Genomic DNA, 285497 nt, shown 5'->3' on the forward strand with positions numbered 1-285497 from the left:
TTTTTAGGCTCGGGTTTCTTTGGTTCAATCTTCTTAGGTGGCATGTTTTCAATGGATTCACAGGTGAGCTGGTACTTGCAGAGAACTGAGAGTCTGAACAGAGAGGAAAGTATTCCCAAACACAAAGGGAACCACCTCTTCCAAAGTTTTTATATGTGCTTTGTCTAGTGAGCTGGATACCAACCTGAAACAACACACTATAAAAGGAAGAAATCTAAAATAGAATTTCCAAGCAAGTGATGTCAACATTAAGTATTGTTCTCAGCTGCTGTCATCTAGCCGACGTAGGTATTTGCTGTCATTAGTGAGGGTCCAGTTGCATTAGCTCGCAAAATGTTCTAACTCTCTGATAGACAAAGGGATTAGTATAATAGCCAGAGATCAGCCCATGAGGGAGTAACAAAAATAACTTGACCATAAAATACCAAAAGTATATGTATCCCTGCTCTTTGGGACAATCCCTTATTTAAAAACACTGGGGCTGCTAAACCTTGAATAGGTATTCTTTTTTTTTTATATTGTGTTTTTTTCCAACATCTGGAGTTTCAGGACATAGTATATTCAAATATGTATATGTATATATATATATATATATATATATATATATATATGACAAATATATATTTTTGTTTTTCATAATAATAAGATAAGGGGTATTTTGTTTTGAGGGAAATACTTTATGGTATGATTTTATTATTTTTTTAAATGTATTGTCTTTTAAGCCTCTTTTTTCATAGGTTTGGATTATAAAAGTGCTCAGTGTTATGTTTCAGATAGAAGCCAAAGTCTCTTTCCTTGTGTAAATGATAACTTGCAGTCACCAGGTAGCTTGTAGTGTCTGACAATAGGTTTAAAAAAAAACAAAAAAAAAACTGATAAGCTTTTAAAAATCTAAAGAAACTTTTATTTAATATATTTTAATTACTGAGAGGTCAACCGGTGGAGCCCATAGATATTTACTACATATCAGGTGCCAGTGTAAGACAATATACGGTGTCATCTTCCGCAGGTGTTCAATTTGAAGGCTGTCCTGTAAAAATTACCCCACAGGCCATTTGTGCAATTAACAAATTGCAATTGATAGTAAAGTAGTGTGAGACAGCAGCAGTTATTTCAGTAGATTCCCCAAAAGGACACACTGTTTCTTGGCCTTTACCTGACATTGCACTCTGGTGGCTTTAATTATGTTGAGAGCAAACTGCATCATGTCCACAATGGGAAGAGTTTTTGATTTTGAAGTATGCACATTTTGAAATATGCAAAAATATCAGCACAAAATTACATAAAGAGGCTGTCACATGCCAAACTATGAATAACCACAACATTTGTTTTTGTTTTGAGGAAATTTGTTTCACACAAAAAGTTCAAGCTGGCATTTTATCACTTCTGATCACTTTGCCTCTCTTTGATACTATTTGACTGAATGTTTCAGCCCAAATTACGTACAATCTGATGTCCTTGCTATATATCCTGGTAAGGCTGATTAGTGAGTCCATGTCTCACTCAGTCCTGGTATACTACTTGATGTCGTTCGTGTAGAGGTGGTGACAAAATTGCCAAAATTGCTCCACTTCAAAACTGGCAGCCACTCTTTGTGACAATCCAGTGTTGGGGTTCAGGTCGACGCAGAACAGTAGCGGAAGCAAGACCTTCTTCTTGTCAGATGCTGCACTTGATGGTGATTTGAGCATCTGGCTTGGAATCGGGCTCAAGTGTTGTCTTCTACTGTCCTAGTGAATTCCTGAAGGCTCTCAGTGTCTTGTTGATGTTGAAAAGTTTCTACCATTACAGTATCCATGTGTGTGGCATTGAGTCATAGGCTTTCTTGATCTGAATGTCTGATCTCACAGTCTTGAGTGACAGTTCTGTTGATTAGTAACTGATATTTATCTCATCTGGTGTTGCACCTCATTCCCCTCAGGGTGGGCCCCGCATTGAGCTATGTGCCTACTCATCTTATGCACTATGATGCCTGAGCTTCCATTTTGTACAGAGGCGAGTTATTGGCCTTTACTTAGATGAAATCACCCCCTTCTGGGGATCTCGCATAATCAGGATTGACCGAAATTGAGTCTATATAAACCTGTACATGTGGCACATGTAACTGTCAGCATCACATGTGCTTCAAATGTGACAATTTAAGGTGTTGCCACACAAAAATAGATCCTTACAGGATTTAAGTGAAAGAAATTCCATTATGTGTCTTGTTTAGAAATGCATAATGTGTCACTTGGCTTCCTGTAGATGACTTCTCTGTAATTCCATTCAGTTAATAATAAATTAGCCAACAAAATGTTAATTTCATTTATGGAAGAGCGCGCATATAGGATGTGCAGTTCTGTGACACCATTTTAATCAGAGCAACTTTAATTTTATGCATGCCTCACAGTTTTTAAACTCTGTGTAAAAAAGCTAAAGCCTTTCATGCAATAATCACATTTACCCTTCTCTGTCTTCCTGCCAGTCCCGCTTGATCCGTCAATCTAGAGCCTCAAGTCCTTGGACAGAGTCGTTTAAGTGTGCATGTATGTGTGTGGGAATGTGTGTCAGTGTAGCTGTCCTTAGCCTAAGATCATTATCTGCTTTTTCTTTGCTTTTGAGGTCACATGGCTAGTAAAAGTGACAGCTAATTTGTAGTCTTTTGGTGTGTACGTGCATGCTGGCATGAGCACATTAATGCCTGACAGAAACAAAGAGCAAGACATGCAAGGGAGGCCAAGTGGAAAACCTGAAGCTCCCTATATAATGTCAGCTACTTTGTTGGTTTTCATTTTTGGAGAAAAAGTATGTGTGGCTCAACATTTTACATCACTGCTCTTCAATTGAATGACAAACTTAATGGTAATTTTGACAAAACTAAAAGGTTCAAATTAATCAATATTTATCAATCATACCTGCTGTCACGATATCCCCTTGTGCAAAGAGTGATGATTAACAGAATACAATTGATAATAGAAAACAAACCATTGCGAAGTTAATTTTGTATAGAAGAAGAGGCTTTGTCAAGTTGTCACTTGGATGTATGTGGTCCTGGTTGAATGGGCCATAGACGAACACACTTGACATCCGTCTTATTTCCATCAAACCTTTTTCAAATGAGGCTTCAATCAGTACACGGTCAGCCCAGTCAATTGTTGCTTTCACCATCAGTAGTTGGAACAAGTGGCAATTTCTCTGGTCGCTGTGATCTATAAAAAGCTGTCAGTTATCTGTACATTTTTAACAGAGCTGTCTTCTCTCAGACCTTCAAAAAGACATGCACTCCAGGTCTGTCACACTACAAATGACGTACTATTCATGATTAATTATGATATTTGTTTTCATTTGACTCACATTTTTACCCTCAGTTACATGGTAAAAGCAACAATATGATACCAGTCATGACTACAGAAGATAACAAATATTGCTCTCTACTCATATTTTTTGAGGATGAAAATGAAGAAGAGTTTCAATCCAGAGGTACCTATATAGTATTCTTTCAATTCACATTGAGGACATAGGCTGATAAGAATGTCTTGGGTTTATAAAACAATTGAGCAGAAAGCAGACATTGATCAGAAGCCTGTGTGACACTGTAATCATCTGCTTAGGGATATGACTAATACCAGGATATGAGTCACATGGATTATATAAATGTGCACTTTGGCATATTCAAAGCTAGTCAATATCAAGTGCAGTCTTGAATTAGTCACAGAATATTGGTAATCTAAAACTTTGGTAGGCTATCTGACTTGTTGGCATTGCATTTATGGCTGTGATGGCTGTGCGTAAATGCACTGAAAAATATAGGTGGTAAAAATTGTCCCTTATGCAACGCCAATGTAATTACATTATACATATTGTTACGTGCTTGTGATTAAAAATAGGAATTGATACTGTAACACCCATCTCATTGTCTTTTGTGAGGTACAAGACAATCTTAAGGGGTCACCTGGGAAGGTTAAAAAAGCTGGCCTGTGTATTTAATCTGTCCCTCTTCTATCTGCTAGGCATCCATATGTGTGTTTGCACTCATATCACATATCATTTTGCTGCTTATTGCTGTTTTATCCATGATTTGGTTTTGATAAATGCCCCTTTTCCTTCCTCTATTGCATGGTCTCCCTGCTTGTCAATGCCTTTGAGTCAGTTTGTGACAAAACACGGAACAACCGAACAACTGAAAGACTTTACACAACTTATTAAGTAATAAAGTTTAAATCTCATAAACACAAATAAAGAAAAAACAAGTCAATATAACCGATGTCAGTGGGATGCCTCATCTCACCTCAACAGCCTTCTCCCACAAAGAGAAAATCAAATATACCCACCAAATCCCAACTAAAAGCCGGCTATCTCTGTCTGACGCAAGCAAATTACTTTTTGCATCCAGCTGAGTAAGTGTGTGTTTGCATGCTTATGTATTGCTGAGTGTTTGTTTGTCTAAGTACAACCAGAAGAAGAGAGGTTGGTCGAAGACAGCAAGCCCTTAATCCCTGAGATAACACCAGGGATGAGGGCAGCCAGACCACTGGTCTGGTCTGAGCTAATAAAAGAGAGTGATAGAGACAGCAGCTACATTCTTCCTATGGTCCTGGCAGGGTGTGACTCCCACTTTAAAGACCTGTGTTTAGTTAACTGGCTAAAATGGGAAGCAGCATTAAGTCCTTTTCTCCGTCTGAAGTGTCAGTTACACACACATATGTGCAACAAATCCAGATCATTTTATCTGTCACAGGAGGGGGCCAGCTGCTTTCATCATTCAAATCTTGGTAAAAAAAAAAAATTGCTTTAATCAATTTGATTAAAAGAATTGTAGCAGGTAATACGACTTTGTGCTGACAGTGAAGTATTTAATGACTAAAGATAAGTGCCTTATACAAAGCAATACCCAAAGAGCACTTGTTTGAATTAGCAAATCTAAAATAGGAATTCATTTATATTCTATGTGGCCCTATGGAATGCAGTGAGCAGCAACAGAAAACTTTTCATATGAGTCCAGTTAAATAACAGTGTATTATAAAAATGGAATGACTATTGGAGGAACCAGCTTGCAGACATCTGCGTAAACAATTTAATTAAGACCATGTTTGATAAATTATAGCTGGTGAAGGCACTGCCTGCTCTAATACTTCAGTTCCGTAATTACGCCAGACATCCATGTGTTCATTCTCTTTGCCCCCCCCCCCCAATTCACAATGATAGAATTTGAAAAACTACAAAAGGGAGAGTGCATTTCACACTCTACTGAAGCAAAGCAAGCAATTTGAAATTAATCAAAACACAATAAGTTTACAAAATGATAAAGAGGTGCTATGTATGAAATGAGGGGAGTTGATTTGTGATACAAAGCTCTTTTTTCCCACAACACTTTGAATAGCACCAGTCAAAACTTGCATTCCGAACATATATGTTGTCGGCAAGAATTCTTGAATATCTGTTATTTAAGAAGAAAAAAAAGACATGAATATGGACTCAAATGATAACAGTCACAAAATTGAAGTTACCTTGTTGATGTGGTGAAAAGTACAAATACTCTTTGCTCACATGAATAACAGGGCATACACAACATCTATGTGAAAAAGTCCTCAAGGGAGCAGGATATCATCTTTGATTCAGACAGTTATAAATAGAAGCGACCTTTGTTATTTAAAAACAAGTATAAAAAAAAAAGGTGCACATGAGTTAGGCCAAGCACTGAATGTCAGCACTCATAATAACAATAGCAATGATTTAACCAAGTCAACATGGAATCGGAGACAGACACATTTCATGCAAGGGGTCGGTTATTTTACGAGTCAGACAGTCAGTGTATCTTGAGTCCTTTGAAAGGCCAATCAGCAACAATAACAGAGTGAAAAATCAAGCAGAATCGGATTTAGGGAAGTTACCTTTATACAACTCGAAAATGCTGACCTTCTTTCCATGTAGCGAAAGCAAATAAAACGTAATGACATTAAATGGTTACAAAGTGATGAAAACAATTTGGAAAACTTCTGCTGATTTCATGTTCATAACAGTTTTTCTTCGAGGTTTGCTTCAAATAATAGTTGTGGGAATCACAGCGTGAATCCCACAATGAGCTATACGCCTCCTTCTCACAAGCTCAGCTAGGAATTCTGTTTGGGAGATTAGGGAAGAGTCCAAGTTATTCATATACCCCCCCTACCCATCTCCTATTCTCCACAAAGTACTTGGCTTGGAAGCACAATCCACTCCTGTTCAGCTGGACTGGTCTATTTCTGATGTGCCTCTCATGCCATGTTTAGAGCGTGTCTCTGAATGGCTTGTACCTGTTTATCCCAGCAGCACACAGGCTTATGAGATGTTTGCCTCAGAGCTTACCAGGTGCTTTTTTCAGCTGGAATGTCTGTATGTTTAATTCAGGCCTTTAATCCTGACAAAAGTGGACCAAGCATGCTTTCAGATTGGTTCCGCCATCTATCAGAGCAATTTTCCCTTTTTTTGTGCAGCTCATCTCTCTCTTTTTGTGTTCCTCCCTCCGTCTTCATAAAGAAATATTTCCTGACAAGTTGGTCCGATGAACAAGAATGTATTTAATGTACAAAGCAGTCTTGCAAAGAAGGATAATACATAGAACATTTAGCACTCTTCATTGTACAAATAGCAAGAACAAGTAGCTGACAAAAAGAAAAAAAAGAAAAAAAAAATAATAGGCACCTGCCATGGCCATACAGACTTGGTTTGACAGCTGGTCAAACTTTGACTTGATGTTATCAAAATGCCATGTCTACTGCAGAATCAAGAGAACCAGAGGCAGCTATTTGGTGCTTTTAGCAAAGCCCTAGATCTTTTAGTGTTCATCATACCTGGCCATTTTTTTTTTATCAAAATGCATAAATGCCATCTTGTGATGTTGTTGCTCACCTTCACCTCTGAAAAGTTACCAAAGATCAGCTTTTATCGCAGATCTGTATCACTCAGGCATCCAAACAAATGTTTTCTTACAGTGGGACCACTGAACTTTATTCAAAGTCATTCAAAATTCAGTAAATTAAAATAAACAAAAAAAAAAAAAGGAACATGCTATCACCTTTATTTTGTATTTTACTATAGACTTGTGCTTCTACATAATCACACAGAGGGGTAATGAATACATAGAGGCATATCGAAAGCATCAGAATGTCTCCAAAAAGCCAAATGACATCGCATGTACAGCCTTGCCCATTATAATGATAATTTTAAAGTGTTGACATTGCTTCCAGCCACGGATTTGAAATGCAATTTGAGACCAATTTTCAAAGAGTGATTTTTCCCTCCCACTGAAGCCCCTCTGTAGGACAAAAATAATACTAATCATGTGTGCCATTAAAAAAGCAAACTAAAAACAAACAAACCAAAAAAAGTGAATGAGTCACTAATCCTCTAAGTATTTTTATTTTCTCTCTTTTATCTAAAATGTCAATGGAAAATGCCAGTGTCCCTTTTTTCTGGTTTTATGTGAGATAATTACAAAAATTCAGTGAAGGACTTTTAATCTTAATTTATTTCTATTTCTTAGGAGGAAAACAAGCACTGAGAATAAATCGCTTTGGCTTTTTAGTGGTTGCTATGGACGATAATGACAATATAGTTATTATCTAAATACATAATTCATTGTAATAGTAATAGGTTGGCACTAGACCTGATACTCATTTACTTATTCAACGCCTTGAGAGCTAAACCCTGTCTCTCCACTGACCCTGCACCCTTGTGTGTCAATTATATCTGAATTTGTTTAGCCCTTATTTCACACCCTACTTGTGCTTCAGCTGTCTTACGACCACTGAGCGAGGTAAATCAGTGGAGAGATGACTTTCTGACCTTTCTCAGTAGCATGTCAAAAGTTTGACATATTTGTTGTGACAGATGTTTGCTTTATCCATCTGTATTTTCTCTAAAAGCTTCGCTTGCTGCTGGCTAACAAACTGTATTTTTTTTAGAAATCTGTGCATCAGATGAAGTACTTGACAGATGCACACAGATGTGTTACTTGTCTTTAACGTCATTAAAGCCAACAACTTACTTTTGGAGGGATTGTGTGTATGTGTACGGGAAGCTTGTTATTTTACCAGGAGCAAGTAAATATAGGAACTCTGTGGTTAAGTCTGCATACGTTTATTTCAGGACAACAACATGGAAATGTGAAAATGAAGGGGACAAAGAGAAAAAAATTATTGGATTTTAATAGTATTCAGGATAACACGGATTGAATAATGCTATCTGTAATGGTTGACCAGGGGCTTGATAAAAGCACCTCCACACCATTAACCACCTAAGTTTGAGGTGGGGATGCATTTTGGCCATTTTGCTAATAAGGGGAATGGAATTGACCCTCGTTCCCTCCTAAAATGACGTTTTTTTTGTAAAGAAGGAAAAGCAAAATTAACAATTCAGTTGCAAGAAATTAGAGTCTTTGGTCATTTCAGGTGAACTTTAGTTCAGTCAAAAAAAAACGACGATTGGATTGTGGAAAAGGATAGACTAAATAAATATGACACGCTAACTTTGTCTTAACACATGTTCATCGCCTCTGACATTCAAAATTAAAGGCTATTCTCTGAAATAAAAAAATAACAAAAGCCATTAGAAATGAGATTTCTCAAACTACCGCATCTACATGATGAAACAAGGGCAGTTGCTGAGCAACAGAAGCAGCTGTACAGGTTGGTCTTTGAAAAATGTGGAGCTTCATCCAACAAGGTCAGTGTCTCTTTTCAGCTGCAAATGTGACCACAGTGCAGAATGGAGGATATTCACATGTTCATAATGGAAGGAATATTTGCCGGATTGTGGCTAACTCTACTTAGATATATAATGAGGTAGTTGTTTTCTGTGAAATTATACAGCTTTGTAGACAAAATGTATGTTATCAGGGTCAAGGCACAAACTCAGAAGTGTACAAACACAGTGGATATCAGATATAAACCTAAAGACATTCATTTTCTGCTGCTTTAAACACTATTCACAAACCTTTGTTTAAATTACTCACAGATCAGTGTGAACAAAGGGAAAGCGTATTGTACGGCTGGGCGGTATGGCCTAAAATGTATACCCCGGTAAAATTTGAGCCACTGACGGTATAGGGTATATATCGCGGTATGGTACTTTTGTATATAAATTACAACAGAACAGTTTCTCAGTGGTTACCATAGCACCAAATAAACACTTTCAATCAGGATGTTTGCAGCAATATTAAATTAAATGTATTGTGCGAAACAGAAAACACAGGAAATATAAAAAATATATACGTTATATTTATATTTAAAAAATAAGAAAAGGTACATTTCCTCGAATAAACTCTGTGAGAGAAAAGCCGCTGCCTCTTGGATAACGTAACTTTCATAGGCGCCTTCCACTTATTCAACATGCTCAAATATGCGTCATGTTTCAGACACCCCATTTGTGCATGTTAAACTGCTTGTTAATACGATAAGTGTTTTATTACTTTGCATGTCTTCCAAAAGAGAAAATAATCAGGATTTTGAGGATGTTACCGTTACACACCAGCTGAGACGCAGGGTAGCAAAACATTATGGGCGTGAAAACGAAACTTAGAAAATCGGCTCGGCGCATGCGCAAAACCACAAAGTAGCAAATCTCGACAAGTAGGAGAAGTCGACAGAACACCGGCTTTGACTCGTTTCATATTCCGGAGCATTGTTAGCCCGCAGGTGGTAAAACAAATTACTCCTGTTACATTGTCTTGCGATTACTGTCACCCGGCATATCCAAGCGGATGTTCAAAACTTTGCATTACTGCCATCTACAGGACTCAAGAGCTATTGCGGTATAAGGTATGGCAAAAAAATCTCTACCGTTGGTGAAAAATACCACATAAGGTATGATACCGTGCATACCGCCCACCCCTAGCGTATCGTAAATTTATTTTATTCATACAACACATTAGAACAACACAAGTTGGCCCCGAAGGGATTTCTGTTCAACTTCACAACCACCTCACCACTAACAGCTTGTATGAGAAGTTCCTGTCTGGTTTCCGCTCTGGCCACAGTATGGAAACCGCTCTGGTCAGGGTTACCAATGACCTGCTACTGACCGCTGACGCTGGCTCTCCATCACGTCTCATCCTTCTTGACCTCACCGCAGCTTTCGACACCATCGACCACCACATCCTTCTACACCGCCTCCACTCCTCCATCGGACTTTCTGACACTACCCTGGCTTGGTTCACATCATATCTCACAGTCAGAACAGAATATGTATCCCTGGGGGGTGCAAAATCACACAGTTTCCACTCCCTATCCACAGTTTCCACCTGCCTGGAGGAGATAATGGCTTGGATGATGGCAAACTTCCTGCAACTAAACAGCTCAAAAACAGAAGCCATTCTTGTTGGCACTCCGCACCAGATCCGGTCATCCACTATCACCAGCATCACCTTCTCCGGCCACGACATCCACCTTTCACCCTCAGTCACTAATCTCGGTGTTAGGATGGACCCTCACCTGACCTTTGAGGCTCACATCAAACAATTCTGCAAAACCTCCTTCTTCCACCTCAGAAACATTGCCAAACTCCGCCCCATACTCACTCTCCCTGATTCCGAAAAACTTGTCCACGCCTTTGTCTTCTCCAGGCTGGACTACTGCAACGCACTCCTCATCAGCAGTATATTCAGAACTGTGCTGCCAGGATCCTGATGGGGGTGCGGAAGTACCGCCACATCAAACCCATCCTCAAATCCCTCCATTGGCTTCCTGTCCAGTACAGGATCAAATTCAAGATTTCCCTTCTGTCCCACCAGTGCCTCCATGAAACAGCCCCCCCCTACATCAAAGAACTCATCGCCCCCCATTCCTCCTCACGTCATCTCCGCTCTGGACAGGCCAATCTCCTCCAGCTCCAGAGGACAAGGCTCAGGACTATGGGTGACCGGGCTATTCTAATCTATTCTAAACACTGCTCGATTTTTTTCTAACCTGAGGGTTAAAAAAATCTTATTCCAGCATGTAATTGGAAAAAAAAGGTTAGAAACCATCCAAAAAACATCCAAAACAAATGTGTATGGCTGGAATTATGAATGTGACATTTAGGGTTTCTTAAAAAAAAAAAAAAAGTGGCAACTGGAAAGTGGTTACTTGACCTTAGTCACAGACTCTCCATTGTTAAAATGTCAACAAGTAAGAGATGGCATATCAGGGCAGCACTCATGTAACTGCAGCTGAGACCCATGCCTGACTGAAGTTGTGTGCAGTGGCTGGTTCTACTGATTCTGATAGTGTTAACATTAGCTCCCAGCAGAGGCCATCATTCAGAGAGCTGAATCTGTATCCCCCGTGTACATGTTAAATTGTTAAATGTGGAGAACAGGAAAATGGGCTGTTCTGTGTCGATGTGGCTTACTCTGATTGGGACTCAGCATTCAAAATGGCATGTGCCCAACACAGCTGTGTTTACAAGCTAGGTTTCTTTCTTCCTATAAAGCTAATATTAAAATGTATGGCATGGATTTGAGCTCCATTCATCATCTCACTTTCAAGTCTTAAAACCAGTTGGAATCTTAAGTAGATTGCTGTACAAAAGCCTGAACATTAACTGGCAGTCACTGCTTGTATTAGTTTCCACAGGCTTAAGGAGCTAGCTGCCAAATAATACACTGTATTCACAGTATTGGGATTGACAATAGGTAAAGTGTTTATCAAACCAAATTTTGTTAGTAACTAAAAGGTTGCATTTCTTTCTTGCCGATAATATAAATTTGAAACAGTTTTCAGTTTTCATATACACTTCATCTTGCAAAACTTTAACAGCATCAAAGACAATAGCAGGAACTAATCAGTTCCCATGCCCTTTACCAAGAGGTAGATGGTCATTATAAATGTCAAAAAGACAAAATACTTCAATTATCTAAGGCTTAAACGAACTGCCTTATCTGTGCCAACGAATTGCAGTGTCTTTTGTGGAATGGTGCATCAGCTTTAGATAGGAGGATAATCTGCCAGTGTCACATCAGGCCAAATTATTACTAATTAATGTGTCTGCATTTGCGATTGTCCATGCTTACTTTGCACTGCCTAGCCATTGGACGTATCTACCCTTATCCTTCCTCTGAGGTTTTGTTAAAGTTGGCGAAGTATTACACACTACATTCCGTTGTCAGGATAAAGACGTCAAATGGTCAAGATAATGTTCTGTGTGCTTTCAAATAACTTGCTTTGTCCTGGACAAAGCCTGTGCAGCATGGTAACTTCAGATAATTATTTAAATCTGCAACCAAATAAGTCATTTTGGCAAGATGTGTTCAATATGTGCACAGTAACATTGAAATGAATTATGAGCTTGATCTTCCAAGTAATCTCACCAGGTAAGGCTGCATTTTAAAGGTGAAGATATATTTCACTTTCTTTCAATGTGTTATGTAGCTTTATGTTCATTGTCAAACAGTCTGCAGAGTTAAGCAGCCCAACTTTAGTGTTGTCTCTCTTTTAAAGAGTAAGGCTGAAAAAAAATTATGCTTCGTGAAACTTTTAAATAGTGCCATCACACTTTTTTCAGGCAGGGTTGCTTTGACTCCATTAATTACAATTCTCTCATCGGTGTCTGCAGCAAATGTAGCAGATCACAGATGATCCATCAAAACGGATTTCGGGGGTCTACCAAAACAGGTTTGCAATAATGAAAGTATTTTATTTAAACATGTGTCTGAAGTTTTTAAACTCCTGTCTCTTTACATGCACCTTCCCTATTAAACAGGTTTAACCATGAACTTCTTTAGCACAATATGGGCTTTTAAAAAATGGAGTGAAAAAAACACAATACATCCGTTTATTTTTCATACCTGCTTAATCGGTGGGGGCCTGGAGCCACTGGGTGAGCGGCCTCTTACCCAGTGGCTGCCGGGATAAAGGTATGTAGTCAATCCAATGGCCAACATGGAAACAAATGAGACAAAAAAACATGCAAGCTCACAGTTACTCTGATGGTCAATTTAGAATCACCAATTAACCACATATGCATATTTTTGGACTGAGAGGGAGCCGGAGTACCAATGCATGCATGGGGAGAACATATATACACCCCAAAGAAAGGCCTAAGGCAAGATTCGAACCAGGCAACACTGCTAAACACCAGACCAGAGTGCAAAAAAACCTAAAAATAATAATAATCATAATATGAATAAGCCAAAAGCTAGTTTCCTCAAAGTAGGTGGAATTAGGTCATCACCATAGAAGATGGTTATTGCTGTGTGAAAACACTGTCGCAGTTATGAGGACAGAAATATGTCTTGTATGTCAGTTTCTGAGCATTTCTAGAGTGCAGCCAACCAACAACACTTTGCCTGAATGCCTGCCGGGTAAAGAATGTGAAGACAGGAGCTCTGGAGATGCATTGCTAATATTACTCTCGTGTTACACCTTCAGTCTAGATATGGTATCAGAAAGTAAGAAAATATTTGCACAATAAAAAGCCAGTTTGAAAAATTCAATCTAAAGGTGAGAAATTCTGTTTGTCAACATAGTCAGGCTTTAACTATAAGATAGAAAAAGAAAAAAAACCTCACATTTTTCTCCTTTTGCAACTTTGTGCCATTGCTCAGGTTTTTCGTTTGGTGATCACAACAGTGTTTATGAAATATTTTGGCGAATTTACCAATATGGGGAGTATAACACGTGTTGCATCAAAAAAGCACATCCATGGCTTATATATAATTCACGACGAAGCATCTTTCTTTTTCCATGAACGAGCGAAATAGAAACATTTGCTTATCTGTTGATTAGAGTACATTTTCTGTTTTGCAGATCATAAACACTAATGGGGCGCCCTCTAGTACATTTTAGTATCATTCTGCTAGACATAAAAACAATGCACGAAGGAGCAAAACTGGAAGCTTCACTTTTTTCTGGCCATTCGATCTACTTTATTAATCCTCAGGACATAAAATGGCAAATGTGTGTCTAATTGCTTCTGGCTAGCCATTTAAAATGTTCTCATACTTCAAGGACAAAAACACTTGTAATTATCCTGAATCAGCATCGTATCAGCAAAACGGATTTAGTTGTGAGAGCACATAAAACTCTGATAAAGTGTGAAGACAAAACAAAACAAATCATTTCAATAATTGAGCTTCCTGCTGACGGGCATTTTGTTTTTTGGCAGGTGCTCCTACTAAATCAATCGTTTAAAGTGTGATATTTTTATTAAACTAAATGGTATGCATGATTAACAGCTGGGGCCACTGCATCAAAACGTGATGGTTGCACCGATACAGACAGAGATGATGGTGAGAAATACAGAGGCGTGTTGGGATATTACACCTCTCTGAGGCAGCATACCTGGGTATTTACCAATATCTGCTGAGGGTGTGTAGTGATTATACAGTAAGGCCTTTATCACCATTTTCACCTTGTGAGTGGACATAATATATGCCTTTTTACATATCTTAAAACAGATACGCCTAATCAGCAGGTCAGTGGGGTATGGTTTGGTACAGATTGAAGCAATCACCATTGATGATGTGTCAAAAACCGGCAAAAATTGAATAAATAAATTATTATAACCTTTCAACAAAGTTATACTTTCATAGTAATCTAATTTTGCGTGATGTCAAACACAAGAGGCATCTGATTTTATTGTAAATTAAAGAAAATTCAATAATGCAGTCCATCATGAGGAACACGCCAAATAGTTTTAAGTCATTTAGCATTCCTATAAATAAGAGGGCAGAGACTTGACCCTCATGAGTCAATATTGTCGATAAGACTGCAGTAATCCTCAGACGACATTTTGATTACAGAAATTGGACGACAAAATCTGCACACAGTAAAAAACATTCAGCTGTAACATTAGACATCTACAGCTGGATGACACAAATATGACTTTCTGCAGCAAGGTGTTTTGTTTGGGATGTAGAACTCAACACGATTCATGTTCAAAGGAGAGATGTTATACTATGAAATAAGCTCATCTGCTTTGTGAAACACAGACTAGGGAATAGTTGGCTAAAAAAGCATGAACCAGTGTACATGAAAAAAACTTAGCAAAGACTGCCAATTAGCAGACAGAAGAGAGCATTACTGTAGTATATACTGAGTTAAAAAGTTCCACAAATTCTGTGTCACAGTGACATAAGCACTGAAAAATGACTGCCTTATTTACTATTGTTGATCAATAAATTCACTGGTCTGGTCATTACTTTGAAGATGCAATTGCTCCTCTATTCCCTTCTGTGCTTGTGTCACGGTCTGGTTGTGACCAACGGAAAGCCAAGTTTTGTCTGAGACAGCCCAAAATTGTGCAGTGCATACCGAGCATTACAGGAGGTTTGAGACAGAGAAGATCTACTTTTTAAAAAAGTTTAGCTTCTTAGAAAGGTCTGACAGCACAAGGGACCTGCCCATTTGGCTTTGTGTACACAATGTACTACACTGAAGTATACAACAGTGAGTATATATGTGGATAGAGGAATACTGAATGTTTATTCCTGTCAGAAGTATTAAAAAGCTTGTCAACGCATGACTATTTTGAGGAGGATGCCAGGTAAAACACACACACAAAAAAAAAACAATCCAGAGATTGCTATGATCAGCCCAGAGGATAAAATAACTGTAGTGTTTTTCATTCCAAGTGCCAGGTAGTTGATTACTACCACAAACAGCACAAGCAGCCCAAGCAGTTATCATGAATTCTAGCTGCTCACTAACAGTCCATATGACTTTAGCTGCCACTCACGGTTCAACATGAAGGGCAGAACTAAATATGTTTACTGTCACTAAAGTGGGGTACTATCAAGTCTGAGCCTAACTGACCAGATTCATAGACTGAATTATAACTAATAAATGTACAATGTCAGGATTACATACTGAAGGGAAGGTATTTATTTTATTTTATTTTCAAAAAGCAACACCCATGGCCCAGACAACTTATAATATCATGTATTGTTATCAGTCATCCATTATTGAGACGGCTAATGTCTCTTCTAATATCTAGTCCAGCTCTTCAAGTTACAGCTGTGAATGGCACTCTCCTTTAGGTTGAAAATTGCCCATTTACCCAAATGATGTCTGCTGACTTCCATTTTAGAGGTTAAGCATTCCATCTCGATCAAATAATTCCTAATTTGCTTCTCTTCGCAGTGTCAGTTCAAAGTATGGGGTAACAATACCAAAAGATGATTTCTGGTTAGATATGTAAGGTCAACAGCACTGCTGTGTAGGCAAGATGAAGGCAACTGGAAAGATATATATATTTTTTTGGGGCTTTTTATGCCTTTATTATAGGACAGTGAAGAGAGACAGGAAGCAAGGGGCAGAGAGAGGGAAATAACATACAGCAAAGGGCCATCCGATGCGGGATTCGAACCGGGGCCAGCTGCACGAGGACTATAGCCTCTGTACATGGAGCGTCTGCTGTACCCACTACGCCACAGACCGCCCCATGGAAAGATATTTTACTTCCAACCTGGAAGGCTTGCTAACTACAAACTGGATGGTGAGGAGTTCTAAGTATTTAACCTCTTTGCAGGTCCATTAGCACCTTGACAGTCATTCGATACATGTGTGAATATATCGGGACTGCATTGTAAGCGGCTGATGAGTGACGTGGTTTACCACTGCCTGTGTTTAGTATTTAGTAATGGCCAATTCTGAGAAACAACTGCATAATTTGAAAATAATTATTATAGCTTTAGCTGTTTTTGTTATGGCTTTAGCTTATAATAATGGCTAAAGCAATAATATAAGCTAAGTGATTTTGCAGACTTATTTACCAAAATGGCTCATATTGTGTGGTTGTGTTTCATGGGTACAAATGGATATCTTCCATCAATCTTTTAGTTGTCTTTGTTTAACCTGAGTACTGATAAGCCCCACTTTAGAGCTGAAGAAAGAAGAAATTCTGACATAAAACTCACACAAATTGTTGCTGCAGTGGGCCAAAAATGGATGTCGCTATTATAAAAGCTTTTTGATGCTAATATAAATTGAATATGTATATTACTTCACAACTAGGGGCTTTAATATTTCATGTATATTTGTGTGTACGTCCTGCCCTGTTTTCGATGTCTTCCTTTCATTTTCTCTCGCTGCTTCACTTGAGACAACAAGCAGACATCACGATTCCCTCTTGAGTTTCCTCTCCTCCACATATAAAGCCCCAAACGCACAAGTTAAAAGTTGAAATTCTTCTCTTTTAGCCTCTGAGACATGTTTTTTTGTGCTTCGTATTGTACTTGATGAGGCTTGTTTGACTGTGTTGTCTGGCTGAAAGAAAACATTTTGTGGTAGAGCTTTGGCTGCGTCCTTTGGGAGTGTCAGATTACTAACAGTAATGATTACGTGTGACAGGAAAGCGAACAAGAAAGTATAAAATGTGCTCAATGTTGGTCAAATGCTGAATGGGAGGAAGCACATCAATTAATAATTCTTCACAACAAAAAAACTGTTTGATATGTAAAAGTTTGCCTCCAAAGGAGAGATGCTCCAGTCTTTGGCAAGGTCTGGAATTTACACCCTCTGTGGGAAAAATGCAGTTTACTCAACATGGGATGCGGACACTCTGCAGGACTGTGAGCCACAGCTCACACGAGCCACGAGCCTACTTTATACTCTCTGGGGAATGCACCATCTCCAATGAAAACAGTCTATAAAACTAGGTGTTTAGCTGCTTGGGCACTGAAATCAGCTCTGGTAATTTTAAGATTCTGCTGTGGACTCCCACAGAAAGAGTTTGTGCTATTAACCCGATATTACTATTCGGTACACCTTGCTGCTGAAAAACCCACATTTTTATGGATACATAATGTCACACATACCCAGCACTCCTTGATTGGTGATTATAGGCTTTGTGGCCCGCACAAAGTTGTGAAATACCCGCACTACTCATTGATGTTACCAGATTTGAGAGCAATTTGGAATATCAACATATAAGCAACAAAAGCCAAGCACCTAAAGTAAAAATGTGAGTAATATGCTTGGACAAATGACTTGCCACAATAACTGTGACAACAGCCTTTAATATCAAGTTCCTATTATTTAAAAATTTGGTGCAGAAACACATTTGCCACTCACATTCACAACAAGAAGTCTGTCATGGTGCAAACAATGCCAGCATTTGCATCTATGTTAAAACCGTCATAGCACCTGATAGGGTATATAGTACAACACATCAACTACCCTGTTTAAGTTAATAAAGAGCACCACGTCAAAAAGAAGATTAGCCTACACGGTGCATATGCACCTGATCCTACCTGAGTTTGTCCAGGGAATATATAAAGTCTGTGCAATTTAATGATTTGTTGACTTTAAGAGGATATGGATCCTGTATTAGAGCTGTAATGTAGCCAAGGTTTTTTTTGTTCCTTCCTTTCAGAAGTATTTTCCCTCACATTTGTACAGATCACTGTAAGTGACTGGGACTCACAGGTGAAGTGAAAGTCACAGATAGAGGTGAGCCAACCTTGATTGTATCTCCCAAAGGCAGTTGGTACTGCTGACCAGCTCTGTGGATGGCTCTAATGCGGGTCTCCATGTTGAAGAGGCTTGACTGCATTGTCTCCCAAGCACAAAGACAAGTTTTCCACTTACATTAAAGATACTTAAAAGTATGAGAGTGCCCTAAGGCAGTTAGTCACACACTTTAGCTTTATATAGAGTCGAAAACTTTAAATGTCATATCTAAGGTACGCCAACTCGAGCTGTTTTTGACAACCAGCAACAGCTTTGGCTCTGCCACATGAAATAAGTCCTTTACTTGTCATACCAAGGCCTTTATGTTGAAACAGAAGATTGGTGAATTGATAATTATTGTCCATAATGTTGTTTAGGGTTAGAGTTAGGGCTCACTGTGGCAAAATAACATTGAGAGTTGTTAAAATTGCAGAAGAGAGGAAAATGGCAAGTGGAGGAGATATAATCAATGTAGCAAGGAGATGCACGAGAGAACTATAAATGTCGTCAGACATGGACTTGCATCTTTGAAGTCACAGAAAAAGGGTTTAAAAAGTTCTGCTGTGTTGTCTATGTAATGGAGCATGACTGTCAAGAAGAAACAAGTGCTCCCAGTGTTGCGCTTTGGCACATTTATGTGTAACATGTTGCTCCTGCAGCTGCGCAAGTCATCCGTATTCACCATCCATCTGCTGCTTTCAGAGAGCTTGCATTCATACTGTGAAGTAGTCATTGTTTTATCGCAGTTGTATTTGACAAAAACACAACAATTACAGGAAATAATCTCAAGAAAAAAGAGTGAAAAAAGGCACACAACTCATGTTGCAACTACTGGCTTCACATAATTGTGGGTTGATTTGCTCCATGGGGGTAAGCTCTTAATTTTGAGGCAAGAGAACAGATTCTTGGCAAGACTTTCTGCCTCTGATGTTCGCACTGATTTGTTGAAGCGGGTTCTAAGTACTTAGATATAATAATGCTTCTGCATTTATCACATAGTGAACCTGAGCAAAAGAAGAAGCTGGAAACTGCACTGAATGCAGTTACTATTTGAATAATTAATTTCACCTTTTTTAATGTGTATAATGTGATTTATATGATGATTTATTGTTAATTCAAGAATTCATGAAGTCTTAAAGAGACAATACTACTCATCATTCAAAAAGTAAAAATGAGCATCTAATGTGAAATAGAGAATTATGGTTATACTCCTCATAATCAATGGAAAAAAATGATACGTATATATCAGACTGGCAAAACTCAAGACATGTCAGTACGTGACATGAGTTTATGAATATTTAAACTAACATGGGTTAGTGAACGATGGTCCCTGCATGCTTATCTCATCGGAATGGCAAGCAGGGCGCTGATAGGATCACAATATTCATCCCAGTTAAACTTATATTTGCAAGGGTGTTTTTCTTTCTTATTTAATTATCCTGTTACATACTACTTTTTTGATTTTGTGTCAGGTTTCTAACTTTGATGCATGCTTGTGAGGTGGAGAGCTGGCCTGGGTCGCTTCTTCCAGTTAATTTTGGGAACGTGCAAAAAGGTCCAGCATTCAGGATTGCGGAGACGTCTTTATGATTTGTGATGCAGACAGAAGCTGGTACACTGGCCTCTTCATCAATTGAAAGGTCTTGCATCTGTGGCATGATGAGTTCCCATTCCTGGCAGCAGTAGCTCTCCACCTCCGTTGGCATTACTGGGCGCTTCGAACAAGTGCACCACCTTTTGTCGGTCACCCTGTCTCTCACAGCTGCAGCTGTGGCTCCAACTTCAGCTGGGACCACTTCTCTGTCCCTCCTCTCTCTCTCTGCCCGTTCTAACTCCATCTGGGGAAGTTCGGCATCTGTATATTCTGGTTCATAAAGATATCCCTTTAGCTCTGTGGTAAAAGGGATGTCTTCATCATCGGTGTCGTAGTCAGACATGATTACGTTAACTTTCCGAGCAGTAAACACCGAGAAACAGGGGGGTAGGAAAATGTTCATAAATAATATTACTAGTATGGGATGTCGTACAGCTTCATGTCAAAAGAGGCGAACTATCCCTTTAACGAAACTAACACATTGCTTTATTTTATTTTACTTATGAATAATGTAATAGTCATGGTTGTTTTTACCTGTTCTTTTGTTTAGCCTCCTCAACAAAGAAAGTCCCAAGTTACTGAGTATGTACGGTTTCTATGCCACATAATATGTGGAGTCTGTGGAGTAACAACTAGTCCATACTATTTAAATCACTCTTTTCCAGAGGCACAAATATTGCATATGCTCACCTTTACCACACAGTATAGCTGATATGTAAGCGTTATTTTTACGTAGTATATGTATTTATATATATAAATCACTGCTGTTTTTAAGTGATTCTCCCTTAAGTGGCAAATGCGGTTCCTCCACTCAAGAAATCTACTTCTCTTTCAGCAGCCATTATCTTTTCTAGTCAGCCTATTCACAGGTGAAAATAAAGGAAGTTTTCAGCTCGTCACTCATGCTCCACAATCAAGACACCTGTTGCCACTTACCCGATCACCCTCAGCAGTATTAAAACGTGTACTTTTTTTTCAATGTCCAGTCAATACCGTTTGCTTCCTGTTCCTGCTAGTCCATGTCTTTTTTTCTTTCACTTGGGGATTTTTTTTTTTGCAACCTTTTGTTTTAGAAAACACTAAAGTAGCCCCTGCTACATCTCTATTATGTGTTACTCATAGCTTTTGTTTATACTGCAACACGGTGCAAATTCTCTCCAGCCCCATTACTCGTGCATACAAGGTGTCAGAAATAGGAGAAAAAAATGGAAGCCATCTGCATTTTGCTAAGTGACATTAGTTTGCATGTGAGTATATTTACTGATGTAGATTTGAGACACACTCTCACTGCCAAATCTTCTTGGGGTCAGATTGCAGATTACGTCACGTAATTGTAAATTGGAAAATGTAAAAACATCCTTTAAGAATGAGTGTTCATTGGACCATGTATGGCTGCAATTTCACACACTGCCATTTAAATGAACAAATGTAGAAACATGAAATGTTAAAAATGTTGGCTGATCATCCAAAATGTACAAAAGTGATAAACAGAATCCATGTGGTACCGATTCAAGGAGCTTGATTAAAATGGTAAATCCAGAAAGTTGATAAAAACCCCCTTTGACTTTCTGCAACAATTAGCCAGATGAGTTGAGAAGTTGTAAGCCAACACACTTGAAGTGTTGTAATCATAAACACTTGATCCCTTGAAATATTGCAAAAAAATAAAATAAATGTTTTGACATACTCCTGCATGAGCTTTAACCATTGCCCCAACCCTGACTTTGGTCAGTCTTTAATCAGAAGCTTTTGATTAGTGGCGCTTATCAGATGTAGTGACAGCCCAGAAGACTAAAGATTTTTTTCCCCTCAATGTCAAACTCAGAGGCATCTCGGGGAGATTGCAAACTCAGCCATATGACCTTGAACTCTATGTGGTGGTTAGTTCATACATCTTGAACTGTATTATGTATGCTTCCCTTTTTCTAGTGAATCCTTGTGACTTATGGGCCCGGTTGACTTAATACAGAAACAGGGTCAACATGCCTGTTGCAATGCCTTGTCACAATCAACCAAAATGGGACAGGGTCACAGTCTTTTGAGTAGCACATTAGCAGGGAAATGGTAACAGATCTGATACTCTGTGCACAAGTGGTACAGAAGGCTACTGAGTTGCAGGTTACCTGCATTCTGCTGATCGATTCTCAGAGTCCAATCCAAAATTGTACAAATACACTAGAATAGATTTTAAGCATAAAAAAAAAAAACATGTAACATTTATGAATGGCATCAGTGAAATACAGGTCATTAGACCACCTGTGGAAAAAAAGACTAATTAAAACAAAAGCATTCCATCACATGGGCAACATGGGCAACCATCTGGCATTGTTTTAGATTAAATGGCATCCTTACTATCAATTTTCTCCTGGATCTACTCTTAGCCCGTCCTGGATAACCAAGATTGGCAATTTATATCTGATGGCGAGCCTACATTACCTTCAGAGGAAGCTAATTTCTGTTGCTTGAATTTGTGATCCCATTCTTATGTTCAATAACCAGAGCTCATGACCATAGATGAAGGTTGGAATGTAAGTCCAACGTCAGACCTTCTGACTCAGCTCTCTCTTTACCACAACAGACCTGTAAAATATCTGCATCACTGCAAACGTTCCACCTGTCCAATCCACCTGTCAGTCTCCTGCTCATTTAACCCCCTCATGTGAACAAGACCCAGAGGCTCGGGACTCATTCCCAGCCTGGAGTGAGCAATACACCCTTTTCCAGCTAACGACCACATCCCCAGACTTGCAGGTGCTAATTGTCACTCCGGCTGCTACACAATTGGCTGCACACTGCCTCAGTGCCTGCTGTCTCTGCTTGATGAATCATCTGCAAAATGCAAAGATGCAATCCTAAGCCAAATGTGAAAACCTTTAGGCCCTTGGCTGCACCTTGAAATTCGGTCAATGGAAGTCAAGTTGACGGTTTCTGTGACAAAGTTGATAATGTGAACCAAGCTCTCACTCCAGTTGTACATGGACCAAATGGCCCGTAACCGGAGGGCCGATGCACCACACTCCCGGAGCAGCTCCTAAAGGACACAACAAGGGACACAATTGTAAGCCTTCTCCAAGTCCACAAAACTCACTGGTTGGGCAAACTCCCAACCTCCTGCACCCTTCAATATCCTTGAAAGAGTAAAGAGCAAGTCCATTGTTCCACAACCAGGATGAAAATGAGGTAGAGAGAGGTAGAGGTAGATAGCATTTTTCATGGGAAAAAAAGGCATGTTAAAAGTTTGCAAAACCCAAAAGGAGGCACATAGTGACAAAAAAGCAAAACATAGACTTGAGCTTGCAGTTAAAACACTACAGGGCCTTATTAGTAAAGTGGAGGCAAGTGAGTGAGGTGTAACGGCAGGTCAGGTGAATCGACAGACACGAAAGGCATGCTAGGGGGGATAGTAAAATTTCTTACTGACAGGAAAGATAGAAAAAAGAGCAAAAGTTAAAAAAATAAACCTAACAACCAAACACTATGAAAGCTGTCTGTTAGTCAATTAACAATGACCAGGTTGGTTTATCTGGATTGTAGTCTTTATTTATAGTTTGCTTTACTTTTTTGTTCAAGTGTGTCAGTAGAAAACTTTTCAAATCAATAAACCCTGTCCTAGCAAGCAAAATCCTTCCTTCCTTTTTTCACCCCATTCTCTCTGACCTGATTACATTCCCAAATTGAGAATATCGAGTTTTAGCCCTGGGCTCTTGACACTTCGCTCACATGAACTATGACAACATGTCAATGCTATAGTTAATTAATTTTCACACACTGTTTGAAGGAGCATTATTTATGTCACGATTGTTAAACTTACAGACTCATTCTGGTTTCCAAGAGGTATTTTCATTGTCACAACATATCAATATTCTATGCTCCAGAAAAAAAAAGTAGAACATGAGTTTGTATAGATGACTTGTTTGAATTCTGTAATTCCAGATGGATTTTAAAATATTTATTTATCAATTGCGATGTGAGAAACGATCAAACATTAATTTTCAACAAAGTAATTAGCAGTCTTCACCTCCATCTTTGGGAGTGCATATAGTTGTGGCCATCATTTGTTAAACTGCCCTGTCATTTGTAAATCTGTTGTCAAGATGTTGACAGCGAGTGCCTCAAGGTAAAGCCTGCCATTCAGCTCACGTACCTGTTCCACTTGCAGCTTCTGATTCTCTGCAGGGAGACAGTAATACTGAAATGCTTTGTGTTGATGTGTGCACAAGGATGGACAGATTTAACTGGAGTAGCTTAGCTACTGTGCTGCTCAGGGACATCATTGTGAATAGATATATAACCTATGAAAATGTCCAAGCGTGACCTTAGTTACCAGGCAACCAGAACTGCTTTCTCTGTTCCTTTCAGTCTTGGACAGAGATGGCATTTTCAGTGCGCCCACATCCATCTTTTTAATCTGGTCTCCTATAATTTCCAGAATTGCAAAGTTGTTTTTAGAGACAAAAATATGGTAACATGAAAAATGAGGCAACAGATTGGCACTCAATTATGGTAAGTGAAAGTTTTGTGGTTTGAGTGGATTGTGTAAATTTAATATTCAGCTCCTTGCAAGCAGGACAATGTCTGTGTTGATTTCTGGGAAAACACAATACATTTAAGTTTTAGAAAAATGCCATTGTTCTATTCTAATACACTGGATGCCAATTTGATTACCAACAACAAAAAAGAAAAAAAAAAAAGGTAGTAAATACACCATAAAAACCTACAGCCTATATATTGCACTGAATTGTAGAACCAGCTGTGTCGGCAGTGTGGGGAAAGTTGGAGGCTTTTCTTTGACCTTAATATTAAGCAGAAGATAGATCCAAATAGATAAACATGTGTTTCTCAATTGAGAGTTGATTTTGATAAATGTCCAACAGAAAAATGCAGTAGATTAATCTGAAATGTAAATTTTTTTTGCCTTTGCATTTTTCTTTTCACTTGTCCGAAAAAAAAGAAAGAAAAAGTTTAAGCGATTCAGAAGCTCACCTTAAGGTCATCAAGGAATGGAGCAAGCTCTGTAATAGTTTGAAACATGGGCAGATTTGTGTTCAGTTGTGTACTGAGGTTGTCAGACTGTGTATGTATCAGGGAGACTGATAACATTGTACAGAAAACTATTTCTGCAACTTATTGCTGTTTAAAGGTGGTTCTACAAGCTGATGAATCACGGAATATACTTAGTATTTCTCACACTTCCCCAGCATTTTGGCTTTTTTTTTTAACAACAATGCGCTGTTCAATCAAGGGGTTGTATTAATCTTGTTTTGAGACCTCAAAACAAGATTAATACAACCCCTTGATTTTTTTCTCTAATGTTCTTATACATAGAACTATAAATTTAAAGAGGGTACTAAAAAAATAAAAATAAAAAATTGGTCATGACTGACCTTGAGAAGAATAAAATAATGTTATCTGCCCTTGGCATTATATGTGGATTGCTGTGTCTCCAAACTTGCCCTAAAAGAAGAATATTAGATTTCCCTCAAGAGAAGCTGCCATGGACTCTCTTCTATAACCAAACTGTCATTACATCACAGTGAGACTACTGCTTTTAAAGATGAGAGAAGTCTGTTATGGAAGGCAGGCTGACCTCAGAGCCTCACTCCGGGAATCACTAGACCCTGAAAAAAAGCAAGCCACAATGTACTTAAAACTCACACAAACTGTCCATCACACGCTGCAGTCTAAAATGAGTTTGTTTGTGCCTAGTTTGATATATATCTCCTTTTAGGATAACATGGTTTGCCAAAAAAAAAGAAAAAATTACATTCCATTCAAAACAATGAATGATTAATTCCAACAATTCATTTTCATACTCTCTCTCAGTGTCCACTGGCAAAACTGTAATTTGCAATGTCTTCAATATCTTTTTATGTTCCGTGCATGTCTCCGTTTGGACCTGTGCTATTTGATGTTCTGTCAGTCAGAGCTTCCATACCGTCACACGGCTATGTTTTGTTCCCTCCACCCATTCTGGACGATGACGCTGGTTGGGCCACTCCAAAGTCCTGAAATATTAATGTGCTTTGCTGTTATCCATTTATTGAACACTTTGACTGGATGTTTAAAAGTGCATTGCAGGTAATTGCCCAATGTTCTCTTCTAGAAATTTAATTCAAGAAAAAAAAAGAAGACATTGTTTTCCCTTATTTCTCATGATGTCTGTAGTTAGACCAGTTTGTCATTAATGCATCATTTGTAATGATGATATATTATAACAAACCTATATTGAATATTGATTAACGTAACGTAGCTATATACTGTACATATGTATTCAATTTATTCGTTGAACTCCGTTAGTAACCTTCCCATGAAGACAAAAATATTCGACTGGACCCTCGGACTTGTTCACATATACACCAAACTGACACTGTGGTAGCCTGTACATCACAGACACAGAACCATATTACATGGGATGGCAAGTACACATCCTTATGTGAAAGCAAATTCCACAGTATCAACAGAAAACCTAAGCTCTTCTATTCAAAGTTCTGTGACTCGTGTTTTGACAGCTAGGGTGGGTCTGCAAGACTGGCTAAAACTGATGCAACTGGGAGGTAAGCATAAAAGATAAAACTGCACAACATCAGCCCATCAAATTAGTTGATTTGAAAGAAAGCAAAATAATACACAGAGCTGGTGAAATCCATAATCCTACCAAGGTAGTAATCCCAACCTCTTTGTTCTGTTTTATGTGAGCTTGAAGCCAAAATATACACATTAAAATACTGTTAATACAAGTAAGCACTCCTGGACTTATGCACACTGCGCAATACCACTTTGATTTGTTAATGTGAACAGTCAAAAACTTCTATGTGCTGACAGACTAATTTCAATGTTTACAAACCACAAAAAGGGTTAACAGTGTATTAGTATTGGCATAAAATCCACATTAGCACTGAATTACACCAACGTTTCCATTCTTGGTTGCACACATCGCTGTACACATGAAACGCAGCTGTGTTTCATGCATAACTTCCTCTAAAATATACACTGGATGCATTACTGTAACTGTTACCTGGTTTATCAACTTCTGTCAAATAGTCTTGTTTTTGCTGAGGAAGAAAAATAAAAAAAATTCTTCTTTGTGAAAGGAAAAGAGATAATTATGTCCCAAAATTTCTTACATAAGAAACATTCTCAGCCATCATCGATCATTTTTCATACAATTTCACTAACTAGAGAGCAGCCTTCCTTTTTTTCTTTCCATTTTTGAATGACCAACATTGATGCATTGATTGATGCATTAGGCTAAAATGCATTAGTGCTGACAGTTTTGCGTTGCCATGCAACTGTCTTTTCTGTCCTTAAATCCTGATGTATTTTAACGCCAGACTGTAGTTTCATTTACAGAAGAAAAAGTCTTAATTTACAGCAGAAAGTCAAAATGTAAAGTAATCCAAGTCTTCCCCTACCAATGTTCCTTGAGTTTTTGATGATGTTTGATGCTGCCTCAGACTGTTTAACCATACTTGCTGAGCCTGCACACAGAGCTCAAGTTGTCCCTTTAATTCTAATATGTTCATTTTTTTTGTGCGGAAGATTTAATTCTATGTGACAAGAAATCTGATTAGGCAGATGTCTTGATGGATTAGAAATGGCTGTCTTACAGACATATTCAGTGAAGCAAGCAAAATGTGGAGAACAATGAAGGAATGATTTCAAATCAGCATTACCTTGCTTAAAAGAAACTTGCACATTTAGGTCAGCTCAGTTAATGTGGGTTAAGGTTTTTATGTAGCTTTCTTTTTGTTAAAAGAAAGCCTACTTTTAACAAAAAAAAAAAGACTAAACAAAAGTAACAATAGCCTAAAAACCACAAAAAGAAAAAGGCAGTAAAGGAACTGTCCTACATTGGAGCTAGTCTCCTTATTGACAGTCTTGTTGTTTGAGCTGCTTCACTACCTTCCCCATCTGCCTCTTAAGGATTATCCTCAAATAGATGAACTATTTTTTTTCAAAGTCCCCTTCCTATTTCCACTTCAGGATTCATCCTGTCGTGTCACGCCTCTTTACTGACGTGACAACACTGCAACCTTTTTTGTCATGTGTAAATTTGATTCCATTCAACAACACCGATTGCATTGCGCCCCTTAGCCTATTTTATTCAATACAATTTAACAACCTTGTAATTTACTGTAGAAAAGAAAGGTAACTGCTTATAAAGACAGAATATATAGAGAAGATATTTATATCAAATTACAGTAAGAAGAGGGGACGGTAAAGAAATCAAAGGTCCAGTCCACTCCCACTGAAACAAGATCTGTGCAGAGGTACAACACATTGCATCTCATCCTTCAATACAGTACAAAACATATACAAGGGCAGGAGCCTATCCTAGCTGTCATTGGGCGAGAGGCAGGGCACACCCTGGGCAGGTCACCAGTTCATCACAGAGCATGATTAGAATAGATGGACCATGTATGAACAAACCCTATTATTCATAAAAGGTTACCTTTAAACTATGGATGCCTTGACTCAATTATGTCTATATGTATGTATTTCTCAGTTTAATACAGAATTTAATTCTTTAGGGGAAATAAAAGAAAAAAGAAAGATTTTTCAAGAGATATCCAAAAGCATAACGTCTTATACGACTCAGCAAATTGATCAGGGAAAACTTGTTTTCATCGAGGGACAGTTTCATTGGGCGTTTTATTTTCATGGGATTCTGTTCTGGGTGGCGGAGTAGAGTGTGTTTTTGTTCGTGATAACTAAGAGACTCGAAACCGCTTAAAAAAAAGCTTAAAGCTTAAAAAAAAGACAATTTTCAAGACACACCGAGAAGAGGGGAAGGAACACATGAAATAGACAATTATTATGATACTATCAAACCTAATCATTTCATGATATATAGACAAAAAATAATTTAATTGATATTTTAGATTGATTTGCTTATTTTAAAAAAATCTAACTTAAACCCAAAGTCAAAAAGCTAAAAGGAAAATGACGCTGGAAAATGGATCAAAGAGATGGCAAAATAGAGACAAAATGTAATGTTGGTTGCTAGATAACAGCCAAAGGAAATAAATAGAGAGACTGTATATGAGCAGCTTCAGAACATGCTCCGAAGTCCAAAGATCATGCAGCCAGAGTGAGAATGAAAAAGTTCAGTGATGTGGAACTCCACAATGTATGAAAACAGAAGCAAGAGGATTATGCGACTGCCATGGAGAAAAACCCACAGAGTGAGGTTTCACAAAAGCAACACTGTGCTCGACTAAAAATGCGAGGCCATTCTATTTTTTTTTAATTTGGACAAGAAGTCAGACATTGGACTGGCTCAGAGAATTTAGTCAAATTTCAAAATAAGATACTATTTGCAGACTCTCAAGTGCATGTCACACCTTTTTTTTTCTTGGAATAAGAATAAGAGTTTCTTTTTATTTTGGTGTAATTAAATATGTGCATCTAGGTTAGAGGCTTGATGATATGTATGTCTTTTCAATGGCAAGTTTATTTTCAAAATGCTGTCATATGGCTCTCTCAACAAGAACAAAGGTATATGCCATTACTGTTGATGTAAATTGTTTTATCAATTGTATTATCGCCGCAGTATGTTGAGTCTTAAATATCACTTCCTACCAAAAAAACATGGCTGATGCAGAGATCACCACTCCCTCTCGCCAAAGGCAGACCACTCTGAGTAGTTTGCAATGAAGATGCACGTAACAACATATTCTTTTAGGAAAGATTTCTAGTAATGGGATTAATTGCGATTGAATGATTTAATCACTTGATATCCGTAATATCTCACATAATGCAACTATGCCTTATGCTTCATGAGGGCCAGGCAACTAATTACTTTGCTGAGTTGCTACTTAATAAACTCTAGAACCTCTAATGAACTCTGGTGCTTTTTCTTTTTTATTACACGTGTCTTCTAATACTAATGTTATGTCAAATTTAGCTGGACTTTTCATTGTGCTTTTATAATGGACACATGTTGGGAGGCGATTGAAACAACTCATTCCAGTATAATCCGCTAAAGGATAGATTTGGATGTGAAGTAGTCATTAAGGGATCGGTTACTTGAATAGTTCTAAGTTTACTCACTATTTTAATGTTAAATTCATATGCCATTTGCTTTAATTCTATCTTCAGAAGATTTTATTTTAGGTTAATTGTGTATGTGCACTGTTTAATAAAATTGCACATTTGGAGCTTTCAACCACAGATGTTATAGCTTAACTTTAATACCTAATGAGGCAGTTTAGTGAGATAAACAAAACAAATTACCTCTATAGTCCTCCTCGGGTAACATGTAACCCCACCACCAACAACAGCATGTTTAGGGTTGCGAGTGTGCAAATCTTTGACAGCAGAGAGGTGTGAGGCCCCTTGGCCCCAGAAGCAGCAAGCTGTTCAACTGCTTAGCAGGATGTTTTAAAAGGACTGACAATGCATGCAAATCATCTTGAGTGTCCGGGATGTTAATGCGCCTGAATCACCAGAGAGCAGAGTTGATTTCTGCCAAGCTGAACTTTAACCAGTGCTATACCTGTAATCACACGGTTTATTCCCAACTGTCTCAATGAAGGGGAATTAAATGCCTTGTGGGGCTTCAGCAGTTAGATTGAATGTTTGTGTTGTTACCACTGAACACACACTGTCAATCATGACAGCTTGCCCAAGGTGGAAGGGCAGATTAGAAGACGGTTTCCAGGTTTAAATCAGCTTCCTGTCGGAAACCAGGCATCTGTGAATTCGTCGAGGGATTTTATTACTGTGTTTCTTAAGCCGTTTATTTAAAGGTGTCTTATGCCTTGATTAGCAAACTTCCAGAAAGAGGGCAGCTTTAATTATAAGCACTATATGACTTTACTAAAAATATCAAAAATATTTCCATTTCCATTATACATGCCATAACTTCCTCTGTCATAGAGGCACACTGAAATTAAGAACCGGTCACAGTGTAAGTTTCTTTCAACAATCCAACTGTCAAAACAGTCTGTAAGAATTTTTTTACTCTTGGCCTGCTCTATCGAGCTCTAGGCAGTGGGTACGTGAAGTTTTTGTTTGATACATGAGCAGTGTGCATTATTTGTGACCACCTTATTCCACAATCACTCAGCAAGGTGGGGATGCACAGGCGGGCTGTTTTAATGATTGCATCCTCAATCCAGGTCAGAAGCCTGGCATTTTATATCAGCAATTCTGCCGTTCAAAGAACATCTGAGATACTCATCTCTGCTCCTGTTGTAATACATTGTCTGTATTTTAAGGCACAAAATGCAAGGTTTGTTGGATCTCCATAGAAAATATCCTCTTTTTTTTCTTTTTTTTTTTATTCTTTTGAAAGGAAAACATTAATGGTCTTTTCATGGCCCTACATTATGCAAGGTCTGGTTGTTACTTGGTAAGTAAAAGTGATACAGTCCAGAGTTGCTGCAAGTCAAGCTCAATTCTAAAGTGTATGTCAATCAGCTGCACCAAGATTCATCTCTCATGCCGTTTTTAACCCTCTGAATATCTCTTTATATAGGTCTGGCAGTTTTGCTGCCTGCTCAGTTTTTTTTTTTTCTTTTTTTGTCCATAATTGCCTCCTGTCAAAATGTCTGATAGAGCTGATTGCAGGAAATAGGACAGGACATATGTGCCCCTCATTAACCCATCAATTCAGGCGGCAGATGTGGCAGAGTGAAAGACAGGGTTTCATCGACAGATATTAGCTCTGTAGCTCATGCCTGTCTTTTGTACGGTCAGTGATTATATTCTATTTCCTATTTATTTTATCTTATTTACTTTATCAGGGTTACATCCACTTGCGGAAGAACAAATATTACATGTATAATGAACAAGAATTCATACAATAAAGTATGAATCGCAGTGATACGCCATTGGCGGAAAACGTTCCCAAAACCCTTAACTTAACCCATGATAGCTGAATGCCTAACACTAAACATTACCCCAAATCTAACCATAGTGTGATTCCAACCATGGTTACATGTGTATATATATATACACACACATTTTATATAAACACGTCATATACTGCGATGTAGGCTATAAATAATGCACAATGGGCAGGCTGTGATAGATGCCATGCTATAGTATGGTAATATGGCAGTGGAACAGGAAGTGGGGGATGTAGCAATCCAGTCCGGCAGGATTAAGTAGTGAAACCAGCAGACATGTAGGCAGCATAAATGATCAGAAGAATGAAACTGGGAGCGTTAGCTTGTTAGATTATTAAGGCTGTCTTCCTGACTTGTTTGAATGTGAGTTGTGATTGCAAGAGTCAGCTAGTACTTATCACCTAATGGTGTGCATGACTTCCCTGTGCTGCCTGAACCCACAATTTCGGTCAGACACGTCAGTGGGTATATGGAAGCATTTCTTGCACCAAACGACATGCAATTATGCCTCAGGCTTTGTGTGTACTTGCACAATATTATACCCCCACAATTAACATTATCGGTACCGTATTAAGCTTTGAGAAGTAACCCTGCATCACCGTTCCAAAAAATGTTTTCACACCTGTAAGGAAGTGAACCATGGTTGGTTTTAATTTGGCCGTAAAAAAACACCTCTCTGTCAAACCAAATTTCTGGAAAGACATTTTTGATTTCACAGCTGTAATTTGTTTCCACTTCTGTTACTACAAAAGAAGAGGGAAAAAACATGTCTACACAGTAACCTTTACCAAAAAACAAAAAAATACTCTTGTTTAGAAATGTAAAACACAACCAGAAAAATAAGTTTTAGTTGTTAGTGACAGCTAACTGCACACAAGATACAAGAAGTAATTCTTGCCTTATAATTGACTGTCCAGAGGCATTTGTGTAAAAGCCATTGATAAATAGTGCAAATGCACGGCACCGACAATGATCTCATCATAGTTGTCTTCCACTCTATGTGTAGGCAAAGCTTCTCAACACCACAACGTCATGATTAATGTTGTTCCCACTGGTTATAAAATCAAGTCGTGCCAAAAACGGAGATGTTGGCTGTTGATTCTGTGTTGGATTATATCGCAGTGCAGTCTGTAGCACATTCTGACGCTTCAGTCAACTGCATAAATGTGTACAAACATTTAAAAAGTGCTATTAATAAAGTTAGCACTGGCAATGTCTTGTTGGCGTCTCGCGTTTTCGATGTCAACAAAGGAAAATTCAGCACATATTCCCGTGCCAGGCCAAGCAGTGATGGCGTACAGTCTAACGATGAAAGTCAAAAACCCCCGGTTCTCCAGTTCATACATAAATGATACAGTCAGTCAGGGAAAATCTTCTCCTTGGAAGGTGTTTTCCAAAAAGTAAATTGGTTTTAGTGCCCAAAGCTACATATGAACATTGGGCACAAACACGTTAAAAAAAATCCTCATTTATTAATTTATTTTTTATAAAAGGGGACAGACATCTTTTGAGCAAACACTACACAACCTAAAGTACAATGCACACTACCTTCTTCACTATCGGATCCAAGTCACTACCAGGTGGTGATCAATTGACAGCTCAGCCCCTCTTTACACCCAGGACATAACACCTCCAATCTAATGAGACAGCTACAAAGTCAGTCATTGATCTTTGGCCCAAAGTGGCTGGCTTCTGCCAAATGAGCCCATTTGAGAGTTAGGCAGAGTGGCGATGCTGATTTTGTGTTTATGCAGATTAGTGGCACAGTGTGATCTTCAGTGCAAATTCTGGCATGACATTTTGCCTGCATTTCTGCCTTCTCAGACCACCTCTAATCACAGGCACAAAGAACAGTTTGTGTGACAGCAGTATAAGGCAGAATAAACAGCTCTGTCAGCCTCACATGGCAGCCACATCTTAATCCTGCTTTTTGTTCTCTAAATTTGAGTCATCTTGTGTTTGGATTACAGTAACTCCCTGAGCTCATGGCCCTAGAGTACAAACAGAACAATGCCACCTGATTAGAGTGAGACCCATTTTGCAGACTCATTTCAAACATTCTAATGTATCCTGTTTCACACTAGATGATTAACAAAGTGATGATGTATTGTAAATTGTGATTATGTGTATATTTATATCTATATCTATATAGATCGATGTAGATACACATAGATACATATAGCCTACATGTAAACATTTATATATCTGGTTATACATTCTCCGCTCATCACCCAAACACACATTAACAGAAGTTAAGAACACAATGACACAACAGAGGGAGACAAACACTCCTCCACAGTCTTGTTAGATTTGAGTCCAAAACTTTGTTACTAAATAAGTCAGACGTCATGGGTCCATTGGCTCAAAAACAAAGAAACACGAAACCAAAGCCCCTAAGATGCACAAGCCTGCTCCCATCATTCACCTAAAAAAGACACCCTGCTTATGAACAAAACAAGAGACTATATATAATACAAATGGTACAAGGTTGAAGGTCCATATTCAGGAGGTATGCAAGTAGAGGTTGTTGCAAAACGTTCTTTTAGATTTTGCCAGTTTTTTGCTCTACAAGACAGGAGACATGGAAAACAGCAAATGTATCAAAGCACGTTTTGATGTTGTACATCAAAAGTAAAGTAATGTGACTTCACTACTAAAGTCTAACTAGTTGTGCATATACCCCTGCACTAATTTCGATTTCAAACATATAGCACACACAGACACACACAATCTGGTACATATTATACATTATATACATATTCGTACTTATATCTGCGCAGGTTGTTATTGTTTATTTTGCTATGTGAGGCTCGAGTTAGACAGCTCTGGAATTAATAGGTTAACATCGCTAAATTGAGATACAGACAAGGGCCAAGAATGGATAACGTGTTAAAGTAGAGAATCAATATGCTACAGTATTGCATTTCACAAATCCCTTATCGCCTCTCCTGAGCAGATGGCTTGTAAAAAAAAAAAAAAGAAAAAAAGAAAAAAAAAACATGCCAACCAGTAATCATATGTGCAATAAATGGTGCTGGTTATGTTCCTGTGGAGAGACTACAGATGGCGTGGTGATAGTTTTGCCTCAAAGTGCATGTGCTCAGTTTTAGACACACCCATCATAGTACCTCATAGGGGACTTTTAGATTAAACCGTGTCACTCTTCATCCAAAGACCAGGAAATCAGACTGAATATGACTTTCATGGGCATCACATTCTATTGATCTCTGAGAAAACAGATACTAATCAGCATGGAGAGTTATTTATGTTTATTTGATTCATTATTTATTTCTACAGTATTTTCTAAAGGGTCAAATAAAATTCAATGAAACATACTTTAAACAACAACAAAAAACAATAAACTTGATAAACCGTCACGATCTCCAGCTACACTGTGATTCACCCATACATTTGCTTACTTAACACTTGAAGTATTCTGAGCTGCAGGAGGGCCACATGCTGTGGAAACACTGTTTCCAGTGTTTTCTTTCAGCAGAAAACAACACATTTGCCCGAGGACAAAATATCCACTTAAAAATCAGTTTGCAATGGTCTTTTAGAACACATCCTCTTGTGTAATTCGGACTGATCTGTGAGGTCAGATATAAGTGGGAGAAAGAGAGAGGCAGTGATGCATTGTCTAAAAACCTATTTAATAAATTGAGACCTTTACCAGTAAGGATTTTGTTTCTTTTAGCATAAGTTTATTGTCTCTGAAAAGATTCCACTGATTTCAGAGCAATTTTCCATACATGTTTCCATTAATCAACATAAAGTTCATTGAGTTTGGGCACTTGAAAGTGACCACTTGGCTAAGTAAAACATTAATTTAGCTTTTAGATATTATATCAGTGTGCAGTACATTTACACTGAAATTAAATGGGGCATATCATTAGTTTTGTTAAAGCTCTGAAGTTGTTTTTACATTAGTTGATTAGCTTTCATTCATGCTTCACAATCACTGTCTGATTCCTCAGCTGATTGGCTACCAGATATTATTTCTGTTTCTGTAAAAAGTCCATATCATCTCCAAACCTGATGCAATCGGGACAAAACTGTTTGACATTGCAGCTTGCTGCACCCTCCATTACTAGACCCTTATACATTGCACCATATTCTTATACTCGTCTGCATCTTTTCACAATTTCTCTATGCTGCTGTATGTGTGTGAATGCACCAACTTGCCAGCTGCCTTTTATGGACAAAGGTCATGATAGCAAGGTTAACAAAAGGGCATACAGTACTGCTGCCTGTAACTCAATAGCCTGTCGTATCATCACCATCTGGTACTTGTTGCTATGATATTGGAATAAATGCACTGCCCTCCCTCAAATTTGCAGCAGTGTTACTAAGAAAACCTCGATCCTTGCTTTTTCAACATGTTCCATTTTTTATTTTTTTTTTATTCTTGTTTTTTTGGTGCTTTTTTTCAATTTCACACATGGTAACTTTCTGCATGTGATTTGTCAAACGACTTATATTTTGATAATAATAATAATAACAATGATAATGACCTTTACTTATATTTTCAGGCTTAAATAAAAAATGATTATAGTTACTTATGAACAATTAACTATTTCTAAATGTTTTAGTTGCTGATATATGATTGTTGTGCTTTGACAGATTAAATTGTGTTGATAATTATGTGACATAGAATAATTAGCGTGGCAAACTGTGGCCTCATATCCATTACCATTTTGCATTTGGATAAAAAAAAAAAAAAAGCAGAAGTATTGAGTTGTAGGGTTACTAATGTTTTGGAAGTGCCTAAACACCAATTTAAAGGTGTTGTAATGTGTAAAGTGCAACAATAATTGTCACATGACCTGTACGTGGATTGAAGAGAAAATGACTGAATAAGCTCAGGCAAACATGAGGTACAGAGATGGAAGGTAGAAAAGAATGACTGAATCGCTGCAAACATGCTGTTTTTCACGTTTGGTCATTAAAATAATTTAGAAGAATTTACATTTAAGTATCTACAATTACATTTTCAACTCTGATACACTCTTGGAACTGACAGTAGCTGAAATTGATATTTTTCAGTTCTACTATTTTATCACAAAGGACAAAGAACATTATTTATCCAGAGGGGCTAAAAAAAAATTGGATTTGTGGTCTTAGCTAAGACTATCAACAGTAAGTAGGCAATACTTCCAAACACTGTTTGCATGCAATCAAAAAACATTAAGTCTCCATGCCAAGAATTTATTTTTGTCTCTCCAAATACTTACATATCAAAAAATAAAAGCAAAAAAAAAAGGCATTTCTCAATATCTACTGTGTGCACTAAGGATACATGTAGTGGTTAACCAAACAAGAAAAGAGAAATTAAACACTATTCCGTTCCCTGTGTTTTCTTACCATTTAAATGTATATATTGCAAGTAGATTCCACCTATTGTTCAGAGTAATGCCCTTTCACAGAACAACAGGAAGTCTTACCACTTTTGTATTTTATCTCTCCTCTTCCTCATTCATCCCGGGGAAAAAAAAAGAAAGAAATCTGTTTTACCACCCCCATCGGGTTGCAGCCTTTTAGCAGGAGCTGCTTTCTCTGGATGCACAACAACTCCAAAAGATGTTTTTATTTGAACAGAGGGCTAAAACAGAGTGTAAAAGACGTGCTTACAAATGTACCCATTTAGTGCGGACAGGAGTTCCCAGGTGTTCACACACCGATGTCATGGGAGAGCTACTGTGATGTGACTCACCAAGGTCACACAAGAGTCGTGACAGTCATGTGGACTTGAGCATGGATCAGTGTGAAACTACAAAGGAATGTCAGGGTGGCATTACAATTGGCTGATAAGAGCTGCTGTAGGGCTTCTGTTCATAAATGGTTGCTCATGTTTGACATATGCTGTCTTTTTTATTCCTCTTTCAAACCATCTATCTCATATCCACCTATCCTTTGTCTCCGATCTTTTTCCGGGCAGTTTCCCAATGCTGTGAGCTGTACATGAGTACCAGGACACCGGGGTCATTAATAAGAATGGTTTCTCAAAGTTACTCTTGAAACCTTTAACATTCAGCAGTAAAATGGCTCCAGAATACAACTTTGGTTTCAGCAAAGCGTTTAATTGGTTTGACTTTCTTTATAGCAATATCTCTTCTCAACTGCCTCAGGAGCATCTGAGAGTAAACATCTCATATCTACCGTTGGCTTAGCCTCTTAATTGTGAGAAAGAAAGAAAAGAAAGACATGGATTAATAATGCATAGGTTATGCTTGAGATATTGAAACAAAGTAGTTTGTGTTTTCTTTGAAATTTTGCAGCTTTTATTTTAGGTACAGTTTTTATATATAGTTTTTCTTCTGTTCAGTATTGTATTTACTGAAAACCTCTTATACCTCATGATTAAGTTACATGATTAAAACTACCCACTAAGAGGGAGCATGCTAACTACATCCATGTGTGGGTGTGAATATATACAAGGGAACTGCATATGAAAAGAATGAACTTATCAGCCATGTAGACATGAGTAGAATTGGGTAACTTTGTCAGTTTAATCAACTCATGCTCACATGGTCTGAAATACTGCATCAAAACTTAAGTGCCTTCAAGCAAAAAAAAAAAAGCCAAAGCAACTAACATTAGACAACTGACTAATTTATAATCAAATGGATTCAAATGACTCTGATGGAATGATGGAAGTGCAAGCAGACTCCACTATTGTAATACAAATGCTAATCTCAATTAGTATCTAGTGTGGATCAGGTTACATCTACCAAATGAAGCAGTTCAAAAGACTGTTTGATTAAAGGAAAATTCTGCAGGAATAAAACAGGGGCCAATATATTGTATATTGACTCACATTTTCCATGATGTCACAGTCACAAGTTGCTGCACTTCAGAATTGTCCACTGCAGAGGATCCATTATAGGTTCAGTATTTTCTATGTGATATTGACCAGCTGTCGAATTTAATCACAGCTCTGAAGCAAAGAATTCCAATACATATTTTCACAGTATGATCCATACCTGCCAGACCAAACAGAATCACTCAGCCTCTAGCAGACTGACTTGCTTAGTTGGACCATTTTTAAATCTTTTTACTTTGCATGATTTCCACATCAGCTATATCTGTTTTTTATAAGGTCAAGCCTGAAAGGGTGGCTAAGCTTAAGAGCTGCAATGTCTCTTCAATAGGATCCTGCAATGTCTCCAAACAGTTATAGTTGTGAAAAAAATATTTTGGTTTTAAGGTTTTGTTTCTTAGAACATTAAAAGGCATCTCGTCCTGACCAGGACTTAAAATGATGTAAATGCAACCTCAGACAAACACCAACACATGGCAATGCCAAACTTTGTCATTACTCATTTAACAAAATTAGCCAGAACGCTTATGCAGTGTGTATAGACAATAAGTCCATCCTTACTGTTTCCATGAAAATTAAGAAAGAAAGTGGCAAGAAGGTGCTGCTAATCAGTTGCAGTGTATGAACTAATTATCAGCACATGAAGACCTCTATAAGAAGTTTTGGCAATTTGGTTGCCTGAAGCTTTCAGGTATGTGTTGACACAATGGCAATGAGAAGAGACGGATTTGTTGCAACACATCACAACAAAAAAAGGTATAAGGCCATTTCCAAACAATTTGGCATCCATCTTTCTTCAGTGAAAAGATCAATCAGAGGTAGAAAACAATTGCAACAGTTGCCAATTTTTTCAAGAGTGAATGTCTCAGCAATTTGACCCCAAGTGTACACTGTGCAGTGATTGGAAAATGTGCAAAAAAAAAACAAAGACCTACATCTTGGACTCTACAGGGCTCAGTTAGCATATTAAAAGTTAATGTAGTCTGCCACGCACTCAGTCATCATCTGGTTTTGTTTTCCAGCCACAGGACCTGGGCACCTTGCAGTAATTGAGTTGATCATGGACTCGTCTACATCCCAGATATTCTAGAGTTGAATCTGTGGCCTTTCTTTCTAGCAGCTTAATGTTTGGCCAAATCTGGGCCATGCATAGAGGTAATGACTGAAATCATATCAGCTAATATACAACAGAATGGCTGAAAAAGAAATGAATCAAGATCCTGTCAAAGTGCAGACCTCAACAAGATTGAATGACTGTGGTGGAACCTTAAGAGAACTATGAAATGTATTTATATTCACTGATAACCTCATATAGAAAACAATCACATCAGGTTATTGCTTCTTAAGATGGTTCTAATAGCTATTAAATCATGGGGTATACTTAGTTTTTGACAAATCGATTCTGTAGTTTGACTCAATTCCTCTTAAATTAGAAAAATAACATGGTGTAATATGTCATGTAATGCTGTTCTTCTGATGTTGAGACCTGGTAAGATCTCATTTTATTATGATTTTTTCAAAACTGTAAGTTAAAATAGCTTCTGTTCATGCAAATGGTCTTTGTTCTCAGTTTCTTCTTTCCATCTCTTCTCTCTCTCACTTTCTTTCCTTATTTGTTTTACATCGATAAGATAACATCTTTTAAGAATCCTTTTCTTGCACTACATGTTAAGTTTTCTAAACCCGCTCCAGCTCTGAGAAACTGTCAACTGGTGTTTCTTCAAACCAGCTATTTTTATCAAGAATAATGATAGAATAAAGAACAACTTTAGTGCCATCTGTGCTCATTCACTTCAGTTTTTCACGGTGAATAAAGTCTCTTGAGTGCACAAATTATAGTTGCAAGACAGAACACATCTATGAAAAATGTATGACAAATATACGAGACCACAGCCAGGTTAAGAAAAAAATCTGTATTTTTATTTATGTGATGTGTGCAACTATGTAATTTAATGTGTGATATGGGGAGGTAATGTGATTCCAGATTAAATGATTTACATAAGAAATAAAAAAGGGGTTATATTATGTGCCATATGGTTATACTGAACTTGGAGAGGCCAAGTTAGGCAAATTATTGTTCATGAGGGAAGATGTCTTCTGGGAATAAGCTGTTCTTAAGTCTGAATGTAATGCAACCTGGCTGGAGGGCACCAGATGAAAGAGGTTATGGCCCAAATGTGATGGGTCTAAAATGATATTTTCTGCCTTTTTTCTCATACTAGAGAAAAACACAAGTACTGAGAAATGTAGTAATCCTATCAGAGGTCGAGATTGTCAAGCTTCTTACATCGGTTTGGTAGCTTCACCAAACCAGACAGTAGAAATGCACACAGCGGAAATAATGATGTGGAATCTTTCAGGGTGTGTAGGTTCTGTGAGACGATAGTGCCCAGGTGGTCACAATGGTGTCTATGATGGTAAGAGGAAAGGAATGGTGTGTTCCTCCCGGAGTCAACAATAAATCAATAATTTAAAGTGTGTTCAGCTCCTAGTTGTTTTGATAGCATCAGACAATGCAGACTCCTTACCATCTGTGTTGTCACCTACACAATTTTGCCTTTTTTCAGATGTAAAATATCTAATACTAATTTTTTTTCTTCCATCCACAGTAAAAGTCAGAGGCTTAGTTATAAATTCGAGAGAAACATTTTTCATTTGTTTTTTGTTTTTTTTGTCTCCACTGCCGTCTCTTTGCCTTCTGTTGTGTTGGTCAGACGGAGAGGAGAGACAGCGAAATGAACACAACTGAGACCAAAACGTGGATGAGGACATTCAGCATTGCATAGACTTCACCAATGCTTTTGGCGAAGGCACTGTGCAACAAATGTCTGCAGCTAATAATGTCAAGGAAAACCCTGGAGAAGAACAGTTTGACCAGCACCATCATTAAAATATCTAATGTAGTGATACATAAGATTCTTATGAAGACAACACATGCCACCAAAATTACATAATATTGACCCATACTTAGTCATTTCTATCAATGTATAAGTCTTTAAATTTTTATTATGTTTAAATTTTAAATTAAACATTTGTATTCAATTTTAAATTTCTATTATGTTGAAAGTGATTAGGCTACTCAATGAGCAATGAAGACAGCATGTTCAATGCCATCAGATCAATGAAATGGCATCTCTGAAAGGGGCTTTTAGGAGTTTCAAAGAGGGAAGTGAAAAGGAGTAATCATTTGTGTAGATAGTGAAGAGTTTCAGGGAAAGCAAACATCTGCAGGGAGTTCCATGTGCTAATTGAGCATGGTGCTGGGTGTAATTTCCTCACCTCCACTGGTTATCGCCTGTCAGGAAATTGGTATTTTACAGATCGATGTAGATCGGGACAGAGAGAAGAGTTAATTTTGACAGAAAGAGATCTGGGATTATGATGTTGAAAACCAAACTCAAGTCCAGGAACAGCTTCCTTGCTTATATAATCAATTGAGGTGTTGCTGTATGTAATCATGCAATTACATCATCTATTGGCCTGTCTACTTGGTACCACAAGCAGTCCAGCAAAATTAAAGTGATGTCCTCAAATGGACCAACACCATTCTGTCAAATGAACCCATGGCAACATATAACAAAGTAACCAGTTTTGATATATTTTGGTGAAGCACATTTTTCAGTGACCGTACTGTCACTTAGTGAAAAAGAACTGCGGATTCAAATCAGCATGTAAAGTGAGAATTAAGTAAGTTAGGCAATTAAAAAAATTCTAAATTCTTATTTTTCTTGACCATTCTTCATCCCTCTCTATGTTGGCTCTTTATCACCCACTTTACCCAGTGCCACATTGTTTTTATGACTCATCTTGTATCATTTTGGCTGCATGCTAATGCTATGCTAATTTTGTTTTTTCTTCTCTCCTTGTCTTCTCACAGGTAACTTCCTGCAGAAGGGTCCTCAATTATGAGAATTAATTCTGCTCTACCATGTGTTTGTCCTTGGTTATCATTATAACTATGATCATTTCCGTTTTTATGCTGTGTCGCAAAATTACAGTGAGCTGGATTGAGCTAAAGATATCACACTTAGCTAAACAAATGGAAGGTGCATATGCTAGCTTCTAAATCTTGCAAATCTGGCCACATGGTGGTGCTGTACTGTCACAGGGGTCTGTATCGGTATTAACAAGAATTGTAAGAGAAATACAGAGTTTAAATCTCTTTGTGTCACGTTTCTCACTTGTCAATTGTCAAATACACACTACCAGATTTGCTTAAATGGAAGAGTATGTTTTGTCACATGACAAAACTGGAAAATGTGTATGGTTGCTGGACAAAAAGGTACGCTAGATTTCAGCATTACTACGACTGCAAGCCAAACTAGTGTCAATCTCTGATTGGCTGACCCTGAGCCCCCGACCATCAGCTCGTACCCCAATACCACCATTCCCACTCTCCGGCTCTGCCTCAATCTCTAAAGCTGCAACTATGAGTTTTGCCACATTTTGCTCAAGAAGTTCTGCCACAGATTCATCACACTGTGACGTGAGAGAGGAGATGCATCCACTTGCATTAGTAGATGAATCAGATTTTTATATATATAGGCTATATAAACACACGCAAGTGAAAATGTAGTCATACAAGTTCAGTTCAATATTGTAAAAGTTCTCATATTGTATTCTCGAAGATCATTTAGAAACATATTTACCTTAAAGGGATAGTTCGACTCTTTTGACATGAAGCTGTGTGACATCTCATACTAGCAATATCGTTTATGAACATTGACTTACCCCCTACTGCGTACTGTGAGCCGAGTTCCGGCCTCGTTTTGGCGTTGACAAAAGTAGTCCGGCTAGTTGGTTGGTGTTTAAAAAATAAAGCGTTTTGCTTCTCAAAACAACATGCGTTCAAAAGAGTAATACTTTTGCATCACAAAATCCTTCTCCAGGAAAAAGTCAGACCTCACAATCGCTTGGCGCTATTTTCTCTCCCTTCGTATCACTGCGTGCTGTGTAGACCGAAGTGCAGACCGAGCAGTCCCCTGCTTCCGAGCTGTAAACACCGTAACAGGTGCGGCTGTCGGCAGGAGGCAGCACTGCTTTTGCTTTATCTGGGCCAGGATAGCTTGGTACAATGAATTCAGTATTATACCAGGGAACATCAGTGTGTGAACTGGATCTCAAAAGAAAGTGGGTCATGCGACAAGACAACATTCCTAAACAGACAAGTTGTTCCACCGAATATTTGTGAAGGAAGAATGAATGTTTTGAATTGTCGAATAAAAGTTCTGACCTAAATCAGATATAAATGTTGTGGAAGGACCTGAAGCCTGTTGTTCATGTGAGGAATTTTACCAACAACCCAGTGTTAAACCCATTCTGTAGAGAGCAGGGCCAATATCACTCCATGAGGATAGAATCAGTGAAGGACTGATCAGGAATTACTACAAAAACAAAAAAACACAAGACACTAAAAACATAGCTTGATAATTTGTCGCTAACAGATATATAATTCTGGGTCATTAATTTAATGAATAAATTATTGACAAATTTACTTTTTCCTTTGCTTTTTACCTATGAACCTATGAGGTTAAAGGTTATATTCGTGAACAAAATAATACAATTCCAAAAGTGTGCACCTCACATTTTTCAGAGCTTTCATACATGGGTTAGGGTTAGATTATATTGGTTAGATTGAAATGTCTCTAAAAGGAGACATTTCAATCTGATGATATTAAACCTTATGAATGAATGAATAAAATGCATAAACCTATTCAATTTTCTATCTTTGTGTTTACACAGTGTTTTAGTCATGACGCTACCCAGAGTTCTCATGAATTTGGCCCTGTGTTTACAGTTTGATGAGCCAGATGTTGCATTAATTCACCCATTGCGGCTTGGGGATCATGTAAACTCTCAAGCTGCAGGGTTAGAAAAATCCCTGTTTGTTTTTTACAAGGAGTAGTAGTTTCTGAGGGAGCTGAGAGTTCCTTGATGAATATTCTGCAGTAAATTCTTAACAGCACTGTTGTTTGAGCTTAACCAGCTGGGCAGCCCTCGTGGCTCTCCGGTGCTTGTGCTTGTAGATTAGCATGAATATTTTAACAACGAACTGATTACCTATGCTATTTTGACTGTTATCAAGTTGTTACCCTCTTCTGAAATCATATAAAAACGTATAACCTCGGCACTCTCATATTATAAGCCTGGAATTTGTAGCATTAGTTTTTATTCCTTTAGGGCTTTTCTGTGATTCTCTTAGCTTAGTCAGATGTTGAAACTTCTAATGATTTCCGCAGTGCTGCTGTTTGTTTCAATACTATAGATATATCAGTTATTGTTGAAGCTTATACAGAATTAGTCAGACGGCACTTACCAAAATGCTTCTTGGAGAACCCAAATGGAGAGCACTATCCTTTGGGGCAGAATTTTTTTTCTGACCAAAAAGGTGTGCAAAACTTAGTTAGTGTGATGTCAAACAGATTTGTGGAAGATGCACACTAAACAACTCCAAAAAACATCTGTGTACGTTACTAAAAGTGCAGTCAGAACATTTGTGTGTCATAAATAATCAAAATATCACATGGCACACCGATAGGAACGATAATCATATTTAATCTTGAATCAAAATTTACTGTGTATAAAAACAACAGATTGTGCCTTGAAGTGCAGAAAAGCACATATAAAAAATTAATTGTCTCTCATCACCTGTAAAGTGTCAGCACTTGTTATGTGGTCTTGTATAAAAACAGATGGAAACACTGAATTAGGATTTTATCGTAAGTAATTGCATTATGTCCAGTGTACCAGATTTAAACTGTGACTCCAACTTGATTTCTAATGCAAACAGATTTCAGTTAGAGACTTTTAGTATTTACATTATTCAGCACTAGTATTAGTAGCTGTTCATGTTTGCTTACTAAGTTGCATTTAGTTAAAGAAAATGCCCAGGATGAAAAAATGAAACGTTTAATAAAATATAAACGATTAGGTAAAAGTGCAAATGAAGACTATGACTAAGATTACTGGAGTTCCGATCCTGCCGGTCCCAAGCCTGGATAAATGGTGAGGGTTGCGTCAGGAAGCGCATAAACATTTGTCAAATCAACAATGCGAGATCAACTCGCTGTGGCGACTCCTGATAAAGGGAGAGCCCAAAAGAAGCAGAAGAAGACTGGAGTCCCGATCCAAATTTTCAATTAATTTCTCTGCACAGACAGACACACAAACACCCACGGAAAAATGATGTGTCACACACACACACACATTTCAATTTAATTTGTAAAACCTTCATTTTCTGAGTGCAGAAGTTAACTTCAAAATGTTTCACAGATTATTTATTGAACTGTAAATGTAACAGTTTTCTTCAGATTAAATAGGAATCCCCAGCTTGTATAAGTCTATACAGGACTTTACCCATAAAACAGTGAACAGGTAAGTCTAAAACAAATCTGGAGTTTCATTTCGCAGGTCAGTATGATGTGAGCTGGATCATTTTCCCAGCAGGTAGGTGCAGAAGGTCAGTAAAAAAGTAGGATTAGCCGCTGCGGTAAGCAGAACCCTTGTGATGCTTCCACTGGTGAAGAAGAACTCTTAAGTTATGTTTAAAAAAAAAAAAAAAAAAAAAAAAAAAAAAACTAAACATGAAAGATTTTTTCTTTTTTGAAATGAAGATCACATGATCTTAAGTCAGGTCATGTAAAATCCTAAATGAATGTGACAGTTTGAGTTCACTCCAAACAATTCCACACTATCTAAGCCTTTAGCATGATTTATCACTCTCAAACCTTCTGAACAATTCAATGTAAGCCAAAATGATGAAAATATTGATCAACATTAGAAAAAAAAATGTATTTGATGATGATGGACCATCCATTTGTTTGTCCTTTTATTCTTCTGACCCTACAATCTCCTTTAAAACCCTTAGAATCACCTTTTACCTATAGTAATATAATATTTGGCCCCTACTTTTAGAGGCATTCAGATTTTTGTCCCAACCATGAAGGAAAAACAATTATGCAAACATACACCCCATTCTTAACATATTTCTTTTTTTAATTTGGGTAAGAGGCAAGTGGAGACAAAGAAAGCATAAACAAAATTGGGAAGCCATACCCTGAATGAAAAAGACGATCTAAATGATTGAACTGAAGTGACATTTCAATATAAAATTGAGTAATGTGATCCCTTGGGAAATCATTAACTCCTGCACCATTCACAAGCTCCCCAGGGAGGATAAGATGACCCCTACAAGATGATAACACGGTCGAACATTAACCAGTCAGCAGCCTGTAATGTGTTGCCTTAAATCATGATAATTTAATCAAGATGACCCAAGGCCTTGGACATGGATAGTTATCTCTTGAAGGGACGAAAATATGTCCCTGTCATAGCGTTGCCCTGTCTACTTCAAGTTTCACTCCCACTGTAATTAGTCCTAAAAACTCATCTATATGCCTCAAAATTTTATCTTTCAAATATTTTTCCAGGGGAAACCTTCATGGCCTTAAAATGGCTTGGGTATAATTCTACACCTTTTCTCACATTCAGGGAATGGTTTTCTATGAATATGCTACTGTAGCCCTGCCCATGTATCCACCTGCCAGTTGATGACAGCTCTTAGTCTCTGTATTACAGCTAGCATAATGTAACAGAGGTAATTTAGAATATTTGAACCAGAGAGTGATTCTCAATAAGAGGAAGCAAAATTATGGGAGTGGATTCGCACATGATGGCTTTCTCTTGTTTTGTTGATTTCTCAAATCTTCTTGGTAGAACATACAAACCTGTCTGGCCTTGCCTTTCTCAGACTGCAGAGAGGAATCTGCTTCTTTGATTGCTGGTTTTGCTCATGACATGTCTCACAACACACACCTAAAAAATATAGGTATACATTTTGAACATGTTAGAAAGCTAAGAACTTTTGGAGGAGGATTTTCAGGATTATTTAAGTGTACAATTCAGAAAGTTAGTTTTAAGATCAATATTGGAACACTTTTATTGTTTGGTGCAGAACAAACACATACAATGTTTCTTTTCTTTGACTTTATTACACAACTGTAACACCGCTGACAGCAGGATCACACATTCAGAGTGGTTCTGTGTACAATTTATACATGTAAAACAGCAGTGGCACTGCATGTATTATGAAAATTCCTCGAGTGGTAATTATAATTCACCTCGGCAAGCTAAATCTTTCCACGCAAAAAACAAGTAATGTGCTGCATTTGTTTTGAGATTAATTTAGACATGTTTATCTAAATATAAGGGAGACTGGTAATAGGTTTTATATTATCTGTGGATGTTATCCATAATGCATATGTTGACATAGTCATTTGAGAACCATACACAGACATATTATTTTTGGAAAGTGAGTTTATTAAGAGAATGTATTCTCAAACCTTGAACGTTTGTTTGGTCTGCAAGAGGCACAAATGTTGGGTGACTTTGAAGCTCCTTCCACTGGCCGTACCAGCCTAATTGTGCTAATTAACTGCCAAGCCAGTTGCTGAGTGGGTTACCGGGTTACATAAAAGTTACAAAGTTGATTGAATATAGTCACCTTGACATTTTTCACCTTTCGGCCTATGTTACCAGCACTGAACTGCCTGTCCTGTTGTTGCCTTTAGCAAGAATATAACCTGCTTCTCAGCTGTGTTAATTGAGTCCTTTTACTGCATTTTAACATACAGTAAAAAGTCATGGCTTAGTTATTATGCATTTATGATCTAAAAAAAACAAAAAGAAACTTACTGTGGAAATGTATGTCGAGGGAATTTGATAAAGTGACAGTGGAGAAAATTGTTACTGATTACGGATTCCTGCATTGAGAGATATGATTTATTCTCTTGCATATCTCTCTGTGAAGCACTTTTATATGTTGAGGTGCCTCTAACCACTGGAGATTATTACTTCTAAGAGTAATGCCTTAGGTTGCACCACTTTTTCATCTTTTTCGAGAGGGCCAGATGTGGCCATTGAAGTTTCTTTGATGTGCTCTTCTCAGGGTGCAAGAAGGTGAAATTCAAGGTCACACAAAGGAATTGGTGATTAGAATTCCAGCTGGTAAGACAGGAGCTCTTTAAAGCTGAAGCTTTTGATACAATATACCACCAATTCATTGATCTGTTGTATTGCCTTGGCGTAATTAAAATGTAATTCTCTTTTTTGAAACTGAATCCCATGGCTACCATTTATTTTCAATTGCGGTCGTCTGGGATGCTCAGAATGATGGACTATTTTAACCAGAGGAACTGCCTAACATGCACATGTTCACTTAACTAATCAAAATAGACCTGTCACTCTCATTGTCATTTAGCTTTCTGATAACACAAGAGGCAATTCTATAAATAACATGGGAAAAATACACTAAATTCTTCTGATAAAGCTTTCAGTCTTTGCTTTCCTCACACTGCTGGCATCAAAGAAACAAATCTTATCGTGTCACACACTCACTGTCATTATTCATTCACATAACTGACAGCATGCCATTTCATTTCCATAACAATGGGAAGGGCTCTATGCAGTGACTACTTCATAGTGTCACAAATCTCTACCAAGATAATATGCGTCATTATTTGGTGCTTATTGACTTGCACCTATAGAGCAAATGTATGACACATAACTAAATAGTATACCATAGCTTAAAAAAAAAGTATTTAATTCATCATTTTTTTGATTGTTCAAACCACAGTTCACACTCCACAGTGAATGTTCTCGTTTAAAATGTTCACATTGCCCAGCTTGAGTTTTAATACTTTATGTCCCTATCTGTAAAGGAGACTCAGTCATAAAGTCATGAAAGAAATACTGTATGACTCTATTACAGCACTGCTAGACGAGGCTGTGTGGAAGACTGTCATTTTTCAGAATGAACCTCTGTGAAATTCAGAAGTGCGGTTTTACTGGTTGCGCTACATTTTTTCAGCATCAATTTTCATACAGCAGTCATACTATATAAACACAAAAAAAAGACCCCCTTTTCAGGCTGCCGCTGTTCTTCTTTGGTAATTCAAACAGACCAAATAACAGTGACTTAGTATGATCATCCTTTAACAAGCCATTATGTGCATCATTCTTGACCTGCAACTTGATATGTCCCATCACAAGACACCGAGACCCCTCACTGTCCCTGATATGCAGTCACACCAACTATGATTACCTGTATGTATATATGAGTGAAAAAAAAAAGTATTATAAGTGGTCTACACTTTTTTAAACCACTTATAATACTTTTTTTTTTTTACAACCCCACAATTATGTTAAAAGTCATAATTTTGTTAACTGATCATTTAATGAGCACACTAGCTACTTCTTGATAATGTGCAGGTTAAAAAACACTGCTTGTTTTCAAATTAAAATTACAACAAAAAAAGACTAATATTTTTTTAGTTCAAAATACAATCTTTCAACCAACCACATCGCATTAATAGACACCTTTCATCCTTTACAACTGGACTGTCCTGTATGTTTTTGGTAGGTTGGCTTGGACACTAAAGGCCGGCGCACACCTTTACGATTCGTGTACGATTTTGTCGGCCCGATGACTTCGCATGGGAATCGTAAAGGTGTGCAGTAGCAGCCGACAGACGATTTTGTCGTTTGTCATTTCATCGGATCAAATCAAACATGTTTGATATTTCCGTACGGATTTTCCTTGTGCTCAATACAATCGTATGTGTGTGCGGTCTCTGTTCCGATGTCATCGCGCAGGATTATTTAAACAGCCAATGGGAATAGCGCACTTAGTCACGTTGGACGACTACGACACAAACATGGCTGTCTCCAGTTTGAAAGTCACGTGATTTGTGGCTTCCTATTTCGGTTATGTGATAACATTCGGTCAAAAAACTCGTAGGTTCGCAAGTGTGTGCGGTGGACGTGTTATGTCGATCACCCGACAAACGATGCAACGATGACATTGTAAAGGTGTGCGCCGGCCTTTAGGAAAGCAGCATGTAAAATCCTTTCAGACGTGAGGGTATCGTTCTTCAGTGACACAAATGTAAAAATTTCTAACTAAGTTAGAAGATAATCTGGTTGCCTCGCATAAACTGCTGTAAACATGCAATTGTGTTCAGTGGAGATCAAATATGGAGCCGGCATAACAATGAAATATTATACAGAATAATATGATAATTACAGTAAGATTTTTCTACATCTCCTTTTTTCTCTCAATTAATTGCAGCTCGCTCATTAGAGAGTAATTGGATATTTTCTGCCTTTTGCATTACTCTTACACAATTTATAAGAAGTTTTATCATACTTGCATACACAAATAACCCGATGATTGCAGCTGACTGTCCGTATGTTATCCTCTTCAGCCCTCAGCTTATGCATGTCTGTCTGTCAGAACTTTTGTCTCTCCGTCTGGTGCCTTTTGTCTGTCTGCCTCGGCCCTCCTATCTATAGAAAACAGTCTGTCAGCTGGTCAGTGCCTTAATGGCAGGCCCTGTCACATCAGACCTGATTTTTAGTTATTAGGTCCCTCTTCATCTGTCAACTGCGTGTTGTCATTAGAAACTGCCTTCTGGGAATCTTGGCCATTTTTCTTGACCTATCTTTGAGGAGCTCACACAGTTGAACCTCACAATAATGCAAAGAATGATGAACAAAATAAATACAGTGTTGCTACTTCTCTGGAAACCCTCTTTGGCTAATGGAAGAACTGGATAGTCTTTTTTTTTTATGTATATAATTCTTCATTTGAGTTATCTGACAGTTTCAGGTGCAGACCTGTGTTTCTCACCAGATACGTAATAACTTGGCTGGACATTTGAGTTGCTTATCAGGGTTTCTTTCATTATGAATTCAAATGTACATATGTCAGCTGAGTAAAGTGAGTTGTGGGTATAACGCTTAACCGGATCCTTTATTGGTTGACCTTATTTTGCATTTGATCTTCATTTTAAACTCAACCAAATCTGTAAAATTTTGTCTCTTTATCTTGGGCTGTTGAGTTGCTGTTGTTATGTTAACAGCAGACAGACGGGCATATTAACACCTGCCAAAGTCCTCAAGACCACCTCTGTGCCACTGCCAGATTCGACAGTGTCACCAGGTGCATTTTAGCCACAATGATAGACAAACACATACAGACTCAAAAACTGAAAACAATACTGCCTTGCTATCACAGCTGGTAATGTAAATTGAATCTGATCACAGCAATAATGCAGAGAACAGATGATGCGATTCATACAGTATGCGTAATCCACAACAACCCACATGTATAAAAGAATCCCTTTCAAATGATTAACTCTTTTTATAGAGACATGAAATCAGCAGGTACCCTCCATCTGGATTTTCCACTTTCAATGGCACACAATACATATGCCACTTGCACTGTGTCACGGTAATGGAATTTTACACAACCATGGCCAGGTTTTTGTAAAAATGATCCAACAAATGTCTGTGTTCACTTAAACATCACACTGATTGGTTCAGATCTGTTATTCCACGGAGAGTCCCCTGCAACTCAATTCAGAGGAATATGGAATGTGCTCTGGACACTCTGGAAAGTACGCAAAGTATATTTTTTTACCAGATTGAAAAAAAAATTACAGTTACAACAGTTTAAATTCTATCGCAGTGTTACAGAACCAACCTCCCTGGAGAGACTAACATTCTTTCAAATTTGTAACATTACATTAGATTGGTGAGGTGCGTTAAATGCGCCTCGGTCTTTGACAGACAGACAAAATTGTCTCATGAAGACAGGCATTTTAAACAAATTAGACAATTACCTGTTGGTTGTGATCAACAACACAATGAAAGACAACTGACAAATTATTTGCTCAAAAGTTTAACGAAAACAATGTATATATTGAAGTGAATAGGAATCACTTAGTCAACCTGCAAATACCTGGGGGTGGTACTGGATAATAAACTGGAGTGGTCTGCCAACATAGAAGCAGTGCACAGGAGGGGCCAGAGCCGTCTCTTCTTCCTGAGACGGCTCAGGTCCTTTAATGTCTACAGTGATATGATGTGCATGTTGAGAGGTGAGAGGCTAATCTCACTGCGCTGCAGGACTGAGAGGTTCAGGAGGTCCTTTGTCCCCACAGCCATAAGGCTTTTTAACAGTGACTGCTGACCTGATAATTTTCTCAAATGTATTTATTTATTTATTCATTTATAATTATTATTATTGTTGTTATTGTTCTAATATACAATCGTTGTAAATATATAATAAATTTGAGCTACTTGACTAATTATGAATTTCCCCCACTAGGGGATGAATTTAGTATTTTTCTATTCTATTCTCTTTGACTTACTTATTTGTTTTGCCATGGGATTTGCTCGGCAAAATGTCTTGATACCAGTGTTGTTCTTATATATGTATTCTTATACTGTATATGTATATTATGTCCTTCTCTATAAAACTTAATTGAATAGATTTTTATGAAATTCGAATGCATCAACTTCACAATATATAACAATACATATGGTTACAATACATTTCAAATGATAATTGTAAAATATAAATTTTTTCCCAGTACTTTTTGTCACTTTCTCAGTCTGTCCTGTAAGCACTCCCCTTCACTATTTTCACTTCCTCCTATTTCACCTTGCGTATGGATTGTGTTTTTGAATTATACAATGATGTTGTAGTTGATTTACGAGTATGAATTAAGCTATAAACCATGCACTTGGCAGTGAATAGACCCGCTAAATCATCAGAAGAAATGCTAACTGTTCTGTACTCTGTTGCAGTGACTTTAAGACCTTAATTTCATGAATGCAGTTGCTTGCCCCTCATCAATATCACATAGCCCAAGATATGATAAGCTATGTCAAATCATAATTTGAAAGGTTCTGCAATACTCATTAAGGCCTGAGAGGAAAATTGTGTTTGTCTGTGTGAGAGGAAATAACCTAAGCTCTACAGTAAATTTGCTGTAATAGTTCAATGGAACACATATGTCAAGAGTGCATTTCTTGTATGGAGTAAAAGAGATGGATGTGATATTGTACGAATGAAATTAGCACCCCACTGACCTTGATCATGCTGTGCAGTGGTTGTTTCTGCCCCTGTACACGCAGTCAATACCAGAACCGTTGCTATGGTGAAAAAATATGCTGAACTATAATTATGTTGGATGAAAAGGTTTGTAATTATCCAACTATTTTTTCATGGTACTTTGTAAGTCTGAACAGTTAAAGTAAATAAAAATGATTTTATCCTATAATGTCAAATTAAATTTTGTAATGATAGACTTAAAATGTAAATATTCTTAATTTATACACCAAATAGTCAATACACAATGCACCAAATGCATTTATCTTTTCTGTAAATGAACTGATAGTAAAAAACATTAAACAACGACTCCAGCCTTGAACACAACCGCAGCAACTGCAGATTAAACCACAGTGCTTCTGGGAAAAAATTGGTGGCAAATTAAAATCACTAATTCAGACGCTACATAAGAACATTATCTCTGCATTCTCAGATTTCCTTAGCATCTGTAGAGATTTTAGGGATATCATGCTGATGCACTGATGAGAACTAAAACGGCTCCAAAAATGGTTATTTCTCTTGAAGGAATTATTAATTGGTCAGGAGTTACACATTACACACATATTACCTTTCCTGGTAAAACTATTTGGCTTCCATTAGCAATGTTCAATAATTCGGTTAATTTCAGAGGTAACTAATTAGATTGAAGGATTACTTCACATTAAAAGGTAAAGTAGTTAGTTTAATATTTTACTTACTCAGAGTAATTCCTTAGAGTTAGAGTGCGTTGCCAAATATGAACGTCTCTTTGAAGTTCCTTGTGCTAATTTGGGATAATGTCAGTAAAAAGTTAATTGATTTTTTTTATTGCATAAACTATTTTATGAGGTGCAGTATTATGAGACATTCTGCCAGCTAATAACAGGAATTAGGAGGCAATGTTCTATTTGCAATATTTAATTAACTGCCATGTTTAAAAAAAAGAAAAAAAAAAAACATTAAGCATATGGGGCTCAATGCATATAGCCTAACAAGCTGTTTGGGTTTTATTGATGATACCACAGAAAGATAGTTACTCTGTAATGGTTATTGCTAATATATACACTGAATAACCAGCAAAATGCTCATTAATTTACTACACAATGACAGTTTCAGCCAAGGTAAAAGCTAGCTGGTGATTTAGCATCATCAGAACTGTGGAGCTGGGTTTAGACTGCAGGTGCCTCTTCACATTTGAAGTTGAGTTTTTTGCTGCTGACAGACTCTGCCTATGACCCAGGTGTGATGTGCTTTTTACAAAGATGTTGCTCTGAAAACTTTCACAATGCAAACTCCATCCTCTCGTCTTAGCTGGGGGCGCTGCACATGCGCAGTTAAGGCTCCCTGCCGAAAAGAAGAAGAACTTTCTTTCTTTCTGTTTGACATAGTAACTGTAGTGTCCGAGTACTCTCAAGCGACACCTTTTTCATGAATATGAGGATGGCATGTTTTAGTTTCTTGACATGTTTGAATGTTTCTATGTTGAAACAAACCATAGTTAGAATGCCACTGTGAACAAGTTACAACAGGCTTAGGAAACAAATCTATAAGGGTAACGAATTTATCCACTCCCTCAAATATCCATTTATCTGTCTCAGATGGAGTAAACAACAGAACTGTACCCCTCCTGAGCACTGCTCTGTGGTTGCAGCTAACAGTGGGGCAAACTATTATGTCCCTGCATGTTCCCTATCACAGGCCAAGTGACGGCACCCAACAGTTTTCCTTGCCATTGGTTTAGTCCCATAAAGCAGCAGTAAAGCAGCTGGTGTTCATCTCTACCCTTTGTATGTGACTCATAACACACCAAACCACATAAAAAGCAGGATAGATAGTAAAGGTGTAGCTTTTTTATGTTGTAAAACCTTTGTTTGATTTAGGCACAAAAACAATTTAGAGAATGATTGAGAGTGGGATCACAGAGAATACCTTTATCCCCATTCACAATTGGAAAGCAGATGAGATAAAAAAAAAAAGGGTCATAGTTAAAAGAAGCATTGACTTTCAGTTTGAAATAGTGGTCTGACAGTGGCATTGCTAAAGGAATAAACTGTTTTTGAGATAAGGGCAGGCTACTGTTAATATATTTCAGACGCTACCTGAATGTACACGACCATGGACACCAACTGTGCAACTGTTTTTGAAGGACCACCCAACATTTCTCTCCTCAACATTCATAATAAAAGTTATTGACAGAATTGTCTGAGCATGTAATTTTACTTACTACATATTTTGGCTGTGAGGATACAAGGATATAGGCAACCTGCTTAAAAACTAGTCTCTAACATAAACGCATACAATTTCGAATAAGCAATCGGGTTAAACATCTGGTTCTGATATCCTGCTGCGGCAGGAGAGGAGATAAGGCACTGCACAGTTGAGACATGTAGTGAGCATTATGCTTAGCAGGCACTGTCAGTGGCAAGGAAATCAAATTAGACGGCTGCAGACTCTTGTGTCTAACCTGTTGTGTTGGCAACAAGTAAAAGAAAACAACAGAGTAGATAACGGTCTGCAACAGTTCAGTTTCTTGGCGCTACACTGCATATATCGTGCCTTGTTTATCAGATTTTTTAGTCATATATGTGCACACACGCATACTCATTGCAACCCTGAAACCCCCCAATATTAGCAGCATTAGTAGTAAGTCTTGTGAAAAAAAAATCTTTGGCAGTCTTCATCTAGTGGAAAACCCCTTCAGAGGTAAGTGTCTTGCTTGGCATTTGAATGTGCGTATTTTTCCAAGTGCTAGGAGAATTTACTTTGAGGGAACAAATTCCAATTCACGAAGAACCCAAGGACAGGAGCAAATATAAAGGCAATAAAAGATATCCAGGAGATATGGCCTATCTGCAGTCATCACACTGCAAAGCATGCATCGTGCTTTTGTCCTTGAGACATTTTCTTCTCTCCACTCTCACTCTAATACTTACCCTATCATATGAAAAATGTGATTAAACTGTTGTGCAGTAGGAAAGCTACACAGATTTTCCCAGAGCTATTATTTTTTAAGCTGTAGCTGTCTTGCTGCCTACACATGGATAAAGGTTCTTCTACTTTATCATTTTAATCCTTGTTTTCACCACACTTTCAAAAAACTATTGGAGAAACCTTTAGCCACCATTCAAACTGCTCATGTTTTAAACACTTCATAATAAACTCGAATGTAATTGTAACCGATTGTAAATTCAGAAGGAAATTTCCATCCATCCCTTTTCTATACCCACTTAATCCAACTCAGGGTTGGAGAGGGGCTGGAGCCTATCCCAACTGTCATTGGGCGAGAGGCGGGGTACACCCTGGACAGGTCGCCAGTCCATCACAGGGTTAAACAGAGAGCAGCCCCCAGGAGGAAAACTTGAATATGTGAAATTAATTAATTAACACTTTTTACAAAAAGAGTGTAGCCCCTTTTGACGAGCTTGTCAAACAGAAACAAATAGACATTTGTTGCCTGACCATGTAGAGCATAAAAACACATAACACATAAAAAGAACAATAAAATACAAATTTTGTCAGGTAATTACGAATGTCCTTTGAGCACCTACAGAGATATATCCTGTCTTGATTTATCTCGAAAATGGGCTACAAAGATTTCAAGTCATTGGCCCTCATTTATCAAGCCGTCGTAGAAAGCATCGTTGATATGAGCGGAGAACTCGTCGTACGCAGAGGCTCAAGTGAGATTTACAGAACATGCGTACCACACCAATCCCATCGTAAGACCGAGCGGCTGTTGATAAATCCGGCGGCCGAAATCCATCGTAATTATCCTAATCACGCCTTCTACAAAAGGGGGTTGAGAGGCCGCACCTCTAGAATTTGCGACATGGATAGACGAAAGGCGGCAAAGAAACGCTGTCAACGCTGTTGACAGCTGGGACGGCTGTCAACAGCGTTGGCGATGTAAATCGCAGACCGGACGAGTTATGTATTTTCCCCTACTGTGATGGTCAATAAAATGTGATAAACTCCAGATTAAATGAAATCTAAAATTGAACGATGTTTTACTTTTTCTCCAATAAGATCAGGAAGAAGTGGTCCGATGTGAAATTGGCCACAAAAAAGGTCGCAGCTCTCCGACGCAGCATGTCACAAACGGGGGGGGGGGGATCTCTGGGTGCGGGGTCCTCTGGATGTACATCTGGAAATGGCACTCTTTTTTTGGGCAATGTATGGATATTGCATACCTTTTCGGGCGTATATAGAAGGGTTCCCCCCGCAGCCGAGAGACAGATCTGCCCTTTAGGTGCCCTAACCTCTCCACAGTGCGCAGTGTTAAAGCGCCTCTCCTGTTCGGTGTGAGGGTGCGCGGTTGAATAATGAGCCATCACTCTTCCAATTACGGAGTTGTACTTGTTTAATTTATTTAATTTGCGTTTATGTTTATATTTATGTTGAAGTCAAATAAAACATGGGCCTTCTTTGAAGTGATAAATCTGTAATTTTAACCAAGGGATTTGTTGCGACTCATGAGGCACGCACTAGTGACGCTGCTGTTTATGTATGCTATTGCAGTCACCGCAAGTCAAAATGGAAAAGTGCGTACACACCCTCAGACCTGTCGTGGCGATTTCATCTTTCCTGCGCTCACGATGGATTTGATAAATGCCAACCTTTGCGCAGAAAAGAACGTACACACGACCTACGCACGTTTTTCGTCTTACGCAAGTTTGATAAATGAGGGCCATTGTCTTGGGAAATAACAGGAAAATGTCTGCGTGCTAGTCACTTTGTGAACACCCACACTTTTCTGACCCCCACACACACACACTTACACTTGCCAATGTTAAAAAAAGAAAAGAAAAGGAGAGTAAAAAAAAAAAAGAAAAAAAACGCACTTTCCACTTTTTGAACCATATGTGTGAAAAGCAAACAAGATGTTTTGGCAGATTTCTTTAACGCGAGTCCACATAGAGTGGACATTATTGGGCCGATACTGGCAATGACTCAGCCACTTCACCAGAGAGAAGAGCAGAAGGAATCATGGGATGGAAGGACGTAGTGAGATTGACAGAGAGAATGGTAAATGTAGTGGGTGGAGGAGAAAATAACAGGAAACAGCAAGAAAGGAAGGAATGTGCGAGACGGAAATTAAGGTGGCGGATGGACAAAATTTGAGCCAGAAAGGCAACTGAGGTAAGTAAAAATAAAACGCTGAAGATAACTAGTATGATGTTGCTGTTGTTGTTTGTGATCAATGGTTATTATTGTTTTTTGTTCTTCCATGCTTGTGTGCAAAGTATGACAATCTAGTGTAGTGTTGGGTTTGGGGATCTTTGGGGAGTGCTTCTGCTGGATGAATGTGGAAAATAAAGCTTCAGTCTGGTCTTACTTTTGCTTTTCTTCTTTAGAAGTTTAATGCACTTCTACAGGAAGTGTTTATGTTTCAAGATTTGAAAAGCAACCTAAGCAAAGTGTTCATTCCCAACCACTTAGGGGAAATTGAGAAAATTGGGTGTCATCTTAGGTAACGATACAAAGTGGATTATTGTGCCCTGCACCCGAGGAGAAAATCCTATTTAAACCACTATCTGTTTATGGAATGCAGTGGCTGAGGTATTAGGGAGAGTCACTGTCATCAAAGTCAAATCTGGTAAGGTCAGTTTAAGAAGTGAATGATTAAATAGCAAATTGCAGCACTAGAAAGGTAATCACTAAAATCAATTGATAGTAAAAGATCATTTATGTACTCGAGATAAAAGTTAATTAACTAGTTCATCAACTATACACTTGTGTTTATTTTGCTCTGTTTTTAAGCCATCCTGTTTTCCTTTTTGTTTGTCTGATTACAAGGTTTAACATCTCCACCACCCCCAAAGCCTCTAAACACAGGACCTGGTGATGCACCTATTAATATTAACAACACTTTCATTTTGTGAACTAGGTTCATAAAAATGTCTGGCAGGCCAGTGTGCTTCTCTTGGCACAGGCTCATAACCATCATGGCCTCTGGATACAAATGCACCATCAAATCTATGGTCTGGAAATTATTTGCATTTCATGAGAGGAGAGAAACATTGGAGAACATTGATGAAGAATTGCTGTAGCACAACAGATCTGAACATGTGAGGAGACATCATGGTCAACCGAAGTGGCTTATACAGCTGACACAAGCAAGAATGGACACATGCAAGATAAAGGTATAAATGTTGAAGATTGTTTTTTAAATCAACAAGCAACATCTGAGGTCAAATGTAATTTCCCATTGTTGGCTAAATATTTATCATCTCACAATGTGAGAGTGGCAGCTTTAATGGCACATTGAAAGGAAAACACACCAGCAAGACAGTCTTTCACAAACAAATATGTGCTAAAGTTGTACATCAAAGTAAAGAACAAAGTTATACAATAAACTATCAATGTTGTATTGAAAGTAAAATGACTTGTGATTCCTCTGGTCGAATAGATTAGTGCAGCTAATTATAAATATTTGACAAAGTGTTGTCAGACATTCTGTATATAAAACAAGCAGCAGGATGTCCTGACTACCAGGAACAAAAATTGTTGCCATATCACTATCTTTCCCAATTGTTTGGGAGGCAATAAGTATATTGTAAATATTATTAAAAAAAAAAAAAGTTTTTATTTTAAAGATATCACGTTTCCTCTACAGTGTACATTAGAATTGTATACATGTGAAACTAAACCACGATGACAACCAAACTCAATGAAAATATATATTTTAACATAAGAACTGGCGGTCAATCTCATACTGAAGCCATGCATTGGTTTGCCAAGTGTCCTGAGGCTCAGTGCCATAGGCAGAGGATGCCATGACCACTGGCTTATTGTCAAACACTTTCAGTCCAGTTGGGTATGGTTTGCCCCTTACATACTGGCGAACAGGGCAGCGACCAGTGAATGGAATTATTTGCTCATCAATGGACAACTCCCCTGTAACAGTTCCAGTGTTGGATTAAGAGGCCTTCAGCCTCTGAAGATACCAGCATTCCTGTGGGGATGTATCTGGATAAAAACCAGATCTTAAATTCTACACAAAGGAGAGAGAGACGGAAAACCGCCTAATTTATAACGACCTTCGGCCCTTTGAAAGCTTTTGGGAGTGGAATTAGCAACAGACACTTGCCATAAAGCTCAAATTAACAAAGAACCCTTCTTTTGGAGAAGTGGGAGACTTACCTATCTTATCTGGACCAATAAATCGAAGTTGACACTCTACCCCCATTTCCCCAGATAAGGGGACCAGATGGCTAAATAAGACTTTACCAAGACTCACTTTTAGCCAAATCTTAAAACTGTATTAAATGTGTTTGCTAACTTTGTACAAGTTCTTTCAGGTTCCCAGCAAAGTCACATGATGCATATAGAGACAATTTGTACGTTTCTGGCTTAAATATTGACGGAGAACTGATCTTGTTGGAAAATGACCAACCCGCCTATGGAACCACATTGCCCCCTAGTGGTCTGTAGTGTTGAATAGTTGAACACACGGACTCAGTAAACTGGACAAGATATATGCAACAATACAACTTTTAACGATGTCCCTTCGGTATCTATTTGTTATTGTTTGGTATCTCCATTGTTAACACAGAAAATTAACATTGTGTGGTTCGCTATTCATATGTCACGACTTTACAGATATTCATCTGAATTTTGAGACTCATAATCGTCTGTATCATGTTGTGTTATTTGATGTTTTTATATCACAAGTCTATGTTATATCTTTAATCTGCATATCTTAACAAGTTGTGGTGTTTTCAGAATCATCGAGACAAATGTTCTATGAGACGGAATTAATGGAGAAATAAGAGTTTCTTTGTTATATTTAGGAAGTCTCTTTAACGCTATGACGCTGAACAGACCACCTCACACAGACACCCAGGCAGATGTCACCACAGTTCAGGCATATCATTGGCTGAAAGTGTAGTGTAAGCCTACGTCATGCCCCGCCTCCGCGAGTCAAACCACGGACCCCGCAAACCCAAAATCAGAGATTGAGAAAAATGAGATTTGGAAAGATTTGAGATTTGGAAGAGATGAGAGGAGAAGAGAAGAGACTTTAAAGAGTGCACGAGAGTTTTGGGAGTTTTCCAGAGTCTCAGGAGAGAGCGGAAAGACAATACAATGATGCGGAGAGTATGAGCGGTGCAGAAGACGACAGGAGGGAGGAAGAAGATGGCAAGGACCCAAAGAAAGACGAGAAAGAAAGACCCGAACAAAGATAGAAACAGAATGAAGTAGTCTAAAGATACACACTTTCTGTGTTTTGTTCGTCATCCAGGTCCTTTTTACGTCGCACGTTCTAAACCTCCGCTGTTGCACGCCATCATCAGTTTTTCCTACCAAGAAAGCCAACTCCAAGCAACCTCTGTTAACCTTCTGTGAACGTAAGTTCACTTCATCAGAGAAATCAGCAACCGACCAACTCTGACACTCGGACGAGTTTAATCATCCTGCACAGTGAAGTCCTCGACACCAGCGTTCCTGTTTCCCGGTGAAGAGAAGCGACCGTCCAGGCAACTGAAAAGTCCGCTGAAGTCATCCATAACCAAGGAAGGCCCCTGAGAGCAGAACCCAGAGAAAACCCACTCGGACCCCTCGTGGCCACCACCTGCCGTGTTCCGAGCTGACTAAACAGAACTTCAGTAAAGTAAGGCCGACCCGTTTTTCACCTTAAAGTGGGTTAGATGGATGTTCTGAGACTTTCACTATTAGAATGATAAATAAATCCAAGATGTCAGTCTTTAGCTTCAAATAGTAAGCCAACCTAAACTATTTGAAGAAATCCAGTATCCCTCCATTCCCATATTTTTTATTTTCCATTCGTTAAGTGTCATATATAATCACCCATATTCAATGCATCTCCTGTTTGTTTAAGGTTCATGTCTTTGGTCATATCATTTTAATAAATAGTTCATATATCTATATATATATATATGTTATGATCACAGATTGTGTCGTATGTTTTCTTTACGCAATGTTTGTCCAACCAAACGAGGACTCGCGAAGGTAGCGAGAAATGAGACTGATTATTAATTGAAACATTAATTTAACATACCAGGATCGTAAGATTTTGTGTTTTTCCTTCATTCGAAAGTGGTGCCCTACATTCGAGGTTTAAGGTTTATTGAGACTGTGAGAACGTCTGATAAATCCTTATATTTGATACATATATAAATGCCAAATATCGCTACACCCCTCTTCTTGGCAGGCTTAGACATCCTTGCCTCACTTTGTCTGGGAGAGGCCTGACTTTCCACAGGAAATCTTTGCTTTTACCCTCATCGGACACATCAAGGTCATTGACAATCTTAAAGGAATGTCTTAGTTTGTAGAACTGATTTATGGTCATTTATTATGCCACTATTTGAACTCTGTTATGTGAGGCCCAATACATCTGAATGTTTGGATAACTTAGGCTAAACTTTCTTGACCTTCCTCATCAGACAACTCAATATCTGAGTTTACTGAAACAACCTGAAGTAAATTTATTTCTGCCAGTGAATCCCCTCCATCTTAGTTGAAAAAATACAGAACAAAATGGATAAAATAACAATAAAATGTCCACTCCAGAGGACATTTTTAGTAAAGTTTTTCAAGAAAATATTGTTAAATTATTTTAGAAAATGACTTAACGTCTTCTAAAGAGATTCATGTATAATTAAACAACAACACTTTGATACATAAATAGCTTAATGACAATTAATTTGAACTTACTTGTTGTCTTTCCATAAAATGTCCTTGGGGTGATGTCCACCATTTTCTTTGAAGATAAAGAGGTTCCCAAAGGCCCACCGCTACTTATTTGGTATCAAAATAAAATCATGAATGTCCTCTTTAGAGTACAAAAGGAGTTACTTTGGTAGTGTGCAGGGGGTGAGATATAGTCAAGTTTATAAATGTCCTCTACAGACGACAAATTTGAACTACAGTTTGTCAGGATATATATTAATGTAGGGACAATGTTTCTGCCCCTTCTCCTTGCACAAGTATGTCTCACCAAATTAAATAAACCTTAACAACAGGCACATTAGCGCTTTTAGGAGACAATAAGTGATTCTATTTTCATCAGATATTATTATATAGCCAGTATTTACAGAGAGAACAGATTTTCACACCAATGTTAAGATTGTCGGTTGGACATGCCCATGTCATTATCATGTCTGGCTCATCATTCTTGCCAACACAAATGGGAAATTGCACTAATTAGAGTTGAGGCATGTTAATGTCATAGTGCTTTAGTCTTTTATTTGCAGATATGTAACGCAATAAAAGCACAGTTACCACAAAGTTAAGCCTGAGTCTTTCACTTTCTCTCAATTTCAAGTATAGTGTAATTGGATGCAATGAGTATAGACCTTCTGAATTATTCAAAATGCATTGATGACTTAAGGGTTGAAATGAAAGCTTAAGAAGACTTCAATCACAGCTCTTAATGGTATATAATTAAATGATATAAGCTCAGATAAATTAAGAAACAAGCATCTCCTTGTGGGTGGTAATCCCCTCAGATCATCTACCAGAGACCTGGGAGCTTGAGGGGTCTATGTAGACTGCTCTTCTATGGATATCTGGAGATCTGATGTTGCTACTGGTATATGTTTGAGCCACTCTCTCAGTTTGAGATTCTTGACCATGAGTGCTCCAATTACAATTGGCAACACTGTTGCCTTCACTTCCCAAATCTTCTCAACTTCCTCTTTCTGCGCTTGGCATTTTTGAGCTTCTTGTTTTCCTTCTTTATTTTGTTGTTACTTGGGATTGCTACATCGGTCACTTCTGCCTTCTTCTGTAGTTTGTCAACCACCACAATGTTCGGTTGGTAACCCATCACCAGTTTATCAGCCTGGATGTGGAAGTCCAAACAGCTGTTCGCTATGTTGTTCTCCACCACCCTCAGGGATATCTCCCACTTTGCCTTGGGGACTTTCAATCCATACTCAGTAGAGATGATCCTTTATTCCAGACACTTGGTTATTGTGCTTCATGTATGCAATATCTGCTTGCATCTTACACCATTTTAGTATGTACTGAACTGTCTCCGAGACATGTTTGCATAACCTGCTTCTCGGATCCAGTCTGGTGTAGTATACCCTGGCCTCTATGTCACGTGTGCTCAGGGTCTGTTCTTGTACTTTCCATGAGTCGTGCCTTCATGCTGTCTTTCAGACAAGCCTTTTCTAGCCACTGATAGGACTTTTCAATATCAGCCAATTCTTCAATCTGTTAGTTGCACATGCTGCGCAGGAACTTGTACTTTGTGCATTGGGAGGAGTTTTCTTGTCTTTACATCAGTGGCTTCTACCCCCTCCTTTGGCCTGGTTATTATAGCAGCAGGGTATATGATAACTGGCAGGGCATATGGGCAGCAAGTGCTGCTCTTCATGTCTCCACCTTCAGTCTATGTATCTAGCTGATGTATCAATAGAGATGGTGACTTTTATTCACAATACTGAAAAGGCTTCTATATTTTTGTACATTGGATCGTAAGATCTGCCTCTTAAGGATAGAAGAGTACAAATCGTGGAAGGATATAAGGGTTAGGTTTAAAGATAATATTTCAGTGCCCTTCTATGGGATTCAATATAATTGAATATATTAATATTGTTGTGTGTAGAAGACCACAGAGGTAGATAAATCACAGTAAGTACCAAACATTTTGTTTGAGACCAAGACTTCATCTTCTTGTATTTGTTCCATGTCCACTTTTAAATTCCACATTTTCCATAAATAGACAAATTGGTCTATACATGAAAACAGGATAGATATAATCGGAAACAGTATGCATGTCGAGCTATAAATAGAGCTAACAATATACTGGCACATAATCAGACAGAAATGCATAAATTTTGCTCTGAAAGAGTATGAAGCACTGGCTCCTGAATCAATCTCATCGAGAGAGAGTACTTGCTTTAGTGTTGCTCTAGTGTGCCAGCATTAGGAAAAGTGTTTCCCTTTAGCCTTCTCCCAAACCAATCTACTACACATCCTTCCAAATCCTTGAGCTATGACAATGAACTGGATTCACAGGGGTTTTATAATGAAAGGTCACAATATTCTCAGACCCGGCAAGAGGCAAGGCTCAGTTGTGTCAAATTATGTTGTGGCCTGTGGCGGGCCAAACAAAATTACATGGAAGATTGGACTCAGCTGAAGCTTTGGCTGTTGGGGGGGGACTTATGCTTTAAAATCAAGATGAATGTAGGCAAAGTGTAGAGTGTATTCAGGAAAAGAGAGGAAACCTTACATGAAATACATCTCTGAACAACACTGGCACACGATCGTTCTAAAATGAGGTCAGCAGCAACTTTTTTGTATGTAAATACAAAGTGCTGAATGGGATATTACTAAATCTTATCAGTTGTCATTGTCAAAGAACTATCATTGCAGAAAACACATTTAAATAATTCAAGAGAACCAAGGCTAAGCAGCTATCTCGAGAAGAAAAAAGAAAATAGTCTATGAAGTAGTGTGGGGGATATCTGCAGTCAGTTGTATTAACATCCTGTGGAAGGTCCATACAGATTCGCAAGACTGATGTCTGATGTCAGAGTAAAAGATATCATCCTCAAAAGCTCACCTTCAAAGGGTGAACCTTACATGTAATTGCCTATCCTCGTCAGAGTAGTACTGACAAAGACCATTTGCAAGGTTACTTTATCTGGTTTTGGATCAGTCAGAGATCATAGAAACCTATTTTACTGTTTCTCTGAATTTTAATTAAACAAGGTTAAATTAAATGTAACCTTTGACAGACTCATCTAAACTGAATTATACTTTTCGTAGAGGCTCAGCAAATGTTGTTGGAGGTTGGTTTTCTTGTATGAATAAGAAAATCTCCTCTCATAGGCAGTACTGTGCAACCCTGTATATTGGAGAAAGGGAAATTTGATTACATGTGATTATGTATGAACAAAAATCAACAACTAAACCTGGACAAGTGAAGATTTTTTTAAAGATTAGCCAGTTACCAGGCAACCTTAGCTTTCTTTAAAATCTGTAATATGAAAAAATATATATAGTACTGTAGCCTACTGTTATTGCTTGACACTATTTAAAGAAGACATTATCCTTTTTTTTTACAAGTTAACATAATTTTGCCAGTTCTTAAATAAATGTATGTGACATGCTACGGTCAAAATACCTCAGAGAGACAGTCAATTTGCTCATTTTGCAGCTCTGGCTTTACACTTCTTTTTCTTGCAGCCACTTTCAAGGGGTGTGGGGTGGGATGGAAAGGGTGAGTCACTAAACTCCAATCCACCCCTCTTTTCCACAGGGAATGCGTTATTTGAGACTGGTCATGACCAATCATGCAAACGTATTTTAGACACAAATCACTATCGATAACCCTTGAAGCAAGTTATAGTGTTAAAAGGAGCATTAAAAGTCCAACCTGAGAACTCACACTAGCACACACTAGACTTTTGACAAGACACTTCCTAGGTACAGCAAAAGGCAGGATGACCTCAAGGTGTAAGGGGGGGTCATAGTTAGAGATAAAGACCGGGGGGCTGTTTATGGTTAGGTAAAAATACAGGGCAGGGTGTCATTCCTTTACAGCATATGGTGTGAAATGTCATGCAAACTAAGAAAATATGTATGGTATTAGCATTCAACATGACTTGACATTTTAGAATTATACAATTTTATTAGACCAGGTTGAAGTACCAGATTATCTATCGACACCAACCTTGCCATGCGATTGAGAGTGGTCAAATCCAAGGGACTACAATTCTCACGTCAAGAAAAAGAGCAACTTTGTCATCCAGCTTGAATTGATATACTTGCCTTCTCTATTTTCATACTGACATCCCAGAAAAGCAGTCTCTATCCTTTCTTGTCAGGTGGCTTTGATTAACAGTGTTGTCTCAAATATATATAATAATTATAGTTGTCTCAAATATACAAAAATGTTTATTTATTCATGTTTGTATCTTAGCTTATAAAGAAACTTAGATCGTCAGATTGTGTAACACTGAGAATTTCTTACTAGGCTTTGTAAACCGGCCTCTACTTGAGGTGTCAAACGATGGATATCTTATTTGGTACAGGCAGGAATCTTTCCCTTTTCTTTCATCTGTTTGACATCTCCCTAAGGAAAGTACTACCTACTGTGTCCGTGACTTTTTGTTATGACAAACAGCTCCTACCTCTCAGAGGCTGAGTTATGTGATTAGCAGTTTCTCTGTGAAAAGAATTTAATATGCTTCAAATTTAAACTACTTTAGGATGAACACTAAAAAAAAAAACACGAAAAAGTGGGCCAACCCACAGTATAACCACAGTTGTTTATTGATCTATTTGGTCAATGATATGCCCTCTGTATACAGCAACAAAATCAGTGTAGGCTTTCACAAGCTCAATGGTTTGTAGAGCTGTTGGACCTGGCATTTGTTGACACAATATTTATCTAATTGATTTAATATGAAATAAATAGGATGTGCAGGCAGTATGTCTGCATAACGACAAATTTCATTTACAAGCTCCAGAGAAATAGGCCATGTAGTGTGAAATGGAGTGCACATAATCTTTATCCAGAGTGCTTAGAGTGAAGATCCATTTATTCCAGTCTGTTGTATCACACAGAATCAGATCTTCTCATTAACTTTTCAACATTATGAGAAAAATGTATGTTAAAAGTTTTTTTTTTATTAAAAACGATATTCATTTTAGAACATGGGCCCACTTTCAAGCGGAACAGAGATTTTCTGTTCAATCTTAATCTAAATCGATTAATAAAATCTCAGCAATCACTTTACCTGTATTTTAACCGCAATTCAAGTGTTTGACTTTCCATATTTCCCCACTGATAGCCATGCAAGATGCAGATTACTGCTGACATGATATGTGTGGCATTGTTCTTTTTTAATTAGGACGCTAATGTTTATAAGCCCCAAACAGTAACTCCAAAAAAATAGTGTATTCATGTCCAGTTAATCAAAATCCTGTTGGCAGATAATGGCTGCTAGGGGCTCCAGCAGGTTTGCAAAAAATGAATTAGCAAAGCAATGAATTTCTACTCCAAAATGCTTACAATGCTCAAGGGTTAGAAAAGAAAAAAAAGGGACGGAGCACAACTTTGAGTTTGCGGCTGATTGGTTTAAAAAGTTAAAAGGTCATCTTTTGAAGAAATGGAAAATGTAAAGTCTATATTTTCCATACATCAGACAAAAGAAATAGATATCCAGCTACCATGAGTACATGAGTTTGATTTTGTTTTTCTCTCAACACGGGATAGCTACAAATCTTTAGTTCTGGATGTTTGAATTCAAGTTTTTGAAAGCTTTAGTTTTAAATCAGAGTTTGCCAAGATGCAGAAGTATCCACTGGGAAAGGTAGTTCAAACTAAAGGGGAGGTACTGTGAAAACCACAGACAGATAAGATCGAAGAACGGAAAGTCACAAAGAACTGAACCGATTGGAAAAAAGCTTGATGGCTTAATGGTTGCAATATGCGAATAATCGATGACAAGGTTGATGACGCAGGTAGTGAGGAGCAGGTCATCAGCTGGATGTGGAGTACAAGTAATGCTTAAAGGCTAAAATACACGGGAGAAGCAGCGTTAAAAGGGATCTAAGTACTTTATTCAGTTGCTTTGTAATATGCCACTTCTAATTGTCATGAGCAAATTTGTGCCTGAGCTCTGCATTTGAAAAAAAAAAAAAAAAAAAAGTTTTCAACTCATTTCATTCATTTTTTTGTTAAATTAGTGAAACACGGTCTTTTGTTATTTTACAAATAATATTTCCTTTTTTTAAATTTTATTTAACAGGTCAACATCAAAAGTTAACAATTTAAGCAGCTGGTTGCACTGTTAGTGGATCACCAATGTCAAAGGACATTGTCATCCAGTGCCGACTGAGATATTAAGGTTCAGAACAAAGTGGCAGAAACACTACCTTCCATTATGGGATATCAGTGTAGATAAAAATCTGGGATATTACATTCTTTCCAGACAATATTTTCCTGTTCCAGTAAAATTGCCCATTCATGTGAATGGGCATGGCCACTTTAACACACCATGCACAATTAAGCTTGGTCTTCTTCTTTATTAAGACATTTATTCACAGTATATCTGTAAACATTGTTTTAATTGGGTAAAGTTAGTGTGAACATTTGTGAACACATTTATCAGAAAAATATTGTATGGCTCTGTTTAGCTGTCAAATTACAAAATTACTCTTGGGTTCTGTCTTTTTCCAAAAACAGGGAGAGAGAAGACAGTAAGCATGTCCAGAAAGTGAAGGGGTCAGGTAAAATAACAGTAATAAAAATTTGGAACCTCTCAGTGCTGTTTACACCATTTGCCTTTTATCTTCCTGTTTCTATAACAAGACTGTATGGGATATTTGGAGAGTCTCTGACTGGGCTGTGCTAGAGATCAAATGAGTTTTGGACTCAGATCTATGCTTGCTCCACGCTGCCTTCCGGACAAACAAATGGAACCATAGTCCAAGCAAAGCCTAATGCACCACAGAGAGGACATTAGAAACACATATCCTGTTTTATTAATGTGGTCAATACAGTCCATTAGGCCATAGATTTAAAAGCCACAGAGCTCTTCCACGTCCATTAATATTTTCCTTTGACCCATGGAAATGTTTTTTTTTTTTTCTTTTGACATAGACCAAACTAACTTTATATATCTGCCATGTATCATCACTATGTTGACTGTCTCTGAACTTTGTGTAGCATTTGTAGGTACTACATCATGGTTTTGAGAGCTGAGCATGAGTATGGTGACATGAACATGAGTGTCTTAGATAACTGGGTAGTTTCTGATCGGGTGCATTACTCTTAAGCTGAGTTTGAAGGCTATTTTGTTTTGTCAAATTCCTCAATAAACAAAACCTGTCTGTGTAATCTTTTTACTTTACTTCTTTCATTTTATTCAAATACATTATGTGTACCTGGAGAGAAGCTGTTTTCTTGACGAAAATCAACGCACCAGTAATCAGTGACCTCAGTGCCATTATGCCATTGCAGTATTCATTACTCAAAGTGATAACACACGATAAGATCAGTGCCGTGACCCTTTTTTCTGGTGAAGCTCAGTCCGAGAAAGCAAAAGGATCAAAAGATCCCTTCACATGCGAGATCACAGCAGCCAAGAAAAACTGAGGTATACACTACAAGATCAGGGGGTTTTAACTGTTTAACAAAAACTAACTTTCTCAGTCAATCCAATATTGAACTTCAGACCTCAATGTTTAACAAAGGAATTGTACAATTCTACAAAGAACATACCAAGTTTGAATAATACATTTGGTCTTTTTCGAAGCAATCAAGTGGCCACTGTAACTATTGTTCTGCCATATCTTCCATCTATGTTGTCAGTTTATCACATTTTACAAGGGTCCAGTACTTGATTAAATTTAAGTGGGGTGAGCAAGAGGAACCAGTTTTTTATTCTGCCAGGCAGTGGAAGTAAGCTACATGGATGGATGTGACGGATTATTGTATTGCGTAACAGTCTGCAGACTTAAACTACTTCTTGGAGAACGAATCCGTTAGAACCTACTAGTAGGTTGATCTAGGATGTTTATTTGAAACAAGTACGACTATTATAGTAATTTGTAAATTATGTAACTGTATATCCTATTAAAGTATTAAAGGTTTCTGATAAAACACATTCATCAATGGGATTAATATTGTAAATTATTTTACTTTCCTAAAGATTGTCTTCTGAAGATAGAGCAGTGAAAATTTATGTGAATTTATACAAATAAAATTAGTTGCTTTAAGAGCTATCACTTGTTAAACGAAAAAATAAGTACCACATCGCAAAAATGGTATCACAAGTAGTTCTATTTCTGTCAAAATGATACATAATACATTAGCTAAAGGTAAAGCTACACCGCCTACATCTTTGATCTGTTTTCTTTGAAAACAGTAGTTCTGTTAGGATTACTGACAAAGCAACGTGTATTTCCTGGCACCATTAGAGCATTATGTGCCTCGGCACTGTACAGCTACAGTAGGCTGTCAAATTATTTTCTTACGTATTCCCATGAATACCTTATGTCAGATCCCCCTATGACAATAATGGCTCTATAAAAGCTTTGCAGAGGTGTATTCCCTTTGCTGTCTGACAAAGTTGAGCAGCAATGGTCGCAACCAACCTTTTTCTCTTCATTTTTCCCCTCTCACAAGAGTGCTATTTCAGGTGTGTGGCTATAGAGTCTATCATGATTCACAGAGACATTATGCCGCACAAAACGATTTAGGGGTGCAGTGTCATGCCCTCATTCCCAGGATCTGTAGTGAGCATTTGATCCTCTTTTCTACTCTTTTGAATTGTATCCTGATTCTCGGCCAAGGGGGGGGAAGCAGATAGCACAAAGAGATAAACTTCAAAAACCTTTTATTCACCGCCATGTTAGAATCAGAAAACCAATTCAGTTCTATCATACAGCTTTTTCAGGAATGCAAGGCTGAAATGACGGGCTTTAATTTGAATATATGCTGCAATTTTATTCTTTTTCTAAAATTGTCCTCTAAATGATACGTTTAATTTAATGCAATTAAGGTAAGGAGTTCATAAATGACAAACTGATGAATAAATATGACCTATTATATATTATATGGCATACAAAATTTGAATATAATATCTTAGTTTAAACAAGTGACATGCAGTGATTAGACATAGCTTCATGACTACCGGAAAGTGCATTGAAAAACAGTAATCATCTCATTACAATGGAACCTTGCAATGGGTGAGATATAATAGGCACAATTGAAGATTATCTCCTTGAAGTTGATGCAATGGAAGCAGAAAAATATATAAATAAATAAATAGAATACATTTTTTTTTAAATGAGCAAGCATAAAGATTTAAGCAACTTTCACAAAAGACATATTGTGATAGTTAGATGGTTGGGACAGTATTGCCACAACAGCAGCATTTAGGGGACGTTCTTGATGCGCTATCATTGGGACCTACCTAAAGTACCCTTCGGAAGCAAAACTGGTGAATTCACAACAGAGTCATGGCGGCCGAGGCTTATTGATGCATATGGGGAGTGAAGGCTTTGCCATGTTGTCCAGTGCAATAGAAAAGCTTTGATTGCTAAAATTACTAAAAAAGTTAATGCTGGTTCCTTTAGAAAGATGATACAATGCTCAGTGCTTCACAGTTTCTTGCTTATGGGATTACGTTGATGGATTAGGGAGCCCATGATGGCCGTTGTTGCCAAAAGCGCCAACAAAAAAACATGAGCATTAGAATTGATACATGGAGACATAGAAGAAGGTGGTCTGGTCTGAGGAAGATCATTCTATTTCACACCCTGTGGTCTGTGTGCATTGCTTAAATGTGATAGATACACAATCAGGATGCACGAAGGAATAAAGACAAGTTGGCCTTGTTCTGTTGAAAAATCTTGGGTTCTGCATTTATGTGGATGTTATTTTAACAAGTTCCACCTAACATTGTTTCTAACAAAGTACACCCCTTCATGAAATGGTATTTCCTGATGGGAGTGACCTCTTTCAGTGGGGTAATATACCCTTCAATGGTTTGAGGAACACAAACTTGAGATGTTGATTTGGACTTCAAATTCAACCGATCTCAATCCAAATGAGCATCTGTTGGATATTCTCGACAAACAAATGTGATTCCTGGAGGCGCCATCTCGTAACTTACAGGACTTAAAGGATCTTCTATTAATGGCCTAGTGCCAGATACCACAGGATGCCTTCAGCATTATATTAGAGAGCAAGTCCCAATGGGTCAGGGCTGTTTTGTTGGAAAAAAGGAGGAGACCTACCCAATATTAGGAGGATGGTCATGATGTTGTGGCTGATCAATGCATTCTGGAGAAAGAGGAAACAGTTAAAGACTGCAATGATTCTACTGGGTTATGATGCATTTCTCATCCCTTCCTCTGCACATATTCTGAGATGGGTTAGGCTTGACCCTTCACAGTTTCCCACAAGGTTAGCATGCCCTCCCCACCATGTTCATCCAGAGGCCCCATACATCAGCACTGACACTGGAAAATTAATGTCACTGAGATCCATGGCTCAGCGATGCCACTGATGGCATCTTATTCGGTGGTCAGACACACAGAGATCAGTTCATCCATGGCAAAGCACTATGTGTAAATGTTAATATCGAATGAAAGAAAATAGTCTTTTATCATAAATACTGAAGGCTGATAATAGATTCTCCCTCAAGATGCTTTGACATTTGATAGGATAATTTTCCACAGTGTTTAAAAAAATATCACGTTTCTAACATCACGATAAAAGCTCTTGAATCTTCACAGCACAAACTATGTTTGTCAAAAAGTAAAAAATAGTCATGATATCTTAGGGTCTTCTATAATCCAATATTCTAAGGAAGGATGAATGATTTTTGAATAACTGAACTAATAAGATGGGCAATTCTCAGAGCCCCAAATAGATCAGTTTAAGAGACAAACAAAGGGGCAGCAAAAGAGAAGAGCATAACAAGTGAGAGAAAGAGACAGTGGGAACAACAAAAAACAAACTCTGGAGGACATTAGTTGTGCCAGCAATAGCATATCAGCAAAAAGTAGCTCTTGTGAAGAGGCCTGAACTACACTCCGAGTGCATTATAGATTGTCATCCAACAGACTTTGGGTATAACACCTATGACGGCCCCAGTTATTCTGATGCTATTCTAAGAACAGACTGTCCATAGGTGGATCTAAGTGGGTGGCTCTTTTTTCCAGAGCACCCAGGCCCAGTGCATCTGGGCTATAAAAGGCCAAGGCCCCTGCCATGCATTCTTTTGGTTGATCTTATTTGGTTATAATATAACCAACATTTTTATACAATAAATTATATTGGCTGCCTTTGCGTATCCTTTCCCACTTTTTGTCACGGCCCACTAAGCTGGGTCGTGACACAGCATCGCTGAACGGATGATTCGGGGACACCACTTCCGGAACCAACTAAGTTTTACCCATGAGGCAGGTTTGAAACCTAGTCATAAAAGTAGAATTGGACTCTGCCTCCCAAACCATACTGAGAGCTATGATACTATTAAGCATTAAGCCTTGTAATGATTAGTAACTCATAACAGGAGTCCTTACTATTACCTATCACCTATCCTAGATAACAAATTTAAACAGGGTTGAAAGATTTGAGGTTGCCTTATGTTGCCTGAAATAAACTCTCCCATAATAAACTATGAAAAATATACAATTTATACATACTTTTTTTCTATCATAGGTTTAAGATATCCTCAAAGGTCCGTTGCTAGCAAGTAGAATGAGATACTAATGACTAAACCCAAACCTTTGAAAGTACATGTATGCTGATCATCAATCACTGAGTCATCACATAGACAGACAATATGGGCTACAAGAGAAGAGGATGAAGGATGCAGAGGGAGAGGGAGAGAGACAGAGTAGGCACCATTCCAGCCTGCAGTAACCTTGATGACACCCTTCATTACTATGTGCAGGCGGACATCCTGACAGGGGCATGCGGCACCAGATGGAGGGGAGGGACACAGCACCATTCCCACCCTCTGCTCGTCCTTTCGAGATTGGCATCTAGAAGGAAGCTCAGAAGGAAAGTAAAGGAAGGGATAGAAGTTGTGTTGGGGCACAGCTTGACTGACGCTGCACTGGCTCAGCTCTGCAAGGCTGCCCTCGTCCTTGTGCTTCCACAGCAGGCGGACTACACTTTGGCCTGACCTTGCCATATCAAAACCTTATCCTACTACTCTGCATGAGGTAGGAGGACCCTCACTCCAACCCCTGTATAGTTTCTGAACATCCCCTACAGACACAACACTAGTGTACTTCATTACCAATTTTCGATACTCCAGTGGGGTAAAACTAAAACTAAAAAGTCATTCATTCAGATAATAATTTGCAATATTCTTACCAAATTCAGACCAGAATTTTAAATGAATGATAAAGCTGAAGTTTCCTTAGGGTGTCTTTAAAAGTGTAAACATAAGATACAGGACATTAGATGTTTTTAATACATGCTGTTTGAACCTTATTGTTTAGTTAGAATTCTGTGATAATACCAAGATAGCCGTCCAACAGTCCCAGTGTGGTTGGAAATACCGTCATTGTGGACTGATCAAAGGCAGCATTGCCAGCAAGTCCCCTTTAAGGACATTGGCAGTTAGCACAGAGCCGCCAAGCCTCTTTGTCTTTCTGGCAGCCGTTTGATGAGAGCCCCCAGGGTGATTCACTCTTACTTACAGACATGCACAAGGTTGTTAAGAATTGGATCAAAACAGATTGAGAGGAGGCTGAATGCACAGAGGAAGTGTAAAGCAAAGGATTAAGGTTGGACATAGATGGAGAGGATAGTTATACAGTGTAAAATATTAATATATATATATATGCACAAAAAAAATAGTATTAGCAAGGAAGATGTTGACCTCCAGATGTGTGATGAAACAAGTTTTTATTGTTGACGGTAAAAAAAAACCCAAAGAGGTCACTATACTTGGTGACCTTTTTTGGTAACATAGATTATGCAATTAACTCCTCACTTTGAACAATGAATCTGTCATGCTCATCTTTGCTCGGCTAAAAGTATGATATAAATGTTGATGAATCCCTGCCCTACTTTTACTCAGTCGTGACAGCTTTGCATGAACTTCAGTCTCCATTGCTGCCTGAGTTGGGTGTATCCCCTAGGTTTGGTGTCATATCTCTTAAAAGGAGATCTGTGTAAATAAAAATGTTGGAGGAAAGTAGGTGGGGTTGGTTTGAGAATCTGTTTGTGGTGAAGTGATTTTGACAATTTTCTCAATGTCCATAATTTAAATCATGATAGTCTGCCGTGAGATAGCGATTACTGATTAAAGTGCATATGTAAGGCTGTTAAAAAATTAGAAACATATTAATCAGCAAGTCACACAAATAAATTAATAACACAAGGAGACGCTCCTTGATAGGTTTTCATTGGCAATTAAAACCAAACCATCTTTTTGTGCATTTCTGTAAGGTTCACATTTTTTTATTTCTTTAATTTTATTAATTTATTTTTGTGTTCAGTTTTCAGTCCATCTCATCCATACCCTTTACTTAAAACTAGCCAAAGCACACAGCGTTGTTTTTAAAACATTACACATCATTGTATTTCTCCTAAAATTTTATGTGTTATAAAAAGTTTGAGTTATCAGAGGACACAAAGTTTAAAGTTTATTTTCCAGTCCTCTCCTGTATGGATTTCCAAGCTCCATTAATGGATTTTTTTGGGGCCACAATTGAACAGAAGGTCATCAATATTCGTTGAAACACACGCACTACATTCAGCTTATAGATTTTTATGAATAACATGCCAGGAAAAAAAAAAGTATCGATAGGTGCCTACAGGGATTTATTAGATCTGCTCAAAGTCTTCATGAAGTAAACATGCAGAGCAAATACGAGACAGATGAGGCTTAAAAGCTCCACAGCTGCAAAACTGGATGTTGGCAATTTATAAAAGACAAGAAGAAAATGCTATTGCCCCCACCCCACAATTTACATTTTCTAAAGTATAGCTAGAGATTTGTTTAATTTATGTTGTAGCCTTTAAAACCCCAGTTAAAATGTTTAATGTAGAGAATAGAATAGAAAACAAAAGAGCCTTTGAAACATAAAACAAAACAGGGAACTGAGGCAAGAATAAGATCCTGTCAGTGGTCAGCCCCTATAATAGGTGACTTGTGGTTGAGTCCAACCATTAGACCAAAGTTTTACTTTTTTTTTTTTACCTGTCTATAATTAGACTTCCTTTGCTCTACTATTGTTCTGTTTGTGATGCATGAAAAGTAATGTGGTTCTACTTAATTAGGGGTTAGGAATTAAAAGCACTTGATTACGGTTAGCTAATGAAAGCACTGGGTTAGGAGGAAGGATTAACAGTATGAGGTTAAGGAAAAGGATTTAAAGTACCTGGTTAAAGTTAGGGAAACGTGCTTAGGGATTAAGCTAGAGAAAACACAGATTATCTCTGTTGCCTTGTGACGGTAAGTTTCTAGCTTTGGAAACCTTCCTCCTTCTAAAATGACACAAGGGGTACACTCTACTTTGAAAACTGATACAACATTCTTTTGACCAGGCCTCAGTATGTGACACCTATTCTAATACTGCATGGTTTATTGGCTTAATAGGCCAATGCACTCACAGTACCACCAACAGCTCTCCACTTTTGGGGCATAGTACTGACATGACACATGGGTAGCCTCTGCATTAACAACCAACACAGTAGACTCTTGACCGACCATCAGTGTGTGACACCTATTTTAATGTTTTGTGGTTTATCTGCCCGATTGTCTTGTGCACTCGTAGTGCTTCAATGGCTGGTCCACTCTCGGAAGATAGTGAAGGAATGTAAAACACTAAGCAGAATCCTGAACCTGGGGGATATGAAAACAATATAAGGTATTGAAGCTGTCTGGCAGCTGAGTTTTAGACAAACTGTAAATGGATAACTGAGTCTTGGCTTTGACAGAAATAAAGAGAGTTACCGTAGTCCAAGCATGATGACACTAAAGCATGAATTAGCATTTCTAATGATTGGATATATATAAAAGAGGGTGCATTTGCTCTGGTTCTCGTGTGAGTACAGCTGTATGTATAACTAACATACCATGTTTATTAAGTTTAAAATTGGCAGTCAAAAATGTCACTTCAGTGCTTACCATACAATTTTGAATTTTAGACTAATAAGCCAAGAGCTAACAGTGTTGACAGAATCTGAGTCACTAAGAAAAATAAACCAGTCTGCTTTTATTCTAATTCACCTGAAGAAAAAAAAATTGCATTACTAATATGAATAACACATTACACATCACATCACATCAACACAAAAGCATTGATTAATAACACTGGGGAGGGAAATGTTTGCTTTTGTTCGAACCTTGCAACATTGTTGCAATTACTATGCTTTTCACAAACTTCTACTCGTCTTTATGGTCTCCATCTCTATGCTCCAACTACTGCCAGTACAGGCTAGCACTTCTTCTTCTGTTGGCTTCAGGGCAGACTGTACATTACAATGACTCAAGTCCCAGTGGTATTACAGTAAAATTCATTCCATGCTGAAAGAGTCTCAGTTGTATATGTCAGAGTATAGTTAGTGCCATAAGCAAATATCTAATCAGAGATTGTTCTTTTTTTCTTCAATTCTGTTGATAACTGTTGTAGATTTGTTTTATTGTTTGTATTAAGTATTATCTTTATACAGCAGCAAACAAGTACTTGCTATGTGAAGTATTGGTGTTCTTGCCAGATTGTACAGCCTCTCTGTATTCCTGCCTCATAATTCATACTGATAATCTCTTTGTTTTGGGCAGGAGAGCCGTCTGTGCATATTTGGCTATGGAAAACTCTTCTGGAATGAGCAAACTTTGAGACCCCCCCTCCACTGACTTACACCATTTCTTCAGTTTAAAAAACTCCAAAAAGGGCAAGGATTCAGTTTGAATTAAGGTAGTTCAGTTTTTTAATGTGATGTAAGAATGTATGACCTATTTGTTGGGCCTAAAGTTAGGTATCAACATTTTTAATCTTCATTGTGTTATTTGTTTTGCTGCTATTCATCTATTTATTCTTATTGTTTTCAAATAAGTTTGCTGTTAAAAGTGTGACCTGAATCTTTCTGTTTTGTTCATAACAGAAGACAAGGTGACATGTGAAGGCAATTTAAGTCTGTGTATTACTAAACCAGGATTTGTTTTTGTATGACTAACTAACAAGAAATATGCCTTCTAAAAGACTGCACACCTCATTTGCAGGGATTTATGGGCGCTTTTAGCTTGTCATACTGTTTTGTCTCAGTTTCTAAGCAACATCTCGTTATGTCGATGGCACCTTAACATGTGTTAAACATGCAATGTTAATCAAAAGATGCTTATTGATGGGGGTGGATGATGACATAATTAAGAATTTGTTGGCTTTAAGTAAGTTGGAGGAACTCTTTCTTTCTGCTGCAAGACTAACAGTCACCACTACGAGCTTATCACATAGGTGAAATGGCATTTTGCTATTTTTCAGTTTTAGCAGACTTCAAGTCTGAATTGAATAAGGGATGTATTTAAAAACTCAGCAACAAACAATGTAAAGCATATTACCTTTCACGTGCATACACATAGAAATGCAACTTTGCCAGTATCTATCGGTCTGTTTGTCCACATCATCCTATCATTAACTGGCAGCAGCACTGGCCCCTGGCTGTTAGTGCAGCGGCAAGAGGCACACATTAGACCCGCTGAATTTGATGGCAGATGGCAAAACCGTGTGCTCTCCCAAAGGGGTGGCAGCCAGCTGGCCTCTCCTTGCCTCTGTGACTAGGGTGAGCAGTAAAGTTGCTACTTTATGTACACAGAAATGAAAGAAAAAGGCAATATTCCACCCCCTCCCTACTGTGCACTCATTGTACACCGAGACCTGTCATGGATTTACTTAGTCAGATTGAATGCGATTTCATATGGTTTGTTTACTGTAGATTGTTATTGTTTCATGTGTAGCACAGCTCAATTATATCAAAGTCCAAAATAATTAAGGACTTGGTGTCTAAAAATAAAAGATAATCATTGAAATGATTGAATCTAGACAAAAAATGTTTTGGATTTCTGGCAGTTGTCATGCTATATGCCAGTTACTATGCAATGTAAAACTTTCTAAGGAGGATCTTATAACATATTCAAACAACTGAAAGAAATAACACCAAAACCAACTGACATGGTTGCTAGGCAATACACTTATTAGCTACCGTGTACAGTGTGAAGGCGTGCAAAGGCAAACAAATAATCTCAATGGCATTAATTGAATGTTTCATCTGGAGAACCTTAACAGCCAAAACAGTCTGGAGGAGCAAATGATAAAATGGCATTGCAGCCTTAGTTTGTTTACTCAAATGAGAGCAAACTCCGAAAGGGTGTGAATTTCAACATGAGTTCCATTTTACAATAGGAAGCTCACATTGTAGCTATCAAGGAAAGAGCTTTAACTGCCAACCCGTACAGTTCTTTCCAATCGCTCAAAGTAGTTCCATTACATTTATACTGCATTGTTATTTGTTATAACAATAAATTGTATTTAATTTTTTTTATGTCACCCTCAATCTGTTTGAGACTAAGATATTTGTAACTAATAAAGGGCAAGGCATGCTAAACCCAAACAATACGTGTGACCCCTACAATCTAGAAAAATGACACATTGGAGTTTACAGTTTTTGCATGTGGACTAATAATGTTTTTATTTGTGAACCTTGACATAGCCTGCTTCCGTTGGCCTGACAGTGCTGCTTGCATTTTTGCAGAGCTTCATGGCCATCAGGGAACATTATGTACCTGTATACCCTTCCCATCAGTAACCCCAGGACCAGTAAGATAGAGGTGAAATCCAAAGCCCAGAAGCCACAGTATGTTAAAATACCCAGAGGACAACACCAAAAATAAACAAAAAAAAAACATGGTTGCATTGAGGGCTGCTACATTGTGTAGCATGAGTCCTTCATCTTTCTTCTTTTGACTTTTTGAAATAAAATTTTCCTGTTTTGTTGGTACATGTTTAAACAGCACGAGCTACATTTGTCCATTTTCAGACATATTCATGAAATGTTTCCATTTGTCCATGTTGAACATATTTCTTTATATTACACTCACACACACAGACACACACACACCTCCTGGGCAACAGCTCTGCCTCGCCTCCATCTACCCTGATCTCTGATTCTGTGACTGATTTTTATCTTCTCCGCCTCCTCTGGTTTTATTTATTTCTGGAATGCACTTTGTTACCTCGTTAGGAAGAATGATAAATGCTGTAGTATTAGTATTGATCATTTATTTTCATGGACAATATTATAGTCGTAATTGAATGTCTTAGACTTAGGCAACTATGCTATTAGGCTAACGAAATGATGGTGATGGCAATGATGACGAAAACATTGTGGAGTGCAGGCTTTTAAAAACTTCCACTGTGATGCTGCCATTTAGTTTTCTATATCATACTATATATCTACGTGACTGTTAAAACACCCATCCCATGACACGAATTGAAACCTATTTCCAAGACGTGACTGTCCTCCCAAGGTCTCAGTTGAAATACAAACTTCAACATGGGCATATAAATACTGCTCTATTCTGACTACCATCTATGGCTGGTTGGCTCATTTCTATTGGCCACACAGGGATTTGTCACTAGCTGCCCGTGTACACTTGATGCAATGAATAACCAATGTTGAATGGCAGAAGACATGGTTTAAAAGTACAGCTATGTTTTATGCAAAATGGCCATTGATAGTGAGTTCAGAATTGATGATCACCAAGACTTAATAAATATACAGAAAATTTAAGAATTTGATTCTAGTTGATTTCACAATTATGCAAATCTGATTCTTAAATATTAGCAGACAGCAAACCTATTACATCATGTTGAAGCATTTTTTATCGTCTCGTGATGGCTCACTAGTGTGGTATAGACACAGACTAATTACTTGTCCTACAAATCATAATTTGTTTTGTCCCAAGATTTCTCTCAGTGGCATGCAAAATAAGGCCAAAGGTATTCCCATTGATTAGTGTCATGTGAACTCGGCACCTTTCTACAATGAGGTGAGCATGCCATCCCATTAAATTAATTAATTACCTTATGCCATTTGGGAACCATTTAAATTTGTAAAAATGTGCCTGGGCTAGGCAAGGTTAATTGGGCATTTAGCTCTCAGAGCTCCCCTCAACACCCAAGAGGAAATTCTCCCTAAAACAGAAACAGGCCCGTAATAAAAATGGCACAGTGACCCTTGCAATAGACAACATGTGGTTTTATGTCTGATCTCACCCATCCTGTTAGTGATAAATGCATATGAATCTGTCTCCATAATCATACTCCAGCCTACTGTAGTCCCTGGAAAGTAGGTGAAAAGGAAGGCCAGAGAGGTGTTCCTGGCTTGTGTTTTGAAACCATGATCATAGTGCATGTGTGTGTGTCTCCAGCCTGACAGAGACAGATGGAGTGGGAGCCACCAGATTTAACAGAGGAAGCAGTTTATAGAATATTGTCAGGGGAGAGTAAGCAGTTTCTGAAATACAGCTTTCAAGTCACAGCCATCAATCTCACCATTGCCTGTCTAGATCAAGCAGGCTAGAGAGCTAGTTTGTTAGTGTTCACAAAGAGGAGTGTTATGCTACTCTACTCTGAGACCTCAGAGACAAAACAGCCGCCAGCAGCGGCAAAGAACTACTCGGTAAAGGTGAAGCTGCTGGTCATTAGTATGTAAATAAATTGCCCCATTCTGTCAGTCAGACAGTAAAACTAGGACGGTAAAACTGGTGGTCCTGTGTTAATGGACTGCATTTTAAGACCGCTTGCAGAAATATATACCTTGGACAGCAGTTTCAAACATTTCAAACCAAGTCTACTTTACATATCAAAGTGTAATGAGCCACCTTCAAGAATATCCTAAAATATGTCATTAACCCTCTACATGGTTGTGGAGCCTGAGTCCATAAAGTTTACAATATGCTTTTGAACAATATAAGCCTATAACTAAATACAAAATGTTATCAACATGCCAGGCTAGCAATTCATAATGGTACGGTGTTGCCATATGGCAAGATACACATTTTAACATTTTCTATTATTTAATGATCAAGTACAGTGCAATAAACTACAGAATAATTAACTTAAGTTACCTTTTATTGAATATATATATATTTTTTACCAGTTGAAAAATGTCAATAAAACACTTTTTTAGCCGTTTTTGAGGAGACAGATGTTGAGGCTCCTCCCTGTGAAGATGTCTGCAGAAAAGGGGTTCAAAATGGCCTCCAGAAAGTCATGTGACAGATTTAAACACTGCTATTGGTTTATTTAGAACCCCACCTCTCTTTTAATGCATTGCATCATAACTGGGTATGTATTGTCTATGTGTAGAAGGCTTAAAATGGGTTTGTTGCCAAATGGCAACGTCGTACCATAGAGGGTTAAGGTAATGATAGCTATGTCTATTAACGTAGCATTACTTTGCCCTTTCGCAGCAGTTTTTTGTATTTAAGAGCAGAATTGTTTTCAGAACATTCTTTTAGTTTGCAAGATAAATTGTCCAGATGCACAAGGATCCACTCTCAGTGATTTTCCTGGGGTCATCAGTTGTTTCATGTCTCTCAGCATCAGTACCTTCATCCAGGAGACACGGCCAAGGTTGATCAAGCCCCAGCTTGTGTTCTAGCAGCAACCACCCACTTTATCCAGAGCCTCCTGGTGGCTTACTCTGTGGCTTCACTCATGGACTGAGTGGGCCTCTTCTTTGCTGCACCTATAATGCCCAGTTGATTGAAGGCTTTGCAGAGTGAAAGTTCCGCAAACCCTCCACAGTCAACCTCTATGGGCTCATAGTATGTCTTCCAGCCTCTGTCCCTGCACTCCTCCACCAGTTCCTTGGATTTTTGCGCATTTCTTCCTCTTTACTTCTTCTGGAGATGATGATCATGTACAATCTTGAATTAGGTCAGCTACATTGGTGCTGCAGCTTACTATTTTGTGCTCTACTACATTAGAGATGAATATCACAAAAAAATCTGTGCATTTACTTAAATTGCCCTTTTGACAGGGGCAGTCATTAGAGACGATCACATTAAGAGGTTCGAGCAAAAGCCACATCAAATACGATAGTTTGCAAACGAGGAAACAATAGAATCTAACAGTCAAAAATGCAGACATTCCTTTTATCTATGGAAAGAAATTAAATACTCATCTACGAGAGCAGGAAGTTTATGCATGCAGTGTTATTTCACTTAAAATGTTAATAAAGAACAAAGAAGCACCACGTGTTCTTTAATTAATCACGTAACAAGAACGAACAAGGACTGCTTTTAAAAGAGATTAGGGGAAAATACAAAATACTACCATGAAAAATATCTAATTTCTTTGTAACACCAATTCAGCTTGAGTCATCTTAACTTTAGTTGCATAGCACCTTAATTACAATTACAACCGAATTACAACACTCTTGAAAATTTCTAAATAGTAGTGGAATATTAATACAACTAGTAACAAAACAGTACAAATGAAAACATTAGGATTGAAAGTATATAAGAGCATATTAAAACAAGCTGCACAAAAGGCGGTTTTGTTACTCAAAACAATATTTGGTATGAAAATAAAGGCAACACATTTTTCTGAAACAAAGTAAAAGCTGTTAAACATTATTGCTACCTTTATTGATTATATTCTTGCCTTGTAATTCCTTGAATGTGTGTGCTTTCCACTTTCTGGCTCCAAATCCGATTAGGCCTTATGCTTCTGAAGCTATGACTCCTGGGTTTATTGGAAAATATGTTCACTTTAGTGTAGAGGATAAATGTATGGTGCAATCTTAGTTTTCATACAAAAACAATTTCGTATTGCACTGTTTTCTTAAACTACAGCTGTCCCGACTTACTAAATAAATAAACACACAAGTAAATGAATAAATCAATAAAAGAGCCAAACATGAATAAATAAAGGAGGCCAGACAAATCTTTAAAAAAAAGTTTAAACTAATTGGAGAAAGTGAAAGTAAAACAGGGGTTAAAAAAAATCTAAGTATAGGAAAAAAGAAGTCTGGACATCACATACTTTTCTTTGTACATATAAATGTATAAAAGCATAAAGATAGCCAATTATCACTATACTAGTCAATCATCTCTATGGTTACACCCTCACCGTCAACATCAATTTCATAATTTCTGCAAAACTTGATATGCTGTTCTCATTAACAGCTGGCAGGTGGTTATTCACAGACTTTAAAGCATACAACTGTTTCTTATTTGAAAATAGAGACCCGTTTAATCCAACCACCGCTGGACTGATAGTAAGGCATACCGGGCATTTGCCCGCTGGCCTGATGACTTACTGGCCTGCGCTTTTTTTTTTTTTTTTACGAAATATAATATAATAAAGATTTAAAACATAACGCAATATGTGGATAACGGTATATAAACCCTCCTATTGGTGCATAAACTGGTAGATCGGCCCTTTAGTCATGATTGATTGAAGCCTGGGCCAATGAGGTGAAGGGCAGGCCTGGGGCGAAGCTCGGCACTTTTGACTCGGCTCCCAAAGAAGAGCCGGCTCCCCAGAGCTATAGAGTAATACAGTAATTCTTTTTACACCACTCTGCGGCTCCCGAACGGCCACCTCTGGAACCTGATTGGACACCTCAGGTGTCACTCCAGTTGATTGACAGGCAAGTCTCGTTGGAAGATAAGTGAGAAACGCGGCGTCTCTGAAATGAGTGGCAGGCATAGAGAGTGTCCTGTAGTACTGTCAGAGTGAACCTACTTTCGTGGAATACATCATTTTGAGTTAAGTTTTAATGTGATTTCCAAAAGAGTCATTGTTTTTAAAGACTGCACATTTAGAGAAGATATTTTGTTGCCAATTGTTAGGCTAAACGAGTAGGCTAAAGTTATGAAAGGCTAATGTCTCGTTAGCATGAAGCTATTATATAGCACTTTAAAGTGGTACCTTGAGTTAAGAGTGTCCCGACATATGAGTTTTTTTAAGAGCCGTTATTCCGTCTATTTTTATTTCATGGAACGGATTAATGGCATTTCCATTCATTTCAATGGTGAATATTGATTGGACTACGAGCTATTTGACTTATGAGCTCTGTCACGGAACCAATTAAATGTTGGTTTTCAGTAATTGTATAATCAACACAGTTCATAAGGATTTCAAACTGTAACGTTAGATGAAACTGATGAAAAGCTTTTTTGTTATTATAAAGGTCTAAAAGTATAACTTTAGCCAAGGTACTTCACCTGACTAACCTACATGATCTAGTTTAATTTTATAGCAGCTAGGCTTGGAGTTGGTTTTAAAGTAAGTTAAAGCACAAGAATGGAGACAAATAGTTTAAGATTAACACAATATCGAGGTTTAACCAGGCTGTCTTATTTTGTGTAGGGACAGATAACAATGAAAATACTTCTTTGTGAAGAAGCACAAGTCAGACCCAGATCAGACCCCAGCCATGAAACCAGCAGCCCTGGCAGCTCCCAACCTGTGTGGGCAGACACAAGGAGCCAGGCTACCACCACCAGGTCAGAGTATTCAAAGGCAGCTAAATGCATCTCCACTTTATAGAAGTGGAGCCTCACTTTGCCCAGATTGTTAATGTAGAGGGGGATGTGTATGTCCTGCTGATGAATATTGTGATCACAATAGTGTGAGTGGGTGTGAGATGTGTGATGCATGCATCATTTTAGTTGTTTTTCTGTAGACATCAGTAGTGACTGGCCAGACCTGTGGATTGTCAAACAGAAAGAAGAATTTAAATCCAAGTTTTGTTGAATGATTTAAAATAACATTCATCCAAAAAAAATTATATTCAATATTTGCAGTGATATTTATATACTGTATATCTATTTTATCTGATTGGTTTTGATGTTTGGAAGGGAATGATTTTTGGTGAAATATGAACAAGGATGCATTGTCACTGCACCTGATCAAGTAAATAATTTTGTATTAGTGAGTGGAAACAGTGGTTAAGGGACCAAAAAAAAAAACATGCTGTCACAGTGCACTTAATTTTTTTCCCCTTCAATACCTGGTGGTGGCCTGGTCTTGGTTAAAAATGCCCGGCCTGAAAAATTTCCCCAGTCCAGCCCTGAATCCAACTGTAGGGCCGCGGGTGGGAGGGGGCTGGAGCCTATCCCAGCGGTCATCGGGCGAGAGGCAAAAATTCGCCATAGAAAATGATAACATGAAACTCAAACTGATAATGATATACAAAACAATAATATTGCTCTTGTTCGTTGTTGGTAATCAGTGACCGTGGTCAATTCCTGGTTTGATGAGAGATGTACCCATTTTAATCAAAACAGCTAAACTAATGTCAACAGACAGAAGAGACAAAAGCAGTTTGAATTTTCCAAGGGATGCTTTTGGTTTTAAAAGAAAAAAATTTTTTTTTGCATTCCTGTTATAACTTCTTGTTGCCGTGAGTTTTTCTATTCTGTAAAGCGTTTCTCGATTTATTGTGTCGCAGTCTTATTTTCTCTTTGAATGGTCTCTCTGATACATTATTTCATGTTTCCCTTATAAATTTGTGATTCTGCTCTGCACCTGAGGGCCACCGTAAATAACTTCAACCAAACAAAAAAACATCATAATATCAAGGCGGACTACTGTTCTTCATGCACCACCTGGCATTAGGGTGTTTCAAGTCATTTTCCTCTATCTGTGAGGCGTATGACAGCATTTTGCTGCTAAAATACTTTATATCGTTATTTCTGTGTGGCCTGTCACAAAATTCACTGTAGAATGCCCTCAACGTCAGCACTCACATTTCTGTCATCCACAGCTGTTAACAAGATTCTAAAATAACAACAGCCTTGAGGTGTTTACGGTGTAGTGTCTTCAATTATCAGGAGAGCTACCTGCCAGGTTGTGTCTAATTCCTTGCAAGGCGAAAGTGTACACTAACAAGTGGGTTTATTCCTGTCAGCTGTTTTTCTGCCCAGAGGAAAACATAAACTTAAGTTCACCTGTTCCTTGTTAATAGATTTTGTTTATTTGACATATTTAACTTGGGCAGGATTGTTTTATCCACTAATCCATAATAAGGGGGATATTTCCACTCTCAATTGTTCTAGGCTGCTTTCCTATTGGCTGGAGGCTCTGGGTTTTGTGAACTTCAAGAAATGCATGTTTTTTGCTCTCTTTTGTACTTGCTCCTGTGAACAAGGGTGTAAAAATCAGGAATCAAAGTGTCCCATTATATTCAAGTACATATATTTTTATAGAAGACTGACATTGTTTTGACCTTGTTCTGATTAAAAGATTGATTCTACTGGATGCATTGTATTTGATGAAAGGCATCTGTCTCCTCTGGCAATTCTGTTCTTGTGCTGCAAGATTGGCGCTACGGCGTTTCAAATCCGGCTTCAGACACTACATCACAAAAAACGTGGATACAAGAAATCAAAGGAAGTGTGGTACTTTAAACATAAAGTTAAACAAATAGAGAAATAAACAGCGTACTGCATCCTCTAAAATGAACCAAACTGAAGATATAATGTATTTGTGATTCATTTGAAGTGATTCATGTGATTCATGCATTTTCACTTCACAGCAATAAACCATGAGAGAAATGGCAACCATACAATTGGCCAACACTACCAGCCAGCAAGATGTAAAACAATTCTACACAAACCTAATAACCTCACAACAAGTATAACTGGAATCTTGAATATCGCCATTTCCTGGAGACCTTTCATTGAACTAGAACAGAAACCTAACAAATTAGTAAAGTAGATTTACAGAAATGTATTGACGCGAAAGAAATTTACACCCGGCTTAATGGCATAAATGTGGATGACTAATTTATGAGGCAGCATACTCTCTTGTTCTTAATATATGAATTCATGGATTTATTTATTCTAATACATGGCATTAACCCAGATAAAGCATTAACGTATCCAAGCGCACATTTGAAAGAAAGTTAAGTGTTTATGTATTTATTTATTTAAATTTTGAGTGCCATTAATCTTTAGTTAAGGGGCAAATCTTACTTGTTAAAGTTATGAAACATTGCAGAAAAAAAACATACAAAAAAGTTACATTATAATCATTATTATCCATATCTACCTTATTATTTATTTAATAAGATAATGATTAATGAAAATAAAACTTCAGTGCAATGTCAAGAAATAAAAACAGAGGTATTATCAAGTTAATTTCCATCTGGTTTTTCATTTGACTGATATGTAAAACAATTCATGTTTACTGGGATAACCTGTCCACTGTTTTAATAATTTCATCATTATTTCATTTTTTTTTAAAACACAAAGTTTGACTGTGGGAAAAATAAAAAGGTTCAACCTCTAAATTTGGCAAGGGGCTTGTTGCAAAGGTTGGATGATGGTTTAGCAGCACATATTAGTGACATGTTGGATTTGTGAATCAGTCTTTCAATGGGAGAATATCTTTTGAGACACAAGAGCATGTGAGCATAGCATGCGCTTACCCAAGCAATAGATGCCATTGCAAAGAACATTAACAAGAACATTAAGAAATAATATTTGCAACAAACAAGCACATACTCTAAATGGTCATTGAGCAGGTTATAAAAATGCTATCATGTAACTGGGAATGTAATGATGATCTTTATTAGCAAGGATGAGGGCTGATGTTTGGGCAGAAGTGCCATCATTTCTAGCTTTCACTCAATAGTGAAGCTGTTCGTTTATTGAGACTCCAATACTGCTCAAAACAAAGCTGTGGGAACAAGTGCAAGAGTGACATTTGTGCAGTGTCGAACCGGTTAGCATGTTCATACAACGATGTGAATTAGGATTGATGTCACAGGTGAAAATGTTACATCGGAAACAGTTAGCTTGAAATTAATAGGTTTACATGTCATTAGATTTAATTGGCAGTATTGCTGAAGTATGGCAATGCACAAAAAAAATATTTTTTATGATGAGGTGGTACAGACATATCATAATCGCAACTTTGTCATAGCCTGACATTTGGCAAACACAGTGTTAATAACATACACGTTCACACACTATGCAAGATGGGTTTTCAACACCCACCCAAAGCTGTTAATCTTTTATCAGGGATCCTGTCAGATGTGTTTACCTGGCATTTTGCTAACAGATGCAAGTTCAAATTGACTTATTTATCTGTCTTGTTGAAGATTGTATGGCTGTAAGAATATCTCTTAGTCTATGAGTCCCGTGCTCAGCTTTTTCTCAACTGAAAACTAACTACCTTAGTTCATCCCTGAGCTCATTCATATGAGACAGCAACCCCTTTAAAAGCTCTGAAGAATGATGCATCTTGAATCAGAGCAAGCAAAGGTAAACAACTGTGTTGTTAGTGAACACATCTCACCACATCTACAAACAGTGAAAGAAGCAAAACAAAACAATTCATTACTAAGTCTAGGGATGATAAGGAATCAGTGGAACACATATCATTTGCAACATTTTCCATAGTTATTGTCTTGGGAAGACATAAAATGGACATATTGTTTTAGCAAATTCAATTTAACACGAAAAAGATTCAATTCAATTCAATTCATTTTTATTTATATAGCGCCAAATACAACAATGTCATCTCAAGGCACTTAGATAGTAAGTCCAATTCAAGCCAATTGGAATTCAATTAATAATAATAATAATTCATAAAATAATCAAATTCGTTCATATAGAGCCAATTCAAAAACAATTTCCTAGCTAAGAAAACCAACAGATTGCACTGAAAACGTTTTGTTTTTCGGTCCAATCTCCCGGCCTGAGCGGCGTGCCTGAGGCGACTGTGGAGAGAAACGACTCCCTTTTAACAGGAAGAAACCTCTGGCAGAACCAGACTCAGGAAGGGTGGCCATCCGCCTCGACCAGCTGGGGTTTGAGAAGACAGAAAGGGGGGGAGGGGGGGAAGGGGGGAAGGGGGCCGCGGCTGCGGCGGCACTGTAACACCATTCAAAGGATATCTGTTGGAACAGGGAAACACGAGTTAATGACCACAATAATATCACATATACATAAAGAGAGTAAAGTGAGGAAAGGTGTGACAGATGAGGCCCCCCAGCAGTCTAGGCCTATAGCAGCTTAACTATGGGATGTTTCAGGATTACCTGAGCCATCCCTATTCAAGGTAAACACAAGAAAGTTGTGCTAACGAAAAAATAAATAAATAAATAAATAAAGGACCAGACTCAGTGAGTAATTCCCTATACTCCCTATATAGATCTGCTCCTCACACCACAACAACCATCTTTTTACAGCCACAAGCTACCTCAGCCTCTCACCAACTGCACACCAGTCACAGCGGGGTGGGGATGCAAACCCTGGTTCGGGTAGGGGGAGAAATAAAAGAGGTAAGATAAGCGGGAATGGGATTCAAACCCTGGTTCGGGTAGGGGGTAATGAAAGTATAGAAGGTGCCAGAGGTGGAGGCAGGACAAGACACACTAGCAGACACACTAGCAGATTCAGCAGACAAACTCACCTAAACAGTCCTATAATCACTAAAAATACCAGCAAAAACAAAGCCATACAACTCACTCTCACCAACTGCACACCAGTCACAGCGGGGTGGGGATGCAAACCCTGGTTCGGGTAGGGGGAGAAATAAAAGAGGTAAGATAAGCGGGAATGGGATTCAAACCCTGGTTCGGGTAGGGGGTAATGAAAGTATAGAGGGTGCCAGAGGTGGAGGCAGAACAAGACACACTAGCAGACACACTATCAGATTCAACAGACCTAACTATAAGCTTTATAAAAAAGGAAAGTTTTAAGCCTGGTCTTAAAAGTGGAAAGGGTGTCTGCTTCCCGGACATTTACTGGCAGCTTATTCCACAATAGAGGGGCCTGATAACTGAAGGCTCTGCCTCCCATTCTACTTTTAGAAACTCTGGGAACCTCAAGTAAACCTGCAGTTTGGGAACGAAGTGCTCTGTTAGGAAAATATCTTACAATGAGATCTTTAAGATATGATGGAGCTCGGTCATTAAGAGCTTTATATGTGAGGAGAAGAATCTTAAATTCTATTCTGAATTTAACAGGGAGCCAATGAAGAGAAGCTAAAACTGGAGAAATATGATCTCTCCTGTTAGTTCTCATCAAAACTCTGGCTGCAGCATTTTGGATCAACTGAAGGCTTTTCAGAGAATATGTGGGACAGCCCAATAATAAAGAATTACAGTAGTCCAATCTTGAAGTAACAAATGCATGGACTAGTTTTTCTGCATCACTCTGAGACAAGATGTTCCTGATTTTACCAATATTACGAAGATGAAAGAAGGCAGTCCGAGAAACCTGTTTTATATGCGAGTCAAATGATAAGTTCTGGTCAAAAATAACTCCAAGGTTCCTCACTGTAGAACTAGAAGCCAAGGAAATACCATCTAGAGTAACTATATAGCTAGACAATTTCTCCCTGAAACGCTCAGGTCCAAAGATAACGACTTCAGTTTTGTCTGAATTTAGAAGCAGACAGTTCTGAGTCATCCAGGTCTTTATGTCTTTAAGACATGCTTGTAGTCTGACCAACCTATTGGGTTCATCTGGTTTTATAGATAAGTACAGCTGAGTATCATCAGCATAGCAATGGAAATTTATGCCATGCTGTCTAATAATGTTACCTAATGGAAGCATGTATAAAGTGAAAAGAATCGGTCCAAGCACAGAACCCTGGGGAACTCCATGACTTACTCTGGTGTGTGAGGAAGATTCTTCATTTACAAGAACAAGATACGGTCAGCACCGTCGTCTCACAGCGAGATGGTTCCAGATTCAACTCCCGGCTGGGGCCTTTCTGTGTGGAGTTTGCATGTTCTCCCCGTGTATGCGTGGGTTCTCTCCAGGTACTCCGGCTTCCTCCCACTGTCCAAAAACATGCATGTTAGGTATGTCCCTAGGAGTGAGTGTGAGCGTGCGTGCGTGACTGTTTGTCTCGTTTGTCTCTGTGTGGGCCTGTGATTGACTGGCGACCTGTCCAGGGTGTATCCCGCTGGGATAGGTTGCAGCCCCCCTGCGACCCGACCAACGGATTAAGCGGGTATAGAAAATGGATGGATGGATGGGTGAAAAAGATACTTTTTGGCTCATGAAGTGCACTTGTTGGACTTCTGTACCTCATCTGTATCATGTCTCTCTGTTCAACTAAGGTTCATTCAATTCCTCTCTTGTGAATTTTAATTGCTGCTCACACAGTTCTGATGCACGGAGCGCACTTTATGAGTCCGGTCTTTATGCAGTTTTCCTTGGGTGCAAGTCTGTTTTTTTGTGTCAACTGCTGTTTGGTAATTAACTGAATCTGAAAACTCCTGTGTGGGAGGATAGGGGAGGACATGGGAGGAGAGATGTAGCTCAAGCTGCGTTCATGCAGATTAGACATTATCGGCTACTCATTTCTGCAGGCAGGAAAAGTTTCATATTAAAACTTGCTCAAACCATTCCTCATTGAAAAACTAAGGGAATTGGTGGGATGGCTACTTGATGAGCAGCATGAAAATTATCATCAAGATGGTACATTACAATGCAGTTCTTTTATTTCTACGGGTTTGATGCGTTTTACACATCATTGCTGGACAATATGCGTATCTCATGAATAGCTTACAGAGGGAAAAAAGGAATGTGGGACATGGGACAGTTTGAACTGGATGTACAATCACCAACCAGTGGAGAGCACAGGATAAAGGAAAATAGAGCATCTCTGTTCATTAAAATTGCATATTTAAAGTTCTTTCCATGATCCCTTAATGACTTAAAAAGATTAAATTGATCTCCACACCTTTGACTCATTTAGTATTTGGAGATCTATGATTATGCAAAACAGTCCCACCTTTTAAATTCCCCTTTTTCCCTCTGTGAGGAAACCGAGTCTGCTTCTCCAAAGGCCCTATTTATGATAGCAGGTTGGTATCTGTCTGCATCAATGTCACCCTTCGTAGACTGAAGGATTTTGGGTATTCAAGCGATGCAAATGGTCTTGTGCACAATCCCCTAAAGATCGAACAGCACGTATAGTCCTCAGAGATGATGCAACGTGTAGGTCATATGCTGTTAGGTTGTTATAGTGCTGGAAGTGGCCAACGTTGACAGATTTCATCTGAGGAAGAAGTACAAAAAAAACCCATAAAGAATTAAAAGGTGTGGGGAAAAGAGGGCAATTGCAGCGGACACGTTTTAATGATTCTAACACAGTTTCACACCTCCACAAAGCAGATCTTTTTTCACTATGAGCTCTGTCTTTTCCCCGGCAGAGCAAAGCTGAAAGAACAACCGTAACAACAAAAACAAGAGTAACCCACACCTGAGATTATTCTACTCATTTCTGGGACAGCCCCCAAGGGGCAACAAGATGTGTTAAATATGTAGACATGGGTTTGCAAAGTCCCTATTTCAAAACCAAGCTAAAGAAGGGGAAATACCCATTCCCCCTGTCCTCGATTCCTCTTCCCAAAATGGAATCATCCCTCAAACTGTTGTTGCTGAGATGAATAACCAGAAAGGGAAGATGGAGGAGTGTTACGCTTAAATGTGGATCAGCAGATTGGAGGCAGAAGAAAACTTAACTTACATTTTATTTAAGAAACCAAAAAAAAACACAGCCAAGCCAACATGAAATAACAAACTGAAACTGAAAAAAAAAAAACATGTAAAAATGATATAACTCAATCAGAGGGCAAAAACAGATTGACAAAGCACTGACTACAGCAACTTTCCAGAAGGTTCATAATGACGAGGATCTGGCAAAGACTGAGTTTAACAAAGGAGTATATACTGTATAGTGGGGGAACTAATGAGGAATCTGCTGCACTGAGGTTGATTGAGTTGGAGACAGGTGCGGAAGTGGAGCTGATAACCAAAACAGTGTGCAAAGTATAAGGTCAAATAAAATACCAACCAAGGAGTTCAAAGAAACAACTAACTAACAACAGTAAAACAAAGAACTAAGAAATATTCAAACCATAGAAAAGACCCAGAAACTCAAAACACACAAAAAAACACGGAGTAAAGACAAATGAAGACGAGACAACTACAAACAGAATAAATCCTAATATGAACCAATGACTAAATTACACAAACAAGAAAATAAAACAGAAACAGAAAAACCAAGACAAGAAAAAAACAAACCCAAACTAAGAAAATCCACAAACCCTAACAGGGAAGTAGAAATCCTAGAGCTGAGCCTACAGCATCAGTTAACACAGAGAAAGTGTGCATTTTGTTTAAGAAAGAGACACAAATTAAGAGCTTAATTTTTATATCAGCATGTCCCAGAACGCAGCAACAGCTAACGTGGGTTTAGGTGATTATTACTTTTGGGAAGCGTTAGTGCATTTGCACTCAGATGACAAGTTGTTGTCAGTTTTTGTAAGACAGGATTCACACATAACCAACCAGGACTTCACAGATTTCTAGTTTCATATATTTCGAAATGGGGCGACTCCATGCAGGACTGAATTGTGGCTCTGTTCTTTTGCTCAACAGCATTGTTTGTGGTCGAAAGAAGAGAATAGTTAAACTTTTCAAACATGACAATTAAACTAAGGCTACAATTGAAATCATTATACACACCCACAGTCAAGTGTAAATGCATCTACTCCATTTTATCCTATAGATACAAACAGCCTAAATGCCTCTTTGGCCATATTGACTGTGGATGCACAATGCTGGTCTGCTATATTAGGTAAGTCAAGATTTGCATGTCAACCAAATAGAATGTCATTATAAATATCTACAAAATCAAATTTAACTTATTTCTGAAAGAACCATCATACAATTACGTTTCTTTAGAACAGTAGAAAATTGAATGTAAAGCAGGTTGGGCTAAACAAATAAAACTGACCTTTCAAACAGGTAAATCTTTTGTGTGTTAGTTTAGTCTCTGATTTAAATATAATCCATCACAGTATCATGTTGACTGTTTCAGCATTATAACATAACAAAAATATTTTTTATGATACAGAGTCGAGGTACTCGGCGGGCTCCTGTACGTGGCAGGACTGCCGCGGTTGGAAACGCGGCTTATTATACACCGATTTCACATGATTTTGCGTGACTGTAGCTGTGTGGCGCGGGTCTTATGCCGGCACATTTGGATTACAAGCCATCCTCCTAATTGGTCCGTTTGGGTCCTCGCGGTGATGCTTCTAGGTGGAGCGCGCGCCTCACCTCCCCAACAGGTGCTTCACGCTGCTGATTGGTATGTTTGCATTACAGTCTGATGGGTGCGACGCCACCTGTCGTGTCGGGGTGTGGAGTGCTTGTGCCTGTGGTTCGGTTCATTCGCCGCCGTGCGTCCGGGGATGGGTATTGCCTTGCTCGAATGGGGAGCATGGCCCAACTGTGGCTGTGGTCGAGTTGATCTCATCATGTAGATCCACTGTGATTATATTGCTCATGTATGTTCTGCTTGTATTAATTCGGCTCATCGTTGATAGGCTCTAGAAAGGTTTTGATCCTGAAAGAGAGAACGTCAGGATGCTACCCTGTTTGATATAGAAATGCACTTCGTTGTATAACAACCTCCAGAGACCTACAGTGAAACTTTCACTTACTAGCTGCATTTTTTGCTAAACAAAAGCAACAGTAAGAGGCTTGATTAGCTTAGGCTATCGTAAAACAATGGAGCCTAAGTGTACTTGGCTGTCTGAACTACCTTTGAATATTTATTCAACTGGTAAATGAGCTCTGGAAATTATAATTTTTTAACAGTGGAATACATTTTTAGGTGGCTCGGGTTTAAAAAAAAACAAAACAAAAAAAAAGACATTGTGCAGCTTGTGCCTCTGTTTAGATAAAACAAGAGCCACTGTTAGGGCTTAACTTTGCATGAAAGATGCTGATTAAGATCGAAAATAAATTTGGGATGAAGTCAAATCATTAAAACCGCTCCCGGAATTGATGGCATGAACAGCAATGACAGAGGTCATTTGTGTTATGCTCTATGGCTTGTTTAATCGTGTGGATAGCAAAAATATGCAAGCTCACGGTGACTTTAACTTCCTAGGTGGGTCAGGTGAAGTGTGTTAAAGGCTCTGCTTGCTTGGATGTTGCTCTGCTTTGCTTGGATGTTGCTCTGCTTGGCTTGGATGTTGCTCTGCTTTGCTTGGATGCTTTGCTTTGCTTGGATCTCGTTTTGCTGTTCTTGGATCAGATCTTGCTCTGCTTTGCCCTGCCGCAAAGCGCTGTCGCTGCTGTGGACACCAACTATATATTTTATGGTGTACCTAAGTGGTTGAGTTCAATGCTTGCCCCAATTAAATACTCGCATCACATTTCAGTCTGTGTTAATGTAGGCCTATGGCAGTTCCACCTTTTAACGTCAAGCTTAGTCGCGGTTTAATAATTATTTTTGTAATACTACTACTACTAATCATAATGGTGACACACGTTGGTAGCTAATAATTCGTTGGGGGTTAGGATACCCTGGTTACAACTAATCAATTGGCTGGTCTGCGTTCCGGTATGGTCTGTTTGGGGGGTTGTTGCCTTTACAGCAAATGGAAGGCACTCCACCTGAGGATGCTGCTGTTCCCTGTCTTGGCTTCCATGGAGCTCATGGAAAAGTCGGGAACTTCCTCCGAACAGAGCCATACCGCCAAACACAATTGTATGCATTCAGAATAAGCTTCTGAAATTTATCTCTGTTTCTCGTCTCATTTTGACGAGAGTGGTTCTGACAGAAATGGAGCACCGCAATAGTTCTGGCAGGCCACGTAGTCAACGCGCCCTTTGCCTATTGGCTGACGCCGACCCCACCCTTATGGCTGTCCACAAACCAACTGCGCTTATGGGTAATCAGCTGCTGCTCGCAATTGGCTGCTGGCATTTGGGGCGCTTCATTTAAACTTGGTTTGCTGTCACTGCTCTTTTTGCTTTCTGCTTGCACCCACCACCTCCCCTGCTCCACTGACTTCTCATTACCAAACAATGTCATACTGTTGTCATTGTTGCTTGCTCTGTTCTAGGGGGTTGTTGCCTTTACAGCAAATGGAAGGCACTCCACCTGAGGATGCTGCTGTTCCCTGTCTTGGCTTCCATGGAGCTCATGGAAAAGTCGGGAACTTCCTCCGAACAGAGCCATACCGCCAAACACAATTGTATGCATTCAGAATAAGCTTCTGAAATTTATATCTGTTTCTCGTCTCATTTTGACGAGAGTGGTTCTGACAGAACTATACTCATCTGTCCTCTACTTTCCTCTCCTCGGCTATACCTATGCCCGCTGTGCTCCTCTCCACTCCAAGTGCCACAGGGATAAAAGACTCACTCAGTTGGGTTTAGCAGAGCAGACACAGCATGGAGTGGAACCATAAACCGAGGGCAGCAGATGAAACAAAGACACACATGAGACAGAGGCGAAAGAAAGCAGCAAAAACAGCAGTAGAACTTCAACTAACACCATGTTCAAAGGTCAGTCCCCTGATCCTTTTTCAGATCAACTTCAGAGAGAATTTCAGGATTGGAAGAATAGACATAGCTCTCAAATTATTTCAGCTGGTGGAATCTGTTGATTCATGAGGGACAAGGTAAAAAGTAGTTGCCACGCAGCTTGATCAAAAACAAATCCAATCCTTGGTGAATCTCCAAAATGTTTCGACTCAATGAAAAGCCAGAACTCTTGGTCATTGAATGTTTCAAGTGCACAACTCAACAAGATGCGGTATATCAACATGCCAAACAAGAAAATGTCAATATATGAAGAAGCTGCCAGAACAAATTCTTCACTTATGCTGCATTACAGTCACATTTTCTGAAAAGCTTTCCCTCACTTTATTTTTCCCTATTCAGTTTGTTAAAATCACTGGGATGACAAAACGTTTTACGTAAAAAAGAACGAGCACTTGGGAACTGAGCAACGACTTTTGCCTGTGAAATAAAATGTTTCTCGCTTTCGTCTTCATATTTCTTTTGTTTTGTGTTGTTATGAGCTCGTCGGTAGCTTCAATGCTAAAATGTTAAATGTTATGGATGCTATTGCTCCCATTAAGGTGAAGGTTATCTCTGGAAGGAAAAAGTCTCCATGGCAAAATTCCACACTGGTGAAAAATGGGAAAAGAGAGTGTCGGAAAGCTGAACGCAGATGGAGAAAAACAAATCTCCAGGTTCATTATAACATCTATAAAGAGAAACTTCACTCTTATAATTTACAACTGAGGAATGCAAGAAAGTCCTACTTCTCTGACATCATTACCAAAAACAGTCATAATGCTCGGGCCTTATTTGCTACAGTTGACAGGCTAACAAACCCTCCTGTGTTAGTGGCAGCTGAACTTCATACCTCCATGGCCTGCAATGACTTTGCCAAATTCTTCACAGACAAAATCCCAAATATTAGAAAAGCAGTTGGTACATCAGCAGCAGGTTCAACATATGTACCGTCTCCACCTAAAACGTTTAAACACCATGACACAGTTCCAACCCATTAACAGCAAAGACCTGGAGGACATCTTACGTCAGCTGAACTCCTCCTCTAGCTTTTTAGACATCCTGCCAACAGCTTTTTTCAAAAGGGTCTCAAAGATTTTGGAGTCAGACCTGCACTGATCGTGAACTTGTCTTTAATGTCAGGTGTGTTTCCAGAGCCACTAAAAACAGCTGTAATCAAACCTCTGCTGAAAAAGGACAAGACAAGCCAAGACACAAATGAACAACTACAGGCCTATCTCAAATCTCCCTTTTTTAAGTAAGATCATAGGAAAAGCAGTTTTTCAACAGCTTAATTACTTTTTTAAACAAAAAAAACTGCTATGACACCTTCCAGTCAGGTTTTAGACAGCACCACAGCACTGAGACTGCTCTGACCAAAGTGTTTAATGACATATGTCTGAATACAGACGGTGGAAAAATGTCAGTGTTAGTTTTATTAGATCTCAGTGCTGCATTTGATACAGTTGACCACAATATATTACTCAAGCGACTGGAGAACTCGGCAGGTCTTTCCGGAACTGTACTAAACTGGTTCAAAACATACTTAGAGAACAGGAAGTACTTTGTGTCAATAGGTAACTTTACACCTGAGCAGACAAGAATCACATGTGGAGTTCCCCAAGGTTCCATCCTGGGACCTCTTCTGTTTAAAGGACAAGACCGTTTTTTTGACATTGGGCCCTTGATTTCACATTATAACATGATGTTCTACTCAACCCTGCTTGTTGTTGGTAATTTGGAGCTGTTCCGAAGATATTTGAGAGGCGTCTGGCTGCTCTCTTGAGATATTCGGCCATGAAACGGTTTCCTATGGGCAACGTTATACAGGCACAAACTATGCTTTTTATAAATTATTAATTACTGTACACTAGCACTGATAACGTGGAGGTGCGTCGCTTACTTAAAAAAATCCGGGTTACTGTAATTTTTATTTTTTGTCGTAAAGTGGGTGTTACTGACGTCATCGTCGTGCAACTACCACAGACAGCCCACAGACCTGCTGCCTATTTATTCATTCAGCTAAAATTCAAAATTACAGTAACCCGGATTTTTTTAAGTAAGCGACGCACCTCCACGTTATCAGTGCTAGTGTACAGTAATTAATAAATTATAAACAGCGTAGTTTGTGCCTGTATAACGTTGCCCATAGGAAACCGTTTCATGGCCGAATATCTCAAGAGAGCAGCCAGACGCCTCTCAAATATCTTCGGAACAGCTCCAAATTACCAACAACAAGCAGGGGTGAGTAGAACATCATGTTATAATGTGAAATCAAGGGCCCAATGTAAAAAAAAACGGTCTAGTCCTTTAACATCTACATGCTCCCACTGGCACAGATTATAAGATACAACTAAATAAACTACCATAGCTATGCAGATGATACGCAGATATACATTACAATGTCACCAGGAGACCGCGGGCCTGTACTGGCTCTTGGTGAATGCATTGAGGAGATTAATGAATGGATGTGCCACAACTTTCTCCAGCTAAACAAAAACAAAACTGAGGTAATTGTCTTTGGAGCCAAAGAGAAATGATTACAGGTCACCACAGAACTTCAATCTATACACCTAAAAACTACCAACCAGGCCAGAAATCTGGGTGTAGTGATGGACTCAGACCTAAATTTGGAAAAACACATTAAGGCAATAACAAAGTCAGCCTACTATCACCTTAAGAATATATCAAGCTAAAAATATCTCATGTCTCGGCAGAACCTGGAAAAACTAGTCCATGCATTCATCTTTAGTAGGCTTGATTACTGTAACAGCATTTCTACAGGTCTACCTAAAAAGTCAGTTAGACAACTGCAGCTTATTCAGAACTCTGCTGCTCGAGTCCTCACTAAGACCAAAAAAGTGGACCACATCAGTCCAGCTCTGAGGTCTTTACACTGGCTGCCTGTCCATCAGAGGATAGACTTTAAAGTTCTGATGCTGGTCTATAAAGCTCTGAATGGTCTAGGACCAAAATACATCAGTGACCTCCTGACCCAGTATGAACCTCCCAGACCCCTCAGGTGATCTGGATCCGGTCTTTTATCAGTTCCCAGAGTCAGAACCAGACATGGAGAAGCTGCATTCAGCTTCTATGCTCCACATGTCTGGAACAAACTACCAGAAAGCCTCAGATCAGCTGAAACACTCAGTGTATTTAAGTCCAGGTTTAAGACACACCTATTTTCAGCTGCATTTGAACAAAGCTCCAAATCTGAAGCTTGAGTTTCAAAACTTAATCACATTTTAACTACTGATTTGATCTGATTTTCATGCTTTTTATTTCTACTGTTTTAATGTATCTGTAAAGCACTTTGAATCGCCTTGTTGTTGAATTGTGCTTTACAAATAAACTTGCCTTGCCTTGCCTTATGATGAATTGGATATGATAATTGAATGACCAAACAAAATGCGAAAATATTATGTAAATTCATTTTTGAGCAAACATTCAAATGACGCTATAAAAGTGTAACATCTACGTTGTCTTTGTAATACTTTGTGAGTATTTCACATTTGAAACATTTGGAGCCAAAACAAGGACTCCAATACACAAATATGGCACTCCAGCCAGCTCAGAGGTCAGAGTTAAACGGTGACAGGCTGTTGGGAACTTTCAAGACAACTGGAATTTTGAGCTCTGTGTGAAATCAAGAAGTGCAGGAATGCAGACAAAATGTTACTGTGTCGTTGGGTAACTGTGGATTACAGAGGCTGACAGAGAAACTGACAGGCACACTGTGCTAGAAATCTTACAAAAAAACCCACACTGGACTTTCTGACAAGTTTTGTATAAAATACTTGCCTGTCTCATGGCGCCGCCCTGTCCAATCCACAACCTTGCTCCTACTTGACTTTCAATCCCCTGTCCTAACCCCATTAAAAATTATGCTAACATGCCATTACTGAAAATTTCAGAAAAAAGGATCTTGAGTTTAGTTTAACACACACACACACACACACATTTTAGCACAGTAGATATATGCATTTGGTTGTATGTTAAACATCAAGGCTAACTAGCTTGGCAGGGCACGTGCAGTTCTTGCAGCTTGTATTTTATAGTCATCATTCTGTGTCACGTCTCTGAGTTTGTCATGTTTTTAGTTCCTGTTTAGTTCGTAGTTTTGCCATGTTTTAGTTTTCTGTCAAGCTCATGTTTAATTTTTAGTTTTTTCTCATGCCTTAGTTTTGTTAGTTTTCTAGTCCAGGTCCAGTATTTAGTTTTGCCATGTTTTCCCTGTTGTCACCGTCAAGTCAAGTCAAGTCAAGTCAAGTCAAGTCAAGTCAAGTCAAGTCAAGTCAATCTTTTGTCATAGTCAAGTTTTGTTTCTTCACAGTTATTAGTTTTGTTATCCGGCTCAGTTTATTTTCGTTTTGAAAATAAACCGAGTATTGTGTTTGGAAATCTGCATCCGTGTCCTATTCTCTATGCCTCGCCTCACCACCCCTCCTGACACTGTGGTGTTCTGAGGATAAAGCCTTGAATGACACTCAATAAGTACATTTACATAACACGCAAACAATCCATTGTGTAAGTCTGATCAAAATCTGACTTTGAAAATGAATGTAAAAATGTTAGTCTGACGGAAATCATGCAAAATCGAGCACATCGATAATCCAGTTGGAGATACAATCACTCCGTTGTCTTAACTAAACACATATGCTCCGAGACACTCTACACATGCTTTTTGCAAATTTCTATAAAGAATTCATAAAACACAAGTGTAAATTCATGCAGTTGAATTCCAAATGATGCTGCTCTCATTCACACATTTTTCCTTTTCTTGTGTAAGCCAAACATGTTAAAAATTGTGACTAAAGATCAGCTCCTTAATCACATCACAGTGTGATCAGATAGAATCACTATTTAATTAATTTCAGTGATGAAACATCAGCTTCATGAAGCTTTAGAATTGCCTGGTGTTAGAGGCAAAACTATTTGGCTATGATTAGAAAACAATTATGGTAAAGGCTAAAGCCATTCTTTTGACATCTTGACTGTCCTGACATTCACAGCAATTTTCACCCTTCACATCCATCCATTTTATTCTGTTTATCCAAGGTCATGTCATGGAGGCAAAACCCCAGACATCAATTCTCCAGTTTCTCTTGGGCAATCCTGAGGTGTTCCCAGGCCGTAGGGGCATATATAATCTTATCAGCGTGTTCTGGGTCTGCTCCCAATTGGATGTGCTGGACAACCTCCAAAGGGAGAAAACCAGCAGGTATCGGAATCAGTTGCACAAACCACCTCAGCTGGCTCATTCAATGCAGAGAAGCAGCTCTGCTCAAACTCCTCACCCTGTCTATAAGCTTGAGCCCAGTCACCCTTAGAATGACACTAATTTCATCGAAATCTCGTGACCTTATTATTGCTGATGAAACCCCAATTCATTTGTCCGTCTCTCACTCCAACTTGCCATCACTCCTAAACAACATCCCAAAACTTTCTAGCAGCCTTGCTGAGTCTGTGTCAACTCGTGTTGTTAGTGCGGACATTAAACTATATATCAGTTTTTAAATTGTGTCCATAGGCCAAGTAAAAACAGACCTATGCTAAATATTTTACGCCATGCTTTTTCCTGAATAATGTCGTCACATTTGGTGCAGCAAGAAAAGGTAAAAACGGGCTATTCTAAGCAAGTGTTCGCTGTGTTTTCACAGTAAAAGATCAATATTTTCCTGGTTGGATGTGATGACACCAAACAAGGCAAGATAAACAGTTTTTGAGGTGAATTATAAAGGTAAACTCAAAAGTAGTAAAAAATTGCCAGTTATACTCTGTACCCCAGAGTGTTAAGTAAAAATTTTGTGAACAAGATTATGTGTTTTGTGGGATTGCAAGATCACATTGTGGACGCCCGACTTGCTTTCTGGGTAAAAAAGCTAATTCTCTTCATGTAAATCATTAAATTTTTGACTGAGGACTCGATATATAGATTAATGTAAGGTTAGACTGAGGTTAAAGTAAAAGTAAGAGTTGATTTGAGAGAAATGATTTTATAAAGTTCATCAACTGCTTCCACTTCAGTATTTAGCACTTTCAACTAGAAACATGGGACATGGATAAGACCACTCAAAAATGACCATCCATCCATCCATTATCTTCTGCTTCTCCGAGAACGGGTCACGGAGGCAACTAGCAGCACCACCTTTATTCATTAGAAAGCTCCGTGGAGGCTGCTGGTTGCCCGGGTCTTGGGGCCCTTTCTGCCCGCTTCTGATCCTTGGACAAGGGCACTGTTGCGGCCCTCTTTACCCATTATTGAACACATGAGACCTATGTCATATATTTTGCACTCAAATGCACTCACACACACACACTCATGGACTCACTGACATGCTTATTATACAGTTGCTGTGTTGTCTTGTGGTTTTAATCATCATTAACCACAGTTATGTTTTCATAGATGTGCTGCTGGTGTAGTTGTTGCAGTTCGTGTTCTTCTCCATTTTTCTTCCTGTCGGTGCTCTTGATGGTTCTCTGCCTTGTGTTCCCATATAGGCTGAAAGGTGTTTTCTGTTAAGTTTCTCTACCGATGTAGCAGCTGGTTGTCTGGTTTTGCTTTGGTTTTATTTGTACATTTATTGTTGTTTTGTATATTTTGTATCTTTGTCTCATTTCTCTTCTCTTCACTCTCCCCCTTCTTTTGTTCCTGTCAGGTGTGGCGTAAATATATAATTTCAACAACAAACCACCTTAGTACTTCAGCATCAAGAGGAGCTTTAGCACAACACGGCCCTCAGACCATCAACCTGCTTACCGTGATGCTGGACAGGACAAGGTAAAATAAAAGAAAAAAGAAAGGTCTAAAAAAATTAATAAAAAAATTTAGTTGAATGAAAAATAAATAACTAAAGCTGAAAATGATTAGGTGTATGACCAGATGGATAGAACATTTGAGTGTATATGATAAGGAATTAAAATACTGAATCTGATGCTGATTAATGGCACTGACTTATTGGGCTAAATCCATGAGCACAAACATCAGTACTTTCATTGCATTTGGGAAACATCAAAATGTTAAGTCACCAAAAGAACTGGTTGGCTGAGGAAAAAGTCTTTTGTTATCAGCAAACTTCAGACACAGGATAATACTCTTGGCGAGGAAACTTCATCACAACCAAAGGCGACGGTTCAGAGACGGCAGTCATATACTGACCATGCCAGAATAGTAAAATTAGGTGGCTCAGAGGATTTGAGCCACCAAGTGTTTGGCCGTATTTGCTAAAAACTTGTGTGGATTATGTAAAGTGAAACTGTACAAACAAGCCTTGCTCTTCTTATTAAATATAGCATTTTAATGAGAAATAGATTATTATATGAAACATTCATTTAAAATAAGCTGAAACAATGATCCCGAAGGAAAAGCAAAAAAGGTACATAGGCAAGGTATTAGGTGTAAAAATTTTCAGACAAATTTATGGATACATTTACAGTAAGCAACAATGGTAGCATAATGCCATAGGAATAAATGTGCTTGTTTTATGGATCTTGACAGTGGCTGCAAACTAAATTGCAATATACAGTATGCTTTGACAATATAAAACAGTCATAAATTGTTATGAACCAAATTACATACAAGACATGGGGGGCCCAATATTTTGTGCTAATGTACTCAAATGGCGAGCTTCTTTGAAGAAGTCTTTCTATTCCCTTTCAATACTGATAATGATACTGTAGCACAGCATTGTTACTGTAAAGGTGTTCCTATTTACACATATAATTTACAGCATGGGACAAAAACCGACACCATTACTATGAGTCATCCGTTCTCTCTGTCTGGTGGTCAATTTCTACACCTCCTTCAATGTGTGGTTTCCTAGAGAAGCTAAAAAAACAAGAGTATATAAGTAAATTTTGAAAGTAACTAAATGTCACCCTTGGATAATACTAAAATTTCCTCCAGCTCTAAACATGTTAAAGGGATTGATAACAGGCACTTAATAATAATAACAATGATAATAAGAGTAATAATAATTTGGTAAGAATTCATTTGGATAGTTCAATATTGATATTAATCAATCAATGTAATAAGGTAGAAGTATCTGTTACATATTTACTACATATCCATAGGTGCATTATTGTGGCCATTTAGAGACATCTTAAGCCACTTAAGCTCTCTGTCAGTATGTCAGCTGAGCTCTGCTGTTGGACTGTGTCTCATATTGCATACTTCCGTTAGTACACACAGTACATCATGTACAGTCTTAACATATTGGAGTCATGAGTGAATTTGGAAATTGTCTCAAAGAAACACCGGAAGTTGTATACATACTTGAAATGACAGTTGCGATTGTCGCACTAGTTACGTTTGCAAAACTATCTTGCTTCCGAGCACACAAAATACCACAGTAAAGACGACGATTTAACATGCATCAACACCAAACAACTACACGAGACAAACTGTCAATGCCTGATAAAAAATGTGCTACTGGTAGCAACCTTTCTAGCATTTTTATTGGCTAATCATGTTCCATTACATGACCAATTTGGGGATCATTGAAGGTGAGAGTATTCCAAGGTCCACAGTCAGCTGTATTAACTGCATGTAGTTGTAATTATATTTGTTAGCATGAATGCATTTATACAGTTAAGAAAGCAAGTGTAAATACGGAAGTACGTGAATTGAGACACAGCGTTGGTGCTTCCATTAGCATGCAAATGTTACAATGGTAATGCTTATATTTTTGTCAAAGTAAAAGGTGTTACCATGCAAACATTAGCATACTAATAAGCTAGATAGACATTACTGGAAATCCTCAGCTAGAGCTGTAACTAACAGCTTTCTGAATGACGCAGTCCTCATGACAACATTGTGGTTTAAAACTTGTTCAAAGACACGGAGGTAAGCCATAAAGGTCATAACCCAAATTTTGAATTTAGGGAAATCGAACAAACTAAATCTGAAAAAACATTTTTTTTATTTATTTTTTAAAACAAGCTTTCTTTTGAAGAAGTCCAATTTCATTGTTGTTTGCATCCACATTTCAGTAGCATCACATTGTGGTTGTTTTCAATAGATTGCACAGCTCTGCTTACATCTGTCTCCACAAGACCGGTTTCATCACAGTTAAATGAACAACAATGTTTCTAAGAACACAAAGTGAGATAATAACAACGCAAAAAAAATACCAAGAGACTGACAACAAAAGAAAACAAAAAGTTTAACAACAAAAATGAGTAGAACTGAAAAAAAAAACGTGTTTTCTAGGTGTTATGGAAAGCTTGCAGTTGCGCCTGCAGCTTTGACATTTTACAGAAGGAAATTTCTTCCAAAGCAGCAAATATATTGTCTCATATTCTCTGAGTGTGCCCCCCTCCCAAAATGGCTGGAAAAACTAGTTTGTACAAGTCAAGTGAGTCTGTCTTGTTAACATCCAATAGATGAAAAGACCACAAAAAGTCATCAGTAATAGAGATGTTTTAGAACTGAATTATTGAAAAAAGTGTGATCATCAAATACATAGGTAGTGTTTCATGTTTCAGTTCGATAATTAAAAGTGTTTAACAAAGCTGCAACTCTGTTTATGCTTCCAGCAACATGCAGAAAATGTTTCATATCTTAAAAATTAAAGACATTTTTACACATGATCATAAAAAGCTTACAGATTAAACACTTGGCAAAAAGATATTATAAGCTATAATATCACAATTTCTTCTTCGTCGTCGTCTTCTTCTTATCCTGCAGCACAACACAGAAATTCAATGGCTTCACAATACAATCTCACTCAACACAATAAGTCTTCCCTTGTCATCTTCCTTTTTGCTGTGCTCTTATCTGAAAATCATCAGAGAGAATAACACAAAGACATACAAATGGAACAAGTAGGGATAAGCGTTATGCCTTACTGTATGTCTACCTCAGGGAAGTGTATGGCTTTAAGTTGTCTCTCGCAAATGAGCCTGAATGACGAATGTTTACATTTTGCTCTCGGTGCCCGAAAAGCTCCACAAATCAGCAGTCACAACATGTACGTTTTGCAAAGCTGTACAAAATAGCATTGATTGTTGAATCTTCAGACCACAATATTGCACTCACGCACCAGGAGGTACTGCCTTGTGAAAAAAACACAGCTTGAATTTTAAACACGTGGGGAGAAGCGCTGCAAATGCAAGATTCAGCAAAGACTGGGGTCAATCTCAAGTGACACATTCAATTAACAAACAGCAATAAGCATCAAGCTAAAAAAAAAAAAAGGTACACAGGCACTCGCACATACACACGCATTCACCCACATATATATGTATATATAAACAGCTGGCTTTTGTTATTTGACATGACTATCCATTACTGCCCTGCTGTGTGCCTTTTGTGTCAGAACAATGACAGAGTGTCTCATAATTTGCTAAGAGCAATGTAGATTCACTGTGGATCTGAAACGCAATGAGGAGTTTATAAGTAATATGTTGACTACTTACTCACTAAGGCTATTTAATCCTTACAATGTATAAACATTTTAATATTAAACTGTCCATTATGTCTGAAATATTTTGCGCATTAGGTGAAGTAAAATGATATCTGGTCTGCCCATGTTCTGTTCCTTTAAAAATGTATTTTTTTTTTCAATAAAGAATGGCAGTTTCAGATAAAACCTTTGATCCCTCAGATTAAAATCAAGGCCTCTTTTTCACCAGTACATAGATTTAATGTATATATATATTTTTTTTCTTCCACTCTCTTTTAAGTTCTTTTAGGGAATTACAGACATGCTGGGACAAATATGATACAGTCTTTATAGTGGTTCCATTAATCTTCTTTATCTGCCAGAAAAGCTTTTCATCACTGCCTTTTCCTCTTTTTTTCTTTTTAAGAATTATGCTTACAAAGTTAATATTACATCAAAAGGCAGAAAAGGTCATAAAATGAAAAAGAGAAAAAAAAATAAGATTAACATCCCCTCATAGTTCATTTGTCAGGTGTTGTTTGTCTAGTTGTTTCTCCTTAAATTAATGTTACGTTCAGCAGAGTTTAGCAGTCAGGTGATCTGATTGTTTTAGGATTTCTGTGCTGTACATGTCCAAGGCATGGTTCACTCGAATCATCTCACTGTTGTTGAGCTTGAGCCTATGCTTTAGCATACAGGAGAAAAGGTCCAGCTGGGGTTTGCCAGGTGCAGAAGGAGGCGCCAAGCGGTTAATCCGATCCCTAATGTCCAGTAACAGGAGCATAACAGATGAGGATGAGTAGAACTGAGTTCCTTGTGTGTACGACTGGTTTACTTGCTGCACAGCGCTACGAAGCAGGTCGGCATTAAAGCGCAGGCTATAACCAAAGACTTGAATATCAGAGATTTTTATGTAGATCTGGCGTTTGTTAGGGTCTGCCAGATCCACCGGGCCCTGACCTGTATCATTGCGAAGGCCAGTTGGGATCTTGGCACGGCTGCGCAGGTAAATATGCACCGTCTCAAAGAAGGTCTTCCACCGGTTGCCCAGCAGGAGAGTCCAGTTGAAGCACTGTGAGTTCTGGAGTCGTACTTTTTCCCAGCGCGGGTAGCCATGTTCACCAAAAGGCATGCTCCAGCCTTCTGAATGGCTGCCACTAAACGGGTTGACATAAACAAAGAACATGGGATCAATGCTGCTGTTTCGCATCTGACAGATCTTCATAGACAAACCGATTATCATGTGAAGGTAGTCCATCCGGTTTTTGTTACTCTTGAGAGTCAGGGACATGCGCTTACGCCATCGTGGATCAAAGAATGTCTCCAGTCTTATCTCATTACTAATAAAAGTGGTATGAATGTACAATCGTGAATCCATTTTCTGTAACAGGTATTTCAGCTCCAAGTCTTGAAAGTCCAGATCAGTTTCGAAACTGATGAACTGCTCACTACGCTCCGAGTCCACATTCTGGGGCTCACAGCGACCACGGTACAACTTGTAGCCCTTGTTGCAGGAGCCACATTGTGAGATATTAGCCAGGCTGCACATGGCACAACTGTTGTTGCCCCCTATGACACATGGGATGGGTCGCTGGCACAGTGTGACACCTGTGTGGCACACACATGTCCTTTGGCTCTCCAAGAAAGTTCCCCAAAACCCATTCTCATTGCAGTACAAGAAGGACTGGACCCTGTTGAGCCACTGCATCACAGATCTAAAGAGATGGAAAATGAAAAAAAAAAACAGGACAGAGCATTAACTGTGAACAGAATTTTGATCAGAATCAATATTTTATGGCTTGTTAAATGTATATACATGTAAAATATCTTCTCTGGGAATAGAAAAAAAAAGAAGATGACCTTCTGTAAGGAGAGCTTCCATATTGGTGGAAAGCTTTACTTGCTATTCTTATCTTGTCTTTTATTTTCCCCTCAGGCATCCCTCCTTGTAATCTTGACAGTGCTGGGCCTTTTTTTTTTCTGACTGTCAGAGGTGAATTTTGATTCTTCTGATTTTTCAGAGAGGAAGGCTGGTTAAGGTTAGTTTGACAAAGAAGTGAACTTGTGTGTTAACTATGGTGATTAACACTGCATTCTAAGCAGATCAAAAATATCACAAGCTGTACCTAAACAAGTCCAGAACACAGTGACGACAGAAAGTTCAGAGGCCATTTCAAGTTTTCCACATTTTGTTTTTCTGTCTGCACTATTGATAATCCAAGAGGGCAAAGGAAAGACAGGCTCCGACTCTGCTCTCTCTTTGGCTTCAAACTCAGAATGGAACAAAGTTAAAGTAAATTGTCAGCACTAAATGATCTGCACTTACGTCACACCTTTAAGCCTTGTTTAGGTGCTACAAAGCACTTCACAAAGCACTTTTTATTTACACATTCACACACAGTCTCACAAGTGTGAGCGTATGCATGTGTGTGTGTGCTTATTTTTCTATACTCCTACGATCTAAAAACAAGGAGCTTGCTATTGTGTGTGTGTGTCCGTAGGTTGGAGTTTATATACAGTATATATATGTATATATATATATATATATATATATACATATATATATGGATATATTTGTATATAATTACCAGGAGACTGTTTTTGTGTTTCTTTCTGGAGGTACAGTGGAGGAACATAAATATTACAGAGGCTCACTAGCAGTGATTAACAATAAATAGCGAGGTATGATAAGTTATACTAACTGGTTAAATGAGTAAAATAAGAAGAACTGATGACGCTGTGAGAAAGCTTTTGGCATTCCTTTATCTCAATTTGACACAAGGAATAAATCATAAAGTCAGCATTATGATTAAGATATAAGCGGGTGAGAATAAGTGACAGTCCTTTGTCTTGTAAACTCAAGTATGATTGCAGGAAAAAACTTGGCCTTTGCGCACCACATTTGGCTTCATTTTGGCAATAAAAATTTGATACTGGCACTTTTTTGGTAGATTTAGGAAAAGATAATACTGTCAGTGGGGTTACATGGCACTGAAAGGATCGGATTATTGGCTAAATTACAATAAGACTGAGTTATTAAGTGCATGTAGACACCTTAATCGGACAAGAAATTGGATCGGATCGGATTACTCGTGATCGGATTAAGACCCCGAGATAACTGGGTTGAAAGTCAAATTAAACGTGCTTGTAGACGGGTGAAGCACGTGGTGAATTAGACTTTGCGTTCTGTGCATGCTCGAGATTTTTTTCCCGGGGTCGTGAACCGGAAGTCGGAAGAGACGATATTAATGATAAACGTTGTTGTCGCCGCCGTCGGAAAGAAACAAACAATGCAATGGAGAATGCGCTGTTGCTTCGCGTTTGTGCAATAAGCGGCTCATCACAAACAAAATGTAGAGGGACGTAGCTTCATCTTGCTCTTCGTTCCCCATTTTCTCGAATGCCTGAGTTTGTTGTTGTTGTTGGTGGTGGTGAAGCAGTCAACCGGAAGTGGCTCTATTAGCAATAGTTGAAAAGGGTACAGCGCCACCTATCGTACCGGAGTATGACATGCTTTGTGTCTCTGATTCGACTCATTCACCGCGATATATCCAAGGATAATTACCCTTGCTCAAATAAGGAGCAACTCAGTCTTATTGTAATGTAGCCAATAATCCGATCCTTTCAGTGCCATGTAACCCCACTGAGTGTCACAGTTTGATGCCAAGTTTCTCTAAATTGGTTAAGAGAAAGGCCAGTCTTTTAAGGTAATTTGAAGCCACATTTGTGTATTAGTTTGATTTAAATTATTGAAGTATTTTGTTTTGTTATAAATAAATCAACAAATACAAATGAAGAATGAGCCAATATCTAGAAATCTAGAAGCAATTTTCGCTCTTTGATGTGTCATGGCAATTAGAAATGATGGCTATTTTATTATACAGACAGTATATTCAGGTTTGGAAATGATTGCTTTTGGACATGAGTAATTATAGTCACTGCATGAACTGAATGCATATGATTTGGCTGGGAGTGATTCTACTCCATATGTGTCTCTATTAATCACTTAGGCCAAAGAAACTGCTACTTTTATTGTACTTAAAGTGAGCTGCTATTGTTATTAGAGGAAATGCCATCAAACCCATTAAAAGTTCCACAGTGTTCACGTCAGGATTTTTTTTCATGATCATTATGAATAAATGTGTAGTGGTGTAGCTGACAACACCCGTGGTGCACGTCATTAATTTGTCGATGAAACAGTGTTTATTTGTTGACTTTTCTTAGTTTGCAATGGTGAAGGGAAAATGTGATGTAAAACTTCAGACCTTTTTCGAATAAGCTCAGCCTTATAACAAGTAAAAGTCATGTACATTTCACTCATTTAATTCTTAAATAACATCCTTTTTATGCTTTGTTACATTGACAGTATAATTATGCCAAAAGCTGCCTGCGACTCGACTAGTTTAATTTGGAAGCCCTGTTACTGCTACATATGGAAATAATCTAATTAAATGAAACTTGTTTCTCTGAGAATGCATCTTGACCAGCTACATATTACAGTATCTCTATGTTAAACCCAAGCGACAGATATGATGTTCATCATTTCACATTCAAAACACTACTTTTAAGTTTGTTGCCAAGGCAACACAGCATTACAACAGCTTTTACTTTTCATCTTTTTCTACAAATTTTTCTTTTTGTTACAAATTGCAAAAGACACCGGTAGCCATTACCTTTTTACAAAGCCACAAGCCATAATCTTTTTTTTCTGCTTTGTTTTTTATACATCTGGATTCCCCCTGAACTGCGAGTTTCTTGTAATTTGATGGTTGAGTTCACCTATCAGAACTATTCCAGCATATGACTTGCCCTGGTAACATTGAGTCACTGTTTTTTTTCATCGGATGAACTTTGCTGTTAGTTTCTAGTGTTAAGACTGTGATGTTGGTGGTGTAATATGTGATAAAAGCTATCACTTGGGCTTTCATATTTACAGCTTGGGGAGATTCTCCCAGTGGGGGAATATGGATGGTTTTAAAACCACATGAGAAATATGTAAAAACATGATTCCTGCAGCAAATCTCCAAGTGGGATAATACAAAGTAGCAGGTGGATTACTATGACAATTTCTATGTCTTGAACCGCAGGGTATCCAAATGATCTCAAATGGGATCTGTCCTGCTGTTATTTACCTTCGGGGCACACAATTGGCTGTGTTTTTGTTTCTCCTTTTTTTGTGAGTTGTTTTTGTTACATCTTCAGCAACATCCACTGCAGTCTCACTGGCAGACTAAGGATGTGTTAAAGGACGTATTTGATGGGGGCACTAAATTTGAATCAGAGAGAGGGGCAAATGCAGGTAGGTTTTAACAGATTTATGGAAAAACTGACTATGTCACAGGGAAGTAAATGCGATGAAACATCCTTTTCATCAATAAACACAATTGGGAAGATACTATGAAAAAATGAAAATATGTATATAGCTGGTGGATTACTATCTATATAAGTATATATACTATAAATATGAGTTATATTAAAGAGCTGTATAACATATTTATTCCATTTACACATATAAGCCAAGTGCATATGCTTGCAAACAGATGTGTTGAAGACAAATAAGTCATCCATCTGATGTAAAGCTGTCTCATGCGAGCAAACAAATAAACATACACCTCTTATTTCCTGTGCCATCAGGCACTCTTGATCCGTATTCCACAGAAGAGGAAGCACATACTGCAGCTCTCTGATAACACTTCAGAATAAACATGTGCCAAACTCTCACACTAATGTGGGTGTGCTCCTTTTCTGTCAGGAACAGTTGACAATGACTCATTTTCCAGACCACTTAAATTAATATTTTACAGATACTGTTTCCATTTATATAATGACGTCCCCTCCAATGAATAGTTTCATGTGGCAGCCAGGATCTTGGCATATTTTGCATAGTGTTTTCTGATTTGCTAGAGTGGATGGCGGAAATTTCTTCCTGGCATTTCTTGTACCGTGCTAACTCCATGGCACATCTGCAGCAAGGCTCCTAAGCTGCAACTGCAGTAGGTGGTGACAGATGTGTGCAATGACCTAACAAAAAAACTCCCACAGCAACGCTTTCTTTGCAGACTGCTAAGTGAAATACAAGAGTGAGCTATAGTGTTTTGGGCATGTGCAAGCCTCAGCACTAAGGTGACTTGATGGACAGAAACAATACAACCATAAGCAAGAATATATAATGGATGACATGCTTGCTCTGCATGCTTCAAGGGGCAACAATTAAAATGAACCATACATCAACCCAAAGGAGCAGTTCCCATCGAAGTATCAAAGTTTCAAATTGCTTTTTCATACTTTTTTTCAGCAAATATCCAGAAGCATCAATGCTAAACCTTTGGTTTATGTTACTGAAAAAAATACACATCAAGGTCATATTTCTACCCACCTCTCCCTAGGCATCTGGTGGTTGGGATTGTGGTGACAACGAATGCTGAGGCCAAAGAGCTTGCGGGCAGTGCGCTGGATCTTGAGCCGCTGGATCTCCAGGGAACTTTGAAGGAGCCTGTAGCGGGCCTGGAGGTCCCAGTCACTGCCCCAGAGAAGATGCACACTGCTGATGGGCAGGAAATGAGTCGAGGGCAGCCTCTTCAGGAAAGACTTGAACTCATCTAGATAACCGACAGGAATGGAGTCAGAGAAAGCATTGTAAACAGAGAGGAGAGAAAAGGGAAAACAAACATATGAATAGTTTATACTTTTGATTATATAAATGCAGTAAAATTTGAACATGTTATACTTGAGATTTTTTTAGATTTAGTATTTATGTTATTATTGCATCGGTATTACTTTCTTTTCTTTGAAGGTTGCTATAAATATGCTGTTTAATTTCTTTTTTTTATTTTGGGATTGATTCCATTTTGAGAATGTTTTTAAAATAAGACTCTCTTAGCAGTAATCATTCTTTTCGCTGTGCTCCCAGACACCAAGATTACTTCCACAACCAATTTGATCCAACCGGCACTGATGATTGTCCTTTTGTTCCTCTTGAAGCCTTGGATAATACTTGATTGTGTCTTCCTCAGACCACTTCTTTTTGCAACACTAGATTAAATTGTAGAGCAACGATGGGCTTAAAAACTCAGACAAATGCATAACAATGGATATTTTATTTGTTGGACTTATTTAGAAAACACTGAGCCAAGTGACATGTAGTAGCTCACCAGTGCATCAAAACTAATTTGAACTTCTCATTATAAATAATTGAATAGAATTTGAATCCCCCAAGTATTTACTCAGCAATGTCATTATTTAAGTTAAACATTAATCAAAGTAAATAAAGAAAGAAATATAAAAGCACTCTGCAACACTTAAACTATTAGAGCATAAAGACAAAGCTTTAAAACCGATAACTAATGTATAAAATATATAAATGTGAGAATAAATTGTGGTGGAATGTATAACTGTTTAAATATTCTTGGACAAATTGAAGAACTTTGTCACACTCTAAAGAGCACATCCCATATTCAAGAGATGCACCTGCAAAGCATACCAGTACCCTCCTACAGCTGTCCCCAAGACAGTTTAACAGCATTAACCACAGAGTTCAGAGCGTTTTTTTCAGCCACAGCCGTGAAATGTCAGAATTTTCTCCACCCTCCTCCCAGGCATGTCAGAGCTCCTTCTCCTTTTTTCTTCAAAGAAGTCAGAATCCTTCTCCCACCCTGTTTTGAACTTGGCATTTTCCTCCACCCAGCTTTCAGAATTGTCAGATACCTTAGTCGCTCTTTTCCGAGAAAATCTGGGTGTCACCAGCATCCAAGATTCAGAATCATCCGACTCCCTCACTGAAAAACACCTCCATTGTCAAGTCACGCCCCAGTGGCAGTTCAATAGCAGCCAAGACCTTTTATACAAGCTTCAAAGCCATCAAGTATCCCTTCCTTGATAGAGCTTCCAAAGAGTCTACAGAGTGCCTTGAGTGACTCTTATCTCGAGCCACCCAGCACACCTTATCAAGAGATTACAGCTCTCGCAATTTAGCTACACTTTACCTCTTGTCCCATTACATCTAAATTTTTTGGTTGCTACCAATATTTCACTCTACCAAATGTTTCCCATCCTACCAGGTTGTACAGATACCACATTTACAGCTCTGAGTTTTCTGTTGTTATTTCTGAATTGATGCTTTGTAAAAAAAAAAACCTGAGAAATAATTTATTACTCTTGTAGCACCTAAAAGATGATCCCAGATGATCACCAATTAATAGTAAGAAGGGCACAGTGGGAGAAAATATTCCTGTTTATTTCCCATAGGAAAGAAGAAGAAGATTGTTGAAAAGCAAAATAAGACTGCACATGATTCGAATGGTGCAGAAGCAAAGGTTTGAGAGGATATCTCTGATTTGTTCGTCAGTATGTTTGACTACAAAAAATGTTTGCACACTTAAACATTGCCTTTATCTAAATAACTCTCATGTGCTCAAAAAATCATTTCGGTGTACCATCACAACACTTTAGTGTTACCTTGCAATGAATTTTCCACTCCCTTGTACTAATTTGTGCATTACCTGTGTTAAGATCTGCCCTCAGCCTTATTAAATTTCACATCTCCTCTGATCCATACAGAAAGGCTGAGTTGTTTCCTGATATAGTATTGTGTATTAAACGACCACATTTTGTGGCTAAAGTGCAGGTGGGCGTAACCTCAACTGCTCTGCAGCAAAAACTGTAGCAAGACAGATAACTTGATTAGCTAGTGCTCGTGGACTGCTGCTGAGGCTGACTGAGAAAGTCTGTAGCTGTAATTGCTGTTTTAGCCATAATATGACATGTCACAGTGACTGCAGACATAGCTCTGAACTAATTTTTATGATTATGGCTGAGACACATTGGTTTATTCTGTGAGGAACACTAACTGCTTAAAGCAGCTCTGTCTGACTGTGTGAAATAATGTTTCGTTGTCTCTTTTTGAATGAATATTTCAATTCAAATATTAATACCTGAGACCTCACGAGCACTGTGGGTATGCCATACTGTATATCCAAATCCACAAAAGCAGTTTTAGCTCTGGCAGTAGTTGTGTTAACAGCTACAGCCTCAGCGAGCACAGCCAGGCAGAGCAGCAGCTGCAGCGGTGCTCACAGCCAGCCACTTTACACAGTGAAAGCTCTGCCATTTGAAAGGAGTACTGAGCGATGGATGCATCATGCACAATGTCAAATCATCGCCTCTCTGTACCTGGAGAACATGTTCCAATACTGGCAGTGTTATATCAGCCGTTGAAATGAATCTCGGGAATACACAAATAAGTAAATACACAAATAAATCAAAAGGAATACCATCTCAAACCAATAGAAAAAAGTCTGTAGTACATACAGCAGCATTATGCATTGTAATGCCACCTGTTATAATTGAATAATTTATATATTGTTTAGTTTAAGTGATAGCCAATGGCCATCCTAGTATTTCTTGAAAGTAAATAAATCAAATAAAAGCTTAGTGACGTTCAAATTACCCCAAATTGTTTGAACTAAAGTGCTTTTATTTCTTATGTCTATTATGTTAATCTAGTGACATGTGTAGTCAAAGATAAAAAGCCAAAAAAAAGGGGTTCCCTTTTAATGAGACAAAGTTTAAATGTTTGGAATATTGAACCCAACTTTCATATTTTTCTGCATGTGCAGTTTTTTATTATTTGTTTCCCCTTTTCTCAGGCCTCTATCAATTGGTCTCTTTGCAACTGCAATGCTCTCATAACCTTAATGACAAACATTGACTTTCTATTATGGAACACAGATATATTTATCTTTTGCTCGTAGGTTGTATTGGGATACTTTTACATTACATTAATAATAGATACAGTACCATGCCTTGCAGCATCTAGAGAGCTAATGTGTGCCTTCCCTCCACTGTGTCCAAAATTCTACTTAAAACAAACATAATTGTACGTCACAAATTATTTGTGATTAACAGTTTGCCATATGATGGTTATATCAATGGCCATCATTGATTCCTTTCAGACTTTTTTATTTACATTTTCACCATAATATGCCACTTAAATTTCCTCTGACAGTTTTTTTTTTTTTCTAGTTATTTGGTAATGGAACATATAAGCTGTGGTGTGTAAGTGATGTCGTTTAGGTTTGAATAGCTTTAGAATTTTTTTTCTCACAAAAATGTAAAACGAAACAAGTTTCCCTCTATTCACATTTTTGCCAGGTTGACAAAAAAAAAAAAAAATAAATAAGAAAAACTCACCAGAGTTTTCAAAGTCTTTATAAGAGGAGGCCCATGACTCAGACATCCCCAGCAGGGTGTTCTCCATGATCTGGATATCGGTGATGGGACAGTTGCACTGGGGATACTCCTCTGCACACTGACAGATGCACTGGTTGTTATGGCACACATACTCCCCCTCTCCATTGCACATTATGTAGCTCAGAGCTGACTGGACAAATTTCTCCTGCAGGTATTCTGGGAAAATGACCTGAAGGCCTGAAACACAGAAAAGAAATGAAGAGAGATTCTAGTGAATCACAGTGTGTTGAAAAGTTATTTTTAAAGAATATCATATCAAATTAACTAGGGAACAAACAACCTTTCCAACCCATACTCTGCATTTCTTCATGATGGAATTCAAACTAACCATCAGACATGCAAAAGCTCAAAACAAGATCTTGAATGATTATCCTCAAGTAATGTAAAATAAATTAATTCTGCTTTAATTGATCATTGTTTACATTTAGAGAAGAAATCATAATTGCTGGTAATGCATTATGCACATTTAGTATCTTTTTACACATAAGATAAACACATGTGAGGGAAAAAAAACAGTATGGGCAAAGTAAAAAAAGAAAAAAACGTGTGCGTGCGTAACCGAGATTGCCCTGTGTTGTAAGCAATCATTTCTATTTTTCTAAAGGATGTGCTTCAAAGCTTGCCGGTGTTCAACTTGAGCTGTCTGTGGTGAGTCACTCATGAGGTGACACAGAATAACAGTGATTGATGCCTGCTCCTCTGCGATGTATTGGTTTATTCAGCAGCACATTTATTTATCTTTGCATGCATTGTGTTTGCATGCATTACCTTTTACATTTGTTTGCTGTTCTTCATATGCAACTATGTGGCATTCTGCTAATTACAAAGTAGTCCCTGAATTTGCAATTCAGAGTTGAACCTCTTCACTATCACTGACAAGGTATTCATAATTTTTATACTCCTAGCCAATCCATATCTCACCCTAGGGATCTGATAGAATTGAAGCCTGGACAGCTAACCGTACAGGCTTTCTCTTCAGTTCAGACCTGGGGAAAATAAATCCCTTGCTCTACAGGCCACTGGATTGGAAAAGAACTAAATAGATTTTTTCTTTCTTGTAGAAAACAACATCTCGGTGAGGCCATTTTTTCTTAATAGGTTTTACTTGAGCACAAACAGTGCTCCAGCAGAAAATATGCAACCGGGAACCAAAAGAAAACATGTTATTCAATGATGAATGATTGCATTATTCTTTCCACTTTCCACATATTATTTTCACCTTTCGCTGAAAACAAGGATCCATTTATGCAACATCAACATCATGCAGCTAAATTGAAGAGGAAAGTAAGCATATAATTTCATACTGTACACATGAATCATTTTGGGGTGTTGTCATGGAGTTAAATGGTATCTCATTACGCATTTGCATGCAGCAATTAATGCTACTTATTTTCACCCACAGCGAATGCTAAACATAACCTAGAGTAATTTAGAAACTGATAAAGGCCTTAATGATTTGGATTGGAAACATAGCACAACTTCAGCAGCAGCATTATGAAAGGCGACAGGCGACAGCCTGTTAAGAAAGCAACACATAATGTGTTTTGGTTATTCATACAGCCATGTTTTATATCTACTGTGAAAGCTCATAAGGCTGTCTTTGATTGAAGACTACCACAAAGAATCGTACCACTTGCAACGATTGAAATGCACTCCTGCTCATTGTTGTAAACAAACCTTGCTTGCAATATGTTCCTCTGTCTTTGCACAACAATGTGCTCTTTCTTCTCTACACCTCATCAGAGCCACTGCCCATCAGAAAGACGGGCACAGACGGAAGCATGGATGGAGGGAGTAAAGTGAATGGATAGATCATGTCTGACCACAAAAGAGTTAGGTTGCCCAGGGCTTTTTCTCCATCAGGCCTGTCTGGATCCAATATTCATTTAGCTTGATGTATTCCTGGGCTTGAAACTTTAATGTGATTTGTGGGAAAATCCAGATGGCAAGTTCACGGATCAACGCTGCTCACTGACAGTGCTGGTGCCAGCGGCCTCCTGCACAATAACACTGTATGCCTCAGCCCCCACCACCATCTCACCATACCTCATAGCCTCAGCTCTACTATCAACACGTACACATATTTTCTTTTTTGATATCAGTGGGTTGATGCTGGAAGATGGATGAAGCAACAGTTTGAGATGCTGACATTCAGCTGATCGCTATCACTCTTGCAATCTCATTTTCCACTCTCCTCTCAGTGTTTCTGTCCGTTCTCTTCCCATGCTCCTCTCTCAGCCTCTTGCTATGTGTCTGTACACATCTAAGACTGTCTTACTTCATTAAACTCACTCCTACTCACACCACACACATGCGTGTGGCCTTTGACGCTCCCCCATCATCCTTTGGCTCTCATTCACTCCATCAATCACTTTCCTCATTCCCGTTTCTTCACCTCTTCTGCTCCACCCTAGATTCTCCCGCTGAGCAAGCATTCAAGTATTGGAAATTTCATGTCTTGTCCTCCCACTCCAGTCCAGAAATGATGTCATGCAATAAAAGTAAATCCATCAACATTTGTTAGTGCAGTGCGGAATGAGTAAGAGTATTGAAGCCCTCAGGCCAAAAGTGAAATGAGAAACTAATCAGAGTTAAAAACATTTATCTTTGTGACTAACCCAGCTTTTCTCCGTTAGTGCAATAACATGTGACAAAATTGAAAATGATTGGGCTGTAAAGCTCCAGTTTATATGGCTCTGAGGCAGGTATGTGTTGAGGAAAACACCAGATATTGGAGTAGGGAGTTACACCTACCATCATTAAAGAGAAGATGATGAAACTAAAGGTACATATTGCAATACCCATGCAGCTATTTGATAACCTTCAACTTCATGCTCTGTCAGTGCAAATAATTCCCTCCAATCCCTATGCCTGGATTGCTCTAAATAAATAGCACCACAAAATGGCACTTAATCACATTGCTGATATTCTTCCTTTTAGTAGTTTGAAGATTATAGACCCACAAACATTGTATGAATGCTAAAAACCGAGGCTCTGCAACTATGACTTTGTCCGGTCATTATGCATCATTGAAGAGTCTCCATTTCTTTTTATTATATATATATATATATTTTTTTTTTTTACATGGTGATAGATAGGGAGAGCAGGTTGCAACTGAGGCTTGTAACTGGCTTGGCAAGAAGTTCCCTGCTTATTGGAATGCCACGCTCTGCCTCATAAGTTACAGTTTCATTAAAGATTAATTGACCATTGTGTGGCCGCAATTTCACAAAATAATCATTACTTAATCCACTGGTGCAATAAAGTGCATTACTTCAATGGGGGCATTAAATTACTGTTGGAGGTTATCTTCGCAGCCATGATACAAATCCAAAGAGCTACGAACTATAGAGGATTGTCTGTTTCTTCTTAGCCCAATGCTGCCCAGCTTTCCTTGCTGATTCCATATATTTAATGCAGAAGGGGCACATAGCTTGAAAAGTTGCTGCGTTTGCCCATTTTACTTTCAGGCTCCCTTTCTGCAGCTATGAGGTAGATATGTAGCTGAAGTAGCTATTTATCCACTTTTCATTTCTTTGCATAAAGCGATTTAGGCGTCTAACTGTGTGTGTGTGTGTGTGTTGGGCCTGACAGAGGATAACATGTTCCACTAGAGCTATTCTCAGCTCTCAGAATATGTTAGCATTTAAAGTTCTAAATGAGATGTATTTAGCATTCAAATGGATAATGTGTTAGTGTGTCTGTGCTGAGTAGATTATCGTAGATTATCATAAGTGCTCTAAGCACTCTGGAAAGCAGGAGCTTGTGTTGTCAAACAGCAATATTAGGTAGGTTGTTATTTTGGCATTTTTCTGGGAATAGTTGTTTTGAACAGTTTTGTCAGTATTTTCAGGTTCAACTCCTTTTTTTTTCGTACATTAATTATTCCCTTTTCTTTTTTCCCTTCTTCATAAATTACTTTATTTACTTTTTGTGAAGTACAAATTCTAAGTAATGCATATACTGGTATTTGAAAGATCAAAACAATAGAAATGAATGAAAAACCCCATTCCCTGGGATGTGCCTGCATATGAATAAGATGTAACACACCCTATTTTGATGGCGTCAACTAGAGACGTGTGGTTTACGGGATGCTTCATACAATACCTGTGTAGCTCTAGCTTTGAGAAATTCCATCCATTTTTCATTTTAAACATACAAACAAACACACCAAAATAAATAAATAAATGAATAAATAAAAATGCAAAGATGCAGTTGAGGCATTCACTTTAAAAGCATAGATCACAATTAAAAATTATCTTGGTATTCAAGGTTTGCTGCTCCTGCATCCTGTGAAGGGAACTGCTGAAATTGCATGTTAAAGGCCAGGCGGTGTGACGAGGTAGATGAGCTCTCCATGGTGCTGAATTATTGTCAGTCTTGCTGCACAGGAAAATGACACAAATGTTGTGGCGGAGAGAATGCTCGCAATCACTTTTCTTCCCCTTTCCATTTGAAGACTATCACAGTAGGGAGTAGGAAGTCAAAATTTCTGTTGTATTGTATTTTTTTTTTCTTGTTAACAATAACTCTTTTGAAGTTTTATCCCATGCAAGTTCAATGTAGTATCTTTAGTTTTTGACCTTGCAAGACTCTTTCACTGAATATTAGCTCTATTACCAAATATGGCTTTGCCGTGTAATTAGAGATGTGGTCACTTTTGGCTGCTCATGCACTTCAGTTGCACTGTTCAAGCTGTTCCGTCACATGCTGCCATGTGTCCCTGCACAGCAGAAGCAGTAGGCCTCGGCTGGCGAGATATTGTACTTGTGTTACACAATCAGCGCGCACCCGTATGCACACTCATACACACCCTTTGTGGGCTCTTGCAGAAATCACATGTTTTACAAGAACCCCAGAGAGGGGGAGGAGAGACATATGACAAGCTCTGACATTTCCATTTCAGCTAAAAAAGACACAACTGCCCTCAAAGTGTCACAGTGTGCTGCAAACACATCTCAGATCAAAAGCCCAGATTTGTCACTGAAAACACATCAAACACCCCTAAACACAAAAATATTGTTAATCCTTACACTTTGATAAAAATGAACAATGCTTAATTCTTGACAAATGCTTGCTCATTAACTCGCAGACAAGCTGGCCTAGTTTGTACTTTACTGTGGTGATAATTATTCTTTTTTAGATACATGTGTGTAGTAACATGTAATTCCATCTGTCAATATAAAACAGCCAAAATTTAAATATATCAAATCTAAATCCAAGGCTTTTGCTTTTTGTCACACAGCAATAAATAATTCAGTTTCCTGTTAATTTCCTCCTATGGCTTCATGATACAGTTAAGTTACAAAGTTAATTGTAACAGATTAAGAATAATGCGCTTTGACTTATTACGATCAATAGTTTCAACTATATGACAACAAATCGTTGGTAAAGAGTTACTTTTAAGCATTTAATGCTGCACGGGCTCCTTTAAATACAAAAGAGGAGAAAAGTAAAGAAACTCTCAATCAACAGATGAGACCAATTCTGTCCACCAGAGGAGAAAAAAAGCAGCCTGCAGTTAGAAAAAGTGGGCATGGAAAAAAGGTGATTTATGGTCAAGCTGGGCTAAATGGAAACTCACTCTTGATTGACCACCTCCAATTGAAATCTGACCCGCGGGTCAACATGGAAAGATTTCATCAGGCTTTTGGTTTTCAGCAAGTTAGAGAAGAGAGAAAAAAATGTGTGCAGCCATCCATCTTGAAAATCATCCTGTGTTATTATTTCTCTGGGCAAAAAGGATGCATGTTTTCACGAAGGCAAGAGTTGCCACCAAGGCTTTGGCCCTTGAGAGGGGTCGCTTAACACTCTGCTTTGACACAATGTGGGGATACAGTATGCCCAAGGGTGATGGTCATTCATGTTATGAAATACATATTTTTGTGGTATGTTAGGTTTTCAGATAGAAAAATGGAGTCGTGGTGAGACAGTGTTTTAGGAAAAAGAGAGTAGAGCAAGAAAGTAGCTGAGTCACACAAAAAAGAGAAGATGATGAAAATGACTGTGTGGGTGTATTTTTGCTCCCACCCAACATTTGCTCTCCATGTTTTGCATCAAATATTTTGTCTTCGGTAAATAATTCTCTGCTAAGCAAAGACATCGTGTTTACTGATACTTCAGTCTCCAAATCAAATTTTCAACAAGTCCACCATCAAAGAAAAGAGTTAATTGATTTGCATGTTTATCTTTCCCATACTGTTTGCAGCATTCTCACTTGGAAAGGACATGCATCGAGCGACAAAGCAATGAGTATCTAATTCATCACTCACTGCACGACTTGCCTACAGGGCCAGTTTAATTTATTTTCACTTCACCACTTTGAAAACTGTTGGCTCAGGCTATTCTAACATATTCATAAATCTTCCAAGATAGGCTCTTGAGGAAACTGGAGAAAGAGAAAAGCATGCATTGAAGATTGAGAGCGGCAAATTAGCTTGCTTTTGTTTAGCTGTTAATTTATGATAGCCATATTGGAGGTGATTGGGTCCTTGCAACATAATGGGTTGTGGAGGTTCTGGGGCTTTTTATCTGTCATTGGAATTAATATATGTAACCAAAAGCAAATCTCAAACTCCCCTATATATTTTGCTTATTGGTGTTGGGTACACAATTATAAAAGACACTAGTGCCATCATGCTCAATACAAACCAAACATGTAAACATGACAAATGTAAACATAAAAGAGACTGCAATGATTTGCAAATCTCAGAAAACAATATTTCATTCAAAACATGAAAACATATTAAATGATGAAACTGAGACATTTGACAATCTCATGAAAATCATGAGTTCATCTTAAATTTGAAAGGAAATATATCTTAAATTAGTAATTAATACTAAAAAAGAATAGTCTGGGGAACATTTTGCAACTAATTAAATTTTTTGGCAATGGGTCAGTAACATGACTAGATGCAAAAAGAGCACATTAGAGAGGCAGATTCTCTCAGATGTAAAGAGGGGCAAAGCTTCTGTAACCTGCTAAAGACTGCATGGAACTGTGGAACACTTGCAAAATAATGCTCCTCAATGTTAAATTGAACATTCCATCATCTACTGAACCTAATATCAACAAAAGAGTCAAAGAATCTGGAGACATATCTGTGAGCAAGAGAGACCGATGAAAATCAATATTGAATGCCTGGGATCTTTGGGCCCTCAGGCGGCACTGCTTTAAAAACAGGCATGATTCTGCCACTGAAATCATTGCATGGGCTTAGGAATACTTCAAGAAATTGTTGTCTGTTAACAAAGTTCGCCGTGCTGTCCACAAATGTAGGTTAATGCTCTATCATGCAAAAAAGAAGCCATGTGTGAACATGATCCAGATTAATTGAAATTTCTAGTCAAACGAGGAGGGGGACCATCTGGCTTGTAATCATGCGCGTAATTTGCACGGGGGTTACGGGGGTCATGACCCCCTCAAAAATCAGATCCAGCTAATATAACCCCCCCCCCAATATCATCAAATCAAATCATCAAAAAATATCATAAAATTCTGAATGAATAACTTTTGTTTGTTTTCTTTTTTCATTCATTTCATTTCAAGATAGTATCATGTTTTAAATAATCTGTAATGTAACCCCCCCCCAAACCGACTACTTGGTATTACCCAACCCAATTTCTCTACTGAAAGTTTGTTTATGCGCAGCCGCTGGACCTGGTGAGTGGTGCCAGAGGGTGCCAGGGATCACTGTGTGGAACCAATGTCACTGAACTGTATCTTAAGTTGCTGTTTGCTCCAAAACAGTCACACTTTTTTGGGGTTTGTTGTGCTAAGAGTTGGATTAACGAGAGTTAAATTGATGGAAAAGGGCTGTGATGGCTGCTCAGAAAGTTCACAAAGCTAGCGCGAAAATCTTGAATGTTGTCTTGCACATACCAAGACGTTCACCTCATGTGTTCCTTATGTGATCCTGCAAGGCGAAACCAGTCGCTTTGGTAAAATTGACAAAACTAAGTTATTGTGCTCACATGAACGGCCATAAACTAAGTTTCCAACGATATGTATATTGAGGCTATTGCTATCGCTAAGATAACTGCATCCAAAGTTGGCATGGTTCTCCTGTCAGGATAATGCTAGAAGAGAAGAAAATCACCTTTTTAAGCCTCGTTGACAACTGGAATGACTGCTAATGTGTTGAATCTTCACCGGGCTTAACAGTCAAAACATATGTTTTTCCGTGAAATTTGTTCAACCCGCCCAGTTTTCCAGTCGTTTCAGTAATATATTGTGGTCAACTGTATCAAATGCAGCACTGAGATCTAGTAGAACTAAGACTGACATTTTTCCACCGTCTGTATTCAGACATATGTTGTTAAACTCTTTGTCAGAGCAGTCTCAGTGCTGTGGTTCTGTCTAAAAGTTGGAAGGTGTCATAGCAGTTGTTTTGTTTTAAAAAGTAATTAAGTGGTTGAAAAACCGCTTTTTCAATGATCTTACTTAAAAATGGGAGATTTGAGATAGGCTTGTAGTTGTTCATTTGTGTCTTGTCAAGATTGTCCTTTTTCAGCAGAGGTTTGATTACAGCTTTTTTTTAGTGGCTCTGGAAACACACCCGACATTAAAGACAAGTTCACCATCAGTACCAGGTCTGACTCCTTTAATAATATTATTATTAATTTATAGCAATCTTAATGTGATAGTAAGTGGGCAATATGTGAAATCAGTTCAGAATAAAGGTGCAAGCTGCACTCCAGTGTGCCACCCTGTACTGTGTGATGTATCGAGAGTTGCATTGTGCATAATACATTTGCTGCATGTAGGTGCCAATACAGTGATGAAATTGATTAATCTTTAAGTTCTTGTCATCTGCCAATGTTGGCTAGTGCTTAAACACTGAATTTAACTACTGTGTCGTTATGGCATAAATAGTGAAGTGAACTGCTGCATTTACGTTAAGTAGCCTAAATCAGTAAAAGTATCACAATGTATTTGTAACACAGGAATGGCAAATTAGCGAGCAAGAAAATGATTAAATAAATAAATAAATATGCTGCGAGTTTAACCCCCCCAATGGTAGACCCAAAGTTACGCCCTTGCTTGTAATTAGTGCCCGGTAAAAAGCCTGCAGTTCTGATGATACGGGGTTGCATTAGTGCCTGTGAAACTGGCAACCTGCACATCTGGAAAGGCACCATAAGTGCTGTAATGTATAGACAGGTAAAAACAAATTATTTGTTTTTCCAAGGAAGACCTTGCATAATTCTGCAAGACAATGCTAAACCCCATATTGCACCTACACCACGGCTTCATAGTACTTGAAGAATCTGGGTGCTAGACTAGCCTGTCTGCAGTCCAGAACTTCCACCAACTGAAAACATTTGGTGCATCATGAAATGCGAAATATGACAAATGAGTTTCTAGAATCCTCTATCAGACACAAATGAGAAGAAATCCCTCTCCCAAATGTAACATCAGCTGATATTCTCAGACAAGGAGATGCACAACAGTGGTAAACATGCCTCACTTTAAACGTGTTCTTAAAGCCAGGGTTCTTAAAGAAGTGCCAGTAAGAACAAATCACAGGGCTCATCAATTAAGATTAGTTGGGATCCATCAAAGTTAAGTCCATTTGCAGCTCGTGCTACATATTCATTTTGTCTTGAGGGCAGTTATCACATTAAAATTCAAGACTGCAAGTAAACGCATATAGTTAAAACTCCCTTGGTGTAGCATACTATACAAATGTACTTAATGCTTAATAAAACGTGTCAAATTTTAAAATAGAAGCTTTTCAGATGGGTATTGAAAAGGAAGAGGCATAAGGAGGTGGGGAGAAAGCACAAGAGGTATTTGCCAAACATTCTAAATACCTAAACCGTGGGACAGAAGAGAGAAAACTGACTTTAGGCTTTTATAGGTAGCTCCCTTGATGTCAGAAAGCACTACAACATTTAATCTAAATCTAAGTGAAAGCAAAGGGAATATCCAGGGAGTTTCATATCCACAGTGTGTTATCTGCAGCCCACAGCACCACAAGCTCATAAAAAGTTGACCACAGGGGTGAGAATGGAGGAAAAACATCCCCTTTTTTATATTTCTGTTATTTTAGAAAGAGAGAGTCTGACATGTCCCCAGGAAAATATTGATGACAACTAAATTTACTAGATTGCTCATTTCTTCCCTGTTAATTTAAACCAGACTGCTGTGTCGGATATTTAGAAATCTAATTCCACCTCAGCAAATCAGGACAAAAAAAAAAAAAAAAAGAGCTAACAAAGTTGGATCACAGGTTTGTGATATTTTCCTTGTACATATTTTCCAACAAAGTTTTGCAGTCACGTGTACATTGAATGCCTAAAGGTAGACAAAATGCTGAGGTCAGGAATGAAAAAAATAATACCGTGGAAAGAAAAAGGCATGATTAAAAGTTTAATTATAGGAATGAAATGGAGTGCATTACTGCATCCTCATTGTAACTCATGTGGTTTTGCATACTAATATGAATCCCTTATTTAATTCATAAGTAATTTAAAAAGGCCTGCCTGGATTTTTTTTTCTCCCCAGACCTTTTTATTTGTAGGTAACACACATACGTATTGAATATTTTTTGCAATATTCAACAATTGGTCAAAGGTTACCAGGTGCGAGCTGCTATGATGAGACCAAACAGTTCAGCCCAGCACAGTAGCTATGGTAACTTAACTTGATCATCTTAAAAGTGTTGCTCTGAGCTCTGTTGAGAAAAATGCATTTGTACTTATTGCAGTACCAGCAATGGTCAAGTTACTACCCCCTCCCCCTATGTTTTTTTCTTAATAAAATGAAGGGCCACAAAGTTCATACGTGCAGTCTCACTTCCTGTTTGGCAGCCTCTTGCCACTCTTGACTAATAAATATGATCAGTGGAAAGACTACTTTAAAAAATGAGATATCTGTGTCAAAAATTGTGTGAGGCTTAGTTTGAAGATGATTCAAGCCACTTCTGGTGGAATGGAAATAGCAGTAGGTCATTTAAAGACCAACATATAGTTCGGAAAACACTGGTAGTGCCAGAAAGCTGCCGGTGCAAGTATTAAATGCTGTGACACAAAAATATTTAAACTGCCTGAGTTATGAAAAGCAAAGCGGAAGTGCCCTAAACCTGCATTATATCTCGTAAATGTCTACTTGTATACAAGTTTCTGACAATATAATCCTACTCGCTTAACCTGAGCTGTAGGTTAAATTGTCATTTCAAGTCCCTTTTTATAAAGTATATAGCTTATTCTGTAGATTATGGCTGATTTTCAAGTGAAACGGAAGATTACATAAGGTAGGGCTAGAACTTGATGGGTTTGTTTATTTTCATGAGTCCTAGAAACTAGACTCGTAAGACCTGGTTTTGAAAGACCCAGATGCCAACCGCTAATGCCCTGTTTGAGAACAGATAAATCAATAGGGGCAGAAAAAAAAAAGGAAAAACAGGCAGAGATGACACAGTTATTGTATTGGATGAGCAAGTCAACACTGTGAAACCTTCCAAAAGAAAACAGAAAACAAAACTGAGTGAAAAACCAATGATAGTGATGGCTGATAAAATGTAGCCGACTCCAGCAGTGTGTGAAATGACACAAACATCATGCTCAGATTCCAAGTGATTCCTCAAGCAAGAAAGAGAGGTGCAAAAAAACACGATTCTTCAGTTGCAACATTGGGAAGTTGAATGAAAAATTTCTTTAAAATATCTCAGTTCTCCAACTGGTGGTGATTCCGACAACCATTAGAAAACTAAAAACTAAAATGAAACGAGGAAAAAGTTTTCATTCATGTAAACAGGCGATATGAATGTATAGTAAAAAAAATAATGAAAGCGGAATATGCTTATTTTTTGTCTTTTTTTCCCCTTAAAATCCAAAGTTAGTTAGCCTTTTGGATTTCACATAAAATTGCAAATCTAACCCATTGAAGTTTACCAAAACGACCCAAAATAAAAATGTGAGAAAACTATTACACTTTGTCATTTGAAGGAAGGAAGTTTGATACTGCATTACGATTAATCTTACAGCGCTTGGTGTCATCCCCTTGTGCAGCAACAACTGCAACTAAAATATATCAGTTACCGTTGACCAGCCTTGCAGATCCTCTGTGAGGAATTTTGACCCATTTATCTGTGATAACTTCATCTCGGGGATGTTAGTAGGTTTTTCTCCGCTCAGATGAACTGCTCCCTTCAGGTCCTTTCACAACTGTTGGATTAAGTTCAAAACTTTGACTTGGCCTTTTCAAAAACATTAATTTTGTTCTTTCTTGGTTTCTTTGGTAAAATGAATTGCGTGCTTAGAGTGTCTTGCTGTATGACCCACTTTCTGCTGAACCTCCCTTCACAGACAGATGTCCTGACATTTTCCTTTAGAATTCACTGGTATATTTCAGCAGTCACTGTTGAGTAGTGGCTTTCTCTTTTAAGCCCTGCCATCCACACCATTACTGTTCTCCTAATTAGGTCTCATAGACATTAACATTAGCCATTGTTAGATGCCCTTAGTTACTTAGAGGCTATACAACTGAGATCACTCGTACAATAACAGTCCATGTTGGAGTGATCTTTGTTGGTCGACTACTACCTACATAGGTTAAGAGTCTTGAATTTCCTCTATTTGTACACAACGTGACTGTGGACTTATGAGTCCAAACTCTGTGGAGATTGCTAACGATTTCTAGCCAGATTTCTGAGGTCCTCAGAAGTTATTGTCTGCTGAGGATTAAAGGAGAACTCCGGTATTTTCAACATTAAGCCTCTTTTCTGAGTCGTCTGCAATGTTTTAGAACCCCCCTCACCGCTTTTTTGATGTTTACTACTGTCTCCGGTATTTGCCTAATTTTGATTCTTCTCAACCTGCTTCAGAATGGCAAGTCATGCGCATGTCTACAAAGGTCCGTAAAAGCACAATAAACGTCCATTTTCAAAATAATCAACTCACCGGAGTGGTTACTGGTGTGCACTGGTAATCCATATCAAATTTCGTGGCGAAAAGTTGCTTCTGTCGTGTTTTATTTGACATTTTGTACTGGATGTTCGTTGATATCACTCCGTCACCGCTAAGAAAATAGTGCGAGCATGAACGAGCTGCCAAATAAAACACGACAGAAGCAACTTTTCGCCACAAAATTTGATATGGATTACCAGTGCACACCAGTAACCACTCCGGTAAGTTGATTATTTTGAAAATGGACGTTTATTGTGCTTTTACGGACCTTTGTAGACATGCGCATGACTTGCCGTTCTGAAGCAGGTTGAGAAGAATCAAAATTAGGCAAATACCGGAGACAACAGTAAACATCAAAAAAGCGGTGAGGGGGGTTCTAAAACATTGCAGACGACTCAGAAAAGAGGCTTAATGTTGAAAATACCGGAGTTCTCCTTTAACATGTAACATGAAGAACCGACCTTGATGGATACATAGAGCAAGGTGACTACTCAGACTTTACAGTCACCCAATTGATTTCAAACCACTTTCTTTTTCAAACAGTTTCAAACAGAACTTTTGAGTAAAACTGTATTATTTTTGCCTCATTTGTTTATGTAGTTTCTATTTATGTACTTTCATTTCACAAACCTCAAAGTATCACCCAAAATGTGACATTAACGGCATGTAATGTTCCATTTACTGACAATATATAATTATTCATCAAATTAGCAGTCAAATAATAATATAATAATAATTATTATCTCTTTTATGCTCCGGTACTGAAAGCATTGGTCAGGGAAGGATTATAGACTACTTAAAAATAAATCCACCATGGAAGCACACAGTGTTCTTTCACTGTGAAAGTCCTGATACAGTTCATAAATTTGCCGCTTCATTTAAAAAGAAAAAGAAAAGAAATAAAAGGTTATATGTGAAATTATACATCCAAATATTTCCAGTCAGCAGTTATGTTGAGTTTAAACAGTACCAAGTGAGTTTTTAAATTTGCTACACAGTTTAGCGATCAGTGTGATTATTACACTTCAAATTGCCAACGGTTTTATGATCCTCAGTTTCCACAGGGCAGTGAGGAGATTTACCGTGGTGTGCAGCACAGGTGAATAAAATCTACAATCTCACAAAGCAGTCAAAGTGAGCACAGCAGCAGGGGTTCATCCAGCGGCCATTCATTCAAGTCAGGCCGTCAATCACTATACATGTAAGCATTGCAGAAAGGGAGAGAAAAAAGAAGAAAAATCTCCTCTTGATCATTCTGCAATTACACATTAAAATGTGCTGCAAATATTAGAAACTGTTGGATAACAATAATATCAAACACTACTAAATGCATTTGGACTTGCAAGAGAAGTTCCTTCTAAATGTTTTAACTTCATCCTTTATCCTAAATCCTTCTTGTACATTTAGTCATACCCATATTGTTAAATAGACCGATGAATGTAGAGGATGATTAATTTCTCTTAAACTTAGAATAAATTGTTTTGTAGTATAAATTTATGTTTAAAATGCATTATTATTATTTTTGTAAATATTAAAATTTCTCACTATCCAAAGAACACCACATTTTGCTATTGGTTAGTGCTCACAGTGATCTGTGATTTTCTGCACTGGCCAGATGTGACTCCTCCCCACAGTTTAAATGCCAAAAGATAGCATTTTATCTAATTGTCTGGTAAAAGGTCATTAGGCATTTGTAAATGAGACACATGGTGGTTGTTCATTTGAAGTGCTAAGAGCTGCTAGGGCTTAATAGAGTAGCACAGGCCCCAGCCAATGCCATCTCTCTCAGGGGATAGTCTGTGAAGTCCATTTATGGTGTATTGTCAAAGAGGACAATGCTGTCAAAGCCGTTATTTTTGTGCACTGACTGTAAAGTGCAGCCAAGGGATGCAGTAAATCTGTTTTAGAATCTAACTGTGCTTTGTCTGAATAAATGCTGATCAAACTGGGACCACTATGAGGTACACAAGTTGTTCCAATTTTCTTCATATCCAATTTCTCTAAGTACACCTGGATCAAGTCACAATATCTAAACACATGCTGCTGAGATGGTGCTTTGTACTGCCCTGCCCCCTGGTGAATATGTACCTTTTAAATAAAACAATTGACTTTCATTTATCTAAAACCAATTTTTTTTAATACTTCATCAGTTTAAGTGAAGGTACGACAAGAGTCATAGCAATTGCAACCCATTGCTTCCAGGAATTCAGTGTGTTGTGTGCAACAACACACTTCTGGTGTCTCTGCTGAATACTATGGCTTGCTTAATTGTGGTGCGGTGCTTATCATGCATTGTTTTTGTGATCTTCTAAATTGCAAGTCGCACATCATAGATACACACAATTAAATAAAATATTAAAATAAGCCTGCATGTCTTGGCAAAACCTCCCAATTTGAGGATACATTATAATGGGTAAATGCATTTTATAGCTTCTCCAAATAAGCAATGCATTTCTAAAGTATCAATGATGGATGTTGTGTGCTGCTGCTGCTGCTGAGTGTGTTCCACTTGTTTATTTTTTTATGTGCCCTCCAAAACCGAAAGTGTTATCCACAAGGATTTTCCAATGAGTCCCCCGTCATAACAGCAAAATACGTTATTTGTCCTAGAACAACACACAGGCATATTTTCTAATTGAATAACCTCCTGAAAAACAGAACAGCATCAGGCTACATAGCGGCCAACTAGTAGCCACCCAGCAGCACCCATCCAACATAATTTGGACAGCCAAAATTGATGCTTCTCTAATACATTATTACTATGAACATTTCAACCTAAACAACATTTTATTACATTATTGAATGTGAGTGTTATCCATGTGGACTGTTTAACAATTAAGTCTGTGTGACACAAGAAATTAGCCTTGAAACATATTACACATTTTCCAAAAATTGCTAACATTGCTTAATATAGGCCCTTTACACATGTAATGTGGTGTCATGTTAATTAACGCCTTTGGTGCTTTTTCTGAACTTTTTGAGACCTAAATCTGGACGAAGGACATAAAAGCAGGAGGCATCAGTCCAGAGGCAATGGATGATAACTAAAGTATTTATTTAACCTGCGTTTTGACAAACTCAGAAAATATGTATCTTATTGTTCTGCATAGACTTCAAACATGTGCAAACACTATAAATACACTCAACAATCTTTGATCACTTTCAACTGGATGTCGTTTTGAATTTTGAAATATTGTTAAATCAAGGAATCATTGATTAACATATCAAAGTAAAGACCATACCTTTTTCATATGTCCGTATTTGTTGACATCAAAAAATGGCATTTAAACATAGCTTCCTGAATCTTATTATATGAAGGCCTACATATTTTTCAAAAGCAGAAAACCCCATGTGATATGAATAACCACCTTTTAATGCTCTTCCCACAAGATTTGGAACAATAACTCGATTCAGATGCTCATTGAATTGCATGGGAATAATAGGAAAAATCAAACCAAAGCCTATGACGGGTGTCGGTTAAAAGTTTAACCTAGGTCACATTCTTGACAAATGTATTTAGTTAGTTTGACCTGAGGGGAATTTGTAGCTCAGAATAAGATAAACTAACTGTTATACTTCTATGGATGTTAATGACAAAGAGATCTTTAGGGTGAATAAAATGACTGGACCTCATTATAAATATATCTCAGTAGCGTACACCTTAAAAGCTCTTCAGTGACTGCATATCTATTCACAGGCGGTGTGAAGTGCCGTCGCTTTGAAGAGCACTATGATTGTAAAGCAAGTTATACCATTGGCTGTCTCTCTAATTGATGGGAAGAAATGATAATTGCTCTTAAAATAACACATTTTCAGGCAAACTTGCCATTCACCAACACACCTCAAAGACCAATATAATTTGGCTTAAAGCAAAAGCATAAACATGAATTAAACTGAAAAAAACTCTTCTTTTTTGTTGAGGTTATTATTGAGGCAGAAAAGAATCCTTCTCAAGGCTGTCATCTGTCATTTGGGTGGCAAATAGTCTTCAAAGCACAAGGCTAATACATTTGATGCAAAACCTATAGAGCGCTTTGAGTAAGTGACTGCTGAGGACTTAAAAGTGTTTCTTTGACAAACCACTTAGTTCTCTGATTTTAGAGGACGAGTAATGATCCCTTCAGAGAAGACCCATGAGGTGTGTGGATCGGAAAAAAAAAGGTCTTTGTGATTCTCAAACGGTTTCAATAACTTACTTTAACTCAGATAAATCAAAGAACCAATCACTATTCTCAAACGCTTGACCACAGTCACAAAGTCTTTCATTATTTGTTTTCCCCAGAGTGTCTGTCACTGCATGTGATTCCTACTCTTAGACCAATTATCAGGCTACTTGTGTCAGTGTTTAAGACGGGACTGTTTTTGCGTAAAAGAACCTCACTGGTCATGAATAAAAGCTGATATTTGCATGCACCAATGATATTGTCTGTGAGCAAAATGCAAATACATTCATTTTTCTAACACTGACATCCTAATGACAGTGGCTTGTATGCATATTGGGTATATTTGTAGAAATCACAATCTGGCTCAACCATTGAGCAATGCTTTTACAGCTATTACATGCATTGCACCTGCAAGGAGACAATTAGTATCTGCTCTCTCAACTGATTAATTTGCATAGCTAAATTAACTGTTTTGAATTGAAGCCTGTCTTTGATCAAAGCTTTAAGAAAGACTTAAGAGCACAGTCACATTAGAACATGAGCAGACATCTATAACCAGAAAATCATATTGCAATCCCCAGAGAGGATCGAGGAACAAATCTATCCCAATCCCAGCGCCAATTAAAAAATGCACTGACATTCAATTCTTCAGAAGCCACAAACCATTCCCCCAAGTTTGAGTGTGACCGAGGATCTCCTTTATTTCTAACTGTCTGCTGCCCTGTGATGTCCAACATTCAGGTGAAGCATGCGGATGTAGTTGATTTGTTTACCTTGCAGATGAAGCTTGCTCTCGGGGCTCTGCAGGAGGATCGAGCTAACTGAGTCCAGATTGTCATAGCTACTGCACCCCAGTGGCCCCGTCCGTGTCTCTGTTACCTGCAAGAGAATTAGGACTCAAATGAAAGTCACATTACAGAAACAAGTGTGATTCTGTGGGTGTGGGTGCAAATGTCTGCTGGTATATTACAAGCAAGGAGTAGGCAGCACGTACTCATGCTATATTTCTGTGTTTTAGCCATCGGGGTATGTGTATTTCCCTCAACACCCTTCCATTCTTATGGTAGGTATTTTTGTTAAAATGCTTTTAGAACATTTTAAGCTTATTACATTGTCAGGACATAATACAACAGTTAGACAGATTTTTTTTCTCTATTCTTTTTTTCTTTTACACCAGCTTTGATGTCAATAGCATACCAAGTCAATTCTCAACAGAAATTTTAATTGCATTTTCAAATAAGACTTTCACACAAGGCATTTTTAAGGGAGCAGCTGGTGACATGTTCAAGTTGTTACAAGAATGGGATTCTGTTGGTTTCACTTGAGACAGGCATATTGTTTGAGAAATATCAGTGGGAATTTTTATTTATTCTTTTTTTTCCTCTCAACAATGTGCTAATTTTCTTCTGAACGATAGCACAGAGAACATAACTGTGGTTCTACACCAAACACTGTAAAAAAAAAAAAAATGATGGTGCAATTAAGCTGCCTTAAAATATATACTCTTCATATATGAAATGTTGAGGTGTGCACTAGAAAACAAATGAAGGACCGAGACTCGTTAATTAATGACAAATTGTAATTTACAGGTGAAAAGAAGATGCCAAATGAGAGATAATGCCACAAAGGAGATGAATTTCAACCCCTTTAAGATGTGAAATGTTTTTTTTCCGATTATTTTCAATTTTATTTTTCATTTGAGACAACTTTATCGTGGAAGTCTTCCATAGCAGATTGTTTTGTTGAAATAAGGTGTAAACACAACAAAGACTAAAAAAAAAAAAACTTTAACGTTGAAATGTTAGCTAATAACTGCTAACAGTTCTCCACTATGATCTCCAGACAACCCTTTATATGTCTGCCATTTGATGGAAAGCAAGTACATGGTGATTTTAACATAGCTTATTCACAAAAAAAACAAAAAAAAAACTCCTTGCTGGGCCTGAAAATTACACTGAAAAGACTAATGAAAGTGAAAAAAAATCTTACAAAAGCAGAATGGAAACTCAGAAGGACGCTTTACATTCCTCATCTGTAAAGGCTGACAATCACTTTGTGCGGCTTTGTAACTATGAGCCCTTTCACGTGTAGGTGATGAAGGTAGTCATTATAACCGCTTTAGATAAAAAGGGGACATTTCAGAAACGGTGGGGGAGAGATAGAAAGGCACTCTTTGAAGAATAAGTATAAATTACATTACCCAATTAGAACGGCAATGTATATAACATATTTTTAAGCTTTGAACAGGACATCACATTCACATTAAAAGCAACTCTTTACATTCATGAAAACATAAAAAATTCACTTGTACATTTTAAACTTTTAAGTAATAAAGAGTGCTGTTGGCTGAATTGTGGCGCTGAAAAATGTCTCCTCATCTACAGACTTTTAGCAGTTTGTGAGTGTGTCTGAGTTTAAAGGGGTAGAGAGAGAGGGGAAGAGACTGAAGCGAGATGGCATTTTTTTCCCCTGTCTTTAATGCTGATACTGTACCAGATGGTAGGCTGACAAGCAAGAAATTAGACAGATGTATATCTTGCCCTTGGCATCAGGCAAACTGGGGGAGGGCGGCAGGAGGAGTTGAGGTGGTGCAATTGACAGATAGGGCCAGACTTTCCAGGAGAACTATATAATCATTCTATCCAATCAATATGCTCTTCAATAAATCTTTCCACAACATTTGAATTATCTTCCTGCTGATGACAGAGCTGTGATAAAATAGTTGCATGCATTTCTTAATTACTTTTAGTGTTAAGGCATGTCTGAATACAGTGCAGTGAACTGAACTAATCTGAGGCTGAAGAGCTGTTAATCAATATGTTTCAGGATTTGCTGATGGATAGGAGAACTTAAAACACATATACTTTAATGAAAGAAAATATTATAATAATATGGATTGTCAGAGATGTTCTTCCCTGCTATAGATTTTTTTTTTGCAAAAACTATACACAGTTCATGTTGTACATTCATTTCAATGTAATGTATTGTTGATTCCTATTCACGTGCTACATCTATCAAAAACACATAGGTTGCTGATTAATTTATCTATTACTGTTTTGTAGAACTAAAATCAAAATGTTCCACTATGGCAACACTAGTTGTTAAGATTATGAGATTAATGATAAGTTTTTTTGTGAAAAGACTGATTTCTGACACATTTTTCTATACTGGTTTGGATGCTGTGCTGCTGGAATGATTTCTGCAGTTAAATTTGTTATATATATTTTTTTTATATTTTTTATGATGTGTAATCCTGCCAACCGGAGAGTATTTGCATCTGAGAGTTGCTGATTGAGCCTCCAAATGCCTGGAATAAGACCCAAAATCCAGTTGAACTGGAGAGAAGATGTCAAGGATGCAGAGCAAGAACAAAGGAGAGAAATGAGGAGGAAGTTTCAATAGTTTTTTCTATGAACATCATAGGAAATACAAGATCATTGGCAGATAGAATGGACATACATGGAGCCCTGATAAGTAAGCAGTGGGGATATTAAGACAGCCATATTATTTGTGTGACCAAGACATAGTAATAATTCCAACATCTGAAGATTACACTGCAGACTTTTGAACTCTTGGCTGTGAGTTAGTGTCCACGTTGTCTACCATAAGAGTTTACCTGTGTTACCTGCTGAAGCTGTTTGTGATATTATTAATTTATATTGCACACATACATCTCTTCACTGAAAAGGCAGTTTTTTTTGTTTTTTTTTTACAGAAATGTATGTGGAGTTATATGGGAGATGTTTATTAGAAATGTCATGAGAAGTGTCCAAAAGCAAGTGTAAGGTTTCTGGCTATTCTAAACATTTTATTTCCAGCAGTCTTTCTGGTAAAACAACTATAAACAGATGCATGTGTAGAAAACAAAATTTATAGAAACAGAAAGATGTTACCCAGCTGTTTTATAGTTTCATTTCAGAAAGTTAAGAGGAGGCAAAGCTTCTGCTAAGCCCGTAGGAGTGGATACACTCAGGGGATACATAAAGGGCAAGAATAAGATTAAATATATCATCTTTTTGTTTTTTCCCTGTGAATATTAAAACTGAACAGTAACAATCTTAAAAGATTGTTACAATCATTTATTTTTTTCTGGAAAATGGATAAGTACTGCAAAGGCAAACTCAGATGTCACTTAAATGCAACACAAAGTATTCCCACTTAACTACAAGGGGATGATTTACACACACAAACAACATATTTTAAAGTCCCCAATAATTGGCTTATAAAGTGCTATTTGAACCTGCATGTTTTTGTTTTTCATGCATGAATAATAAAACCTTGGTCATGTGTATACATAACGTGTTTCCTCAAAAATAAAACTACAATGAAACTTCTTAACATAATTGATGACAGGAACAAAAAGCTTTTTTTGTTTTTATCATTTGTTTGTCAATGTGTTTTGTAATTTGAAATTTTGATCTATAAACCAGGTCATTCTGATTGCTCAAACTTAACTTTGATCTACTACACGTGGAGTTTCAACTTGCACTTCATTGAATTCATGTCTTTTGAAACAATCAACGATCTACCTGATCAACAATTTCTAAAACATCAACTTACTGTAAGACTTTGAAATTAACTTAATGGACTTGCAAGTGCTATCAGTCACACTCTTCTATCTTGATAGCTGTTGAAAGTGCTCTTCAGTTTGGCTTATCACTGCATGAATTACAGTCTTCAGAAGGTTATATGGCATGATCCATGTTGACTGAGCAAAGTCATTAGCTATCCTTTGTCACTCGTGAATTCCCAACGAGTGGCAAGTGCTGTGATTGCATGAGCAATCTTATGCACACTAGTTACACGCAAATAATATGTATTAACCTGAATTCTCCTTGCCAGAACCTGTTTACCACAAAGTTTTTTTCCTCCAAGAACTGCTTTTCCGATTTAAGAGCAGACATACCCAGCTTTACGGATTAAACAGACCCTTGTAATCTGAATGACCTTAGGAGAACTGTGTGCAGTGCTTGACGTTTCCTTCTCTCCAGCATACTTAATAAGAGTTCAGCGCACCAGATTATAAAAATGGAGTTTAATGTTGTAAAAATAAAAGGAGCAATCAAAGGACTGAAGTGGGCCAAGGGGGATTTAGAGGATTTGGATTATTAAGCAGAACACAACAGTGGAATCCCACCAGGCCTAGAATATATCACACAGCACAGTCAAAAATCATGGTTCTGGAACATTCTCTTTAATTGTCATCTGCCATAAAAAAATCACCTACCCAAGTAAATAAGAGATGATGCACATGAGATCCTAAGTTTCTTGTGTTTCTGTATTTTCTGTTGGCAACCAAATGTGCACACATGCTATTCCCCAAGCCCCGAATGTTAGAAACCTAAGTTTGCCTGTTTATGCAAACTCCATTCTTTTAAAAAACAAAAAATACAATATTCATTCTGGGAACATAGATATATTGCAGCTGCTGTAGGAGTATGTGTGGGCACTGTGTGTGTGTGTGTGTGTGTGTGTCAGAGAGAGTCAATTATATTTCTTCATTCTTTTCATATAAATATGAATCCCATATGAGCTTGTCATTGCCAATAAATTCATATTGCCTATGTAAGGCAGCCAAACATTTTTAACTCAAGCTAAATACCGGGAAATTAGCCCAGGATCTCTCTCCTTTTATTTTGACTGGAATTGACCAAGCTGACCTGCTCTAATTAGGTACCCAACAAACAACATATCGTGCACCCTATTTATTCTACAATCAATGCCACGATGTTTATGTGTTTCACCACATAGGGCTTTGACTTCAGCTCTCTAGCTGACCTTTCCAATACACCTACCTTCAGAAAGCACCAATTAAAACTCTCTTTAGGATTTATGAGTTATTAAACACAGAGAGGTAAACTCTTGCATTCAAAATGGGAATCAAAGGTCAGCTCATGACACAAAGAATCAGATGGAGGGTAATATGAGAGTATATATATATATATATATATATATATATATATATATATATATATATATATATATATATATATATATATATATATATATATATATATATAAGTATATGCATTATATATCAGCCTTGAATGTGAACCGACTGTTTCATTGTGCAATAAAAAAAAAAAAAAATGTTTTACTAAGTTCATTAAAATTATAACAGCATACGGAGAACCCATTATTTCTATAATTCCTTGAAATAGTCTTGGGAGTAGCGTGTTCTCACTTCTGTTTTTCAAACTATACTTAGAAGAGAATACTCTTTGAAACCAAACCACATTATAATATGTGTCTAAGTTGCATTTATACTTGAAAGACCAAGGAGAATTAAAAGCTGGTTTGAGGCTGTGTGAGGTAAGGAAAACAAGGGATGAAGGCAATAAGATGTATGGTACTTGGAGGAATACTGTAAGGTTCAACTGTCTTCATTACACATCTCCTCTGCTGAGCCCTCCTAATCTGCCCATCATCTGCAATTTTCTTAATGACTTGCTATTTATGGCTACCCAGAAATGAAGAGACTTGCTCCTTAGTAATTCTCCAACCCTGTCAGTGGAGGCTCTCTGAGGACATTTTCTTTTGCCTAGTTCATTGGATGTGCGCCTACAGGGTTCCCACAAGTCACACTGGGTGAACGGGGCAACTGAATTCTACATTTCTCTTTATAACGTTCTTGCAAAAAAGAAAGAAAAACCTTTTAGTGATAGTGATAAAATAATCAACTTTCTAATTATAACTGTAGCAGCCTTAAGTGTTGTCACTAAAGCAATGCTTGAATCTGTCATGCTTGCTTCTGGCAAATGGAAATTAGATGTAAACTGCTCCAAACTTTGCTTTTGCCATCTACAGATATCTGGGTCATATTGTATACATGTTAGATTTCACACCTGACATGAGACTCACATAACTGGATCGTGAAATGAGAGATAGGATCGTTTCGTTTGGCTGTGGTTGGCACACTACCACCACCTACAGCACTGCAGCATCATCAGGAAATATGCATATTGACTGGTGGTGTAAATCTGCCCAGAGTAACTGTATGAATAGGTGACCTTGTGACGGATGCAGTAAGCACACACCCCCAGTGGGAATCCACACCTACTTACACACATCACGCATGAATGAATACAGTCTACACAGTCAGCTGCACAGTCACACGCACGCTCATAAGATCATGATAGCATACACATACTCTTAATGCACACGCACACATCACAAAGTTAATTCCTCATCACAGTTCTTCCTGCATAAACACACATTCCTGTGGAAGACACTCAGTCGTAAAATTGGCATTTTCTTTCCATTACAACACTCCATTGACTATCATATTTTCATTCCTCCATGACCCACTCCAACTGGAGTCCTAGCTTGAAGCTTGAAGTTCAGCCACATGAAGACAACAACCATATGTCTTTATTTTTTTTCCATCAGAAAAGTATATTGTTCACAGCAGGGCAAAAGCTGTTATTTATATAAACATCATCAGTCAGTACTACCAACTGTATATACCTAATCATTCTTAATTTATGGATGTGCAGACTTACTGCAACTGCCAACATACAGACTGTAGTCTGCTTAAGAACTGAATTACAACTTAAACATGACTAGTGAATCAGCACTCATGGATCGTGATATTTTTCTTTTCTTTTCCTTGTTTATATGGAAGAGCTGCACCACAATCATGGAGATTAAAAAAACAGAAATCCTACCCATCCCCCACACTTTACAATCTCAATAAACAGCAACCCCAGGCCGGATTGACAGCTTCTTATTTGTTTGTTTTAATGTATATATGTAAGTTTGTATGCTGCCATATACAAACATAAGTGAGCATATTTTCCCTTTTATACAGGCAAATTAGACTGCTATGGTTGATTTCAGATCACCTATCTTAGTTCCGTTTGTATTTTTCTTACATTTAAACCCCTTCACACATGCATTGTGATCCATTTACCTGGTGACAACTGGCAACTGAATGTGTCGATGTCAAGAGTGAATTACCCAAATGGTGCTTTTCTGAAACTATTTGAGACATAGATGCATTGATCTAACAGTTGTACCATGTGACACACTTGACTGACAGACTTTTAACACAGCATGAGTGTGAACTGCTCCCCTTTCATTACCGGACAGGTATGCACAGCACCGGTGGGTTAATTTGATATTTGATCTGCTATTTAGAGGAATGATATCAGGTACGAATTTTAAATAAATGAATAATAGTAATGTTCAAAGTTTCCTTCCACCATTGTTTTATCTAAATTATTTATCTGCAGGACTGAGTAATTGTTTTATTTAGTAAATGAGCCAAATGATCAACAGATCATAAATGTTTTATTTGTAGCTGAAGCCTCTTTTCTCCGTTTGATCATATATCAAATTTTAGACTGAGTTGTGAGTTGTATTTCCCTCCTGCTGGTTGCAGGGGCAATACTTTAAAAGACGGGGTTATAGGTTGTATTAAAAGCTATGAACAAACAAAGCATAAAATTGTTTTGATTGAGGACTTGTTGCAATGTGCACATAGTGAATCACGAGTCAATTAAGTGGAAAACAGTTGAATGTATTCTGCATAGAAGACGGATGATTTAGAAGACAGCCTCCTGTTGTTCAAAGCACATGCTATATTTAATTTTAATCAATCTTCAGTCTTTTATTGATTACTTTTATATATTTTTTCTCAAGAATAATTGCTCCTAAGTAATGAATTTCATATAATTTTCATAATGGTCTATAATGTGTTTTCTGTAGTAAATCTTTTGCAGCGTGCACAGCATGTTTAACCCGTAGGAGTCCAACAACAATCAAAACAATTGTTTGTATTTCTCTTTGAAGAAAAAGAAAAAAAAAGCCATTGGATTTATAATGACGAAGCTTTGTATTAGAGCCACACAGATGTCTGATGCCATCAAAGACTGATTATGATATACCCTGCTGGCTGTCCTGATGTTCACATACTGGTCTGCCGCCTCATTAGTAGTCTGATAATGACAAAGTTAATCAAATAAAGCTTGCAAAATATTATTCTTGGCTTACATTTCATCTTGAGCTACTTTTTTTGAATACATTTTATGACATCTTTGTTTTAAATCACAAAGTTTATTTGGTGACTATTCATTCTTGACTTTACTTGCATTTTTTTAAGTGTATATCTCACAAATATACATCGTGCAAATAAATTATATATATTCTATTCTAATTAAACTCATTTGGGACATTTTGTCAAAGAGAGGAGACAGCATCCAACATGTCACTGACATCTTCACGATATGCATCTATTCTTGAATTAGAGCCTCTCTTCTCTTGAGGATCAAATTAATTGTTTTAGGTCTATTGTTAAACAAGACAGCTCAGCCACCATTGTGCAAGACAAATGAGGTGGCTGAGCTGTATTTTGCTTTCCTTGTGCTGTTTTTGCTTTTGTTACTTGCCCGGTGATTAAAAATCTGGTGGATTCACAAATTTAGAATTTTCAAAATACAATAAGCAAAACAGCACAACACTGTCTTGGCATTTATTGTCCAAAAGTTGGATATACAGCACATATTTGCACATACATGCTATTTTCTGCAAATGAGAATTCTCTGAAATGGAAACAAAAATGTATGCAATGATTTTCAAGTCATTCCATATTTCTAATTGAAAAGAATGTGGAGACAATGAATGTTTAAACAGAGGGATACTGCAAAATATTTTCCCAGTTTGACTGAATACAGGAATAAAGCTGCTCAACAGTTTGGAGATAATTATAATCTCAGATGCTGGCTTTTGAACTGTGAGCTGATAATGAGCCCGATGGTCCTCCTAGATATTACACAATTGCTCATTTCTATACCTGGCACTTGCCTCAGGCTTGTAATCATCATTACTTTAAAACTATGCGATGAAGGAAAACATGCATATTTCCATGTAGTACCACAAATATATAATATTCAGCTATTTTATTGATTGCACTAGTGGGTTTGCAATAAGTTATCTGCATACATTTGTATTAATTCCTGGCATGCTTTGTCATAGTAAAAAAAAAAAGAATCTCTTTCTTTGATACTTGGAGGATGAAAGAGAAAAAACTCTTCTCTCTATTTCTCTCTTACTGTTATTATCATTAGCATTATTATTGCAGTGGTAAATGTAATTTCAAACATTTGATGCATGTGATTTAAATGTAAAGAACAATCTGGCTTCACTTGAGCAAAATTAACAAAGTAATGAATTCCTCAAAGGTCAAAGTTTCCTGTGCATCACATTTTTTTTATTTTTATTTACCCGATCTGACTTTAAACTTGCTTACTGCAGACGGGAAATGTCTGAAATATTTCTGTTGTATTGACACATGTGTTTGTGCCAATTGCAAGTTTGCACTCCAAAGCAGGTCTCACAGTCATACTGAATCAATAGTGGAGGAGCACAGCCCTTGTTCTCTGTGTTTTATAGATCCGTACTTTCTAATGGACTCTGCCTCCTCTGCACATTATGATCATTGCCTGTCTGCTGCCAACGTGACTGGAGAGCTGGAATTAATACAGCCTTTATCTGTAGTCGAGACATAAAATAATGTAGTCTAGCCCGAGATGATTTTTGGTCATAAAATATTTGACAAGCATGCAGAAACGTATTTGAGTATTGGTAAATACCATCATGAGCAATAAAATATAATCAAATGTCAAATGTATTTAAGTGTGTTGTTTTTACGAAAGTACGATGTTGGTGATTTTAAAGATATTTCTGCACTAATGTATAAATACGTCTTTGTATCCTGAAAAACTCTTCCACCACTTCTATGAACATGGAACAGGCAAAATAGAGTATACTGAAAAATTTTAGAAACGGGTTTCTTTGCAGAGAACATGACCCCTTTTCTACAAATGGTCTCTCAGAAAACTGCTGCTTCTAAATTAAATGAGAGCTAATATGGTTGGAAATTAGTGAAAGCTGCTGCAATACCATCCTCTGATGATATTCCCCAACTATTAATCACTTTTCCACATCCCCTTTCCAAATTACACTGGCGCCTGACCAGTTCAGCTGTATTTATATTGTGCCAATTCACACACGCATGCACACGCATACACACCCTCAGAAGCACACACACAATTTTAGTTTACTTTTTGTTGACTGGATTGAGTTCATTTGAGTAAACATCCTGGTGGCCAGAAACTTGCAATCCTTTGCATCCTAGAAACAATGATGGACAATGCATGTCCTCTACTTAACCTGCAAAACAGTCTCACTCAAAGTGCATTGGGGTTCTCAAATGTTCACATCACATTTGTTTAAGCTTCCAGCTGGTTTACAAATGGCTACAGATTTGGTGTGATATTGCAAATTGTGTTCATAAAACAATGAGATAATGGACAACTCTATGGGTGCCTTTGATTTTGGCAATCATTGATTTAGTTGATCATCCTTTTTCCTTAAAAACAATAACCAAAACTGCACCTGGAGATTATAGAGTCCATGTGGGATAGTTGGCTGCTGCATTATTACACACAGACAGCACATCATGTTCAAAAGTGAGAACCCATGTAAAGTGGGACATCATAATGGGTATCAAAGCTTAAGAGGTGTACCCTTGCATGTTTCTGGTGCACTGCCCTAAGTGTGCAGCCATCACTATTATACACGACTCACTTTATGTCCTTTGCATACACACTGATGTTTGTTTCCCTTGGCATGGATGTCTTAATGTTCTCTCATCTCATCGTCTTTAAAAAAAAATCAAGAGACTTATGTGTTTTAGAGAACTCATTATCAGCACTCAGAGGAAGTAATCGGTAAGAAAAAAGTTGCCTTGCGTGCCACTAGTTAATTTCACCAATCTATTCCCTTGACTTAGCTTAAAGCCTGACTTCACATATGCTCTTGGTCCATCAGTTTTGATAAGTGGACATGGAGTCCATTCAGCTTTGCAGTGATGTATATCTACGCCTCTGCTGCATGGAAGCTCTCTCCTCTCAACACCCTTTATGTTGCTTTCCCGAGAAACTGACTCAGCAGCAGTCACTGTCAGGTCTGCTTAATTTTGTCATGCTTGACTTCCTGCTACCTGAAGTCTCATCTGTCAAAGCCGCTTAATCCACTTGTCGCTCACAACAACAAAAAGCTGGGAAGGTGCTCCCTGACTGAAGACAGGGTTGTGGAGCTTTGTTGGAATATAGAAAAAAAATGCACTGGTAATTCCTGTGCAGGTGTACGAGCACAGGTGCAAGGCAGCAGCTGTGTGCGAGTTTGAACGTTATGAAGAATCTCAGCACAACTTCAACATTATTTTCAAGTTGAAATTGTTTATAACGGAAGAAACATAATCCAGCAAAAAGATTCAGTCATACCGGCAAATAGTGCGTTACAGAGAAATGCAAAGTGAACTAAAACATCCTTTAACAGTAAATAGCTGTAATTACTTCAGACAAAAATGAAGAAAATCGGACATTTTATTTATGCATTTTTCGCCCAAAACTATTTTAATGAGTTCATGTGCTCGAGGATGAAAGCATTTGTGCAATGCAGTTGATTGTGATAATGGTTACTTACATATAGAGGAGAATTAGCTAAACCTAGTTTTTATGGATCTCTGATTGTGTGTGCGCATCTCCATGTTGTCTCCAGAATGCTGCATTCATGTTAATCTGCTGTGTAAAAGTTGGCTGTTTAGCTGGAGTATCTTCAGATTCAAAAAATGAGACAAAACAACCAACAACAGTCAGAAATTATTATTTCTGATAACACATGTTAATCTTTGTCTCACATCAGACTAGAGATGGGATTTATGGCTCTTTTGGGGGATCCGGCTCTTTATGGCTCGTTCCTTTCAAAGAGCCGTTCTAAAAACTGGCTCGTTTGGCTCTTTTTTTTTTTTTTTAAGTATTTTAGGCTTATAATCAATTTCCTCCACGTCCGCTCGTACCCACGGTTACCCTATATTACTTTTCCCTCACGTTCTATGTGTGCGTGTGTCGGCGTGGCGCCGCTTATTTTCGCGCCACGAAGGCCTCCCCCATACAGAAGTGTCAGTGCTCACTCAGACACTCACTGCTCATGTGAAGGGCACGTGCAAGCTGCCTGCGCCCTACTCCCCCTACTCGTAGTTGTCCTATGTGGGGGGAATCCGCAACTATATGTCCCCTGGGAGCTGCGTGAAACACGCATGAGTAAGAAAAAGAAAAAAAAAAAAAAAGAACGAGAAATAGAACGGCTCCCGCGCCGCCGCGACTCGGCTCCCTTCGTTCATATCAAAGAGCCGTTCAAAAGAACCGGCTCGTTCGCGAACGTCACAACACTACATCAGACTTTACTGGCTTTGCTGTCATATTCACCTTAGAATGACTTTAAATGCATAGTGTTAACAATAATTGTCTTTCGTCTATGTTGCACCCAATATCAACTGCATCAAATAATGTTAAACTCATAAAAGCCAATGCTTTTTATACATGTTTTTTTTTTTTACATTCATTAACATGATTGTAATCTTTTCATTTATTTATCTATTTATTATTCTTTATGAGCTTAATATATAAGGGACATTTTGTGTTCACACAAAATAAACCATTGCTACATGGCCTAGTTAATATATTTTCAAGTGAGGATTTAGCAACAAAAAAAATGATCTGCACGGCAGATGTTGTTCTTGTTTATTAAGTTTTAGTTTTGAATAGAAAAAAAAACTGATGCACTGTTGCAGAACAGAAGTCCATATAATTCAGAGACATTCCAATATCTCCGCAGTGCAGCATGTTCGCACATGTGCAAAAAAATGTTTTTCTGCTACGAACTGTGTGATTGCAGACACATGGAAAACCAGAGTCTAAATAAATATGATCAGCAGGGCTTGAAATTAACACCTAACTCACTCAGAGTATGTGACATTTGACTGTGAGCAGATAACACAATTCTGCCGCATAGTCAGGTGAGGCATTTCTTACTTCCACTATAAACACAACAGTTAACTGGTACCGTGGCCTCGTTATTTGTGCTTGTGCTTCTTTCCCATCTTTTTTCCCCTAAACAGAGGAAATAAAGCGTATTCAGCAACTTTACAGTGTCACTGTCTAATTGTCAATTCCAGACCCTTGTGTGCTGTTGACTATATTAGTTTTTGTTACATTTATAAAGACAAATGTTTTCAATAATATACTCAGAGCACAGCTGTGATTTCCTCGTGACAAAACAACACGTCTACATATTATCATCAGACAACAAATGTTAAAAAAAAAGAAGAAGAGGACAGATACTCAATTATGTGCAAGAAACCAAATGAACATGTGCTGAAACAGGCTTGGTGATCAAGTTGACATCCTAACAGAACAACACATCCCACAAGCAGTTATGCACGTTCACTTTTACCTTATTCTTAATCATTTATTCATCAATTTTTGTATTTACAATGTATGTACTGCCTTGAAAATTGGTGTATATGAGCAAGAGCATAAAAGACAAGGGATGTCATCTCTAGTCCCTATGCATCATTGTTTATCTAAGGGTATAAAAGTACTATCATGCTAATCATTAATGTTTTTTTAATGGGCCTGGTTCGCAGTTAGAAACGACGTGAGGAAGTATCTTGTTAATTCTTGTTAATTCAGCTAGTTTTTTTGCAACTCCACTTCGAAATTGGTATGTAGCCAAAAGTGTCCTCAGAAGATGTAAAGCCTTATGGAATACATTATTGTTGTGCTGTACAAGTTATTTAAAAACTATAATTAATTACTTGTCTAACATATCATTAAAAAAGGAATTGCTAATTGCAATTGGATCAGCTGCCAAGGTAGCGGAGTCACCTGCGGTGTTGATTCCCAAGTACACATGTATCCAAGGCTAATGCGAACAAATCACTCAAATTACTGTGTTCTCTACTGTACCGATGTAACCATCATTCCTCTTACTTCGATCCAAAAAAAAAGAAAAAAAAGAATTTAGGATGGGTGAAAGTACCATTAAAATTAAGCTCCTTGACTGGCTTCAAAAGTGAGCTGAAGAGACACTCATAGTAAAATGACCAACTTTACAGCAGAAATAAACCTATTTACAGCCTGTTACAAAAAGATGGCTTTGGTCTTCATAAGAAATTTCCTGGAGAACTTAAGAAGGAATATTTTATGTAGCACCAATTGAAATTATGTTACTGCATAAAGTTAAGCGTTATTAATGACATAGCCACTGTGAGGGACAGATCAGTGCTGTGGCCACTATCCAGTGAACAACCATAGAACCCTTTCACTTAGATACCTACTTTGAACATCACTTCTGGCTGAGAAAACCCACCATAGTACAATATCCAAGGCTTTAAAACATTGGTCTAAAAGCCAATGAGTAACGTCCAATTGGATCCATCTTTTTTTTTTTTTTCTCCACAGTCTATGGTTGGAGTCTACCACAAATAGTGATCAATTATGGTCAGTTTGTTTCAATTTCATGCTGCACAAAAACCTATACTGATCCAAACTGATTGCGTAAAGCGAGCCTGACCACTTGGGTTAATTAGTGATACATTGTCACAAGGAAAGAATTTGCCCAAACTCTGGCCAATTTGGTTTTTGCTGAATCTCAACGCTATATTACAGTTTATGTCCTCAGCCTCATCTACTCAGTCTTGTTTGACAAATCAGTCAGTGGATGACTGAAGGGGCCAAGCAATGCCAAACCAAACACTTTTTTAAATTGTATTTCTACACTATACTTCTATAATCTATTTATTTTCAGCAATATATTTCTCAAAATGGAAAGAAGAGATTATATTAAACAGTAAAACCACATGGATGGGGTGTTTTCTTTTTAGTTTCTTAAAGCTTATACACTTGTGTTTTTTTGCTTTTATAATGCCATTTCTTTATGTAGTGGGCACATGTTTGATTAAACTTAAAGTTTAATTCTGACATTTTATGAATATTTTTACACGAGGTATAACCTCAGTAGTTTGCTGTCAAGTCTCTTGCATGTAAATGTACGTATGTTTTATCCAAATGCTCCAATTTGTAATCCTTAGCCCCGTCTGCAAGTTGATTTTCGTAATACCTGCTATGGTAAAATAATATAGCTCTGGTGATGTATATTAACATAGCATGTACCTTTTATGAAACTGGATTGTCTGTACAACTTACTGCTGTCTAATGAAATACACTTAATCTCTGTGTCTGTTTTTCTGTTTGAATTATCTTTGTCACACACCATCTGTCGCTGGTGGAGGTGTGAGTAAGGTGTTAATATGATCCTCAGAGCATGTGGTTTATGTTGAGAACTGAACACAATGTTTATGTCTTTCTGACAGGTCATTTTCAATAGCAAAAGGACATTTTATGGAGAACAGTCTGACACCAGACATTACTGCTGATGATGTAGAAATTGAAAGACATGTTGCTCTAACCTTTGTTCCCTCTTGTCACTATGTGCAAATTATGATAGCAACGGTTCTGGAAGACCCGCACTAAGACCAACAGTTTTGTCTCTTGTCTTTTCTTTATCCACCCAATTTAAAACTCAAAGAAAAACACTCTGCTTTTTTCAGCTAAAGCATCAGGATTAATAAAAGCTATATAATGCTTATGTACATTTTCTACATCAAGCTGTCTAACTCATGTGTAATAACTGAGAATATTACTCACTGTAATGTACTTCAAATACAGTAAAACCCCTCATAGCAAAAGTACCAATTATCACATCTAGGACAACACTATTGTCAGATGCAAATGGATATGTGTTAGTATGTTTATGTTTAAAATCCACTGACCTTGATGGCGTTGGTGGAAATCTGGATCTCATGCAGCTTTCGCATCGTGCCGTCACGGTCAATGAAGTAGGATGAGGCCAGCTGATGAAGGGCTTCCACATTTTGAGTCGTGTTGGCAAGCTTCCTCTCGAGCTTGTTTTTGGCCAGATACATAGTCAGCGCCTCCTCCCCTTTAGATTGAAACAAAAAAAGCATGATTAGGAATATTAATGCATTTGCACGTTTGAAGTTTGAATGGCAAAAATTGTTCAGTCTCAGTTACATTATTATTACATTAGGGTGCGTTAATTTAATAATGAGGGAGTAGTGCAGCTATTGTCATTTGTAAAAGTTGCCCAATTAAGGCTTATCAAAGCTGCCAGTGGAGCTCTTAACATAATAGATAAGTCAGAGGTCTGAATACCAAGAAGTGCAGTTTTAGCTTGAGAAACTGGATGCCCCAGTTTTCCCGGAACAGTCTCCATATTTGCTGCTTTATCCCCAGCTGGCACCATCCCCAGACGTTTCCTTGGATTTACCCCTATTGAGATGGCATTATTTCCAAGAGAGAGGTCTAGTGATATAGAATTTTTACTTCAATACCACAGGAGTTATATCCTGCAGAGAGCAAATATAGAACATTCCGGTGTGGTTTTTTTTCTTTGATTTTTTTCTTCCCAAACTACCCCATGAGGGGAAGAACTGATAGAGTGCAAATAAATAAATAGAAAGTAGAATTCCGGATAGCAGATATTTGATTACAGCCAAGAAAATTAGAAGAACAGAGGAAAAGGATCTGCTGGTGGTGGTGGTACATCAACATGGAGCTAATTCAGCTATCTAAGGAGGACAGCATGTGTTTGTCTGCACTGTGGCATTGTCTGATATGTCTCTGGATCCTCTTTTATCTGGATGTCTAAAATCACACATGTGCATGGTTAAATCAAATTACTGACCTCATGTTGTGATACTACCACTGCCTGCTGAGGTGCTAAATGATTTTTTTTCCTTTTCATTAGTCTACGTTTTCAGATATAAGTTTTGGTTTTTTTCTACCAAATATGTTTTTGAACAATAAGAAAATATCTTCATTGGAGAATTTGTTGTCAAATTAAACAGTCTTCAAACAATGATGAATAGAAGAACAGTTTTACATTGATTGCTGTCTTGCTATCCCTAAAAGTCTAACAAGATTAAACTAAGCACTCAAGCCTACCGCTAATGCAATGTGAAGGTAAAATCACAGCAGCTAAAATAAGGTCACAAAACTATTTTGCTTGTAAACATAAAAGAGTATGCAAGCACACACAGAGACAAAGATCTGCTTACTTCTAATCTCTATCCATAAATAAGGACCCTTGCCTAGATTTACAATTTGAGAAATCAGAAATTAAAACACCTAGCGTCATCTCCTTCATCATATTTATGAGCATTATGCATTTCGTGCAGAGCCTTAAATGTACACAGGTAATAGGGCAGTTTTAAATTTAACTGAGCCACTGACCTTTTTAGTAAGGTAGAACGTGAGCACAATCAGCAAAAATGGTCAAATATTTACATAACGCCACATAACCATTTAAATGTGCATGTTGAATGATTGTTGACACACCATGAAGAGCTGAGCAGCTCACTGCATACACATATTATTTCTCTATCTTCCACCCCAACCAACAGAAGCAAGTGTATGAAAAGCAAATAACACAAGTTCATACAACCTTGCCTTCAAATCACAGTTAAGATAAACCATATGCTTGGATCTTTTTCAAGAGCATGTCACATAGGTTTTCAGTGCAGTCAATGGTAATTTGGCTCCAAGGGATGCATTGGTCATTTAACTGCTGGTGACCATGACTAGGGGCGGGTAAGAGTCATAGCCAATATCTCATGCCTGGTTAGAGAACAACCAATAAACAGACAAGGCCCAATTCTCTGATGCAGCAATGCACTTTCTCCCTCAGGGGTTAGCAAAGTTACTTACACACACTTGACTTACACTACTGCACAAGAATAATGGCCCCACATTAAGCCCTTATTCTTATCTAATCTCCTTTTAGAACTTAGTATAGCATACGCAAGGTCTTCTGAGCATGAATATTTTGTGGTAACTGCAGCTGGTTTGGCAAAATCGCTACCTACATAACTTTAAAAAAAATCCAGCTGTGTGCACCTTTCTGCAAGTAATACATTGTGTTACATTATTACAGAGCACCTCGCTGGCACTCTGCCAGAATTAATCAGCTCACGCAGAGTTTATGTGTTTACAGCTGAGAGGCATTTAAAAACAATGTTCAGTTTCACCTCAAATCAACCAGAGGGTATGTGTGCCTATGTGCAGAGGCATTAAAAAAATAAATAAAAATCTTTGTCTGTGCGTGCATATAGAGGTCAGTGATGGCTAGTTGTGCAAATGGGGTTTATAAGATAACGGAGTGGCTTGGAGTGCTCTATTTTGCATAAATGACATAAGGGACATTTTATGGTTGGCATTAAACAATATTGAAATTTACATGCAAAAAAAAACATGCTGATTTTTAAAAATTATTTCATGTGCCACATGGAAGCACAAAAACACATACACAGATAGATTTAAATTTGTGACTGTCCATTTCGCATTATTGACTTCACGCATTTCTGTTGATGCATGATTTGCAAAATATTTGTGGAAAAGAACTCATGATAATAATCACTTCTTCATTCTTAATTTATGATGAATGCCTTGATGAATGTTTGAGAGCCGTCAAACTCAAGGATTGCATAAATATATGTGGAAGCTGCAAATACTGAACTTAAACCAAATAACATATAGGCATCAAAATGTCTTAATAGAATCATTTCTTTGTGAAAATAGGTGGATACGGTACTTGCGGAATAAAAGACAAATACACAGCGTTACCTGCATTGTTCGTGTTTGATGAAAGGCGTATTCTGAAAGATAGATTGTTGTTTTGGGATACACATCTCAATGTCCAATTATCTGTTCTCTGCACATTTTATATTTGCAGAAGAACAATAAAAACCTTCAAAAGTTTCAAGCATAATGTGGTAAAAGCAATCTTAATCAGTTTCACTGCAGAGTCTTCACTCGAGCCTCAGGTTTCAATGACCATAAGTCATTTCAATAAAGTACTTTTTTTTTGTTAGTGAACTGCTCCAGTAAAGTCTCTATTCTGTATTTCATCATTTTTTTTCAACAGCTTGATTCGATTGTAATGTCAAACATTATCATCATCGCAAGTGAAATGTGAATGTTAAGAATCTTGTTATTTGAAAACTCTGTCTTTTTCAGTCTCAGGGAAAGTTTGAAGACCCTTCTTAGTTTTCCTAAGATTGCTCGTATATAGAGCAAAACAAATGGGGCTGCTGTTCTTTTTTTTACTATATAATAGAGAAACATCTGATTCTTCTATACCTTGACTGATGTTAATTTGTTCATTGTGTCACTGAGAAAGGCAAACATTTTCATTTAAGGGTTCACATTTAATTGTGCATCTCCAAAAAATCATGAATCATGTTGTTGAAACAAGAAAACTTTCAAGAAGGGCAATGATTACTCTAGCATTACACCAATCTGGCCTTTATGCTGGAGTGGCCAGATGGATGCAATTTCTGACCAAAAGTCAAAACAGATTGCGGACTTTTCCAAAAAGCAATTGAATGATCACAGGAGGCAAAATCCCCTGCTCTGATGAACTACACATTTAACTGTTTGATGACAATTCCCAACCATACAACCCAAAGGCTCAAAGCATACTACTCAGAAAACTTAGGAGTGGCTTCAAGGAAACTCTGGAGTCAGTCAGAGCCTGGACCTTAAATCCAAAATCTCTAGAGAAACCTGAAAATGGATGTGCATTGACATTCTAAAGTGGTTAAACTTGATTAGTTCTGCCAAGAAGAATGGAATGAACTTCCAAAGGGAACGTGCCAAGCTTGTGGAAGCTTGTTGTCATTGCTGCCAAAGTTGCTTTAGCTAAATCCTGAGTGAAGAAGGTAATGCATGTTCTATCTTTAGACTGAAAACATAATAATATATAAATACACATATGTGCATTGTATTTTTATTTATTTATTTTTCAGTACACATTTATTACTGTATGCAATTGCTCATAGAACTTATTTTTTGTTCTCAGCACAATCAAATTAGTTCCATATTTATATGTCTATAAAAAGGTTAAATGTGTTTTAATAAGATGTTCATATAGACCTCAATGTGAGTACAAAAGCAAAAGAAATACCTTCATTTTTACCAATAGAGTCTTTCTTAAAACTACAACAGAAACACTTAAGTAAAGGATTTGAATAAAGGATTTCTTGGAAATAAAGAGCTCTCATGACAATTATCATCCACTTTTCAAGCAAAAATTGTTTTGGAAATATTAGTTGGAGCTTGTGGTAAATAAACTGAATTTCTTGGAAAAGTACACATTGCATAAAGGTACATCTTGTACGGTGGTTAATGTGTTCTAGGCTTAGTACAGTTTTGATTAATTGCAGTGCAATGATTACACTGTAATTTAGCTGTGGTTCATAATGGTCAATTACTAATCACGGTAGTTATTATTGCACAAGCTGTTGGAATGGTGGTCTATTTGAACCCAGTTGAGAATCACAATATATATCTAATAAACTTAATTGGATTATTCTCTTCTATACTTTAAGGAACAACTGTAGCTCTCTTCCCACTTATTTTCAGTCTGAAAAATATCTGTACCCACGCACTAAGGGAATTCAAGGCAAAAAGAGCTCTCTCACCTGAAGTGGAAAAATTATTTCAAACACGAGGAAGAGAAAGTGACAGATGTGGAAAATACATTCCTTACAGCTGAAGCAAAATGCAAATCTGTTCTTCACACTTTAGCCCAAAAGCAATAACCTCCCCTAGAATTTATACATCAGCTTGGAGGTGAAATGACTCCTTCACCATTTCAAATTCTTGGACATAGAAAGATTCATTTTGCAAGTCGGTATGCATACTGCATTGTAGAGCATTGTCATCAGTGGCTGCAGGCAAAGGAGATCTGTTAAGCGTACAGTATATGTCGAATTGTTATGATGTGGTTATTAGCTACAGCTTTTGAACTGAGCTAAACCAGTTGGATAACTCTTTCATAGTCTTCAGTTTCAAGTCTGTGAAATATTAACTTTAAACGGTTTAGGTAATCCAAATGCAGTGTGCAGCCAGTTGCAATCAAATGTTATATTCCAAATAAAAGTCCCTCGATGCCTCATTTAAAACATTCACATATGCCAGACACTCTTTGAAGCTTTGGGTTGTACCATGATAAATCATATGGACAGTAAAAACGCTGTAAGAAGTTGATAATTATTTCCCAAAAGGTCCTAAAATGACACTGTCAGTCAGAGAAAGTAAGTGTTAAATCTTCCTCTCTTAAAGGCTTGTTACATTGAAACCTACCATGACATTACTAGAACACAGTGTTTCTCTGTAATCTAAAAATCTTGAGAACCATTATTAATGTTTGATTTTGTGCATGAATCTGACGGAATCATGCCATGTCTTGTGAAGCAAAATGACAAATCTTTCAAAATATAACAATAATATCAATGAATTTTCCATTTTTGCTTCATCAGCATAGGGGTTAACTCATTCCAGTTCATCCCAGGGCCAGTTCATCTTTCTCAACACTGAGATAGATAACAAATACACATGCCCAAAATTTTAAGATATTTTGATGAGAAGTATGTTATTGGGGCGGGGTATATTATATCCAGTAAAATACACCCAATGTTAGTGATGGTATTACAAAACAGCTAACAAAGCTAAAGACCACTACAACCTAGTTGGCTATTCGTTTTAGGCCTTTTTTTTTGGGCCTGCTTTTGTTCTCTGGACTGAAAATAAGACCTGTTCAAGCTAAGACTGAGAGCATAGAAGGAGAAACGGAACTATTGTACTTTCTGAACAAAACATGTGCGGACGTTAATATGAAACGTACAGTGACCGCGTGAGCATGTGAAATGCAAAAATTGTGTCCATAAGAGTGACAGTCGCATCGTGAAAATAGTGTATTTTTTTACCCCAACTACGGTTGTTTACTGATCCTACCCACGTAGTTTTGATTTATAACACTAACCAAAATATGTTATAGCCAAAAGCCAAGCAAAAAGTGGTGAAGTTTTATTGTAACATTATAACATTATTTATTGTAACACCAGCAAAATGGTGACAATAAAGTTGACAGTCTAAACCCAATTAGGAAGTGCCAAAGCTATTTTATTTTCCTGAATACATCTCAGAAGTGAAAAAAATAAAAGTGAGATATGTTGGTTTGATTTTACATCTCATGAATGCTTATGGTGGAAAGCGTTGCTTTTAGTCACATTATGCATCCAACCCTCTTTTCTCCAATGTGGAAATACTTCAGTCGTTTTTCCCTCCCTGTTTGAGCCGATACTTTAAAGGATGCCATTATGGATCATATTTAAGACATGAATGAACAAACTATGTTAATCTTTTTCAATTGGCGGAGTTGTTGTGACTCCCAGTCACACAAAAACAAAGGACATGACTTATCATTTATGTGACATACATTATGGGTCTTATTTATTCATTTGATGTTTAATCTTGTATTTTATCAAACCCATTATGGGAATCTGTACTGTACCTAAACTTAGTTTTTAAAAGTTGTGAAGATCAATGACACAGCCAAAACTAACTTTAGTTTATAATTATATAATAAAATTATTATTATTATTTTATTTTATTTACGAGTTTTACCATCTTCTTGGAAGTAACTGCTGTGTGTGTGTGTGTGTGTGTGTGTGTGCTTTACTATTAAAATAATTTTCATTTTAATTATTTGCATGCTGTGCTGGTTTGGGTTCAGATAATAATTTTGTGTTTGTGCAGGAGCAGTTAATTTACTTTGTTCAGGTACCTTCGACCCCTGTGATTTTTCTGAACAGCATCTTGTAGTTATTGTTTTTTCCCACTGAGGCTGATGTTGCCTCTGCTCTGATAATTCTACTTGTACTTTCTTTCATTAAAACATACTTTGAAAGCTCCAGTATAGAATATCTTGAACCTTGATATGGCAGTAAAAAAAAAGGTGTAATGGTATTCTCACAGCAGCACATTGTCTTTTTTGCCTCTGTGTGCCTTGTATTTCCTGTTCACGAGTTATGTCGTGTAGCAACCAAGTATGCATAGACAAGGACCCAAATGCATCTACAAGGAGTTCTTGTCGATATATTTGAGTCTGAGTGAATGGTTTTCCTCAACCAAATAAAGCAATTTCTTTAGTTAAAAAAAAAGAGGGAGACGAAAGAGAGATCATTATGATCTGCTGTTTCTTACTGACAAAGAGTATCTACATATGAACTTCTGTCTTGGCTTCATGAGATTTTTAGAATTTGTGACATCTAGTGGTTTTCTAAGGATAATGTAACACCTAGCAGTGCATATTGCAATTTACACCTAACTGGATTCACATCCCCTACCTAAAACTATGACATAATGTGAAAAGACCTCGCTAAAGCCATAGTTTGGTTTTCCCGTCTGGGGTAAAAAGCATGGCAGTGCACTATGGGTGAGCAGGGGCATCACAGAGTCTTTGGATATCAATAGCTCATTCTAATGTAATTAAAAATGACATCATGATTGACCATTTTGTCAAAGCCAGAGGAGTACAATATGCACATAAGTTGTCCTTTGATCCACTGTACTTTTAGGGTCATGGGACCCCAGTGGAGACTAGTAAAACACGGTTAGGATTTTAGTTCCACAAAAGGTAATCTGGTGTTTTGGATAATGCCCAGAAAATATATCACTGAATAAGTATTCAACAAAAACTAATGTTTAAGGCCTTCCTCTGCAATGATTTGTTAACACCAATGGATTCGGAAAACACCTGTTCATGATGACAAGTGAAGGTGGACAATAACTTCTTGATTGAGCCTAATCAGGCTGTGGAGAGAGATGAAAAGCTCACAGGATGTCAGAGACTGGAAAGGAGGGAAGAGATTATTATTTTCTTTGACAAAACCAGAATTAGTAGAAACAGATTGCTTGACTTTATGTGACATTTCCCGGGGGGGGGGGGGGGGTGTTCCCTTTCCTGGAACCCTGGATTATAGAGTGGTTTATGCAGTATTACAGAACAGTTTTGTAGATATTTTGTAGCTTATTTAAACCCATTTCCACTCATGAACACCTGAGATGTTCAGGAGAGAGAGTTCTTTAGGATTCTTTAGGATTTTTTCTTTAGGATTTTTCTGTTGATGCTGTATATTCACATGCACTTCATAGAAATGACTTTTCAGCTGGAAATGCACTCATAGCTAGAAAGTGCTAAAAAGTGGTAGGTCTAGAGCACACAAGAGTCAGGACAAGATGCAGAGTATGCTTCAGAAATCACTATGTTTTCTTTAAAAGATGTTAGGAATGGCGGATGATATCTCTCCAACATGTATCTGAAAGTATCCACAATAGCAAAGAGCAAATGGAAAGTAACATACAGGTCAGCAGAAAGGAGTATGAAGCAGGAACTGTTATCAGCATGCACACAGGCTCACTCGCAGCGAAGGCTCCGGTGCATTAAATGCACTCTGTCTCACATGCTGATCTTCCAGACATTTTATTTGGGGACTGTGTGGAGGAGACAGGAAGTCCGAAGCAAATGCTGTGCACGTTTGCATTTCCCCATGCCCACCCTCTGGAACGTCTGCAGGAAATTTCATGACTGGAATCCATTTAAGAAAACAGCTCAAGACTGTCAAACATGGGTCCCCCGAACAAAGGTTTTAAGTGTTCTAAGTCAGAATATTTTTTTCTTTTTCTTTTTTTCACACATAAATACATAGCACATAATATTGCTTAAATCATCTCTAGCAAGCGTGGGGTTCCAAGATCCAAGCTTAAAAAAATAGTGTTCTATTAGCAGAAAATAAAGCATGACAAGTATCACAAATGTTTCTCAAAGGCGCTGATTTCGAGATTATAAAGCCAACAAGCATTTTACACAACTGGAGTTACTATCCTACTTGGCAATCATGCACACAATTATATAATACAGGGTTTGAGGGACAGAATGGGTTATCTTGCTAATTATATCTTTTAAATGCAGTTGGCTAAGTAATCACGGTTAGCTGCCTTCATGGATCTCTCAGAGCTTGAGATAAGATAAGAGATACTAGAAAGAAGCCATATATATTCAGGCTTGGGAAACAAAGCTGCTTAGCTTTGATTTTGGAAACGCACCCAAAAAAACTAAGAGCATCCATCTTAGAGATTTATTTATTGTTCGTTTTAGGGGGTTGATGGGGTGGGGTTAAAATGAAGTAAAGAAAACCGTATTAATCAAATGAGAAGAGAAAAGAGACTTGGGAATATTGAATATATTTGTCTGTACAAGCTGGAAGTGACAGGTCTTTGTTTCTGGTATAGAATACCTGAGTGGAAAATGGAAATTGTAGACAAGTCAAAGAAATGTATACTATTGACCACATAAATCCATAAGTGCTTGTAAACAATATTATCTTAATGTTAAGATAATGTTATTTACAAGCTGTACATAAAGGCATGAGGGTCAAATGTTTGACGCTATCGTCTTGGGTGGTGACAGGGCATACCACTATCTTGAGGGAAAATCCACTTTCTGTAGAGCAGAGTGATGCTGTCCTTTGCTCAGTGGTGAATAATGTTGTACAAGTAATCAACTATTGACATTGTATCATTGAAGTCCAGAAGAAACTGACTTTTAAATACTCCCTAATTTTAGAGTTGTCTTGCCAGATTCAAATGTTTAGAAATATTTTTTCAACAATCAGCAACACCTCTATCAGCATATTTCTTGCTAGTTATTCATTTGGTTTTGTAATGTTTATGCAGAATGAAAATGGTCCCTTTAATAATAAGTCTCCAAGCAATAAGCAATCTGGTTTGTCAGCCTCAGAAAATTGATTGAACCACGTTCCAGGCAGATGAATAATCTAAGGTATTTCCACAGTATGCTCACACAGAGAAACAATATTGTTTATGGATATTCATTTGTATGTAGGTTGTTCTAAGTTTTTGAAATAATATGTAAATCTCCTTTTTTTTCTACTTTACGGCTTAATTGTTAAACTTAACTTTATATCCACAAAGCAGAATTAGCAGTTTTATATGTAGTTATAACATTTATATACAGATACAGGTCTTATATGCACTCTGCCTCTGAAAAAAAAGCTTGTCCAGCTGAGAAAATTAAGCATTTCTCTGGCATGAAGCACAAACCATGTGTAAACAGAATTTAAATCAGCATGCAGAAGAAAGAAAAAGAAAAATTGCTAATCCAGAATGGAGGTGAATAAACAAAACATGTGAACTTCTCTTACCTCCCAGGGTGGCTGAGATGAGAATGTGGGTTCCATATTTCTTAATAATTGTGTCGATGAACTGCTGAGTTGTGGGTCTGCGGCCCAGCAAGCGTATACTGCGCTGGAACTCAGGCATCAGTGGCACGGGGTTCCGGATGAGGTCCCTTCTCTCAATTGCAGTGTTCCTCACCTTCCAACGTGCAAATTCCCTGATGAATTACAAGAAAAACAACTGCTTACACTGAAACAGAATAACACAGTATATACCAATAAAACAGTATTAATTACAGTGGCAACATATTAATCTAAGAGACTCTGTCTCAACAAATGTATATATATGAGATAACTACACTCCTGGAGGTTCACACAGAGCTCTACCTTATGAATAAAACAACAAAAAAAGACTTGAGTATTTTAACAATTTATAAAGCAGAGCTAGGGTCATATTAACGTTTTTCATGAATACTGAATATTTGGTCAAATTAATAATAGGTCTACCCATTGAAATCTCTTGTGTTCTATTGTATTCATTTATTCAGTCCGACATTAATACACACAATCACTGTTACCTGTGTTAAACTCGACCGTCATTGTGCCCTGCTCTGCTGTGATTGGGTGTGTTTTTATAAAAACTGCTCAAGGACATTTTTTTAAAATGATGCTCCGAGTCTCAAGGCAGAAAATAGAAAAGCCAACATTGCAATACAACAAAAAGTACAACTAGAACCTTATTCAGCCTTTTTTGTTTTTGTCTGCAGTTAAATATGTATTTCATGATATAAGATGTTAAAATGATCCTGTGTGGATGTTCATGATGTTTGCTTCTGTACCCGCTGAGTTTCACATCAAAAAAGTATTTTCTCAGGCAGACATTACAGACGTCTCTGTTAACACTGAGAATCTGAGAAAAAAAAAAACAAATAATCCTGTGCCAATTTAAAAAAAGTCAAGAAAAAAAAAATCTTCTGCTTTTGGAATTGAAAAATTAATACTCTGGAGTTGTGAGAAAAATGCTTCGCTTGCCTGAATGAATGACATGCGAGGCAGAAGAAGAGAAAGAAAAAACAATGAAAACGAGCTCCCGCATCGAATTGTAAAAAGAATGCTTTTTAGCTGAAACCATGTTCAAACCAGATAGACAACAGTGCTGCATTTAGCTGCTCCATCCGTCCACTCCTCATTCCTTTGTATGCAGACTTTGTGGCTTGTTAAACTAACACTTGTAGGGTTATTTCCCTTGTCCTGCTTGTATTGATGGTACATTACTTGAGGCTATTTACAAATTACAGAAGTAACTGTTTCAGTTGGACTACCTGTTGGAACTCAGATGTGAATTTAAGATTCTCCTTGGATCTATTAAGTTCACAAATAAGATGTTCTAAGTCTATTCCTGGTCTGATGAAGGTCAGTCAGACTGAAACATTAATAAAAATTCAGTGGTTAGAACAACAGTGTAATCTTTTCTCATCAAAATGAAAAAGAAGGCATTTCTTTCTACATGGCTATTCATGTAAATATAAGTTTATTTTCATGATAAAATGTTTCATATAACTATCGAAAAATTAATTTTGTTTTAGCTATTATCGTAAAGTGGTTTCGTCATTGGTTTCAGGTTTTCCCATCCACAGTCAAAGAGAACCCCATGTTTTAAATGTGTAGTTAATTTCAAAAGGTCTAGAAACCAGAATTTCAGATCAGAAACCAATTTCAACATAACCTAAATGTAAAGTAAATTAAGTTTTTGTCTTTTACTGTCCTTTTGGATTGTACACTTTCTCAAAAACCACTATCAAATATACACACAGCATTAGTTTAGGCCACCAATCTACTCTTATTTCCTAGGCACAAAATACCATCATTTTGTCAATGCAGTTAGCATCTCTAAAAGTGGTACCAGGCATCAATGCTATGACACCTCAGCTGAGTCTATTGTGAGACCGTTGTTTTCCAATTTGGTTGGTTTTATGCACCAAAGGTACCATGTTCATTTAAGCACAAAACTGTACTTGTTCAGAGTAAGGTCACAGCTTGGCCTTAAATACCTTCCGCTGTGTTTACACTGTGAAAAGAAGTATTAAAGGTTGAACACTCCACTTCAGAATGGCCGTAAGGGAAACAAAGTGGTGTATGGGATCCTTTGGATTTGAGCCTGGGTAACTGCTCTGCTCTGGCTGTGTTTTTTTGTTGTTTGCTTGTTCAGTCTATAAACATATTAAAAATGCAATTTACTAATTACTGATAGGTCAGAATACGCATAATCAATCTGATCTATAAAATAATACAAATTTTAGCATGTGAATGATGAGCCCAATTACAGTAAGTGTTTGACCTAAAGTGCATTAAAAGCTCAACTGGATCAAACATAACCAACAAGCTTTATGGTCTCAATAATTTAACCCTAAAAGCTTTGTCTAATTGAAGTCCCAACCACTGTTTGATAAATGCAAACATAAATTTACTGTATGAATCACCCCAAAGTAGCTGTGTACTGATATAAAATGAAAATACGCACAGAAACACCAATACTAAATTTAATCCAAACAGCTACTTTAACTTTAAATGAGCTGAGTTTGAGCCTAAATCAAAAGTTTTTAAAGCGGCACTATGCAACTTTCAGTAATACGGGGTTTGTTTACCATGCAATACACACCCCAAAGCTGTAGGGGGAGCTCCGTAGAAAATAAGGCGACAGTCTAGCCATATTATATATTACTACTCTAGAAGCTAACCGCATTCAATTTAGCCGTCGACAGCTAATGGAGAGAGGTGTGTCTTATCAGGCTCCCTGGCTCGGCTCAGAGCCCTTTAGACCTGCCGTGAAGCAGTAGTTCTCGGCTCTCGTGTGTCGCGAGACTTCCAGAGGTAAACAAAGCACGCGGCGCCACAGGCAAAGTTGCAAGCGCTGTTTCGGGCTAGGGCCACCAGATGGAGATGGAAATGTCACCGTTTTCATCAGAACGGGTCAGCCAAGCAATCTGATGATTGCCAAGCAATTTTATGACCATGAAAAAGTTGCATAGTGCCGCTTTAAATCGGTCTTGAGGATAGCTAGTGGCTGTTTGTTGGCCGTCCATCTCGTAAAAAACAACAAAACTACTAAAATACAATTGGAGAAAAATTAAATGAAAACACAAGTTTGACTAAGGGGCACTTTACACGGAAACGAAAACGGGTTAAAAACGCAAAACCTTTTTGCGGATGCACTATATCGTTTAGATGGTAACGGCGTTTTGGGGGCATGAAAACGCAAAAAAGTGAATCCGCCCTCCACAGTGGAATTCTTGAAAACGCTCCACTGTCGCGCCACCGTGTAAAGGATGAAAAACGCAAAACTGTGTTTCTCGTCACATACAAATGAGTAGAGAAGTAGAAAGACTTGGTCTTGGTAGTGTTGCCACCTAGCCATCTGGCGTGTTTACTGCATCGATAAATATGAAACCCCCACAAATGCAGATTTAAAAGTGAAAACGAAACGCCACTTTTGCGTTTTGGTTTCAGATCGTTTCCGTGTAAAGGTAGCCCCAGTCTGTATGTCAAACTGTCCTTCGTCCAGATATGTAAACACACAGTTGTCTATGTGTACTGTGACAGTAAAAGTAGATTCATAAAAAAAATGGTAAAAATGTCTTTTCAATACATGGAAAAATATATGGGTAAATGTTGCCTGCAGTGTAAAGTATTTTGAGTGGTTGATATAAGAAAGCAATAAAAAATCCTGTGTATTTACTCATTGTGCCAATGTCTCCAGAACAAGCTCCAAAGGATGACATAAACAGGACTGCTAATTATGCCCTTTTCCCCTTGTAATGTACTTAATTTTGCAACATCACCATCCACGTCTCCCTTCCAGAGCACATGTACCTGCAGTCATGCACCCAGAAAAGATGGTCTGAATATTTTAAACACTGCAGAACACTTGTTTTAAGGCAGACGAGTGCAGGTTCATGAAAGCCACGTCTACTGCTTGCTTGCTTCAGTAAAACACCTTTTGTGACAATGTATTAATACAGCTAATAGCAACACACTGTTCCATCACCAGCAGATGCAGAAGGAAAAGGATCTCCACTGCATCTGAAAGCATGCAGGGTATTTCCATCACTTGCTAAATTGCTCAGCAGATGCCCCAGTGACATACAAATGTATTTCCAAAATGACTCTTCTCTAATGGGTTCTTGTCACCCCACCCTTATAAGCTGCAATGTTGGAAGACTCTTAACTTCTGTAGTGAATAATTCTGCAAATGTAATAAATAAAAAAATAAAAAGCCAATTTATAATTTCAGACTGTAGTAGATTTTTGCCCTTTTAAAGATTATACTCTACTGGATCTAATTTTTTATACAAAACTGGGTACAGAGTCTGCCATCTCAGTCCCCCACTAGCCATGAGTGTGTGTGGTTGCATGTGTGTGGTTTATGAGCTTGTCGTGCCAAGTAACATTTAAGTGTTAAGTGCAATTTTTAATGATACAAATCGCACTGATGCGGTGTAGATCCATCTATAGGCCTGTTTAATTACGCTGCTGCTTCTGTTAGAGGTGTGTGTATGTGTGTGAATATGAGGCCGCTGTACTAGGCTGTTATATGCTTGATGTTTGTCTTGGTGGCTGCACTATTACCTTTGATGATGTAGAGGGCTTATGCGATTAAACAGTGGAGCATTCAGGCAAGTATAGCTGTTACATTTTCTGTCTAATTGTGTTTTCTGGAATGTTGACGTGTTTTTGGTTTTGCTAATGTGTTTTGTCCAGTGTTGCTGTATTCTGCATGTCAAACATTGTTCAACTCGTTTAATACCTTAATGTAAGTCCGACAAAAACTCTAGAACCCCTAGAAAAAAATCCATTTGCTGACTGAAAAAATAAGCACTATAAATAAAAGATACAGCAGAGTGCAGCTTCATCTCAGGCTTTCCACACAAGTAGGAGGGTCTCCTCAAATTGATCGGTCACTTAGTTTGAATTTTCTGACTCACAGTCAGCAATGTGTCCGTCTGCCTAAGCCTAGCTTGATGGCAGCAATTTCTAATGCTCTATTCAGCACTCTTGATTTGTCTTTAAAGTTTCATTCCTTGCCAGTGATCTGGTAAATGCGCAACTTCATGGTGCTGCCAAGGTTTTGAAGATAATACCTTGGTATTAAGGACAGATAATTGTATACATTTAGACTACTACCAAAGATCGGAAAGAAGACAACATAGAGCTAGGATGTTTACATAATAAAAGTATTGATTTTCACAAAAGCCAGAAAAATGCTTTTTTTTTTTAATCTTTATGTTATGATATACAACATCAAGTTGTGTTTTTGCTACTTTTGACAGATTTGCAGATGTCTTCCTATTGGGAATTCTGTAATTCTTCAGCCATTCAAAGACACGTCTGTCCATCTGGTAGGACAAAGCTCACTTCTCATACCAGTAGCATGCTGATTCAGCTTCCACTCTGGTACATGTTAACACGCAACCTGAGGGAACTGTAAGATGCTAACAGATTAGCTGCAGATCTAACACAATTTGCAGTGTCTGCGGCACCCTCACCATGTCCATCTAAGCTACTTTCTCTGTTATATATCAATTTATTGTCACAGAATGCGTCTCATGGCTCGGTCACTTCAATTATAATATAAAATGTTACGTGTCGGCCACATGCACTTAAGCCCTTCTGGCCCAGATTAGACATGCTAGCAGATGGAACATGTGACATGATTCAGTGCTTTACTTCATAGCTCCAAGACCAGTTTAATGACCTATCAAAGGAAGTTAAGAGGAGATAAATGGCATTGAGCTGCAAAGAAGGGAGATGGGAACAGAGGTGATTATTGCTTTATGGTGTTTAAGTAACTCATGTGGGAGGTCAGCTGCATTACATTTGCCTGTGCAGAAGTGTCTGCGACCTTCATACAGAAAATATTATATGGATGACAAGTATAAATGAATGATTCAATCATTTATTATTACTTAGAATAATTAATAAAGACACTATTATGTTTTTGCAGAAGGTTTTAATGATGCATACATGGTGGTTCGTAAATATGCACCCACTGATCCACTGAGTCCAAATGCAAAACACACATGGTAAGTTTTAACAAGAATGGAGTAAGCTTTACTGACAGCTTTTGGAGAGGTGTACTTTGAAGCAAGTTGGACATAACCAGGCTATGTTTTGAGTCAGCTGACATGAAAAAAAACCTTCAGAGCTAGATATGATCAGAGATAATGAGACAGTTCTCCACTTTCCTTGTTAACTCAGGTGTTGCTAACTTAGAAGAAAAAGGCCTTCGATCATGTGTTTTGACACCTCTCCTGTACAAAATGCACTGTTGCACAATGCACTGCAGTTAGGAGGCACAAGAGAATTTAGGTCTGACACTGTCTGATAACGAAGTGAAATTGAGCCAAAACAAATTTGAATTAATTTTACTAATATAATACTTTTGCAGATACATAACAGGAAGTTTCTTAAGAAAACACATGTCTTTATTATAATAGACAAATATGTGTCCTTAAATGCAATATTATTCGATGTGAAATGGACTTCACAGCAAATCAGGGCTAAACATAAAAATTAACATACCAAACATAAAGGAAATAAAAAAAATCATACCATGCTGAAGAGCCATAAATTTTTATTACATTACAACCCCCCCCCACACACACACACACACACACACACACACGCACACACACGCACACACACGCACAGGCATACACACATAAAAAAAAGCAAACAATCACATGAAGCACACTGACGCAGAATCTGGAAACACAGGCAAGGTCAAAAACACAATCAGGATCAAGCAGGCAGGCAGGCAGGCAGGCAAAGAACAGATCACAGGAGGACAATCTGGCAAATGAGTAGTGGGAGACTGGGAGTATGTATACTGCAGGGGCTATTGAGCAGAGTGGTGAGGAATATCAGGTTATAAAGCAGGCAAGAAGGCAGTAAGAGGGTAGAGGGTGGGAGTAGTTGGTCTGAAAAGGTGGTTTTCATCAGCCAACATGAATTGTGAATGAATAATCACATCAATCAAGATAAAAGACTAACACCAACTAAAACAGTCAGGAAACAAGAAAAATAGTGTAATTTTGGACACAAAGTCTTCTTGATGACAGATGTGTTTTTTTTTTTCATTATAAAAGTCGACTTGAATTTATTAATCCCTCAGTGTTTTTCTCTGTGTAATCCTTCCAATGTTTTTCCTCAGCAGAGTTTAGGCAACTGCACTATTTTATATGTTAATATGTTCAAACTTCCATCTTCAATAAATCGAGAGGGATGAGAAATCATTATTATTACTTTTCTCGAAACAGATCATCTGCTCTAATGAATGTACTGTTGATGTACATCAATCAAAAAAGAACCAAAAAAAAAACAAAGGCTTAAAAAACACATTGATTAAAACTTGCTGTTTTTCCTTTTTTTCAAGGCTAAAGTTCATTTGAGTTAAAAGCAACTATTGTACATTGAGGCAAGCAGAGAAAACTGAAGTCTGTCAAAGTCAACTCCTGCTCAACAGAAGCCGTAAACATAGCTTTGCTTTGTATAGATTTCATTCCTGAACTGACTTAAAAAAAGTGTGTGCAAAGATTTGTGGGGGGTATGAAGTGTGTCCTTGTCAGCCAAATCATAGAGAAAACTTGTGATACTGAGAGGCAATTTTTGAGGATCAAGTAGATGCAAAATGCAATGTGACTGATTTGGAAGCGTGAAAACAAATTAAAAATTTAACAAAGTACATTAACATATTTCTGCCAGTGTTCAGGTTTGATCATTCTGGGGATCTTGCTGGGGATGTAACTATTTATTGCATCAGTGCATCAACCCAGAATTATATCCAATCGATTGCATTAGCCTGCTTAAAGAAATAAACAGTTTTATTAAAATTTTAGCACTTATCAACTTGAAATCCTTTGAACCAACCTATTTCTAAAATAGCGGACCCGAAGAGATTAAAATGGTACCACTTAACAATGAGGTTATAACAAATTGTTTTACAAAGGTTTTTTTTTCAACAGTAAGAAGCTGACACTTTGAGTGTGTTCAACTTTTTTTAATGCACTTGTCACGATTGTCTGTGTTCACTGGAGGCCAACTTTTAATTGTGGTACATGTAAACAAAATAATTGAAAGGATTTCTCTGTTTTTCTGTCAGCAAATCACATTCATAAACTGTCGGGAGTAACGGTAGAAGGCAGTTGAGCCACAGTGAGCTGGTAGATAAAGGCTATCTACTTTTTTTTTTTTTTTACTGTGCTTGCTGTTGCTGTCACCAGTTGTAAACATAGGATCGGTGTTAATGAAGACTGGATTTAAGGATTAAAAGTTAATGTCAAGAACTGTGAAGCATAAGAGAGATGTAAACATAATAGCTGCAATGTAAAAATAAGAATCATGTGTTGTACCACTTCACCAGATATAGACACGTCACGTGTAAGAATAGCATTTCTGTGAAACTCCCAAAGAATGACAATAACATAATACCCTTTTTGAATTTGATAGAAAAACATTTTCAAAAAAGTCAGAACAGCAGCATGTGGCCACAATGTTGCCACACCATTTCATTTGACTACAGTCATTTGATGTTGGATTTGTTCTGCAAAAATCTTTTCAGTACATGGCAGGTCAGTTACAGCAGGGGTCTAGTCGAATGGTCAAAAAATAATTTCCTATCATCCCTTCCAAAACTATTCTCCTTAATGGAAAATGTCAAGGGGTTACGGAAAAATGGTAGAAAAATTCTTATTGAGACAACCGTAATGCAACAAGAATACGACCACACTTACACTGAGCTGTGATGTGGGTCTGCAGCACTGCAAATGTTCAACATATATTCAACAAAAAGGGATTTAGATACTTTATCTATTGCAATCTTATCACATTGTTACATGAAGATTTTCTCATACTATATACAGTATATACAATATAAGAGATAATATACTATATCACTTTACCATCAAGGTTTGTAGTCAAAAGAATTTAAGAATGAAAGGTTTAACATATTGTTGTTACAGGCTGCTCACTCTCCTTTCCTCATTGTTATCCACACTTTGTACAACTGCAGCTGCAAGGTATTGTGAGACAGAGCCCTTGCTCTTGTTAAGGTTGCTCTGGTATATCATATGCCAAAGGAGATCTCAAAGGAATCATTGGAGCTAAAATATTTAGGAGAATTCAAACGACTCTATCGCAGCTGCTGCTCAGATACTTCCATGTCATTTCACTCAGGTTGGAGGGTTCCTAAGCAAAATGCACTATTGTTTTCTTATCTTTTTTCTAAATTATTTTGTCTGGCAACAGATGCGGCTACAAAACCAGGATATTTTGCACCGCATTCACAAATTGTGAAGTTTACCAGTATCATAAGCGCTAATGTCAGGGCAACAAATTTCATGACGGATTAATAGGTTTTTCCAGGCTGCCTCAAGGCCAGAAGATCATGAATTTAGTACTGCTTTTTTTTTTGGCCCTTGCCACAGTCTTTCACAGAGTGGTGGACCCTCTCCATATTTTTACTTCTTTAAGACTATTTGTCCATAATACGCTTTTTATATCCAGTCAATACATTGGCCTGTTGCCAAATTTCTTTGTTAGTTGTGATACATTCATTTTTTTTTTTTAAATGTATTTCCTTTGGCATTATACAACTTTTCCATTATTTTGTAGTACATCTAAACTCGTTATTAATGATATTAATTCATATGTAGATGACAGTACATTCTACCACTAAAGGTGTATTTGAGGTTATTTATTTTGGCATATTGTATATAATTCAAAAGGACTTCAGGTGCTTCTTGATCATTAACTTATTGTTTTTCTCCATCTCTTTCAGCCCCTCTCCTCCAATAAGGTTGGTCATCATCGTTGCTTACTCCACCTACCATTTCTGTAATCCCCTACATATATTCAGTTCTATTGATCTGCTGTTGTTAGCATTTGGAACATTTTGCATGTGTGCCCCGTTTTCAAAAAAGGGCTTTCTAAATAGCAACAATCATTAAGATATAATTGATAGCAGAATAACTTTACAAATCCGTTATATATCTATTTTACTTAATGATAACTTAGAGAGGATCTACTTTACTCGTTAGCTCAGGTTAAAAGGTGGCACAAATCTAAGCATGTCTCCTGAAACCATAATGCTTAAAAAGTATAAATATGTAATGTTAATAATAACCTTCTAGGTTGCATGTATTCTTTTTGATACTCCCTAAATCTCTGACAAGGGCAAGAAACGACCATAATACAGGCACACTTGGGGGATCCTGTCGCTGGAATCCAGATTCAAACACCTTGAAAAAAGCATGACCGACATTCAAAGTAGAAGTGTGGCAGCACAGAGGGAAGAGAGGCGCGATTTTGTTGAGAGAACATCTCTAATTAACGGAGTGGGAAACTGGCTTGGCAGCGCCCACCTACAACATGTTAATGGAACCTCTTAAATTACATCAGAAAACAAGAACTGAAAAGCAAGATTGGCAGTGAATTACAGAACTTACCAAACTTAGATACCACATTCCCTCCTCTCAAAGGATTCATCAAAGTTTTTTTTTACAGTCAAATGTGACACTGCTGGATTTTGACACGTCAACATTTGGTAAATATCATATTTGGTTGTGCACGAAAGTGGGTGCCACGTTCTGTTTACTTGAAGAAGACAACACTCCGTTATGATAAAACATTTCATATTAAAGTTTTCCATCCATCTATAAAGATAGTGTTTCATTTGAAGACAAAACGTCATTGTAAAAGGCCTTTTATTACAAAATTGCAATAACAAAAACTGGCTAAAATAAACCTCTTTTATTCATCTATTTATATATATATATATATATATATATATTTTTTTTTTTTTTTTTAACAGATATACAATGTAGTGCATAGTGTCAATTCAAGGTTATGGTTTAAAAGAAGAGAAGTGTTTGCTAGAAACCTATGGCAATATATGTGTACAACGAGTACAATAATTAGTAAATTAGGGCTATCCACACTTTTTTTTAAAATCTAAAAACGTCTAATGACATAAACCCGCAGTTGCTAAAAATGAATCCTTATTGTCAACCATGTAAAAGGTGAAATTAGATTAAAAAAAACTAAAAACAAAAAACTGCAATGTCCATCGGTCATTCGAGTCGGTCGTCCAATAACCGGAAGGTTGACGGTTCGATTCCCACTCTCGCCACTCAAAAAAGATTGATGGAACTGATAGCTGGAGGGGTGTCAGTCCACCTCCTTGTCACGGCTGAGGTGCCCTTGAGCAAGGCACCATACCCCCATGCTCCCCGGGCGCTTCATGGCTGCCCACCGCTCCAGGTTGGCATCTGTCTCTGAGTGTGTGACCCTGTGCATGTGCATGTGCATTTGTGTGTCAACAGGTGCCAACCTGGATGGGTTAAAAGCGGAGGACAAATTTCGTGTGTATGCATGTATACATGACAATAAAGTGGATCTTAATCTTAATCTCCAGGTTTAGCAAAAATTGCCTTCAGTTCAAGAAGAGCAGAGCGTCCTGTCCAACAGATCGGAGGTCAAAGAGAATCAATCTCTTGATCATCTGTACACCATGTACATTTGTCAAGATTAAAATTAGAATTTTACAGCGTCTAAGTCAGAGAGATCATGATTCAAGTCTACTTTAATATTGGAAGCTGTAGATTGTGGTTAATATTGACCTGAATTACATCATAATATAGTAGTAGCCTTTTCTATTACAGAGAAAAGGCATTCATTACAACCAAAAGTAAGATCACAATTTTGTAAGTTTTGCTTTAAAGATTTAATCTAAGTTTTGCTTTGATGCTGTAATAAAACAGCAATAACTGGGGCATACAAAGTAATCAAATCTGTTGGCAATTATGGAACACTGCAAATCTGTTATGGACGAAAATATAGAAATTTTACAATCAACCTCAAGGGTATAAATCCAAAATATGATCATAATCATGTTAAGAATGAAAAAACGTTTTGGTTTAGAGTTCTAATATTTTGCAAACCCATTTTTTTTCACATCATGGTATATACTGAAAGCCTCCACAGCCATGGAGGTAATTGTAAATGTCCTCAACTTCCTTCTTATTCACACCGCTCCAGTTCTTTATTCCTCTCTTTTATGTTTTGTTCCAACAGGAAAAAATTACAGAGAAAAATTCAGAGAAATTGCTATGACCTGTTAATGGGGCATTATATGAAGGCAACAAATGTGTTAGATTATATGTTGACATCACAGAAGGCTTCAAAGAGAGCTTTTCCTCTATTGTTTTTGTTGCCAGGGAGACACGTACTGCCCCTGCTGGGAGTGAATGACTACCTTTGTAAAAAGGTCGGAGACCTTACAATACATCCACTGTATTCACACAACAGAAGAAATCAAATACTATTGCTTTTTTCACTTCTAAGGTCTGACTAAAATATGAGTCTCAGAGTTTAGAGGAAATAGTGATGGAAAACAGAAGAGAAAATACATTTAAAAAATGTCTGGAAAATAATTTAAGTTGTGACTGTGTGACTGGTGCACCACTGCAAAAGATGCACATCACATTGCTTCACCATGTAAGAGTTAATGATCATTACAAGCACCGTGTATCTGCAAGATCACTTTGTACATTCTTGATATTCTAGCGACTCAGTCAGTTTTGTTATTCTGTATATTCCCACGATGCATATAAGAATAATAAAATATGACTAAAGGAAGGAATCACATTGGATAGTTAGCAATTACTGTGCTGTATAAATTAACTTCTGATGATTCTGAAACCTAATGCCACTGGCCAATTGGACATGCCCAAACTGGATTATTTTTCAACTGAAAATTGTGTTTACCCACTAAGATGGCGGTCGTTGATTCATTTTCTTTTTGCCTGTACAATGCAACAATTCATGGAATAAGCTTCGAGCTTTTGTTGGAGTATCTGTTACTCCTGTTCAGCTAAGGAACAGACTGTTTTTGTGCTGTGATAAATATTTTTTCTTTTCGGCCATTTGTTCTACTACTTGTTTGAAGAGGATGACTGGGAAGTTGGCCGTTGAAAAGATAACTTTTTCAACATCATTTTTAATTTTCGTAAATATATCAAATATATATATAGATATGAATACTCCGTCAATTTCCAAAAGCAAATTAAAGCAAACTACCAAATGAACTTAAAGTCAAAATTGATTTGAACAGGGTTAAAGTTGCCACACAGAAGTTTAGCAAATAAAAAGGAGATCATTTTTTTGGATCAAAGTAAATGCATTATTATTTTCATCGTGTTCTACGATGACCATAATAAACTCGTTAACCCTTTGTTTTATTATACACCATTATTTTCGAAATATGGTTGCACTGAGTTTCTGCTTCGTATACACTGTTAATATTAGCATGAATATGATGTAATGATAATCTAAACAAATGAATAAAATACCTATGTATACATTTACTTACATGCTCGCTCTAAATTTAATCAGCCAGATGGAAAAATAAACCTATGCAGGTATGAACAGATTCTTTTGAGGAATCACAAGAGTTTTGCAATACAGACTGAGTGTGTAATAATTATGTCTTGAAATCAATTAGCAAATATTCCCACACAAAATTATTTTCCATTAGCATCCTACAATATTTACAAAAGCCCATTAAACATTCTAGATTGAATCTCTGCCATTTTATCCCTCATAGAGCCATGCTTAGCTGACTGATAGTAGTGCTTCATAACAGTCCCAACGGAAAACACTGGCAAGCTGTGAGGACTGGGGGACTTCTATCCAATATTGGTTAATTCCCGCATGAATGACTTTGTGAAGCAATTTTGTCTTCCCACACAGTATTGACTTATTCCCTTTCATTCTGTACATAGTGTTCCCACACAGAAACTATACTGCTTGATCTCATCTACTTGGATATGGTATATTTTCAGTGATGTAGGATGAGTGTTATTGCATTCAGACTAGCATTCGGCCAAGCACGGTTTATGAATGTCCATATGTGTTGTGTCTCAGAAACAGCCTTCTTCTAAGAAAAACCTCAACAAGGCTGTGAAAAGTGCCTCCCAAGATTTACATCTGATAGCATCTTTTTCATATGTCATGTTCATGAGATCAACCAGCAACCCATATCAAAAGTTCATATTTTCAGGGGCTGACCTCTGTCAGTGCTGGTCAGAAGAACCAGCATGAATTGAAACAAACATGATTTGCTCTACAGATAAGAGATGTGGATAAGAGATTCACACGTCTGGAATGTTTGAAACACAATTTAAAGCACAGGGCATTACTCAGTTAAACTCACTTAAAAAAAATAATCTAATACTACATCCTATAACTGTACATTCTGACAGATATAAGTGGCAAAAAGCTTGTGTATTGATATACTGATATTTAAAATCAAGTAGTGAGTACAAGTCCAGAATACTTCCATCAACGAAAGTGCATTACATCCAAAGATTTGCAGGTTCATATTCCCTTGAGGGGAATTATAGCATTTATTTCTATGGGAATGAATCTTGTACCTTTGCTGCCACAGTATTCTGTATCAGCTTGACAGAATGAAAGGAAGAAAAAAAGGGATTGAGGACGGGGAGGGCAGTGAAGAATACAGGCCTTCCTTGGCAATAAGGGGGCAAAACCTGGTAATAAATCAAATAGACAGAGATACAATTGAAATCCTGCATGGATTTAAACTGTGGAATATTATTCAAAATGTTATGAAATGAATCTTAATCTTATGCTCCAGTGCACAGTAAATGTCTATGCAGAAGAAGGTAGGATATTAGCAGAGCTGTTTTCTTGTGCTCATTTTATCTATTTCCGCTTCAATACTGGCATGGACTGGATTTCTAAACACAGAGTAAACAGTGTGGGAAATTGGAGGCGCTATTTTGAAATTCTGCTGCACCACCAGCACAGAGGCCATGTAAAAATATCCTTGTGACTGTTCCAAGCTAATGGGTTTAGATAAAATTAGGTATATGTTAAAAGTGAATCGCTTAAGACTCACTGTCAGTGTCACCCTAGTCTCTGTCAAAGGTAGTGAAAATAGCTTGCACAGTCCAACAGAGATAATTGTATATTTTTCATCAAGTACCTTGGTGATATGTTCTTTTATGCATTTAGGGGAAAAATAACTCTATATGTTTGAGAAATATAAAATCATTGTCAAACTGTTATAGTCCTGAGACATTCAAGGTAGCAATTTAATCAGCTTGGCTGTAGGCTCTAATGCTGTTGGTAATCTTTGTTTAGAAGTTGATTCCATCGTCTGTTATAATGATTGCAAGCAAATTATCACTGCATCCACGTTATGTCCATCTTTTCAAGATTTGACATCATGCAACATTCCTGCAAAGTCCATTAGTGTAAAACAGTGGCATTGGGCTGGTAACGACTATATTGTTGTCAGTGCAATGAAAAGGAAGGAAGGAGAGAGATGAAGAAAAAATAATCAATTGAGCTGAAAGCATATATCAAGGTCACCGTGGAGTACAAGATCCACATTCAAATAGAAAGGCTTTCTTTAATCTCCAAGAATGGGGATTAGGTTGGATGGATTTACTTTTTTTTTTTTTTTTGGTTAATTTCTTGTGCCAAATTTAGTCGAAGTTGTTTTTTACTGAAGAAGTTTTTTTATTGTTTCGTTTTAAAAGAGAATTAAGCAACAGACAGACGTAGAGATAGGTGCAAACAGAAACAGTAATCTCTTTTGATTTTTTTGTTTTTGTTTATAGCAAATGCACCGAGATTAAGAAGTTGAAGCACTAAAATATGCTAAGCGGCAACATTGCATAGACCTAAAAATTTGTTATTTTTCAATTTACCTTCTACTGGTGATTTCCACTGTTGCAGTAAATGAAACTGGATACCTTAAATATTCTAACTCTATATTTGCATAGGCATCTTAGTTACATTTACTCTTAATTGGAGCATATCAGAAAACGGAATTTGATTACCTTTCATTGCTGGCATAATAGCTTTGTTAGTGTTCTTTGTGACTGCAATGAAGCAATGAAATTAAAATGGATCTAATCAAAAACAATCTCTTAATTCGCTTTAATCTCAAGAATTTGATGGGACATGGAGCCAGAAGTGAATGCGCGGGTGAGTGATATTAGCATGCGTCTAAATCTAATTAACTGTGTAATGTGAGAAGTTCTGTTGATGATGAACTGGTATGAATGTCTGTGCAGGGACTGACTAAAAATTATAAAGAGCCTATGCAACAAATAATGGGATGAGGAACTGACTTGCACTCAAGTGAAAGGCACTATAAATTGTAATCTCACAATATGTTGAAAGTCTCATCTCACGAAGGGAAAAATATGGATAATTGGACAGTCTTCAAGAATCTGGTTTAAATTGCTTTTTTTTTTTAAAAAAAAAGCCAACTCTGAAAATTATTCAATTACTTTCAAATGTTTACATGATATAAATGATTTAAGAAACACTTAATTACTATCTGTGTGAAAAAATCGCAAACCTCTACTTTTACCTGAATGTGTAAGTATAAATAATTTAAATGAAAGAAATAAATGTTCAAGGTAAAATAAATATTGTGAATAGTAAAGTAAAAAACTGCCATTGTTTCTGCACTCAGTGTACTCAGTGCCCCCATAACTGTTGTTCATACACAAAATAAAACACCATTACGTTGAAGATTTCTGTCTTCTGTATTTGTTTAAAGAGGAATAAAATAAAACCAGCTTATCAAATGCATTAATTAAAACTTTTTACTTTAGAGGAGGACTTCCAGTTCTTAACTTCAGTTGTTTGTTCAATTCTCATCATTTCAAACTAAATTAAATCAAATATGTGCTTGAAACCTTCATTGTCAATTTTGGTTGACTGTGTTCATTTAATCTTCTTAATTGTTCATGCTCTAGACATTTCTTTGGAACATGGTTTCTTAACAAAAAAAAATAAAAATCATTATATTGCCTTCCCATTCCCATATTGTCTTCCTTTCTGCACTTGTGTTTGCACTGTTCCATTTCTAACCAACCTCCGTGTAAGGGATCGCTAGTTTGACACTCATCCTGCACTTTTTTTTTAACAGTCTCTGCACCAGTTTGCCTTCCACTCACGATCGCTTGCCTCTGTACTTTGCATTGACCTAAGGACAGTGGGGTGAAGCGATTTAATAACCCAATTAACCTTTTCTCTTTTGTGTTGGAAATGTTTGATGATTCACTGAATGTTGCCTATATACCTTTGTAAATTTACAACAGAACAATAACTTTTATTAATAACTTATTATGTCTGCATAACAATTTGATATGTGGGTGGTAAAGGTAAATAATATAGATAAAACACAAATGCAAAACTGAAAAAAATGGAAAATTACACTAAAGAATATTTAGAATGATCAAGTTAATTTCTTTTTTTTACATTTGCTTCAAAATCGAATTCAGTAGCAACAATCTAAAGGTGAACTATTGAAATTCAAGCCGAGTGAAAAATACCAGATTGTTAAGTGATCAAAAGAAGAGAGAAAAAGAGAGACTGGAAGGTTCAAGTCCATTTCTTTTTTATTTGTTGTGATGGTGTGAATAGCTCAAGAAAATTTTGCATGTATTTATGTGGATAGTCTAAACTAACATTGTTAGTGACTGAATCATATGATTATTAAATCATATTAATCTTTAATTTCTGTTTTCTATTTGCAGACACTTGAGCCTAAGTTGTAAGTATGCTTCCAGACAACTCTTCTGCACACTGAAATTATACTCTTACTGGTAGATACCATGCATGCATAATTCAGCCTCGATCTTTATATCACTGCTGCTTCACTGCTTCACTTCTGAAAATGAGAAACATACTGTATCATTACTTGTTAAACCCATTTAACAGACATTTTCTGTGTGGCCATCAAAACAAGTTTTCTGAGAATATCAAGCTGGCTAACTTCCTGTGCTATCTCTAAAGCTACAACTGTGTACACTTTCTAGAGGAAAATAACTTTCAAATGTCATAGTCTTTTAGCATTAAATAGCTTGATTAGTATATATTCTTTGAAGAATATATAAAATGAAAATATGTAAACCTTTATTTCAAGCTCATTTTAAAAAAAAGAAAAAAAAGGTGGTGGGCATGTACATTAGCCTTTTTTTTTTCTAGATCTATGAGAATCCTTTTAGTCCTAAGAGAAACTTTAAAATACTACATGTCTAACACCATCAAGGTAGCATGCCAAACATTTGTAGAATTTTGCTCAAAGTGATCTGATTCAGATTTTCTGCAGCAGGCTAAGATTAAGCTTCTGTAGATTTCTGCAGGTCGCAGAAAGCACCAAAGCCTGACTGTGGGACTGAAGGGCAGGATAGAAAAGACACATTTTCTGTAGCCTTTAAAAGGTATACTGTGCACTGGAACATATTCCAAGGTTATGTATTTATAAGTGTGCAAATGTGGGTTTTCATAAATTTGTTTCTGAAGTGAGTAATTTCATTCTTCAAATTGATATTTTTGCAAAGATAATTAAGAAATATTTTTGATTAATAAAATGAAATATTTTGCTATTCATCCATTTTTGTACTCATGTTATCAACATTCGGGGTTGTGGGGTGACTAGAGTTTGTTCCAGCTGCCATCAGTTAGAAGGTGAGGTTACCCCCCCCCCCCCCCCCCCCCCCCTCACACACACAGGTTTTCAATCCATCACAAACAACCATGCAAGCGTTTGATCTATAATGTTCCAGCCATCCATAATGTTACTCACCATTATATACACAAAATTCTATCATCTACAGTACAGAATATCATCCAAAGATTGTGAGAATCTTGAAACATCTCTGTGTGCAGGGGACAAAGCTGAAAGTCAATATTGGTTGCCCATGATCTTCAGACAGCACTCAGGATTCTGTTATGCGTATCACATTTTAAGTGAATACAGTCTTCTGTTCCATCAAAAAAAGATGATTAAAGCTCCAAAATGCAAAGAAAAAGCGATATGTGAGCATGATTCAGAAATGCTGTCGTCTTCTCTCAGCTTAGACTCTTTTAAAATGGATTGAGGCAAAGTGGAAAACTGTTCTGTGACAAGACAAATCAACATTTAAAATTATTTTTGGAAATCATGTTCGCTGTATCCTCTGGACTAATGAGTGACTGTCCAGCAAGTGTTCAGCAGAAGAACCTGCATCTCTGATGGTGTAGGAGTGTAGTAGTGCCAATGGGACTGGCAACTTGTACATCTGGAAACACCATCAGTGCTGAGAGGTACAAGCATGTTAGAGTGTTATATGCTCCCATCCAGATTATTATCTTTTTCTTTTTAATATAATGCATACTTCACAAAAACAAAGCTAAACTATATACTACATCTATTACAACAGCATTACTTTGTTGTAGAAGACTCCATATGTTTGATCCAGATGCCTTTCCCCAGTTGAAAACATTTGGTGCATCATGAAATGCAAAATACATCAAGGAGGGCAGGGGCTATTGAACAGCTGGAATCCTATATCAGACAAGAGTGGGTCTACAATCCTCTCGCAAAGGTCCAACAACTGGCCACCTCAATTACCAGTTGTTAATAAAAGAACAGTAGACAGTAAACTTGGCATTGTCCAAACTTTTTGAGATGTGTTGCTGCCATTAAATTCAAGATGAGCTAATATTTTACATGTTATAGTTAAATGTCTTACTTACAACATTTGATATGTTATCACTGTTCTATTGTGAATGAAGTAGTGGTCAGTGAGATTTGCTAATCATTAGCTTCTGTTTTTATTTACATTTTGAAAGTGCACTGACTTTTTTTGTATTCAGCTTGTATTATGAGTTCCATTTTGGCGCTGTCTTGTTTTAAAGTTAGATTATATGTATATAAATGTTCTGAACTTTGAGTTTATCAATCAATAACACATCGCTAATCATCGAAGATTAATAAATATGCTGTACTGATGAATTATATTGCAGTGTTTTTTCTATTTGGATCTTTTATCATTTTTAAGTAAGATATACAATGTGGTCACCATTTCATTGTAATTTACTTTCTTAGAACCATATGTGCAGAGATGGCAATAGCAGTGTGTATTTCACTCTCATCCAGCTTGTGTGTGTCATATAGCAGATTTTCCTTGCTACAAGTATATCAGATGAAAAAAGCCTAGTAATTATTCTGGCATAGAGTCTTTAGTATTCTGACGAGTTATTCTTAGGGATGCTCTGTACAATAGATTTTGAATCAATGAATGAATAACATTACTTGTGGGTCAAATTTATGGAACCGAGAAAAGTGACCAATGAAATTGAGATCTTTGTCTTTTTTGTTCCAAGCAAAGGGAACTCTTGTGTTGCTTCTTTAAGCAATCTTGAAGTTGTACAGTCCTATCCCCTTACTATAATTATATATATATATATATATATATATATATAATTTTAATATTTTTTTTTTCGAAAATCAGCTGGGTGTTTTATGCTCATCGATATTTCTCAGACGTCTCATTAAGTTTTGCTCAACATACAGTACAAGTGTTTTCTGTCAGCTAGCTTGATTAGAGCTTTTTCCTGCATGCTGAAGTGTTTGTGGATGCCAAGCTTGACTGACACCCTCTTGATCCTCTTATGTATGTTCAATTAAACCAAGCAGGACAAGTATTAATTGGATTCAGCTGAATAGATAGATTTTTAGAGCCTCAGCACCATCAAAACTTACCCAAAACAAGATGTAATCAGCATCCATCCATCCATCTATTTACTGCCATTTTATCCAGGATCAGTCACACAGGCAAGACTCTAAGCAGAGATTCACAGACCTCTCTCCCAAGCCACTTCATGCAGCTCTTTTGTGGGGACACCAAGTCCTTCCCAAGCAAGCCAAGAGATAAAATCTCTCCAGCGGGTCCTAGGTCAGCCCCTAGGCCTGCTCCCAGAGGGACATCCTAATGAGATGCCTAAACCACTTCCTTTGGCTCCTTTCATTGCAAAGGAACAGCAATTCTACTTTGAGCCCTTTCTAGTTGACTTTGCTCTGCACACTATCCCGAAGGGTGAGTCCAGCCAACCTTTGGAGGAACCCAATTTCCCCCTAACTTAAATTTGTGATCTCATTCTTTTGGTCACTACCCAAAGCTCATAACCATAGATGAGGTTTGGAATGCAGGCGGATTAGTAAATCAACCCTTCACTGCAACAGACTGGTACAATATTGAGTTGAGAAGGTCCTCAAAGTATTCTTTCCACTGCCAAACTATGGCCTAAGTCTTAGTCAGCAGCGCTCCATCCTCACTGTAAACAATGTTGCCAAAGCACCATTTCCCCATTCTGAAAACCTTAAAAAATATTCCTTACTTAGCCTCAAACTAATACCATACCTGAGTTTTGGCATAAGCAAGTTCTTGGTCTGGGTGCATCAGGCCTGTCCAACATCCTCCCCAACCACCGTATCAAAGTTACCACTAGGTGATAAGTTGACATCTCAGAGCCACTCCTCACTCATGAGTCATTTGTTCACATGTCTGAAAATATGATTAGAAAATCAATTATCAATCTGTAATGTAAGATGTCCCGGTGCCAGGTACACTCACTGCGTGGACACAGAACGTATTAGAACATGGTCTCTGTTGTCGAAAAAAAACACCAATAGTGCAGTCCAACTACTCAAGCTCAGATCTGATGGATCACAAAAGCTATTCCTCCCAATTGTATTCTTCAAGGTTTCACTTTTGCACACAAGAACACTGTAGACCCCCTGGAGGACAAAGGAGTTCTCAGGTGCCAATGGAGTCCCCAGCACCCCATCCAGAGACACCAAGAGGGCTGGGTGCTCTGAACTGCTTTTAGACAAAATAATAGTCAGAGCCATTTCCTCGAACAGTAGACGCAGGGAAGCCACCCTCTCCTCAACCAATGTTTGATGGGCACAAAAGAGGGCTGTGAAAAAGTCCGCCTCTCACCTAGGACAAATCCATAGTGAAATTAAGTCCAGCCCCTCTCTCTGAGATTGGTTCCAGAACCTCTTCTGTGTATCAATGTCAGCCCTACAGGATCTAGCCAGTATCTCTCAACCTCCTGCAGAGGCTCGGGCTCCTTCCCCACTAGTGAAGTGATGTTCCATGTCTCTATTGCTGGTTTCAGCAGCAGGGGATTGAATTGCCAATGTCTCTGCCTTCTTCTCTGCAATCTAATCAGAACATTTTCAAATTCCTATCATGAAGGACAGTATCTGTAAAAGCATGAAACATGAGCTACAGTGGAAATTCAACAAAGGACTACTTTAAATTAGTGGAATAAAAAGTCAGCAATGAAAAGTTTTAATGAATAGCACATACTTTGATACTTTTTCCTTTGAATTAATTACATGGCCAATAGTTTGCTGCCCTGTGGGATAAAACTTTTATCATCACATACACCTTTCTGATTTTATTACAAATGATTTAGGATTCTCTTAGCTGGGATACTCAATATAATTAAACAGCTTCAATCACAACATCACAGAAATGGTAACATGAGGCATGGCTGCTCCAATATCTCCTCTTGAGAGCTTTTTGCTTTTGTGGTGACGTTGTATTCAGTCTCAAGGGAGAGTGGCTCAGGCGTCCCACACAGTGAATTAGTCAGTACTTAACCCTGACAGTTTCTTCTAGCCTACTGTTCTCCACTAATTACCATCTCCTCCTTGCCAGTAATTAAGTCATCCCACAGTAGGGTTTTTTTTTTACCACTGGGTTAGAGAAGGAAAGTGGCATCGAGTCCCACCCATGACCATCTCCTGCTGATTTCCCCAAAACCTCTACAAAATGCAGATCAACTCCAAGTATCTAAAGTAATTGTACTTGCAGTTGCCAAGAGATACTTTTCATGTGTGTAAAGACAAAACATACAAACTTTAGATTTTCACAGCCCAGTCTCTCAGTAAAATATGAAAAAAAGCTTGAAAATGGTGTTTGAATTCTGTCACAACAATTTCACTACTTAGTTAAGGTTATGCGTGACACTCAGTGGGGTTACATGGCACTGAAAGGATCGGATTATTGGCTAATTATCCTTGGATACATGGCGGTGAATGGTTCGAATCATAGGCACAAAGCATGTCATACTCCGGTACGATAGGTGGCGCTGTACCCTTTTCAACTATTGCTAATAGAGACACTTCCGGTTGACCGCGTCACCACCAACAACAACAACAACAACAAACTCAGGTATTCGAGAAAATGGCGAAAGAAGTGCAAAATTAAGCTACGTCCCTCTACATTTTGTTTGTGATGAGCTGATTATTGCACAAACGCGAAGCACAACGGCGCACTCTCCATCGCGGTGTTTGTTTCTTTCCGACTGTGGTGACAACATTTATCAATAATATTGTCTCTTCCGACTTCCGGTTCACGACCCCGGGAAAAAATCTCGAGCATGCGCAGAACGCAGAGTCTAATTCACCACGGGCTTCACCGTCTACAGCCACGTTTATTTTGACTTTCAACTGAGTTATCTCGGGGTCTTAATCCGATCGCGAGTAATCCAATCCGATCCAATTTCTTGTCCGATTAAGGTGTCTACATGCACTTAATAACTCAATCTTAGGGGTGTAACGGATCAAAAAACTCACGGTTCGGATCGTTCCTCGGATCAGAGTCACGGATCGGATCATTTTTCGGATCAGCAAAATAAATAAAATAAAATAGACAAGACAAATAAACATGTTTTGTCTTTTTGTTTATTAACACTTTTAAATTATTAAATTGAAATATATAAAATCAACTTAAAGTGCACAATTAACATCTTCTTTTCAACATGTCTCATGTCTGCACCTATAAACACACCGATAGCGTTTGTGATCGCTTTAGCTCGGTCGGATTGTGAAGGAAGGGGCTGCTTAAATGCCGCGGTGATGAGCGGTTGTTGAGCCGCTTTCGGTTTCCCTCCTGTCAGTGAAACACCGGGGTGATGTCGCTGCAAATGCGTGGCTATGCTCGATGTGTTTGCACTGTTGTGTGGCTTTCTTGTGACACAGTGCCTACACACCGTCACGGTTTTATCCACCAACCTCTTTCCTTCTTCATTAAATTTGACAGGGAAGCCAAAATGCTCCCAAACAGGGGATTTAAATGACGTGGGGCGTTGAAGCTCTTCTGTTCCTCCGCTCGCCATGACCACGCTTTGTTGCAAGTTAGGGGTTTTCTTTATGTTAGCTATCGCTATGTCAGCTACGTGTTATGTCTGTGTGGTAGGCGACAGGTTTGTGTGGCAGCGCGAGTATATGGAAACAGACGTAGCACTAGTATAATGGCTGTGTGAGGACTGAACATGCGCACAATTTTTTTTTTCATAAATCAATCCGCGGATAATGTGTGTGCCGAACCGAAATAATTGATCCGAACGGATCAATGATGATCCGTTGCACCACTACTTAGTCTTATTGTAATTTAGCCAATTATCCGATCCTTTCAGTGCCATGTAACCCCACTGATTGTAATTAGCTAAAGTTGAAAATTTTAAAAATACTATTATTGAGGTTAGAAAAAAAAAAACATGGTTACGGTTTCGGAAAGTTTTACTTTAGTGGTAAAAATGGAAATAACACACTCTGCCTTTTAAAACTGTAGACCAGGATGCCTAATAAACTATTCCTTAGTTTTGCTGACAATGCAATGTGTCAGGTTTGGTGAGGGAAGGTAGGACACGAACGCAGACTTACAAAAAGGTAGATTTATTAAACAAAACAAAGTATCAAACGAAAAGCGCGGCAAAGCCGGATTCAAAAAACTTAACTGTAAAACATGGAACGTGGAAGGAGCAGGAATCTTAGAATGGGAACCAACTTGACATGGGACATGAAACAACAAAGATCTGGCAAAGACGACAGGGGAGGCAGGAAACTAAATAGAGGGCAGGGAGTGATTGGGGAGTGAGTGCAGCTGAGGAAAAAACACAGGTGACGTGAGTGAACTAAATGAACAGAGTGACGGGAAACTAAGGCAAAAACTAAACATGGACTGAACAAAAGCATAACCTGAAACATGAAAAACTGAAAATGAGTCCATGGGCGTGACACAATGAAGCAAGTGACATGAGGCTGTAACTTGTTTAAGATCATGACAGGATAGAAGATTAGATCATTTTTTGACCAATTAGAAGTTCCATTAATATCAGTCTAATTGTGTTTCTGTCACTGTTAGAATTCCACTTTAAGGCTGAATCCACTGCAGTGTTTGTCCTGTCACTCTCTCACCACTAATAAATAAATACATAATGAATAAGTAATTCTTTTATCACCTACTGTGCATTGGTAGACAAGAAGATTGAGTAATTAGAATAGTTCAGTAGCATGGCATTTTCTATTTGCACCCTCAATACTTGTCAAAGTGAATGCAAGTGAAAATACCTTGACAGATGAAAAACACATGGTTTATCTCAGTACAGCTATGATGCTGAGAAGGCTTTAATAATACATGGCTATAGTTGTATTTTTTGTTTTTGCAAAGAGAGTGCTGTGCTGAGCTATGCTGTATTTGTGAGTCATCTGAGTCACTCCGATGCATCTGCGTTCTCCCTCACCTTGAGCGTGACCTCACTGCCAGCTTACCTGTCCGCTTCCCCATTCCTTGTTTTGATACTGAACTCACTGGACCCTTTTCTGCGTCTCTTGCACTTACATACATTTTCTGTATCACACACTTTTAGCACCTTCCTGTCTCACTGCCTATTGGCATCCCAGACCCCTCGATGTCTCTGTCCTCTTTTGTCAGTCTGTTTCATCCTTCCTACTTCCTGACTGCATCTCTCCCTCTCTTCCTTTTGCTAAAGCCTGCTGAATTAAACATCGGTGCAGCCTTTCTCAGAAAATCTGCCGACTACATCAAATCCTCCTTCCTTCTCTCTATCCAATTACAGATGGCTCATCCAAACTAATGCAAGACCTGAGTCGGACAAATCTTACACCTTGTATTTTTGTTTCTTTTTTGAAACGGATGAGGCACAGAGCAGGATTGAAAGACACATTCACAATGAACACATACCTCAGACAATGTTCAAGACAAAAATGAAAAAAAGGTGAATGAATTATAAGAATTCAGATCTATCTCAGATGAACGGATGAAGTATTGTACTTCTTCCCATTCCTTTTTCGAACAATGTGCGGTGCTTTGTTATGGATTAGCACTTTATGTGATTCAATTTTTTTTTTTTTAATTTCTCTTTTTCTTTATTTTGTATGTACAAATAGTTAAATACATTTTTTTTTATACATGTTCGAAAATAAAATCTATCTATCTATCTATCTATCTATCTATCTATCTATCTATCTATCTAACGGTTTAAATTAGAGAGTAAAACAAGTTTGCGCATGCAAATTAAAGCTGCAGATTATTAATTTAGGTTGCAGTTGTGATCAGATCAGATGGTTATTGATTGTTATTAGGAAAAAACTAATGTCATGGAGGGAATGTTCAGTTAAAGATGCACAGGATTAGATTAAACCCAAACTTGTCATGCTAAGTATCATACCGTCATAGCTGGAGAAAAAAAAGGTAAATCTTTAATTATCTAAAGGTATATGTAGTGGTAAGATTGCCACCTTTCATTGGGGTGACCTGGGTTCAAATCCTAACACCCCTGCATGAAACGAACTACCTCCAGTAGGGGTCCTTAGGCAAGATCCCCTTAACCTACCTGCCTACCTTGGATATGAGTGTAAGTCGCTTTGGATAAAAGCGTCTGTCAAATGCATAAACATGTAAACATGCAAAAATAAACATCAAGACATGACAATGATCACAGTTTCAGTGGAAATGTAGTTCTTTAGTGATGACTTTGAGTTGGAACCCATATTTCCAGTACACTGCTTCTTCTTGAAAGGACTTTCCCTCAGCAATATTTTGGTGTCAATAACCCAATGATCCAAATTCATATTGTTAATAAGATTCCCTTTTCTGTAAGTTGCAGTTGGTTAGTTTTAGAGAGAAAAATACATGATTGTGTTTTTTATCGCCCAAACAAACCAAAAAATCTTTGATAAGACAGGGCTCAGAATCTCAACAGTTGTCGAATGTGCAGACACCTACTGACTTTATTTATAGTTACCTACTGACGTTATAGTTGTGCACCATAACTTCTGCAATATCTTCAAATAATGCAAAATATAGACATGTTACAAACTGCAAAAGGGAACATGCAATATTTTAGGAAGCATGACAACTTGCAATTTTACAAATTTTGAGCCTGTCACAGTTTCACATAATACAAAATGCAGATATGTTACAGTTTTTGAAGGTAGATGTTAACATGTATTACTTTTGGGTCCAAAAATTTCATGAGCCTTTATCTTGAAACTGCAAAATTTTGCAATATAGACCAAGGTAACTATTACACATTTTGGAGCAAAACTGCTTTTGATAACTGCTCAAAAGTCTAAGCCTTTCAAAAGAACAAATTTCGCAAGCAAAGATAAAATGTTGTGGAAATGAAACGATTGTAACATTCCTGGTTTTTGTATAGACGAGGCAGAAGAAGAGGCAGTTTAGATTAGGGCTTTAAAAGAAATACTAAAATGGAACAGGTGGTGTTAAAATGTGTTTTTTTTTTTTAAAGCTGTGTCATTTGTTAATAGAAAGTGCAAGCAATTTCAACTGCTAATAAAATATAATGACTTGCACTATTCAATGGCATTGCAATTATCTGACACAGAAATGGCTCAATATCTCTGTCTTGTGTGAAAGAAGTCTTTGTGTCTCTCTTGGTCTAAAAATCAGCCTACCGTACTTGTATTAACCTTTCTTTTTCTTTACATCTAAACCCAGAAATTGTGCCCTCCTTTGTTGTCGACATTGTGGTTGTAATTTTGTGCAGCGTTACTATTTCACCATTCATCTCAGGGTTGTGTTCGGAACCTTGAATACACTTGGAGGTTTTGATGTGCACTGGTTCAACAACCAGCCTATCGAAGTTCTTCATTCATTGACGTCTGCATTGCTTTTTAAAAGTGGGATCAATCAGAGCAATGCATTTTCATAAATATTTCTTATCCTAAATAAGAACCCTCATCTTGCTTTTTTTTCCATTACAGTGCAATAGTGATTTGAGGCCTTTAAAATGCAGTAATGTCTACCAGATTTGCATTTATATTGAATTTTTGCTCAGGCAGACAAGAACCTGAGATAGAGCTCTACGAACAAAGACCAAACAGAACAAGCATCATCTGAAACACATTCGACCCCGTAATAGAGTACAAGCAGGAGAATGAGAGATGCTAGTGTGAGCAAAACAGGCCATCAAATATCACCGCTAACTGAAGCACACATTCGTACAGTGTTCAGATCAGGTCTGATGCAACAGCAATATGCAGCCAGGAGTGAAAGTGGCTTTCTTGTGACATATGAATACCATATAGGAAATGCACACTTATATGTATGATTAAAAAAAAAAGAAAAATTGAAGAAAAAAAATTGAATGCAGCTTGAAGATTGCAATCAGCAGAGGCAGAGCAGTGGCAATTACTTACACAAAGCACACTCCAAAAAATATCTTTAAGAGACATAAGTCTGGAGGGAGAGGATAATTGATGCCTTGTGGTGTGTCTTTCCCCTTCAGGCGACAGTGACCTTTTCAGAGCACAAGACAAGAGGCTGGAACCTTCTAATTCGGTGTTTATCCTTCAAACAGGCACCGTGCCCATGTTATTAAAGATGGGGCAGATTTGTTTGTTGCTGATCAGGTTGGCATTGTCCATACGGTGTGCCTCCGGGGTAATCTCTCTTGATAAGTGAACTCGAATGGAATGGATGCTTTGTCTCTCTGCAAATCTGATTCAACCACTTTCCACCACTAAATCGTTGAGGCAGAGACAGTCCCCGGGGAAATTTACAAAGCGATTCAGTCCTCATTGGTTGTTAGAGCAGAGCACGGCTGGGCAATCATTTACCAAGGAGGACTGAGGGTATGTATGATTTCATTCCAACCAAACCCTACACCAGCTGATGTTAATGATTTCCTCCCCCTCACTGGCTGAAGATGTGCTAATCACCGAAATTAACTGGTGGTCAAGCTTTGAATGAAAATCCTTAAAAAAGTCCTCTAAATGCAATTGGACCTTTTTTGGGAATGGATCGTACTTTTGCCTTAAAAGCTCTATATGATTTTTAAAAAAATAAAAATCCATATCCTGTGCTTATAAGCGTCTTTCACTGGGTCTGCTAATAGATACACCGCAATGAAGGAATTTTCTCAAAGCAGACTGGCTGCAAAGATATATGGGATCTATCACACTCTATTTTGTCTAGTCTGCTGATGCTTAACAGATGTGTGGATCATTTGTTGTTGTCATTTAATTTCTAATAAGTAAGAAAACTACATTCTCAAACTCTTAATGCATGGTTTAACTGCCTTGTCACGGAAAAGAGATATCTAGCACTGATGGCTGAATTTGATGCCACTGATGGTTTGCTAAAAGTGAGAAACAACGAGCCACCTGGGCCCAGCAATATTCCCAGCAGCACCAGACAAGCAAACGCACACTTTTTTTTCTTTATAAATCACTGCAGCATCATAGAAAGCCCTCGACGGCTGTACAGTGTCTGTGAAAAGCAGCTTCTGAAGTTTTGCCTCTGAGATTCATGTCTCTGTGCAACATCCTCCTCTGTCAAGTTACACATTATGCAAATGCATTGTTTACTCTTCATGTGACAGTATCAAGGAAAGAAAGCCAGTGGGGACTGGGGGTTGTGAAAAGTTACCAAGATCGAGGAGGGGGAGGGAGAGAGAACAAACTCTGAAATAACTTCCAAACCATGTGGCAAATGACACTATTACTTAGTTTCAGTTTTTATGTAATTCTGAGACAGCAGACAGCAGACTGCGGATGCAAGGAAATCAGAGTGTATCGTTCTGAGAAAGTGTTTTTTTTTCGCCATCCAAGTTCTGTACTTCTACCTCTGTGTTTCAGCTGTGTTAGGAGTTCTGTAATGTAAAGTAAAATGAAATGAAAGAAAAGGGTGGTAGGAAGAAAATAATTAAAATGTACATATTAAACATCTCATATTTTTTAAGTTGAATTTTTCTTACAGTACAGTGGATAAAAAAAGTTAATATTGCAAGAAATGGGCAATTTTTTTTTTTTTTTTTTTTAATTGAGCTTAAGGTTTAAAAAAAGAGAGAACTCATTATTAGAATTAGTATTTTAGTGTGTTTTATCCTAGACTTAAAAAAAAAACTGGGCCCTATATCTTTTTAGAAAGCAAGACCTGGGCAAAATATGTGCTCGGACTGAAACAAATATTTGATGCATTTTTTTGTGCATTGATTAACAACTAAGAGTGGAACAACTCTCTCTAATACTGTGATGTCAGTGGCAGCTGGTTTAAATAGAGTAAGAAGCAATTCCTATGTGAACTGGAGGGATACATTAGAAAAGCAATCTTTTATATGACAAATGCCTTAAGTATAAGTTTAATGATCTAAGGAGTAATGGGCAGGTGGATTTTATGTAGTACAGTCTGCAAGCTACACTATTCTTACTTAGACTACAATAACAGTTTTCTTGTAGAGCTTTTGCTCGTCAAGGAGTATTTGTACTTTTAACTAAGTGAAACCTCCAGGAGTTAAGAATTGAAGTAATAAAACTAATTTGACTGTCAACGATGAAACATTCCACCTCTGAATACATAATCCCAGGATTCCTTGGTGGATATCAAAATCTCAAGCTTCCTTGTTCTTTTTTTTCCGAGATAAAGTCAATTTTTTAAATGTCTCTTCACTGTGTTCTAGATGTGAAAAAAAAACTGATACAGGAAATTTTCAAATGAAAGAGCCCCTGCTTTCAAAGTGATCTGCACCCATCAGTGTTGTTTGTATAAACCAGTCACACCAAAAAGAGAGGAAAAGATTTTACAGGCACAGATAGAGCACTATTACTTTATTATTATTGTTATTATTGTAATTATTGTTATTAGTAGTAGTAGTAGAGGTATTGTTGTTTGCAGGCTGTAAAATTAGTCAAAATCAACAAGAAGAAGCAACAACTTCAACAGTAAATAAGACTCTTGGTTATTGCTTTTCACTGGTAACAGATAAAGAATTTATAGCTCTGAGACTGACTCTGTCTAAATATAAAAGTAATAGGTTAAAACCATACACAGTTCAGCTTTTTGCAGCAGAAAATCTCAAAAAAGCAAAAGCATTAAAATGGACATTCTACTAAAAAGCATGAGTGGCATCAGTACACAAGCTGAAAGTGAACTCACCTATAAATTTTATATCTGGTCGTAAATCCTTGGCGGAATCTTTCCACAAAGGACAGATAGCTCCGAGAGTGGTGGAAAGGTCCGCGGTCAGAGATGAGCCAGTCATATTGCTTGGTGACATGTTGTTCAGCAGCCAACAGGTCCTGGCGGGAAGACTGAACTGTTATATGGTCCCATATAAACAGGAAGCAGATGACCTCAATAAACCTCCAGTTCATGCTTTTTTTTCAGCCGCTCTCTGCTCATTCTCGCTCCATTATGTGGAGACCTGATGGGAGAGAAAAGAAGGGAGGGAGGAGGGGGGTTAGGGTGGAGATGCACAAAAAGAGCTCTGTTATATGACAAAGTCTATTTTAGCAGTACAAGTAGAAGTCATAGAGTAAGGTTAATTGTCTTGTACTGAACAAATACGATAGTACCCTTGTCACTGTCGCTTTACCGTGACATGGTGTGAATTTATTTTCTGCTCTTCTCATTGTTCAACCTCCGTGCCTCCATGGAGTTTTTAGAAAGCCGCACGGATTGTGCTTCTGTACAGAGGGAGTGTTAATCTTTCGCAGATGAATATGAAGGACATCCTCAGCAATCTGTCTGTTTGTAATTGGTGTCATGATAAGTTCTGACAAGGTTAGAAGGGTGCTTTATGATATGTTATGACACTCTGAAGCCACTAATGTGGAAGAACATCATCTCCCTTTGCACAGTGGTGTCAATTACTGCTGGAGGAAACTTTTATCTATTGACATTATAGTCGAACCTAACTATGCCCAAATTGGGTATCTTTTACTTAACACATGAAAAGAACACAGATCTATGTTTTTGTAACATTCACATCCTGTTTAATGAGGGGGGAAAAAAAGAAGAAATCCTAACAGTGTTTACCCATTTCAACAAAACATTGTGATGATACATTCACTCATGTTTGACTGTGAAGTAGAATATCTATTTGGCACTGATATGCCTCATAGTTACTGTTAAATAAAAGTTTTATCAGTAATAGAATTTTAGAACTTTGGCCCGTAGCCGTGGTGCAACAGTGTTCTATCAAGTGCTACCGTATGCATAAAATATTCCCTTTTTCATGGCTTATTAGACAATTACACATCATAAAAAGAGCAAGAAAAATGTAATGACCCTAATCCTTGAGTTAAATACATGATGAATTGGTGGCATACTGACAAGAGAATCCTTCTTGGTATTTTCTTTTTCTTTGTCACATCCTTGTTAGAATTGTGTGTTGGTTTCTCAATATTGCTGCAATTAGTTCAGAATCTTATTATTCAAAACTGCCTCACAAACATTCCATAGGACCAGGATTAATCAGGATCTTTTGAATATCTACTGGTCTACCCAACATCAATACGACCAAAATTGACAAAAGCCTTTGATATTATTATTTGCTGAAACTTATGGCAAAAGATAGCTTGGTAGTTTGGCGTCTGTAGAGTAACTGTTGCACATGAAGATAGACTTTGATACATTTCCTGATGATTGGGTAAGGAAATCCAAATTGTGAAACAAGTTTGGTTCTCATCACAAAACAACACAGATGGTAGCCCTCCATTACAGAATTCAAAACTTTGGGGAAACACGTGCAGAGTTTTTCTTCGCCATTATCTGTCGGCTGTCAGCATCCAGTATTTCTGTGACTGTGAACTCCAAACGACACCCTATGCATTCCTCAAAGATGCCAGAGGCTTCAACAACACTGGAGTAATTGACATCTTGGGAATGAGAACAGGTTGGAGTATAACTGAATTATTTTACATTCAGATGGGAGTTTGAGCAAAAATGGATTCTATATTACTTGCCAAATCAGTACTTCCAAGAAGCACTGAAGACCTACAATCTAGGCATATGATGAAGAGTATAAAACTCTTTCACACGTGATTTATGTCATGTTTGTTTTGAAAATGTTCCTTTTTAATTGCATTTTGATTAACTCTGGTCTTCCCTTCACCATAACATACTGCCTTCTCACTAACACAAGTCATATGCGCTCTTGATTCTTCCAATACCATGAAATTCACCTACGCAGTTGACCAGGAGTTTTAGTCATTGCTACCACCCAAGGCATGATTGCTATCTGAATCTCTCAAACCTCCCACAATGAGAAAGTTTACATTTATGTGGCCACATGATGAGAATAAATATTTTATAATTGTTTCTGTGAGCCAAGATTCTACTTCGTATGTTGATGATGTACTGCCACAGTGATCACATATGGCAGATTTTCCGCTTGCCTGCTATGTGAGTACCATCACACCATAAACCAAACTTTTTAGCTAGATAAATAACATTCTGGTTGTCCAAACAGAGGAATTTTTCACAGTTGAGAATCATTGTGACCACTCAAACTGCATGTACAAAGTAATATTTACTTTATTGGAGATCTTTTCTTTGAATTACAAGATGCCGTTTGTCTTGATAATAGGAAAAGTTGTTATGAAGAAAACAATTTCTGAGGTTGAAAATGTGAAGAAAGCTTTTTTTGTGCTCAGGAAATATGTCATTAGGCTGACGAATTGATCAAAATGAATGCACTTCATGCAGTCTTTGAAATTTGACGGCTCCCACATCTTTGAATCAATGCACTCTGGTGAAAAGCACTGTCCATAACGAGTGGGATGATGGACTATTTTGGTGTAAGGATCCATGTGGTGCAATGAACCAGCAGCACAGCTAGAAATAAAATACACTCCTTCCATTCCCTTTAAAAGATGTAGTTTGCTCAAAGATGCTCTTTCAGTTAAAATAAAGAAGCAGCAGAGAATAGTTGCAAGCATTTACCATAAAAAAACAAAAAGTAAATAAAAGTCTCTTGTAAGATTATTAGAATACTTAAATGTCCACTTACATGTGATGCTGAATCATTGAGGAAGGAAATTCTCAGTATTCTAGATTGGCCAGTAAGGGTGGATACTGCTAATTTAGCAAAGGACAAGATAGTGCTTTTGTTTAACAGCTTTTATGGGTCTTACAAGAACTGCTTAATATAGGAAAGCGTTCAATAGCATCACAGGGCGAGCCAAATAATTTGGCAGAGAAATACAGAGGTGGTTTAAAAATTTGACGAGGGTCGTGAACATCAAGTTCCTCACTGCTGCTGAGGAGATTAACTCCCAAACTTGGTCAAAATAAAAGCTCCTAAAAATCTCTTAATCATTTCAGTTCTGACGCTTTGAAAGAAAAGCTGATTATGTCATGGCACAATTTACATATTAAAAGAATATTCTTAAACCGACAAACCACCAACATAATTTTGTTTGACATCACAGACGTTTGATTGAAGTGACTTTCTTTGACATTTGGATAAGGCTTTTTTTCAAATAATGCTGACTTGGGGAACATATGTTACAGCAGTACTTAAAGGGATAGTTCACCTCTTTTGACATGAAGCTGCATGACGTCCCATACTAGCAATATCGTGCATCAACATTGACTTACCCCCCATTGTGTCTTGTGAGCCGAGTCCCAGCCTTGTTTTGGTGTTGACGAAGGTAGTCCGGTTAGTTGACTGGGGGCAAAAAAATAAAGCGTTTTGCTTCTCAAAACAATATGCGTTCAAAAGAGTAATACATTTGCATCACAAAATCGTTGTCCAGGAGAATTTGGAGCTAAATCAGTTTCAATATTCACAAATGCGCAGGACAAGATTCACAAATGCGGAAGACGGTTCACAAATGCGTCTCCCACGAGGGGTGTGTTCTTATGATTGGCTGAAACCAGGAAGATATCTGATTGGTTGCAGATCATTCTGTGTTAAAAAAAAAGACATTTGTGGGTTGACGTAAGTCAGGGGAGTCTCAAAATCCACACACAAATGCAGCGAAGTCCACAGACCAGAAGCAGTTTGTAAATCAAGTTATATTTGTGTGTGCATCCGAAATACATTTGTCAATCTTCTCCTGCGCATTTCTAAATCGTCATGTGCATTTGTGAATCTTGTCTTGCGCATTTGTGAATCGTCCTGCTCATTAGTAAATCGTCTTGCGCATTTGTGAATATTGAAACTGATTTAGCTCCATAGTAAAAGTCAGACCTCACAATCGATTGGCGCTATTTTCTCTCCCTTCGTATCACTGCGTGATGCTGAGAGCCGCGCCTGTTTCAAGGTGTAGACCGTGCAGACCTAAGTGCAGACCGAGCTGTCCCCTGCCTCCGAGCAGTAAACACCATGAAACAGGCGCAGCTGTCGGCAGGGGGCAGCACTCAATTGTGAGCAAGCGATTGTGAGGTCTGACTTTTTCCTGGACAACAATTTTATGATGCAAACGTAGTACTATTTTGAACACATATTGTTTTGAGAAACAAAATGCTTTATCTTTTTGCCCCCAGCCAACTAGCCAGACTACCTTCGTTAACACCAAAACAAGGCTGGAACTCGGCTCACAGGACGCAGCAGGGGGTAGTATGGGATGTCATACAGCTTCAAGTCAAAAGAGGCAAACTATCCCTTTAACTATGTTTACAGAGAGTTTACAAAAGGGTGTTGAATATACCAAATCTCAAATATAACTGTTTTCTTTATGTTTTGAGAACAGATGAACCAAAGAGCCACAAGCAATGTCTCATCCAGAGATTGGCATGCAGAATTAAAGACATACCAGCGCCCTGCTTCTCACTTATTTCAACAAAAGTGAAAGGACTGACAAAAGTGATTCATCATTCCCCCTGTGAGCAAACAACCAATACTATCCCCTATGAGTCTTTCCTCATAAAAACAACACATTTAATCATAAAAGACAACAATCATCCCACACAAAACCCAATACAACAAATGCTCAATGTAATTCTGTACTTACATTAATGGTATCCAGGGCTGGTGCAGTCTATCAGTTCTAATCCAAGAACTTTAGCAAATGACATTGGAATGCTTTTTGCAAAACAACGGCTAATAAACCAAATGTTGTGGTCCCCACTCCACTCATCAGCCTCATGGCAGATTTTCAAATTCATTTTCTATCCTAATGTGATTGTGCCAAGGTGAAGCATGAGATCACAACGCACATCAATCCTAACTCTCACAAGCATTTTACACATTTGTTTGGTGATACGTCTAGGTTGTCTGTGTGTGTGCTATTTGTGCATAACTGTTATTTTCTGAGTGAATTAGTAATACAGAGAGAGGAAGAGGCAGAGAGAGGATCATGCTTACCCTTGAATAAGCGGGATAAAAAGGGGAGGATGTCTGCTTCAGGAAATCACCAGACAGGACAAGGGAGGCTTGTTTTCTCTATCCTCTTTTTAAACAGCCTTATTCATGCTGCAACTCCTCCTCCATTCTGGTTCTTTCAAGGGGATTCAATCTCAATTCTGGTCCTGTCACTTGCTTTGCCAATCAATTCCTCCTTCCCCTGTGTAGGGGCCTAAGTGTCCCTCTTTATTCTATAAAGTTCATAAGAATGGAGAGGCTTGTTCTCCTTATTTGTATTCTAAATCCCAGGGAGGCAGGGGTTCAGGAAGGAGTGAAAGCCTTTTACAAGGAGACAGGTAGACTTAAGGGATTTGGGATATTCTTTATATTTCTATGCTGTCTGTCCATTGTTCATACATGACACCTGGTCACCAATATCCATTATTTATAATCTATATTTTTTGTCAAAGGAACTGAATGGATATGAGCAGATAGAGTTTTTGCTGAACTGTTATCAGCACCGCTGCCACAGAGCGAATTTATTTCCCAGCAACACTGGTACAATAAACGTAGTGAAGCAAAACCTTTGACGTAACGTTATGGATGGTTGGCAGCCTCAAAATTAATTTTTGTACTCCTCTGGGTTATTTTAACATACTTCATATTAATATGACCCAGAGGGGACCAAAGGTTTAGCTACATGAAGGATTCATGCAGTGGAATGACAGAATGAGGAGAGAGCAGGGCTGCATCTAAATATGCCAAGCCACTGTCATCTGAATTCAGAGAATTATTATTGCTCAGCTCACAGTCATGTCTAGAAAGGCGTGGTAATGGTCTGCCACTTGCAATTGCTGGAAACCAACAGAGGAATAGGATGGCTGGCCGTGGCTAACTTCATTTGCAGTGGATTCTTCCCCCAACCAAATCTCTCGCCTTGGTCGTGTCATTTCTTTAAAAAAAGACTGCAGTGGCACCCTGACCTTCAGAAAACATGGCTGAGCAAGCAACACTCTGTTTGATAATTAAATTCTCTGGTTGGTCAGCAACCAATCAGCTCAGCTCGAGGATCAATGGCTGATTTTAAAGACCAAACTAATTCACTAATGGTCAGAGTTATTCCAATTTACCTGGCTGCTGAATTATTGTGTTCAAATCTATTCTTGGAGTGGAAGGATCAATGCGACGCAGGGAGAGGAGCGGCAGATGGGAGTCGGTTGCATCTGTCATGTGAAGTGGTGCAAGGAGTGTTCTCTGCGGCTGATTTGATAGCTGCCCAGTTGGACAGAAGCAATGCGGAGGAGGTTTATGGGATGATTCTAAACAGGGATCGTCTCTGAAACCTTATTAATTAGTTTGCTTTATGACAGAGTTAGCATGAGAGCAAAGACTTGATAGTTCAGGTCCAAGGTTTTGTGTGCGTGTGTGTCAGTGTGACTCAGTGTGAGTCTAAGCACACGAGCTAACCGAGAGCAATTCAATTTAGCATGAAATAAAAATGGATTTAATCTGCATCATGAGGGTTTTTGCAGCAAAGGATATGTAACATTGTGATACAGGCATATTTTTTCCTTGCAGTTTGTTATCTTAATATATTTAGACCTCACCATTACACTAACATTGTCAGTGGTAACACTAAAATGATTATCAGCAGAACACTCAATGTCTCTTAAACACATAAAGTTAAAAAGAGCTTGTGCTCATCTCATTCCAAGAGAAGGCGCTTTGAGCTGATTGGAAAAACAGGACTTCTTCAGCCAGCATCACAGCCTTTCACCAAGAACAATGAGATGCGAGGTATCACAGCCCAACCATTTGTCATCACATCCACCACTGCTGCTGTTGGCTACTGTGACTGCGTAACAGATGAAGATTGATCATTTGTCAACATGCAAATTGGCTTTCAAGTGCTTTGTCTAATTACTCTGTGGTTTTATTGATGAGAAACCACCAACTGCTTTCCTTCGATTTACCTCGCTGGGCAAAGTCTTTGTTTTGAATATGTTGTCTCTCACCTTTCTTTCAAGAGAATTAAGAGGGGAAAACAAAATAAGGCCACCATCCTCCAACTTTGTACAGATTTCACATTCTACCTCTTGTTCCAACATCTCACAGAAACAATGAATGATTAGAGGCAAAAGTGGCAGAATGAATTTCATTCTCTTAGCTGGTCACACTGAAAATGCACCCAGAGGAGCCCGTGACATGAATCAAAGCTATAATAGAACTTCAGGGGAAGCATAAATGACACCGTTAGCACTGCAACTCTTCTTCGCTCATGCATGTAAATGTCAAGAGATGTTACACACTGTATTGTATGGTTTCCACTGACAAGACCCAAAAGGTCTACACTACAGAGAAGCGTGGACAATAAACCCTCTAAATATGTCATATATCCTGGAGAGTGCATGCGAAACTTTGTTAGGTAATGCACACTTTTCTTTTTCATTGACATTTAAACAAATTAAAGAATCTGCAATGAAGATCACCTCCGACCCCATTGATATATCATTTCACTGTATTTACCAGCAGAATTAAACACCATATTCTCCGTCCTTGTTTCTCTGTTCTGTGACTGATCTGTCATAATTGCCTGTAACATTTTATTCAAATCACACTATCAGTACCATGAGCCAGGGTGTGAAGAAGTGTTGCGAGGCAACTGTGGGCCTTGCAATTGGTTTGCATAACTGCATGTTATTTTAGAAAGACATATGCAAGAAATATATCATCTCATCAAGGTGAGGGTGTGATTTCCTTATCCTGTTTCAGTGTGTGAAGTCTCTGCTGGGAAAACACATGCTACTTATTTATTCTCATGCTGGATTTCTTCAGTGTTTGCACATGATGAAGCCTGAACAGCACAGTATGTTTCTCTCAAACTCATCCCACCCATCTGGCACTTTGAACAGCTGTCATTTCCTACTGACAGGTGACTATAAGCCAAAGGAAAAAAATGTTTTTGCAAGCAAATTTCTGAGAGTTAATGCCGTTTCACCGAACCTTTTAGAACCGACTTCCACTTTTTCACATTTTTAAGGATAGCTCTCTCTGACAGAAACACATAACAGCTGCTGTCCTCTCAAGAGATTGGACCACTGGCATTATGTGAAGAGATTTTTTTCTCTTTTTTCTCCATCTGCAGTGGGTTATTTTTGTTTGCTCTTGCGATCCCCATTAGCTCTGTGCACTCTGATGCAATGCCATCTCTGAAAATACTGACCTCATTTTCATCTCAATTAAATGCTCACTTTCTAATTCTTCCTTTGATGAACTGATCATTACGCAAATTTGGCAAGAGCTCCCTCTGACCAACCGACGGGCTCTCGTGCAACATAAGGAATGAGGTGTTAATGCGATGGTCAGTGATCCTATTGTTCCTAATTCAAAGTCCTACATTTGTGAACTGAAGGGAAAGAAGAGGAGCAAGCACAGACTCAGTGTGTTCCATAAATCAGCAAAAATCTGCAGAGACACGCAGCAGATGGTAGAAATTTAAAAAAAAAAAGGAAGTCCTCCCATCTCAATTCAATGCAGATTAAGCATTGCAAAGCTAAGCTGTTCTGCATCACATTTATGCTGCACTGTACAAGACACCACAATTCTAAGGCTGCTTTGTTCAGTGCCCAGCTCATCATCCTTCGCATAATGAACTTACTCTGTATCAAATGAAATGTATTAATCTATTAACATGTTATATGTAAACACTATATACTACAGTTAAAGGCTTTTTATCATCCAAAAGTAAACTGAGATACTATACAATTCAGCACTATAAGTATTTTTACTCTGCAGTAAAAAAAATACATTAAATAGTTTGGAAGTATTTGAATGTACCTCCAGAAGTTGTCACTATCAAATTGAAAATACAAATCAGGAAAATTATTACATTTCTGTACAACTTTGATTTAAAACATGGATACAGTAGCTTCTCTAGATCGGGGGTGAGTTTTATTGATGATTGTTGCAATGCCATGAATTTTTTGTGTTTTAAATTCCTAAAATGAGGATTGCGTTATGGTAGATCGTCATGTATATAGAACCACATGCACAAAGGCTTACTGAGCAAATATTTTTTAGGCCTGAAAAAACTAAAAGAAGTGAGCTTTTTGCTGAGAAAAGCTCTTTCTTTTCTGTACTATATATTGTCTGCTCTTCTTGGGAGGTTATCATTTGCAAAACCATGCCCTTGATATGGGTTACTACAGCCAACATGTTCCTATTCCCTATGTTAAGTTTGAAAATAGAGTGCTCTTGACCTCTTGCCTTTGAAATTCTTCCACTGTCGCTGCATTTCTCCTTTCATCTGTCCTCTTTTTATGCTGTAGCTTTCACCATAAGGCTGGCCTTATGAGTGTCTTGCTCTACATGTTTTTCTTTTCTTTCTCCCTGCCTCAAGACAGAGGCCAACTTTGTTATAAGTCTTGTAAAATATTCCCCTTTATACACAAATTCAAGTCATCTGTTGTTATATGCACCAATGCAAGATAGCCAATAACAGCTTTCCCTTAGTTGCTGAATAATTTACAAACCAATTCTTCCAAACTCTCGCTATAAGCCACAGAGGAACAGGGGTGATTTTCGAAGGTCTTCTGCAAATGTTTGTATTCAAAAAAGACATCAAATGCCTCTTTACAATTTAAATTTTAATGAGGTGGTTTGGGTAAAGGCAATCCTCCCTTTCTATGGTATAAAGCACTTGGTGTGCCTCAAGCATTAATTCAAATAGGGCTATCATATGTAGAATTTGAAAGAGTATAATACGTGTTTTAAAAAAATTTGAATCTTTACACAGATCAAGACCCGACTAATACTCTTAAAAGCAATAACAAGAAAAAAAAGATAGCTCAGTAGTTATGGTATGAAGTTAACTGCGGATTTGCCACTGACATTATTGAAGTGGGTGGACAAGAAATGCAAACGTGTATGCGTGAAAAATATACCTCTATTCAAAAATATCATGGCCAAAAAAAGACTTTTAATATGAACTAATGTAGTGACTAGAATTAATTATAAACACTGTGAATCCTTGATGATTGAAAATTCTGTTTTCAAAGTGGTTTCTTTAAGCTTAGAAGAACTTTGACTTTTACTCTCACACAGTCGTTTCTTGTGTAGAAATCCTTGAAGAAATCACAATGGGGATAAAACTTTGTGATACTGCCATAAAATGAAATGAAAAATGAAAATGACTCTGCCACATCATTAAAATGAAATGTTGCTCAAAAGACAGAAGAGATTTTGGCGAAAAGAGTTGTAATGGCAGATGTGGTACATAGAGGGGAGATGAAGCACCTAAAGAGGAATTTTAACTAGGTCAACACTTAGTTTCTGATGATAAGAATGACAGCATGCATTGGAAATAAGCATCAACAACCAAGGAGCATCAAGTTTAGAGTTCACGCTCTTATTGCTCGCTCTAATTCTAGGACTTTAGGATGTTTTGCTGTTGAAAAATATCTCATTCAACTGTACTGTCCTCTACATGTATCTCAACATAAAATGTGATAGTGTTTCCATCGGGTTTATTTTTCACACAAATATAAATGTAATGTCAGCCTTCTTTTGGAAACCATGTTAGCAGTTGCTGTATTTTCCAAACTGGATAATATGCTAATGTTGTACTGTATAGTATCACTGAAATGGGGGAGCATTTGATGTTAATTTTCTCAAGCAGCACATTGTGGAAAAATACAGAACTCACAACTGAAAAGAGAATGTGTGAAAATATGTAAAGAGATTTCTGAAAATTTCACTTCGAAAGACTGAAATCAATCCACTGCAAATACGTCTTTATGTAAAAAAATGTTTGACAAATATTTCACTATTAAAACTCTACTTCCACTCAGTGGGTTTGGAGAAAGACACTAAGCTGGTATAGGATAGACACATTATTAAACTAAAAAGGTACATTTAAAACACTTGTCCCGTAGAAAAGCAAAAAGTTTCCCTGGATAGGTCAAATTGTACAATTTCACGTGATAGGTAGTCTCGCCTCAGTGAATGCTTTGTGAACAATTCAACCAAAACGAATAAACGTGTGGACATAAATTGAGTCTGGTGGGAAAATGGAGCAGGTTAATCAAGAGAGCACTGATTGGTGATTAGCTTTTATATGGGTAAAAGAGAAGGACTGATTCTTAGGCCTACAGTATTTAATTGGATGATAAACTAAGACAAGGTTGCCTTTTGAATTTTAAATTGATAATGGTAGGGGATGGAAGTGAGAGGATGGCAGGCAAGAGGTGTGGCTTGGAAGGAGTAATGAAAGCAAGAGTAGCCTAGAGGTAAAGGAATTAAAAATGAAGTAGTCCCCTTTATTAAACTTGCGCTAAGCTCAATTACAGTGATAAAAGACTTCTATGATGAACCATTTCAACAAAAGAATGTTGGAACAGAGCATCAAAGTAAAAGCACATTGTGTGAACTTATGTCTAAGCACAATGATGCCATGACACAATGATGAGGTCACTATCTTATTTTTTATATGTATTCAAATGCAATGAGGAAAAGTGTTCTGTAAGCCAGCCAAAGGCTACTACCACTGCAGTTTTTTTTTCCTTGTTTGCTCAACACTATGAACGTGCCCCACTGCTTCTTCCCCTGCCCTACATTGACGTTGTGCTGGTGTGCTGAGTGTACAAAAGCACCACGGAGGATTATGCTCAGCAGGCCAGCCTCACCTGGACTGGCCTCTCCATCATTACAACCAGCTCCATCAGCAAGGCAACACTGAAGTCTTGTGGGATGATGTGCTTTTTTATCACGTGTGTGAACTGATACTTGTCCTGTAAGATTCAATCAATGCCTTTTTATTTACCAGACAAAGCACGCAGGTGGCACATGTACTTCCTTGGTTGAGTGAGCAGCGATTCAGAAAACAAACAAGTGGAATCAATGAAAACAAAAACTGACAATATGCCGTATTTTGCATAACAATTCTAACATCACTTGTGGGATCATTTAGACTTTGTAAGGACATTTGGAAAAAGTCTAATGAATGTACAGTTTCTCATTATTGCATTTGAAATCCCATAATGACTATCCATTCATCACTTTAGGTAATCATCTTGAATGTCACGAAAGAATTCCCAACACTACATAAGACTGAATCTTAAAAAAAAAAAAAAAGCTTGCATCTTCTTACTGTGCCGCACCAACTGACCAACAACCATGCAGCATATTAAACGTGACACAGATAAAATCATTTTTAAACTCACAGAAATGCTGAATTTTCATATGATTATAGCATTACATCTATATAATCAATTAATTGTACGCAGTTGAACATGTTCACACTGTCTACAGTGGCTGATTAAATCATGCATGAGATACCTCTGTATTTACAGTGCACACCATGTTTCTTCTTCCAGTCAGCACACTGTCAGCAGTTTGATTCAAACACCAATCTGAGTGAAACACGAATCATTTCCCTGTCTGGCTCAGGCACGCTTGTCGCTTTTTGTCGAGGTTTTGTACTAAAATTGCGTCCCTGCGTAACAAATGGGCCCACTGTGTGCTAATCTGTGATTTTGTGATTATTCATAGTTCATACACTTATGCTATTATACTGCATGTCTCACTCTGCTCTCTTTATTCTAAAGAAAACCATTTAAGGCTGATCAAAATAATCTTGGCACTTGGTGATTTCATGTTTCTCCAAAAGGAGCAGAGGCGTGTTAATGGAGTGAGGTGCCAAACTGGCACTGCACAGGCAGCACTGCACTCAATTGAGGAAACAAATTATTCATGTTAAGAGACTCAGTCAATGTGTATCTCCATTGCCTCTGCATTTTGACAGAGGGAGGCAAGTCCATTCAAGTGTTTCAGAAAAGATTTGTGAATAGTTTCAATTACCGCGATCCAAAAACATTTTAAAGCAAATTAAATTGATATCTAAAGAACAGACTTTGTCTTATGAACTGGTTTAGTCTGTGTTTGCTGTCATAATATTAAAAAGGTATTAAAATGAAGATTTTGTTTTTGCTTTCCATGATCTGATGTACATGATCTGATGCACTATCATCCCCAAGCGAAGTGTAATTACCCTCTACATTCTCCTGATTGTGTTTGACTTGCAATGCAAGCCCAGAGGGAACGGCATAAAGGTCTGCTTTACAACTGAATTTCACATTATTACACTTGTTTTTAGTTAATCTCAAAAATCACATTATTCAATGTCCTTCGGCAAGACTGTCTCTTTTTTTTTATATTTGAGAAAAAAATGCTTTGAGTTTTCCCCTTAACCTTTTTCAGTACAAAGCCTCTGGAGTTTTGAAAACCAGTTCTGTAATTGTCATCACCCCCTCGGTCTCCATCTCACGTCAACCCCTTGCTCACGTATCCCCATACTCCGTCTTTCTGTCACCCCAACTCCCCTAAAAGAGGATCAAGAGAGAGGCCCCTTCCAATTTCTCTCCACCTCTAATAGGCACTTTCTTGCGTTACATGATCACTGGGTGTCAAGATTAAAGAATGGCTACTGCTTCCCAGGGCAGACATAGATGGGAGACAGAGAAAATAGCACTCCATAATTACTGATAAATCGAGCACACTGTCTCCTCTCCCTCCACTTCCTCCCTATCCACCTGGCCCTGGTGTCAATGTGAGGGGCTGAGCAAGTTAAACTGCGAAAAAAAGTTGACCACGCCAGCCACTTTTTTTGCAGTGCTGATATTGCAGTTAAGTTCAGGCAATTCAGGGCCAATCGAGTGACTTGGAGCTTTTATTCACCCTCCATTCGTCTCTCCTTTGAAGTGGGACGCTCAGCACTGGACTTACATAAGGCACCTGCAGCCACAGCACAATGGCATCAGCTCGCAGTGTACCAAACTATACCGTACTAAATTCCCAAGCAAACACAGGTAAGCTGCCATACAGAAAGCACAATTTTTCCCTTTAATCTCTGACAGGGTTATAACCTGTCTGAGCAAGCAGTGCAAACGTCCCCTCAGCACTGGGCGTTACACAAGTGCAATGTAAGTGACAGTGACTGGTTTAAGAAAAGGGAAAAAAAACAAAAAAAACAGCTGAATGGGTCTCTTGCCTCCGCAAAGCAATCGTGATAGGTTGCCAAGTGGCAACCCACTGTCATTGTTTATTAATGACCCCAGTAGCCTTTGTGGAAACAAACGTGATGTGAATTGAGTACAACCATGTGTGACAGACTGTTCTTCATTAGGAATGTTTTTGTTTTTTTTGAGATGATATTGCTTATTTCCTTTTTTTTTTTTCTTATTTAAAATTCTCTAAATTGCGTCAGCTTTTAGGAGGCCAAGCATCATATATAGCTGTTTGGTCAGGATTTAAGACATCAGGTAAACGCAATCAAACAGGGTAATTTTGCGTTATTACGCAACACAATAACAGTTGGGCCATGGTGCATTTTAAACTTAGCCACCACTTGTCCTAACCCTAACAAGTATTATTTTCTAATTCGAAACAAGTGGTCAGTTTTCTAAACCTAAACAAAAAATGATAGTACCTCAACTTTGCCATAATATCATGTTGCTTATACCTAACCAAGTACACTTTGTGGTTATATGTCACCAAACAGTAACATAAACAGCAAGACAATGCAAGCAAGGAAACAACTGTCCAAATCTGGTTCCAAAATATGCCACAACCTTTCATTAATCTGCATTATAAAGACCTTGTTGTCTGTTCACAGGTAAAAATTTGAGGATGACATTGGAGTACCTGGAGTACGCATGTAATACTGTTGCTACTGGCGCTTCAGAACACAGTCACCAAAGGAAATCTTGTGTGTCGTCACTGGCACAACACGCTCTGACATCACGGCATCACTTTTTTGTATACCATTAATATTAATATTATGTTTATGCTTAAGTTAGACACTTAGCCATTTAAAGGGATGATACATTAAACATTAAGTCAACCTTGAAAGCTTTTGTTCAGTTCCTTTTGGCAGCCCATGAGAGCTACTGTCAATGAACATGACAGCATGAATCGCTAAAAGAGGAGATAAGATGAGTGATATGTTTCAGAGATCTTGAAGAGGTTGGCCTGGGATCATTGGTTGATCTTAAATTGTTTAGTAGCATTAATTGTGCAAAATGATGCCTGTTGCAAAAGCAGCTACAATAGTGCATTGTACGTGTAGCCTAAATGTACACTGACATTTTAAAGGATGCCTCCCTTTCAAGCTCTGACCCTCTTCATTGCTATCGATTTTATGCCATGTGAAAAACCTATGCAGTGGATCTGGGGAATATGACAGTGAAAAGGACTGTGGTCATCCCAGAACATAAACCTTTGACTTTAAGATTAAGGACTTTCATGGTCAAAACAAACACTGAAAATTAAAGATAAAAGTGTTAAGAAACTACTCTGAACAGCTGCAAAATGTTTAAAGAAAAAAGTTCCTTTCCCATAGTCCCCTTTTTATCTTTAAAAAGATAATGCTTTATCCTCTTCTCTTGAGACGATGCTGACAGTTGACCTAACATACAGTGACTGCTGTTTTGGATTAAGCATTTAGCACTACAAAAAAACCAAAATGCCGGTTTGCATTATGGGTGAAAATAATATCTTTGGTATATGCCCTCAGATGAAATTGACAATTTTCAAGAAAACGTTCCCTACTGTGTCTCCAAATGGAGCAGCAATCTTCCTTTATTGAGGAATGGAAGTATTGATTACATTAATTTATTTTACAGTTTGGTTATTACAATGAAATCTTTTTGATTAACTGAGCCGACTACGAAAAAGCTCTATCTACGACAGTATCTCTCAGTCCAACATCTGCCTTCTCGCTTCATTTCTTATGGGATTGGGGAGTGTGCCATTTTAGTAAATGTTTTCTTTTCTTTTTTACTGTTTAATGCAAATTTACTCAGTTTTATCTGTGAAATGCTTTTAAAATGCCAATGATAGTGATTTTTAAAAAATGGATAAATTCTTAATGGGCCTATTTGCCATTATTGGAGACTAAATAGTGAAGAGCCAGGCAAGAAACATATAGCAATAGTTGGGTATAAATAACAGTCTTTTGATACCCCAGTCATTAGAGAATGTTAGATCAAAAAATATATACTTTCTTTGAAATTAGAACATTTGCTTTGAGCAGAGGTTTACAGACGTAAAGGCATGTATAAACTTTATAATGGGCTGCCTCCATCTACTTCCTAGTTTCTACATTTCAAACTGAGCATCAAAATTGATTGACTTTGGTTTGTTGTTTTTAAATTTGTGCCTTTTTTGATGTGTAGTTTTATGAATTTATACAATACGTGTTGGTCTAACTATAATCATAAACATAATTCAAAGAGCATTGATCAAAATATAAAGATCAAGTTTGAGAAGAAGTAATAAGAGCAACATATAAATTCCTTTGAAATGACTGTATATATATAATCTATTAGCATATTCTTTATTCTTCACCTTGAGGCAAATCTAGTTTGTATTCAGCAATACCATGAACAATTTTATAGCCTTCTCATTGGAATTTGCCTTTAAAACACAAGTAGTCATGAAAATCCAACTACAGCAGTGGATCCACAGCAACTGAAAGAGCAATTCCTTATTGAAGTAATTTTTCTTGCCTGATTCATAAATTAAAAATAACGATTGACTGATTAGCAGACATTAATCAGGCCAAAATAAAAAAAAAAATAAAGAAAATTCTATTCAAGATAGGAAGCTACACAGTAAAAAGCCCTGAGGCCAATGCCAATGATAAAAAATATGCATGTATCTCTAGTCAATCAATGTTTTTCAAGCTGCATGTGACAGGATGTGGTGCTTAAGCAGCCATGCTCCTATACTTAGAATGCAAACATGCTGCTAGTTCAGCCATTGGGACATGTAGGACTGACATTAGTGAACATGAGGGGTCTATGTTTAGAATTCTAATTAATATACATGTCTGCTGTTGTGGCAGATTTTCAGCCTGGGCCATTCAGAAGATGCTCAGTGTGCAAGAGAGACACATGGATACAACCACACGCAAGGTCAGGTAGATTAAAGGGGAAAAAAAATCTATACGTGAGCGCTTCTGTGTAGGTGCTGCGTCATGTCATTTTGTGTGCTACTTCTGGAGTCTGAAGCACAGCAGCTTTCACAGCACCAAAGTTGTTGAAGTAAAAGAATGCAGTGCTAATCAACTGCACTTGCTACAAATCACATTAATTTCGCTTTAGCGGTTATTCTTAAGGGGAAAGACATTGCTGCTTTGATTAAGTATTCCTTTCACAGATCCAACCAAATGTTTGTCTGTACTGCACCGTTGATGTCTCAAAATCAGTGATTTTAACTCATGTAAAACTTGAAATGTGGGATATGATGAAACTTTGGTCAAAACATATTCAACTTAAATTACCTGTGAAATCAAACATAGGCACAGATTTTCTGTATGAGACAGTAGACAAAGTTTGTCACTCTATATACAACAGACTTAGATAAACACATAATACTCTGAGGTGCTGTTGATGTATTCTTTGTATTTTATTGTTCATTTATCACAGTGTCCTTGTATAGAAAGAAATGTATAAAAATAATTGCAAAGTCTTACATAAAAAGATAAATCTCTAAAAGGGCTGCATACATCCGTTTTGAATTTCCCCCATTGGGGTATGAATAAAGTATTTTTCTATTTCTATTTCTATTTCTACAGTGATCTCAACAATGCATTCAAATATCTAGTTTGCAATGTGCAGGAACTAAAATTGACTTCATCATGCGGCAGAACGTTGAAATCGATATGTTACCATGTCTTACCATAAAGATAACAGGTGAGTCTACAAGTCACCACTAATAAACAAAATAATATTGTTGATGCTGATCCAATCCTATCTGGGTCATAATATTATAACAAAACTAAAGTTGTTGGATTAATGGGGAATTCCTATAAGATCTTTGCCACATAAGTGGCAGTTTTTCTTACAACCTGCAATACTGTTCCTCTCCAATTTGAATGTGATCAGTCATTTATTGCAACAAAGATTGTTGCTGCCCTGATCTGTAATATAGGTCACTTATGCTGGGAGCCACTGGCATCAGCACACTGACTCACCAGCATCACATTGGCCATGGGTCAGTCTCTGACTCCCCTCCCACTGAAAAATGACTGCTCCACTGTTTAATTTTTCTAAATCAGGACATAGTGTATGTACTGAAAATAGCAGCGTCTCATCTCCATCCAGCCACCATATGATAAATCCCAGACAATGTGAAATGCTTTAAAAAAAGGTTTCTCTCTTTTTGAGGAATAATCAGTTAGCTAAAACGTTCCAGTAGGGAGAGTGTCACACTTGTTAGTCAGCGAAAGGGAAGGCTGGAAAAGATTAAAACCTCGACTGCAAGAAAGCCTGATTAAAATTTTTCAAACAGATCATCTTCCCATGAATTTAAAATATATAACTTTTTATACGGAAAGACTTATGGAAGTAAGTTGTATTCCGTTTTTTTTTTTTGTACAGAAGAACAACATGTGGCTAATTGGATTCTAATTTTTTAATTGGCCGAATATGACGTTAGTGCTCCCTGTTACACTGACGGTCACACAAAGTTTGCGAATGAGTTTCATCAGCGAAACTGTTAGTTAGCTAGATCTGTTGTATCAAAATAAAAGATTTGCTGACTGCTTTTATTGGTCAACTAATTTTGTTTGTCATAATTGCTTTCAGTGACCTGTCACGATTAAATTCTTCTCCAACATGTGAAACAAAGAGCTAGTTCTTTTGCTGCCAATTACAACATTTTGTTTCGCAGTTAAACTTTATCTGCAGCTCAGGACTTCTAAGTAAGAATGAATTTTTCTTTTTTTATTCCTTTTTTCTAACTTCAACTGGAAGCAGTGACTTTCACAGAGGAAAGAGAGTTGGGTGGTAATTATCTGTGGCTCATTACCATAGCACCCCTTCCAGGTTATAAAGTACAAAGTAATTTGATCCACTGTTAATATAACAATATTTTATAATGCAACTTTAACAACACCTTAATTACTTGTGAGGGGTGAATGTCATGGTATGTAGCGCTGAGGAAGTTTTACGCTGATGACTTTATAAATTATGTTGGTGGTGGACGTTTTGTTGTCACACACAGTTAACATGTTAAATGCAACAACATACTGGCGTATGGCCTTAGCCACACAGTATTTCATAGACCCAGAATTGCACTTACAGTGCTGTACAATCGAACAACTACCCATAAATTTTCCAAAGAGATGCAAGAGAGAGAGAAAACCTGCACAAAAAAGCCAATTACCAGTCATAGCTGCACTTTATCGTCATAGAAACTGGGGCCCAAAGATATTTTACCACACAGAGGACTGTATTTTGTGTACCTCAGGCACAACCTCTAGACCAGAGTAGATCAAATTATATTGCTGCAGGGAACAAGGGAGGCAACAGTGAAACAAATTAAGTTAAAGGTTCTGTGTATAATTGGCGAACAGTGCAGACCTCTGCAAATCAAAACATCACGTTCCCTCTAACATTAGGCAAAAGATACAAGTAGGGTTACAACTAGTGCTGTCTCCAAGCCAGCAAAGACCAAGGCACTGTCAGTCAAGATAAAATACTGTGGTTACTGCTATGTTGTGAGAATTATCATATTCTAAAGACTAATAACTTAGCTTCCTGGCAGTGCCTGCTGGTTCGGGGTGGTAGAGGCTCAATTTAGCATCACTTTTCCATGCAGCATCTCCCACCTGGCAACTACCAGATGGTTATTAAAGATGCTTAAATCACATGGCTGTTAGAGTATGTTATCTTCATGTAATAATTCTAAAAGTTAACATCAAAAGTTAGCTTTTTTTAGAACATAGTTGAAATTTTGCCATGCCATTCTTTGTTTTGTGACCAATGCAACATTCAAAATACAAAACAGACGTGTTGCAAAATCAAAACTGCATGTAAAAAAAAAAAAACAGGATTTGTTTTTAGAACCCGAATGAAGGATATACATGTCTGTCAATAACTTTGATATTTCTCTTTGCTTGTAAAGTGTTGATGTGCAGTTCAGATCTTGAATGTATCATAAAACACTTATTTCTACGAATACATTCATACTGTGGCCTCATGCTGTGACTAAAGAAAAATGGAAATAGGAAGAGACCAGAGATAAGCCGCAGTACTTAGTCAAAGACGTGTGTGTTCTGAATTTGTAAATAGTTGATGAAAATAACATTGACACTGTTGTTGGGATTTTGGGTCCGCTTTCAACTTGCCTGAGGCTTCATACAAACTTTGGCTTCACATAGCACTCACACAGGCCTATGCCCTCACAAATCCAAGGTTGTCTTCTCAAACAGTAATCGCTGGTTTTCCACGTTTCGCTGCATGCACAATCGACAGAGGGTTGAGCAGATGGGCATCACTACGCACAAAATATTTATATATAAGTTTTCTTTAAAGTCCACAATAAATAACAAAAAAATATATACTTTTGGAATTGGTCATTACACTATTATTGGAAAAAAAATTACAGTGAACAAGCTTTTCATTTATAACTTGTAACCATCCTACCAACCTTTTCCTGTTTTCATATGAAGCGATAGGCTGATAATTGTTATTTTGAACATCACATCGTACAAGGCTTTTCTGACCCATGTGATCTTGCACGACTGCCAGCAACATCACACAGGTCAGATAGTCTCCAGCAGAGGTCAAGTGAATCAGCTGCCTTTCCAAAATATAGTGAACTTGTCAGTATTTGAGACATTTTGTCATATGTCATTATGTGTCCCAATTGTTTGTTTCTAATAAAAACAGATTTTTTCCCATACCTCTGGGGAGGCAGCCTTCTGGCCACTACAGCTGCAGCCAGCACCCACAAAAAAAAAAAAACAATGCCATGCCAACACAAGAATACAAAGAGATACAGAGAGGCAGAGAGGGAGAGAGCTGGTGAGTTCTGCCCGTATAAGAAAAGCACTGTTCTCTATCCACTGCAAAGTTTGCTGATACCATCCTTATCTATACACAAAGGTGACAGAGAAACACACTGTGTGAAGGATGAATAGATGAATTCTGCTCAATTTCCCATCTTGTCCATACTATGTCTATTACTTGGTCTTGTCATTCACAGTTACATGCTTTGAGAAAAAAATCCTCCATAAAGCCACTACCAAATACTGTGAAAGGACTTCTACTTCTGCATATTCTCTTTTCAGACCTTAGACGCATGATCAACACTGGGTCATCTAAAGCCATGACACAAATATAGCTTTAAGCTGCTGCTGGATGTAGATTAAGAATGCTTTCCGTTTGGAAATGATAACATGTTGCCAGCATTCCACCATTGAAAAGGCCACCAGATTGAATGACGCATTCTGGATAAGGCAGGTTTTCTACTGCAATTTCCACTGTCAATACATTTTCTTGCAGTGCACATTTAAAGAGGAGGGTAAAACAAGATTGAATGGACAGGCTGTTTTTTCTTCTTTTGTTTTTTTCAAACCAAACTGAACTGTTGAAATCTATACTGATAATCATAAGCTTTGTGGAACTTTTAGAATTGTATATGACCCATTACTGTGATCTGTAGGCTACAGTGTTATTAAAACCAAAACTAATGCGTTACACTGTGAAGTTGCGTTTCTACAGGATTAATTAGTTAATGTTGCATGGATTTCTACTTAAGCCCGATTTTCAACAGTGACAAACAAACTGCATCGGCAGTTACGGGATACCAAATGAATGCCTCAAAACCAATTTCAAACAGAAGCTGCTTCTCTAATTTCATATAGTTGGTATCAGTATCATGCACAGTTATCTTGCCCGTGGCCACATCATGACACCTAGTGTAAAAGTGCATGAGCTCCCCTCGCAGTTAGCCAGTGGAACAGCAATCACAGTAACTTGAGGGAACGGCAACTTTGCCTTACTGGTCACATACACGCACACACACCTACACGTCAAGTCATGCATGTACGTGCTTGCTTCCGTGTACGCGCATTCTCACGCGCTCAGAGCTTGATACAGGACAGGCCAGAACGCGCACAGAAACACATAATCAGCTAATTAAAGGCAGCAAGTCTTCCATAAGATCGAATCCACAAAACAACAATAAAAACAACAACAGTATCACGGCCACTGATTCCATATAAACGCGGGGATGACACTCTTCAAGTTAATGCAGTTTCCGAAGTGAAATGGTCGATATGGATGTTAAAACCACTACTGGAGAGCAAACGAAATTAGCTTCAATAGAAATGTAGATGCCGACTGCACAGTGATCCTGCAGGGCCGCTGAAATTACCTTTAGCCTACTCAGAATGTTGCCTTTGTAATTCCGGTTGGCAAAAGCCGCGGCAGGTCTGCGTAATATGCAAACCCCAAATTGTGAGATCATTCTTTCTCTCAATGTTTTATGCCCGTTTGCGTCCGCTGCGTTTCGCAATATCACCTCGGACAGACGCTGCCTCACAACATGCAGAAACAATCCGATCCAGTACACAGAATTCTGAGACTATTTGAATATTGTTTGGAGATGAAGGGTTTATAACACTGTGAGACTGTAAATCTGACGACCCCGCGAGCGCTTCGTCGACATTCAGTCCGGGCGGCGCTTGACGGGACTTATAGGGCGATTATTTAAAGGTAGCTTCACCGTGAGAAATAGAAAATAATTGACTCTATCCTGGAAAGGACAACACCGGCCACTCTAGTAACATGCTGACCGCGCATCACCACAATTGTGCCACAATGTAGACTTGCCTCCCCAACCATAACCTCGTGGTCAACCATGGACAGAAAATAAATGTACATTAATGATAACCGTCATATTATCTTAGATTTCCAAGTCGGTAGGCTACAACCGTACTTACCTAAAACTGACTCCCCCCTCTTGGCTGTATTTGTGGTCCAATGTTTGTTAGTTCTCTAGCCAACAACTTCTGCTGGAGCATATGTATCCAGTGTTCATGCTGGTGGCTCAGTCGGTGATGTTGGATTGCGGATGATTTGGCAATCCTTCTCATGCTCAAGAGAAAAAAATCCTTCGTTTCTGCGTGGTCTCGGGCATTGGCGCGCAGAGGTTTAAAGTAATGAAATCCGTCAGGAGGGCAAGGAGAAAAGGGAGCGCTTGAAGTGAGATTTATGTCGACGTGTTTGAAACAGTTCTGTTCCCTTTTTTCCCCTCACTGTAGGAGCCGTTTTGCGGGTGGAGAGGTGTGGGATGGATATCTAGGAAGGGAGGCTGGGATTCACAGGCAGAGGGCGAGAAAGGGGAGGTACAAAGAATACAGTATCGTATTGTAGAGGACGGTCATGGTAGACAGTAAGGGGTGGGTCCGAGCGTATCAAGCCGATGGCAATGGCCCTGGTTGATAACAATAAAAGTCGTGTCTAATCTCAACTGATCAACTAAATGTTGGCAACAAGGGCGTTCAAACACTTTTCATAGTTTAACCATGAATAAGTAGAGCATAAGAACTGAATAAAAGTTACCCTCAAAAACATGTGGGACACGTCTATTAGCATTTATTCTGTGCATTTCTCTAGTCTTGTGTTGTCTTTTTGTTCATTGTCTCCTTGATTGCTCTCTGTTCTTGTTCTTAGTTGGTTTTTGTTTTAGATCATTTTGTTCATGGTGATGAGTTATAGGTTTTATAACCTATAACTCATCTGCTGTCTGTTTTAGTCCAGTCTTTAGTTTTCTTTTATAGTAGCATTTGAGGTTCGCCTTTGTTGTTCTTACCTTTGACCAGTTCCGTTTTGTTTCTTCAGATAGTTAGTTTTCTCAGACTTCATGTGTGCTCACCTGCATCAATTGTCTCAGCTGTACTTATTCACTAAACAGTTCTCCACTACGTTAAGCTCCTTGGTTTCCCACAGTCCTTGTCAGGTCCTCGCCGTTTCAATCTCTTGCTCTATTCCAAGTGTCTCTTTTTTCTATTCCGGTCATTTTAGTCCTGTCAAGTTTAGTCAGCGTTTTGATTTTGTTTTTGCCAGTTTAAGTTTTATGTATATCCGGCTTTGTCACGCCTTTTGTTTGCAATGAGTAAGTTCTTTCAACCTTTGTCTATCGCCCCCAGATCATACTGCAAACCGTAACAACGCCATTTATTAAGCAAAAAATGGATGTGCAAAAAAGTGAGACAGCACTAAGCTGGGGGGGAAAGTGTCACGCCATTCAATGTGTAAACGGTGTACTTTAAATGCAAAATGACTGACTGGGATTTAATTTGAATTTAAAGTGACTCGCCGTTAAACTCTTTAATACAATCCAAAATGCGAGTGAGTGAAACGTAGGTGATCGCTGTCCATGGTTCTGAAAGAAACTCAACAGAAAGTTAGGTTCTTGTAAATGGCACTGAAACACGACAAATTCTAATTTTTTTAAATTACTATAACGTGTGGACACAGTTAATGCTTTTTCTTATGAATGTAAGGTCTTAGTGTCTTTATTTAGTGTTTTCATGAAACTGAATAGCTCTCCAGATGGCATAATAACATTAATCTCATGAGGTGAATGCTTCAGTTTTTTCTTCTTTTTTTTTTATTTCAAGCAACAATTCACAAAATCCAATTTCGTATAGCAAGGTTGTTGTTGTTGTGTTGGTGGAACGCTTTCTGCAACCCTGATGGCTGTTGGTATTTGACAACAAACCTGGTGAGGCATGGCATGATCACAGTCTCATATTTCTTCAGACCACCACCTCAGTCATTTCTGCTGGATTTTACTGTGTTTGATATCAAGTTTTGACTATTTCAATGAATCTGCCTTTATCAGGTTACCTTGAGCATGCATCACACAAGAAAACATTAGTATAATTGACAGTCAAACTGCATTACAGGTTTTCAAGATATCTTCAATTATTATGTATCCCATTCAGAATGATTATATAACAATAATAGGGAAATAGACATATCCAAAGAAATGTGCAAACCTGAATTTTTGACTTGAACTGCTAAAATTTTCCAGCTCATAGTACAAACAAAGCAATATACTTGTTTTGACAAATCACCCCTTGCTGAGCATGCACCCTTGTATACATACATTGTGTTGATACAAAATATATAAATAATCACATGAAGAACATATTTCTACGGGTATTAGAAGGTTAGAAATTAATTTTATCTCTTCATCGTAACTCATAGCCCTGGCATGTAGAAATGAATTATTTCAATTGATTTTGACATCAGCTGGATCAGCTGCAGTCACAGGCAGTTTTGCAACTCACTAGCTCTCCAATGGCCCACTTGCAGTCAAGTGCTTGGAGCATCTACCAATGAGCAAAGAACCTGGCGGGAGCAGCATTGCATAGAACTCAATGAGGCTAAATGGATAAATGGTGCCGTTACAGAGTCATTAGCCAGGAAGTGGTGGTGACACGTGACAGGTTTATTTTGCAGTAGGAGAAATCAAATCTTGGGGGGTTCACTGAAGTTGCTACTTTTTAAAATGCTATTGGTTGTCAGTAAAAACTGAAACTCCCCTTTTATTCACAGACTTTACTATCACTGACACATATTAGTATCACGGTATACGAGGCACATTCAATATTTCTTCTCTTGTCGTTTTGAAAATGGTATCTGCAGTTGACTACGAGAATAACATCAAACAATAACAGAAGAGTTCACACCCTTCGTTGCTGATTAGATTTCCACTAAAACAAAGCAAATGTCATCCTGTCTTTGATACACAAGTCAGGAGATTTTCAATGAGGCTCCCTGAACCTGTGTAGTTGCATACTGAAAAGCTACATCATATACAATAAAGTAAACAGCCCTTGATGCAGATTTGTAGCTACACTTTATTCTGTGCATTACTGTAACCTGTCAAGAAACACTGGGGAAAAAAATGATGGTCAACATTGCCACATTGACTCATCAGTATGACTGTGGCATTGAGTTTATCTACTGCGTTATGATATGTGCTCTACATTGTGTGTTTGTGATTAGCCGGTGATAAGGGTGTTGGAGGATACTAGTGAGAAACTGTTGTTCAAATAAAAGACGGTGTAAAATAGCCAAGAAAAGTCAGTATTATTTAATATCTATTTATCTATCTATATGAAAAAAAAAGGTTTTTATGCGTGAGAGGCATTGAAAACTTGGTTCATTTCTAAAAAAATAATAATGTCAAAGTGCAGTGGAAACTGACTCACAAATAGATGATGACACACAGAAGTCACGTGACTTGTGAGAGCAAACGAGGTTAAACTCTTCAGTTTGTAGTAATATTAAAAGGTGTCGTTTTCCATTGTCTACTTTGTTCTCTGTCACCAGATTCCTCATCATTTTGATGTATTTGTTGTTTTCCTTCATCTGAGGTTTGAGTAGTGCCTTTTTTTAATTACAATGTCTCCTTGCACCATCTTTTTCTGCAGTTCTGTTGAAGTGGTGCCACCTACCACTTATCTTGATCAACCAGCTCTCAGTAACAGAACAGCAGAAGTGGAACGGAAAGCATGGGAACTCATATATATTTCAGATTTTCTGACACTGTGGATAGATTTAATGATACAGTTGGATGGAAACCCAGCTACAATCACAATTAGAATAAAACAGCATGTATTTCAAAATCATCAAAACATTTTCACACATGAAAACAGAACAAGTTGTGAGATTCTTCTTGGATCTTTTGATCTTTTTTGTTGATAATAGAAACTGAAATCTAACAGGCTTCTTAGATATTAAGCATATTAGATGTTACAGTCAAAATGAGGTGTTCTCTTGTTCTGACTCAATATCGCCTTCAGACTAATAACGTCAAGGAATGTTTGCCTTAGGCTGAGCCAGCAGAGACCTGATTTGAGGATAGAGAAGGATCTTGTTCGTGATGACTCAAATAAATTCTAAGTTAACCAAAAAATGGACTACGTAGGTCTTGGATTATTTCAGTACTTCTTAGATGTGCTCACTTTTTTTTATTTATATTTCCTGAGAAAGGTTTTTGTGACCTAAAAGTCAACCTTCTTCTAAATATAGAAGGTGAAAAGTGTGTGCTGAATTTAAGTTTTTTTTTTTTTTCCAATTACATTATTTTTTTGGGGGGGGGATCTAATTCTCAGCAATGAGTCGAAGCTCACAGTCTGCATTTTCTCCATTAATTAGTCATTGGATCTCATATATATTTATATGGATGAGGTACCATATGTGGAACTGTGTATGTGCTAGACTCGTAGACTCATGCTCAATCTCAAAACTAATGATGAAGTCAAAACATGAGAAAATAGTTTAATTATAGAACACTTTACATCTCTCACTAGAAATAATTGAATCAACTAATGCAAAAGAATCAATTAATTTAGTTAATACTTAGATGTGTAAGGCCAACCGCTGCAGATTTCCCATATGAATTACATTTTTGCAGAATACTTTTTACAAAAATATAAAAAGGAACCAAAAAGGTGCAATACGCAACCTTAAAAAACTGGAGGATATTGCACAGAACAACAAAAAAAATTGAAACCCAACTTAGAGCTCTTCTGTAAGCTTTTATATTTCTCTTCCTCTCTTTCTCTTATTGAGAAGGCTCACTGAGGTCATTCTCTCTCTTATTAGGGTTTCTTTCCCCCAAAAAACTACTTGTATTGCTAATTTTAATAATTCAAAAAGTGCATGCATGTTTCACTCACTGCAGCAGGGACACCTGAGCATGGATGACTATGCCTGGTCAAAAGGGCTTCCAAATAAACACACCAGCTCAATTTACAGTAGACAAAAAAGGAGACTGACTTTTCTCACTGGTAGGAATGCTGTTACAGAACTATATCCTCACATTATCCCTTTCACCCACGAATAATAACTGTACTCCCACAAAGATAGAGTACCAGTGAAAATCAAATTGTGCCAGGATAATAAAATGCATCTTTCATTAGGGAAAAAAAACTCAACTTCAGATTTGAAGAAGCACCTGCAAGTTAAACACCACAACACTGGTGACGCTAGCTAAACAGAAAAAAAAAATAAAGGATGCAAGCTTTCAACTCTGCAAAAGCTGCCATTCTGAGGGAAAATTAATGAGCAGAGAAGATGCTAGCAATATAAAATGCAGAGTCACCAGCTTCCCATAAGATCATTAATTAAATCTCTAAAGCTCATTAGAATATATGTATGGAGCCCCAAACACTTAATAAGATGCTGTAAAGGGGATATCACATCCGTTATTCCTGTTAATAGCCTGAAGAGTTGTAGTGTTGCGAATACATTCAAAAGTGGATGTACCCTGACAGTATAACCAAAGTTCATAAGGTGTGTTTGTGTTTGGTAATGAAAAAGTACTGTAGTGAGTTACTTTTCTCAGCTGATAATCTATCAGTGTAACCGTTAACTTTTTAATGATGGCATCCCTTTAAACTAATAAGAAACTTTAAAAGTGAAGTTACCCAATAAGGATTATTTCTAGTTTAGGTCGTCATCTGTGTAAAACATAATAAGAGCCTAATGTGTGTGCACCATCTGTCTCAAAAACATATGCTACGATTCAAGTTAACAATTGTTATTTGTTAATAAATGTCTCTCAATACCCAATTTTACCAAAGTTTGTAACATGGAGCCCTCTGGGTTTGTGGAGAATCACTGTCAAATAAAAATATACTTAGCAGATTTGACTTTGCAGATTTCCATTATCCACCTAGTGTAACCAGAATAAGTGGACCATATTCAACACCAGCCCAGACACAATACCACAATACCCTTACAGGTACTAAATTTATCTGGACGGTAATGAGTTCACATCTGCCTACTTGTTATAAGGTAATAGGTTGAATCTTCCACTAAGCAGCCCAGAACACTGTTACTTCTTGCTAGATTGACAACTTACTAATGGCTGATCTCTAAGGCTTATAGGGCACAGAGATGTGCCTCCCCTATGTTAGTACACACTGTTGCGGAGGCCTGTCACATTGTACCGAGACCTCTCCCCGACAGGGCTATGAAGGAAGAGACAGATGTCCAAACAGCCTAGAGGTCCATCAGTCACGGGCATTTTTCATTCACAGGGCGTGGGACAGGGGGTCAAGTGGGAGAAGCACAGATGAATGAAGATGGGACCATTCTTGACTCTCTGCTACTGTACTAAAAAACAAACTTGTTTTGGGGATGTTGACTCAGTTATATAGCAGTAAGCCACCCGCATGCAAACATAGCACCAACAGCAAACGTTTAAGCACATCATTGAGGGTGCTTCTCCACATAACTGATTTGTTTTGTATATGTGTTCATCAGTACTTTAAACAAAGGAAACCTTTATAGTTATATAGTTATATCCATGACATTTTTATGAAAAAAAAAAAAGAATTTAAAAGAAGTAAAGAAACACTAACAAACAATAAATGAATAAAATACAAAACTGTATTGGAAATGGAAGGACAGAAAAGAGAGGAAGTAATGGTGATAGCTTAACTCTAAAGGTTCAGTCTGGGAAAATGTCAACTCAACTATCATTGTAACAAGCACAATTGTATAACAACCTTGTGTGATGATGACAAACACTGTATGGTATCAAATTCATGTTTCATTTCAAATTTGTTATCCTCGCATTTATGTTTGTATGTTTTTAACACATTCATCAGGACAAGAAAGGCCTTTGTTCCGGGAGGTTTGTCAGGACAGGGAATCATGAAACTGATTTTTTTCTTCATATCTTAAAGATGAATAGATCAGCCAATGCTAATGAACACAGGCAAGCGTTCTTATTAATCACTTATCACATAATGTGTATCAAGATGTATACGTAAGAAAGGTATACTCAGATTTTAATCAAAGTGAAACCTCTCACTGAGATTCGAAAGTAAAACATGCTGTGATGATACACAAAGGTTTTCTTGTGCCTGAGCGAGACACATAAAGTAATCCAGTATGAAAGTTGTCGCAGGTAATCTCACCACATGCGGCAATGTTGCAACCGGTATGTCAGTGGCTGCTCAGCATGCACTTACCATATTTCTAATTGCCCATCTGGCACGAAAGCAAAAGACTAAGCACACTGAGGTGTATATCGTCACAGTGTATAGCAAAAAAACGAAGTGAGCATTTTTTCAAAAAGTTTTTACAAGAAAATCTTAAATGTACCAATGTCCTCGAATGATTGATTTCTTATATATATTATATAGTATAAATATATTATAAAACAAAAGATCAAGGAAAAACAAGAAGGCTATAAAACTTAAACTTAAACTTTAGCAAGGCTAGATTATCAAAAGTTAACAAGAACAAAAAAACTCTTTTAAAGAGGAATCAACCAAACGGTGACTTGGATCAAGGCTAGAGCTATGGCTTGGAATGGCAAGAGTGAACGCACGTTAAGACCAAACAAATACGACACACTGGCACAAAAGAAGGGGAGACGCAGACTCTTATACACACAGGGTTAATAGGGAACAGGTGGAATCATTCACAAGACAATCAGACTGGAACACGAGACTAAGGGCAAGTGACCATCTTTCAAAATAAAACAGGAAGTGACGAGACATGACATAGAGAGGAGACAAAAACCCACGTGACAGCGGGCAGAGGAAGAACATGCAAACTGAGACTTAAACTGCTAAGAACCTTATAAGAAAAATACCCAAAATTATTGATAAACAAGAAAAATAAGGCTTTCATGCTGGGAAGAAAAAATTAAAAAATTGTAAAAATGTAGTGTACTCGATATTATCACTCAAACAGATCAATAAAATAAAATGTTGTAAATCTATACAAATGTAAGAAATGCATGCAGACCCTAAGCAGGTGGTCCCCACCAACACCTACACACCCATTATACAGCCGCAACCTGTGACTTTGAGGAAGCAATCTCACAAAAGTGTAAGAAGATCTACAGGGGTGCTTTGAGTCCACAGACCCGAATGCTCTCTTTGAGCCACATGGAGATGACATCGGTGGCATGACTGAGTGTGTGACTGACAGACTACATTAACTTCTGTTTGGAGAGTATCATCCCAATAACAAGCCCCGGATCACCAGTGACCTGAAAAAGCGGTTGAACAAGGCAGTTGAAACCCTTCCACGAGGGAGAAAGGGAGTTATTGAGGATTATTCAAAAACAGATAAGAAAGTCCAAGGGAGTGTACAGAAAAAGAAAGCAAGCTCTAGCAGAATAACCTGTGAGATGTGTGGTTAGGGATGAAACAGATCACATTTGTTAAGGTGTAGGGAGATCAGCCTGATGGAGGTCAATGGAGCCAGTGAACTTAACATGTTTTTCAACAGATTCAGAAGAGAGAACATTCACAGCCTTTTTGCTGCAAGGTGAGAGGGCCAACCTACCCACAATAATTACCCTTTTGTCTTTTTCCTAGTACATTACTGTTAAATGTGTGGCACTTCACTTCCTGTGGTAACATATCTTTGTGTGTTTGAATATCACTCTTAACCATTGTGTAAAAAGTGAATGGTACTTTTTTTGTTCCGTTGGGTTTTTTGTTTTAAATTTTAACCTCCAGCAGGAATGTGCCAAATACAATAAAAAAATCTAACTGCTGACTGTAGGGAGTTCTCTCTGTTCTTAGTGCTCTTGGCCAACCAAGCAATTTAAGCAAAAAAATAGTCTTTGTTTGTTTCTTACTCCAGACAGAAGAATAAACATATGCAATAGGATTACAATGGAAAAGAAAACAAAGCAGCCTTGAGAGCAGTTGTTCTCTCTAAATAATTAAGAAGTGATTAGGATGTGGCCTAAGGCTGTCTGAAGGGCTCAGTAGGATGCTGTGGACTGGTCTGAAGCTCTCCATTAGGAAAATATGCATTGTTCTAGCTAGCTGTGAAGAGATCTCCTACCTCCCACTTTTCCATTTTCCATTTGACAGCAACTCTTACAGTCCTTAGCATTTTCTTTCTCTCTCTAATTCTATTTCTGCAGTATATATTTATATTTCCATTTCTTTTCAGAATAGATTTTTCTCCTGTGCCTTTTTCATGTGTGGAAAAAGAGACTCATCATTTATACATTCTACATAGCACGATGAACACTTGCATCTCTCAGCTTTGGACTCTTTTTGAAGCATAATATACTTAGGATCCTGTACTTTCACATTCACTTAATCATGTCAACATCTCATGTACGACTCCCTTATTTGTTAAAGCCCAGAGCACTTTTGTTCTTTGCGGAGAGCCCTTGCTGCTCCATTGTGATATTACTGTTTTTCCTAATGAAGTCCTAATTTAAGATGTGATGATATTTTCAATCACCCAGGGCACAAGTGGGACTCTTAGATGCCTGGGAATTGTGGAGGTTAGTGCATTATTAAGGCTTTGATCTCAGTTTCACAACAGTTTTAGTTGCTCTGCATACAGAAATATGTTCACAATTCTTTATGACTATGTGCGTGTGTTTATACAGAGATTTACAAAACACTAGGTACACCTGTGTGTCATTATGAGTCTCAGCATGAAGGCAATCAGCAGAATTGCATCTAAGAGAAACATTTTTGTGCAAGTCTGAAAAATGGAGAAGGACTGCAAAATTACTGATAGTAAAACTGAGACCTCAATAAATGAAATAGAAAGAAGACAATATTGCTTGAAGGACTGAGTTTTTGGATATCAGATAAAACAAACTACAGAGTGACAGAAGATCAGCGAGACTGTTGTTAGCAGTTTAGAGAAAAAAAAACATACATCAACATGCGCAGAACCAGTCTTAAAGGGGATGGGGAAGAAGAGGGAAACCTTTTCATTTGACTCTTTCATACTCGGTCAACTGCCTGTCAGTTCCATTGGGCGTCAGAGATGGAGGATGAAAAAGCACATGTGAGAGTGCAGTTGTGATTCAATACCACTTTGATTACACACACAAATAAAAAAATTAGTTGCGGTACACGCATTTTCAACCCATTTTGGTTTCTTATAAAATATTTTAGAAAATTAAAGAATTTTGAATTCGAGAAGATTGAAGAAAAATTCAATACTAGGCTTGAAAGATGGAATGAACAGCATATTCCTAACTATCAAAAAGCTACACCGATATTTTTCACTTCTTACACACGACCATGTTTTGTTGCACCTTCATTACACCGACAGGTCCAAATCCTTCTTGTTCTGGTGGTAAAGAGATCATACGGTGCATTCCTACGTGGTGACTTGTCCAAATGTGTGTAAATTGGTTCTGTGGGAGTCAATGGGTCCTTACTTCGCAAGTATTTTAAGAACGGATTGTCATCTCTGCGAAAGTCTTTGAAAGACAAAACAAGATAATCATCAACAGTTAATTTTATATTACTGGCTCGCTAGTTTCTATTCACAGTGCTCAAATATCAGAGACAGATGTCTGAATGATTTCACACCAGATAGCAAACAACATGTCATAAATATTGACATCTCCCTGTGAGAGCTGCAACTACAAAGCTTTTGTCTGCAACCCCTCAGCAAACACAGACAAAGACAAACTAAAATACACACTAATACACACAATCACCCTTTTGTGTGAACAGAAGATTTTGAGTTATGTTGAAAGCTTGTACAGTAGTGAGAGGAGCACTGTCGTCTAGGAAAAAATACTGCCACAAAGCGATGCTGGATTTGCTTTTTGGGACCTGTTTGAGCAGCATGGTACTCCTGCAGCTCACTGTGCCAAGCATCTGGAGCAAAAATGGTGCAGAATATAAACAAAATGAGTTCTGCATGGTGATCAGTATGCTGGGATGATTTCAAAATAGCATTGGAGTGAAATCAATTTTCCACCGTATAATAGAAACTATTTTCTCCTAGTATGTTTTTTCTGCTTTGCGAAATATGTGTAAAAACAATACAGTTAAACTCAATTCTCTACTTTTTCACCCAATCTTGCCTTGGCCATATTCTTCCACATTGCAACATATGTCTTGTTGAGGCCCTGTAAGACAAGAACAAAGGCAACATCTTAAATGTGAATGGTGTTTGGATGAAAGCTCAATCTCAAACAGCTGGGATGGGCTGAAGTTATCAAGCATGGTGCTAAAGATATGAGTGGACAAACACTTCATCACGCGTGCCAATCTTCCTCCAGCTCTAATATAATTAGCGCAGCTCTCCTCTGCCTCCTCTGGCCTTTTGTTGTTTGATAAATGTAATTAGATAAAATGCTAAGGCTTCACAAGTCTGAAAAATGTGACAAGAAAGTCATTGTCATTAACTGAAAATATGTACGGCTTACTTCTCCTTGAACGGAGGTTACAACAGCAGCTCCCAAAGTAGAAAAAGATGTGGAACAATAAATAAATAATTAAATTAAGTAAAGCAAAACAAGGAAAGCCACTGTTACTGTTACGTGTATCTATCTATCTATCTATCTATCTATCTATCTATCTATCTATCTATCTATCTATCTATATATATATATATTAGATAGATATAGATGCAGGGAACTAAGGCAGAAGTAAATAACACCAAAACACAGTCTCTCACACTCAACTGAATGTAAACAAGTATTAGTAAATGCAGTGGCACTAGTAACACTAGTACACAACTACAAGGCCCATTTATGGCTTCACTTTGATGAGTTACAAAAAGCCAGTTTCAAGATTGAGGCATGACTCTTATCACAGAACTGGTGAAAATAGAAAAAAAAGTTTTTGTACATTATTAAGCTCCAAATCAAAAAAATATTTCTATTCAGTGTAAATGGTCCTCCTCAGAAGAACTATATGTGGCCAGGGGAATATAAAGAGAAAAGATTATGTCTTGCTCTGAACATTTTAAAAGTATTTCTAAAGAGAAACCATATTACAGTCAATGAAAGAAGTGAGGAAGAACTCTGTGCTGAGCGAGTGTCCCTGCTGCCACGCTAAATAAAGGTGGGTGATATGGTTCTGCTGCAGTGAAGCTATTGTTTTAAAAAAAAATCAAATACAAAAAGCACATCTTAGATACTTCTAGATACATTCTTACCATGCTGCATCACGCAAGCTTTAATGTCCTTGTGACCATCCTTGTGAAAAGCATTGCCTAACACAGATGACAACTTAATTCAAAACTAGCAACTAGGTGAGTCACTTCTTTCCCATGCTCTACTTCACTTATATTTACAGACTTGAACCCAAATAAGTACGAAAGTACCTATGATTATAAAATAAAGTTGATGAACATGCAAAGTCATAAAGAAGGATTTACAGATTTTTCTCTTATTATGAGCAAAGATAAATAAATATTGCAAATGTTATGAATGAAGAGAAATTTGAATAACAAAATTAAACTTACCCTGCAATTTAATTTTGTTATTGAAATTTATTTTTTTTTATAATCATAGGTCTTCAAGCGCTTCAATTTTGCTTTAAATGACCTCAATCATTTTCACCCACTGATCCTGTGTTTGATTGATTGGAATCCAATATCCATGTTACCCCATTTCATTCCATCAAAAATTAAGCAAGTTCATTTAGAAACGCATTGAAACTTTATACGCTTGCAACTATTAAGTAATAATTTGTGACAATATTTTATTATGAATGTTTATCCTTTGCATTTATTTCCTTCAAAGCCAATTTGCATCCTTACTTCTTTGTAACATTTATTTTCTGTGACTTTCCTTGGGGCACTGAACACCATTTGTACCACTAACAAGCAGAAATTACACCAGGGGCTAGAAGCCATTTGGCTCTACTTGAATTCTTGCTTTTGCCATTTTAAAATGAGAGAATTACAATATCCTTTTTTTTCTTTTTGCATTTTGAAACGTAACAGTCATGATTGCCAACATTGTCAATATAATAAGACAGAGACTGCCTGATGTTGAATCGTCTCCCACCAACACGTCTAATTCAATTTCTCCACAAAATGTTTCAATAACAAATCGCTATGGCTTCTTTGAGTCTTTCATGCAAAGATGTTAAGCATTTGAATAATCCAGTGGTGATAAAATTGAGGGGAAGACAGCAAGTCAGCCTAGTCATAACAACCAAGTTGAAAGGCTGTGTATGCAACATCTGGTGGAAATTACACATTGTTGAAAAAAAAAAAAAAAGTTTTATATTTTTCCATGGCTCAATGTGATTTTGTATTTTTGACTCAACACATATATGCAACACACAGTAGGTTGTAGGATGGGAAAATAAATGAAAGTTTCTAATTGGCATACCTTTCTCCCTCAATCCAGTGTTTAAATCACACCTCTTAATCTTTCTTCCCCTCTTTTTTCCTGTGGGACAACTAAATCCCTCAAAGCCACCTGCTTGGTAGGAAAGCAAGCATCCCATCCTTTGCATACTGTTTCATAAAATTTACAAATGCTCCCTCTGTCGTGTGCCTGTCCGTGTACTTGAAGCTTTGAGTGGAGGCTTGGGACATTAAAATGCTCAAATACAACCAGGTCACATGTTTAATCTAAAGTCTCTCCCAAAATCACACATCTATACACTGTATGGATGTAATGTATGCATGTAATACTCTTGATCATAATGTGCACGTAAAAGTATTATATACAGTATTCCATATATTGTGCACTTGCAAATGTAACAAATGAGACGGTCTTCTAAGTTTGAAGAGGAAAAAATTTATTTAAAATGTATCACATCTTATTGAGCAACGCAGACATAATTGTGAGTTTTTTACTTGCTCAGGACTGCTAGTTTTTGTGAAGCCTATGACATTTTGATTCACTGTATGATGTTATGGACTCAGTCTTTCAAGTCAAAATTTCATATTGAAAGAAGTCTCTGTTTTTTTTCTCCCAAAACACATAATTTCCTGGAACCGTCACTGCCATCACCTTCCTACACAACATCGTGTCTTGCCAGGAGGCAGGGTGTCTGTTCAATGACAGTTTTGAAAACATTTTGGATCTTCTCCCCCTTGTGTGCATAACCAAGCAATGTCTCAGCAACATGAAACAGTAATATCAGCAGTGGATTTCATGCTATCCTCTTACATTTAACGGTAATAACACCCTCTTAACACCAATATACTGTATGTATTGCAGTTTTAAGATAAAGTTAAAGTCTATGGCAAAGTAAAGAGTCTTACAGTACTAATGACCTTTGCAGCTGTCTGAAGCATTCAATGGTTCGCCTTAAAATAATTTGCAGCTACCTGCCAGTGCACACTGCTGCAGTTGCCCCGGAATTACTTCACTGGCAGTAGCAAAAGATTTATCAGATCCATCCTGATCACATGCCACACTCCCGAACCAGTCTTCATCATCCAGGGTTGCATGTTCCAGGTTCATGGATGACAGATGAAACGTGGGAACCTCCACATAAATAGTGGCAGCATTGCACAATGATCTCTTTGAACTCTGTTCCAACAAAAATGATTTCTGTGTTAATATAATTGCAGCTGTATTACTTTCATTAAATGCTGCATCACAGCACAGCATCTTTCTTTGAATGAGGCCATTTCAGTTCATACAAGGGCTGTTATTGTGTTTACTATGGCAGCTTTAGCATTCAACCCCTCCCGTGCATTTCAGTGGTTTTATACCATCCCATTTATCAGTTGCTCTCTAAAGGGCATTCTTAAGCTATTTATCAAGCCATTTTGAAAAAGTAAAGTGTACGATCATACTTGGAGTTTTAGAGGGACGAGGATTAATTAATTTCAACCTTTTGATTATGATGTAAAATTAACAAGATATCTAAACAGAATTTAATATGGTGCATCAGTATCCTTTCACCACATTCGTCTCTAGTTATTTCTATGATTGTACAGACTGATGAGGGATCTGTGTACGAGTACTTAACAAGTAAAAATGATTTGTCAGCTTACCTGCTGGAGTATAATTTTCTTCTGGAAAGCAACTAGAGTATCTGCAAGCTGCTCCAAATGTAGAACAGGAGCAGCACTGTTGCATCTGGCATAAAAATAGTGGGCATTTGCTCCAAGCTAAAGGGAGGACAGGCTGTTGAACATTATGGACCACCAGCAGGAATCCATGGCATCAATTTGTTGTTTTCAGAACTGAGATTTGGAAAAGACCACACTGAGGGTTGTCTTGTTCAGAAATGGCAGGCCAATCTGCTTGAGATATCCAAAGGCAGAAATATATGTAATTCTTCTTTAGAATCACCTTTTCAATTGGCCAATCTAATGCAGCTCAGCCATGTCATTCATGAAAACAAGTGGCCCGCAGTATAGAAAAATAATACATAGATAAAGAATAAGAAAAAAAAAACATGTTAATATGAATGGTTAATACTCTTTCAGGGGCAGATTAACTGGACACCTGAAATGGAAATTTTGACACAGAATGCAATTGATATGCCCCATGTTATCACAGTACCAGAGCGTATACAGTGAAAACATTTGGAACAGACAGCAAACAAAGTTCAGACTACCATACAACCAAACTAAAAGAATACAGCAATTTTATTCTCAAACACTTGTCCGTGGACAGCCAGTTATCGTAAAACTGATGCACTGAACTGTTCAAACAACCCACTGCAGAGAGGGCCAACAGACAGACTTGTTAAAAATCATGCTGTCGTTCTCTTTTGTTACGAGCTTCTTCCATTTGCTATACATCCTTCATCTGTCTCTTCCAAGTCAACACCCAGGATGGTAACTCTGTACCACACACTAAATATATAGGCCAGTCCAATTGAACATATACGTGCTGAAGTAATTTGACTTCCAAACAGCATTATCCATGCACTTATCCTTTATCTTACACTTATCTGATGTCGGTATGATGAGGCTGCAGATGCAATTGGTCCAGGAGGAAACCCCAGACATCCCACCCCTACTCTCTCATCTTTCCTGCTCCTCCTGGGGAATCCTGAGACTTCCCCAGGCCACAGGGAAAGAGAATCCCTCCAGCAAGCTCTTGGTCTGCCCAGGGATTTGTTCCCAACTGGACATGCCCAGAAAATATAAAAAATGAAGACGCCAGGAGGCATCCCAATCAGATGCCCAAACATTCTCAGCTGACTCATTTTGATGGGGAGGAGTCTCTCCTCTCAAGGCTCTCGCTGGACGTGCAACCTCCTGACCCAATCTCTGAAGCTGAGCCCGTACACCCTCAGAAGGAAACTCATTTCAGCCACTGGTATCCATGATATCATTCTTTCAGTCAACCCAAATCTCATGACCATAGTTGAGGGTTGGAACTGCCCATAACATTCCTGACTGCAGTATTCTTCTAAATGCTCGACTGAAATTTATATTTTCTTTTATCTACTTTTGTTTAATTATAATAAGAATAGAGAAGAGAATGATGATAAGAATAAGAAGATAAATGGAGAAACAGTAGTCTGCATGTTAAACAGTACAGAACAAATCTGTCCTGCAGTCTCTGCACAACAGAGGAAAAGACATATTGTGACTACAGTTGTTGAGATTTTATAAGAGCATTCAAGCTAAGAGGCAAATATTCCAATATGTGGATGTTGTTTGGGTGTAAGCAGTGAGAATATATGTGTCCGTCTCTGCACTGACTATGACAGATATGTATATACATTTAGGTGCAGGAAACAGAGAGAAAATAGAGAAAGCTTTGGCCATTTGTGTTAGGCTGCCTCTTTAACCCTCAGGAGAGCTCGGATGGTTTCAAGCTTAATGCGGTAATGTATTTTCACACGAAACATCTGTCATAAGCTATATATCTTTCTGTGACTGCGGCCCATTGAGCAACATGTCTGCACCACAGCTTGGTCCATGGCCATCCCTCACCCCAGTTCATTTCCTCTCCCCCACTTCTCAACACATGCTTCTTTAAAGGTTCTGGCTCATAGTGACTTCACCAAGGCCAGCCTCAAGTACATTACTCTTCAGAGAGGAGACAAGGGATTTTTGGATGGGCAGATATCAGTTTCAAGTAGGTCATTTTACAGAGCAGAAAAAATAAGTTCAGTTGCTCTTATTCAAGTGCTTTGGCTTACCATGACCTGGATGACTGTGCACATTTATTATTTAAAAAAAACAAAAGACTTTAAGTTGTTAATGAAAAATTGCAGACTTCAAATTGAAAAGTGGTAGATCCGCTGTGATGTTTTATTTGGCATTTATGCTATATAAAAACTGAAACATCTTGTGCTTACAGAATAATGTGGCTTGTGGTTATTTTTATTTTTTTCTAAATATATTGAATGCCACTTCTCTTTTCAGCAAAATTATTTAGGCCCATACTTTAGATATCACTGAATGACCTTTTGCATTCTGGCAAGCATTACTTTTCTGTAATATAACCCATCAACATTGAAATCACTTACCAGGTGGGGGGTTGATAAAGCTTACCTTGCTTTGACGATGCCACAAAAGCAGCAGCAATTTGCTGATACAAATCAGAAAATGATTTTGCACTAGCAGTCATCTCTAAATATGTGAAACTGCCCTGGGGAATGCATTAGAAAATTACGATTACATGCCATATTTGGTACTTCAGTCAGTTTTTAATTGAGGAAAAACTGGCATTTAATTAACAATTGACCAAAAAGAAAATTAGTTTTATTGATTTGTTTGCTGAGGGACAACATTAATCCATGTATGTGCAGCTCAGTAGTTTAGTCCTTGGAGGAAACAGATAGAGATTGAGTTGTTTATCAGCAAATATTTTAGCTAACAGTTTATAGTGAATATCCACTGCAACACATACCTTCAGAAATAGGAGATGGTCGGAAAAATTATGAAATCATTGCAAAGATGACGATCTGCTGGCTACTTGATTATTGTGCAATTTCAAATCATATAAAAGATTTAAAAAAATAGATTTATCTACAATCTTGAGGAAAAGCTTCATAGTTGCTCACATGATTATGATTTAAAGAAACATTCTGGACTTTTGTTCAATTTTGTACAACCATGTTTTCAAGTTTAAAGCAACACAACATTCATAAGGATATGTGGTCCTACCAGAGAATGATCAAAGAGGAATAAAGTGAATGTTTGGAATGGTTGTCAAAGTCCTGACCTTAATCCAGTAAAAATATTGCAGAAGGATCTGAATAGTTCTAGTGCGTAAAATAATATTTCAGAGCTGAAAAGCTGTTCTGTACACAAAAATTGGGGAAAATTCATCCAAATTGATGTTCAAGATTAATTGAACGTATGGTGTTACCATATAATGCTGTAAAATCTTGTTTATAAATCATTCAAAAAAGAGATACAATGCCCCTTTTTCACAAGAGTGGACTTAATTTTCTGAGGTGTCAATTAAATGCTTTTGACATTCTTTACCACAGGAATAAAGTTCAACGGCTGCCTTCTCAACCATGTAGTCGCAGGTGTTTTCAGTGCAGTTTTTTTATGGTGGTGACGTGAACCACTGCTCACCCTTTATTGGGGTGTTCTGAAGGAGAGATGAGCTTTACATGCTTTTGCCACTTACAGAAATAATAAGATTGTGTCATCTTCTCCAGTAGATAGACATTCAGATAACATATTTGTCTCATTTGTGTAATTAGGGTCTGTAGGTGTATTTTCTTTTCCATCCATCCATTTTCTAAACCTGCTTAATCCAATTTAGGGTCGTGGGGGGGGGCTGGAGCCTATCCTTGCTGTCATTGGGCGAGAGGCAGGGTACACCCTGGCCAGTCCATCACAGGGCCACAAAGAGACAAACGAGGCACAACTATGCACCAATTAACCTGACATGCATGTTTTTGGACCCTGGAAGGAAGCCGGAGTACCCGGAGGGAACCCACGCTTGCACGGGGAGAACATGCAAACTCGTAGCCAAACATGAAAAAGCAAAACAATCACAAAATCAAACAGAATAAGAAGAAAAAATTGTTCTAAAAATCACAGAAAATGAGCAGTGCACTCAGCTCTGAAATTTGGGATGTGCCTACATCATACCTTGATTGACAGATCTCAAATCAGCTCAAATGAGCCACACTAATGGGGTAAACAGAGCAGAGCTCATTTTAACAGAAGCAACCTGCTCAGATAGGAAATACCAGTTGCACCCGGCAGTTATTAAATATTTCTATCACTTTCCAATTGTATACTAAATCCCCAACATTGTGAAATTCTATAGCTTATTTTCACGTGGCAGGTATGTCCTAGCTGCCAAACATTCAACTAACATATTGATGCAGCATGAAACAAGCCATCTGCGTAGAAACTTAATCTAGCAGCCACAACAGTATAACTCTGTATCTGTTCATCCCAGCTGAATACAGCAAACTTCTGTAAAAATGTGTGAAAAATTAGGCGATGTTAGCTGTGATTCTAAACTTTATCGCTTTGGCTTTGAAAAAAATAATTCACTGGAGTATTCATTGGCCATAGTTTCTCCTGAAACTCCAGTTCCCTCAGTAGGTAAGAAGCTCCAAAACCAATCATTTCATTGTATAGCCCCAGTAAGGGGTATACAATGGGGATTTTTTTCACAGTAACCATCACTGTGACAGCCACAGTGATGATTAACTACCTTAGCTTATCATTCATCCACAGTTAAAGTAGACAACCTTAGTTTGGAACATTCTGGCATTCAGGGATGATGCATTTCCACAGTGAAGGCTGAACAGTTGGCTAATTTTGATCAGCTTTTTCTCACCTTATATACACTAAATCTCATCGCAATGAACTGTGATTTTAGACCTAAAAACAGCCCGAAAACTCCTGAGCAGAAAAAGCTCAAATCTATTATTCAGTTTGAAAAAAACAGACAATCCTTTAAACTTGTTTTAATCCCTTAATCGCCACCATCGCAAGGCGACAAGCCACAACGCTGAATAAAAAAGATTGAAAGTCCCACAGGACATATCAAATCTCGTTTCAACTCACTAGCACTAGATGCAGACACATTATTTGAATTGCATCCCCGAATAACGATGTCTTTCCATTCAGAATTCTCAAGTAAATTGATGAAGTTATGAATTAAATAAGAAGCCTGTATTTGTGATTAGCTCTTGAAGAATACTGTCATGGGAGAGACAAAGAGTAAAAAACACCCCAAATATGTTTAGAACTACAAATGAACTTCATGCAGCGATTTATTTTAGACAAAGAAAATTTGACACTTCTATCTGGGCGGGATCAGCCAGCGGCGGCTCTGCAATTCATTTGCAGTCTGGAAGTGGAAGGGGTGAATATCTCCTGCTCTGACTGCAGCTGGGAGGGACTGCTGTGTGAGGACTGGGCCACCTGTGAATGCTTTGGGACTGGGGAGGGACCCATAGCAGCACATGCTGCTGGCTGAAAAGAGTAAGAACAATACGTGCTTTTGAAAAAGAGTCGCTAGAGGGGTCTGAATAGTCACTAAATATAGCAAAGTGGGCAACACTTACTCAACGAGATCGTAATGACAGGGGAAAAGGTAAACGTCGATGGGGCACAGTAGTAGTCTGAACTGTGCTGAAAACAAGTGTGTCAGTGATAATGACGACTAGATTTCTTTTTTTTAATACTGATAAGATGTACCAGGAGTGGATTAGAAACTTTCATGAGCCTGCTCGCTATCGAGGAGATAGAGATTTGTCAGATGCTGAGCCCACAGAGTTTTTGTCCCTTTTCCTATTATTTCTGGACACTGATATCAAATAAAACTAACAGGTATGCACCCCAGTACTTGGCTTCTAAAACGCTGATGCCAAAATCAAGATCAGATTGAAAGACATTTTATTGATTCTGACTGACGTTCCTTTTTGTGATTTCCTATTGTTTTTATTTGGATAAAATGACAAAAGAAGAAAAACATAAAAAAAAATCAGAACTTGAAATAGCTTTGTTCATATACATGAATTCAGAAAAAGATCACGAAACAAACAAAAAGAAAATAAAACCATGTGTTAAATGTGTTCAAAATCCATTGTTCTCTGAAGTTGTGGAATCCAAGACGCCACCACGCCGTGATGTCGTTGCTGATGTCATCACATTCAAATTAGGTGATTAAATTTACTACCTTCATAAACTTTGGATCACAACCATTTGCAGTATCCCTTTATCTCAAACCATATTTAAGCTGTAGCTTTTTTGTCAAAATGTAAAAAAAAAATAACACTTTGGGCTTAAAGGGTTACTCATCTATTGTCTAACTCTGATGACATGTTTCCATGTAAATCTTCAAATTAGCTTCACGTGGAGAATAAAAAGAAAAAAAAGAATCTGTCCATTTTGAAAAACAAATAACAAAATTAAAACTCTACAATAGGCTGACATGTTTTTTCTGAATAGGAGCTCCGTGTAAAAATATGAGCACAAAGGTATGAACCAGTCAGCTGCAACAGAAAACCAGAGCAAATTTTAAACACAGAAACATTGAGAAGCTGCAATTTCAACTATTGAAGTAAAAAGGTGTGACGGTAGAGAAAACCACTTTATAAATTTATTGCTATACACACACACACACACACACACACACAGTACAGTTACTTGATAAAAGGTTGCTGGGTGGGCGGTTGGGTTTGGTTCATTCTGGATCACCTCTCCAGCAGAGCTGTGTGGGCGGAGGAGCATGTCTGGAGTATAAAACAGTGCCAAGGTTGTAACTCATAGCACCGGGTACACACATGGCAAGTGACACACAACAGTTTGTGCTCGGACACACATACAATAAGGACACAAACTGCTCCTCTAAATGAAAACACATGTTTCCTCGCACATACACCTTGCCTTGTTCATGATAGCGTGCTGACAAGATGCCTGCCTTTTCAGCTGTATTTTCACCACCAGCAGCAGGCAGCCCCAGCTCTGAATCATAATAGCTGAAATTAACTTACTATCCTCTGGCCACAACCCGCCTGTCTATCCTCCCTTTAACGTGTTTTACCCCTCGTCAATCTCTGTTGTGTCTTAAGTGCATTTAAGTTACATTAATACAAGGAGTTGTGAACAATGCAGTAAAAATGATCATTAAAGTCTCAGTGCTTCTTATTTTATTACATTGCATTCATTTTTTTCTATTGCAACACCCCCCCACCAAAAAAAAAAAAAAAAACAACCAATGGAATGTAAGAATAAAGGCAACATTAAAGGTGAGACAAAATGATCTCTCAAATCTTTATCAAGCTTGTGATGACTGCTGATTTGAAAAAAAAACCCAAAGCATCCATACTTGGATTTACTGAACTGGTTTTATAACAGCTTATGTGTGTATGGTGCAAGTATTTGTTGTGTGCTAGTGGTCCAGTCATTCATCAAGGTTTCATTTCTTCAGCTTCATGAATAATGTCTGTGTGCATGCATCTCTTTGATGTCTTTAGGACTGCAGAGCAGCTTAGACAATCTGTATCCATTGTAAATTGAAATTAATCAATTAAACTGAATTGATTTACTGCACCACATATCATGTTTATTTGTTGAACAGTGCATTCCACCAAATCGGAAATTAGGAACACATGTCTGAATATGATTTAAATGCGTCTTTACTCATAATGCAAGGTTAATGCGGCGAGAAAGAACAAAAATGTGCGTTTCAATTCAAATTTAAGAATAAAACAGTCATCGCAATGGAACAATAGATGGGCCCTTGTAGTTCTTTCCCCAAAAGGTTTGGTTGCCAAGTAGAATCCAGATAATTGTAAAACGATTATAATTCAAATCAAATTCATTAAAGTCCAGAGTGGTCTAATTCATACAGGCTGAAAAATTTTACCTCGCCAAGATTCACATTGTGAAGTGTAACCTTCCTCTTGGTCTTCTTGGGTTCTATCTGATCAACTAAGTTCGGATAAGGAGACTGGCAGTAGCACTGAAGCATGAGAGCATTGATCTCCAACCCACATAACACACAACACAAAAATATAGTATGAATGTTTATATCCAAATGTTCAATTTTGTTTTTTAACGCAAAATGGTAAGCTTTGCACACATTAAATGAAATGCAGTTCTTTTAAAAAAAAAAAAAATTATTCACAGAATGAAATGAAATTAGCTGAAACAGATAAGTACAGTACTGGTATAGAAAATAATAAAGATAAAATAAAATAAAAATGTCTCTTTCCCCTTTAATGGGTTGAATTGTCCTTCTTATTCCCTGTTTTCCACTGTTTGTTTCAGTTTATTGTCTTTCAGAATCCTCCAAGGAAAAACAGTTCTTTAAAGCAATACTAGTGATGCTCCGATCAGCATTTTTTGGACCGATCACCGATCACCAAAATCATGATCTACCCGATTGCCGATCACTGCCGATCACGGAAGGAATCGGACATTTCCATGCCTTTCATCTAGCAGAGAGTGCACCATTTATAGAAATTATAGAAACCGCCAGAGGTAGCTGGGGACATGTAGAACAAGAATCTGGTGGAGTTTGCAGAAAACAATTGTTTTTTTTTAATTTTCTATTAATATTTTAATCTGCCCATATACATCATCCACTGGGTATGATTTCAGCATCAGATTGTTAAACAATGATGCAGTGAAATGACTTGAAAATCACCACAGAGGGAGCTGGGGACATGTAGAACAAGAATCTGATGGGGCAGAGAACATTTTGATTTGGTTCTAAATTAAGTTTTCAAATCTGACTATGCAGAAATGAGTTTGATTCTGAATATGCTTCAATAATTTTGTTCTATTATTTTGTTTTAATCATTAAAAAGAATGTAGTGAAAAAAAACAACCAAGTAATGACAGGTGTATGTATTCCAACAAATGAAAAATCAACTTCGATATAGATTTCTGAGTTTACGGGGTGCACTTGAATGCACCATAAATCCGCTCACACGCTTTACCATACGACGCGATGTAAACGGGCACTCGATTTTCAAGTGTAGCTAGCGCGACCGTGCTAGCGGCACTCGATTTTCAAGTGTAGCTAGCGCAACCGTGCCTCTTCGAAGCCAGATGGCGTGACCGCAGTAAGTTTCACATCTTTCTTCACACTTTGAAGAAATTCCAGACAGTAATTTACGTCACGTGACCGGTTTTTTGATCGGCATATTTTTCCGATCGCCGATCAGGCTATTTTTGGGCATTATCGGCCGATCATGATCGGCAGCCGATTGATCTGAGCATCACTAAGCAATACAATGTAACTTCTCAAAAAGCCCACTATGGAGTTCCCCCTACAGGCTTGGAGGTAATGTACGGTTACACTGTCGTAAATACAACACCCTTTCGCTTTCAAGTTTCACGTTTGTTGACGAACCGGCGAGGAGTCAGAAGGTGCAAGCTATGTTGACCGAGAAGGTAAGAGTAATCAAATGTACCTGGGAGCGTGAGAGGGGTCTATTTGTTTTTGCAGTAGGTGTGCCAGAAAGCAAGTGGAAGTACTTCCACTCAGCTCCCGGGCCGCTACCGGGCCGGTCCAGCAAAGTTACATAGCGCAGTTTTTCCAACTCAGACCCCCGAAGGGCATAGGAGACAGGCCAATCGTAATATTAAAACTCATTCTAGCTGCACAATTTTTTTCAAGCTGTTATTTTAAGGTAGAAATGTTACTTAGTATTGCTTTAAGTTCCTTTGTCAGTTTGTTTTAAGGAAAAAAAAATGTAAAAAATAGAAAAAAGTAAAAAATACTGAGATCTCAGAAAAGAAAGTGCAAATAAAATGTGAGACTCCTCAGGACTGAGTCCTGTCCTACCACACTGGTCCCGATGAACCAAGAGTCTCCATGCGGCAACAGCGGTGGTGTGGATCACAGTTGAATTGAACTCGTCCCTCAAAAAAAAAAACAGCCAAAATAGTTCCCAAAAGTCTGGAAAAACACTCGTCCGAGTCGCTCCCGGGATCGGTTTGACTTCTACCAGGTACGTTTCTCTTCACACTCACTCTCTAACGACAGTTTCATCACAAGTTCCACAAATATCATAATTTTTGGCCGCCAAACGGGGACACTTTGCTCTGCGGCAGCATGAGGCTTCTCCTTTTCTTTCTTTTTTTTTTCCCCCCTCTGCCCGTCACCTCTCACACACGAGGCCTGCAGATGATACGTTCAGGTAAGCTCGGAAATTCTACTACTAAACGAGAAACAACTACAATGCAGGAAAACTATAATGCATTCGAGGAACTGGTATTTCTGAGTGTTATAATTCTAACCAGGGTTACAGAAGCATATTCTGATTATGTTAGGAAAAGGGTACACCACACTGTAAATGGCCGCTTCTTCAATACACTTCCACACTACATTTTCAGGATGTGTAGCACATGAAATATTTCAGGGTAGTTTGGGCAGCACTGCATTAAAAAAAAAAGAAAGAAAAGAAGATTATTTCACAGGAATAACTATTTAACGATTTACTAGTTAACTGAGTTTGTCTGCTACCTACTCTGAGCTCATGTTCATTTTAAAGGAATGCTAAATATGACTTGCAAAGATCATTAGATTAGCACTGGCAATGACTATACTGCTATGATATTCAAAAGAGTTGATATGATTCTATATGAAAGCCAAAATCCTTTCACTCGTAGCCTGGAAATGAGGTTCAACTTGCAATATGGTCAATGATGCCAGCTGGCCAGAACAGCCCAGGTCTCTGAACCCTGCGGGGAGCCAAATATGACTTCCTAATGTCTGAATGACTGAGAAAAAAGTTTAGTTTGACAAACAATGCCAGCCTAATAATGGTAATATCTATCAATAAGAGTATGATTACCATCTCCAATAGTTGTAATTTTTGTTTTAATTATATGTACATGCATTCAGGATCAACCAGACTGTTTAAAACTCTGCATTTCATCTGGATATCCTAATATACGAAAGTTAAAAACAGTTATCATTCCTTTTATTGCCTCATTCTCATACCTCCACAATGGAGAACACAAAAACCTCTTATTGTTGTTCTGTTTTGTTGTGCATTTAGCCATTCCACTGAGTTTTTGTTTGAATTTGAGCATATTTAAGGAAATAATACAACCATCATTTTTTGCATCCTCATATATGAATACTGTAGAGAGTAGTCCTTCAAGCTTTACTCCCACACAATTGGACTGTCTGGTTTACAGGGCTGCAGCCTCTCTCTACTCAGCTCTTAATGTTGTAGCTCCACACAAGATATGAGTCGTGACTAAGAGTAGATATTGTCTCTGGAACAACACACAATTGCTTACCTTAAAGTAGACATTTAAAAAACAGGAAAAGAAATGGTGAAACTCGAGAATAATGTTCAGCCTTAAACGATAGCTTCATGATATATACCAAAAGCTTTGCATAGGGCAATAAATGTATATAATTTGCTACTAACTGAGGAAAAGAAGAACAACCCTGATTTTCTTTTAGCACTGTGGCCAGGTTGACAACGAGTCATGGTCTTGCTGACTAATGTATTCCCTTGACGCTTAGCAGTAATGGTTTTATGGACTTTTTCAATAATGAAAACAAAAATCTTTTCTGTTCTGCAACTACCATAGATTCAGTGTTTAATGCTTCAGCTTTAGAGACCATTATTATTAGCATGTCATTATTTAGACTTTTTAAAATATTTTTATTATAGTATATTTTCCACTGATTTGAGTGATTTGAGGGTCTCTAAAACATCAACATCAAATTCAAATAAAAAAAAAATTTTCCCAGAGGGGCAATTAGATGCACATAGAGCAGCAAACAAGACAATAATGTAAACACTAAAACAACTGTAAACAAGAACAATAAAATAGTCACACAGACTACGGTCATTTCACAAATTTGGGCTTTTTTTAAAAAGCTAATATATTAGAAACGGGAAACACAATAATACCTAATTGCTAACTTTGAAGATACTACAGTGCCAAAAATACTGAGTGCTGGGGACCATCATTACCTCTTATCAATACTCTGTATTTAATCTGATCAGTCTATCAGCAACAGGCTATGTGTCACAGGCCTTTAAGGTGGCTGTAATTAAGTCATTGTTAAAAAAAGCCCACTCTTGTTGCTCATGTTTAGCCAAATCATTGAGCCTTATCCAATCTTCCTTCCATTCTAAAATCATTGAAGACATTGTTCTTAAAACAACTAACTTCTTATTTTCAGGACAATGGTTTACACGAGGAGTTTCAGTCTGGATTTAGAGTACAACATAGTACTGAAACTGCATTTGTTAAAGTTACAATTAACCTTCTTATTGCATCTAACAGTGGTTTTGTCTCTGTACTGGCTCTACCAGTTTCTCAGTATTGTATCTGATACGATTGAACACGACATCTTCATACAAAGACGAACATGAAATCAGGACCAAATTAACTGCTTTGGACGAATTAAAGTCATAAATATCCAATACATTTTAGTTGTATGTGTAAATAATGTGTCCGCTACACATTCCAGAGTTATTTATAGTGTTCCACAGGGTTTTGGACTGGGACTAATACTGTTCCCTTTACACATGCTACGTATGGAATGATATTAGAAAAAAAATCTAATACATTTCCATTGTTATGCTGTAGACACCCATCTCTATTCATCTATGAAGCTCAAGGAAACGAATCAGTTTTTGAAATGACAGGCTTGTCATTGTAGCAAACTCCGTGTAAAGATAGCCGACCGTCACAGAGCACGGAGTGAATGAGCTGTGCTGCAGCGGCGCAGCATGACGTCATCCCAGTAGACACATGTGGAGAAAGCCCCCCGATAGCCTCCAATACCAACAACACGGCAGCTCTGAACCAACAGTGCAATAGTACACATAATGCCTTATTTAAAGGCTGTATTGTCTCTGCCCCGTTCTCTTCCGTTATATGGATGTGCGCGGATCTTGAGTAATCTAAATAGCGTCCGATCCGTCACCAAATCAGCCTTTTATCAACTTAAGAACATATCCAGAATTGAGGGTTTCATGTCCCAAACAGATCAGGAGAAGCTGATTCATGCTTTCATCTCCAGCAGACTTGACTACTGTAACGGTCTTCTGACTGGACTCCCCCAAAAGAGTCTCAAACAGCTGCAGCTCATTCAGAACGCTGCAGCCCGAGTTTTAACCAGAACAAAGAGATCAGATCACAGCACCCCAGTTCTCAGGTCTTTACATTGGCTCCCGGTCAGATACAGAAAAGATTTTAAAGTTCTGCTACTCGTCTACAAATCACGGAATGGTTTAGGTCCAGAATACATGAATGACATACTAGCAGAGTATAAACCCAGCAGAGCTCTGAGATCTGCTGACTCAGGTCAGATAGTGGAGTCCAGAGTTCAAACTAGACTCGGTGAAGCAGCTTTTTGTTGTTATGCTGCACACAACTGGAACAAACTACCAGCAGAACTGAAATCAGCCCCAACTGTAAGCACTTTTAAATCCAGGTTAAAAACATTTCTGTTTCGGTGTGCTTATGGTTGAGTTTATATCTTTCTTTTTCCCCTCTTCTTTGATTGCTTTTAACTGTTTTAATTTTTATTCTATTTTTTTTCTTTTTAACTTGCTTGTTTTTATGCTGCTTTATGCTGTTCTTTTAAATGCCTTGTCTTTATGTAAAGCACATTGAGTTGCCTGTGGTATGAAATGCGCTATATAAATAAAAATACCTTACCTTGCCTTGAATGTCCCATTCTAATATCGTCTTGTATTATTTCTAATTTTTTTAATTCAACATCCTGTTTTAATTTGAATTATTATATTATAAAGCATTTTTGGAGTTCACTTGTTTTTGAAAAGTGCTCAATAAATCAAGTTTCACAGAAGAAATTGTGAAATTATGAAACTCAGACAATTAAGACTACCTGTCAACTCACTGTCACCCAATGCATTTCCCCTCTACTATATTAAAATTTTGATTTCAAAACCACAGCATCATCTGAAAAAATAACCATCAAACTGGCTTTAGGAAAATGTCTGTGCATTTTGCCAATGCTTACACATACGATTATCACCCAAAGAGAAAGTTATAAGCGGCAGATCTGTGTGAACATTTTCTCACAGCGTTGCGGCACTGGACGTACTTCAGTCAACTAATCGATTTTCACTCCCATGCAAGTTTAGGAAAGATATCATTGATGTCATAAGACATGTGACTGTGACTGATTTCATCCCGCAGAGTGACGAAAAGACAGCTGTCTCAATGACGATGGACTGTTGGCTCAAAAACACGGACAACATGGGTTAAATGGTGAAGAGCTTTCGTGCAATCGATTTTACCAACAATTTCAAAGAGAAGTCAGAGCTTTCCTTTTACAAACTTTAGAGCGGAAACGTGAAATGCACAATTTATGCCGTTTAACCATCTCTACCAGTGTCACAACTTTCCCTTATAAAGTCAGTTGCGTGATGGATTCTACAATATAAAGTCATCCATGTCTACATCTTATTACAAAAGCTTGAGTAAAATGAAAGCCGCTAGAAAAGAAAAATCACCTTATACAAACGGAATGTTAGTTGCAGTCTTTTTGCAGATACATCCCATTGTGAAGTACAACCAAATAATTTTTGTCTTTCAGTCGTGGTTCATGAATTTTCCCACAATAGAAAAGAGGTAGATATAAATATCAGGGAACCTGGTTTGATTTTGTGATGACATTTCATGGCAACTCATAGAAAAGGATACTTATCAAGAGTGCACTGCACTCATTCAAGACAGAGCCTACCAAATGTCAGGAGAATTTAAAATAAATATGAAACATTCTCCCTCAAACATGTCCGTTGCCACTGATTCTCTGGATAGAAGTTAATGACTGTTGAAAGAAACGTCTTTTGTGAAGAACAGTATCTGAACTCTGGAAAGAGTCATAGTAATATGAACATCATTCACTCAACAATAACGGACCAGCAATGCTGGTGCAATATCAGGATAAAGAAACGACAGATGGATGACAGCCCTCAGCTGTCAATTCCCAGTTTCCCTACATCATCGGGTTTGAATCCAAAGCAAAAGAACATAAACAAAAGATGGATGAAGTTCAGGGATGCCTGACAGATGGACAGTATGCAGGGTTAGCCGCGAGCAGTCGTAATTAAGTTGCATAATTGCACAGATAATGATTCAGTCTGCCTTCGAGTCAAAACACTCTACCACGCACAGCGGAGGGGACTTTGTCATCTTCAAGGCATACAGCAATTCTCACTGTGAAAAGAATGCTTTTGTATCGTCTGCTAACAATGAATCAAGACTAAAAAAAGTGGTGGCAGGCATCATTGTCAGACTGGTGGATGATATGATCCATGCAGTTACTGATGGGGCTTTTTGCAGAAGAAATGGATGTGCCCTGAAAATGTTTAGCCTCGTCTGCAGCTTAGAATTACTATTCAAGAACGTCAATATGAAAGAAAGAAGCAAACAGTCCACCAAATAGTGTGAGGAGTAGCAAAGGGTCGAAAGGGGGCTTTACAGAAGCTTTTAATATCAATCAAGACGAAGTTTGTGAAGCTGTGAAGTTTCAAGGTAAACATCAAAAAAATAAAAAGATGTCTGGAATATAGAAAGACAAAAGTCAGAAAAAGAAAAAAAGAAAACAACCATATATTTCATACCTAAAAAAATCCCAAGGCAAGAGATGCATGCACAGCTAATCTTTGATTTAATCTCTAGTTTATTAAACGAGATGGCATAGCTGAGAAATCTCACCTCATGACATTATTATCGATGATGTCCAAGAAGAAATCAGTGGTGGAGAGTAATGTGGTAGGTCATTAGCACACTGGCTGCATCAAACCCAGAGGCAACAGAATAACTGTGGATCCATCAAAGTCAATATCTCTGCCAGGATAATAAGCTCCTCAAGTCTGAATATGACCGTGGCGAAAACATTAACAGAGTTGATGGATTTCACTACAGATGGGCAAACGGTGGTCGCTAATGTCGATATAAATGTGTCACCATGGCCAAACAAACTGCACTTTTTTCCCCTCCTGTCTGTGATGAAAGCTTCCAGTGATACATGCAAGGGCTCATTTTCAACTCTTAAAGTATACCGCTCCGAAAGGTACAACAGATATTGCATAAGACATGAGGCCCATTTCTTTCTAGTTGCTTTCACAAAAAAAGCATCAACACAAGCAAAAAAGATGAACAGCCATATTGATAAAAATTCAATGCCTCGCAACACAATCTTTAGCTCTGGGATGCACATATGGAGAACACGTTTATGAGTATGTTCAATTTTCTCGTGTTTGCATGCATGCTTTGTTGCCTGATGCTTTGCCTTTTTCTTTGTGTTTACAAGAATTCTTTGAAAATGAATATTGATTCATTTTTTCAGTTCATCTTTACAAAAGCTGTGGTTACTGGCTGTCACAGCATTTTCCCCATCTCATTGACAATAAAACCCGTCTGTCACTGTAGGCATTAAAGTCTTATTTCTGTCTTTTTAAAATCTGAACACTCGAAATGAAGGATCTGTGGACTGATTGTAATGTAATTTCTTCATGACCTAAATCTTATTCTTCTTTCACTCTTGATATGCCACTGTACTCATACATGTCAACCCAAGAATTAAGAGACAGAATCAGGCAATTACTTTGTGAAATATTCTTAAATCCTTATTGGTGTTATATAGATGGGAAAACAGAACACATATTGCCCTATAGTTCTCAGTTTTCTTTGCATTCTGTAATGTGTGCAGTGTTTGATTTAAAATGCATGCAGTGGCAGTCTTTCATAACTGTGCTCTAACAAGCATCGTGTATGACATCAGTGACAGTGGCCATGTATTCTGTCTTTGTGAAGACACAGAAAGAAGCCAGGTCCCCAGAGGACACATTTGTTGGCTCTACTTCAGACTGTGCATGTATCAGGATAAAATATACTCTAGCCTTGCAAGATATTCTATGCATGTTTGACTTATGCTGGGTGTAGACACAAAATAATGCATGAGCTTTTAACAGATCCTTAACTTGATCTGCCTAAATGAAGACTGACTTTTTTTGTTGGTTTTCGTTTAGTTTATTTATAGAATTATGCCCTGACTGCAACCTCAAAACTGCAGCAAAATTTGAGAAACAAATCAGTGTCATCATTATTAAAGGTGATGCAACCCCCTTGGATATAATTGCTGAAATCAATAATTTTGTCTTACTTGAGAAGATATATCATTTATGTTTAACTGACAAATATGCAGACCTAAAACAAAAAAAAAACATAAAGTAAATTAAACAAAAATGACATTTGAACACAAACTGCTTGTAAACCTAGACTACAACATGAGTGAGTGCTGACATGGGGTTAAACTAATGATGCAGTGCTTGAGGCATACTGACAGGTCTGCTGTAAGGCCTCAGACATGAACTCTGGGTTGCTGACGTTTCCAGCTAAAAGACACTGACTTCTTCTGAAGCAAGGCCTTGTGTTGCTGTTGATGGTTACTGCGCTCTACTTTTTGACATGTGGAGAATGCCAGGCATATTCAGACATTTTAGGCCCTCATTCCATGCCACTCAGAAGTAATCTTATGTCTTGGTTAAAAATGGGTTCCTTTCATCGATCTTATCCCCGCCCCACAAATCTGAATGATCGGGATGGTATGTTTTACATTTTTTCACAGACCCAGTGATGTGCAGTCTTGTGTTCTGCTTTTTCTCTAAACTCAGAGGCTAGAATTTGAATAAATAAATAAATGAATAAAAAAAGATGATAAGATTTCCTATTCACTTGTGACCTTGATTTAGATTACATTTTTTTTCAAAATCCCCAGATCAGTCTTTGATTGTGTGACTTCTCTCAGTAAGCTTCTACATCTGTACTTCGTTTTATGGAGTGGTTAAAAGTTGTTGGTGGATTCGTGAGATCTGTGGTATTGCACGAATAAGGCCTGTTTTATCCAATCTTGCAGTAAAGACACCAACATAGAAGATAGCTGGTCGTATTATCTAACTCAACAGTAAATGTAAACCATGAAGTTTAACTTTCAACGCAGAGCTATCACAGTTTACGTAGCTGTCAGAAATGAGGATGGTTTACCATCTCCAAATTTAATGTTGGGGATGTACATGTAGAAAGCGACAGACTGACTGCACGCTGGTCGGAGTTACTTTGTATTTGCCGGACTCAAGCCAAGGTGCCAGTTAAAGACATACCTGACAAATAATTGAAGGAAGTATATATCAAATCCTCACAATCCTAAATCCTGTATTTGGACTTGCTCTCATCATAATCTTTACAGCCAATAGAGGGCACTGTCACAATAGAATTTTAATTTAATAAGAGTTTATTCATCTGATTTGGTTTTGTTTTGATGAGAATATTCCAATTTTGAATATTAAAAAAGGGAAATCCTGATCATTCAATATTTTTTCTTATTCCAAGAATTTATGATGGTATTAAAGATAAACTCTTGTCTATGCATTTGTGATTAATACATAGAAGACGTTATCAGTTGATGGAACTGCTCTTGACTAATTTTAGGCTTAACAGAGACTGTGGCTTTCGTATGTTGCACATGTACATTCCTGAGACATGTTTGACATCTTTATGAAGTGTGATAGTTTAAAGTTAAAAATAAATCCAAAGGCTCTTTGGAGACATTGTCTGTTGATCTTGCTTTCTAATATGGCACTAAATCCAATACAGAGATGGTAGATATAAGGAGTTTGGAATTCAGCTTTATCCAGGAAATCTTGAATTTTGAAATGTGGCATATAGTTTAAGAGTAAGGTGTATAAACACATCTAAATTTGACCGACTTGTGGCTCTACAATGCCTTGTGTAAAAGTCGTAAATGTGGAATAGTCCTTTAAGACTGCCCAAGTTGTCCACTATTAATGATGTCATCAGACAGCACCCAGCAGATGGGATGTTGTGGATGTTGGATTGACGATTTCAGAGCTCTGTTCATGCATTCCGAACTCACTTGTAGCATTGCGGTTGTGTAGTTTCTGTTTTGTTCATGATAAGACAGTAGCTTTGTAAAACAGATGAATATATATGTAATAAAGGATAAGCACTGTAGAAGTCCCAGTGTGACTTTGCATGCCTACTGAGCTACAGCAACCTTTAGACAACCAGTACCTGTCACACTGGGTAACTTTAGGAAAGAAGGAGGAGGAAGAGATGAAGAAGAAACAATATAGAATAGAATAGAATAGAAGAATAGAAATAGAAATAGAAAAATACTTTATTTATCCCCCAATGGGGGAAATTCAAATTTGTCAAGTAGCTCAACATTTTTTTAAATATTTACAATGATTGTATTAACAACAATAAAAATACTACTACTAACTAAATAATAATAAATGACAAAATAAACAAATAAATAAAAATCAATCAATCAATTTGAGAAGAACTCAGCAGTCACTGTTAAAAAGCCTTATGGCTGTGGGAACAAAGGACCTTCTGAACCTCTCAGTCCTGCAGCGCAGAGAGATGAGCCTCTCACTGCAGCTGCTCCTCTGTCCTGCCAGGATGCTGTGGAGAGGATGTTTATTATTCTCCAAAAGAGAATACAATTTCCTCCTCATCCGTTTCTCCACCACATTACTGAGAGGGTCCAGCCTTCTGCCTACAACAGAACCAGCCTTTTTCACAAGTTTGTCCAGTCGCCTACAGTTTCTGTCTGTAGTGCAACTCCCCCAGCAGACAGCAGCATAGAACAGTGCACTCTCAATGATAGTGTGATAAAACATGCACATCATATCACTGCAGACATTGAAGGACCTGAGCCGTCTCAGGAAGAAGAGACGGCTCTGGCCCCGCCTGTACACTGCGTCTATGTTGTCAGACCACTCCAGTTTATTATCCAGCACCACCCCCAGGTATTTGCAGGTCTGAACAGTCTCTATCTCCCCTCCATCAATGCAGACTGACTGGTATGGGGTTTTAGATCTCCTGAAGTCCACCACCAGCTCTTTGGTCTTGGTGGTGTTCAGGAGCAAACAGTTATTTTTACTCCAGTCAGTAAAGGCCTCCACAAGGTCCCTGTACTCCTTCTCCTGTCCACCATGCACACATGCCACAACAGCCGTATCATCAGAATACTTCTGAATGTGGCATGACTCTGAGTTGTACCTGAAGTCTGATGTGTACAGGGTGAAAAGAAAAGGAGCCAAAACAGTACCCTGCGGAGCCCCAGTACTGCATTCCAGTGTTCCAGAAACACATTTCCCCATCCTGACATACTGTGGTCTGGCAGACAAATAGTCTATAATCCATGATGTCAGGGAGGGGGCCACACCCATACCGAGCAGCTTCTCTTTCAGTATGGGAGGCCGTATGGTGTTGAAGGCACTGCACTGGAGAAGTCAAAGAACATGATTCTCACATATGAACCAGGCACATCCAGATAAGCATATGCCCGATGCAACATGTACAGAATCGCGTCTTCCACTCCTATGTGTTTCTGGTAGGCAAACTGGAGGGGGTCAAGAGCTTCAGCAACCTGCAATCTCATGCGATGAACAAGGAGTCTCTCCAAGGTCTTCATGATATGAGATGTCAAAGCCACCGGTCTGTAATCATTCAGCTCCACCGGTTGCCCTAATTTGGGCACTGGTATGAGACAAGAAGTTTTCCACAGTACCGGGACTTTTTTCATCTGAATGCTCATATTGAAGAGCCTCTGAAGAGGGACTTTTAGTTGACTAGCACAGTCCCTCAGAAGCCTTGGACAGACTCCATCTGGGCCTGAAGCCCTCCCTGACTTAAGTCTCCTGAGCTCAGCTCCAACCTCCTCTATAGTTAAAATAATAATATAGGAAGTTGAAATAACAATAAAAAATATATATATATTTGAATTAACAAAGGTCAATTCAAAGTTAAATTTAATTGAATATTGTAAAATAGGAATACTTTTGAATAAGATTCTAGCAAACAGAATTCACTTTTTTAAGAAGAATCAAGACATGCATATGTACAGTATCAACTGCAATATCAACCATGACATTCCCAAAGTAAAATAATCTGAATTGAAACTGTATTCTAAAATAACGAGTTAAAAAAAATAAAAACATTATGCAACTGAGATTACCTTTGAAATGTCAATCAATTTGGCCTGCACAACAGTACACAGTTAATATACATATGCTTATTAAGTTATGATACTGCAGTGGATTTTATGCCTCTGAAATTTATCCAGTGATAAAAGGACAGAGAAATTAATGAGATTTTATGCAAAGGAGAGATGGCAGATATCTTTTCAGAGACAGTCACAGAGAGTGTTAAATGATAAGAGATAAGATACTGAAGTCAAATATCCAGCTTAGGTTTCTAAAGAATCAAGCAATAATCTGAGCTCCATTCCCTGATGTTGCTAAAAGTCTCTTGAAAAGCAATACTCGGGTAGTGAACCATGACTGAAAGGTGCTCTCTGCAGCATTCCCATGACATCTCCAGGTTTCGTATCATAGGGAGGGCATGAGTTGTACTTACGTTGCAGGCCTGTATTCTTTGTCATTGTATAAAGAAATAAAAAACTTTATCATCCTGGAATACATAATAAAAAAAAAAGCACTCATCCACTGTAAAAAGCAGTTGCAAATTAGTTGCTAAGATGTAATAAATACTCCTCTTATTAACTGGGTACTATATTTTTATTTGATTAACTTTTAATCATTGCGATGAATGAGGGTTTTTCTTTGTCTTAAAGGGTTCTTACGTGCGATTGGATGTTGCATTTGGAGAAAATCCTAATTTTCTTATACACACTAGCCACATGTAAATGAACAACATTGTACTTATGTTCCAGTACTGTTCTTCTTTTCCTCTGTTAGATTTTGCGATGTTTTCTTTTTCTTAGTTTCTTGGTGACTTCCCAAAGGGCCGATTGGAGTATCTGCAGGTTTTAAGCAGCTTCTTAATAGAGAGGGTAGCTTCCAACAGACAAAAAGCATAACAATCGCATCAATCGTTTTACTCCATGGGTTATTATTATGTTACATATTATTCCAGTGTCTGAGATAGTACAGCACAACAGCTTCACTACCACTCTTAGACAAAACTGGTTGTCCCTAATGATAGAACACCTAAGCGTCGTATACACAGATCCTCTGTGCATCTGTCTGGGTCAATTTCCATTCAGAAAATGACTAATCAGACAAAGAAGATAAGTATAAAACAATTTTGATACTTATTGCCAGGAGAGATTTCTAAAAAAACTGCCGTTATCCACACCCCTGCAAAGAACCATAGACTGACAACACGCCCATGCAAGGAAGGCTTTATGGTGTGTTCCCAAAAGGCAGTGTGAACAGAAGTGCATGCAGATCTGCACAGTCCCAACTAGATGCAGACAAGACATGCACAGCCTGAAAAATGAGGACATCTTAGGCAGCGACTTATAGCCCAAGTAGCTGATCGAGCATACCTTGAACAGAAGTTGAAGGTCATTACTGCAGTACGCCCAGGTTCAAGTACTGGCCTGTGGGCCTTTGCTGCATGTCATCTGGCATATTGTCCTCTCTCCACTGCAAATAAAGACCATCAGAGCCCAGAAAGCCTTAAAGAAAAATAAACGAGTGTTGAAATGATGACTGTGAATCTTCTGCTTCCACATTCAGACAAAACTGAATTTCTTCTGTTTGGACCGAAACGCTTCAGGAAGACATGTCTAGCTATAGTTACTTTAAAAGGCATTTACTTGGTTTCTAGTACAACAGTGAGGTACTATCGAGCGACTTTGAAGGATCTGTCCTTTGATTCACATATAAGACAAATATGTAAAGGTTTCTGGGAAATTTTTCTTTCACCTTTGGGCCTGGTGTTATGGTGCTTGTTGTCCCCTCTTTCCTGTTCTCTCAAGACAGGAGAGATTGCCGATGGCCGCCCTTCTTGAATTTGGTTTTGCCAGAGGTTTCTTTCCGACAAAAAGGAGGGTTTTTTTGTTGCCTTGTGCATCGCAGAGACGTTTTGATGCAATCTGTTGGCTACCTTAACTAGGCAATTTTTATTTTCTTTTTTTAAATTGGCATTGCAACAATTGGACTAAATTGGAATTTGATTGGATTATGACTGTATTGCAATGAATTGGATTATAATTTGCTTGAACAGGGTTGTATCTCTGAAGTGGGTTGAGATGACATTTGCTGTGATTTGGCACTACTTAAATACTGAATTGAATTTGATTTAAATTTCTTGGATGGCAGGTCTTAAAAGGCTAAACGAGGGAAAAAAAACATTGCTTTCTACTCATTACCTTGTGTCAGGGTGGATGTTGGCGGAGAAGGACCCGAATGTAGACAGAGGTAAAGGCAGGAGGCTGTGGAAACTTGAACGGATTTATTCAAAAACTAAAACTATAAGCGCGGCAGGGCCGGAACACCATAAAACTAAATTGAGAAAACAAAAACTTAACTACAGACAAACCTGGTTCCGAACAGGAACTTGAACAAAAAGAAAACCATGGTGTAGTAAACCAGAGAGCTTAAATACTGTGGGAGCTGATGAGCGGCAGATTGCAGCTGACACAGATAGAACACAGGTGTGGAAGTTGAGCTAAATACCCAGACAGAAGGGAACTGAGGAAACGCTATGGGTGAGAATGTGGAACAAGAAATTTACATGTCTGAAACTAAAACTGACACCAAGACAAGAAAGGTAAAACCAAACTATGAAAACATCACAAACTCTAACACCTTGCAAGGCAGCTGGATTCTAGTGAGATGACAATCATGACTTAATCCATTCAAGCTATCAATTTGTACCCAGGTTGTAAACGTTTTGACCAATCAGCTTCCTATAGATTTAACTAGAGGTGGGTGCTCCATATAAAGCCCCTTCCAAATTACTTTTAGTTGAAACATGCCACCTGACATACTGGCATTCACTACTCCATAAGACAGTCTGTAAAACAAATTCAACGCACAGTAGAGTTTGAGACACTGCTCACTCTAGAGAAACATGAACTGACTTGAACAGATGATTCAAAAGTTCCAAATATATACAAAAACACTCAAAATACACCAAGTCGGGGGATTTTCTTTTCTATAAGCACATCAGAGAGAATTTCGTGACAAGTATTTCAGCTAACCTCAGGCATAATAGTGTGTAGTCTATGAGGAGTAAAGAAATGCACTGCATCCTAGATCTCAGACACACAGGCAGATACTGTAGACAGAGAGGAAGGAAACGAGGTAGAAGGATAGGTAGATAGATAGACATAGACATTTTGATAAATAGATAACAGCAGTAGCTAAATAAACAGCAATGAGGGTCTGGAACATTGTGCATAGCCGAAGAAATAATTACATTTTCAGTTTTCTGTTTTTTCTTATTGTGATGAGGCACAAAAATCTCATCAGCGAGAACTGTTGCTTGATGAACATAAGTAAGACTTTAGCATTCATATTTGAATTTCTTTGAATAGATATTTTGGATTGGCATGGTCACCACAGCAATTCAGATTAGCAGAGGTTAAAAAAAAATCCATCTAATCAAGAGTTTAGAGGAAAAGAGTTTCAATTTAATCTCCCAAAGGAGGATACTTCATGTACGCCATTGAAGCATGTCAGAGTTCAGGGGTTTAAGGGATTGTGGAACAGGCTTACTGCGTCTGGACAGGGACAGTTATTGAGTGCACTTGTCCTTAGGGTCGGACAAAGGCTTAAGTACAAGTGATGAAAGTGACAATTGCAGTTATCCCAGTCTGTGTGACATTGCGTCTAGTTTTGCAAAAAGATCTTAAAAGAAATAAAGAAAGAGTGCGTAATAATATGTTCAACTAATGTCAAAACCTTGATCATTCATTCAATTCTATCAATATATTTTGCACTTGGTAGAAAAATCATTGGAATGAATTTTCCAAGGAAAGATGGAATATATTCTCAGAATGTGGTCACGATGTGCAAAATGTAAGCCTTTTTGTATTATGGCATGATAGACTGAGTTTTGGCTTGTGTGTTGGATAAAGAAGCAATGTCAACTAAAAGAGAAATTGTGGTGGCAGTTTGTAATTTCTTTTTGCTTATTGTAGGATTCATGATTATACCTCCTGTGTTCCTCCTGTATTCAGTTAAACTTTGTTGACCAAATGATCCAAGAGGATTTTGGTTTACATACAACATTGTCTATCTATATTCAATATGACCAACTTGTCTGGAATGAAACATTATTTCTGTTCAAACTTCAGAAACTTTTTTTTCTTACTATCATTGTGTTTGTTCGACCAAACAGTCATTGCCGCATTCTTGGCACTAAATCACGAGTCTTATCACCCTCTTTTAGTGGTTTTAGTCAGTTGTGACTTACACCACATTCCTGCCAGGAAAAGCTGCTTTTTTTTTGCCAAATAACTGCCCTGGGAATGAATTGTATTGGGAGTTTGTGTTACTCGGGGTCTTTCCAGTCTTCACCGGTAACATTGACAGATGATAGACTACACTTTTTCTTTGAAGTCAGCATATCAATGCTTCTGTAGACTCCTGTATTGATTAGAATACAACATTCAGGCATATCTTTGTCATTATATGCTTAAAATGTTCACTGCATTATCTTTTTTTTTGTCTGTGACTGTAAAGAACACAGTTTGAAATTCAGCCCTTTGTCAGTGCTTCAGGTAAATGTAACCAAGTACATTTCATTAGATTATATTCATTTCAGGTTTCAGTGCACACTTTCACTCTGCTGTTCAATGTAGCAAATAAATTGGCACAGGGTCTCACAGTAATAACAGAGTTTCACCTTGCTCTCACATTGATGCTCTAACTTTGTTTGATATTGATTATTACTTCTGGTGAATAATTTTGTTCTGGTATACCAAGTAGCCATCCCTTCCAGTCATCTATTGGTACAGGCCATACAGGTCATCTCTCTTTTTTTTTCTTTAACTACCTTAAAGACTGAAAAGTTTTGGTTTTCTGACTTGAATTATTAAAAGAAAAGTGATCCAAGTTGTATTCAAGCAGTGTGCTGGGTCAAACTAATACCAGCTGTCAGACTAAACAGGTCAGGGCCTGTCCCTTTCTTCTTTAACCTACACTCTATTATATAGTTCTATTTGCAGAAGCTTCAGTTCAGTTGTTGGATTCACAATATCCATGCCCTTCCAATAACATGTTTTTTTTCAACCCACAACGTTTTCTTTCCCCCATCTTTTTATTTAACTTAATTACATCTAATAGGTTTTAAAAATGATGAACCGAGTGACTTCAATAAATCAAAAACACATGCCTGTTTTTTATAACTGGCATAGGATAACCATCTGTCCATTTTCCACGTCCGCTTTACCAAGTTTATGATGGCAAAGGGGGTGGACCCTATGCCAGGTGCATATGTAAAAATTTTGCAAATGTCCCATTTAAGCATATACTGTAAGTCTACAGTAGGCCAAAATGCCAAAATGAAAGTTTTGCACTTTGACACTCACCAGAATTTCTAGGAGAATGTAACACAAAACAAAACTAAGGGAATAATCACACTGTTGCCATTAAATCATCTCCCAATGAAATTAGTCGTTATTGGTACAAAAGCCCACCATTGCAGGAATTTTAAATCATTACGCATTTTCAGCAGACGCTTGTTAGCTGTGTAACCTGATTTATAAAAATGTAGGTGCTATATGTGCCTCCTGGGAAGACAGTGAGAAACATCATTCAGTGACTGCCTGAGTTTCAGAATGTACTATAACTCAAATATGATTTCTTTTTTTACTATTTTATTGCTTTTTTAAACCTTTGCACATGGACATTTTGACATAAATAAGAGACAAAACATTAAATGGTTTTCATAGTTACAGCTTTAATTTGTATGTATATATATATATATATATATATATATATATATATATATATATATATATATATGTATATATACATAATGCATTTCAAATGCATTTTTGCATCATATAAAACTTTTTCTGTATCACAAGACACAAATGAAATATTGCTCATCTGTTACATGTTATATGCTCAGAAAGAGGTGGGGATGGATGATGCCATTACACCACTGACTGTCATGTAAGAAATACTGAGTTTGACTTCAATCCACCGCACTATTGGTCAACAACTTCTCACTTTTCCACCTTGATGTCAGCTGTGGTGAGGTTTTGAAAATCTAGCTTGTTTTCTCTCCCCGAGTATAGTAAGGCTTAGTGATAAAGAACACAGTTTTACGTATTAATAATAATACATGCATCGATGTTAGCCTCGTATTGCCTGAGCACTTCCTGATACAAAAGAACAGGCAAAGACAAATGTTACCCTTCTCACAATTTTGGCAACTTTTTTGTGACATTATTATATGTTAGAAAAGAAAATAACATTTTGGAGAATGACATCAATTACTGTAAAGCATAAAGATTGAAATTATTTTCAAAATGTTTTCTGACCTCACCATTCATCTTCTCAACCTGTTAGCGACTGTTAATGACTGGAGCTTACCCCAGAATGCTCAGGACAGGCTTTGACAAGTCACCTGGTGTTCAGTGGGTGAACAGATAATCTGACAAACACATTCACACTAGCTCTGATGTCCCTTCAGTGTGTCTCTCTCATAGCCTAAACATAAACACACTGAAATAGTGCTTTGGCTTAAAAAGAAAGAATTGTCACCAAGATTTTCATTCATCTGGAAGAATGGACATAAATATCTGTATTGATATGTTTGATAAACAGCATTTGTAATTTGGGTCTCCGTCTTTGATTGAAAAACCAAAGGGCTTCTTGGGGGTTCCTGTTTTTCTAACAAGGGATTTGACTAGCTCTGCAGAAACCATACAGTCATGATTGAGTGGTTTTCCTTGGATCAATAATCCTGGACTGTGCCGTATCAAGGACAACAACAGATTCCTAGATCCCCCCCCATCTTTCTTCAGCACCAGCATCAAACCCCTCATTGTGAAGACAGGCCCCATGGTTAAACGATGGACACAATGAACAGTCACGATTAAGCCCTGCTCCCAGAGAGTCAAGGCAACGGCAGTAAAAAAAGGTTCTCATTACTCACCCTTTCCCTATTCTGCTATCTTGCCTGGAGCTACTCTGTCTGCACATGCTTTGAATATATTCACACCTCATATACACACCAACTTTCAAACACGATAAAAATCAACTCAAAGAAAGATGAAAAATTAAATAAATAAAATACACAGCACTGCATCAAATTAATGCTTATGTGTCATCTGCTTTGGTATAGCCTTAGCTGGTCTCTCCGACAAGCTAACTGGCTGGTACGAATGGATTTTATGTAAGCAGCGTGGGAGGTTTACATATTATCAAACTGCCTTCATGGCCTGCAGTTCATCTGCTTGCTTGTTTATCTGTTTATCCCTTGCCATTACTGTAATTAGGTCTTTGTACTGGAAGCCGCTGCAGTTGTAACAAGAGCTCAGAACAGCATGTGAAGACAGAATGATGGTAAATAGGACAAAAGCAAAATGGACTATGTGTACAGCGCACTCTCTAAAGAGAAATAAGTCAGGGCCCTGGCAGCGGCGAATGCTGTAATTGCTCCCTTCAAAGAGCCCCTGCCTTGCCAGGACACAATGGAATGACCTTTTTATGATTGCAAACCTCTATTAGTGGTGAACCATAGTGGTCAGAACCGTGGCCTCCTCCTTTATATCCTGTGCTGCTGTCATTGTAATTATGTTATTCAAGTGTTTTTACAGAATCATCATTTTCTAATTTATTTTAAGGAGCAGCATTCTATGTTATCTTAATAGAAACTTAGTGTTCATGCTGTGTCCTTGAGTCATTTTGATATAGAAGAGCACAGTCCCTGGCCATCAGCTCATAGACACACCATCTGGCTCCTCTTTGAAAGAGCGACAGTTTTCGACATGGTTCTTTGAATCACTAATTTGCTTTGGATGTCCTTCTGTGACGTAAATATCCACAGTAAATACAGTTTTAATGCATCAAATGTTTGAAGCTTTGCCTCTATTTTTGTATTATTGTGTTTGCCAATTAACTTACTATAATGAATTAACTCTGAAGCACTTTTTCTTTTTTCTTTTTTAGAAAAGAATGAGCCCCAATATAAACTTACTGACTGCTTTAAAAGAAACTGCCCAGAGCCGTGACCTCAGATCTTTGACAATAATAAGCTCATTTAATCCAGCTAACAGTCTTATATTGTGTAAGGAGATTACATTGACCCTTACATAACAATACAGACATCCATCCAGCAAACAATACTTCAGCAAGTGTTTTTGCAGCCAGCAAAAACAATTCAAGAGCCAGTATATTAAGCGTGTAGAGCTATTAACTTTGCCAATATGCCTTGGACTAGAACATCAGATCCCATCTACAGAAACGACTAGATTGATGATGGTAGACGTTCAAGGAAAGTATTATTTGGTGAAAGGTAGCAAACTGAGAGATCAGGCCAATCATTTGACTATCTACCAAGTTAGTTCCTCTTCATTCTTCATATGTCGACTAATTACATCATAACAGGTCAACACGACCGTTTCAAAGACATTCCTTTTGGTTGCCGAGAAAAGCTTCAGTTGCCAAATATGAAAGACAGAAGGGGTGTTTTGTTTTCAATGTTCTGTCATCCATTCTTGGTGGTGGAATTTAATGCTTCTGTACACATCGTGCTTCTAAGCCAACCCACACAGATTCTGAGTCATTTTGAGACATTTAAAGCAATGTCTCAAATGCAGAAAGGTGGATCAATGTTTATTTTATTTTTTTCAGTTCTTGAGATTTTACTTATTAATTTGTCACAGATGAATATATTGAATAAAATGTTTTTGAAAAAATGACAAGTGACAAGTTTAAATAAAAATTGAATGAAATTATTCAAAATTACATGTTTGGTCCTTCCACAAGTTGAAATATTTTACCCTAATGACATCTCCAATCTGCCTCGATGGATGGCCTCCTGAATTATTTCATTTTTATGACATTAACACAAGCAATAATTACTGTGAATAATTATTGAAAGAGGGCTGAGTCACATCAATGAGCCATGAAACAGATAATGTGAGGACACATTGCCAGAAAGTCAAAAGTGTAATTATAAAAATGTGTATACGTGTAGAACCCATTTACCTTATCACAAAGTGATCTTTACGTGATTACCATCTGATATTCAATAACAGTGAAATAGCTGTAAAAGTACTGATTTGCGGTACCTGTACTTTGGTATACCATTCAAATAATACCGCTTTTCCAGTCTCCCCACCAAGGAGTCAGTCGTCTCTCCCTAGGATGAGTCAAGCTTATTTTTCGAGGGCAAATATATGGAAAAAAGTCTTCAGGGTATTCCTATTGTAAATTCATTCTAGTACATCATTTGAGGCCTTAATATTTCAGTATATAGTCAGTCTTCCACTTTTGTAACACATGTGAAACGCTTGCAGACAGCCAATTCTACAAGAAGAATTCATTTAAATGGCCAGGTACCACCCGGACCGACAATTGAGGATGTGCAGAAGGCCAGTCAGCAAATGTATTCTGAAATTGTATGAAATCATATTTCCAATTTTCAATAAAATCAGCTGGAGAAAACAATAACTTTTAACATAACTTTTAGACATTTTCAAGAGGTTCTTGTTTTTGCTTTCCTTTTTTCTGTGGATGGTTGATAGAAAAGTGACAACTTTAGCTAATATGCAAGGCTATTATAAAACAATGCTATCATTGCTATTTGTGTCATTGTTTGTCTTCTATCTCGCTTTTTGGCTTACTGCTTTATTTTTCCTACGTGAATTTCAAGAGGTATTGCTTCCTGTGATTATTGTTTAATTTTACTGATTACCCTACACATGTGAACTATTAGTTATTAGACTTCTCATTTTTTACATATTTAGGCCACGTTATTCTTGGTTTCTTGCTATGTCTGTGTCACTGTTGCTTTTTCAGTAGCCCTACGGTAATTCCCTGCCACAGCAGGGTCATTTCTAAGTTTCATTTTTCTATGGTTCTTTGTAAAGTCTTTAAACATCAAAACAGATTTTTACATAAAAGAGTAAATCCATAGGTTTCATCTCATCATAATTTTCTGATATTAGTTGAGAAACTGATGAATAAATGAGGATCTCTTCTTTTCTTTCTTTTGATGTTCCAAGTTGAATAGGATAACCTTGTTGACTGTTAAAGGGGAACTCCGGGGCATTTGAAGCGCAATCCCATTGCTAGAGGTTGTCAAATACTGACAGTAGGACACAGACAGGTGCAAATCAGCGCTCCCTGTGCGGCGATTGCGCTGTTTGCGCAGCCTGTCATGCTAGCCAACTACGTGGTGGCTAGGGACAAGTGCTAAACCTTCCACGTAAAACAACAACTTGCACACTGCAGAAATGTCACACCACTTTATAAACCATCCAACAATAAAGTCACAAGCCTTACCATCAAAACCATATGCATGGTTCTCACATTACTGGCATGTATTGTTGTAATGTTTTAAATACTTGAACGCAGTTTTTCTAGAGAAGATAATTGTTTTGTATATGGGATTATCGTCCATTGACTCTTTTGGGCTTTCACACGCGCGAGCATACCGACAAGAGGTAAGTGACATGCTGTTTATAAAGTTGTTTTGTAACGTCCCCATGCCAGTAATGTGAGAACCATGCATATGGTTTTGATGGTAAGGCTTGTGACTTTATTGTCGGATGGTTTATAAAGTGGTGTGACGTTTCTGCAGTATGCAAGTTGTTGTTTTACGTGGAAGGTTTAGCACTTGCCCCTTAGGCACCACGTAGTTGGCTAGCATGACAGGCTGCGCAAACAGCGCAATCGCCGCACAGGGAGCACCGATTTGCACCAGTCTGTGTCCTACTGTCAGTATTTGACAACCTCTAGCAATGGGATTGCGCTTCAAATGCCCCGGAGTTCCCCTTTAAAGCAGGGCTCAGTAATACGTGGTTTGTTTACCATGCAATACACACCCCAAAGCTGTAGGGGGAGCTCCGTAGAAAATAGGCGACAGTCTAGCCAGACTGTCGTAAACCCACCAGAGGCAATTTACGGTTTATTTTTCAAGACACTGGCAGAGAGTTGGAGAAGACGACGGAGGTTTGCGATGTCTTCAAAGGTATGTAGTAAAAGTAATTATCAAAGCAGTATAAAAGCAAAGAATGAATTGTAAACCATATGTGCATGTTTGTCTCATACCTTTTTTTTTTTTTTTTACTTTATTAGTAATTCAACAAAATAACAGTTTACAAATGTGAGCATAACACCAAAAAGAAGATAGCCAGGGGGAGCATAGGAATAATAATAATAATAATAAGAAGAAGATGACCTTCATGATGGACTTACAAAAAGAAAGCTAATGAACACAAAGACATATGTGCCAAGGAACCTCTTGTAAAAAAAATAAAAAAATAAAAAATAAAAAACATTAGGAATTATGACAACAGTTCGTCCATAATCCCAAGTTGGGAACAGGCCCATATAGTTGTTTTTGCTTTTTTATTAGTTAAAGGTCTAATTGTAAGCAGGTATTGCTTTAATTCAACCAAAAAGACAAAAAAATATGGTTTTCTTTTCAAAAATTTGTGTTTGTGTATGTGAAATTTAGCTTTAAAAATTAGTAAATTAATAAAGAAAATCTTTGGATTCATTTTAGCACTTTGTTGATAGCCAAATAGGACATGTTCCCAGAACAACTGAAAGCTTGCAAATATTTTTAAATCAATATAATTACAAAAATGTTGCCAGAACTCTTTAGAATGAGGACATAACCAGAACAAATGAGTGATGGACTCGGGGCAAAGATCACAGAGGTTCAGATCACATTACTGTTTGAGTTGAATTTCTTCAGGTAGTCTTTAGCAGGGTAGATCCTGTGAATGAGTTTATAGGACACTTCTTTTACCTTGTTGGTGAGAATAAAATGATTTGGGAGCAACCAGGTAGATTTCCAAGATATATCAGACCGAAAACTATTCCAAAATGGAATGACAGCAGGAGTAGAAGTCGTCTCCATCTGAAACAAGGATCTGATTGATTTGTTGTTGTTACGAAGAAGAGGGTTAAAACATATTTTACCAACAGGAGAATGTAGAGGAGTTAAGGCTGATTTATGGTCGGAAACCAGTTCGTCTGCGTGTGTGTCGCAGTTAACGCAGACATGCCCCCGCCCCTTACGCAGACACTCTGGTGCACCTCCCCAAAATTGTAACTCACCGCAGACAGTGCCGCAGACATCGCCGCAGGGAGGAGAGAAAGGAGGCCTCTGATTGGTCAACTCTACATCCGCTCTACACTATGCGTATTTCCGGTTTGCTAACCGGCTAATTGTGATGCTAACCGTGCTAACCGTGACGATTCTTTCGCCTCTCTGCCAGCTCCAGTAGTAGCAATATTTCTTCTATTTCTAGATCGATCAGCTGCATCTCAATCAAAGTGCGCATTCGTCCAGTCGCCATTGTTGTTGAATAACCTCCGTAACCGGAAGAGAAACACGCCACCCACCACACCCACAATCCTAGCTTGTTCGTGATTGTCCCTCTTGCGTTTTGGCGTGGGATTAACATAGCGCAGACAGTGCTTCAAAAGTAGGCATAAATCAAAAATAACTGCGTCGTGTCTGCGACAAGCTCACTGCGACACACTGCTGCGAGAGTATGCACGGCCCTTAAGAGTTGGAGAATGAAGATAACTGAGTCTTGTCCTCTGCTTGAATAACATGCAAATCTTTGTAGAAATAGCCCCGAAAACTTTTGCGTATTCTCCATAAGAAATGGGAAAATTAAACTTAGATAGGAAATCCTCATAACTCAGTAACATTCCAGTACTGTTAAACAGTTGATCAACCAGAATAATGTTATGATTAAACCTGGTATCCAAAAACGGAGTTTTCTTCTGAAATAAAATGTCCTTATTATTCCATATGATGTATCGATGAGGAGAGAAATTGTGCTTGTAGATGAGTAACCATGATAAAAAGGCCTGACGGTGAAAATTAGAGAGTTTGATTGGAAGCTTCTGTATATCAAAGTTACAAACCAAAAAGAAATTCAATCCGCCGAATTTAGAAAAAATATGGAAAGGTATAATGTTCCAAATTGAGGCTGGAGATTTAAAAAATTGACGAATCCACTTTATCTTAAAGGTGTTATTCAAAATGGAGAATGATAGACAGTTCAGTCCTCCGTTTTCATATGAGTCCATTAGAGTAGATTTCTTAATATAGTGAGTCTTATTTTTCCAGACAAAATTAAATAATAACTTGTCAATTTCTTTCTCAGCTTTATTGACAACTTCTAACGCCTGTGCAGCATAAGTAAGCCTGGAAATGCCTTCGGCCTTAGTAAGCAGAATACGACCACTCAGTGAAAGATCTCTTACTAACCACTGACTGAGTCTTTTTCTAGTCTTTAGAATAAGAGGGTCAAAGTTCAGAGAGCTTCTTCTTTTCTGATCCTTTGTGATGGTTATACCTAGATAGACGACCTCATCTTTAACTGGTATGCTCTCAATTGAGGTTTTGGAACAGTCCTTAACAGCCATTATTTCTCAATATCATACCTGGCTCGGCTCAGAGCCCTTTACGACCTGCCGTGAAGCAGTAGTTCTCGGCTCTCGTGTGTCGCGAGACTTCCAGAGCTAAACAAAGCATGCGGCGCCACAGGCAAAGTTGCAAGCGCTGTTTCGGGCTAGGGCCACCATATGGAGATGGAAATGTCACCGTTTTCATCGGAACGGGTCAGCCAAGCAAACTGATGATTGCCAAGCAATTTTATGACCATGAAAAAGTTGCATAGCATGTCTTTAACTTGACAGCAAATGGTTAACAGTGAAATCAGTGGTTTAGAAAACATAGTTGCTAATTTTAGCTGCTGGGTTTCTGAGGGACTATTGAACTGCACCAGTTCAATATTCCCTCAGAAACTTAGTCATCCCAGATCAAATCAGCTCAGTTCAGTTTTTGAATGGGTGCCCGATGGAGAGTGTGTATTGCACACCATACTTTCTACCACCATTTGTGTCATAGGTTGTAAACCTAACTAAAGAAGTCAATAAAAGTGTCTCACACCAGGGTCTCAAAGGGACTGGAACCACATTGTCCAATGATGAATTAAATTTGAAACATCTCACTCACATGTAGACACTGGTTGGTACCCCCACAGTTACTTTGAAGTGGTTTGCTGGTTTTTGAGACACGCAGTCATGCAGGATAAGATCTCAAGAAAAGCAAATTGCGAAATACTGTGGCTACAGGTTTAAACTCAATGTTTAAGAATTTCCTGAAGCGACTGACTTCTTTCCACATTAAAAATGCAAACTTTTACTTAAAAGATATTTCATTTCCAGGGCTTTTGTGTTCCTGTATGTGTACTGTCTGCTGTCTTCATATGCCTTCCCTTTTGCAGCTGCTGCTTATGTGCACTCAAAGCATCAGTGGATTTAATCCAAATAGCCCCCCCCCCCACACACACACACACTGCCAGTCACCCCTCTATTTTCAGAATGTTACGTGAGCTGCATTGATGTAACATCCCTAGACATTGCCCCAGGTTACTTATTCAGAAGGTATAGGGCCTCTAAGTAGCCATCTATCAGAAAATCAGTTCTCCAAAACCAGTTCTAATTGTGCTCAGACTCTCGGGTGGCTAATGCCAATGCCGCATCAGATTAAGTGTGTATGACCAGCCCATTAAATTCCAATCCATTGTTTTGTGAGTTGTGTAGCCTTGCTGAACGCAAGTAGGACAACACAAGTTGTTGTTTTTTTGTTTTTTTTCCAACCAGTCACCTCTACTTTGAGTCTTTTTCTCCTTTGCTTTCTTTGTTTGTATCACTACTTTGACTTTTTTATCTTTCCTTTTTCCCTTAGTTTTTGAGCTTGAATATTTGAAAGCAGGGCTGCTCACCAGTCCCAGCCATGCTGTTGGACGTGCTTGTTTGTCATGGATCCCTCTCACAGGGTGAAGAGAGGGAGAGCAGACAGTGTCGCTCAGGGCAACACAGCCCTCCTTGGGTATGGTGACTTGAGTCACTGGGTGCATCTGTCTTTATCTTTTTCATAAGTGCTTTCAAGTGCCATTGGAATGGACCATGGCTACATGGGCTGACTAGTCACTTTTAATTCAGAAACAGAGTTAAACCCATTATTACAAATACTTATAGAGTGGCTCACAAATTGATTAGACCAACAAAACTTGACCTTAAACATTTTCAGAATCCTCAAGTTTTAAAATTCATGTTCCAGCTGTATTGCAAAGTGTATTGCAAAGCATTGCAAATTAACTGGATTAAGTTTTTATCAAAACAGAAATGATACTAAACACTGACACAACAACAGTAATATTGGTACTGTTTAGAGTTCATGAGGTAATATGATTTCCAATATCAAACAATTTGGTCCACCGAGTCATGTCTGGGTGTTCTGTTTTCTTTGTCTTTGCTATTTTGCACTTGGCAGGTATCTGACACTTGTTTTATCTGAGCTTGTTTGCTGGAAGCGGGGCCTGTATAGTGAGTTGATAGGAGTCAATAGGGAGCAATCAAACATACTTAATAAAGACCATAAAACCCAAACACTCAGTGGCAAAAGGGTTGACTCACATTAGGACTGGCAGTTGCCCACAGGCAACCTTTCCACAGGACAGAGAGTTTAATAACAGACATTTACTTAATGTTAATATCGCTTAATGGAAGTTTAATTACAACTCTCCTACCAATGTGCACAAGATTTTAGCCAACCTCCAATCCCTCTCTCTTTACCTTGATGTGTGTTTAGGTCTGTCCTTCTGCATACCCTAACTTTTTGCAGCAGAGATTCTGAATTTCTGTCTCATAATCCCTCCGGCAACTTTCCACATCTTTTTAACTCCCACTTTGCATCTTTGAGGTGTTTCTTTCCTTAAGCTTGGCTATTCCCTCTCTTCCTCTTTGAGTTGCGTCACAAGATGGAAAGCCAATTTCAGTTTCTGCTGGGCTTCCTTTTTCACACTGCTCTGTTCATAGTGCAGAGTATTTCAATGCTGTTTTCCTTTCTGCTCACTCCTCTCACTTCCATCCTAAATGAGGTAAGACACTGCCAAGAGCCAATTCAAAGAAAATGTTAATAGTGCTAATAGATCATCGCTCTAGATAACTTTGTTTAATGATATTGCCATATCAATGACGAAAAGCCCAAAATTCGTATGTAAAGGACACAGGTGGTATTCTTGTTTATTTTAACATTGAGTCATGCAAGAAACCTGGTTATAGAATCTTTTGATGGCTTGATGCCAGACACATGTGTCCCTTTTTGTTGCTGTTTTCTCACTATTTTCATATTTCAACCATGTACCAAAGCAAAACGTCTAAGAAATATACAAATGATATGTCACTGTCATGCTATGTGTTGAGTAGGCATGAAACATTTTTTCCTATGTTTTTTTTTCATGCTACTGGACAATAAACATGAGTACAAAGAGGAATGCAGTGTCGTTTTGTCTAACAGTCATGAATCAACTGATGTTTCACATTCAACAGTTGACTTAGTCCATATTTGGACGTCTGACAGGGAGAAGGAGTGTCCTACACACCTTACCTCCAAGTTCAATAGCCAAGTTTGAGTCTCATCCTGACCAAATGTCATTTTTACATTGCTTTCACTTGCTGTTTGATCATTGCTATACAATACAAATCTCTATACAAATCTATCTACGCCAGTGATCACTGTCTAGCCTCCTGGAGGTGTTGTGGGCCCAACTAGACAAAACACTGATGAAAGGAGGTTCCCACCTGATGACCCCAATGACATGTTGGTCAGCACTGCTCACTGATCTATATAGGGAGTATAGGCAATTATTCACTGAGTCTGGTCCATTTTTTCTTTAGCACAAGTTTCTTGTGTTTACCTTAAATATTGGTTTTGGTTAAGTATTTAGAAATTACTTAGTTAAAGGTAGGGTAGGAGATCCTGGATTTTGAGTCCAGCGAAGCTGCATTTTGAAAATACACAGGTAAAAAGTCCCAACCCTTTTCTTCACTTTCCCCCCGAAGGCACACCTCTAGAGTACATGAACGAGCACGAAGGTGCACGAAGGTGCACGAAGGTGCACGAAGGTGCACGAGCGCTGTTCTGACAGCAAGTATCGATCGTTGCCGTATTTAGTATTTAGTATTTAGTATATGATAACTATACGTTTAATAATGCTAGGTGCTAGCCAAGCTGGCTCTAGTTTAGCTTCCTGCCAAACTTCTGGACACGTAATTCGTTCACGGAGCAGGGTACGCGGACAGGGGGAAGGAGGGGGAGGGAGGAGCAGATTGCAGTTTGATAGACGGCATCAGAATCCAATCATTGTGAACGGTCCATTCACAATGATTGGATACTGTTTTTCCTAGATTGTATGTTCTAGAGGCCACCAAAACTTTTCATATTTGTGTCAAAACTTTTAATTAATTGGTTGCAATGGGGGTGTGAAGAGTATTTCAAGCAATATGTAAAAAAATGTTCCAGAAAAAGATCCCCTACCCCACCTTTAAGATAACATATTAAAAATGAGGTGTTTAGGGCTAGGAAAATATACCGGCTTGCCTCAAAAGAGACACTGTAATAACATATCGAATTAAATTACATAAATTTGATTTGTTTTCTCTGACATGAGTACAAAGTTTTCTGTTTCATGAATATTTCACATTATTCTGTGAGAGAGGGCTGGAAATGTCCACATCAGTGCAAAACAAATAATATAACAGTTTATGGAAATTGTAACAAACCCACATAATAAGAGCATTACAAAGTAGACACCATACACTACTCAGATTACTATGAGTAATGTCGTTCCTGTTTTGTAATTAGATTGTTACTTCTTTTTTATAAAAGTAAGAAATCTATTACTGTTAACATTTTCCCATATCACCTTGTGCATATCTGTCACCACAAAACAAAGTGGCAAACAACTATTCTTTAGCAGACAACCAGTCCTGCACAATTAAGCATTTCATGTGCAGCTCACTAAACTAGCAAGACGACGAGAGGACAGTGTTTACCTTGTGGAATTTCTTTCATTATTTTGAATTTGTGAGAGAAATTTAAAAAAAAATCCTTGTGAGATGCATATTATGTCTCAGAGATAAAGAGGAACTGTCAGAAGAAAATAACTTTACTTCACATTTGAATAAGCAGCTTCAGGCTAAGTACAGCCCCACAACAACTGTGGCTAGCTTTCAACTTGCCTAAAGCTGCCACTGCAATGCAAATTAATAAACATTTTACTGGTTATGTGGTGGAGGAGAAATTACCAACCGCTGTAGAGTTACCATCTTTCTGTAAGATCATTAATGAAAATCTCTGTTATTCATTAGGCTATATGCACTGAGCCCACATGTTGGATATGTTTTTTTAATCAATTAAGTCCTGTAAAGGGGACATTGCATCTGTCATTTCCATTTCTAGCCTGCAAAGTTAAAGGTTTGGAGATTTTAGCACAGACACGATGGGGAGTCAGGACATGCAAATGTAGATGCACTCTTCGGAGTGCTTAAAAGTGTATGTTGAAGATTTCATTTCGAAATGTAAGGAAATGAATGAAGGAACAGCATATTTTTAGGAAGCACATGCACAAAGATGTGATAAATGTCTGCTTTCAAGGTCCTTTGGCCAGGAAATTGCCGCTGATCAAGCTCTGGGTGCTTTATGCATCCAGCTATCCATTGCCAAGCCAGGTATACTAGTAAGCAATACTTCACACAAGTCAACCACATTAACCCAGACAATTTTTTTCCTCTACTGTGTGTGCTCCTCCACAGTCCCTATAGGGCATGCTCTGTCTCTACTGAGGCTTACTTATGAATTATTGGGTGCTCAAACAGTCTCCTCCAACCCTTCTCATCATAGTAATGCCTGGATTCCAAGGTCTTTTCAGGTCACTAATCTCCTTAACCCCCCGTTTGTGTGCATGTGCGTGTGTGTCAGACTGTAACAGAGAAAAAAAAACAATTAGAAAAGTTTAATTTTGAGTGCATGCATAACCTGTAATCAAGATATCATATTAAGCATCTGTGTACAAGTATACTCTGTTGATTTTAAGCAGTTTGATGCGCCTGAGAGTAAATATAAAGTCCACCAGTTTGTTTACTCAGCTATATTCAGTGAATACATTGCACAAAGGGAAGGATGCAAATCTCTAGTCGGTGAAAAGATCATTCAAGCCAGCCAGACATTTTCTATAGCGCTGCACACTCAAACATCACAAGAGGAGATATTGGGGATGAAGCAGAGGGTGCTGTGATTCTTGATTAACCTGTCGTAAAATACATAAGTATGCAGGCCCAGGTTGTGCTGTAAACAGAAGAAAGCTCTTACCCAAGGTGGGCACTCCTTCGAAAGCCATTTCTCAGCATTATCGATTCATTCCCTGCTTGGTGAACTGAATTACATTCGATCCAATTTGGTTTCCCACCTTTTCTCCTCTGCAGGACAGGAAGCTTATTTGCATGTAGCTGCAGTTGAAGTATAGCTGATAAATATAGGAGAACTGAGGAGACGAGGTTGCATATGGTAAAAAACCAAAAGTTCAATCATGGATATATTCCTGCCATTCAGTATTTTTATATATCATTGTCAGATGAAGAAAGACGTGTTTAGAATATCGTAGTGAATGCTTTAGCCATTGCAGTAGTATGCCTCACAGTTATAACTGCAACAGAGCATGATTAAAAATGTAATGTCCTTGGTATTCATCTACTCTATGAAACGGTTGTCTTGGTAACCTAACAGAGCACTTACAGTTATACATTTCTGGGTAAAGAGTAATATCAGAGGCATCCACTTTCCCATTCCCACAGGTTACACATGTAGCTAATATCAGTCAAAATATTAGATAGAAATTACAATTTTTTTGTGATTATATATCACATTAAGCATTGGTGAGTTTATATTTAGGACTGCCTAACAATATGTTGTATTGTGACGTGAGGATAGTCCTACCTCGTTGCATTCTTTTGAGTAGAACACATCTGGCAAAGCCAGTGGCTTTTGACAGGACAGCAGGCTTATTAATGATTACCTTCAGCAGGTGCCTCACAATGTATCCTCTGACCTTTCCCTCTGAAGAAAACAGTCGATGGACTGCAACAGCGCCCAGTCAGATGTCCTTCCTCCTCCTCCTCCTCCTCCTCCTTATACCCCATCAACTATGTTAGAAGGCCAAACAGGCTCAAGCAAGGAGGGAAGAGAAATAAGTATTACTTTGACAACCTCCCTCGTTTTCTGTGGGTTTACAAGTTGGCTGCTAGTCAGTTTGAGCTGACTCATTACTTTTTTAGGAAAAAAAAACACAATTAGGTGAGGTGATAATCTTGTGTGAATTTGTTAATACTTTTAAAAGATGTCTGAATTCTCTGGTGTATGTGTTATGTCAAATTGACAAAAAGGATCAACTCATGCCTGTAATGGGAACTCAGAATTGATTACATATCTTGACAAGCACTCCAGCATTGCCATTATCAAACGCTGCCTTAAATCCCAGAACAATGCTTAAGGGAGAATGAATAAATTCACCTTTCATTTTTCTAAGGCAGTCAAATGGTTTACCTTTTCCCACATCACCTATCTTGTGCTGACAAAAAGCAAATCAATGACTGGTTTTAACAAGGCCTCGACGGTTTTGTACCTGTGTGGAATGTGAGGTGTTATCTAACATACATGCTCCCCATTGAAAAGCATTTAATTTAATTTTTCTTTTTTTTTCCTGTGCTGTATATTCAGAAAAGATATCATGGGGTGCCACTAGCCCTACTGCTCCTGTCTTTGTTCCTGTTTGAAGATCATGACAGGCCACATAGCCTGGATCTTCCTTCAGGGAAACCAGCAGGACATTTCTCAGATGGAGAGCCTTTAAAGGGCTCTAGTGGTCAGGGCTCGGAGTGAAAGCTGCGGCTCCCATTAGTGTTTCTTTTTCACACACAGTCCATTTGAGCTCTGGATAATTAAAAGGCTTTGCTAGTTCTGACTGGAAGAAAAAAAAAAAAAAAGATTCTAGTCTTACTAATTGGGTAAACATCTTTATTTGTTTTTGATTTATGTTTTGTCTTTTTGTAAACCCTAAATAACCATTTTCATAAAAAAAGCAAAATAAGGACCTCTTTCATGCACACTCTTGACTCTTGCTCTTGGATTGCTGTGTTACTAATTAATAACATTGATGGCTACATTCAGGCTGCACTGCTATTTTAGAAAATCTGTTAGTTGTCTATCTCAAGAGGACACTGAAGGGAATAGATTAGTCAATAATATCATTGAGTAATGTGTTTATCTGAGTCTAAATTTGCGCAGTGTAAAATGCATATGAACAAATCCAACTGTTGAAGTTCAAATTTGCATTGAAACACAGGTGGGGCCATAGCGAGTCATTTTCAAGAAAAAAACAATGTGATGGTTTCCAGCTCACTTCCTGTGCTGACCTCCTTTCTGGCAATCAAAACTAATCATTCTTACCTGTTCTCTCCCCTTCATATACAGATCTACAGCTCTTGCCTGTTGCCAGATTGTGCCAACTTCTTGCAAGTTCACTCTCCAGTGTTAACCTCTGTCTTACTATCTAGTGTTACCGGACCCTGGACCTGTTTTTGACCCTGATCTCTGCCCGAACCCCTGATCGGCTCTGTAAGTTTTTTGATCTGTCTGCCCTGTCTTGACCTTTTTTCTGCCTCTTTGATTTGCCTTTGAATTATACCTCTTGGATTGTATCTTTGGATATTTTTGGAAACTTTGGATCAGACCCGGATTTTGATTCTTGCTTGCTCCCTGAACTTGTTAATGAATGATTTTTCTATCTTCAATGCCTGGAATTGGACTCCTGGGCTTTCTAAACCATTCTGTGTTTGGATAAAGGAACTTCGGCTCCCCAGTACTGGGACCCCCTCATCTGCCACATACCTACACCAATAAACCTTTTTGAACTCGCCTCCTCTGTCAGTTATCTTTGAGCCCTGTTACCACTCAATCATTACAAAAAAGAAATGGTTCTAAATCCCCACTAAAGGCATGAAAAATACTTATTTCCCACCCTGACTTTAGTCATTGTTTCCAAACTCTGTACAAGACAGACAAGAGTCAGCCACATATATGGATTCATATGATTTTTATGGGGACAATCTATGTGAACCCCCGCCTGATAATATCAGTGATGTTGCAAAAGCAGTGACTCCATTCTTTTTCTCACAATGTAATCAGTGGAACACCTTTGTTCTATTCAAATATATTGTAGGACACAGAGTGGTTTAAGGGCCTAACTGGATTGGACGAAAGGTATAGATTTTTCTTTTCTCTTTCCCTGATAGTAGATATTTGGTCACAGCTATAACATCATCAGTGATGTGTCCTCATCTCTCTTACTAGGTATCATTTGAACATCCTGAGTTTTACAACCGTGTTAAATGTTTGTTGTTTTTTTTCCTTGGCTTTGTACACTATAATGTGCTCTTGTTATTTCATCCGCCCGATGCATGTGCATCACTGTCCTGAGGGAGTCCACACTGTGCCTGTCATCCAATTAGGACTAAATCTGATTTCAGTAAAAGGCTCCATCATTTAGGAGGTCTTTCAGGGAGCAGGAATTGAGATGCATTATAACTGGAGATCTGTTTGCATTCATTTTCACAGCAGTTAGCACATTCTGCATCAGCTCTTACGCAAATGCATTAATGCCTAATGTTTGACAGAGGCAGCAGGCAGATACTGACAGACAGGTCTAAAGTCAAAGCATTATATGCTTAATGCAGTACAGGAAGAATAGATGTAATGGATTTGACCCACAAAAGCATACAGAACAAAAGTCCTCAATTAATAGAAATGTTGCTTTTACAGTGTTAAGTGGTGAGTCTGACCTGCATGAGGTACTCATCTTGATTCAATTATTTTGCATTAACACTGTTAGCTAGTGGAAGCTATCTGTGCTGATACAGAATACATTGTTGTCAACGGAGAGCAGAGATAAGAAACGGCGGAGGGTTGAGTGGAGGCTGAGACGGTAAATAGGATGAGACGGGTGTTTGTTTGTATCTTACACAGGTAACATGTATATTGTCACGTACTAAAGACCCTTCAGACATTGACTGTTTTCCATTATTTTGGTAACCTGTCTGTATAGTAACCCCTTGGTGCTTTTCTGCCACATTTTGTGGCAACAATCTTATTAGGTTGGGCCTGGTCACTCCTCCCAGTACTTGCTACTTCTCTTTGCCAACTGCCAGTTCATTGGTGCCATTTCCCTGTGGTTCTCATGTCAGTTTCTGTTTGTAACTCTGTCAGTTTTTCGGCCATCTGACCATCCGTCCGTCTGTCCATCAGCCAGTCCTCTTAGATATGTTAGTTAGGTTTTTTACTTTCTGTCTATGGTTACTATCCTCCCCTGGCAGCACCTTCTGTTTAGTTTGAATAAAACAACTTTTAACAGTCACTAGCAGTCTTCGCCTTCTCCTCTATTAGTGCTGCAATTGGGTTCAGCTCCTACAATGAATCCTGACATTGCATATCTGTTATATTGAGAAGCTGAATGGATTTCTAGTGTCACATTGTTACAATTTTTTGATGAAACATCAAAAGATACCTTGGTGTAAAAGGTACTGGCAGCCATTACGTAAAGAAAATGGCTAAGGTGTATAGTTTCAATTTCACCAGCATCGTATATTTATATATATATATATATATATATATATATATATATATATATATTTGAATTTCCCTCATTGGGGAATGAATAAATTATTTTTCTATTCTATTCTATTCCATTCTATAGAATGATATCTCATTACTGTTGTGAGCCCTCTCAGTAACATGTTTTGTTTTTCAAGAAATATATTTAGACCTAGCAAACAAATGCAGTTGTACGATAAGAGCAAATACCACAGGCATTTTGGATACAGTTGAAGCTGTTTGAAATACTGCACTTCAGAAGTTTGGGAGTAGATCTATACAGAGATTTAACCATTGCTTGCAGGCTAATATAAATAACAACTTAATGACAGTTGAGAAAACTGTTGCAATGTGACTATTACAATTACAGGCTTTAAAAGAAGAAAACAGGTTTCAGCAAATCTTCTGAAAGTGGATAAAAAATTAAACTTGCTCTAACAGGCACAGTAACTGTCTTGAAGCTTGGTTTCCGGTGCTTCTAATGTTTTTTGTATGTTTTTTATTTTTTTTGTCAAATTACATTGTACCTGCAACAAAAATGTAATATTGAGATAGAAAAGAACAACAAGTCCTGCAGCTTGCATTCTGTTTGGAGATTCATTAGAGACAGAAGACAAGCGCATCTGCACTGCCAACCCCCATCCCCCACCCCTCAAACCACCATAGTTAAATAATGAAAGTGCCAAAGGTCTCACATAGAAGGTATGTCAGTGGTAGATACTCCTTATTTTATCCAACTACTGTCTCATTAGCACATTTTCCACTGTCTCCACTCTGCACTTGACATTATTGCATATTTGTGTACAGATCATTAATTGGGTCGGCATCAAATTTACATATTTGCTGGGCTCAGCTAACTGTCAAGAAAAACTAACACTCTGGATGCAGTACAGGAAGTAATACTGACTATATTCTAATGCTTAATAAGACTAATAGAAATATCAGCCATAAAAAGATAAAACAAAAACTAAATATCTTTACTTGGTGGTTATGTTGAAAGATATAAATTCAACAAAAACAAATAACCACAATAACAAAATAAAGTTACATGCATGTAAATGTATGTTTTTTTTGGTAAATAGAGCAATTACATGGCTGTCATTGCTTTTGGAACACTTCTCAAAATGAAACAGAGATCCAGCTTAATATTTGGATCTTAGAGGCAGGTGGTCCTGAGCCAAATAAAGAGATTTCCTCTGATTGGATTTTTTAAACTATGTTCAAGGAATTGACGAAACATAATTTTCTGTGACATCATATTTCTTGGTGGGACCACATCTTTGGTTGAGACGTTGGGAAATACTCTCTAGTTCTTGAGAATTGACAAGTGCTGTGTTTTAAGTCTCAATTTCTAATTAAACTGGTTGAAAATCCTGCTTCTCCTCGTATGACATTACCATAAGCCAGAAATAATGTACACCCCTGCCATTTGAGATTACTTTTTGGTGTCACTGTTGTATTTTTCCAAGCATGGAGATCAAAGTGTATCTGATTTGTTGGCATAAAAGTTAAAATGTTTCAAAATCCTTGGGATGAAGGAAGTAGATGGATCATTTGGCTTGGCTACCTTGGAGAAGCTTATGCTTGAAGACCTGAGCACCTGTCAGAACCCTGGGATGCAGTCTGACTTATACCCTCATATTTTATTACCTCTTGATGAGCAAACCTTGGGCCCCATTAATCAAACACAGCATGGCAGACATATCTTCTTAAGCCTGAGCTCAGGCTCATCTCCGTCTTCTATCTCTCAGAAGCACAACCCTCTACTCTGCATTTTACCTTTGAAATCATACCACACAGTAAGACTTAATAATCCATCCGTTAGTGTAGTCTACAAGTTAGTCCATTACTGTTACCTACCAATGCTAAGCATGGTAATCAATGTTTTTGAATGTCAGCAACTAATATGCATTGATCTATCCCTTGTTGTAATTCCATTCAGAATCACAAAACTATGAATGCAGAAGAATGCTCCGAATTCTACTGTGCAGTTTCAGAGTTGTAGTGTGTGAATGCATATTTTCTGAGGAGAAAGAAGGGAATTAAAGTACAGCTAGAATTATTACTGTATAAATGTGCTATTGCCTCATCTGAACCCAGCAAGACAGGTCAACCTTATCGTGATGCATATTGTTGTACCGAGGCTTGGCTTCCTTATATTGGCTAGCTCATCATAAATCTAATCTTAAAACTGGCATCTGTGTCCAAAACCTTCTTTATTTTTTTGCTATACTCATATAACTTCTACAACAAGCAGACTGGGATCTCGCTGTGACTTTCTACTGACAAGCCTATTCAATACATCTTGCTGTCTCCATGTACTGTAGCTCTATTCTAATGTTATGAGAGGCACACGTTGTTCTTCTTTACAATCCAATGCTGATTAGAGTTTAAGAATGTATGAGTCTGTAAATATGCCATGAAGAATAAAAATATTTTACATTAATTTGTCAAGGGGACACATGGTGCTTATTCCCTATCCCTAACCCCCTCCCTCTTCAAAGAAAATTTGATGCCTATCCATGGCATAAACTGGAGCTCTTTTTGAATCACATGAAGTAAATGCTTAATATTTTTGGTTTCCTTTGAAAGGTAACACCCACATTTAGTCACAATAGTCCAGAATCCCTCAAAGTGTTACCGGGAGTGAGTTTCAAATGCTTGAACATGTTTTTTTTTTTGTTTTTTTGTAATTTGATGCTAGTATATGATTGCACTTGAGACCTATAAGCTAAAAAATGCAATCAGACTAGATGTCTTATCCAGTGCTACTGTAGCTCAAATTTGATAATAATGGCACAAAAAAATGTTATATAAGTATTTCTAAAGGTATGTCCAGATGCGCTACAAAAATTCTTGCATTCTGCAAAAACCTTTGGACAAGACATTGTGCTCCTACAGGCTCCAGTGAGGTGTCCAACAAATACTAACAACCCTTGCTTTATACTGAAATCATGGTATCAAGAATGTTTACAAAAAAACAGTCTGAAAACCAGACTTATAAGGCATACATGAAAAATGAAGCAAAGCTGTGGGCTACATGGTGATGCAAAGCAATATGTAGGAACATATTGAAGTATATGTTTAAATATTTGTATATACAGCATATATATACTGTATATACACATATATCAATGATTGTGCCCGCTGTGTTCACAGAATTATAAAATCATAAGAATTTCAGCTTTTCAATGTCACATGTTTACCCACTTATACATAACAGTTGTGTATGAAGCCAGACTGTGCATTAAACAACCATGAGATATCCCTATAGAGATATATATTTTGCAAATCCGCAATCTCCAACCTAATGTGTAAAGGGTGATTATTTCATTGCCCCAAGCAGAAATGATCATGATGGTGAAGCTTGATGTTATTGACAATTTCTCATTAAAAATACATTTGAAAAAAGAACCTTGGTGTAGAAAAGTAAAAGCATAATCAGACATTGGCCAAGCACAAATGAGTGTAGTGTACATTTGTAAAACACTTTAAAAACAATAATTGATCAATCTAAGAAATAACTTTTAAATTTAACTTATGTGCGTTAGATTGACAATTTGAATTTTATGTATATTAATGCATTCACTGAGAATGGTTGGATAAAGCGCATTTCCCACCAACAATTCTCGCTATCAGTGCTACCAACGCCCATACAAAGACAACACTGAGAACCTGTGATGATGTTTTTAGAGGGAAGTTGCTGAGTGTTGGCCGGAAAAATGTGATTAAAACAAGGGTGGCTGTGGCACATTAACAAAGTCACACGTCTTGTTGTGTTGCCAGGAGTCCATCCCTTTCTGGTTGCTTTGTTTGATTTCACCAAATCTCCAAATTCTTTTTTGGGCTTACAATCCACCATGTCAAAATAGCATGCTCTCATTGAACACAGTTTATGAGAATAGATGCTGTCAAGAGGAATAGCCAGGGAACAGTCACTCAGGCATAGAGACATTCTGAGTGTCATCCTGGAAGTCTCTAATTTATTGTAACTCAGTAGGTTGCTGAGCTGTGTGAATTCCTCCCCCATAGGGTGCTCTGCGTAAAATAAATGAATATAGATTAATATCCTTCAAGTCCACTCAACACTCATTGACTTTCGGCTGGTAACATCTACATAAACTTCCGCCTGAAGGACGCACATGTCACGTGATGAATAAATTGGGACCATATTAAGAATCCATTTGAATCCAATACCATTGAGCACAAGTACTATGTGTGTTTTCTAGTTACGTACTTTACTGTATAAAAGTTACAACGGTTAAAAAAAAAAAAAAAAAAAAAAACAGTAACATAAATCAATAAATTCCTACTGCATATTTATTTCATACTTAAACAAAAAAACTTTAAATGAAACAGCTAACTGGCTTTGCAAACATACTGTAAAATCAGAGGTGTCAAGTAACGAAGTACAAATACTTCGTTACTGTACTTAAGTACACTTTTTAGGTATCTGTACTTTACTCCATTACTTATTTTTCTGCCTACTTCTTACTTCTACTCATTACATTTTCACACAAGTATCTGTACTTTCTATTCCTTACATTTTCAAAACAAACAGCCTCGTTACTCTTGGCTTCAGTTTTTTTTTTTTTTTTAACTCTTGGCTTCAGTTTAATGTTTATGTATTTCACGTCATGTGCGCCATCCACACCTAGTGAGAACGAGTGTAATTGGATGAATCATATAACGCAAACACTCATTGGTTAGGCTATTCGTCAAATTAAATCGTCATTCGTCAGAAGCGAGCAGGTGTTCTACAACTAACTGCAAACTCGAAGCTGCCACGCAAAATGTCCGATTCAGAAAAAGATTCAGAAAAAGATGGCGAAATGTCTGAAAGGTCGGACACAGACGAGAGCGTATCGGGAGATGGAGACGGAGACCAAAGAGACCTTCCTCATCCTTGGCCCTATCCTTTTTCAAAATAGTCAGGTGCAAAAATGACTCAATGTAATGTGCAATGTAAACTCTGCACACCCTAGACCCACATAATTTTGGCGTTCAAGAACTCTCCCTCCAATTTGAAAAAACATGTAGAGGTAAAATATAAGCTTATTCTTTGTTACCACCGAACTGTGAACTGATAATTGATATATTTTGCTGCAGCTTGGCTAGCATAGGAACATGCCAAGACATGCCCGTTTAGCAGCTAACAATTGTCAAAGGCGTTAGCCATGCCTCTGATGTTTTCGGAATAACAACTGGCATAGTTATATATTTTTTCAGGCAGTAAGACTTTTTTTTTTTTTTTTTTTTTTGATGGGACTGAATTCCAATAAAGTTTGAGAAAGAACATGCTCCTTGAGTGACTTTGTCTTTGACAGTAATTGTTTTATGATTGTTGTCTTGGGCCACATGTAGAACTAATCAGTTTTCAAATTAAGCTTGCAATTCATATAGTGGCATCTACCTTTTTGTTTGTGGGTTTTAAAAAAAAATTATTTAAAGGTTACTTTATACTTTTATACTTTAAGTAGGTTTTGGAGCACATACTTTTTCACTTTTACTTAAGTAAAAAGGTCAAGTTGATACTTCAACTTTTACCAAAGTGTTTTTAAACTGCAGTATCTATACTTCTACTTAAGTAACAAATGTGTGTACTTTTGACACCACTGTGTAAAATCAATTCCATCTCCAAACTGCACCTCAGCTAGCTTTGGTGCCTAAACCTAACTATTGTTTTTAAAACATTTCCAAACTGCAAATGAGAGCCCAAACTGGAAAAACATGGTCAAGATAAGAGAAAAAGAACTGTTGTCTCATGGGAGTTTAACCCTGTCATGTCTGAGTGTTGGTCATGTTTCTAGTTCCTGTTTAGTTTTTAGTTTTGTCATGTTTTAAGTTAATCTCATGTCTTAGTTTTGTTAGTTTTCAAGTTCCTGCTTAGTATTTAGCTTTTGCCACGTTCCCCATTGTTTCTGTTGCCCTGCCATCACCTTCATTCACAACACCTGTAAATCCCTCAGTATTTAGTTTCCAGGTTTCCCATGCATCAGTGCCAGATCCTCACCATCACCCATGATAGTCAGCGTCTTTCATGCTTCCTCGCCACAGTTATTCTAGTCAAGTTTTTTTTCCCCATGTCAGGTGTGTCCTTTTGGTTTGTTTTCATAGTCCTAGTCAAGTTTTGTTTTTTCACAGTTTAGATTTTGTATCCGACTCAGCCGCGCCTTTTGTCCTGTAAGATAAATCAAGTTTGTTTTTGGAATATCTGCATCCGTGTCCTATCCCCACGCCACGCATCACAATCACACCACCCAAACGTGACAAACCCAGGTTGCCGACTTCTTCCAACACTTACCCTACTACCTTATTATATCGATGTAGCATTTACATTTAGATACAAAAATTGTCACAACAATGACATGAAAGAAACTTTTAGACAAAATTTTTAAAGTAAAAGATACTAACACCTTGATGTAACTGAAGCAGTTGACACTGTATAAATGTCATTGCATGGTTGAGATATACAAGCAAATATTATTTTTTCTAATTAGAAAAGTGCAGTTACATCCAAGCAGATTCAGTAATTCAGCATTGTTACCTTGATGTTCCCCAAGTTGCAAACAATAATCTGTGCAAAATAGTGTTTGCTATAGTGTTCTCATGTGGGTTTGTTTGGTGGTTGTGGTGTTCTATAAGGTTTGAATGGTACTGTTCACCCAAGTATATAAACAATATATGTTGGACGTTTTGGCAGCAGTGCAAACAAAAACTATTAACAAGTTTGGTTTTAACCTTTTTGAGCAATATAGAGAAGGCCTTAGTCTTCTAAACTTGTGAGATACAGCAAGCATAGTTAGCTACTTGTAAAAAAAAAAAATATATATATATATTTTTTTTTTTTTTTTTTTTTTTGCCTTGCCTTGCCTATATACATACCCCCCCTTGGCTATGAAGCTCCAATAAAAGATCTGGGGCCACCAGTTAGGTTCAGAAGCCACATGATTAGTTAAATAATGTCCACCTATGCGTAACCTAAGTGTCAGATGATCTCAGTATTTAAACCCGTTCTGAAAGGCCCCATAGTCTGCAGAACCACTAATTAAGAGGCACCACCGAACAAGCAACACAATGAAGAAGAAGAAGCTCTCCAAACAGCTCAGTGACAAAATTGTAGAGAAATACAAATTTGGGTTGGGTTGTAAAAAGATATCCAAAACTTTCATAATACTACAGAGCACCATTAAGTCAATCATCACAAAATGGAAAGAATATGGCACTACAACAAACCTGCCTAGAGGGGGTCATCTACCAAAACTCAAGGATCGGTCAAGGCAGGCAAAAAGACCAACGGTAAACTTGACAGAGTTGGAAAGCTCCACAAAAGAGATTGGAGTATCTGCCCATAGGAGCACTACAGGCTTTACACTCCATGGAGCTGGGCTTTGTGGTAGAGAAGCTAGAAATTAGCAACTGCTTATAGAAAAGTTTGCCAAAAGCAACATCAGAATCAGAATCAGAATCAGAATCACCTTTATTGTCATTATAATTTGCATTACAATGAAATTTGGTTGCAACTCCAAAGGTGCTTATAAGACATCAGAATTTAAAACAAGACTATGTTTAAAGTAAATTTAAATATATTTAAATAAAATTAAATAAAATTAAATAAAATGAAGGCACAATAATAAAATATAAAATATTGCACATTTTTTCGGAATTGCATGGTATGAAATTGCACATGAGGTGTATTGCACAGTTCTCATTGCGTGTGGTGATGAATGAACTGTAAAGATTTGGTAACTATTTATTTCTATTGTTCAGTAAAGTGATGGCTCTTGGATAGAAGCTGTCCCTGAGCCTATTTGTCCTGGATTTGTGTGACCTGTAACGTCGTCCAGACGATAGCAGGTCGAACAGGTCATTTCTGGGGTGGGATGTGTCTTTTATGATACTGTCCGCTCTGCTGAGGTAGCGAGAAGTGGCAATGTCCTCCAGGCTGGGCAGGGAGCAGCCAGTGATCCGCTGGGCTGTGTTGATCACCCTTTGTACCGCTTTCCTGTCTGCTGCTGAGCACCCTCCGTACCATGCTGTGATGCCGTACGCGATGATGCTCTCAATGGTGGCTCTGTAGAACAGCACCAGAAGCTTTACCTCCAGGTTGTTCCTCCTGAGGACCCTCAGGAAGTGGAGTCGCTGCAGTGTCTTCTTCACCACCACTGTGCTGTTAGCAGACCAGGAGAGACTGTCGGAGATCTGCACTCCCAGGAACTTTATGGAGCTCACCCTTTCCACACAGACCCCGTTTATGTAAAGGACAGCTCTTCCCTTCCTGAAGTCCATTATTATTTCTTTCGTTTTAGTGCTGTTCAGTGGCAGGTTGTTTGCTGTACACTACAGTGTCAATTTGTTAACCTCCTTCCTGTAATCAGACTCATCTCCACCTGAGATGAGTCCAATCACGGTGGTATCATCCGCAAACTTTATGATGGTGTTTGAGAGATGGGTCGGAGAGCAGTCATGTGTGTACAGGGTGAACAGGAGAGGGCTCAGTACACAGCCTTGAGGGGAGCCAGTACTGAGTTTAATAGTGGAGGAAAGGTGAGGGCCTAATTTCACAGACTGAGGGCGGTCTGTGAGGAAGTTCCTAATCCAATGGCATATGGGGGTCGAGATGCCCAGGAGTGAGAGTTTCTGGACTAGGATCTCCGGGATGATGTGGTTGAAGGCTGAGCTGAAATCTAGGAAGAGCATCCTCACGTAGCTTTCCCTTTGCTCCAGATGACTCAGCGCAGTGTGTAGCGCAATATTGATGGCATCCTCTGTGGAGCGGTTTGCCCTATAGGCAAACTGGTAAGGGTCCAGAGTGGGAGGGAAGCAGTCTCTGATGTGTTTTGAGACCAGTCTCTCGAAGCACTTCATGACCACCGGTGTAAGTGCAACAGGCCTGTAGTCATTTGCGCTCTCCACTACTGACTTCTTGGGGACTGGGATGATGGTGGAGGATTTGAGGCAGAGTGGGATGATGGCCTGCGACAGGGACAGGTTGAATATATCGGTGAAAACACCAGCCAGTTGGTCAGCACACGCTTTTAGCACCTTGTCAGGTACACCGTCGGTGCCGGCCGCCTTCCTGGGGTTCACCGCCTTCAGCACA

At 37.9% G+C, this 285497-nt stretch overlaps 2 protein-coding genes across 3 annotated transcripts in view; both read right to left on the bottom strand.

Annotated features, from left to right (window-relative positions):
• The window catches only part of LOC142372989 (myosin light chain 4), a 957-nt gene extending 810 nt beyond the window's left edge, over nt 1–147 (bottom strand). Inside the window, exon 1 of the mRNA XM_075456033.1 lies at nt 1–147. This exon is cut by the window's left edge and continues 810 nt beyond it. Within this exon, the coding sequence (XP_075312148.1) occupies nt 1–44 (44 nt within the window). The 5' untranslated portion in view covers nt 45–147.
• Nucleotides 148–106637: 106490 nt separating this feature from the next.
• On the bottom strand, nt 106638–217587 carry brinp1 (bone morphogenetic protein/retinoic acid inducible neural-specific 1). 2 transcript variants are annotated; one of them, XM_075455998.1, is made up of 8 exons: nt 217183–217587; nt 194255–194522; nt 163134–163324; nt 152817–152986; nt 136912–137017; nt 119004–119240; nt 115192–115414; nt 106638–110530 (listed from the first exon to the last, which is right to left on the bottom strand). In XM_075455998.1, the coding sequence occupies exons 2-8, from the start codon at nt 194470–194472 to the stop codon at nt 109390–109392; spliced, it is 2286 nt and encodes a 761-aa protein (XP_075312113.1). In that variant the 5' UTR covers nt 194473–194522; nt 217183–217587; the 3' UTR covers nt 106638–109389. The 2 variants fall into 2 exon arrangements, with proteins under 2 accessions (XP_075312113.1, XP_075312114.1); XM_075455999.1 differs by lacking the exon at nt 217183–217587 and adding an exon at nt 199060–199151.
• Nucleotides 217588–285497: the final 67910 nt, after the last annotated feature.

This window comes from Odontesthes bonariensis, chromosome 22 (genome assembly GCF_027942865.1).
Source record: "Odontesthes bonariensis isolate fOdoBon6 chromosome 22, fOdoBon6.hap1, whole genome shotgun sequence".
NCBI lineage: Eukaryota > Metazoa > Chordata > Actinopteri > Atheriniformes > Atherinopsidae > Odontesthes > Odontesthes bonariensis.

What these genes read in the sequence shown, in the direction of transcription:
- brinp1 (XM_075455998.1), bottom strand. Translation starts at nt 194,472, where the DNA reads ATGAACTGGAGGTTTATTGAGGTCATCTGCTTCCTGTTTATATGGGAC. An exon ending in TTTCCACCAACGCCATCAAG is followed by an intron (nt 137,018 to 152,816) that starts GTCAGTGGATTT and finishes ATTCTCTTGCAG; the next exon opens with GTAACAGAGACACGGACGGG. An exon ending in CACCAGATGCCTAGGGAGAG is followed by an intron (nt 110,531 to 115,191) that starts GTGGGTAGAAAT and finishes CCATCTCTTTAG; the next exon opens with ATCTGTGATGCAGTGGCTCA.